The sequence below is a fragment of the Pieris napi genome, chromosome 2 (genome assembly GCF_905475465.1).
Source record: "Pieris napi chromosome 2, ilPieNapi1.2, whole genome shotgun sequence".
Classification (NCBI taxonomy): domain Eukaryota; kingdom Metazoa; phylum Arthropoda; class Insecta; order Lepidoptera; family Pieridae; genus Pieris; species Pieris napi.
In genome coordinates this window covers 6,812,139-7,082,544 of record NC_062235.1, presented here as the reverse complement: position 1 = coordinate 7,082,544, position 270,406 = coordinate 6,812,139, and the positions used below count along the sequence as shown (strand labels likewise).

General features: G+C 32.6%; 15 protein-coding genes and 3 long non-coding RNA genes across 26 annotated transcripts; 12 read left to right on the top strand and 6 right to left on the bottom strand.

Annotated features, from left to right (window-relative positions):
• Positions 1-18,675: 18,675 nt before the first annotated feature.
• Positions 18,676-41,372, bottom strand: LOC125061667 (glutamate receptor ionotropic, kainate 2). 7 transcript variants are annotated; one of them, XM_047667246.1, is made up of 20 exons: positions 41,092-41,372; positions 38,880-38,956; positions 36,732-36,887; positions 35,840-36,024; positions 35,335-35,492; positions 33,640-33,781; positions 31,623-31,790; positions 31,519-31,539; positions 30,221-30,373; positions 27,970-28,188; positions 27,416-27,666; positions 26,391-26,570; positions 25,054-25,191; positions 24,224-24,422; positions 23,917-24,148; positions 22,950-23,065; positions 21,423-21,578; positions 21,068-21,092; positions 20,831-20,839; positions 20,666-20,757 (listed from the first exon to the last, which is right to left on the bottom strand). In XM_047667246.1, the coding sequence occupies exons 2-18, from the start codon at positions 38,953-38,955 to the stop codon at positions 21,081-21,083; spliced, it is 2,562 nt and encodes an 853-aa protein (XP_047523202.1). In that variant the 5' UTR covers position 38,956; positions 41,092-41,372; the 3' UTR covers positions 20,666-20,757; positions 20,831-20,839; positions 21,068-21,080. The 7 variants fall into 7 exon arrangements, with proteins under 7 accessions (XP_047523159.1, XP_047523152.1, XP_047523166.1 ...); XM_047667203.1 differs by lacking the exons at positions 21,068-21,092; positions 25,054-25,191 and adding an exon at positions 25,475-25,606 and having other exon boundaries at positions 18,676-20,757; XM_047667196.1 differs by lacking the exon at positions 21,068-21,092 and having other exon boundaries at positions 18,676-20,757.
• An 18,996-nt stretch (positions 41,373-60,368) lies between these two features.
• LOC125056932 (glutamate receptor ionotropic, kainate 2-like) lies at positions 60,369-72,109 on the top strand. The gene is made up of 17 exons (XM_047660305.1): positions 60,369-60,580; positions 60,838-60,998; positions 62,149-62,316; positions 62,503-62,669; positions 63,298-63,494; positions 63,807-64,072; positions 64,227-64,331; positions 64,813-64,929; positions 65,643-65,849; positions 66,514-66,675; positions 66,876-67,075; positions 67,518-67,719; positions 68,147-68,238; positions 69,038-69,174; positions 70,066-70,181; positions 70,334-70,486; positions 71,649-72,109. The coding sequence occupies exons 1-17, from the start codon at positions 60,523-60,525 to the stop codon at positions 71,913-71,915; spliced, it is 2,775 nt and encodes a 924-aa protein (XP_047516261.1). The 5' UTR covers positions 60,369-60,522; the 3' UTR covers positions 71,916-72,109.
• Positions 72,110-72,599: 490 nt separating this feature from the next.
• On the bottom strand, positions 72,600-82,607 carry LOC125056941 (luciferin 4-monooxygenase-like). Its single transcript, XM_047660315.1, has 12 exons — positions 82,475-82,607; positions 79,833-80,006; positions 79,369-79,576; positions 78,781-78,976; positions 77,571-77,693; positions 77,212-77,386; positions 76,769-76,909; positions 75,536-75,661; positions 75,171-75,254; positions 74,085-74,231; positions 73,309-73,474; positions 72,600-72,895 (listed from the first exon to the last, which is right to left on the bottom strand). Exons 2-12 carry the CDS (start codon positions 79,986-79,988, stop codon positions 72,768-72,770), a joined length of 1,650 nt encoding a protein of 549 aa, XP_047516271.1. The 5' UTR covers positions 79,989-80,006; positions 82,475-82,607; the 3' UTR covers positions 72,600-72,767.
• Positions 82,608-83,545: 938 nt separating this feature from the next.
• LOC125056958 lies at positions 83,546-91,734 on the top strand. Of its 2 annotated transcripts, XR_007118141.1 has the most exons (3): positions 83,546-84,730; positions 90,198-90,363; positions 90,771-91,734. It is a non-coding gene; the product is annotated as an uncharacterized LOC125056958 (long non-coding RNA). The 2 variants fall into 2 exon arrangements; XR_007118140.1 differs by having other exon boundaries at positions 90,198-91,734.
• Positions 91,735-92,127: 393 nt separating this feature from the next.
• On the bottom strand, positions 92,128-106,225 carry LOC125056949 (luciferin 4-monooxygenase-like). Its single transcript, XM_047660328.1, has 12 exons — positions 106,092-106,225; positions 101,259-101,423; positions 100,970-101,177; positions 100,410-100,605; positions 99,266-99,388; positions 98,864-99,038; positions 98,574-98,714; positions 95,346-95,471; positions 94,988-95,071; positions 93,725-93,871; positions 92,934-93,099; positions 92,128-92,446 (listed from the first exon to the last, which is right to left on the bottom strand). The coding sequence occupies exons 2-12, from the start codon at positions 101,412-101,414 to the stop codon at positions 92,319-92,321; spliced, it is 1,650 nt and encodes a 549-aa protein (XP_047516284.1). The 5' UTR covers positions 101,415-101,423; positions 106,092-106,225; the 3' UTR covers positions 92,128-92,318.
• Positions 106,226-107,931: 1,706 nt separating this feature from the next.
• On the bottom strand, positions 107,932-123,936 carry LOC125062023 (luciferin 4-monooxygenase-like). The gene is made up of 12 exons (XM_047667642.1): positions 123,814-123,936; positions 118,331-118,483; positions 116,963-117,170; positions 115,381-115,579; positions 114,599-114,721; positions 113,777-113,951; positions 112,968-113,108; positions 111,611-111,736; positions 110,775-110,858; positions 109,302-109,448; positions 108,737-108,902; positions 107,932-108,122 (listed from the first exon to the last, which is right to left on the bottom strand). Exons 2-12 carry the CDS (start codon positions 118,475-118,477, stop codon positions 107,992-107,994), a joined length of 1,647 nt encoding a protein of 548 aa, XP_047523598.1. The 5' UTR covers positions 118,478-118,483; positions 123,814-123,936; the 3' UTR covers positions 107,932-107,991.
• A 7,205-nt stretch (positions 123,937-131,141) lies between these two features.
• On the top strand, positions 131,142-137,897 carry LOC125062722 (fatty acid-binding protein, muscle-like). Its single transcript, XM_047668813.1, has 4 exons — positions 131,142-131,295; positions 135,471-135,640; positions 136,898-137,008; positions 137,643-137,897. Exons 1-4 carry the CDS (start codon positions 131,223-131,225, stop codon positions 137,700-137,702), a joined length of 414 nt encoding a protein of 137 aa, XP_047524769.1. The 5' UTR covers positions 131,142-131,222; the 3' UTR covers positions 137,703-137,897.
• A 4,057-nt stretch (positions 137,898-141,954) lies between these two features.
• Positions 141,955-143,953, bottom strand: LOC125062915. Its single transcript, XR_007119365.1, has 2 exons — positions 143,475-143,953; positions 141,955-142,773 (listed from the first exon to the last, which is right to left on the bottom strand). It is a non-coding gene; the product is annotated as an uncharacterized LOC125062915 (long non-coding RNA).
• Positions 143,954-144,300: 347 nt separating this feature from the next.
• On the top strand, positions 144,301-147,713 carry LOC125063005. Of its 2 annotated transcripts, none has more exons than XM_047669194.1 (2): positions 144,301-144,784; positions 147,024-147,713. In XM_047669194.1, the coding sequence occupies exons 1-2, from the start codon at positions 144,440-144,442 to the stop codon at positions 147,342-147,344; spliced, it is 666 nt and encodes a 221-aa protein (XP_047525150.1). In that variant the 5' UTR covers positions 144,301-144,439; the 3' UTR covers positions 147,345-147,713. The 2 variants fall into 2 exon arrangements, with proteins under 2 accessions (XP_047525150.1, XP_047525149.1); XM_047669193.1 differs by having other exon boundaries at positions 144,303-144,790.
• A 2,685-nt stretch (positions 147,714-150,398) lies between these two features.
• On the top strand, positions 150,399-153,453 carry LOC125060144 (fatty acid-binding protein 2-like). Its single transcript, XM_047664903.1, has 4 exons — positions 150,399-150,555; positions 152,279-152,445; positions 152,933-153,040; positions 153,127-153,453. Exons 1-4 carry the CDS (start codon positions 150,486-150,488, stop codon positions 153,175-153,177), a joined length of 396 nt encoding a protein of 131 aa, XP_047520859.1. The 5' UTR covers positions 150,399-150,485; the 3' UTR covers positions 153,178-153,453.
• An 838-nt stretch (positions 153,454-154,291) lies between these two features.
• Positions 154,292-157,485, top strand: LOC125060137 (fatty acid-binding protein 2-like). Its single transcript, XM_047664891.1, has 4 exons — positions 154,292-154,656; positions 155,417-155,583; positions 156,660-156,770; positions 157,372-157,485. The coding sequence occupies exons 1-4, from the start codon at positions 154,587-154,589 to the stop codon at positions 157,423-157,425; spliced, it is 402 nt and encodes a 133-aa protein (XP_047520847.1). The 5' UTR covers positions 154,292-154,586; the 3' UTR covers positions 157,426-157,485.
• Positions 157,486-157,601: 116 nt separating this feature from the next.
• On the bottom strand, positions 157,602-159,950 carry LOC125060133. The gene has a single exon (XM_047664880.1). It carries the CDS (start codon positions 159,653-159,655, stop codon positions 157,688-157,690), a length of 1,968 nt encoding a protein of 655 aa, XP_047520836.1. The 5' UTR covers positions 159,656-159,950; the 3' UTR covers positions 157,602-157,687.
• A 1,331-nt stretch (positions 159,951-161,281) lies between these two features.
• Positions 161,282-179,265, top strand: LOC125057066 (probable ATP-dependent RNA helicase kurz). The gene is made up of 19 exons (XM_047660524.1): positions 161,282-161,480; positions 161,829-162,011; positions 162,537-162,726; positions 162,847-163,329; positions 164,072-164,287; positions 164,938-165,179; positions 166,171-166,317; positions 167,313-167,459; positions 168,026-168,191; positions 168,988-169,207; positions 169,804-170,032; positions 170,791-170,910; positions 171,304-171,444; positions 172,021-172,176; positions 172,908-173,103; positions 176,584-176,808; positions 177,396-177,534; positions 178,317-178,519; positions 179,142-179,265. Exons 1-19 carry the CDS (start codon positions 161,406-161,408, stop codon positions 179,216-179,218), a joined length of 3,555 nt encoding a protein of 1,184 aa, XP_047516480.1. The 5' UTR covers positions 161,282-161,405; the 3' UTR covers positions 179,219-179,265.
• Positions 179,266-179,687: 422 nt separating this feature from the next.
• LOC125057072 (apyrase-like) lies at positions 179,688-206,846 on the top strand. Its single transcript, XM_047660536.1, has 11 exons — positions 179,688-179,868; positions 180,507-180,729; positions 181,282-181,479; positions 194,763-194,893; positions 196,864-197,011; positions 197,689-197,815; positions 198,499-198,656; positions 200,159-200,240; positions 201,901-202,059; positions 205,925-206,073; positions 206,681-206,846. The coding sequence occupies exons 1-11, from the start codon at positions 179,750-179,752 to the stop codon at positions 206,816-206,818; spliced, it is 1,632 nt and encodes a 543-aa protein (XP_047516492.1). The 5' UTR covers positions 179,688-179,749; the 3' UTR covers positions 206,819-206,846.
• Positions 206,847-208,368: 1,522 nt separating this feature from the next.
• Positions 208,369-219,422, top strand: LOC125063057 (apyrase-like). Its single transcript, XM_047669290.1, has 11 exons — positions 208,369-208,609; positions 208,845-209,067; positions 209,885-210,082; positions 211,127-211,257; positions 214,397-214,520; positions 215,117-215,243; positions 215,640-215,797; positions 216,172-216,253; positions 216,840-216,998; positions 218,305-218,459; positions 218,922-219,422. Exons 1-11 carry the CDS (start codon positions 208,491-208,493, stop codon positions 219,042-219,044), a joined length of 1,599 nt encoding a protein of 532 aa, XP_047525246.1. The 5' UTR covers positions 208,369-208,490; the 3' UTR covers positions 219,045-219,422.
• A 4,621-nt stretch (positions 219,423-224,043) lies between these two features.
• LOC125062044 (apyrase-like) lies at positions 224,044-233,210 on the top strand. The gene is made up of 11 exons (XM_047667655.1): positions 224,044-224,262; positions 226,072-226,294; positions 226,731-226,928; positions 227,188-227,318; positions 229,807-229,957; positions 230,165-230,291; positions 230,640-230,797; positions 231,228-231,309; positions 231,482-231,640; positions 232,339-232,487; positions 233,070-233,210. The coding sequence occupies exons 1-11, from the start codon at positions 224,153-224,155 to the stop codon at positions 233,193-233,195; spliced, it is 1,614 nt and encodes a 537-aa protein (XP_047523611.1). The 5' UTR covers positions 224,044-224,152; the 3' UTR covers positions 233,196-233,210.
• A 2,146-nt stretch (positions 233,211-235,356) lies between these two features.
• Positions 235,357-246,780, top strand: LOC125062404 (potassium channel subfamily K member 18-like). The gene is made up of 3 exons (XM_047668308.1): positions 235,357-235,669; positions 244,247-244,893; positions 245,362-246,780. The coding sequence occupies exons 2-3, from the start codon at positions 244,299-244,301 to the stop codon at positions 246,156-246,158; spliced, it is 1,392 nt and encodes a 463-aa protein (XP_047524264.1). The 5' UTR covers positions 235,357-235,669; positions 244,247-244,298; the 3' UTR covers positions 246,159-246,780.
• Positions 246,781-256,018: 9,238 nt separating this feature from the next.
• On the top strand, positions 256,019-256,356 carry LOC125063014. Its single transcript, XR_007119449.1, has 2 exons — positions 256,019-256,202; positions 256,293-256,356. It is a non-coding gene; the product is annotated as an uncharacterized LOC125063014 (long non-coding RNA).
• The last annotated feature ends 14,050 nt before the right edge of the window (positions 256,357-270,406 follow it).

The window sequence follows — 270,406 nt, the reverse complement described above, 5'->3', positions numbered from 1 at the left end:
CAGCTTCTTTGCCTCTAGGCAGAAGCTGAAACGACCTGGAGTGAAGTCAAAAGAGCTGCCCAATACCGATCAGGTTGGTGTTGTACGGTGGATGTCCTCTGACCTACATGGGGAATGTAAGACTTTAAGTAAGTAAAGTCGTAGTCGTAAGGGTTAGACATGGATATGTTACTGTAAAAGCTCGAACTACGGTTAATCTTAAGATTTAAGTGTAAGTCTTAGGATTTACCGACATGAGTTGCTAAATGTAAGTATTTCTGAAAATACGACGATTTTTTCGAGCTTTTACCATTCAAATACAGTATATGCTAGGTTTTACCACTGTCAGCTGGTAGATGTTGGTTTTAGGAATAAAACAATGAGTAATTCTTAATTATTTACTTTAATGAACTATTAGACAAAACAGGTACATAGTATTATAAAGGTATCATATGATAGTAATAAGTACTGTAAAAGCAACAAATCTTTGGAGTTTCTGCTACAATACTTCTACTTCTACTCTTCTCCTTTATCATACAGATCACTGTATAGCCTTCAGGCTATAAGAAAATTAGCGCTCGAGAAATTTACATTGTGTCTAGCAAAGGCTGATTACGTGTCTATATAGAAAACTAATTCAGGAAAATGCAGATATCTTCTGCTGGGCTAGCGACAAAAAGTACCTGTTTTAAAAGGATTTTCTAATATCCCCATTATTAACCGCTAAAAGATAGATGAGACGTTAAAAAATTTGGTGCGGTTTGAAAAATGTATTCCATTTATTTTTCCAAGTTCAGTATGTGTAAATTTTTGTGGTCGGTTGGAGGAAAAATGCGAAAAGCCCGTTGTGAAATCCGAAGTGAAGTTTGATATGGATCTATGTGATTCAAGGTTTGTTGGATGTATGGAATGGGTATGAAGATTTAGTTTTTGGGAATTTCAGACAGCATTAGAGATCATAATTGATTTAGTAAAGGACTTTTAATATGCGTTCTTAAATCGTTCGTTCGTGACATATCCATCTATTATAGTAACAATGGCAATGTAAGTTTAACGTTTTAAAACAAAATACCGGTCCAAAAGCGTTAAATTAATTTAACAATTCTTTACTAAGCAAGGCTTTTGTAAAGCAACCGTAACAGGATATTTATTATATTAAAACATTTGTATAATTTTGATAAGTGACGTCTATTATACCTGTAAACAGTTTTTACTGTATACGTGTTATAATAATGAAAAGTAATATAAAGTATTCAAATCAGAATATAATATATTCACAAAAAAATTATCCTTAATTTACAGTTATCAAGTCAAGGATGAAGAATGGACAAGAAGAACTGCCAAGAAATATTCGATATTCATGAAATAAAATAGTAAAATGTATAAAATGTCTACAAGTAGTAACTTGTATAATAAATATTCTGACGTTATATTTAACCTTCATTTACGCGTAACTAACGCCATTTTTATTGAAACGAATGTCAGTATAATGTTTTAAAAGTAAAAGTAAAAAATCATTTAATCACATAGGTAACATAATGTACACTTATGACTTGTCAGTAAAGAAATACATATTAATGCTTCTAATTTTACATTTACTGCCAGTTCTCAAATCAAGGGCGTAGAACGGGAGAGAAAAACTGGCAATAAACTCTCCGCCACTCTTTTTAATCGCCATTTTTTTGTTTTACAAAATGTTTATAAGGAGCTGCAACCATTACACCATGTCCCATGTGACATTTTAAGTAATTAATAATAATAACATAAATTAAAAACAAAGATTTGTCCTCTATCAGCAGGAGGCATGGTGAAATAGGAGCACGCACTTACATTCTCGTGGGAACAACACGCAAACACATAGTCGAAATAACCAACATCACCGCATACACGAATTCAAGTACGACCAGTCACCACAAGCAGCACCCGTTCACGAGCATGACGCATGGCCAGCCATCGGCCCTCTCGCTATGTTTTAGGGAGAGAGAGAGTTTATTATTGACCATTAGGCCAAAAATAGTAAAATAAAATATGTATATTGTACGCTTTAAAACTATGTTTGAGTTTGTTTGTAAATTTAAAATTGTTGTCTGTTGTGTTATTTAGAAAATAAATACTTAATTAAGTTGGTAAGAACTAAGACTGAAATTTGTGTCAATAAGTGCCAAGAACACCGTGTTTGCTGCTATATTTTCATATTTAAGTATCTTCACTAATTATACAAAAATGTTTAAAATAGAAAATTTAATTTAAAATGATATCTCCATAAGATTTCGTTCGTTAACGTGGTGAGAATTCTTGGAAGAAAATAAGTTTATTCGCTGCATAATTCAATTATATATAAAATTCAGAGTAATACTTACGATCTTATCAAAACATTATTTAGCTTTATAGAAACCCGAATGTCTCTGAAGTGTGTTCGAATAATCACAACCTAATTTTGAGAAACAAAAAAGTTAATATGAGAGAAATACATAAATTGTTAGTGAAATCTCGCTTTTGGCCTGGAGGGCCTTGACACTTCAGCGCGGGCTATTTTAGAAAGCGTAGCTCGGCCGGAATGGGGTTTTCCGCAACTAGCACAAGGGTGTCTCCTGCGAGACTCAAGCCTCGGCTTCAGCTGTTGAGGGGTGTGGAAGACAACTTTATCCATCGGGCTATGGTAGGGAGCTCCAGGTCGTCGTTTTAGACGTTCCTCACGTAGAAGCGCGACCGCCATTAGCCTCTGTAGGGGGGCACAATGCACGACGTAGTCTTTGCGAATTGTATGATTGACCCTAGCGTAGGTTATTCATGTCGTAGGTAATTTCATGGTCGGAAATAGACCTTGTATCTAAGGGACCTCTAACTCCTTTTAGTCAGGAGGAAGTAGACGTGAGGGAAGACAAACAAAGCCTTCTTGCGAACAGCGGCTATGTGTTTGCAGAAGCACATGCCGCTATCGAGCGTGACGCCTGTTTATTTGACGGACTTTTGCCACGGGATGGCTTGCCCGTATGGGACTACCTCGTATTTGAGGTAGAATTTTTCCTAACTAAGCAAGAGTATGGAGGTTGCTTCTGGCATAGAGACCTGCGACGGTTTTCTCGGGATTTATTTGGAAGCCCTATTTCCGAAACCATTCGCATAGCGACGTGGTTGCGATTTGGAGCCTGTCCACGATGACCTCTGTATTTGTGGGTGGTATAAGAAGCGGTGGCATTGGCATAGAGGGCTAGCTCCACATTGGGAACTCTAGGGACGTTGTCACAGAACAGCGTAAACAGACATAAGAGGGAGCGGCTCGGGAGGGGAGGGCAGTGCGACTATGCACTCGACTTCTCACGTGTTCAAAGTGCACCGGTCGCTGTGGTCAAGATGGTCAAGTGGCCAAGAAAGTGCACTGCTCTGCTTCATAAAATAGAGCCAACCTTAACCTTGAAATTATCAGCGTCCAATCAAAGTCCTTTATTTATTAAATTATCCTATCTTCATAGTAATGAAAGAAAAAACAGTGTGTTTCAATTCAAATAGTAGTAAAAATATTATAACAAGGTATAGCAAATTGTGATTATTATTTTTAACACACATTTAATTAATTATTAAACCATACAAATTCTCGGTTCGAACGATATTTTCAAATATTTTCTGTTAATTTCATTAAGGATTTTACCTCCAGGCTGAGTAAAGTAAAGCTAATTTCAATAAATTAAATATTTTGATAGGACATTATTCCAGATGAAACATTTGCCCGTTTTTGCCCTTAAACTACATAAGTATAACGTTTTAAGAGCAGAGTTGGCCTTGTTTATTTATTTTGAGTTTTAAATGTAAGCTCTCCTTGCATCCTTTTTAAAATTACACTTATTTTTATTAGCCTATTCTTTAATTAAGTTTAATTTCACATAAGCGTTTTTGATTTAAAACTAAAATCTATTATTAAAATGACTACCACTACTTTTACCCACGTAGAATTGTTGCAATTCATTTGTCAACATTGTGTAACATTTAAATGCGTAAACAACTATTAGAACAATGTGTTACAAAGTTTTTGCGCAACCGAAGTATACACAGAAAATTGTCGAGTCAAACAAAAAATGTATTCAAGTACCGTACTTTGTTCACAATGTTTTATAAAAATCCCGAGCTAACACAATGAAATTTTAAATTATTATGAAAGTGTCCAGCGCTTTCATTTATTTGTATAATAAAATTGTAATAGGCGGATGGTTGAGTAGCGAGTTTTTAAGAAAACTTAGAATGGAAAAGAATTAAAATTTATTAAGGGAGTATACGACTGCATGTAATAAAATGTAAAAAGAACTCTATTTTATTGAATGCGTTGCACACTTTATGACTAATTTAATATCTTAATCTATACAAAGCCAAAAAAAAACAGTGGCAGTGCACCTGGCCTAAGACACAATAGCTGGCGCCTGGTTTTGCCATACGATTATGGTTCACACACTAATTACGTATATATAGTACCTAAAAGTAAAAGTAAAAAATAATTTAATCATATAGGTAACACAATGTACACTAATGACTCGTTAATAAAGAAATACATATTAATGCTTCTAATTTTATATTTACTGCCAGTTCTCAAATCAAGGGCGTAGAACGGAAGAGAAGAACTGGCAATAAACTCTCTGCCACTCTTTTTAATCGCCTTTTTTTTACACAACGTTTGTAAGAAGCTGCAACCATTACACCATGTTCCATATATCAAATCAAGTAATTAATAATAATAGCATAATTTAAAAAAAAAACAAAGACTTGCCCTCTATCAGCAGAAGGCATGGTGAAATAGGAGCACGCACTTACATACATATACATAATAAGACATGCACAAAATATAAGTCTCATCAGTCATCTATAATTGAAATGGAGAACTTTCATTCGATATCTTGTACTTGAATACTCAAACTATTTTTATTTCTATGAGTTGAGATCAAGTTGAATACAAACGTCACGACGCTCACTTGAAACCGGAAATGGTGTTTATTGTCAAACTTGGCGCTCAATACAATCCCGAGTCGGGCCGGCAACTTGATGAGGAGTTACCCTCATTAAAGAAGAAAAACTTGATCCCATTTTCTCGTTGAAATCTAGTTGGGAACTAGCCGGCTGCGACTGAGCTGTCTGTCAGTAATGAGTTTTAGTTGGCAATTTTTAATGTAATTTGCATTTGCTGTAAGCGTTTCACTTAAGCTTCAACGTTTTTCTACATCCATTCCAATTACCTGAAGTGAACGTTAAATAGAAAAAAGAAATTATTTATATTGATACAGTCTTTCATTAATAATTAGTTTGTGTTCCACTCTAGTTTTCTCAATTAGATATTTTGAAAGTGCTCCGTGCTTTGAAGCAAAATAACTTATAAAAAGTTAAAATTGTATAGAAATTAAAATTTACTGGTGTAAACTTTTATTGAATTTTTGTAATTAATAACGTATTTTTCAATAACAGAACAGGATTTAGAGGTTTGATACAGTTTGCTTCACTTGTAGACACGAGTATATTGGCAAAGAGCCAAATAGGCCCGATAAACAATTTCCCTAATAATTGTTTACCTGTTGAATAATTATGGACATTTTTTGTTACGTTTTTATTTGTTTACCATAATTCTACTATATTCAACAAGATTTATGTTTCAGATTTAATAAAAGCAATGTAATATGTTATTACTATATTATGGTTCCATAACTTTATTTGTATGCTAAATTACTATATTACGGTTTTTATGGAACTTTATTTGTATGTTTGACTATTTTTATAAAAACTACAAGTCCAGTCTTTCGTCTCTTTCTGTCAAATTGTGTTTACGCTGTGTTCAAAAGGGACTTACTTAAAACAGTACAATTACTGATTTATTTTTATGAATAATAGCTATAATGCGTAAATCGATCAGTTTTGGTTAGATTTTTCTATTGAAAACTTGTGTGGATTAAAAATATTCGGAAGTGCGAACATTGCTCGTTCGATTAATACGTGTAGTAATTTATTGTCAATCTATGCTTTGTAGCTTTATTATTATTACATGACAAATCTATCGTAAAGTTCGTGCTGAAGGTAAGTTCTTTTTCTAGAATATTAGCATACCTAAACTAAATGACGTTTATATAATAAGCAGCCAAAAACATGGAGTTATACAAATCAGACCTTTCACATTACAATTTCAAATTTAAATGAATTTCGCTTAAATATAATTCTACTTAATTTCCTAGTTCTCAACGCTTCTCATGCAGGTCTACTTATTTCCGGGCCATAAAGTATTTCCGCTTTCTACTTGGATATAGTTTACGTATGCAAGCAACTTAATTAAAATGATGTGTACTGCAGTGCTTTAAGCATGAACTATATAAATATTTTATGTATTTTAGAAGCTGAACCTGAACTCCAGCAGTAGAGCTAAAAACTTAGCAGATCTTTTAAAGTGAAATAAACAAAAGGTCATAGAATATACTAAATTATATAATATTTGGTTTCAATTGAAGGAGAAAGTCAAGTCTCAAACAATATTTGGCTCTTCCGTAGTATTGTTTAGTATTGAAGATCAGAAGGACGTGAAATGTGTTTCTTCTTCCTACAGTTGGTTAAAACCAAAATGATAACAATTATTGTTTTACCAAGGAATTGTACCAGTTACAAACTAAGCGTTAAGGGTGGATATTCGATTATTATATGTTATACATTAAATAACTGTGTTTTATTCCTAACAATATATAATTTTGATATTAGGAAATAATATTTAAATTAATGTTAGAGCCTATTTGATAGTTAAAATTTAGTCTGGTAATTGGTTTAAAAAAAACAAACCAAAGTCTAACACGTGAAAATATTTCCCATTCAGCAATATTTTCATGTCATTACGTCAATGCCGAAAAAAAGTTGAAATTGATCAAAGGTTCGACGAAAAGGAATGTTAACAAAGAAGACAAGATTTAATGACTTTGTAAATGCGAGAGCTTTGATCGCTCAACACTTAATTTAATTGACAGGAAAATCTGCTATACACTTTTTTAAGGCTTTATTTACCAAATTACGAGGAAACGTAACATTAATGGATATTGTAATAAAGTGATTTTGTATGCTGCAGGAATACTATAGAGAAATTTATTTGTAAATTACTTTTAATGAAGGTAAAATTAATTATTGCATAGGAGAAGAAATACAGGCATGACATAATAATAAAGTAACCTCAAAGCTCGCAAGTACGATGTTGGGCCTAAAACTAAAATCATTAAAAATTTTCCTTCAGTATTCCATTTGTAGGCAATTTTGTTAACACGCTAGTGGGTTACTATTATCAAGTTTACTCCGACTCGAGCCACAATAAACGCTGGTTCATCAATAGACTGCTTCAATATATATGTACTCATGTGTATGTAATAATCTTATTTTATTGACATAACCTTTAAACATTTAAAGAAAACACGTGACCACGCACGCTGTAAAGCACGCGAAACGTCCGCGTAAGTTAAATTTAAAATTATGTAAAATAATTGTAAATTTATAATAATACATAACTTCAATCCGGTAAAAAAGTGTTTTCTTTAATCTTATTTTGATAATGTAATGTATCTGTAATTCATATAAATTCTACTGTATGTGAATTGGAAATAATTTAATTTTAGTGTTTATGTTTGAAAAACCAGGATTTAATGATTTTTTTATTAATCTAAACTGTTACAGAACTGATACAATAAATGTAACAGTAAAAATATATGTATATGAAGTAATTTTAAACAATTTACATCCAGTTCACAACGGTATATTGATACTGACAACCTATCATAAAAAATAATTACTGCACACATAATAATATAAAATAAATTAAAACAAAAAAGCCTTTAATTTTCTACTAAGAAAACAAATACAAACTTTTTGTTACTTATTGTTTAATAAATAATTAAACAATAAGTAACCATATAAGTAAAAGATATATTAAATTATTGGTTACAATTTTAGTAGGAATCTCCTTCACAGGTATAGGTCATAATAAATAGCCTTTACTTAAAAAAGGGCCTTTTCAATATTAAATTGTCATTTCCCCCTTTGGTGTCCCTTTTTGAGGTCATAAATTATCCTCATAGATTTGTTGACATCGACCGCCGCATCACTTGGCTCCTCGCCAATAGTTTTGCTGACCACTTCTAGGTCATTAAAATATCATCTATTTAAAATATTATCTGTGTCACTATGAACTGTAAAACCTTGTGGTTTTAGAAGCTCAAAATTGTCTCCGTAATAGATAATAGAAGTTTGACATTTTCCTCTGTAATCGTTAACTTTTATTATTAGCTAGAATTACATTATATTGGACAACAGGGAAGCGTGATTGAAGTATCAAAGGGTTTGAAAGGCAAAAAGCGATCAGTTGTGTAGCTTATTACCTGAGATAATATATACAATTTTATTCACATATCTTTATAGTTATAAGGAACGACTTATCAATTAATGCTGATACTAGATATCAACGGCTGTTGAAACAGTTGAAACTCATGAATATTTCTCATCAATAACAATTAATTTCATGAAAAGAATCTTATTATTCATTATTACTAATGTGGGTACATATATAACTAATACATATCGAAACAACCAAGACCTTAGTCATAATTTATGTAAAATCACGAACCAGCGTTGGTTTAAACCGTCAACTAATTGAAGGTTAATTACCTTAACTCAAAATTATTAACACTACAATTTGTTATAGTATAATTTAGAAATTAGTTTTTTGCACGAGGGCAATAGTGTTGGCGTGGTAAGATAATGTAACTTTCACCAAAATACAAAGAACTATAACTGTCCCATGCGTCAAAAATATTTAAAGTGAACTTTGTACATAATAATAAATCTGTTGTAGTGAATTATCTACTGTTATTCACATTACATTGTACTGGTACTTCTGTAGAGGTAAAACTGAAATGAATTAAAAAAAATGCATAATTAATATTTTTCTGTAAATAAACAAAACACGCATGAAAAAAGGGCGAGTTTTGAAAGTCTTTCAAAGTTTGTTACGTGTACTCGAGCAAATGCAAACTACGTTCCCAAAGGTTCTAACTTTGGTTAATTGTTATAAATTTTACGTACCATCGTTTTATCGTTAATGGGCTGTTGGAAATTTATCAAGACATTAAAATTTGATTAATGTATTGCATGCAGTATTAGGGCACGTTCGAGAAAATTATGAAGTGGTGATTATTACACTTTGTCAAAAGTGTTGTTTGTGTGTTTGTATTAAACATTTAAGTGTTTTATTATGTTCTAGGCCTCTTATTTGCTGTGACGTCACTACAAATTCAGAGCGCGATTTCATTTCCATACCTACATATAATATTATTAAATAAAAATTTCCCACTGTAGACCAAAAAGAATCAACGAAAAAGAAAACATTAATATTACGTATGTTAAAATGGGTATACTCACAACGTTGTTCGGCTAAATGAATGACGCAACAAAAGTGGAAACAAATGAAGATATTGCTCGATTTCTGTTTGATTTTCATGTACTAACAGATTTTGTGGGTATAATCACACATCTACAAAAAAAACTTGATTTTAACGAATTATTTATCGATAGCTGTCGTAATTTCGATGGATTAGTCTCTAAAGTCCAACAGTTCATATGTACACATGAAACATGTTTTTCTAGGGTTTCTTATATAAATTTATTAAATAATACTTTAGATGAGGCGTACTTATGGTCTTATAATATTTTGGACTATAACTATTTGGAACTTTCACAAAATATTGGGAATATATTTATTCTATGAGAATCAAATAGAAATAATGTAACGTCGATTCCCTAAAGGTAAAGTGATATTGTAACACATACAATCCTCATGTCAAAGGAATACAATTGATAATATTGTTGGGCTTTGTGAGCAAACATTCGTCTTTTGTTTTTCATGAGGTGTCTATGAATAAATGAATATTTGGTATTAGAATAATCGAGTACTTCTTGTGTATTGTCACTGTTTATTTATAAGGCTTTTTTGAATATTATATGACTGACAGACATGACCTGAGCGACAGCATGCGGTGCTGTAGGATGAGAATAGCTAAAGGACAGTATATTTTATTTGCGGATATATTATATTAACTACACTTTTTATAGGTGTCTATTATTTAATTAGTTTTGATGCTTATTAATTTTCAAACTGCTCAGGCATGTTAAACTATAACTATGAGAAGCTATAAAATAGATAGCAATCTAAATGAAATCCAGTATTTTATAGTAAAGTAGAATTACCATAAGCGTATATTTAAATCTATAAAACAAAACTAATCCACCATTACCAGCCATTGTGATTTGATATCAAATCCGGTGTCGTGATGAAATCGAAAAAGTCACAAAACGTCTAATTTTTCTTTTCTATCTTGTTCTATTCTGGCTTTATATCGGATGAGTTTAAACTACTTAGTTACTTTATGCGAATATACCTAGGTAATCGTGTGTAATCTTCTATTACAGTATTAATACAATTTATAAGTTAGGGGGCAAATGGGACAGCTATAAAGGCTGTCAGCGCAGCCAATGGACACCCAAAATAGTTCTCAAAACAAAAAAAATATTAATACTGCAAATCTTTACAAGTCGGTTATCAAGGCCTCCCAGAAAGTAATTAATGGATACTTGTGTTGGGAGATCCCGTTTTTCCTACGTGAGCAATTTTTAGTTGGGGTGTGGCGGTGTGTGCGAGTGTCCGAGTGTGTGTGTGTGTGTGGGGGTTGTGTTTGTATGTACATGTATAAAATTGTTTTCTGAACCAATTTTTCCACACGAGATATAAATATCTATAGACTATAGACACGCGAATCATACGCGTGTGTGACGTGGGTGATACAGCAACTAGAACCGTAACGTAATGCGTTCATACCCTGTCGAAACGTTCTAATGCGTTTAGTCCGTATTGTGCGGGTTTTCCGACATGACCAGAATACGCTCATGGTATGAGATGGTGGAAAATATATGTACATTAAATAGATATTACAATTTTTGCACTATTTTTTCAAATTTAACAGTACTATTATGGCAGTGACATTGCATAGATGTAACAATTTTTGTGAAGGAGCGCGCTATGTTAAAATCATTAAATACATTTAAAAAAAACAATTCTCATTGCTTTTTAGTTTTTGAAACAAATTATAATTTCTTAAGTACTAGACTATAACAATATAATATATATATGTATTTTGAACAAGAGTATATGTTAGTAAAACCTCTTTTTTTTGTAAATAAACTGGTATTATAATCACAAAAACTATAGAGTTAGGACATCATGTAAAGCTTTATTGATATTAAATCATATTTCGAGCAACGAATCAAATTCCGCGAACCGTCGGCCTCTCGTTTAGAATATCCGTGAAATAGAAAACTGAAAGCTTCTGACACATAGAAGAAATATTTAGAGCGGAAACAATTGAATGCTAACCTTATCTATTTCGTATTTTCTGGAATAGGAATCAATTTTTACTTAGTCTTTATAATAATAGAATCATAATTATCTAATATGTTTTGTATATTGTTATGTAATCTTAACAAACAAGTGTTCAGGCTAAAATCTTAGTATATAAGTTTCATTAAAAAAATTGATAATGATTATGCCTTTAAAACATTGCTAATAATAAACAAATATCGTTTTATCGAAGATCCTATAGGACTTTAGTTAAAAAGCTGTATATATTTGTTTGAGTCGAACTCCTGACCTTCAGTTTACCATTTCATATTGTACGACCAAGATGCTAAGATATACATTTCAAAACAAATTAAAGCAAATAAGACGAAATAAGGGGATATATAAATCTGACACCTGACATTTTTCAAATTTGTGGGGAAAATATAGAATTAAAGCGTAATATCGGTAAACCTTTCGGGCGTAATGAATAAGCATGGAAGACGTATACGTCTTGAATACATTTACCGGGTGCTCATAAATTCGGGACGGTATAAGTAGAACGAATGAATATTGCATTATTTAATGGGCATATTGTTAGACATGGATTATATCAACCAGTAGAACGATTTACGTTGATGAAGCAGCTTATATTGTGCTTTATTGCATGACAATGCTTTGGGCCATTTTGTTGTGCCTATTTCTGCTGCTTGCCAGATAGCGCTCCATTAATTGGTGATCATAGAGCAATAGATGAACGCATCTCCCTTTTCAAGTGATAGCTATCTTTTCTTTATATCCACATAATGCTTTGTTTGTTAATACAACGCCACAACAAGTTTTGTTGAACGTCAGAATTACCATTATGTTATGTTCGCGTTATATTCACGCTATTTGATATTAAGGCATTCTTAATACATAATGGAATAACAACAAGTGCATAAACATTAGGCATTGACTTATATATATAGTAGTATCACGTTTTGCAAACGCTTGATCTTTTATGGAAGTGGGAACTTCAAAGAATCTCTCTACTAAAACATTTATTTATAAGATTGACCTCAAACATTTCCGTTCTGATTTGCAAACTGACAGTTATTAATATTAATAATAGATATAATATTGAATAGATTCTGGTAATGTATGAACAAGGGTTGGTAATAATTAATTTAATTAATTATATTTATATGTATATACGTCTGATAACAGTGGCCCAGTTTTATCTATTGCACTCCAACTTCTAAATTATTACACAAATTACTACTATTAAATTATTCTAAAAAACTCAGTTTTTTAATAATCGAACAAAACGTCTTACTTATAAATGAGATGTTAGGTAGCTTTTTAAGAAAAGTGGTTGGTTTGGTTTTTGAAATGCGAAAGTTTTAACGTTAAAATTGATATTGCACGTTACGTTAGTAGATAAAAAAATCTTTTAGTTCGCTATTACTAGCATTCGTTCCATATGAATTCAAGACTCCGTGTAAAAGTTCAGTAATGTATGGACTGGTAATCGTGCAGTCCTTATGGTCTCATAGTAAATCATTCGTGTATAAAATATTCTGAATGCTGCACTGTGGTGCAAGCTGAACTTTGTCGTGATTTGCATATAAAGTGCATCTACTGATAGCGGTTTGGTTAACGTAAATATCGGGACATGGAATATCGACTTTGTTTATTAAAAATAGTTCATTTTAATTGCTGATTGCTGTTTTTTAGGTATGTTTTATAAAGCTGCTTCATAAAAATATTTTTTATTAATATATTTTTTATTTTATTTATTTATACTATCACGCCTTTTCCCAAAGGGTAGGCACGGATTTCCACTTGCTACAGTCTTGTCATACCTCTCTCATTTCATCCACTTTCATGACATTCACCATGCATACTCGTCGGTTAAGGTTCCCTTTAACATGTACCTTCTCTATCCTTCTGGATTTGGCACAGGTATCTATGACAAGGCCTACCCAAACCTATCTTAACAGTATCATAATATGTATCCTAGGATCAAACTACAAAGACCGTATTAAAATAACTTTTGTGACAAGTAAAACTAATTTGGTCTACGTCTACAGTAATCCTCCATGAACATACACTGGTATTAGAGTTTATTATCTTTGCCACATAAAGTCTAAATAAACTAAAAAGGTTTACAACCTGTCTGATCTAGAAACTTAAGATGTAATCTTAATTAGAAACTTCTATTATAAGATATTCATTATAGACAAGAATAATTAGTTGTAGACTAGATTGTTTCTGTAGCTATCACATCGAAATTGTTCATTTTAAACCACAGGAAGTTGTTCTCTATTCAGTCTCTCGTACATAATTGTACGATTGTATTGGACGACTTAATTTTCATCCAGGAGTAAAATGAGGTCTTTACACATTAACGAACCTGTTATTAAAGCGTTCACTAATGTATTTAATTTTTTTTTACGTATATGACGTAACAACAAGAAGCACAGCGCTTAAAATGGCAGTATACATATTTTATGATGATAAAACCAAATAAGATAGGTTATTTTGGAAATTCCACCCCTATTTATAGAAGTGCGCCATATTCGCAACTGCGCTATTATATTTAATTAAGCTCAAACATTATCTAGAAATTATATATATAGTTTCTAATTCAATAGGTCGTAGAATCGAACCGAGGCAGTGCACTCTTTCTGACTTTCTGTCTATATGCGCATGTAACACTCGTTAGTACGGTGAAAGAAAACATCGCGATCGTAAGAAAACCAGATAGCCTAGTCTACGTCGTGTGTCAGGCAGAGAAGGCTATATATATATATATATATTAGAAAAAGAAACAAATGATCGGGAAACAGATACAGAAATCTGAGGCCCAGACCTAAAAAGGTTGGAACGCCACTATTTTTCTATATTCGAATTCATTGTATTCATTGTATGGTAAACAAAGATTCCCAATACCATAACTGCATTTTATATCGCTTTTGTTTTACTACGTTGAATATTTTTTAACCAAAGAGTTTGAATGCATTCTAGCAATTTTGAAAACGTTTGAATTGAGCGGGTAAAGTGATAGCACTAGCCCATTAATTTGAGTTAAATACTCGTCGCTGGAGCTCTTGTAACCTCTAATAAAATGTGGTGCGGACGAAATGTCTCGGGACTTTAATGAGGGAATTTTCATTAGAAGCCTAGATTTATTATCTATGTTGAAGCAAACAATATAACGATAGAGTGAGATATTTATGATTATTTTTCCGACCCAAATATCGGCCAATAGAATTGCACCATTCGACGTCACGTGGTACAACCTACATGGTATTATACTGAAATTTTTTTGTGAAATAAGTGAATATTGCAATCATTGCATTAAACAAAGAACACACTTTGAAGGATGTTATCTAATCTAGTTTTTTCAGTATGAAAATTGTCATTACGTATAACAATATATCCTACGCGCATCATCCATTACAACAAAAAGGTTTCATTACTTAAAACAGGTGCTCATTTTTCAGATTTTGTTCTCAAAAGCTAAATCAGTATACTGATGCATTATTTTAAATAAGGTACACTTTCGTCTCTTTTTGATAACACTGTGATAAAAAGAGACAGACTTACTTTAGATGAAATGATGTAATTGGACTGTTTTATTATTTATAAATAAAATTTCAATATGTGGTTTAACGGTTCGCCGTTAAACGCGGATGTTGTAAGTAAAATTCCTGTTACATATTTAGGAAATATAATATCTAAGTTAAAAACATTCCAATAACGGTTAAAACTACAGACAATTTAATCTCGTAGCAGTAATAAAATAACCGCTGGCGACATCAATAGACATCTATAAAGTTTTGCTTTTATATCCAATATCGACATACTCATATAAAACGATTTTCATTAGCATTTTCATTATACTGATTTTATACTTTATTTGTTTTAACTTTCCATAATAAACTATTCATTATTTTAACGAAAAGCTTGGCTTTGGGTTTACGAAATAATATGGTTTTTTGGAATATTATTTATTTTTATAATTAGTTATAAACTAATTTTATAAACACAAATTTTGACAAGAAAAAAAACTAAGACCTATTTTTAATAATAAATTCTAAGAATTCGGTATGAATAAAATACGTATACGAAGTGACCTTTAATGAAAAGCACAGACTTGTAGTCCTAAAGATATTTGAAGGAGAAAAATGGTATTTACTTACAGAAGATAACAACTATTTCACATCCGTTACGTTTCAATAATTTTTAACATTTCAAGCGGGAAAATAGATAAAGTCGCTCGTAGATTTGACCGTCGATTTTTAGTTTTACGGTCATGTTTGCGAATGGTGTACACGTCTGTCGCTCCCAATTGATAGAAATGCCTCGATATTCAGCACTGGAAATTGAATTGAGATGAAAAACGTATATATGTTCCATTTTCAAATTTTAAATGTCTTTAGACCAGCGGAATCGGTTATTTTTATTTACTTTTTTAAGTCGTTGATTCATAATTCAAATTTCGAATGTTGTTTGTGAAATAATGATAGAAGGAATATAAGTTTTGGCGGGAGGAACGACTTAAAAAAAATGAATTAACCAAACAATTGAGGTAACGAATGGTGATCACTGGCTAAGTTATGTAATATTAACATACATTATGATAAATTTAGGTAATATAATTATATACTATGCAATACTGGCACAAAGAGAGTTATCATCGTTGATTGTTTAGCTTTTAGAAGAATAAAAGAGAGGTATTGCCACCGAGGTGTGAGGTTATCGTAATGACCTATTATTTTCCGGCGCTCATTATGGTAGCTGTCCCTTGCGCCGGATTTGCCCTATATTTAAGCGACGCCGCTTTTGTTAGCTATTGTTTGCAAATATAGAGATATTTGATGGAAAATAATCACTATGGTATTCAATAAGAAACAAGATCGTGGAAAAATTTGTATTACAAGTTACATGACGATGTTGTTAAGTTACGATGATTGTACGCATCGTGCCTTAATGAAACTATTAAAAACAGACATTCTTATTATGATTGTGGTGACTGGTCGGACTTGAATTCGTGTATGTGGTGACGTTATTTCAACTATATTGTATTGTATTTGCGTGTTGTTCCCACGAAAATGTAAGTGCGTGCTCCTATTTCACCATGCCTCCTGCTGATAGAGGACAAACCTTTGTTTTTAATTTATTTTATTATGATTAATTAACTATTTATTACTTAAGATGTCATGTGGAACATGGTCTAATGGTTGCAGCTTACTTATATTGTGTAAACCAAAAAACTTGGCGATTAAAAAGAGTGGCGGAGAGTTTATTGCCCGATAATCTTCCGTTCTACGCCCTTGAGAACTGGCAGTAAATGTAAAATTAGAAGCATTTTATATTTATTTATTTTTTGAAGTTCATAAGTGAACATTGTGTTACCTATATGAATAAATGATTTTGATTAGATATTTATTATTTTGGACGTATATTAACGACAATTAATAAAAACTTTATTGGGTTCAAATGCATTATAAAACCGTACGTACAAACGACGCCCTTGAGAGTTTCGGTTTAATATTCGTTGTTATAGCCATGAGGGTTGGATATATATTTACTGGGGCCGTCCAGGGAGTTAATTTTGAATATTCAGCAAAAATAATAAAACGTGTCATAAAAAGTAAGATATTTGTTAAGTGTGAAGTGTATGCTCTCTAGCTGAAATTATTTTTAAAAAACAATTAGTCTTGACTAGACGACTCATTGGTCTAGTGGTTAGTACCCCTGACTGCGAATCCATGGGTCCCGGGTTCGATCCCCGGCTGAGGCGAACATCGATGTGATGAGCATTTGGTGTTGTTCTTAGGTCTTGGGTGTTTAAATATGTATTTATATGTATATCTATCTATAATATGTATGTATATCCGTTGCCTAGTACCCATAACACAAGCTTCTCCAGCTTAGCATGGGACTAGGTCAATTGGTGTGAATTGTCTTTAAAAAAAAAAATAGTCTTTATAAGAATACATCAAGAAATCTCCAAGTCACTTACTTAGAAATTACCCCACTTTAGTTTGACTTCTTGACCATATAAAATTGTTCATCGACAACAAAATTTGTTGTCTCCACCATTGTTAGTAATGTATAGAGAAAGAAAGCCATAAACAAAGTCAGTTGGAAAAAGCTGGAGGAGGCCTTTACCCGTGAAGGGTTTCCGATCGACGGTACTGAAGTAGCTAAGATATTAGCTAGGTTAACAAGAGAAATAAAATAAAGTATAAAATTTAAAAAATCTAAGTGGTATATTATCTTTTTTTTTTTGTCATGACTGGAGGAAAATAAAAGGGCGTTATTATTATTATTAGCGCTTTAAGTCAACTGGTCGCGTAATTGTAGCTCTCAATCCAATTGTATTAAAAGAGTCTCGACTTACTTTCAAGTATCTACAAAAAAATATAATTTATATTTTGTCTTTGATTAACATAACCTTTACACATTTAAAGAAAAAAAGCTTTTACCAGATTAAAGTTATGTATTATTATAAATTTTGTCAGTGACCACGCACGCTGTAAAGCACGCGAAACGTCGGATAAATTTAAAATTATGTCAAATAATTGTAAATTTATAATAATACATAACTTTAATCCGGTAAAAGCTTTTTTTCTTTAATTTATATTTGCCACAATCTTATTTTATATATTACATTTAAATTAGAGTGAAACAAAAACTTAATTGTTTGTGGTCAGCCTACTTATATCAAATTGTAAAATCGTTTTGACTTTCGTAAAACATACGTATAACGTCGAAAACTAAAACTACTGGTTTGCTTGTACGAAGAGTGAATTTGTTGTAAAATACGACGTGGCGAAGACGAACTTTTTACCTCCGTATAAAGAAAACCATCAATGAACTAGATGCGGTCGTCAATAAAAGAGTCTGCAACGCTTTGATACTTTTGGGCAAACATTGTTCGTTAACACGTGTGAATAAATTTTAGAGCATTAAACTCTTAAATTTGTTGTTTATCCCTTCGGGTCAGAGACTCTTTTGTAATTAAACTTTTGACTAAATATGTTTTTTTTTTATTTGAAATATCACTTATCATTGCGTTAGTTTCTGAATCGGGTAGGAAAACTATAAAAATGTTGCATGACGATCATGTATTTTTGGTCAGCCCTGCGAATCTGTAACTCACTTTTCGAACTCACACAGCGGTTTACCCATCGGCGGTCGCTCTGAAATCAGTCGTGAAGCAGTCATTTTATGATTTGGCATTCTGAAAAGGTGGGAGCTTGTAGTTTATTGTTTATTTCTTATAAATATTTTATTGTAAGGAACAATAATACACGTAATAATTCAAACGACTTACTTTATTTATTCTTTAGTCAATTTACGTATGAACTTACAAAATATATTAAGATTGTAGACAGAACATTTTGGCACACATTGAGCTGTTGTACAAATTAACTGTGTTTCATTATAATAAATTATATTACTTGAATTATCTAGTACATATTTCCATCTATAGTAAAATTATTTATTCATTGTGGTCAATTTAATACACCAATCTTACGACCTACTTATTTATTATACATTAACATTATATCGGCTCATAATTGCTTTAATTGTAAGAATTGAACAATATTGAAATTTGTTATTATGTATTAGAACAGACATGATTACTCTTTAATATCAAATATCAATCCTTTTTTGCCTCTTATATATCTTTGTTGTATAACAAAACATTTTCTAAAGCCAATAAAGTAAGATCCTTTTGTTTCAAATATCCAGTGTTATATATTATACAAAAAAATTGTACTTAGTTACAAAGTTTTTTTAAAAGTTTAATAAGGAAGCGTATTTTGAAATAAAGATTTACATTAATTACACAGTGACCAATCCCGTGGAACTCATGTAGCATTAACGAACATATATACATATATAATGTTACACAATGCCGATTACTACTTATGTGTTGACCAAAACCTCATGCTAATTGAAAACATACTAAAATTATCCATCCAGAAACCGATATAGTGTAAATGGATTTGCAAGATTTAATTAATTATTAATTTAATTATACTAGAAATGCTTAATACCAATTTGTCATGAAAACTATTTACAATAGTTATGAAGATTTAAATGATATTTACAAGTTTGGCACAATTTTAAGTTTTGGCAAGTACATCACGAATCTAATGCTAAAAATGTTAAAACATACGTCACAACGATATATCTTAAACGACGATATGAGTTGTAAGATTATATACATAGAGATTTTAAACATTGAATTGTGTTGTCAAAAGTCAAAAGGCCAAAATTTATAAGGCGTACTTAAACTTTTGTAAGATTTACTTACGCCAAATATTTGTGAATTCAGGTCTCTAATTTATTGTTCTTCTAGCTGAAGAGTTACTGAGTGCTTCTAAGCACTCTTGCTTAGACGCAAATTCTTACAACATTTTTATTCACACCAATTACTTTATTTGTAAGGTATAAGCTAAGCCTAAGTACGCCTTATAAACATTAGCCTTAACATTTAAAATCGTTGACATTTTATTGTTTTCAAATTACATTGAACGAAAAATATTTTGATAAAAATAGAATGCGCAATTTTAATAAATTTGAAATGAATTATGATTTGCTTAAATACGTCTATGAAGGAAAACAGGGTTGGCAAGTAATGATCATGCGTAATAAATTGTATTAGGCCCGTAAAACGAGTGCGCCCGCGCATTATTTCAGACCAAAGCGCCACCGTTACACCAAAAAGACATACACCATCAAGTATGTTATAAGTACTATCCTCTGGAATTAGTATGAAATTTCACAAATAATTTAATTCTTTTCTCAGAATAGTATACATTATACTGTATAGTATGGGTTTTAGGAGGAAATTCCTTTTTGTATTTTGTAAAATGACAAATAAGTACATCGTGGAGCAAAACCCTGATTGGAATTATCAAATCTGCCTTTCTATTTATCAATAGACAAGAGGCAGCTACTGAAGTCCTTGTCAAGTCACGGTAAGTTTTTGTATTAATTATAATTGCGCAATATATTTTGTTCCGGTAGATTCAGTATTGAATACCAGTCGATAAAGGCAATACAACCATTTGACAGTCGTTTTTTTATAAGCATCTACTAGCAGAAAATACGTTTGGTATTATAGATATTGAGCTGAAGCTTAGTGTAAGATTGACAGGGTTTTGGGCACGCAATGTACGATATCTTTATGTTATCCATGCCTACACATCGCTCGGTGGCGAGGCGGCACGGTCCGGCCGCTAGTGCAGTTGGCTCTTGGTACTGAATCCGTAGTGCAAGTAGGGGGAATCTGCCCCCTCGCGAGGTCCACTGCCCCCTCCACTTCCGCCACTAGGACACTTCAGAGCGGATCGCAACTCAGATGCCATCTCCGAACAAAGCGATGCCTGATCGAAAAAGTATACGGTAGAAGTTCGTCGATGTTTGAAGTAAAAATGTAGGAACTTAGAAATAGTTTACCTCCTCCTTCTGTTCGGTTAGCGTAAAAAAATAAAAAATAATTAATGTTGACAAATTTAAATGCATTTATCTATGTAAAGATACGAACACCTATTTAACCTACTGAATAGTCTGTCAGTGTTTTAAGAATATTATTTATCCACATTGGATTCCATAGACAATGTGAACGCAAAAAAATAGAAATTATAGCAGAGATAGTTTTACTAGCATATTACCCAAACCACACATTGTACGTACGATCTGACGCCTTTTAAAAGTAAATCTAGAAAAAAGAAAAATCGTTTACACAACAAAAACACTGGAACCCTTAATTAAAGTTTTAAGTACTTTAATAAAATATATGTATTCCATTTTAAATTAAAAAAAAGATAATTGCCTCAGATTTTTCATTAGTTTCCGTGATATTTCTTTTTATAGACAAGTAGGTAATCAAACTTAGGTACCTGAAATAGGCCGTTGATTTTTGCCTCTAAGATATGCAAGATATACAATGTTACTTAATGAACGAGTATTAAGTAATTTTTGAAAATTGTTTTTTTTACATTACATTTACTTCCTATATGATTAGTACTATTGTATAAGAAGTACTCACTCTTTCATCAACTGCCACTTTTCGGGACTTCCAAACGAACTCACAAACGGCTATAACACAGGCCACACCCATACCGCCCATGAGCACCACGAATACTCCTCCCACATTTGCCAAACCCAGCTCATTCGCCGTTGACGAAGATTTAGATGTCTCATCCTACAAAAAAGTTTAATATACTACTCTCCTCACTGAAGTTGCGGGTCACTATTCTAATTCAAAATAGTCACTATTAAAGGGCTTAGTTGTAGTCAGAGGGGTTCTTATATGCTGGGAAAAGCTCGCGAGAAATATAGTTTACGTTGTAATCTTTTTTTATAAAGATATATACAGTATCCTCCACGTGTTTTATATACACACTCTTAAAGTCCAAATTCGTATAGTATTTTAATAAATACTATATAGTATATATCGAAGCAATGGCATTACTGTCATCTGCCATTGTCATTATATGTCACAGAGCATATAAAATAACACGACACAGTCTGATCAGTTAAACAATTGTTATTGTATTGTAGAGATTAACAAAATTTATAGTCAATACTGCATAGTCATTATTATTATTAAAAATCATTTATCATCTGCGTCACTGTCAGCTGCTATTGCTACGACATAATCGACTTTGACTTTGTTAATAATTTTAATATTTATCTAGTTACTAGCTGGCCTGGCGAACATCGTACCGCCTAACAGTCGATTCTTTATTTTTTTTAAATACTTATTCCGCTATTCGGGACACCGGTCTAACTAAGATAAAAAAAGAAAGTTCATAAGACAACAAATACATTGTCGAAAAATAAAAATTTACTTTCCCGGAACCCCTCCACTAACACTTGAACTTTATGGTATGGTATTAAAGTTCAAATTGACTTTTAAGTATTATTACGCATATCTTGTATGGGAATATAGAAAAGAGTTGTTTTTAGACTTTTTCACTCAATTTTTTTAATTTTTCTATCCGTAAGAACCATCCTCGTACTTCAAAGAATATTATAAAAAAAGAATTGGCCAAATCGGTCAAGCCGTTTTCATGTTATGTCGTGACAACGGAAAACGGGTTTCATTTATATATATATAGATGTATCTCACTCCCTCATATATACATTAGTTGATTAATCGGTCAATCAACTTGGAGCCAAACAAAGTTAAATTATTAGGCAAAACCGCTTAAAAGGGTTAAACTACATATACTTTTAAAGATGGATTGAAATATCATATGAAAATTGAATTGCAGATTCATAAGCTAATAATCCAGGTCAGATATTCAAAAGTGACCGCTGCCAAGCTTTTGCATAGTTCATTTATCAATGTCTCACTTACAGCGAACTGTAATTCCATTCCAAAAAGGCAAACAAAAGTGACATAGCCCGCAAAATTGCATCATAATGCAACTGCGGCTTTAAAATTTTGCAATTTAGATCGTCATTCCTCAGTCGGTTCAGACTCATTAAAATTTAAACCGTATTTTAGGCGTTTAAAAACTAAAAGGTTTTTTGTAGGCTATGTAAACAAGCCGTAAAATGAACGTACTCGACATGAACCGCCTCCACGCTTCTCCTTCCACCACTTTGTCTTCAATATGTGCAGTTTCCCTTCTTCTTGCAGTTTTAAAACAGCGCCACTTATAGCGGTACGGTATGGTGAATCTACAAAGTGAATAGCTTATATTATGACTGAAATTAGCCCTGCATTTCGTACAACGTTCATTTTTATACGGAAATTAAATTTGGCTGCAATGTATCACAAAGAAGATTAGATTGTTCTTTTATTAATTAAAGACTTTAAATTTGATATTGTAAAAGTAAAGAAAATAAATCAGTGGCGCTACAACCTCTTTAGGTCTGGGCCTCAGATTTCTGTATCGGTTTCATGGTCATTTGTCAATCTAATAGGCGAGTAGGTGATTAGCCTTCTGTTCCTGACACACGCCGTCGACTTTTTTGGGTCTAAGGCAAGCCGGTTTCCTCACGATGTTTTCCTTTACCGTTCGAGCGAATGTTAAATGCGCAAATAAAAAGAAAGTCCATTGGTACCCAGCCGGGGATCGAACCTACGACCTCAGGGATGGGAATCGCACGCTGAAGCCACTAGGCCAACATTGCTCTAAAAGGGGCTCTCTCTAAAAGTAAATGCTTACTATAATTAATCATCTGTTTATCTTACGAAACCCATTTCGGCCTTATTTACACAAAGCTATATAATTTAATATTACGAAGGGAACAACCCCATGTAATTAAATCGAACTATGAATATTAAATCATTGAGGCACAGACGGCCTTATCACTGTCACCGATCCCTCATCCAATACTCATTAATATCGTGAATAGACAGTCTCAGTCAGCGTCTAATTTACTTTGAGTTTTGTGCTGATTTGTGTCCTATAATTAACGAAATAGATTTTTATTAAAATTTAAAAAATCTCTTAACACCGCGCTTATGTTACATACTTTTTTCAAACATATATAAAGCCGTCTTTATATTTCTGTTTTACACTTACTTGGCGGCATAGCTATTCCATAACCTTTAGAGTCCAGCATCCCACCAACTTGCGTCAAGTCGCAATTCCTCTCCACAACGTATTCAATTGTCGTCGATTCCATGAGGTATGCATACGCTCCCTTACCCCTCATAACTCTTTCCTCCCCTTCTCTATTACTGGTTGTGAATACTGACGGTCTAGCTGACTCCATGAAGGACCACATTCTTTGGTACGTTGAGAAGTTTGAGTCCTACGCCAATTAATTTAGTTAAAACTCAGTTATTTAAATACTCATAGATTATCCTCATTAAATGAATGTACGTACTCTGAAAAACGCTGCAGTGGAACCGCCTTTCAAAGCTCCATACTTGATCTTAGTTTGCTTTGCCAAGTCTTCTGCACTTTCGATTGGGGAGTCCATCCTCTCTACCGTAAGAAAAGCAGCCAGATTCGCGGTGTATGAAGAGATCATAATCAATGTAAAGAACCACCACATCCCTGCTACCATCCTGGTTGAGACAGCTCTGGTTTGATTTGAAAAATGTGTAAATTTAGTAGTATTTGCCAATTGTAGGGGTATTAATTATTTAATATTGGGATACGCTTCATACATTTCCTTTTTTTACGATACATTTGAAAATATATTTACAAGAAATTAGTTTTATTTAAATGGGTTTTTGTAATGTTTTGATAAGATTATATTCTTTCTAGCGTTTAAATGACAAATGTAAAATACCTAATTCTCTATCGCGTTCGATGTTACTAAAGTAATTGAGATACTTGATTAAACCAAATACACATTTTAAATGAATAGCGGGTACTAATATCACACACGGTTTTAAGTTACGAAACAAAAGTCATGTTGATGCAGCAAGCTATGGATACTACAGAAGCCCTGCTAGCTAACTCCAATTCACATCATATCAATTAGCAACTAAATTACAAACTTGAACTATCTAGTGAAAACCTGAGTAGTTGAAATCGCCACACACATTCAAATTGGTCACTTTGACCACCGAAGCTTGAAATTCACAAAGGGCCGCGGTCGCTTTGTTACTAATTAGATAACTTCTTCAACAATCGATTTTTATATCCTTTGTAAAATCAAGTTCGGCGTGTGCTGTGATCTGCAATGACTTTTCATTTGTAACTTACTTCGGTGCGATATCCGAACCTTGCTGCATCAATGATCCAATGGTGAACCATAGCGAGTTCAACAGTGTGAACTGATTCTCCAACACCGGCGGCTCGTCAACACAGTTCCTGGGATTGTCCCACTCGTACGGGCTGAACCTGCGCCCAAATACACCCAGTCATTTGCTGACTTCACTATCCATTTGACCCCAGAGCTAATTTGGCGGACGGACAGGATTTTATAATGGGTATGGTGGTATGATTTTGTTAAGTTAATTTCAAATTTCGAAAGCTGCAACCTGAATTGGAACACATATAATGATGTATAGATTTAAAAATCCTTCAATCTCCTGTGAACATCGCTGTGGTTACCATAACATCAAAAACAAACGTTAAGTTTGTCTTTGATATTAAATAAACTGCCATTTTGTTCTACTCTTACTTGGGCAAAAAGTCACAGCTCTGTTGCATGAGTGATCCGATGGCAAACCATAAACAATTTGCTAGTGAAAAAATGTTCTCCATTTTTTCGCCGTCTGCAGTGTGTGATTGGTGCCATTCGTACGGGGTAAACCTAATGGATGGTTTAAAACACAACAAAAGAGATATTTTACTGAAAAATTGACTATTTTATTATTATTGTATTTAAGTATAACAATTCTGAAAGATGGATATTATTAGTTGTTTATATAGGGTGTCTCAAGGGAAAGTTCATATTTAGTTGATTGACTAAAAAAGGTAGGTCGTGTATCAAAAAAGTGTTTTTACATTATATTACAGTACACATTTTGGGAATTTATTTCTCAAAAAAAATACCGTCCAAATGTAGACCGTCGCGTTCGCGGCACTCATTTAATCGAACAAAAAATTACTTATGACGGCTCGGCAGGTGGACTCAGTGATGGCTGCCATTTCGTGACGGATATTTTCTTTCAATTGCGCCAGAGAAGTTGGCTTATTAGCGTAGACTTTACATTTAACAAAAGAAAAAATCCATAGTGGTTAAAACAGCGTGGAGGCCAGCTTATGTCACCTCTCCTGGAGATCAATTTGCCTGAGAAAATTTCACGAACTCGTGGCAGAGACGTATTGGACGTGTGTGACGTTGCTTCGTCCTGCTGCAACCACGTTCTTTGGTTATAGCCAGGAAAGTTTTGAAGTTCAGTCACCAAGAAATCGTTTAACATTTTCACATAACGCTCTGAATTAAAATGTAAACTTTCTTTTGAGACACCTGTTATAAGGTACAAAAAGTGTTTACATTATTTATTAATAATGAAATTTTTGTACCTAATATACTATATCTACATAAATACAACGTCAAATTCTAAATCTTAAACCGAAGATCTCACTATTACCTTGCAAGTATAAATAGTAGAACAGACACTCCTAGATAGGCGGTAGCCATATATATCCAGACATCAAGTGATAATGGCGAGAGGAAGGAAAATAGATTTGGTGGTTGTTTTATGGGCTTGCGGTAGAGTACTGATATTCCGAGATTCATAAATGGCATCGTGAAGTCCACAACTTGTTCTCTACAAATATTATAATAATTTATAACATACGGTTAAATAATTGCTACTTGATTTATGTGGGTATCAAAATTTCTTAATCAATTTAATTTTTTCATTGTTACTTTATAGGTGATAGTATAAGTAATCAATGCGGCAATTCTGTGATATATCTTGGATAATAGGCATGAGTATCAAAACTTATATAAAATAGTAAAACATATCCTTCATTGAAAATAACAATTGAAACACAGTATCCATATGTTTTAATCTCTATTCGCTTTTTGTAGTCAGAAATAGAATCTAATTTTAAAGCCATATTTAAACTCATCTTTCCTTAAGCGTCAAATTTATTTTAAGAAACTGTAAATACTTTATGAAAATATTTACTAAGCATATTTTAAATAGAAATATCACATGAAAAGTTTCGAAGTCACATTTCCATAATACTACTACATCTTCAGTTAAATATTGCAAAACTCTTTGGTTTTGTCATCACGTTTCGTACGTACGATGTTCTTTAATTAAACATCTCGGGGCTGCGCGTTGTGTGTGTAGCTAGACGTGTGCTTTACACGTCTAGCTTCTCTTAATACATTCTCAGATCATAGAATTTATTATGATCTTTTACGTTTCCGCCCTCGTAGCTCAAATGACTTCTTTAGTTTATTAGTACGTTATGACATGTAATTTTAAGATTTTATATTTAATAATATTTACTATTACATTAATGAAAAGCTTTGAAGCTTTACGGAAGATTTAAGGTCTAAGGGCTTTCATTATAACTATTTACTTTTATATAAATTAAATACGACTGTTAAATTGATCTACCATTTTAACAAAAGAGTGCCGATAAAAGTTGTTAATACCTGTCGTATGTAATAGTGAGGTCGGCTATCGCTAAATCGGCCCTTTGTTCCAACAATTCCCGTATCATCCCGTCCCATTCCTTGCTCTCCCGGTTATATGACCCGTACCGACCGTCAGGGGCTAGCTTGAATGTGTAATTGAAGCCGAGAACTTTTGATATCTCGTGAATTAAATCGATAGCATATCCCTCAAATTGTGCGTTGCCAGTTAATTTTTCGCTCGCCTCCTTTCTCATGCAATATGGTGAACTCTAAGAAGTGAAATTGTACCAAAGATAACTTTAATTAGGCAGAATTAATTTTTTTAGAATTTCAGAATTTAATTAGAAGTAAATTGTAACCGTTAAGTAGTCTATTAACCTTAATTCTGTATTATTTTTGATGGATGTTCTCGATCTTCGGGTATACATACAATGAAGAATAAATACAACCACTGCATGCATTGAAAATAAAAAGAGCGTACCAGCCCATTGTAAAAACATAGTATTGAATATTACTACGGTTTTGTAAGTACTTATATTTTTCTTTTGTATTCAGCAACTGACTGTACTTACCAGAATTGTTGTAACAATAAGCGTTTTGTTCTGTAAAATTTCCACTATTTGCTTTTGGTTATCGCCGTAAGAGCGCGTATAGTTTACACCTTCGGATGAGTTCCATATTCCAGCCTTTTGTAGACCGTCCCGTGTCAGCTCTATTATGTCAAGGGTAAAGTCGCTACGAAAGCCTTGATGGTCGAACTTTATAACTCCCGTTAAACCTTTCATTTCCACCTGTTTGTTGAAGAATGAAAAGTTTACTATGAAAGATATTATGACGCCAACATCGCGATTAAAATTTTATTGAAAGTGATACGCTCGTTAGATTGAAGTTTTATGAAAACGCCGGTGATTATTTATAGGTTTTGTTGCCTTAGAATTTATTTTTAAGTTCATGAATATAAACGCTAAGTCCCACGCAAGGCACGCTATACATGGCACCATATCTATCTAATTTAGTCACAGAACAAAAATATTAATGAATATTAAAATACTCTGATACCCTTCAGAATCATATCGTATTGAATGATTAATAATGTATTTCTTTGGTTGCTAAAGGTGCGTACAGACTTTATAACATAACATGTTATACAACATTGCTATACAACATGTTTCAGATAATGTGGACACTGAATGTTATAAAACATCTTATAATAACATGTTATTGATATGTATGCTAGGACGAACCCAGCATCTACGTTGTTTTGTTTTTCTTTTGTTATTTAAAATGGTTATATAACATTGTTATATTGCATTGTTATTCTAATGTGTACAGTATTGTTTTATGTTATAATGTTAAATAACAAGGTTACATAATGTGGACGTGTTATAAAACACAAGTTATATAATATGTTACATAGTCTGTACGCACCCTAAGAGGTATAATTTTCTGAAATATTTTTTTGATATATGTACCTTCTTATATCTGTATATATTAAAGTAGGAATTTCGGAGCCACTCAGAATATCACAATATTATCAACACATAGTCATAACAGTGTTAGTATAATTACTCATAATAAAGCCCTCGTCTCGGCCCTAAAGGTGCTATATCTAAATAAAACACTGTTTTGACCGGATTGAAGTTATGTATTATTATAAATTTACAACTATTTAACATAATTTTAAATTTATCCGACGTTTCGCGTGCTTTACAGCGTGCGTGGTCACGGTGACTGAAGACAAAAGATGTTGAATGTCAAAAAGTATCACAGCTGCAGAGAAAGTTGAATTATCTGTATTTATTTCCCCGGAGTTGGTATCGACTAAAAGATGGAGGGTTTTGGCAAAAATGGCTCACGGTGTCCTCTATTTTCGCGGATTGTGTTTCTTTTTGAGATTTTAATTTGGATATATTGTGGTGCTATATCTATTGTCACTGTCAAGATACACATAAGCAGAGCTTCTAAGCTTCATATTGTACTCATAACATGAGTATTAAGAGGTCTACTTTCTCCGTAGACAGTATATTATCCAAAGCACCGACTTAGGAATGACGAGTCATAATAACTGCTATTACCTTTCTTCCGCAGTTGTTAACATAAATGAGGATATAAATATATTTTCTACTCTAACCTAATATAGTGTATGAGGTGTATTTTGATGGAGTATATATTGTATAATAGGAGTGACTCGCTATCGGAAGAGAACTGTACATATATATCATATAGCATTAAGGGGGTATCTACTTAGACTACTATTAGCTCAGGTGGTCAAGTAAGTATTTTCTCAAAAAATTAAATTGCATAGCTCACGCATGAGAGAGTTTTATGTAGGTTTCCAGCATTACAACATACTGGATTTTCTGTTGATTTCTGATTTATTATCTTTTAAAACTCTTCTACATAAACATTACTTAAACATATCCTATCCTACTCAATCGTGACTTTTGTAATTCTTGTATTTCTTATTCTTTTGTATTTAGAGATTAACTTTTTAGTTTGTTTTATTAAGGTTGGTTTTATAAGATTTGGTTATGCGCTTCTTGTACTTTATCCATCATATTTCTTTTTTAGTATTTTTTCTTACTAGGGTTACCTGGAAGAGATCACTTGTTACCGGTAAGCAGCCCGCTGCATCCCTTATAATTATTATGTATTATGTTATTTGTTTTACCATAAATCTAGCGTATGTGTAAATAAAACAATAATAAAAAAGTGCGTGCGTACAAAGTACACATGTCAGAAGTTTCAGTATATGATCACTCCATGTATTTGTATATCTATATTTTTACTAAAAGCAGGCGTAATATTAAAAAAAGTACTCACTATCTTCATATAGTTTATAAGACTGTATCCATGGGGCCAAGTATCTTCCGCCTCACACGACAGCGGGCGGACGTCGATTTGCTGGGACGTGTCAAGGTCGTGAAGGGCTTTCGCGAATAAATGGACAGCGTCATACATCAGTGCCGTCTCAGTCTATAATACGAATCATTTTTAAATTTTCATAGAGTAAGGATTGTTAGTTTGTAATCTCTGAAACTATTGAGTCTATTATTCAATTTCTTTCACATGTATATAGCTACATTATTACTGAGAAAATATTTGCTTGTCATATTTGCGTTCTACGGAAACGAAGTCGCCTAACAGCTTATAATTCGAGGAAGCAAGGAAATCGTTGCGAGTTTAAAAGGAATAAATAAATTAAATTTAAATGTTTGTAATCTTTTGTTGTTGACATCACATACCAGTTAGACTTAGATTGTTAAGATAATAGTAAACTAAGGTTCATCTTATTTCATATCTACACTTTTTTGCAAAAAAACAGGCACTTTACATTTTTTTTTCTCTATTTCAATGAATATTGCGAAAAAGAGATTTAAATAATTTGACGATGTTGGTTACTTGAAGAATCCTGACGTGATTCTTTACGTTCCAAATTTAAATTTTGAAATTAACAAAAGATAATTATTTTTGTAAAATTTCTGTACTAATTTCACGAATTGCTGAAATGATTTTTTACTGATAACACATTTAAAAAAGGGACGTATTAATGTGCTTGTTTTTATTGCCGGTTTTTAGAATTCTTCAAACATTTATAATAAAAATTGCCAGAATTCACTTTACGCGTACTCTCACTTATTAATTTTCACGATTATAAGTATACAGATTACGTTACATAATTAAATTTATTTAATTAACTGAAATAGACCTTCCTTAGGTGCCCGTTTTTTTTGCAAAAAAGATTATTAAACATTTTCAAACAAAACTTATATAATATTGTATTTATTCATTTGATATATACTTATACAATGTAAGTCAGATTCAAAGCTTAGGTAAGTTTATTGCTTTTTTAATAAAAATATTAAGTATTAAGTTTATTAACTTTGTTATTATGTATTGAGAAATTTTCAATACTAACAAAATCGCTTTGAACTGGTTCAAATTTAATATTGCTGGTAAAAATTAGTGATTGTAACTAAATTTTATATTCATATCAATATTATATTAAATAATGATTTTTTTATTAAAAATACAAACACCTAATTTAAAAATACTTCATCACAATGAAATATCTTGCCGAATCCAAATTCATACATCTTTTGGCGTGAAAAATCACTCACCTTAATAAAAGTCATGTTTTCCTGTAAACAAACGCAACAATTAAATTCAAAGCCCAAGGCGCGTATAAATCGAAATAAATACAGCAATTTTAAAGCAAAATTACCTTAGCTGAGGTGTGTCCCAGTTGTAATTTTCTTCCCTTTCTCGCTTCATCATAAACCCAGTCCCTGACTACTCTTTGTACTTCAGCTCTCTCTGGATCAAGCAATCTCAGTGCAGTAATATTAGTGCCGCCATATTTGAATTCCTCTAGATCTACACTATGAAGATCCTGTGATACATTCATAATTACTATTAACATTTACGAATTATAATACATATATAATTAAAAACGACTTTAGTAGTCTATACTTAGCAGATTCAGAGACCCGACTTAGCACTAAGCTGTGTCTCTCATATGTCAAAATACGTTTAAGTCATAGTTTGTGATAAGTTTCGTTCATGATATTTCCCTTAAATCACGACTCTGACTGCTATCAATAGACTCACTGCGAGATGAGGCTCCTCGGTAGCCAATGCATTGCAAAAAAGTAACCTACCCGATTGGTGGATAAATATTAATCTACCCACCTAGCTTACATATACTTATTATGGCTATCTTTCATGGCTCGAATAAATGGATATTAGAAAAGAGAAAAGAATATGGAATATAAAAGATTATAAAAAACTTTAATTAAAAATTAAAAAAATTGTATGATAAGAAGAAAAACAATACTTCTATAGGTTATGAAATTCAATTCAAATAGTTTTAATTAGGAGTTTCACGTCTTATGCGTGCCAGCAAACATCAGTACGGGGTGATAAGTGTTCTTTATATAGTGGGACAGGGTGCTTGTGAATTTGTTACGGACAAAATAATATGTACCATACCTAATCTTTAGTAGATTACTACGCCTTTAGAAACACTAACGAGTAATTAAAAACTTTAACTGAAATAAAATCGAGATAGTCAAGTTCCATTTCAAGAAATATCAAGTAATAAAATAATTCCAATCGTCGTAAGCGTTTGTAATTAATATTCCTCCGATTTTGGCTGATTGAATTATTCAAATTGGCATTTCCCAAGTTTCATTCATTTAATAAAGCCTGTATTTGAATTCGTAGTTACAGATGTCTGGAATAATTAGATTTTAATAGACAGATGTACTAATCAAATTCATCAGGCACATTGCTGCATCTGCTGCCTGGGTTAAATCTAAATATCAGTCAATCACGAGCGTTGTTTTTCTATAGAACATAGGCTTACATAATCGGGTAAAAGGTTCACCTGATGTTAAGTGATACAGCGGCTCATTGACACTAACACTGCCAGATGACTCGGGTTACGGGACTTAAGAATTGTGACTGCCTTGCGATTCTGTAACTGACTTTTCGAACTCACACAGCGGTTTTCGCTTCAGCAGTCGCTCTGATAAACAATAAACTACAAGCTCCCACCTTTTCAGAATGCCAAATCATAAAATGACTGCTTTACGACTGATTTGAGAGCGACCGCCGCTGCGAAAACCGCTGTGTGAGTTCGAAAAGTGAGTTACAGAATCGCAGGGCTGCTCTAGAATCTGAATGAAAATTGGTTTGGAAATACATCGACGGGCAGCTAGCTGGGTCTGTATATTTGTGGTTGGAACTATTATTATACGGTTTGCCTAAGCGTCTTATTTCTACAAAAACATCTTCAATGTAGCAATTACGAAGAATAAATTTAAGCTAGTTTTAAAAAGTTTAAGTGTAGTTAGATGTTATGAGTATACCTACATATATTTTTTTTTCTCTTTATTTGTTTCATGTTTTGTGTGTCGATTGTAATTTGTTTTTCTTTTAATCCTTTTGTTTTTCAGTAAAGGAATTTGTATTGTGGTGTGGCACTAAGTGGATTTTTGGAGTTTATATTATATACTTTTAATTATTTCGCAATAATGATATAAAATAATCGCAATTCAAAAAATAAAAATATTAAAGACAATAGAAATAATCGAGAGTAATATTCCTATAAAAATATAACATACTTTATCTCATCGGAAGCATGTTTTCCCGATGTGTTTCGTATAATAATTTTCCCGACGTTGAATCGGTCCAACAATGATTGCATAAACAAAAAAGATTTTCTTTATTGTACTCACTAAAGATGTTATGAGGTAACTGTGGTAGTCGGACATCATTCCAATCTGCTGTGCTTGTTGTAATACATCCCTTATCCTCTCCGTAGCGCAATCCAGCACTATGTGTGACTCAGCGGAATTCTTTATTTGCTTGAGTAGTGGCCTAAAATATATCATACTTACTTTACTTCTATTATGTTTTATTCTTGTAACTGGAACGTATGCCCAAATCCTACGTGCCTACGTTACGTAAAACCGTAATAAACAATTTAACGTTCATATATTTTATATTTCGTAGCCGTTTTAATAAATTGCTAGTAATTGTTTATTCGCTAGTGTTACGTTTAAGACTAACATTATATGAAATATGAGTGTTTTAATAATTGCAAAGATTATTATTATTGTAGACGGGCATTTCTTATACTTTTTTGCATATATGAAATATAAGCACGAAGGTTACTTAAGACTCGGTACATTGCTACAGACAATGAGAAATACATCATTTAATTTGGTGAAATGTTTTCTGTACATAATTATTGTTTTTCGACTTCTGTTTAATTGCATTAAAACTTAGCTATTAGAGCAGTTAAAATAATTATCCCATTATATTTATAGATTTATTATTTAGTTATAATGCCTTTGTATAGAGTTCCTAAATACACATAGGAGAGAGATTAGCATCACTTTGAAAGTAATTTACTACCTACACAACAACAAATAACACTTGTAACAGCTCCCAAGAGGCTGTATGTCAACTGTAAGTACGAATCCCTGTATGTTCTTGTCATACAAGCTTTTAATTTATACTCTCGAATATTATTATCGTTACTACTCCATTAACTATGTAACTGATACCAGTTTTGATAGTTATCCTTTTATTAATAAGGACTTTTATTTTTTTATAAGGCAATTCAATTGAAGCGAATTGGAAATTATAAAGTTGCTAAAGTTCTTATTATTAAATTCTTCAATCTAATTAAACGCTATCTATCTATCTTAATTCTCATGTCTCAACCTCAACTTCTGACTATGATATACAGGCTATACAAAGAGAAATACTATTTTTAATATAAAGTTAGTTGTTGTATACGCCATTACCGTACCGACCCTCTGTGTTTATTTTCTTGTTTGCCTAAAAAGTATTCAGTTGCGCTTGATAAATAACGGATGAAATGCAATATGCATTTCTACAAGATTCAGATAAAGTTTGACTTTGTGAATGGCAGGTTTTCTTAGAAACGTTATCTTGTTAAAAAAATAGATATGTGCTTTTTTACTTACTAATATAATTCAATGAATGTTATAAATACATATAACGAATTCAATTAATATGCTCATGTCAATAACATTTTATAAAATAAACTGTATTTTATTAAATTGGTACCTTAATATACAATGAGGTGACATTTAACTGCGTAAATATTCTGGAAAATCTAATTATAAATATAAGCTTGTATTTTCTGAATATATATTATAATTTACCAAAAATAAATGGAAAACATTTAAATACTATAATTTTAACACTTAAACGAATTATAATTACTATATAAGCACTATTAATTCACGAAAAAAGTGTAAAATATCGAACGTTAAGTTCGTTCGTAATTGTTCTTCGAAGCAAGTGTTTAAATCTATTTCTTCGACGTAAAATAGCCTAGTCGAGGTCGAGTGAGATTAAACTATTAACCACAACTGGAATTAGACAAGTTAAATTACCTGTAGTCGTGAGAATCGGGCAGTTGTCTGACCGCAACAGGCAATTCAGACGGCCCATGGGCTTTCAGTAACTCTTGAAGTCGGACCAGACCGTCGCTATTCTCGTAAACTATTGTGAAGGACTTCCAACCCCAAGCTCGAACTAGATCTACGTATGCCTACAAACAATTTATTTGCTTGAGTGGTGTTCGAAATTTGAATATGTACCTGTTTCGTTATTACAGTGAATTTCGGTGACATAAATCAACATTATTATATTTTCCAATAAGCACAACACGTTTTTAAAGTTAACATATTTTACACAATGGAAAATTCTATTGTTCTAATTATATAACAACATAAATTACACGTAATATCGTTATCGTTTCTCGGGTATCAACCGAGTTAGCTTCATTATACATTTTATACTAGGACACAAATAGGTAGAATATTTTGTTGATTAAATTACGTAATTACGTATTACAATTCTGTATCGTATACAAGCCTAGTATTATATAAAACTCACCCGGCTAAGTGCCGCTGGGTGAGGATATAAGTTAACTAGACAGGACTCCCGCCTCGTACGATAATCCCATCTGGTCTCCAAGTGGGGCAGTTCCATTGTGTCACATATGGACTGAACATGGGCGGCTGCAGGTGCCGATTGCGGCCCAAATATAGCTGCCACTCCACTCCGAAGTAGATGGCATACTGAATTATACAATTTATTTTATATTCTTATTAAGAAATTGGTTATGTTGTAACTATTTTTAAATTTATTTTTTAAAATAATACATTAGAAGAATACATATATACTGACAGTCTATACGTTGATACACTGTATTTTGTAAGTTAACATCACCTTATTATTTTTATTATCACACAAGAGTTTTTATTTAATAATAAAATTATTGTAACCACAAGTGTTAGAGGAACTTGGAATACATTTTTAAGACATATTCGACGGTTGCTTAGTAATTAGTTAAAAAAAACACTTCGATAATGTATCGGATATGGGATATAAAACCTTAACATATTTTCTGCCTTTTTATTAACCTACCCTTAGGATTATTAAATAATAATTTGTAGGGTAGTTTTAATAAAAGTCATGAAAAAGACATGCGAATCTCTTATAGAAATAATGAATTTCACATGGATATATATCCATGTTATTTATGGTTAAGGTTATTTAAGGTTAAATAACCTTACCGAATCTTTTGTATATGAAATACTTGTAATGAGTCCCAACTACAACATAACTACAAATTTTATAAGACATGTAATATGAATAGAGTAAGAATACAAAATAAATTCTCAACATTTACTTTCAAAAATATCGTCTGGAAAGACAAAGACAAGATAGAAGCCATTATAGTAACAAAAAGAAAATTGAGCTCAGACTTTCGTACTTTACATACCTCTTTTAGAAGCGTGGAAGCTATCCTGAGGCGATATAGTTTCTACTTGCGCGAGTAATTTCGCTCGTGGCAACACTGCACGATCCGCGTTAACCCTCTCCACTGCGTAACGGAACGCAACCTCTTGTTTGTCATCCTCGGGGTGGAAGAGGCCGCCTGTTACAAATACCCCATTATATTCCCTTGGTATAATGTGAGAATGCTGATAGTACTCAAATCCGAACCAGTTTTACAGAAATAACTCGTTTTATACTCTAAAAGAACGAAAAGGAAATCTCCATAGAAAAATGTTCGATGTAAATATGATCGATGACACGAAGATCGGCGAATATTTAACTTTAACACAATTATTTGTATGACAGTTAATCGTCAAAAAAAAATCAGTGGCGGCAAACTCTTTTAGGTCTTGGCCTCAGATTTCTGAATCTGTCTCATGATCATTTTTAAATCTAATCGAATTTTTGGGTCTACGACAATGCAGTTTCCTCACGATGTTTTCCTTCACCGTTCGAGCTAATTTCAAATGCGCACATAGAAAGAAAGTCCATTGGTGCACAGCCGGGGATCGAAAATACGACCTCAGGGATGAGAGTCGCACGCTGAAGCCACTTGGCCAACAATGCTCCTGTTAATCGTCAAAATCTATATAAATTAAGTCTTGTTAAAATTATATGTATATTCAATGCTTAAACATTTCTTGTCTCAACAACAATGGACAAAAATATAAATTTTCAATTCGGATAAAACCAATTTAATTAAATTCCCAACAAAATGGAACCATAAAATACGAATTTAATACAAAGTATTGTGTACAATAAGTAAGAACTAGTGTGGCGAAACCACATTACAGAGCGCTGAAACTTTTAAAAATTTTGTTTCATTAGGGAAAATGTTTGTGAAAAGGATCTGAGCAATGCTTTTTGAAATGAAGCTGGATAAAATGTTCACATTTAACTAGATTTTACAAACCGTATGTTCGTTTACAATACATATTTTAATTGTTGACACCCATTACTATCTAATACTTTTCCTATATATTACGGTAATCTCATAGGGGTGTATTATAAATATTTTACAATAGATTTAACGAAAAAACATAGAAGTTAAGAACATTGCCCGTTTAAATTTGTAATTTCTGTAAATTGAATTAAAATAATAAATAGTAAAATGGGATAAATGGCTTTTAAAATGGGATGTATATATTTAAGATAAGAAGAGTTCTTGAAGAGTCTTCTTGATTTTCGTGATTTGAATGAAAATTATAATATATTGAAAAAGATTTAATTTTTAAGATTTATCTATAAATGATCCAGTGGAAAATCTGAAAAACATACATCATTAACTTTAGTTTACGTGAATTCTCTAGAATGTAACAAATGCGGATTCATGAGATAAGTATAATATGGAATCCCTTAAGTATTTCTTTTTAAATTTTGTTTATGCCAGTCTATTGAAGATTTTTTTTTAAATCAACTTTATGTCAAACCACTGGCTTTCATGTGTGATGTGCTTTTAGTCGAAAACAATAATTGTTTGATTTCACGGCACAATGCGTTTATGTACAATGTCTAAGTGACTATAACAAATATTACTTTATTATTAAATGTCATTAGCTACCTTTTTAAACTGAAACCCGTTACTGAATCGCTAATTCAAGTCAATGTTATTATAATTATATGAATATTGTATGCAGTTCCAGTGTCATAGTAAGGAATTATAAATTGAGATAATTTTTTACACGCTTTATATTAGCTTCACCTGTATGTATGTATGTATGTTTGTATGTATGTAACCGACTCCTTCGGACTCGATTTTGACCCACTTTTAACGGACAGATTTAATTCAAACTTTGCGCACCTGTCAAAGATCGATGACAATGCAATAATCCGAAAAAAAAAATGAAAAAAATAAAAAAAAATTAACTAAAAAATAAATAGGGTTAAAAAAACTCGAGCTATCGAGGAACCCACGCTTTTTCACAATAATACCAGTATTTCTTGTTCATTACCATTTTCAGCCTAAATTAGGAATTATTTTTCACTTTTTAGTTTGATGTGCTTTAAAGGCGTGTTTTTTAGTTTTTTTAAACTATATTTATTTTTTATTTTTCTTAGTAATGCTGAGTAAATTGTTGTTTGTGTAACTTACCAATTCGAATTGTATCGGGTAAGGCGGAGAGATGGCCGAAAAACAAAATGAGAAAAACCCCCCTCGCCCCTCTCATTCTGAAACAAAGAAAACTTTTACAATATCTAAAGTTTTTATTCGTATATTGGAATACAATATAAGATGACCCTTAAACTTCAGACACCCTTTTTGAAAGAAAATGATATTTTTAGAATACTTTTCAGGCGTATAAAAATACAGTTTGTATGTATATTCTGATCTAAATTTAATTTAGATGTGGCTTGAAATACGGTACTATGAGATTCTCACTAGAAGTCCTTCTACGTACCCCAAGAGCTAAACCGTCATCTTTTCATTAGTGATACAAATAAAACTATATAAATACAGGCACTGGTTCGGTCAATTGAGGGGTCGAACCATGCAGAAGCCTTTACAAAGTAGACCTACCTAATGTCGAAATTATCCGCTGATGCCAATTAATTTATGTGTCTTTATATCATAATTCTTCTTCCTTGTCCTAATGCCACTCTTACCATCTGTTCCCGTCAATTGTCTTTTTCATTCTTTAATCTCTTATTCTACTCTGTCTGTCATATATATTAACTCTGATCCTAATAACAATCGTACTTATTCCTTTGTTACGTAACCGTTCTTATCGAAACTAAATATTTACGATAAAGATATTTCAATGAATAAGAGATGTATGGAAACATGAATTAAAAAGTTTATCGAGAACCTTGAATTCTTGAATGAATGGATGTAATATATTTTCTCTATTGTATGTTGAAGTACTAATATATGTGGGATATGAAAATATATCACTGAATTTCTAAAAGTTAGGCTTCCAAACGACCTGAAACAATGTATCGAATAGTTTTGTAATATATTGTATTATATAACGAGCCGTTACATCATATTTACGACAAAAGGTACGTTTCTTAAGTAGTCATTGTTTCTATAATTGTTATCTCGTTTTATACAAAAACACAGGTATTGGAAATAGCACAATTTATTGTATATCGTTTATATAAACGAGGTAACTACTATCTACGGGATTTAAAGGGAATCCATGCTATTATGGTCCTATTTTAAATAACAGTCTTGGATTTAAGATTGTGTATTAGTATACGCTTTATAAATTTTAATACTATAATACATAGAACTTGCGCGTAATTATACTATTTCTCTTTGAAAACTTCTTACTAGCTCTAGGTAGAGTGGTGGTGGAACACTTTACAGCCTGTATGTATATCCTGGCATAACCATCAAAGTTTCCATTTGGTAAGCACATAAGGCAGACTACCTACTCGGAAAAAAAGATCAATGAATATAATACGTGGTAAAGGGAACACATATATAGATCGAAGGAGTTCGGAGGCATATTTTGGTAAAATTACAAATTAATAAGAAAATAAAGGTACTTTTGCCTTCGCTTTTGTTTGGTGGCTGTTCAATACTTGAATTATAATATAAATATAGAAAAAGAGATAAGTTAATTATCAGTTCATGTAGTTGATAATAAGCATTGAGTTTATAAAATTTGATCCACATAGCAATGCGGATAAAGCCGTGGAAATCAGTGTAATAGAATTTCATTATAAATTATTTCAGTGGAAAAATTTCCACGAAATAGTAATATTTGTTTAATAGTTTGTTAGCTTTACTTTAAGAGCATTCAACTGACAAGTTCTTGAACTCGCAGTTTTATTTATATAAAATTTGAATTTCAAAATAGAACACAATCTATTATTTATTTACACATTTTTATGTTTATTTTTTTCTTCGGATCATTCAAAGATAATTTATTTCATTTAAACAGCAGGGGAAACACTAGAAATTTTTAGTAATAATGGACGTCATATTTTGCAGAGGAATACCGAAATTGTACCTACAGATCTTACACTTAATCGTACAACGACCTTCGATCAGCCTCAATGAGGAACAAATCAATCACGCCTTATTATGCTACGTCTTTAATCTTTTATTTTTGATAGGAATATCGACTTTACGCCACAGGACTATATGCCTCACTCGTGCAACCTTTCATTCGTAATGTACCTATCTATTTGGTGATTGACTATGTTACAATAAATCTATTTAATGCTGCACACATGTCTTTCTATACATCGTCATACTAATTTAATAAACTACACACCGTTGACCCTTTAAAGAAGGTCATGGGGTTCCACTGGACATATAAGACAAAGCCTAATATAACTATATTACAACATACCTGTTTAATTAATCAGTTTTTAATAACATCATAATTACTCCAATTACATATTGAAAACACTTCACAAACACCAATCGCACGGAGGAAACATTGCAAATAATAATGTCATTCGTTTAATGTCTACGTCGGTTTGATAATAAGCGCTTACCGATACAGGATTAACTCGATTTAATTAATAATGGAATGGATATCGATTAAAATTCGATTCGCGAATGGATTTAGGTGTAAATAGGCTGAGGGACAGCCGGCCGCGAGGTTGGCGTCGACAGGCTGGCGGGGTTCTGCCGTGGAAGCCTTACGGCGCATGCGCGCTGCCTCCCTTCCCGGTAACCATTCTGAAGCTACGAGACCGAATTCTGGGTTTATTAAATTACTTCACGGCGAAATATTTTAATGACTGCCATTATATAGTAAAGAGTACCCACAATACGGTGTTTATTTCAAATAATGCTTAGAAGAAATGTTAACGGGTTGCGGGTGAGATTTAAATATTCATGTTCACGTCTCGTCTTAATTTATTCAAATAACATGACTATATGATAGTTTTAAGCATGAATTTAGCGAACGCTATGTGTATATTCTCATACATAACAAGATAGCAAGACAACTCATACATAGCAAGTAGACAATGTTAAAATAATTTGTATCTAAAATGATGTTTACAATTCCTCTGGACCGATTATTAGAGTATATTTGGCAAACGCTGGAAATAGCAGTAATGAATGCAAAGTTTACGCTTACTGACACCAAATGATTACAAATCATACATTGGAAAGTTTCAAAGCCAAATTAACTCATAAAACTCGTTAGGTGTTCGTTCAGTGAATGAATTAACGTTTATGCGTTATTATAATTTATTTTAAAACTGATTAGTGAACAATTAAAAGATTAATTTATACCATTACTGATAATTGTGATTAAAAAGCTAATAGTTTTTTCAAAGTTAAATTATAGTATAATAGAAATGAAGTTTGTCTTAATTTATTGCGGCATGTCTATGACTTAATTTTTCTGTACTTTCTCATGTTGCTTTGGTTTTGTATTTTTTAAGTAATATTTTTAGTTGTATGTTGGGTACACCTATCCTACCACAGTTTATTTTTAAACCAGAACGGACGGAGGACACGTCACCTTAGTAGTATTTGTTATAATAGTTATTACGAGTATATTGTATTGTATTTGTAGGTTTAACGGATACGTAAAGTTTCCTCTGCCAATAAAGGTATTTACGAACCGATACGACTTAGCGCCTTCAAGAAAGGCGCGTAGCATTCTCTGAAAGGTCGGTAACACACCCGCTTGTCCTCGGCGAAGCAGGTGTCATCACTTTATTAAAAGCGCCTGTTCGTTTGCCTTCCAATTTGCAATTTATAATACGGTCGCGAAGTCAGAAGTGTTCAAGCGTCAATAAATTGAATAAATTCTAATGACTTAAAAACGACGAAATTGACGTGAAATAAGATTTTGTTTTTAACCACTCCATTAGAACTAAAACTTTTAGAACTAAAATATGAAGGAGTATGCGTAAGTAATGTTAGCTAATACGTCTACTTATTACCCAACAGCTCCCCGAGGCATCAACTCTCGCGAGAAGTTAGCAACTCAGTGTTATTGCAAATTGAATAGTTTACATTAGCACCTGAATATTAAAATTATTTTTTTATTTATACATTGTTGCTTGTATTTTTATATCTACTTACAGTAAATAAACAAAACCAACTAACCAACTAAACATTTAACCCTATAAATATCTTATATACTGACGTAATATATTTATGCGTCTAGAATAGTCTGCGTTATCACGTGTATATAAGAAAGTTAACCATTTAAAGGAATATGAATACAATAACTTAACGATTAATATGCGTAATGCATTTTGTCTTCTATAGTATACCGAATAGTGTAACGAATATTTTCTGAGAGCATTTCTATTAAAGAACTTACAGTTATCTTGCCTAGACATATCCAAAATGTACTTTAAAAGGATTTTGAACGGTTCCGTGAGAGCTCTAACTTGGGACATGTTGAGTAGCAATCTTTAGCTGGCTTTTCTCCAAAGGAATCCAGTTTTAGAATATAAGGAAATATTTAACCATATTATTTAATGTATCAGATATTTTAAATTTAATTGTTATAATGCAACAATTTAAATTTCTTACATCATTACCAATGTATACGAGTAATAATAAAAGTCTTATAAGACTCATGCGACGGTTCGGTTGTAACTAGTTTTTTACGACTATACTAATATATTTATAACTAGCTGACCAGGCAAACGCCGTTTTGCCATGTATATCATTTATAATAAAAAAATAGGGGTTGATCGTAGAGGGGTGAAAGTTAGGGGTTTTATGTATTTTTTTATGTTGTATCATAAAATAAAAACAGAAAAAAATATCTAAAAATAAAAAAAAATATTAAGGGGTGGACTACCCTTAACATTTAGGGGGATGAAAAATAAATGTTGTCCGATTCTCAGACATACCCAATATGCACACAAAATTTCATGAGAATCGGTCGAGCCGTTTCGGAGGAGTTTAACCACAAACACCGCGACACGATAATTTTATATATTAGATTTAGAAGATTACAAATGATAATTTTATGCGGTACTATTCTCTGTTTGGTTGGATTCAAAACCATAAAATTCTGACAGTGTGTGTAAAATGTATATTCCAAAATATTTGCAAATGTTGCTTTGATCACATTATATAAAAAAAATTGCGATGATTTTGGCAATACCATCTCTAAGGATAAAGTGATGTACCCATAATTTCGATGTTAAAAGCACTAAGTTACACGGGCTTGATGCCAGAGTGGCTTGTAGCGGTTTCGTTGGTTTGTCACATATTAAGTAACCAAACTAATCCTTCACTAACTTTGTTTAAAAGTACTATATACGTAATATATCGAGAAAGTCTTAGGCATAAGAAAACCTCCAATAAATCAAACAAGAAAACTTTGCAAGAGGAAAATAAAACTCTCAACGTGGCGTTATATTGGTTTCATACTGTTTTATGAGTTTAGGTTCTTATGAGATAACTTCATAATTAAGGAGAAAGTGTATTTGTTAGAAAGATCAAGAGAGCGTTTAAACAGGGTAAGGTAAGTATGTTGTGTTGCCTTTTTAAATGGTAAGCTTGGGATCTCAGGAGGATAATGAGGAGGAATGACCCGGGGTTGACAATGTTAAACAAAAGTCAAAACCTTAGCGCATTTAGTGTGATTGTAATAAGTTAACATTCAGTCTAGGCCAACATGCATCATAATATTACGTCCGCTTGACCGATCACACGACCAGTGTTAGCTTAGTGGCTACAGCGTGGGATGCTCATTCCTTAGGTCATAGGTTCGATCCCCGGCTGTGCACTAATGGAAAGTCCATCTATATATCTGTCTATGTGCGCTTTTGACACTCGCTCGCATGGTGAAGGCTCATGATCATGATCACCCACTTGCCTATTAGAAAAACAAATGATCTTAAAACAGATATCTGAGGCCCGACCTAAAAATTTATTTTCATAGACGCAATTAAAACTCGATCGGTGAAGGAAAACATGGTGAAAAAAACAGCATTACTTAGACCTCATCTCTGGGCTTTGACACTTCTGACGAACGTCCAAAGCGAGGATCGGTACCCGCTCTTTCCCTTGCCATTCCCGCAAGTGTGAACCTGAATTCGCCAAAGATCCACAGAACTCCAAAATCACCGTTGGTCGCAAAACGCGGACTGCAGACAGGCCAAAACGGCACAGCCAGCAGTAAACATCTAGTGACAAATCGCCTTTTAAGCCCCAACAGAATCAATCTTAAAATTATGATAGGAACAATTACGGGCCACTGTCTCCTTAATGAACATCTATTTGTCGTTGGCGTGACAGTCTCTCATACAGAGGCTGTTTCAGCTCAGAGGAATCGGGTAACTGTTAGTCCTGGAATACATGGATGTGGCTTTTCAAGAAGTAGAATTCTTTGGAGGAGTGAAGTCGCTCCGTGAAGCCTGCGAAGTGCCCGGGAATCTTCTGAGCTTCTGGAAGGACTACTTCTAGGCAGGCTTAATTAGCCAGGACTTAGTAGTAGCATAAGAGTCCACACTTATGCTACTACTGCTACTACTAAATATATTACCCTAAAAATTTACGACGCCACAGAAATGTCACCTACTTGCCTAGGTATAAAAATTATCAACGTGTCTGCCCTGTGTCTCGACAGAATTTAAGATAACAGCATCAAATTTTGTGGCAAGCTGAGAAGATTCTAACCATTTAATTTACAGAGAGCAGTGACACTTCACACTAACTAAAATAATATTTTCTAATAGTTTTTAAGCGCCACTGACAACACTATAACTTGTAAAAGTCCTTAGTCATCTCGTTTGTAGTTTATGAGAATAAACAATTTAAAAAGTAGGGTCAGTAAAGCCTGCAAGCCTGATTAATTGAAAGTTTAAAATCATTTTATCGGAGCTAAATTAGACTTCAAATACAATTCATTTGTCAAGAGTAACATTTGTCTGTAAACAATACGATGTCGAAAACAAGAGCTCATTTCTTAGCCCTAACGAGCTAAACTGAATTTCAAAGAGATACAAAGGAACATTGTTGAATTTAACGCAGAATTTCTTATTTCGTAACTTGTTTTCTTGACATGTAAATATGGATGTGAAGAGAGATAATCTGTACCATTGAAATGTTTTATATCTGATCCTTGAGTGCTTTTGCCAATATTACACAATAAAGTTTTTTTAAAGCCGTTATAATCTTGTATAGAACTCTAGCCATCGTTAAAATGTATGACGATTTTATAATTTAATTGGATGTAGATGATATTTGAGTACTGCCCTGCGATTCTGTAACTCACTTTTCGAACTCACACATTGGTTTTCACACCGGCCGCGGCGGTCGCGCTCAAATCAGTCGTGAAGCAGTCATTTTATGATTTGGCATTCTCATAAACAATAAACTACAAGCACCCTCCTTATCAGTGAGTTACGGAATCGCAAGGCTGTAATAAGCTTATTTCATGTGATTCCAATTAGGACAACTGAACAGTTCATGCATTAAATTAATCGGCCTTATTGTGGTGTACCGGAGTCTCTAGTTATCATTCCTTAGTAAGTATGAAGTAAAATCTTCGAACAGATCAGCTTGGGAAACATTTATTCGTGTCTTATTGCATTATGTTGTATAAATTAAGTAGTTACATGCCCAAGGGACCAAAACAGACACCTCGTTATACATCTTTATAAGTAAATAGATGAAGTTTGGGTTGAAATATTATTTCGTTGGGAAACTAACCGGGACCGCAGTTTTATATTACGTGCCAGTACTAAGTCAGATGACTATAACATCGTTTACATGTTTTGATTTAATTTAAGAAACTGTATAAATCGCAAATATTCTCTTGCGATTCAGACTATACACGACGTATCGCACGAAATATTAACGCCGTCTAGGTCATTGAACTCTGGGCAATCCTCGTGACTGCTCATTAGTAAACTGTACTTGATGGATTTTCTGTTTTTTTTACAAGAGTTTCCATCTCTTAATTATAATTACATTTGCATCACATATGTAAGTTGCTTTGTTAATCGAGCATGTAGGTTTTATTAAATCAAATAATTGATTGTCGTTAAATCGCTATAATTCTTTTATGACAGGTATACTACTTTAGGATAAAATAAGAACATAAAAGGCCTTCATTTTGGTAGTATAATTTAAGTTGCAGTTTGTTATTGTTATGTTTCATACTACACAACCTCCTAAGGACTGAAGGCGAAATTTGGCGACCTCTTCTTTTTCTGCCCACTGGGCTGTTCCAAGTAACGACCTTTTAGACCCTTCACAACAAAACACTAGTATGCGCCACTGACCGCCCAAAGCAATATAATATATCCAGTAATATCAATAGAAATATTATTATAAAATGAGATGCAGAAATGTCTTCATCTTATACTCACGAAAAATCCTTATGTAAAAAGTAAGAAGAGAAAAGATTTGTAAATGCGACATTCCTAAGTAAGACACGCTATTTTTATTAAAAAAATATTTATATACTAAATGAGAAGCTGAAATAGGACGCTGGTGTTGAAGTATTTATTTACACTTCGTTACCTTATACAACAATCTAATACATAAAATTCTCGTGTCGCGGTGTTTGTGGTAAAACTCCTCCGAAACGGCTCGACCGATTCTCATGAAATTTTGTGTGCATATTGGGTATGTCTCAGAATCGGACAACATCTATTTTTCATCCCCCTAAATGTTAAGGGGATATGCTAATATGTTTCTTTATTTTTAGATATTTTTTTCTGTTTTTTTTTATGATAAAGCATTAAAAAATACATACTAACCCTAACTTTCACCCCTCTACGATGAACCCCTATTTTTTTATTATAAATGATATACATGGCAAAACGACGTTTGCCCGGTCAGCTAGTATACATATAAAAAAAGCAGATTACATAAGTTATAAGGCAAGGGCCTTATCGCTAAGAAGCGACTTCTTCCAGTCAACCCTAATATCGAACAATAAAAAAGAAACACCTACAGAGGGTAAACTACAAGAAGTGCATAAATAATAAATAGTATGAATTAGATATACACATGAGTCTTCTTCAAAGTAATCCCATATTAATAAATGCAATAGTAACCATTATTTCGGAAGCCTTTTATTCACTGAAGGCACAAGGACTGGCTTGTAAAAGTGGAGTGCCTCGTCAGACGGTTTATCTCTCGAAAGTAGGTTACAGACCATTTCCTTAAGCACAAAAGTTTCAGAAGAAAATGTTATGATATTAAATACGAGCCATTCTAAGGTTTCCTTCGGCATTGCAGTCTTGGGGTTGGAATCAAATGATTCACAATTGGTAGAAAACCTATTCGCTAGTTCTAAAGTTTAATCTCAAAACTTCGTATACAATTGTATACGATTCTTTCTAACAATTGTTAGAAAGAATCTTAGTTTCAAATAATTTAAACGAAAGATATTTTTAACCATAGACTCGACTACTTTATTCGCGGTTATACATATTTAAAAAAATAATTTGATTATTACAATTTGCATAGTCTTGAAAAAATATCACCAATATGTTCGTCTAGTCGTTTGAATCAAGTATTATTTTTGTCTTCCTTATTCAAAGATGGTCAAAGGTAACACAAAAGCTGGTCTCAATTAGGTACTATATATTAGAAATATAAAAATTTCGATAAATCGGATTTGAAGGATTATGGTCTAAGATCCCGATATAAAACGACCTTCACCGAGATGCTTATTTAATGAAACGTATTTTATATTTAATTTAATATGTCAATAAATATAATTAATATAGGTTGCCTAGCAAATTTCAGTTCAGAGTATTTTAATTAATATTTTAAAAAAAATATTTTTTTATATTTTGCATGTAGTAAATTTTTTTAATTTTTTCATTCAATATTTTTAATCAGGGTATAACCCAAAAGCTAAAGTGTCACAGAAAGCAATTGCATATTAAAAATTAATTTAGGTTGCTTTTTGCACACCTTTAACTTAAATACAAGTTCAGTAAATAAAAGACACGCATGTCAATGAACTAAAAGCATAGATTTTTAACAAATTTATCGAAACCCAACAAGTTGCAACGCGCAAAATAAGTTTATTCAGGTATAATTGTAAGTACAAATAAAAATATCAGATCATCAAAGATTTCATTAATTAAATAAAAAGTGCCTGAAGATTCATGTTGTTGAAACATACAATTTTATTTATATTGCTATAAATTTTAATTTTATTTGGTTATTAATTTTATTATTTAAGTAAAACTTCCTTAATAGATATGAATGCGAATTTATAAAAAAAATTAACATAACTCTCTAGTCTCTCTCTGATCACGATTGCTAAAAAGCATTCATAATACAGGTGTTGTGAAAAAAAGAAAAAAAAAACTTTTTATCCCAGGAACGTCATTCCAAATACTTTACTAACAGCAAAGTTGATGCCCGAAATTTGACGTAACATATTATTAAAGTCTACACAAAGTCACTGACAAAGCTAGTCCACAGATATATAGAACGACGGTAAATCTTTCGTAGCCAGTAATTAATTTATGTTCTTTTCCATTCCGCGTCCGCAGACACGATTATACAGTAAACACTACTCTGTAACGTTTTATTTTTTAATCAACGACGCTTGAGTATCTTTACTTAGAATAAACTTGATATTATGAAGAGAATATTCTTAGTCTCTGAATAGAAGAATTTAAATTTAGAACAATAAGACCACGAAATATGTTTGTAATCTATTAAAAGGCCAGCAGTCAATGTCCACGACCACTATTAACGCTTTCAAACGTCGATTTAAGTAAATAATTCGCCTTTTTTTATTTTTATAATAGGTTTAGGGTAGTGGAAAACGATCAGTGATTGCCGTGTATTGGACACTTTTGAGTTATAAATTGTTCCTTGTGTTATATTTCTTTAATTATTAATTTAGGGTTTAGTTTTATATTTTTTTAATCAAATACATAGTTTTTTTTACATGGATCCACATATTTATTAAATGAGAGTTCAAACTTGCTTGTCGTGGTTATGTGCAGACAGGTTTTGCCTCTGCATTAAGATAAATTTTAAAAAAGATGATGTTTGTTGAACAATTACAAGAAGCGTCTTATTAAATAAAATTACCCTCTGGTTGCATAAAAATCCCTGATAAAGACCTAGATGTTTGTTCGGATCAGCTATTTCCTTTATTTATTTAAGTTAATTTTAGTTTAGATTTAGTTTAGTTATATTTCAGTTATTGTAATGTGGTAGATAACTTGATTATGGTTTCTTTTAGCCTGTGCTAATTATGTGTTTATTGTGTCTTTTATTTTCCAAGAATAACCCAAAACAAGGTGATATTAGTTTTTAGCATTGACGCAAACATTTTGATTTTGGATTAACCAATTTGGCTGGCCACCGAAGCTTTCAGAACCCTTCAATAATTCCCGTCGAGCATTAACCAACGGCTTAATATTTAATGAGAGAGCACTTCGCTGCGCCTTTGCCGTGATTGCTCTTTGCTAAGTCGAAATTAGTCGCCAATATTGGACCATGCTTTCTCAATAAGCTTTTACTATTATTTCGAATTGTATTGTGGGAAACGGAAAGTCATACCCTTGTGCTAGCGTACAGCTTGGAACTTGAACTTTGGGTCCTAATTCTTTTGAGGTTCTTCGGTTCTACGTAAAATTTGTTGTAGCTAGTTCCAAAGTGTTTATATCGCTCCCCTATAAGAAATACTGTAATACTGTGTAAAACTCAAAGGTCCTTAAATAGAATTCCGGCGAAATATTATAAGTTTTGAGTAGGAAGGAATACATAATTGCTACGAAGTCTTCTGAAGCTTTCTATTGATATAATACGACTCGTTATTAATATTACGAGTAAATTAAATATAGACCCCGGGTACTGCATTTTTACTCCACGATTGATCGCGTTGATGGACGACTGAATACATGGTTTAATTTTTCTTAAAAAACTTAAATTTCCGAACTAAGGTAAATTACTTTTAAATGGTATTCTTCTATTCTTTATATATTCTTGTGAGTATCTATGGTAGTTGGTAATTTAATCACGAAATAATATTTATGTTCTAAATTTACATCCTTACAATTCACAGAATAAATTGAGAATTATAAGAAGAAGTTTCACTAATAATTAACTTTTCTTATTTATTTATTAAATAAAAACATAAAAATAATAATAAAATTAAAATAATATTAATATATTCATAACAACTTTATCTACTGATTACGCGAATGAGCAAGGTTTTATTCTAGTCATGTTTCGGGATATTACTACAGGATATCGTTTGTCAAAACTTGCCGACCTCCCAAACAGACTTAAAAGTTATTGGTGGGTAAGATTAAGGTATCATAAGTGGAATTCCAGTAATTAATAGAGGATTGACCTTCAGAAAACTTTAGGATCCACAATTTAATGAATACAAAATTAGCTTAAACGTGTAGTCGCTTTTCTTATAATTAGACCGACATTTTCCTGAATCTACTTAATTTAAAAAAAAGAAATCACCAAAGAACCAATTAGAAAGAAATAGGTAATTTAATTAGCTGCTAAAGTGGAAGAAATATAATAATATATCGTACCTACACGTGTTGCCCATTATTAATATATGTTATAATATATGTATATAATATATGTTATAAGTATTACATGTTATATGCGATACGTTCGTACAGAGAAAGCGAGACAATTTTCGTTATATAAAATCGCTGGCTTAGAAGTTGATATTTTAATATAAAACTTCATATCTCTCCGGAAACAACGACGTCGGGCTATGAATATTAAGTATTTTACAAATACCGTTCGCTTACTTAGTTTTCAGAGGAAAAGTTTTTATGGTGTTGAATTTGTGTAATATGCGCCTCATGTGTCGTAAGTATGGAACTTCGATGTCACAAAATAACTACGATTTTTGGTAGTGTAACCCCCCTAGAGTTTAAAAGTTTTTGTTCTATCTGTAAACGAGTAATATAGATTCTAAGTCGATACTCAGCACTTAGTATTACCTCTATGTCAATAAGGTATTGGTTTTTAAGAAAAGGAAGGTTTCCAACACAAAAATATGTTTTAAAAACTTCCTGTACTTCCTGAGATTCAAACAAACACATCAGTTTTTAATACCTCTATACGTATATCGAAATAACATTTCATTTTTTTATCTGCCTCACAATGATAAATACAACATGTGTCTGGAAGCTATAAATATATGATGGCAAAATTTATAACAATAATAAAAGCGTATAAAACCAAAAGTTCATATTGATGCGTGTGACAGGTTTTAATTAAAACGAGGTGGCTTTCACTCGTTGTTTAGGCGCTACATTTTACATGAATTCAATTAATGCTGGATTAAGGATTGATCCCTGGCTTTTGCGTGAACTGAACGAAAATATTTTCATCCGTGGACAATGATAATTCGGCACCTCCTATTAGATTAAATATTAAGTCGATATATTTGTATATTTTGTTTTACATACAAAAACAAATAGAATTCTTTCAATCATCTCCAACGATAAATGAGCTCATTATAACAAATAACTCTTAAAGACGACTCTGATAAATATTTATTAAATTACAGCATAGTGCTAAGATATATATATATAATATATAAGGTAGTGTGAGTGAGAAACCAGTTTTCATTTTCGTATCCAGTAAAAGGTAATTCTATACAAGAAAATTACTTTGCTACAGAAAGCTGCGAAGTAGAATTCCCAGTAGGGATAATCATTCTCCAATCTGGTTTAATTAATGATCTGAGTTAAATATTGATGTACTAATTTTCTTCTAAAAGGTAACAGAGAAAGACGATGGAGTTATCAGTATTACTTAAATATCTATTTTTGATTAAGTGTTAACCCTCTGATAGAGTGTAAGACATTATAATCGGACAAAAAAATATTTTGATTTCTAATGATGTCGTACAATCATATAATAATAACAAGCCCTTATATGTAACACCGTTGATTGTCTTGTATTCCCATATAGGTCTGCTCTACTGCTTACCATTCTCCTAGTTTCCGCGTCTATAGAAGTTGCCTTCGTTTGCCTCTTTCTCCCTCTCTCAATACCGTAACCATTTGGTATATTTACTTAGTAAGTGTCATGCCCTGCCCTTATTAAGTATCCTGTCTATAAAAGGAGCACGAGCAGTGTTGGCCTAGTGGCTTCAGCGTGCGACTCTCATACCTGAGGTCGTAGGTTCGATCCCCGGCTGTGCACCAATGGACTTTCTTTCTATGTGCGCATTTAACATTTGTTCGAACGGTGAAGGAAAACATCGTGAGGAAACCGACATGTCTTAGACCGAAAAAGTTGATGGCGTGTGTCAGGCACTGGAGGCTGATCACCTACTTGCCTATTAGATTTAAAAAATGATCATGAAACAGATTCAGAGATCTGAGGTCAAGACCTAAAAGAGGTTATAGATTCTTCATACAGTGATTAAACATTTTAAAATTGTACTAATATAACTTTGCCAAAGCATAGAAGCGATATTATATATATTCTAAGATAGCATAGTTTTTCTGTAAATGTTTTTTTAAGCATTGTCAAATATTTTGTATTCATAATGGTTCTAAAAAAAGTGAATAAATTTGCCCTGGGAATCAAAAGGCTGAGACATCCGTCAAGGTATTGTGCAGCATTAAGGATGAATGGGGTCGAATAAAATATAAACCGGGGACCTCCGAGCAAGATTACAACGAATAAATTATTAGATGTTTAGTCAGATGTATCCGTCTTTCGTCGATTTAATAGAAACAGGTTTTTTTTAAAACAGCTCCGCTTAAATATATGGTATTATAAAATCTTGAAAAACCAGTAAATTACGGTATCTATTATTTATTCATTTACAGCCCATGCCAAACTTAGACTAAAAATAACATAACACTACAATAAAATACAATTAAGTTATATACAAAATCTTATCCCCTCCAAGTATACTCTCAAATCACAGTATACTACCCCCATACGCTTCCCAAATAGGTCGCTCTCCGGTGAAGAGTCCCATTAAGCAGCGAGAGTAACCGATGAATGGGCGCTTGTTGTCGCTGGACAGTGCGAGCCGAACGGACAGCAAAAAAGGTTATGTTTCCGGCAGTGGTAATAGTTGTCCGGAACGTAGAGCCTCATGATTTCTCCCAGCAAGTATGCGCTTTCCGTTTTACATTTCGCATTCGCTTTATACATGCTACAGGCTACTCTTAAATGATATATTTTATTATTTTCATAACCTAAAATGAGAGTTGAGCCCCGACTTTGTAAATTCCAATAACCATATAGACCCGGACGTCTTTGTGGGTTTTTGTATTTTCTATATAGTTCTTTTAATATCGTAGTAGCTACGAGTATGTCACAACATTGTGATCGCGAGTTACAAAAACCCATCATTTAAGTTATCGCAATCGCCATCGGGGTTATAACATCTGATTCAGAGTCGAAACGTAACGTCAAGACTACCGTATGTCAGAAACGTATATTTGACATACTGGAGTAGCGTAGCGGCGTCAAAAAGCAAATCGCGCGATTTTCAGGCAGGACAGAGATAATGTGTTCGAAGCTTCGCTTTATCCCATAGAATTTTCTTTTGATCTGTATTATTACCATTTGCATGTAAAGTGAAAGAAAGCGTCATGCTGAAACCGACACATCTTAGAAAATAAACACTGTCATAAAAGCATGTAAAACAGATAAAACGTGTGTGGCCCATACCCAAATTAGAAGATCTCAGGAATCTATTTATATGTATATATTTTTATTGTATTTATTTAAACAAATGCATGATGTGTCTATTAATACTGAAATTTGTGATTTTCATTTTGGGGTAAAGTTTGTACATGGGAAGCGAGGGCATGGGTGTATGTACGTGGTTTTAAGGTATAAAATGCCTCCTGAAAGTAGTATTATAGATATTTTGATGACGTAATAAAATATAGCTGTTTGTTACAAGTAGTAATATAAAAAGTACTATTCAAAAATTAAATTAGATTTACTGATTGAATTTTATAATTAAATTTAATAAAAATTTCTGCTGCTTTTAAATTATTTATATGCCATGACTGGCATGGCGAGGATATGACGGTTTCACGGCGAAAAAAGTCCAAGTCAGTCTCAGTCTCATTTAAACGTTTTCTCCATATTTCGTTTATTATATTTTGATATTACATAAAGCTCAACCGCCAAGAGTTACTAGTATACGTTGTGAAACATACTCACAATTTAATGAACTAGAACTGATATTTGAAGACGGTAGAATTAATTCTGGTACAGCGCACGAACATGTCTTGTTACGAATGTAGGTATAAATATTATAATTCATAATTAACACACTCAGTTAATAATACAAAAGCAGTAGTACAATCTTCAATTAATGTGATGACGTCCCTGAATTGAGCTATCAAAAATTTTCTACCATTGAGCATATAATATTGTTCGAAATACATAACTTTGATGAGGGTGATCTAAAATATTTTAGCTCGGCCGATCGTCACATTTTTGACAGACTTATTGCTTTGTTTCACTCGTATTGTGTTGGACTCGTTTTTTTATGACTTTTTGGCCAATTATATTTGTTAGTAGTTACGTCCTCAATTTTATAATTTTGTAGTGAGTGTTTGTGCGTTTTGTGACTATTGTAAGGCAAGGCATTAGTAGGTTAGTACTCTAAACTCTCTTATTGTTCCAAAGCTAATATAATTTCTCCATATCGAAATCGAAACGAGGTATGTACTTAGGACTTGTTTTTTTATAAAATCGACTCGACTCCCACCGAGCCGTTCTTTGTGGTACAAATAGAATAAATATTATTAAACACATTAGCAAGTAGCAGTGTTGGCCTAGTGGCTTTATTGTGCGACTCTCATCCCTGAGATCGTAGGTTCGATCCCCCAGCTTTGCACCAATGGACTTAACATTCGCTCGAACGATGAAGGAGAATATCGTGAGGAAACCTGCATGCCTTTAGGCACAAGAGGCTGATGACCTACTTGCCTATTAAATCACGAAACAGATACAGAAAACTGAGGTCTAAACCTAAATAGGTTGTAGCGCCACTGATTTATTTATATTATCTACTTTAGATATTGGGCAGTCAGTAGTCAAGTTCAACGGGTCAAGTATCATCCCTATATGTCTAAGAACAGTAGTTCTTCCACGGCAATCTTACAAAATATTTAAATATCTGCCAGAAAAGTAATTTTGCTAATTTTCATTTTTATTTATGGTCTTATTCGATACAGAAAGATTTTTGCGATCGAAAACCAATTGAGTTGAATCTAATCCTAGAACTATGTTGCAGCTCCTTACAACCGTTGTGTAAAAAAAAAAAAAAAAAAACATGGCGATTAAAAAGAGTGGCGGAGAGTTTATTGCCAGTTCTTCTCTTCCGTTCTACGCCCTTGATTTGAGAACTGGCAGTAAATGTAAAATTAGAAGCATTAATATTTATATCTTTAATGACGAATCACAAGTGTACATTGTGTTACCTACGTGAATAAATGATTTTTGAATTTGAATTTGAATTTGAATTTGAATGTCATGACAAACACACATTCCACCCACCTGCGATTAATAAAATTACCTGGAATATTATTTGTGTTAGAAAACATATTATGATCACTCAAGCAAAACTAAATGATTAGATAAATATATAAGAGAAATTTATCTGTGATTATTATATATTGGTATTTCCAAACATCAATTACAATTTAAGTACACGGTAGGATCTGATACGAAATGCCAATAAAATCAAAAGAAAGATGTATGGATGTACAAGGCGTAACACATGGGATTTCGTATATTTCGGAAATTTATGTAAAACATCTGATACATTCTACAAACGGTCGTCCCGAAGGAATTTGTATGTAAACTAAGGTAACATGTGGCCTACATCACGATATAACGCCAAGGCTTTGTACTGATTTATTGATTGTACATTATTATAAGTAAATTATTTTTTCTATTAGGTTGAACAATTGTATGAAAGTGAAACAAAGATGTAATATAATAATGACTCACGCGCTACATGCGCATATGCTAGAAAATTATTTATTTATTCACACTTCGTTGCAATAAAAATAAAAGAAACACAAATAACACAATACATAAAAATTATAAGGGATGCAACGGGCGGCCTTGTCGCTAATAAGCGATCTCTTCCAGACAACCCTAGTAAGAGAAAAACTAAAAAAGAAACATGATGAGTACAAGACGTGCAGAAGCAAATGTTATATAAAAAAATGTAGAACCCTAATCTAAAGTAATATAAAAATATTTAAGTTAATAACAAACTAAAACTTAAAAGCTTATCTTACAGATTCATGAACAGCGAATAGTGATGCAATACAAAATAAATGGAAACACAAAAATTACATACAAGTCACGATTGATCAGGATAGGATAAGGTTAAGAAATCTTTATACAGAAGAGTTTTAAAAGATGATAGAGAGGTAGCCAATCGTATGGAGTCGGGCATCCTATTCCACAGCTTAATAGCGGAGATCCTAAATGAATTGCCTATGAAGGATGAACTGTGGGATGGAATTTCCAATAAACATCTATTGGAAGAGCGTAACATATATTTAGAAGGACCTAAGAATTTCAAGTGATTTTTGAGATGAGAAGGGGTTTTGGGATTTAAAATAATTGAGTATAGAAGTTTAAAAAGATGAGCGTCACGTCTGAATCGAATAGGTAGCCACCCCAGCTGGCTGCGGAATTTAGACATGGTCATATTTTCTAAGACCTAATATGAAACGTATGCAGAAATTCTGCAAATTATCTAAACTTCTGCCTCATTAATATTCGCATTTTCCATTACACCTTCCAAACTTAGTTATTTGATTATACAGACAAGAAATCAGTCGGTGTAATCATCATCAAAGTGTGATAGATTTCAAGATTAGTAATAAAAATGTTGCGGTTAAATAAAATATTTATAGAAATTACGACGCGACGCTCAATAGCGAACTTGCAACCACTGCGATAGTATGTTGATGGCCATTACAGAGTAATTGGTGTCAAACCAAAATCGATAATTTTAACTAACAAAGGCCAAACGTTCACAATGTTTTTTTTTTGCCCAAACGGCAGTCTAAGGTATTTTGTTCATACCGCTTTGTCTCAAGACCATCGTTTAATTGTTCTAAATTTAAACTTTAATATTTTCTTTTATCTATTTTTACCTCCGTACAGGTTCATAAGCTATGGATATAAATATTTTAGAACAATAAATTAGCTTCATTTGTGTCTTCCGTTATCATCTAATGCTCTACATTATGTTCATTCGATATTATTGTTGTTTTTAATCTATGGTTCCTCTTTTGTCATTATTGTGCGTTCAGTCACGATGCTTGATAAGGCATAGTGGATCGTGTACGATACATTAATTGCGCTTTAATTAAATATTTGAATTATTGCCGCGCATGTGCACAATATTGTACGAAAGTATAACTAACTATAAGGCGCACAGACAATATTAAAACTGGGAATTTAATTAAGAGAGGTAATTACGGCGAAAGGAAATTAGCACGTTGAATTCTAATTTCTGAGGGTGACAGCTAAATCTGCTACGGTATTAGCTTTAAGTAGATTTAGTTTGGAATATTTATTTAGTGAAATTGTCTTAATATCTTAAATCAATATTTTGAATAAGATAATTGTACTAAAATAATTTATGTATTTTAATAAAAAGTAAACTGATTTGCCAAATTGTCTTTTTGGCTTTTTTGCAACTTATCTTTTATGATTTTTTTTAAAAATATTAATCGGTTACCGGTCATATATTATTCTGAGACATTTAATTTCTGTTTTGATTGAAGTATGGTAGATTTGTCTGCCTAATGGTGCGCTTACACGAGGGCAATAATTGCTCGGCGATACGAATGGACCGATCTGGAGCAATTAATGGAGCAATTTCAATAAATTTAATAAATATCAATAAATTATTTCGGCGATATTGCTTCTAATTGCTCCAGATATTTCATATCGCTCAATGTCGCAGATACGAATTGACGAATATCCAATGGACTTGGAAATTCCTAGCAATTTTTGTATATGTCTCATTCGCGCTTGTTTGTTTTGCGGCTTGCCGTCTTGCTTCCGCGGGGACAGCGAGAGGTCTAAATAATAATAATTTCTAATTACTTTATTCAAAAGTAATTCAAAGTATGTTCGTGACATTCTAGTAAAGTTTTTGAATAATATATTATCTAATTCTTGAAAAAAAAAACAATCAAATTAAAGACTTAAAGAAAAATTAAAAATTTAATTAATTAATTTTTTTATCTTTAATTGTTTAGTTTTATTTTCACAATGAAAATTGCGGCCTCTTTGCCAAAAACGATCGCACCCAGATTTGATGCACCAGACGCCTTTTCCTTTTCTTTCTTTTTTGTTTTTGATTAATAATAAAAAAAGCGCGACAAGCCGCCGCAGCAAGAAGAATGTCGTCCATAGCGAGCGAATACTGAAATGCTCGTGTATGACAGTATTGCCTAGTTGATGAAGTTGTGCCATATCGCTCAATATTGTATTGCGCAGTATTGATGCTTGTTGCCGTTGCCGTAAATTGCTTGATGTAGTCGTGACGTCATAATTGACGAGTATTGACTGGAATTGAGCAATTTTAATTGCCCGTGTAAGCGCACCTTAAGGATGTATGAAATTATATTCTATTTATAACTTGACAATATATTATAATTTATGACAAGGCAATAGGTAATTTTGAAATTCGAACTAAAGAGAACAAACACGTGAAGGATAATTCCGGTCCGGTATTTCGGTTTTGGTTTTCAACGAAATTATGTTATGAAGTCACCGATACCTCTACAATAATTATATTGTTTAAATGTCGATGATTAACTGTAATTTTAGACTTTGATACTATTATTTATTCTGTGGCGTAAAGCTCTTCCCGCCAAATTGTTTATCTACTATCGCATTTTCTTTTATTTAAAAAAAATATTAAAATATAAACAATTTGTAACGAAATAAATACTAAACATACATTTTACCCTTTTATTAATTTTCGTACAACAAATTCCTATGCGGTATAATAATATAATAGAGGAGACCAGAGAGTAATTTGATGTTTAGTGGAATAGCAGCGGGTTGTCAGTCATAATGTGAAGGTGTTCGTAAGAATTGCTACGCTCTTTTCTTAAAGGACAGTAAGTTGTATTGGTTTAAAACGCTCGACATCCGACATTATTACTCAGCTGCTTGTTTGAATGATGTATCCATACAAATCCACACAAATAGGACACTCATTACGCAAGCTACAAAGTATTTTTATTTACACACAGATAAATAATAACTACAACGTCATCTCTGCAGGCGAACGGTTTTATCAACAAAGACAGAATCGACTACATTCTAAAATACTGTGACTTGAACGTTCTCTATTTTCCTTATGATTCAACAAAACAAAACTAGATGGCGCTTTTCTAACTAAGAGTTTTTGATAATAATTTTTTTCAATCCGTAACAAATATAACATAATTTATATATACAGATAAAATGTTTTACATTATCTTTTAATCACAAGAGTAATTCGTGACTTTTTTTTAAGTTTTAAAAGGTCTCGCACTATTCATTAGGTACAATCAACAAATCAACCATTTAAGATAACGACGTTTAATAGACCTGTAAATCTTTTGAATCGTAATTATTTTCATCTAAAACTTTTCATATGCATAGTGTAGTGTGGGTAATTGCAACCGTCGCCAAACTGCGCTCGCCAGTCACAGATGCGACATTAAATGACTAACTGCACAATACCAAAGATCCAAAAATAATAGTCCTATGCATTTCTCGCTCTTGAATCAATAAAATTAGTTATGCGTTCCCGCGTTACGCAAACGAGCTTGTGATTTGAGAAACAATTTTCTTAATGTTTGCTTTTTGGCTGATTGTTGTCGTATGTAATGTTGATGCAGAGCGATTGTTAGGTATGTATTGTTTTGCTTTGATTTGCTACATTTAATTAAAATAATGCAGTCTCAGTTCGAAATTATTTTTAAGCTGACTTTTCCAATTTCATGCACCTGTAACTAAAATTGTAGTTTTTATATTAACTACGAGTTACTTAATTATGTTGAATTTTAATGCTTTTAATAAAAATAATGACAAATTTCTTAATTCGTAAATTAATTAAATGTGCATATGTATACATATAATAATAAATAAAAGTTTTATATTTATTTAGGTGCGATCATTGACGATGGCAATTTTATTCTGGAAGCAGCATTTAATTTGGCAGTTTCCGATGCATCCAAGGGTGAAGAAAATCCATTTGTAGCAAAGGTTATAAAGACCTCACCCGGTGATCTGCTAGAAGCAGAGGATGCAATATGTACTCTATTGGATGTACGTATTCGTAATTTTTTTCGATTCACCTTTCTCCAATTTGTTCTGATATTGATATTTTTTTATCTATTTTATTTTATTGATAAAAGCTTGCTGACGCTTGGCAAAATGATACGTTGGTAAAATAACCACAAAATACAATGTTTAATGTGACAGCACTTAAAGGCAAACATGCAAACAAGGAGATCACACAAATATTAATTAAAACAAAATTTAAATTACAAAAAACTAAACAAAAATGTATTTTAAAGTGTGAGGGTAGCAACTCTGGATATCCAGACCTAGCTCGTTTATCAGAATGCTTAATCTGGACCTCGGTGAGATTTGACCAAAACGCGTTCTTTGAAAAGGAGGGACAAAATATGGAATAATGGGATTCCTGTGTCTATCTAGTCTAACACATACACTGACCTGGTCATGTTTTATTTGCTAACATCTGGCCAAGGCCAAGATTGACCCAGACTCTAGACTTTACAATTTTCATAGATTACATTTACAATTTTCATTAGCATTAGCTAACTATGTATGTAGTGTGGATTTAGTTTCCGCACTTAGATGCCCATTTGGTCCGTTATCCGTAAAGTCCTGGCTAATTAAACCAGCCTAGCTCCTTCCAGAAGTTTAGTAGCTGGGCACTTCGCAGGCTTCACGGAGTAACCTCACTGCTCCGAGGATTTCTGTTCATTGGGAAGCCACATCCACGAATTCCAGGACTACGTGACTGATTCCTATTAGCTAACTACATAGAAGAAGAATCAATGGTGCTACAACCATTTTAGGTCATGGCCTCAGATTTTTGTATTTGTTTCATGATCATTTGGTAATCTAATAGGCAAGTAGGTGATCAGCCTTCTGTGCCTGACGCACGCCGTTGTTGGTTTGGGGTTAAGGCAAGCCAGTTTCCTCACGATGTTTTCCTTCACCGTTCGAGCGAATGTTAAATGCGCACATAGAAAGAAAGTCCACTGGTGCACAGCTGGGGATCGAACCTACGGCGTCAGGGATGAGAGTCGCACGCTGAAGCCACTAGGCCAACATTGCTCAGTCAGCTAACTACATAAGTTTTGTCAAAAACAAATCATTTATTCTTCTGATTTTTTTCGGATTCATCGCCAAGTCTTCGTTATAATTATAGTTAAAATGATTACAGGACAATGTACTAGGAATATTTGGACCTACAAGTCAAACAACGTTGCACCATGTACAGGTCATCGCCGATTACCTCGAAATACCACAGATTATAACTGAACCTGTGACAGCACAAAATCGAAACTGGTCTGCAATTAACTTATATCCCCATCATATAGCATATTCACAGGTATTTATAGAAATTGATCTAACGACTTACTTATTTGTCTCATATAAACAAATTATGTAGTTAAATCCATGCTAAGGTTGTTCACTCTACAAGCGTCTAGACACGGCTCTAAAATCGAGGCAATCTTGGGAGAGATCTAGGGTGCTCCCCACCACTTCTTAATAAAACGTATAACGTACGTTTCAGATTTTTGCAAGCATTATTCAAGTTAAAGATTGGAAAGATTTCACCATTATATACGACGGGGCCGAATTTTTACCCTTTGTTGACAATATTCTTAATATTGAAGACCTGGATGCGCAAGAGCATATTGTTATAAAGCTGGTACAACTTGCAGCTGGAGATGACTTCCGGTAGGTTTTATTTCATACTTGTATTATGTTGCGCTAATTGATACTTAAATAAATCAATCAATACGATGCGTGTCTTCAGAATGAATTACTCTCGGTTTCGATATCCAGACTACGTCTCGAAATATCTAGGTTTTTTATGAAGAAGAATGTATCCATCAATGTTAACAGTCCGACTGGTTAATCAGATAATCAAACACACTTCATATTTAAGTAAAAAACTTTCCAAGGCGGCTGTACTTCTGTAGTGGTTTTGGAAAGACGAAATTAAACTACGGCGGGTGTGAACGGAAAATATTATAACAATAATAACGCTAATTTATTAAGACCTGAGTATGTATAAGTATCAGTATAAGGCGTGCGAATTATATAGTATTGTAATGATAAACGCTTAAGCGTTTGATTTGATTGATTAATCAATAAAGCGGTTATATATAATATATTGGTAAAGATCAAAATAGGTGATGAAGAAATTGATTTTACAATTGTAAGCTGTCCTTGGTTGAATTATTAGAAAGTATTTGTGTAGAGCAACACACCTAGCGGATCACTATCCTTGAAGAAAATTATCAAAAAACACAATGCTCTATCTTTTACATAATTAGAGAGAGTTATCAAACACATTTTTCAGGTATCAACTTAAATCAATAAAGGCATCTGGTTCAACAAATTATGTCGTCTTATGTAGTACAGAGAATTTACCATTGTTCTTAGAGCAAGCCCAGCAAGTTGGTATAATGTCGGATGAACATAGTTACATCATCATGAATCCAGATTTTCAAACTCTTGACATTGACCCGTTTAAGCATGGAGGATCTAATATAACGGGTAAGGTGTAAGCAGAATTTAAAAATATGTTTAAAGCTTATTCTTATCATCAAGAGATTTTATGGCTATTTAATTTGTATATTTAGTATGTAATGAACCTTTCACATCATAGTATAAAAGACCTAATAAATACATAAATGGAAAGTAACCCAATAATGAAAACCAAAATATCCGATACATTACATATAACAATTCCACGCATTGCTAAATATATTATTGAAATCTGTGATTACATAGATAATTTAATGTGACACGTTTGAAAATAATTGAACACATACATTTCAGTAAAATAAAATATGTTTTTACTTAAAGGTATAAGATTCTTCGACCCTGAAATGGAAGACATCAAAAATTTCATAGATGAATTAAATTATAATGTGAAAGAGTTGACGCAGGGAAGTATAGAAACTGCAATCAAAGGAAACAGTTTAAATCTTAATTTGGCTTTATTATATGACGCAGTTATATTATACACGTCTGCTATTAAAGCAATGAGTCTAGAAGAGGGTGGGAACATTACCTGCGATGCCGGTGATGCCTGGAATTTTGGCTCGAGTATAATAAATTTTATAAGAACTGTAAGTATTTATTTTAAGGGTTATGCAAATTTTAACAGAAATAGCTTCCCTTTTCGACTACTTTTATCTACTTTGCTGACTATAATTAAGTACAGTATACATAGCAGTAATCTTCATCTAAGCTTAAATTAATTTTGATTGCGTAAAATTACAGGTTGAATTAGATGGTTTCAGTGGAGTGATAAAATTTGACGAAGATGGCCTTCGTTCTGACTTTGAAGTAGACGTCCTTGAAGTCACGAACCATGGTTTAGAAAAGGTAATTATAATATATTTAAAAGCTGTACTATAAACGAACAATACGTAAAATTGTGCGGTTGCTCCGCACAGATGTATGGAAAAATCCGTTCTATACGTAAAAACTTACATTATAGTTTACGAATACTTCATAAAGCTCTCGTAAGGTGTGCTAAGCACTTTATTACTGGTTATACTCGTATAGTGACTGTAAGTTTTAAAATTGTTGATAGTGATTATCGAAGCTTCATCAAACTATTCCGTTTTAACTACTACAATAATTATATCATTTAAAAATGTTACGTTTTACATCACATATTTTTCTAGCCAGTTTTGTGTTTTTTTTCTGAATATATATATACTATACTATATATAATTACATATTGCACACACCCTTTTGCGGTGAAAATTTACTTAAACTAGAAGAACTATAAGAAATAGTAATTTTGTTTGAAATTGAATTAGTGTGTATTTTAAATATTTTTTTAAATCGCTATTCCCAGATAGGAACGTGGTCATTAGAAGATGGTTATACTGAAATGAGAAAGTTTATCCCAGCTGTTGAGAAAAAGGGGTCGGATTCGATGAAAGGAAAACATTTCCTGGTACTCACTGCCCTGGTTTGTACCTATTCTATAACCAACGATATGCAACGTGTTAAAAGTGTAATTGAAATGCATTTTATCTGTGTATATAAGTACCAGCCTTGCGATTCTGTAACTCACTTTTCGAACTCACACAGTTGTTTTCACAGCGGCGGTCGCGCTCAAATCAGTCGTAAAGCAGTCATTTTATGATTTGGCATTCTGATAAACAATAAACTACAAGCTCTCTTCTTATCGGAATGTCAAATCATAAAATGACTGCTTCGCGACTGATTTGAGCGCTACCGCCGCTGTAAAATCCGCTGTGTGAGTTCGAAAAGTGAGTTACAGAATCGCAGGGCTGACCATAAATACATAGATTTGATTTTACCTTATAAAATTAAGAGCTTCATGATTCGTAACATTCATGTCAAAGCAATTAATTTCAAATGACTGCATGCAAAATTTAAGCCTACGAAAGAAATAGAATTTACTCTATGTGTACCAAATATAGCAATAACATCCTTTTATTTGCGCTTTCCTTAATAAGGTTTCACTCTCAATCTATGAGTCCGATGGTCATACACATATAACTATAATATTAATGTTCCATGGTACTGCCTTCGGTTTTGTTTTATCAACGTGATACTTTTGTTTACTCCACCCCGTCATACAAGTCCTTATTAACCCATTGGTTACCTTTTTAAATTTGATTGGAATTAACTTTAGCAATAAATTGAAACTTTCAGAGTGCACCATATGGCATGCTTAAGGAATCCTCAGTGAAACTAGAAGGAAATGACCGATATGAGGGCTTTGGCATAGAAATTATTGAAGAGCTAGCTAAAATGAACGAATTTAATTTCACGTTCGAAATTCAAGAAGACGGAGTTTATGGTTCGCTGAATAAAAAGACTGGGAAATGGAGTGGTATGATGGCGAGAATTATTGATGGTGTAAGTATTTCGTATAAATTAATTATAAAGGTTGAATAACATCTACTCGAAATGCCGATGAATCGTTTTGTTATTATTATATTAAGTATTTATTTCTGTAAAACCTATTTAATGTTATAGTTTTAATTAATTTCTTTACATATGACATAGTATATCTCTGTACCAAAATGTATAAAACTCGATTTACATTTTATTTATTTATACTTCATTGTCATAATACATATAAAAAAAAACATTTTATTAGTATTAACCTAGTGGCTAGACGCGCCGCTACCTTAAAGCCGACTTTTACATACGAATGTTTAAATCATGAATGGTTCATATTAGGTACTTTTAGCTACTACTGCTACTATAACCAACATGGTATGATATATCTAAATATTTAAAGAAAATGGCTAGTCATACGATGGAACCGGGATCTATTATGAAAACAATTCTGACGCGCACTAACTTGCTTCGAGATTCACCACTTACGCGTGCATTGCTCTCACTAAACAATGCGGTTTCACACTTTGTTGATGGACAATGCCACTCATATGACTTCATATGAGTCCAATATTTGTTATGGATGGTTTATGTTATTTTTGTCTTTCTTTTCTATCGAATTAGAGCTAAGCTGTAATGGTAGAAAATAAGTTTACAATAAATAAATAATAACTTCCAGACGGCTGATTTTGCAATCACTGATTTGACGATCACATCACAACGTCAGAAGGCTGTTGATTTTACAAGTCCTTTTATGAACTTGGGAATAACTATTTTATATAAAAAACCCACAAAAGAACCGCCCAATCTCTTCTCTTTCATTTCACCATTTTCATACGAGGTAAGATTTTTATCTAGATTTTCTTCTAATAGAAATTTAAAAATATGAAAACTGAGAAAATTACACAGAAGACTGTGAGAAATCTTTAAAATGACAAAATAGTCTCTATTTACTGAGGAACACTACGAGCACTACTAATAATTGTGGGTAAAATGGGCGTATGTATGGCACTATTATAGCAATATTATAATGTTTTTAAGGTGTGGGGTTACTTGGCCGGGGCATATGTGGGCGTATCGGTACTGCTTTTCATTTTGGGCAGATTTGCACCCGAAGAATGGCAAAATCCTTATCCGTGCATCGCTGAGCCTGAAACCTTGGACAATCAGTTCACACTGGCCAATTCCTTCTGGTTTACATTAGGTAGTGTTTTGACTCAAGGATCTGAAATTGCTCCAATGTGAGTATTTATTAATGTATTTGGTGTTGAAAACGGTGTGTGTAGCGGTGAAAACGAAACTGATTACCTAATTAGACATTGCTAGAAGTTATCTTGATTTGATAAGCACGTCTTTACTTTGAGACTCCCCTGTTTGATATCAAAGACCTATTGTATGTGCTAAATAGGAGAGGTTAAAATAAAAATGCAATAATTATTATTTTGTGCAATAATAATTATTTATTTATTAGTAATTTGGTTCGCGCAATTTACTTTACCTGACTATTTAGCTACTACCTGAGTTTCATAATCTTTGTTACTTGGTGGCTGAGCACATCAGCTCGACATAAGGGCAAAAAACAATTACTCACTATTTCTACTACACTGGTTTGCTTAAAAAAAACCCATTTGAAATAAAGTTATCTATTTCTTATTTTTATGATGTTAATAATTTGTCTTCCAGTGCTGTGTCAACTCGAATGGCCGGCAGTATGTGGTGGTTCTTCACTTTAATTATGGTGTCATCATATACGGCCAATTTGGCTGCCTTTCTGACTGTGGAATCTAAATTTTACGCCATAAAAACTATACAAGATTTAGCTAGTAATCCATATAATATTAAATATGGTGCCAAGGCAAATGGAGCTACTTTTACTTTCTTCAAGGTATTCAAAGATTCATAGAAGATGGACCACAAAACAAAAGTCAGACTTACATAATGTTCATCCCTTTCTATCATATTGTAGTTGCATTGTCATGAAAAGGGACAGATCAGGGTTTTAAAAACACTGTGCAAATTTACACGGTGTCTACTATATTTATTTTTAGTTTGTATTTATTCTTAGTCACAACTTTTAAATATAAGATTTACAAAAAAATCTATAATTAATTATAAAGATAGAAGTGTTATTATTAAAAAATGTTATCATTTTTTAATAATTACATTCTTTTAATTTAGCGACATCTGTGTATCTTATTAAACACTACGACGAAATGTGTTTTCCTAAAAGTTGAGGAGTTCCACCGTTTGAGTTGTAGAATTAATTCTTTTAGGTTTTAATATTATAAAAATAAATTTCAACCATTTTTCAGGAATCTGATAATTTACTGTACCAAAGAATGTATAAATACATGGAAGATCACCCAGAGCTGATGACTCAAACTAATGATATTGGATTGGAATGGTAATAGTATAATGAAACCATAATCTACATAAATAAAAATGAAACGTAAAATATTTTGCAAAACTCGTAGGAGGCTGGACCAATTTGAGTATTTTTTTTTAATTATTCCTAGAACTCTGAGGAAGGTTTTTATTAAAAATAAAAATTGGAAAATAGACAAGTACAAAAATCCTATTAAGGCAAAACTAAGTTCGCGCGGGTAAAGTAATATATAAAAATTACTTAATGTATACTCAATAAGAGTATAGGCCGATTTACATTATCTTAGTGTTTAGGAGAGTGCTTTAGTACAACTTGAAAGGCAAGTTCTTTAGCGTAGCGTTTACTAAAGCAAGTAGCGTTTACATGTTTCAACTAAAGTACTATCCTAAAGCACTCTCCTAAACACTAAGATAATGTAAATCGGCCTTATGACCGAGTACAGTCCTCGACTTACGTCGTTTCAACTTACGTCGAACAATGTTTTGACACTATTCCACAAGCATACGTCATTTGTTTCGATTTCCAGCATAGGAGAATTCACTTGTCTTGTGCAAATTTTGAGAATGCCATGAATTTTTTTAAAGAAAATGATGTTAATTTTGAGAGAAGTGTCAACGTTAATAACAAAATTTCAGTAGCTTATCAGTTTTACCAAGATCTGTATGTAGCAATCTAGAATTGATAGTTTCTTTAAGTTTAATATTAAAGTTTCATAATTATTATTAAAATAATTATTTTGTTATATTTATAATCATGGCCATATCTTTGACGTTTTGTTAATCTTTTACAATCATCATTTTATTCTTTATGGTTTCAGGGTGAAAAATGAGACAAAAAATTATGCGTTTCTCATGGAGTCGACGTCTATAGAGTACATGGTAGAGAGGAACTGTGATGTAGCGCAAGTCGGAGGGTTATTGGACAGCAAGGGATACGGAATTGCAATGAAGAAAAGTATACTTTGACTCTAAAACGTTTCACCTTATCATTTAAAATCCTATATGGCGATTGGCCTCGGTTCACATTTCTGTATTATTTTTCTTTTCTTTAGTTTTCTATCCTGATATAGGTCGCTGCTTTTTTAAGTTTAAAAATTTTAAGAGTAAATTTGAAGTATGATTCTTATATGTGCCATAAGAAAGTCTGACCGAATCTACGCGTAAGATTCTAAGGGTCTGTTTCACAATGTATGGATAAAGTACCAAATAGCTATGCAACACATACATTATTTGTAAGATAAATTGTGCTATTTGACATTCATCGGACTCATAGCATATGATGGACTTTATGTGACGAATAGCGCTATCTGACAGTCGTGAAACGCAACAATAGTGTTTATCCTACCAATAAGTAATAAATAGCTAATTTTGAACTTATGTAGAACTTATCCGTACATTGTGAAACAGACCCTAAGACTTAGGCTAAGTAAAACTCAAAAGGTATTGGATTTTGGATTTTATAGCTCGCGATATTTCTCGATTTTTACCCTTATAAATAATTTAGCCACCCCTTGGTCACATGGCCGTTTTTTTCAATTGGTGTTGGTGTGTCACGGTTGTAGCAAAGGATTTTTTTCAACGGCCCCAGATTGTTAATGAAATTTTTACGTGAAATTTTTGAGCTGAAAATATTCAATAAATTCAAAACTTTTTGTGATACCGCGAATTTTACAGTCATCGTTTAACTTTGCTAAAAACTTTTACTGTCATAAAAATAAATTGTTGGTATAAACATTAAACAGTTTTAACTACAGTAAGTATGTTGAGGAAATGTTTTCTTTCAAAGACTAATTTATTATTAATAAAATATAATGGGATAAAATATAGAAGTCATATATGTTTTCAGATTCACCATATAGACAGCCAATGAGCGAATCGATATTACAAATGCAAGAGCAAGGGACGATTACCAGAATGAAAGACAAGTGGTGGAAGGAAAAGCGTGGTGGTGGTGCTTGTTCAGTAAGTCTATAACGTATGACATAACCTGTTATGAGTCCGATAAAGTGTCAAATAGCCCAATTTATGTTCCAAATGATTTATGTGTTGCATAGCAATTTGTACTTTATCCATACATTGTGAAACAGACCCTAAACGTTGTTAAAATTTGACAGGATGATGATACCAGTAGTGGCGACGCTCAACCCTTAGTATTGGCGAATGTGGGTGGAGTATTTATCGTATTAGTGGCCGGCTCATCCCTTGCAGTCGTCTGTGCTTTCTTTGAGATGATGGTGGATGTTTGGATGATATCTCGAAGGGAAAAGGTATGTTTTTTCGTATACGATCTACAAACAAGACAGAGAGTAATGAACTGGACATTATATTATAACAAATTAAAGACATCGTATTTGAAATATTACTAAGCTTCAGATTGCACTTGAATTTTTTTTACAATAGAATTTTTAAAACATGTCACTAACTGCAATAAAAGCGTAGGTCTCAAGACACCGGCCCCAACCGCCTATGAATATTAGAAATATTATTGAAAGAGTAGCTATGGTGTAGCTACTCTTTCAATCGCGATTTTCCGTAACAAGAGAAAACTAAACAAGTATCCAAACCATGTGAATATAGTAAGCTCCCTCACGATAAGCGTCTAGGAAAGGAATAAATAATAATAGTATTACAACCCAATATCGGTCTCAGTATCAGATTGGTTATGTTTATAATTTTATCAAGTAGATCAGCCTTTTGTGCCCTTTGATCAGCCGATTTTTAGTTTAAGCATGAAGGTTTCCTCAGGGAACTTTACCATACAAATGAACGTTAGTTGTGCACATATATAGAAAACGGCTTGCACGCACTACCTCAGGAGATATACGTTTGCTTTAGTCACTACGTCAACTACGATAATAATTATTATGAGAGGAGTTCTCATTACTTTTATCTATTAATAATAGTTACGAAAACTAAACAATTATTTTAGAAAACCAATTCGCTAAACATAGCAGACAGTCTCTATGTCAAAGTCCTGAATCTTGCGATTTAACTTTAAGGCTGTTGCATAGCTTCTATCGCTGGCCTCAAGCGTGGAGACCGAATCCAGAAATTCCGTAACGAAATAAACCTTGCGCGTTAGAGCGGGACAGAACGCATACTGCGTATTCACATCTCTCTGACGAGATCGGTGCAGCCAGTGCGTGTTAGAGTGAGACAGACTATATAGGCGAGTTAGTCTGAGTCTGGTAGATTGAATTAATTTATCAAAGAAAAAACTTGAATTAATATCAAAAAAAAAAATACTGCATAAATAAATAATTATAATTGCATAGGTTGAAAAAAAAATGCTTTACCGCGGCAGTCCCCGAGTGCCATACCTTTTCTTTTTTATCGTCCTTAGTGAAACCTGATCGTTGCATGCATACCAAATATTTATCGTAATTATAATCGTAAAACATAATTTTAGATTTATTTGGCATTTTTTAGGTATCCTTCAAAGAAGAATTAATCGCGGAACTGAAATTTATATTTAGCTTCAGTGGCGACGTAAAACCAGTGAGGCACAGGGAATCAACTGGCAGTGGTTCTAAAGGCTCCAAAAAGGATGAAGAAGAGGAGTCCCAGAAGATTGACCTGGATCCAGCACCAACTCCTCGATCAGAAAGATCTAGTCATTCTAGACATACATCACATAGTAGACGACAGAGTAATGCTAAGCAATTGGCCGCTATGCGAAAATATAGTAAAGATTAGGCCATATTACATACAGAAATGATTATTTTATGTCTTTTGTCCTCGTTATCTCTTTTTAAGACCAATGTGTCCAATCGATTTCAATAATTTTTCCTTCGCCCTATATAACCCAATGTTTATATAGTATTTATCATTAGTATAAATAAAATAATGAATGAATAGTTTGAAGTATCAATAAAGTTATTGTTTTTTTAGTAATTTGTTATACCTACCAAAATTGTAAAACTCCAAATTCCTCTTTCTTCTAGATCTATAGGAAAGGTTTTAAAAACACAGCGTTAAGACGGTTTGTAAATATTTTATTAAACCAACAATCGTTTGATATATTAGATAACAGTGAGTGCTTCTCAGTCACTAAGTCGTGTGTTCGAACCTCGACCGTGTATCAAGGGAATTTTTTACATCTGCAAGTTAAGCATGCATCTAAGATGCCTCACGCTTCAGCGCCACATCATCAAAGATGTCACATCTTTTATGTAAGAGTAGATATAAATTAAAATATTGTGTTTTATTACTTCTGCATCAATAATATAATTTTTATTTTATAGACAGAACGTAGAAGATGACCTTTCATGCAACAAAGTAAATTTTTTAAAGTTACATCGTTAAATAATTGATAAGTTTGTATAGTAACATAACAACATGCTTTTTATCATACATACATTTATTAATAAGAAAACGAAATAAAAATATTATTGTTATATTATTGCAACGTCATGTAAAATAAGTATAGACATCTAAAACTAGATTCCAAGAGATGAAAAAACAATTAACTATTTACAACAGATTTTTTTCTTTAAACGTCTGATTTGTTTTTAAAAATCATAAGAAATTTGGCCTCATTTGGTAAATTTATTCTCTTTCCATTTCTTTCGCCAGAGCGGCGAGTTTTTTCCTGTCAACCTTGGAGGAAGCATTTAGAGGTAACTGTTTTATGAAGATAACGCCTCCTCGAAGTTGCTTTGAGTCCGTCAAATTATCTGAAAGTAAAGTAGGAAGAATATTTTCTCTAAATACTTTAAGTTCTTTGAACAGTGATGTCTTTAACTACATTGAATTTTATTCTACTTAAAAAGGAAAACTTTCAAAAAATCACATGTAGGATCGGAATGCTATTATTAAAAGTAACTTTTTTCAAGCAAATAAATAATCAAATTAAATTAAATCACCACAGACATATAAATATTGAACTATAATAGGAGAAAGCTGAATTAGAGTTGGCAACAATTTCAGTTAAAAACTTTTTAGCAGTATATATAGCATATATAGGAATTGGGTCTGTCATCTATTCCCTTTCGAATGTCGCTATTTCTAAAATCGCCCTTTTTCCCCTAAACGCGTAGAAATTATCAGCAAACATTGAGCACTACCATATTTTTAATAGTTTACTCACTTTTAACCAAATCCTTAATCTCTTGAGCGGTTACTTTACTTTCGTCGAATCTTATCACAAAAGCAACAGGCAGATCACCATGTTCTGGATCCGGGAACCCCGTCACGGCTACTTCGAACACGCCTGGATGATTCCTAATTAAAGTTTCTATTTCTATTGGAGAGATCTATAAAAAAACAAAATTTATTTTTATATAATAAATACTCTAGCTTCTTATATCCACCAGAGCCCTTTTACTACAAATTTACGACAAAATAAAATAAAATTGACGTGCATTTTATACAAAAATGACGTCGACGGTATAGGTAGAAAAGGGTAAATCTAAATAAGGCTACAAAAGAAATGCAGTGATGTACTTTATAATCATGGAGACTGTAATGTTTTGTCTCAAAAATTAAAAAAACAAAAACAAATGACGCTTAAAATTTCAATAAAGATTCTTGATAACAAAAACTGAATATTGATAGTTGGAAATTAAAAACATGTTTTATTTCTTTATTCTGCGTTTTGATAACCAACTTAAACAGGTTTGAACATTGTAGACAGTACAGTTCTATTACTATCAGATATCAGATGAACTTTAATAAACAATTGCAATGATAACAATTTTTTTATCATTAGATTAATTAAAACTTTTACTTCTTATTTAATACAAAGCGTGACGTTTCGAGTGCCTTTAGCAAGTGTGGCCAGCAAAAGATATAATTGTAATATGTATAAAACAATATTTTTTTTTTTATTTAAATACATCTTATGAACAGAAAAAATAAACTCACGTGATTATTTCTATACTTAAGTAGTGCTTTGAATCTGTCAACAAAGTAGAAAAGATAATTCTTATCTCGGTACATAATATCTCCAGTGCGCATCCATCCATCCTTTGTCAGGGTTGCCGCTGTAACCTCTTCATTGTTATAATAACCCTGAAAAATAAAACACTTTTTTGGTAACTACAGATGCGGATAGGTGAACATAGAAACTCAGGTTTGAGTTACTTATATAAAAAAATCGGTTGCCTGTAAAGTCATAAGAAAATACTGATAGATATTTTGTATGTCGAACGCTGCCGAACGCGGAGGCCGATTGTGCCTCTTTGTCGCTCGTTCCGCGCTCTCGCTTGCACTTCAAGCCTGAAATGGAACTCAGAGCGAAGTAACGCCGCATGAGTCATGTTTTTTCGTGCGTGCAGCCGGCTCCATCGAATTATACGAAGTTGTCACGTCAAAAACTTGCTTAGTTATTAGGTAGTTAGGTTTGTATATATTATTTACTAAAACAACCCACACCCCACCACTTTCTGCTGAACCATTGGCTTTCTGGCGTAAAGAAATATATATTTCCCCACGCTGAAATAACGTAACCAAAAAGTAGTTTTCTTTAAAGCCTTATGCTGTCGCCTCAGAAAGATGTTTTTCGACCGGTGAGAATGTACAAACAGAAAAAAGAAATATCAAAGAAGTTACAAATGTTATGCTTTTGAACAAAAATTTGTCAGTAGTTATAAATACTCAATATTAATTCGCTACCTCTATTGGGGTGACATAGAATCAACGAAATGTGATGCTTATTGCTTAAGCTGTGTAAAAAGGCTTACTATAAAGTTAACGATTATCTAGTTGATAAAAGGGCCTGGGACTAGTGCTAGACATGCTACTTCTAATTAATTTGCTATATTTGTTTTAATAAGCGTTGTTTGATGATTTGCTATTTTAAACAACTACCGAAAGTTTTTTAAGCCGGCACTTCTCTCGGCGTGTAGCCCTCTGTCTTCTTTGCCGATGAGTAGGGATGCCTACAGATTCAAATTTAATGACGTGAAATAAGTGATACCTGTAATTCCATAATAAACAATTCGTTTTTACCTTAAAAACAGCTGGACCCTTAAACCAAACTTCACCTTCGACGTTAGGTTCCTTAATTTCTTCCAAAGTCTCTAGATTTACAAGCTAAAAAAGTAATACTCATGTAGATTATATATAAATAGGTAAAGAAATGTAATAAGTAAAATTGTCAACACTGTTGAAATAATTTATATCTAAAAGTAATTTAATTTAACAATTAAGTTATCTTTTATTCCTTTAGGTACAATGGAACATAGAACGGACGGGAACTGGCAATGAATTCTCCGACACTTGTTTTATAGATCTAGTTAGATCTAGTTAGATCTATAAAACAAGTGACGCTCAAGCAAGCTTATATTATATTATATGTTTAAATTTTAACAAACCTTATATTTATAGTATGGTACTGGGCGGCCCATTGCCTCGGGCACTGTGGGGTCGAATAGAAAACCCAATCCAGACAATTCAGTCATACCATATACATTCAATACCAATGTATTTGGAGTTGCTTTCTGTGAATTAAATAAAATAGTGTTAAGCTATAGTAAATATATAATAAATAGTAGCTTATCATCGCAAGTGAATTGGAATGTTAATGCGACGGCTCTCGGGTTAATATCGACGCACTCCATAGAGTTCAAATGACTGTCAAATCATACATAGACTACGCAGACCATAATTAAAGAAATGTCTGATGGCGACGTCCATCTCGTTCGTATTATAATATTTAGTTTCTCATGTAAAAAAATATTATTTTGAGACATGCCAACTGCCACCTCTATTGTCGTGCGTTCCAATACCGACACTTTCTCGTAAGCCTGTTACGACAAAGAAGTTTCAGGCATAGAATGCTGATCACCACATAAGAAATAATGAAAAAACAAGCAAACTGAGACCGAAACCCATATATTAAGATCTCTGTTGAGCCGGGTACGAGGCGGTCGGAACAGCATCTTGAAGACTGTGGCAGATAACCTGTCTTCGCCTATCATGAAGCATTTTGTGCTTACACTTGTCCGTTCAGATCGACGAGTGTATGCATAGAATGTTTCATGGGTTTTTATGTTTAGCTTTTTAATAATAACTAGCTGGCCTGGCTAACATCGTACCGCCTAATAGTCGACTCTTTATTTTTTTTTAATACTTATTCTGCTATTCGGGACACCGGTCTAGCTAGTAAGATAAAAAAAGAAAGTTGATAATACAACAAATACATTATGTCAAAAAATATAAATTTACCTTCCCGGAACCCCTCTACTAACACTTGAACTTTATGATATGGTATTAAAGTTCAAATTGCCTTTAAATATTATTACGAATATTTTGTATGGGAATATAGAAGTGTTGTTTTTAGACTTTTTCACTCATTTTTTTTTTAATTTTTCTCTCCGTAAGAACCATCCTCGTATTTCAAGGAATATTATAAAAAAGAATCAGACAAATCGGTCAAGCCGTTTTCATGTTATGTCGTGACAACGGTAAACGGGTTTCATTTTTATATATATAGATATACTAACACCAGTCCGTAAGTTTATACTAACATAATGATGAATTATTTTATCTGAACAAATAAATAAATATATACGTATAATACTAGCGCCACCTAATATTGTACATACCTTAATCTCATCCCTTAGACTCTGTGGCATTGCACTACCCCCACTAAGAATTAATTGAAACGATGTAAAATCACATTGTTCTCGGTCTCCGGGCTTGAACAAGGTCATCCACATATTTGGACTTGACATTGCGTAGGAAGGCTGCAAAATATATTTATTTATGCATATAACGTTTGATGATAGCACACATGTAAGCAAATTTTTGAAGATTAAGGCTACTTGCCAATTCTTAAAAGGCCGGCAACACACTCGCGAGCCCCCTGGCATTGAGAGTGTCCATGGACGGCAGTATGACTTAACATCAGATGAGCCTCCTGTAGTAAACTAGGTCATTGCTGTATATAAATTTTTCAAGCTTTTTCATCTCTATTGTTATTTTAAATAAAGATAAATCACACATAAAACAAATTATCGCATCAAATAGTACTTTGTATACAACTTACCCTATACTTATTAATAAGGTAATATATATGTTCCTTTGTCATTGGTTCTGATGACTGGAGTCTGGTCTGCCTCATCAAAGGGCAGGAGATAAATAGAAATATTGCTGAGTACCATTGAAGAGGAGACATCACAATACTTAAAGGTACTGGTGAGGGGAACGTGTCAAACTGGGCCCTATAGAAGGAATTTGTTATAAACTTATTACTATAACTGGTGCCATATGTACAGGCGTAATCAAATAGATTAAGGGATATCCGGAGGGGCTTCAATGCAAATTCTTAATAAAGAATCTTGCGCACTCTATTTAATGACATATAATTTTTCAGTAAGCAAGTAAATATTATTATATGTTACTTACCACATGAATGGCATTCCAAAGACAAGATTCTTATGTGTAACTTCAGCAGATTTCGGCAAACCAGTTGTTCCACTGGTCGGTATAAGCATTGATGACGTCTCTGATGGATCGAAATCTTCAGCCCTGAAATTTGATAATTATTGGTCATAGGGCATCTCGGAAGTCAAAAGTCAAAACTCATTTATCCATATAGGTAACACAATGTTCACTTATGTACGTCGAAGAAGAAAGATACATTAAATGCTTATAATTTTACATTTACTGCCAGTTCTCAAATCAAGGGCGTAGAACTGAAGAGAAGAATTGGCAATAAACTCTCCGTCACTCTTTTAAATCGCCAAGTTTTTTGTTTTACACGACGTTTGTAAGAAGCTGCACCATGTTCCACATGACATCTTAAGTAATAAATAATAATAAAATAAATTATTTGACTCAAAATATTTAATTCCTTAAACTTCTTTCGGACTGACTCCCGTGGTGACAACCCACAGATCGTTCTTATAGCCCGCTTTTGCACTACAAATATCGATTTAATGTCAGCTGTATTACCCGCAACCCCTTTGAATCCCTTCAGTTTAGTTTTTTAATAATTTTTATATTATTATCACTTCAATACACATATACATACAATCTTAAGATATCTTAATGGGAAATAAAAATTGCGTAAAGCTACACGGGCGACCGTTTTGGCGATATTTGATGCAGGCAAAAAAAGTCGCTTAAAAAGTAACATACTGTAGCTTCATAGGGATATAGCAAAAATTTTAAAAATAAGGAGGTACTTTCAAGCTTAGATCGGTCTGGCATATATCTGAAAATTCTAATATTTAGTGTCCCTGCATACGAACTGACAGTGCGTCGTTAGAAAACAAAAAGACAGTCTGTTGGGCAGAGGCTGTTTCAGCGCAGAGGAATCAGTCACCCACGTAGTCCTGGAATGCGTACGTGCGCTTCCCAATGAACAAATCCTCCTGAATGATGAAATGAATGAGTTCCTGATCAATGATCCTGTGATGTGCCCAGGAAGTTTCTGAGCTACTGGATGGAAGGAAGGCAGGAAGAAAGGCTAGGTTGGCTTAATTAGCTAGAACCAAATAAGCGTCTAAGTGCGGAATCTGAACTCCACACTACATACATAGTGTTCATGCAATTTAAAATGAATGAAAACGCTTTTATAAATTATTCAACTTCAGTGGATTTGTTAACTTACTCAAATTCATCAATTGAAACGTCTCCTCCTTGCTCCAACAACTCTGAGAAAGTTTTATATTGGGATCCTGTGTTAAATGTTATGATTTCACAAGAGCAGTCCAGACCTTGTATTGCTCTTGCAACATCTTTGGCTCTTTCGCTTTGGCAGAATATTATCTTTGGCTTATTCAATTTAAATGTTTCGTGGAGTTCCCCTGAAATACAAGGATTACTGATTAATTAATAAAATCACACAAATGTTAATGTGTAGTTCTGTACAATTCCTTAAATAACGTAGTAACTAAAGTGAAAAAAATAAATATAGCAAACTTTTTAGGTTACATAAGGTTCGTAAATCTGTAAAAAAAATTCGCAAACATTTATTAATTACATTTCTACATTAGTGTTACGTCAGTGCGTAAAGAGACAGAAAGTTCATTGTTCCACAAGCGGGGCTATTCTCATTGTTAATTACAGACTTAAACCCAATAAATTACCAGTTACATAATAGTATTGAAGTTCTTAAGAAATGACGCGCTACTAATTTACCTTTCTTAGAACATTACTATCTAAGTCTTTTTCCGAACAAAAGTTATGCTGAACTCACTTTCTGCCAACGCAAAATCAACCGCTGCTACTGCCACGCCAAGGTAAAGCGCAGCATACATTGGTATGCAGAGATGAATATGGTTCGGCGCCATCAAAACTATTACGTCATCTTTTTTAAGACCTTTCGACCGAAACACGTTAGCGCACTGAATAGATCTCATCAGGGCTGAACCAAACGTTTCGGATTCCCCAGTTCCACCGTCGATCTGAAATTAAAACGATTGATTATATCCTAATGTTTGAAGACACTCAAGAGTATCTGAGATCAAAAAACAAGAGATAGGCCAATAACTGGCCTTTTTTTAAACGTTTTCTTAGGCCATCACTTGACATTTCTTAACTATTTGTTATTTTATCTATATTCCATTTAAATAATCAATAAGGTATCAAATATGTATGCTTGTTGATCGCGTGTACTCTTTTCATTATACGTAGTACAGGATCTTCATGTTAGGCTAGTACCTGAAGAACTTGTTCCGGAACATCTCTGAGGCCATCCAGCACCAGTTTGCCAAGATGGAATCGGTCACTAGGCTTTCCAGATTTAGCCACAACACGGGTTTGTATTTCGGTCATCCAATCATGGACGGCGAAGTGTGGAAATTTCTGAACACCCATAATTTGAAACTGAAAACCCTGAATTAAAAAAAATATATATTAGTTAATTTGTAAAACACGTCGTATTGTAACCCTCCGGGGTTATTTTACGGGTACATACTACATAAGTTCATTAGATCTCAGCAGAATTCTTAATTCTTATTTTTTTTTTCAAATATTTGCTTTAATATTTAATAAGATACATTTGCTTACAAGCGCTCGTCAATGATTGTTACCCTAGGCAATATCGTTATCAGCACTTTTAAATAAATTATATAAAACAGCATAATTAAGTCTCTATTTCCTAATAAAGATATAACATAATCACATGAAAAACATCTTGTTTGTTTTACTACTCAATGTCTTATCAATGTCGAGTACGCGTAACAGAACGTCAGAATTCAAAATAAAATTTGGCAAGTTTTTACTTCCTGTTTTGCTGATCGACGTTATAATGAGAAACATAATCATTGTTATTGTGCCCCTGCGAACGTTTCGCGTTTCTCGTTCCGCCGGTTTTTTTAGCCTACAAATAGAAACATTTAGCTTTGCTACCTCGAGACGGTTCACATTCCGTGAATAATAAAAAATGGTTTTTAGGTTTTTCCGTGCAATGTTGGTCCAGCCGACTTCGAATTTGCGCTTAGCAACGTATTTTGAGATTAATTCCTATTTATATAGATACGAGAAGACAGTAGTTATTTAAAATGTTAAATGTTATTGTATGTAGTTGTATAAATGTTATTGTATGATAACATCGTAATACGGGACGCCGAGAGGACATCCATTCATTAAGGGTTCAATTATTACTTATCAATGAATGACATCGAATTTCTTGGTTATATTGAATTCTTTGTTCGCTTTAGGTTTTATTTTACTAATAATGTACTGGATTTATCTCGATAGAAAAAAACAAGTAGGAACCATCTTATCTAAATTATCTGTACTCGAACTCTTAGTCGAAAATAATATGGTTCGTCGTTTTAATCGTTTAAAAACAACTTCACTATCATATCTGTGTTTAGTGACGGTGTATTACAAAACAAAACAAAATCATTACATATAGTAACTATAACAAAATTACATTGTGAACTTCGTGCACACGCAACTTTAGGCAGGATTGAAAAATAATGCTTTAGATTTTAAAATAACAGGATCTACAAAGGGCCCATGAGCAGTGATGACTTAGTGGCTTCAGCGTACCACTCTCGTCCTTGAAGTTGTTGGTTCAAACCCCGGCTTGGCACCAATGGACTTCCTGTCTATGTCCACCTTCCTTCACCGTACGAGTGATTGTAAAATACACTAACTCGTACGGTGAAGGAAAACGTGAGTAAACCGGCATACCTTAGACTTATTTCTCAAAAGAGGGGATTCGTCGTGTAATAACTGTTACTTATTAATATTTTTTTAAATTATTAGTAAGTCATAAACGGCGCAAAAAAACCTGTAACACACAACTCTGTGTAAACATATGAATTGTTGACAAATGAAATTTTTTTCAATATTTATCAGTTCATTAATATCTAATTTCATATCTGCAATTACAAATTTCGAGTTGAATGTGAACAAAAAATATTTGTATTTCAGTAATTATTAAATTAAATATTAAATTATTTATTATTTAAAGTTAAATAATATAATCTTATCTAATCTACATTATTCTGTGCTGATTGCACAGATTTGACTTTTTTTATTGATTTTTTTTTATGAATAGGATAAGTTTATCTATATATAAAATTAAATCCCTATTTCCCTTGGTATCGGCATCACGCGTGACCGGCTGGACAACGCTTCAGCTTTCGCTTATTCTTTTTTTGTTGTGTTTGTTATTGTCAGGAGAAGGTTTTTATAAGAGAAAAAAAAACAAGAAAATTGCGTTGAAAATTAGATACTTAACTACCATATTAGGTAATCGTGACTTTTGTTACGTTAGCAATTTTTTTTTCAGTGCATAGCGCGTTTACAATTCAAACTTTTCTTATGTAACCTTATGGCGTTTGAGATAACATTGAGTCGCTTATTGTTTGTGGCATTAATCTTGAAAATCCATGTTTTTCACATGGCCAGTTATATGTCGCCTGTTTCCGTGTCGGAATACCAACCAAACTATCTAAACTATATATATACGCGCCAATAAAACAAACCAAGAATGTTGTATATCATAAACACTTAATATCTAAAATATTTTTTTAGTTTATTATACCAATTCGAACTCAACATTAAATTTAAATAACAAAACGTAATTTTTTTAACATTATTTTTATCTACAAGCATTCCTTTAAAATAATGGTTACATTTGATACTGTCGACAACAATTTTATAATTTTAATCGATGTTATTATTATTAGAATACATGCACGGGATTCAACCGGAAGAAGAAATTAAAAACATATTATGAAAATATTTAGATTTTTAAGGTTTAAATAATATAAGTTAAAATATAATAAATTACAAAAACTGCAAAAGGCAATAATATTTTTGAGACATATTTTTTGTACACTTACAATGTAAGGAGGCACCAGTACCGAAGCACACAAGATATTTTTATTCTTTATTGCGTCGTTATGATGTAATAATATATAGATGCTATAAGTCCTCGATACTGGGATGCCGTCGCACAACTATGTTGAATTAATACTAACGTTTCTTAATATACTTTCAACGAGCGTTATCTTAAAATTTTCGACAGTCTGAGTAAGTAATAACTCAAATTATCAGGTACTGTCGCAAAGACAAACTTCCAAGATGTTTATAATACATTCATTTAATATTTAGAAAATCTATTATCACTTTATTATAGCAAAAAATGTTGTTTAGGTAGCTACTCGATGACAAAGAACAAAGAAAAGAAAAGTTAATTCGGAAATTCCGGTATGTAAATATGTAATACAATATTTAGTATTTTAATAATTATGGGTGATAGGCGAAATATAACAAGTGGTAATACAATTCAGTATATAAATCACATTGTACAGAGGCAGGTGTACCTGACCTTCAATCTTTATAACATTCGTCTAACTTTTTGAAATATTTTAACTTTGTTATTTATGCCTTAGAACGAACAAAAGATGGACAGACGTTGACGTAACTTTGTCTTATACGAGTATAACATTTAAAATTTTCTAATTACAAATTAAAAAGTTTATCAAATAAAAAAGGCTATCAAATTTAAAACAAACCTAAATGATTTATTTTGCAAAATCCTGTTTATCAAAAAATCAACTACTAATTTGACAAAGATTAAACTCTGTTAAATATTTGCTTGACAAGTCAAACAGCCTCGTACACGCTAATTTTCTAAACGACTTCAAAGAGCCGATGTTTATATTTAGTCATTTGTGTGTTTAAAGAAAAAAAAGGAGGGTTTTGGCAGAAATCCATCTTTTAGTCGATACCAACTCCGGGGAAATAAATACAGATACCTAATGCAACTTTTTCTACAGCTGTGATACTTTTTGACATTCAACACCTTTTGTCTTCAGTCACCGTGACCACGCACGCTGTAAAGCACGCGAAACGTCGGATAAATTTAAAATAATGTTAAATACATAATTGTAAATTTATAATAATACATAACTTTAACCCGGTTAAAAAGTTTTTTCTTTAAATGTGTAAAGGTTATGTCAATAAAAGACAATAATTTGTGTGTTACTGTTACTTTTTACAATATTAAGTAGCATTTTATATGTGAAGGGATTAACAAACGAAAGGTTCGTGTAGACCAAGAAAATGTAACCTATAGCCTACCTAGGGCGCTTATCAATACAAAAAAAACTGGAAGCTACTACATTTTAGGTCTGAGTCTTAGATTTCTGTATCTGTTTCGTGATCATTTGATTATTCTGTGCAAGCAGACCACCACCACCCTCTTGGCATCTAAGGAACATGACTTAGCCGGACTAATTCAGAGAGTGCAGGCAAAATTGAGAAGTTTGGACTACACATATAAATATCCAAAACTAAAGTAATGATAATCGATAGATCAAGGAAACTCACTGAGAGAACACACACGGTGAACTGAGAGATCTAGAAATAGTACGGGCGTTTATATACCCCGGTTCCGTGATAAGCAGTCAAGAAGGAAACAAAAACGAAATCCGAAGAACCCAGATGACCAACTACGCAATGAACCAACTGGTATTTTTATGGAAGGACCGGATATCCTTACAAACAAAGAAATTGGTTCAGAATCTGGTATTTCCGGTTTTCCTCTGTAGCGCTGAATCCTGGACAAAACGGACATCTGTAAGGAGAAAAATAGATGCTTTGGAAATGTGGTGTTGGAGGCGGATGCCAGGGATTCCCTGGACAGCTTAGGCAACAAACGTGTCCATACTAAGACGGACGAAAGAATCGTCTTCCGACACTTTGTTATCAAAGTATCCTTAACGAGTTTTTTTATAATACGCAGAGATCCAGAAAGTTTAGAAAAAGTTATCGTGACTGAGTGAAGAGTAGCAGCAGACCGTACTTACGGGCCCCATCATCAACCAGGCGTATTAGGCCCATATAGTATACGTTCGTCACTGGTTCAAAAAAAAATATATTTTTTTTTAAATATAATAGGGCAAACGAGCTTGCGGGACGACCAAAAAGGGCAGTCTACGCAGCCCATAGACACCCATTTTTTGTGGGTTCGTTGCCGGCCTTTGAGGGAGGAGTAGACTCGCTTTTTGAACATGCACTTTCATTTGATTCTAGAACAATTAAGACTATGATATCATTTTACGGCCATGAAAGAAGTCAAGTTCAAGTTCAAGGTCAGTTTATCTTTCAAAAAATTCGTCCAAATTAAGCTGTTACTAGGGAACGATAATAATGCTGATACAAAGGGTTAATTAAATTATACACTTGACAAATTAATTTTAGTTGCAATAATACTACTTCTACCTAAACACCTTATTCTAGGTGCCCAAAGCCGAAATTTTATTCATCAAGGAAAACGAACTAAAATTCTCTTATCAGCAAATATATAATAATAGTACTAGTGTGATACCATCTAAGATACGTAGCCTGTTTATATAATTCAGTTGTATATTCATAAAAAAAATTAATGTAATAATTCGTTCAAGTATTACGTAAGCACTATCTATCTATAGGTCTTGATTTTACTTATCTTATTTGGTGATTACGTCAACAGTAATTATTTAGTTTTTATACATATGTAATATTACCCACACAATGCTTGAAAACGAAAAGACATTGTTGTATAACTTATTTCATCATTACAAAAGATTTATTAATTGATTCAGTATTAATGAATATACATATTGTTGAAATATTCATTAATCAATAATTTTATATTACATATTTTCTAAGTAAGAATGTTTCTATTTTCTCAAGATCAGTGCAGTTGTGTACATTAAAGGTGAACTTTTCTTGGGAATTATCAAAGACAATTAAAGTAAGAAATTAGAAATTGGTGCGGTAATAAAAAATGTTGTAGAATGTTTAGAACACCGTCGCTAGTATGCTCTACATCATCCTAATTGCCTTTGGTATTATTTATATCAAAAGCATCGCAACAGCCAACATTATTACATGTAAAGAAACCTGAATTATGAAACATAATTTTATATTTAAAAGCCTGCATAACGACGTTCACCTTGGCCGTATAAAAACGATAGCGACAGATAGCGCCTAATAGCCAAGGTGATATTTAAAAAAACCCACCAAGATCACACATTATGTCTCAGCTTTGTCTAAAATGATGATAGGTAAATATTTTTATGTCGATCGGAATCGTAGTCTTTATAATTATGTTAATATAAAACTCTAATTCTTAAAAAAAAAAAATGGTGCGTGTACTCATGTACGCGCGTAAGAAGTTATACTTCTTTGGCTTTCTTTATTTTTTTTAAATATTAAATAATTAATAATAAATATTTAGCGTTAATAATTTAACAATATTTAATATTCAGTATATTATTCAATTATTAATTAATATTAATAATAATTATTATTTATTATTTTATTTTATTATTAATTCAATTTAATAACTAGGTATGTTTCATAACCTTTTAACTAAGTAACAATAGGTCTTTGTGAAAAAGCATTGCTAAATTTCTTTGAAAAAAATAATTAAGGCCCTATCCCAGCACGAATTGCTGTGTCAGTGTCTTGGGGTGGACTGCGGTGCGCAGAGGAGGCGCGTCGCGTCGGCCCGTAATAACAATTAGTTATGTAAAACATTAAATTAATGTAATTTTATCATTTTTTTCTGAAATGGATTACTTGGCTTGCGATTAAATATATCGTGTAAATTTCAAAATTATGTTCTATATACATTTTCGTCATAAAATGAATTCAAAGTGTTAAAAATTGGCTATGTTTGGATTTTTTTTCTATCGAGCGAAGTTATTTAAATCGTGTATCGATCTTTCAAAATGGATACATAAACTACTCAACTCCACCATATATTTTTTCCATTCGCCCTACTTCAAGAAACGATAACGAAAAATGGATGGAAACAATGTATGTTTTTGGAGTTTGGCGATAGGATAGGTCCTTAAAACTCCTTTATTTGTTTAAAAGGTACTACAAAGGTCATTATGGTCATTCAAAATTCTTGGCATAGCTGCTAACGTCACGCATATTCTATTTCTTTTTACTTGTATCTACAAGATACAAGATGTAGATGGGAATAAGACAATCTTGTCTTATTCCCATCTCGCTCGCGCACGCTCGGCGCCCATACTGATAATTTTGTGTCACGGTGCGCGCGCATCGTAAAATTTCAGTCTCATAAATTTTTCATAACGCGCCTAAAGAAGTATAACTTCAAAAATATTACCAAATGTTATTTGAGGATCTTAGGAAAAAAGGTGACATTAACGTATTCAGCTTATCTCGTTTTTTTAATTTACTATCTGACTCAAAATACTAAATTCAATTAACAACTTCAAAAGGTGACTAATTTCGTGGAAAAATCATTATCAATAGCTGCTTCCGGAAGAAAAGGTGACATTTTTATACAACCACAGCAGTGGTCAAGACTTTAATATCAAAATGGGACATTTTCTCAGTAAATACTTACACCCGACGCTGCTAAAGTCGTATTAAAAATCAGTACATTTGCTGACAAAATAAGTATTGATTAGCTGATTAGTATTGATTAGATGATTACTATTGATTTTGATTTCTTCTATTGTATTTTGATTAAATCGATACTCAAATCGATAGGACATTGTAGCAATACTAAATTCATATACTTGTTTTTTATCTGTTGAAACGTATATGCATTGAAAAGGAACTTGTGAGAAATATAATTAAATCAGTAGTCAACACTTTTAGAATCTATAAATTTCAAAGGGTTGAAGAAGAAAAGGGTGAAAACCTAGTATTGTCTTTTATTAAAATAACTTTTACACATTTAAAGAAAACACTTTTTTACCGGATAGAAGTTATGTATGGTTATAAACTTAAATTTTAAATTTTTTTTAATTATGTACAATAATAAGGATGAAAACCTATTAAAGCACAACACCAACTTGATCAATCTCAATTTAAAGGAGAAAGAATTAGAGCATTTCATCCAAGGTGCGAAGAAAAAGGACGTTAAAAGTCTACTGCTGAAACACAGAAATTGACATGACATGACATTTTATATGAAAGCAATATCACTGATTATTTTTCCGACCCAAATATCGGCCAATAGAATTGCACCATTCGACGTCACGTGGTACAACCTACATGGTATTATACTGATAATTTTTTGTGAAAATTTTCTCTGGTCGTTGCTTCAAGAAAAGTATTAAGTAGTTGTTTTATTCATTATGAAATTCTTATTTGTTAACTGTACATTTCGTCTCATGGTGCAATTCTATTGGCCGACATTTGGGTCGGAAAAATAATCCCCCGAATACCACTCGAGCTTCAAAATTATCTGGTATTTCCCTCAAGGTTCGTTGCAGACTATAGTCGTCATGACAACTATATTAATTGTTTGCAACGAACCTATCGGGAAATACCCGATAATTTTGAAGCTCTTGTGGTATTACATATGAAAATTATGTTGAAGATAATGAAAATTCTGTCTGTGACTGTCTGCATATTTAATGAACACATTTTGAATAAACCTATTTCTTTTTTTCTTACCTAGTTTGTTTCATAAGGTATTACACTTTTTATTCAGTGATTTTCAAAAAGTGACATTTTACAACTCCTTTGTATCAAATGGTAACATTTACTAACTGTAGGATCAAAGGTGTCATATTAAAAATAACTTTGTTAAATATTGGCTTTATTTAAACGTACATAATAGTACTTAAGTAAAATAATCATTTATAAATAAATTTGTCATATTCACACATTTGTATGAAATAAACGCTTCAAAATTTATTCATAAAAAAATATATTAATTTATACAAATTTAATCATAAAATTAATTTACAATATATCGTTATGGTCTAAGATCCCGCTGCAGGATTGGTGTGCTCATCGGCTTTTTGTTTAAAACCAAATTTTTATGTTTATTTATAATTAAGAGAATATATTATATTTACTAGGGTGCCTATCAAAATTTGGCCGCCATTATTTTTAATTAAATTATTTTTAATTGATTTTTGGTAAAACATTTCGTTTATTAATTTTTTAAGTAAAATAACGTCTACATCACAGTAATTAATATGAAGATTCTAAAAAATCACGGTTGCCGTTGCGCACCTGGCCGCACCTCTTTGCAGCCAGGTGTAAACAGGTATGATTTCGATAAATTTATACGTTTATAACCTATTTTTATTAATTATATGTCAAATTGAAGCTATTTTTTTTCTATTAATTAAAGCTTAAAAGCGTCGCACAGCCGGCAATTGCTGTCCTCGTCTGACAAATGATGTTACGCGCTAACTCTCTTTCACTCTACCTTAAATATTTATTATCTTTAACAGCCAGTAACCCTTATTTGCGGCCAGATTTAATTAAGCAACTTTATATGATAATTAATAGAAAAAAATTAGCTTCAATTTGACATATAATTAATAAAAATAGGTTATAAACGTATAAATTTATCGAAATAATACTTGTTTACACCTGGCTGCAAAGAGGTGCGGCCAGGTGCGCAACGGCAACCGTGATTTTTTAGAATCTTCATATGAATTACCGTGATGTAGACGTTATTTTATTTAAAAAATAAATAAACGAAATGTTTTACCTAAAATCTATTAAAAATAATGGCGGCCAAATTTTGATAGGCACCCTAGTAAATATATATTCTCTTAATTATAAATAAACATAAAAATTTGGTTTTAAACAAAAAGTCGATGAGCACACCAATCCTGCAGCGGGATCTCGTACTATTAGATTCTGCTACTATTTGTTTCAATAAACTCCGGTTTACTTTTCCTGTGGGTGTAATCGGAAAATCTTGAAGGAATAGCAATCTCGTAATTGTTATGTGTCAGTGAGATTGGCTGGAATAAAAATGACATATTTATTTATTTACACTTCTTATATATAACAAAACAGGTTATACTAGCGGACCTGACATTGTCCTGTACACACATTCTAAATACAAAATTTAAAACTTAAAAAACAAACAAAAAACATCTAACTGTAAATAATCTGAGCTATTCTCGAATCCACTTAAACACTTATCAAAATCAGTCCACCCATTTATTGCATGACGGCTTTGTCGGGAAAGATTCAATCGTCTTGGTCATGGCAGTGTTAATGATAATATCGGTACGATAAGCTAATAGAAACTTGAAATAAACACATCAACCGATCAAGTCAAAAACTTCTAATTGTAAAAATTTCAATCATACTTAACCATAGATAACACTACGTTTATCTGTAACTAGCGTTCTGTTATTGTGTCAGTTGCGTTTTTTTTTACCATTTTTAACAAATAAACGGCTAGACTGATGTTTTGACAGATTTTTTAGTTTTTTGTTTGTTGCGTTTTGTTATAATAACTATACTACGTTTTATGTCACGCCCCTCGGAAACAGGATAAAAATCCTATATCTATCTCCGGTTCTGCCGTTTTTGAGTTATAAACAGTGAAACTAACATGACTTTCTTTTATAAAGATTACATAATCATTGATATAGAATAATAGTTCTATTGGATTTTATTAGATTAGATATGAATGATGAGAATGCATATTATAGCATTCGGGCTATCACTGGCGCCGCTTGTCTCCTAATTACAATGATATCTTGACATTTCCCATGATCTTAATCTTAACATTACCCGTCTTACGAAATCTAAACGATGTTTCCACAGATATCACCAACGGAAATAGAAAATGTAATCTGTGGTTACCCAGGCGTCTTGGATGTTGCTGTGACCAGTATTCCTGATCTGGAGTGTGGGGACTTGCCCGTGGCTTGTGTGAAAACCTTAAAGGGCACTCAGGTCTCCGCTCAGGAGATTAAAGATCTAGTTAAGGGTAAGTAACGACTATGAATAATTTGGCATTAATATCATGTTGCTCTAAAACGTTAAACAAACAATTATGAATTAAAGTATACACAACTTAAAAAAAATTAAATCCAATAGAACTATTATTCTATATCAATGATTATCTAATCTTTATAAGAATAATATACTGACGGACTCATAAACTGCATCAAACTTCAGGATTACTTTGAAATGATTTTTTTAATAAGTATGCAAACTTTTTAGATTCAATTATATAAATATGGAGAGACTGGCCCTTAATCTTAAAATAAAAAGCAATATTTAAAAATAGAACTGCAGTAAAACAAATGAATATGCCGGGAAAAGAAAATTTACTCGTATCAGAATTGCGTGATTTGAAAATTGATTCTTATTGATTTTTTATTCTTTTGACAGTTGAATTATTGTTACCAGCAGAATTGTTGGGTTAGCTTTTTAACTCATCGAGAGTTTCTGAACCATAATATGCATACTTCGTCCGAACAAGCTGCTCAAATTGTAGCATTGGTGCGGGAGGGCTTGGATCAACGAACGATTGGTAGAAATTTAAATTTAAACCAGTCTACGGTTTCTAGAATATACAGAAGGTTTGTGACAGGTTCTTACAAAAGGAGACGTGGTACAGGCAGAACTCGAGCAACCACAACTTCCCTGCGACATCGTTTCCTCACCTCAGTTAACATCAAAACAGAGCTTAATGAAGTGCGTGGAGTAAACGTTAGTGCACGAACAATAAGAAGAAGGTTAAAGGAAGCGGATATCACAGACAGTTTCTATGTCAAATCCATCAATCTTGTGATGTAACTTTTTTATCGTCCTGAAGTGAAACCTGATGGTATGCATGTAACGATCCAACCATGCACATTTATTTATCGTAATTATAATCGAAAAACATAATCTTAGATTTATTAGGCATTTTCCAGGTAACCTTCAAAAAAGAATTAACCGCGGAGCTGAATATTATATTTAGCTTCAGTGGTGACGTAAAACCAGGGGGTCTACAGGTTCCAAAAAGGATGACGAAGAGGAGTTCCAGAAGAATGACCTGGATCCAGCACCAACTCCTCGACAGAAAGATCTAGTCATTCTAGACATACTTACATCACATAGTAGACGACAGAGTAATGCTAAGCAATTGGCCGCTATGCGAAAATATAGTAAAGATTAGGCCATATTACATACAGAAATGATTATTTTTATATGTCTTTTCTCCTCGTTATCTCTGATTACGACTAATAAGTCTATTCGATTTCAACAATTTTTCTTCGCCTTATAACCCAATATTTATATTGTATTTTTCATTAGTATAAATGAAACGATGAACGACTAGTTTGAAGTATCAATAAATGTATTGTTTATTTTTAGTCATTTATTATACCAAAATCGTAAAACTCCAAATTCCTCTTTTTTCTAGATCTAGAGGAAATGTTTTAAATACGCAGCGTTAAAACGGTTTACAAAGTTTTTATTAAAACAACAAATCGTTTGGTATATTGGATAACAGTTTGAATAGTAGCCACGAGGTCGTTTGTTCAAACCTCGGCTATCTTTTCTATATCCGCAATTAAGCATACGTCTAAGATGCTTGACGCTTGTCAGCGCCACAGTTGATTTACCTTTTATGTAAGAGTATCTATTAAAATGTGTTTAATTCCTTCTTAAATTGCATCAATACATATTTTTTTATTTTACAGACAGAAAGAAGATGTCTAACAATATGAAGAACTAAAGTATCGACATTTAAAAAAACATACTTTTTATCACACATACATTTATTAATAAAAACTATACAAAAATATTATTGCAACATCGTATATAACATCGCGTAAACTATACTTCTAAAACTAGATTCTAAGAAATGAGAAGACAATCAACTATTAACTATAGATTTTTCTTCTGTTAAACGTCAGTGATATTTAATTTTAAAAATCATAAGAAATTTGATTATTCTCTTTCCATTTCAATCGCTAGAGCGGCGAGTTTTTTCCTGTCAACCTTGGTGGAAGCAGTTACAGGTAACTGTTTTATGAAGATAACGCCTCCTCGAAGTTGTTTTGAGTCCGACAAATTATCTGAAAGGAAAATAGGAAGAATATTTTCTCTAAATACTTTAAGTTGTTTACAGTGATTTCTTTAATTACATCAAATTTTATTCAACTTCAAAAGGAAAACTTTCAAAAAAATCACTTGTAGGACCGAAATGCTATTAATAAAAGTTACTTTTCTCAAACAAACACAAATAAGCAATTGAAAATTCAATGTTAATAAAATCACCACAGAGTTCTCATATTACCTCTTAATATAAAACTATAATCGGAGAAAGTTTAATTGGAGTTGGTAACTGTGTCAAAAACTTTTATTTAAAGCATTTCTTTATTAATCTATGGAAAGCCCCATCTAGTGTTGCCATAGGTAGGAATTGGGTCTATCTACAATTCCCTTTCGAATGTTGTCGCCATTTCTGAGACGTAATAACGCCCTTTTTCGCCTGATCGCGCAGAAATCATCAGCAAACATTCAGCACTACTACGCCCATATTTTTTTAAATAGTTTACTTACTTTTAACCAAATCCTTAATCTCTTGAGCGGTTACTTTACTTTCGTCGAATCTTATCACAAAAGCAACAGGAAGATCACCATGTTCTGGATCCGGGACCCCTGTCACGGCTACTTCGAACACGCCTGGGTGATTTCTGATTAAACTTTCTATTTCTACTGGAGATATCTATAAAAAAACAAAATTTTATTTTGATATAAAATAGTAAATACTCTAGCTGCTTATGTCCACCAGAGCCCTTTTTACCACAAATTTAGGACATACTTATGTTTAAATAAAATTGAATTTTATACAAAAATGTCGTCGACGACGGTGGTGAAGGGAAAAATTTATTAAGGCTACAAGAGAAAAACAGTGTTGGACGACAATTATTGAGACTGAATATTATTTTGTCTCAAAAATTAAAAAGAAAACAAATGATATATCGAAATTAAAAACATGTTTTATTTCTTTATTCTGCAATTTGTTAACCAATAACTTAAACACGTTTGAACATTGCAGATGGGACAGTTTTAAGTAAAGTACCCTAGTTCTATTACTATCAGATATCAGATCAACGTTAGTTAAAAGGCTGCAATAATAACATTTTTTAAGATTTAGATTCGATCAGAAAACATCGGATCTAAATAAACATTAATTGAAATAAAACTTTAACTGCTAATTTATTACAAAGCGTGACGTTTCGATTGCTTTTAGCAAGTGTGGTCAGCAAAAGATATAACTGTAATAATTATTTAAAAAAAATGTTTTATTTTTATTTAAATATATCTCAAAGACAAAAAAATTAACTCACTTGATAATTTCTATACTTCAGTAGTGATTTGAGTCTGTCAACAAAGTAGAAAAGATAATTCTTATCTCGGTACATAATATCTCCAGTGCGCATCCATCCATCCTTCGTCAGGGTTGCCGCTGTGACTTCTTCATTGTTATAATAACCCTGGAAAATGAAACGACTATTTTGGCAACTATGGGTGCAGATAAGTGAACTTAGAACCTCAGGTTTGAGTTACTTATGAAAATTTGCTTAGTTATGCCTTGTATATTATTTAATATAAAAGATAAACTGTCTTAAGTTCTAAGAATATGTATATACTAATTGTATATATATATTTGCGTTTGACCAAGAGAAATAGTAGGGACATTAACGATATAGTTAAAAATCTGATAAGTGATGCAACGAATACGAATATTCGTATTCGCCGAATAGAAGATATTTACCGAAATTCCTAATCGCCGAATAGTAGATATTTACCAAATGTATACGCCGACCTCAAACGAGTTTTATATTTAATTAATATAATTTATAACTGAATTTAATTTATAAATGAACGCAACCCAAAATACGGGTGCACCTTCGCACTATATACTGTTGTTGAAAGGGTTGGTACGATGCTTTGTGCTTGATGAAGGAGTTATTGACAGATTGATAAGACAGCTGGAAGAACCTGTAGAGGAATGAGTAGAGGAATTTATCGTGCATGCCAAGAAATAATTGAAGACGCGGAAATGGTAGTACCAATTTCAATATGTTCCGGTTATTTTCTTAACACTAGTTTCATTTGTTTTGAACTCTTCTAAAAGCAACAACACCAAGATTTTTAATTTTATTTTCTACAGAAAATAGAAATGATGTAGTCACGTATCTAAAACAATCCACAGCTAACTGATCAATGGTTTTCTGGTGTATAGTGATATATATTTTCCAAAGTTTTCAACTGGCCCACAACTAGTTTTCATTAAAGCCTACTAGTTTTCTACTGTCGCATTAGAAAGATGTTTTTCGCCCGGTGAGAATGTACAAACAGAAAAAAGTAATCTCTTAATGCCAGAGAAGTTACAAATACTGTGCATTTTGAACTAAAATTTGTCAGTAGGTAATTTTAATTATTAAATATCTAAGGAAAAAAATACATTATTTATTGCTTTGTTGAATTATTCGTATTCGTATTCGCCGAAAAGTAGGCTTGATACATATTCGTTGCATCACAACCTTGATACAAATCCTCAATATTAAACAGCGGTACTATTGGGAATAACGAAATGTTTAGCTTACCTTAAAAACAGCTGGACCCTTTAACCAAAGTTCACCTGTGACGTTGGGTTCCTTAATTTCTTCCATATTTTCTAGATTTACAAGCTAAAAAAGTAACACTCGTGAAATATATAAACAGGTAAAGAAACGTAATAGTAACATTGTCAACACTGTTAAAAATCTAAAAGTAATTTAATTTAAATATAAAAAAATTCTAAATTTAAATTTACTGCAAGTTCTCAAATCAAGAGCGTAGAACGGACGAGAACTGGCAATGAATTGTCCGCTACTATATAGACCTAGTTAGATTTACAAAAACAAGTGACGCTCAAGCAAGCTTATATGTATTATAAGAAAACTATGTATTAATGTAAAAAACCTTATATTTATGGTAAGGTACTGGCCGGCCCACTGCTTCTGGCTCTGTGGCGTCATATAGAAAACCCAATCCAGACAATTCACTCATACCATATACATTTAATACTAATGTATTTGGAGTTGCTTTCTGTAAATAAAATAAAGCAGTGATTAATGTATTTAAGGCTTATCATCGCAAGTGACTTTGATAATGAATATTTGTATTCTTTTATGCAAAAAAATTTACCTCTAACTTATGGGTCTTTACACACTAGCGATTAGAAAGCGACGCGACTGTACGCGTACCGCACACGCCGCTACGACGCGACGAGAACGCGAGCGTACCTTCCGCGTTTTGTTAGCAAAATGGATTCTGACGAGGAAACACTACTGCTGGCTTTGGTATATTCTCTTTTTGTTTGCTCCTATATAACAAGATGATTTTGAATATCAATTATAAATAACTAGATATTAAAGTTATTTATTATCATGCGAATACGCCATTATTAGATGGTGCGTCCGCTCAAACTCGCGTCTTTGATACGACGCGACTTTGCCCACGCCGCACAATCGCATCGCTTTCAAATCGCTCGCAAATCGCCAATGTGTTATGGCCCTTATACATATATACAATGTGTGTTTCATGTTTAAAGCATTTGATAAATATAGGTGATTAGTATTGACCTAGTGGCTAAAAAAGTCAACGGTGTATGTGAAGTGCAAAAGACTGATCACTTACCTATTAAATCAATGATCACAAAACATACAGAAATCTGAGACTAAGCTTGTTGTGCTACTGGTATTTTTATTCAATTATCTTAAATATATTCTCTTGGTTATCATCATACGTTTTGATAATATTATAAACGTTAAAAATATGATCTAACCTATTAAAAATGGGATCTAACCTATTTAACCAACCCATGCAGGCTCCGTTTATTCTGATGCATCCCATACAGTCCCTACTAATTTCAGCGGCTGAATTAAATGCGTGCTTAAATCATACTTAGACTACGCAGACCATAATTGAAAAAATGTCTAATGGCGACGTTCATCTCGTAAACTTTATTTCTCAAAAAATATCATATGGAAAATAAAGCTCTTTAAACGTTATATTTAATTCCTTACCACACGTTTGTAAGCCTTTTCCAAAATTCTGCTTGCGCGTTCAATATTCTTATGACTTAACTCTTATGACACTTATGACTTAAAAAAGGCTCCAAAAACATAATTGACCATTATCGACCTATCTCAATCCTTAATTCTTTTAGCAAACTATTCGAAAAACAAGTACATAATGTTATAAGTCCATTAATCACTAAACAACTACCGGAGCAACAACATGGCTTTACTAAAAATCGCTCAACAATTTCTAACTTTACTATTTTCACTGACTATGATATACTGAAAGGTATGGATGAGGGTGACCAAGCTGACGCTATCTATACGGATATAGAAAAAGCTTTTCATCGCGTTGATCATACTATCCTGTTAAATAAGCTTTTCTCCCTTGGAATACGTGGTGATCTTTTCAGATGGATAAAGTCATACATAACTTGTTAGTTACGGACGGTTAGGGACGACAAGCAACAGTAATATGTGGGTACAAAAGCATGTTCACTAACATTACATCAGGAGTACCTCAAGGGTCAACACTTGGCCCATTATTATTTAATGATTATTTGTACGATATAAAATACTGTTTTCAGTTTTCTAAACATCTTATGTTCGCGGATGACCAAACAATTTTCTTAAGAATAAAATCAATAGATAACTGTAATCAAATTCAAGAAGATCTTAATAGGCTAACAAATATATTACAAACAAAATAAACTTTCAATAAATATAAACAAATGTAATAAGATAACTTTTTGGCGTAAAAACAAACAAAATACATTTACAAAATCGATAACACCCCAATAAAACAAGTAAAATTAGCAAAAGACCTGGGAATATTATTAGATAAAAAATGGGCCTATCAGAACATATCGATGACATAACAGGCAAAGCGTATAAGCAACTAGGATTTATCAAGCGGTCATGCAAGACATTTAAAAACATTCATTGCATCAAAAGCCTATATTTTGCTTATGTTAGAAGCGTGCTGGAGTATGCGGGTGTTGTCTGGTCTCCATATTTCTATGTGATAGTTTTATAAAATATCAACGTTTTCATAGTTATGCATGTTCTTGCAAATATTTTAATTAAGACTCATTAGAATGTCGGCGAAGTCAGCAAGACTTGCTTTTTTTACACGCTATTTTTAATGGGCGGATAGATATATTTGCTGTCGTTAATTTCTCTTAAAATTCCTCCTCTTTATGCGACAAGATACACAAAATTGTTCCATGTGCCTCGTACGAACTCGAATTACCTGCATAATTCGCCAATGTTTCGGGTTTTATCTAACTATGACACCAATTATGAGGATATTGATATTTTCCACCTCACCAAAGAAGATGTGAGAAAGTATTTGAAGCGGCGGGAAGACTCTGATTTTGTTTAAGCAGTAGTTTAAAATATTAAGTATTATTTGTTGTTTTAAATGTTAAATTTCAGTTTTCTTTATATAGTTTTGTCTATTAATGTACTTATTTGTTGTCTGTTTCGTATATATTGTTTATCTATGTAATCTGTTTTGGCTTTCTGTATTGTCTAAGTGTTTTGTTTTATAATATGTATGTTAGCTGTAAGATTACTTATAATTAAATAAATAAATGACTAAACAGTATTTATCGCGGAAAAATTCCACTGTAAACACACCTCCAGCCTCCAGCAATTTCCTTCCATTGTCATTCACTCTTGGGTCGCCAAGACTCTCTAAACTTGTTTCATAATCATCTCATTTTAAAACCTCCCATCCATTTGAGAACCCTAACAATAATCATTTCATTCCTCTTAGAAGGAGAAGGAAATTTTTCACTTTTTAACTTATAACTTTTTGAATTTTGGATTTATGATAAAAAGTTACATAAACATAATTGTAGGCACAGCAATTTGCTACACAATGTGTCTTCACAAATTTTATGTACGATGGATAGTTTAGGAGATATAGCCAAAAACGTGTTTTTTGCACCCCTTAATCCAAGATGGCGGCCGGGGGACAAGCACGCCAACCCCACAAACTTGAGGTTAAGTTTGTATTGACCCCCCCTACGTGTTCCATAAATAAAATTGCGTCCTCTAACAAATGTTCAGCAAATGTAACATTTCAATGGACATTATATTCACCACCTATTATTGTACATACCTTAATCTCATCCCTTAGACTCTGTGGCATTGCACTACCCCCACTAAGAATTAATTGAAACGATGTAAAATCACATTGTTCTCGGTCTCCGGGCTTGAACAAGGTCATCCACATATTTGGACTTGACATTGCGAAGGAAGGCTGCAAAATATATTGATAAATGTAGATAATCTTTTATTATTATTAGGTAAAAATTGTTCTAATCATATCTACTTTTAGCCAAAGATACACACACAAGAAAACGAATTATTGCATCAAATAGGTAGGTACTTTTTATATCTACAACTTACCCTATACTTATTAATAAGGTAATATGAATGTTCCTTTGTCATTGGTTCTGATGACTGGACTCTTGTCTGCCTCATCAGAGGGCAGGAGATAAGAAGAAATATTGCCGAGTACCATTGGAGAGGAGACATCACAATACATAAAGGCACTGGTGAGGGGAACGTGTCAAAGTGGGACCTATAGAGGGAATTCGTTCTATAAACTTAATAGCAAATATTTTTTATTATAATGTTACTACTATAATTGGAGTCAGGTGTACATGGGTATTAAAGAAATTAAAGGATTTCCTGAGGTGCTTCAATTAAAATTTTTAAAATAAGATTCTAGCGCCCTCTATTTACTGACTTCAATTTTTCAAGAACAGTAAACAGGTAAATAAGCCCATTTATAAATTATAGACTTACCACATGAATGGCATTCCAAAGACGAGATTTTTGTGTGTAACTTCAGCAGATTTCGGCAAACCAGTTGTTCCACTGGTTGCTATAAGCATTGATGGCGTCTCTGATGGATCGAAATCTTCAGCCCTAAAATTTGATCATTATTGGTCATAGGCATTTCAGAAGCAGACTATCATCAAGGCTTCGTTTTTTTAAATTTCATAGTTACGTAATGGAATTATAGTTTATTATTATCACTTCAATGCACATATACCTACATAAAATCATAAGAATGTTTTGGCTCACTTAGGCAAAAAAATCACTCATATTAAATTAAATTAAAAAGAGTCAATAACAAACCCTTTTGATAAATTAAAACACACTATAGTTTTCATAGGGATACTGGCATATATCTGAAAAATATAAAATTTTGTAATTTTATTCATATTAAATAGTGTTCTTGCAATCGATGACAGTGCTTCTGGATGATGTCGACAAAAAGACGAACAACAAACTAATACTGGAGTGTCACCATACGCTGGTGGTAATAACCCTGACAAACAGGGTTTGATTTAGGTTACAGTGGATAAAAAGACAGTACTCTACAATGATGCTGCCGCTTGCAGGGGGAGGTTCCGTAATGACGCCGACTGACCCATACCCGCTCCTTCACTTGCTCTTCTTGCAAGTGCGAACTTGTATTCGCCATCCCCAGAGCTCCAACATAACCGTTGGTCGCAAAAAGCGGACTGAATAGAATTAATCTCAAAATAATGGTAGGGACAATAACGGGCCACTGTCTCCTTAATGAACATCTCTTTGTCCTAGGCACGACAGACAGTCTCTTGAGCAGAGGCTGTTTCAGCGCAGAGGAATCAGTCACCCACGTAGTCCTGGAATGCAAAGCTGTGGCTACCCAACGAACAGACAACCTCGGAGCTGTAAAGTCGCTCCGTGAAGCGAAAGTCCCAGGAATTTTTTTGAGCTTCTAGAAGGAAGGAAGGAAGGCTAGGTTGGCTTAATTAGCCAGGACTTTACGCACAACGAACCAAATGAGCCTGTAAGTGCGGAAACTCAACTCCACATTACATAGAGAGCGTCCTTCCAACTTAAAATGAACTAATGCGGTTTTATACATTATTAAATTTCAGTGGATTTTTTAACTCACTCAAATTCATCAATTGAAACGTCTGCTTCTTGTTCCAACAACTCTGAGAATGTTTTATATTCGGATCCTGTGTTAAATGTAACGACTTCACAAGAGAAGTCCAGACCTTGTAAGGCTGCTCCGACATCTCTGGCCCTTTCGCTTTGGCAGAATATTATCTTTGGCTTATTAAATTTGAATGTCTCGTGGAGTTCCCCTGAAACACAAGGTTTATTAATTACTTAATTAAAACACACAAATGTGAATGCATAAATGTTAAATAACGTAGTCGTTATTTAACGAATTGTTCAGAACTAAAATGAAAGATTAAATAATAAATATAATAATGGAAAACTTTTAGGGTTTACAAAAGTTTACATAAGGCTCGTAGACAGCCGGGGTTCCACCACTAGACACTGATATATTTGCTATTCTAGCAGCTGTTAATTACAGATTTAAACCCATGAAAATTAACAGTTAATAAATCATAATAGTATTGAAGTTCTTAAGAAATGACGCGCTAATAATTTTCCTGTCTTACATCATTCAGATTTACCGAACAAAAGTTAGTATGAACTCACTTTCTGCCAACGTATAATCAACCCCGGCTACTCCCACGCCAAGATAAAATGCAGCATACATTGGTATGCAGAGATGAATATGGTTCGGCGCCATTAGAATTATTATGTCATCTTTTTTAAGACCTCTCACCCGAAACGCGTTAGCGCACTGAACGGATCTCTTCAGGGCTGAACCAAACGTTTCGGATTCCCCAGTTCCGCCGTCGATCTGAGATTAAAACGATTATATATATCATATTTAAAATGTTCGATGTACGGTGTACAGGACCTTCAATTAAGAGGCAAGTACCTGAAGAACTTGTTCCGGAACATCTCTGAGGGCATCCAGCACCAGCTTTCCAAGGTGGAATCGGTCACTAGGCTTTCCAGATTTAGCCACAACACGGGTTTGTATTTCGCTCATCCAATTATGGACAGCGAAGTGTGAAAATTTCTCGACACCCATAATGTGTAACTGAAAGCAAAGAAACACATTTAAAAACACTTCGTATTGTAACCCGTCGGGGTTATTTTAATGGTACAAAAGTTCATTAAATCTCAGAAGAATTCTTGATTCTAATTTTATTTAAGCAAAGATAAATTATATAATTATTATCTTATTTACCAATATGGTGGATTTGGGGATAATAAATAAGTTCCTTTGTTTAATGGCTTATCTATCGGGACCGTAGTACAGATGACTCACTTTACTGTAGACAGTATTAACTTCCTATGACAATTATCCACACTTTTTGCTTCAAATATATGCATGGAATGTTATTAAATTATATATATGCATATATATAATAAAGTATTTAAAAGTTATCGGCAGTATGATAATTATCTTTTTCCTAATAAATATATTCCATAATCACATGAAATAATCTTAGTTGTAGTATGCAAAACAGAACGCCTGAATTCAAATTCAATTTTGACAGGTTCCTTGACTTTCTATTCTGCTGATCGACGTAATCATTAGATGATATTCAATAAACATATTTTTACTTCCAGGCACCGCACCGCTATGATACATTGAAACTTAAACAACCGTTTTACATTTTATAATAACGTGATCATTATTATTGTATATTAGCTGCCCCTGCGAACGTTCCGTGTTTCTTGTTTCACCTTAATCGTTTTTTTTTTATAAACCTATCTTTTAAGTAGGAACTTTTTGCTATGCTACACCGAGACGGTTCGTTTTCCGGGAATAAAAAATGGTTTTTATGTTTTCCGTGCTATTTTTATAGATTTACTAGCGGACCCGACAGACGGTGTCCTGCATGATATTTCAAGCGATTAGGATATTAAACAAAGTACGAAAGTACCGACTGCAGCGCCATCTGGCGGGCTAATTTGGGAATCTAAACCATCCAGGGCTCCACCCAAACGCATACAAAAAAATAATTTTAATCGGTCCAGCCATTTAAGAGGAGTTCAGTGACATACACACGTACAGAAGAACAGAACAGATAAGGGTATGTATTTTTGTATGCTGTATCATAAAACAATAATAAAAATAGACACCCCTTATCACTTTAAGGGGTTTGAAAGATAGTAGTCGATTCTCAGAATGACTGAATATGAATATAAAATTTTATAAGAATCGGTCGAGCCGTTTTGGAGGAGTATGGGAACTAACATTGTGACACCAGAATTTTATATATATAGAGATTTTATTTATTAACACGTCGTTGCATACGGAAATATAATACAATTGACATAATTAAATTATAAGGAGGGCAACTGGCGGCAAAATTTTTGGTAACAGTGTTGAATACCACCGCACTTTTTTGACGATACTAATTATTTAGGAGTCTCGGGGGACCTTCATTGGAACACCTCCAAGTGAGTTTTGCTGCGGAAACGCGTCTAAAACATTCACGTTAAAATAAAATATAAACGGATTTCTAAAGGAAATTTTGCACTGTAAAACTGTTTACACACTATTCTAGCAAAATCCACATTCAAAATGGCCGTTTACGTTTATAAAATTAATAGTGAAAAATAATAATCGATTTCTTTCAAAGGAAGGAAATCGATTATTTTTCACATCCCTATTCACTTTTGAAAATCGATTTCTGTATTCGATTTTAATATTAAAAATAATTGAAAATCAATCATAGTTGATCAGTTTCAGTTGAACAGTTATTTTAAAAATAAATATTCATATACTAACCTAACCTAACCGATCTAAATAATAATTGGTTTTTTGGACAGCTCCGGCGCTACGGGAAATGCAGCCCCTCCACCGTTGCGTACCAAAGCACAGGCATTTTATTCAAGCCTCCGCAACCTCGGCTTTTTCGCCGAAGGCAACCAGCCTCAGCCGCTACAGCTTTCATAATGCCTGTGCTTTGTTACAGCGGGTGGGGGCTGCTCTTCCTCCGCGCCTCCGATTATTTATACACATACACTCTAGGGGTAAGGCAGACAAGACCACGTGGATAGTGGGGTGCTCTGATTCGGTTTTGGGTACTTTTTGGATATCAAAGTAAACACTTTAGTCTAGTAAAAATTAAATAATACAGAAAGTTGCAAACAGTGAAATACAAGTACTAATTATAATCTATCAACACGAAATTAGGTTAATTTCAATGTTGATTATTCTATTAACTTTAAATTTCAAAAATGAGGAAATAATCGATAAATAAATAAAAAAACGATTATTAACAATCGATAAATTAAAAGCACGATTTTTTTAAGTGAACGTCACATCACTTATAACCAATAGAAAAGTAGAAAATGGCGGATTGTTTACAAATTTCAATACATTACACAAAACTTTAATTTTTTTTGTAAAAATATTTAGACGCGTTTCCGCAGCAAAACTCACTTGGAGGTGTTCCAATGAAGGTCCCCGACACTCCTAAATAATTAGTATCGTCAAAATATGCGATGGTATTCAACACCCAACCCCAGTCATCTTCGAGTTTTGCGCTTAGCAACGTATTTTGCGATTATTTTATATTAATATAGATACAAGTAGTTATTAGTTTGTTACTGAACTGTTTATCTTCGGAACCTTGCCTAAAGGGACTCCTTTTAATAATACATTTTAGTTATTGTTTTTATTGTTCTTCTTTTTTGTGCAATTGTGTGTTGGAAATAAATAAAAAATATATATTTAAGTAGTTATTTCAAACATAAATGTTATTGTATGATAACATCGTAATATGGAGCGTCAACAGGACAAACTCCATTCATTAAGGGTTCAATTATTACTTATCAACAAATGGCAAATATCGAAGTCATGGTTGTATTGAATTCTTTGGCCGCTTGAGGTTAAATTTGACTTAAAAATATGTATAATCGATTTTTCTCGATAAAAAAAACATGTTGGATTCTTATCTAAATTATCTGTAAACATTAATTGTTCGCGAATTCTCATTCGAAAATTAAGTTTAATTTTACAAGGTCTCATAATAATATGTATGTTTTTAAAAATCACTTCACTATCATATCTTATGATTTAGTGACGGTGTATGACAAAGCAAAAAAATATAATTATTAGTAACTATTACAAAATTACATAGTGCTTCGTGCACACTCTACTTTAGTAATTGTATTTAACATTGAATGAACAAAAAATGCTTTAGAAAATAATAGAGTCTAAAAAGGGGCCATCATAAGTTTTAGTTTTAGTGTTGGCCTAGTGGCTTCAATGTACCACTCTCATCCTTGAAGTTGTAGGTTCAAACCCCGGCTTTGCACCAATAGACTTTCTGTCTATGTGAAGGAAGGAAATAATTAAATGAAGAGGAGGACAACTGGCGGAAAAAAAATTCGCTCCATAAAAGTAGAAATATTTAGAGCACAAAAAAAAAATAAATTGGTCCAGACGTCTTCGGGTTTTGCGTTTAGCAAAGTATTTTGAGATTAATCTCTATTTATATAGATACAAGTAGTTATTTTAAACATGACTGTTGTATAAATGTTATTGTATGATAACATAGTAATACGGGGCGTCGACAGGATAATTTCCATTCATTAAGGGTTCAATTATTACTTATCAACAAACGACAACAAATGTCTTGGTTGTATTGAATTCTTTGTCCGCTTTAGGTTTCATTTTACTTAAAATAAAAAAAATATATATTGTATTTTCTCGATAGAAAAAAACAAGTTGCAAAAATCTTATCTAAATTATTTGTAAATTTTTTCGTTAACTGTTCGCGAATTCTTATTAAAAAATTAAGTTAAATTTTACAAGGTCTCATAATAATAGGTATGTTTTTAAAATCACTTCACTATCATATCTTCAATTGTCCAATCATATTATTAAAATATCTAATGATATAGTGACGGCGAATGACAAAGCAAAAAATATATTTGTTAGTAACTATGTATTACAAAATTACATAGGAGCTTCTTGCACACTTTAGTCCTTGTTAAATCCCATGAATAAAAAATGCTTTAGAATAACGTTAGCCCCGTCTCACCTCCCTCAACACAAGCAAAAAAGCTGGGGCGCAGAGCAAGCGGAAGTCTTAAAATAATAATAAATAACTTCGATTTATGTGCATATGCGCTAATTAATTATTTAAGTTGGCGTTGGTTATTTTTTAAATTTCAAACAACTAATATACGACTCTTCTCTTATATGTGTATATTATTTATTTATATTAAGACAAAACACATCGGTTTCCTAGTGTCACATATCATGATTTCGATTACATTATTCTGTAAATAAATAAAAAAAGTTAAAACCGTGTAATCAGAGTGTTTTTTTAAATGAATGGGATTGGTTTTTAATTATTTATCTAATTTAAATTTAAATTAAAAAACGTAAAATATTTTAAAGTTAATCTCATTTAAACATTATTTTTAATGATTAGCATTCCATTAAAATAATTGTAACATTTCATATTGCGGCAACAAAAAAGTACTTAAAAATATGGAACTAAATCTATCGGGAATTTTAAATTTTAATCGATTTTATTATCAACCGGAAGAGGAAATTAAAAACATATCATGAAATAGTTTTTATATTTACTATCGATTTTAAACTATCAAAAAGCGGATAGTGAATTAAAAAATTAGATTTATATTGTTGAAACGCAAAAATCTTATTCCCGCAATTTTCTGGCAACTGCAAAAGTCGAGTAAAAATATTTTTGAGACTTATTTTTTGTACACTTACAATGAAAGGAAGCACCAGTACCGAAGCACACACGATATTTTAATTCTATATTTGGATCGTAATGATATAACAATATATAAAGACGCCACAGGTCGTAGATACTTGGATGCCGTCGCTTAAATGACCAATAAACAGTAATATTGATTAATGTACATCCAACGTACATACTACATAATATCAAAATTTACGATAATCTCGACTCCAATCATCAAGATGTTTGAAACTCTATTATCCATGTTCTGACAAAAAACAAAGAAAGAAAAGTTAATTCGGAAACAACAGGAGGTATGTTAACTTAAAATATTTAATTTAGCTATGCTCGAATAGCTAAACCAATTTTGATATTTCTGGGAGATAGGCAAAATATAACAAGTTGTAATAGTAATACAATTCAATATATTATAAAACACATAGTATATTCGTAGGGGCAGGTGTGCCAGACATTGCTACTGGATAACATTTCTTGCCAGAAGTTAAGTTTGGTAGCGGTTTTTGTATGGAAATGTTCAATAAAACACTATGTTTGAAGCTGGGTTATGGGTAATAACTGACTTTAATAGCATCCCCTTTATTTTTTATGACAAGGGGGTGTTAAGTGAACCTAAAAAAAGCTCTCATCTAATAATCTGACGATTTGGATGTGACGCCAACTCGCGGTCGTTATTAGAATGTGCAAAAAAATCGCCATTTTCACATACACAAGCGCGTCAGATTTAGATATATATGGTTCATGTTTATCTTCTAGATGTGCTGTCTCATAATCTGACGATTATCTGGAGGGATTCGCCTAGTCTGATAATTAAAAAAAATAAAAATAAAACTTTATTAATGACAGAAGGGTTTGTGACAGAAATCATAAATCGCTAGTCCCCACACTAGGGAGGCCCTGTGTTGTGGGTAACTAGAAAACAATTATTTCGTGGTACATGTTTAAATTAGTTTTAAAAAAAAAAGATGATGAAAAAAAAAATATTTTTAATTAATTGATTGATAAGCTCCGAAAATAGAAAAAATGTATGTTGTTCAAGTAGAACTTGTATTTATTATATAATAATTTAAAAAAAGGATTAAAAAGAATTTAAAAAACATAACCGGAAGAGCCAGTTTACTTCGACGATATTCTAAAATATTTATAATTTTTTTAATGTTTAGAATGTACATTTTATTGATTTTTGCAAAGTAGTTTCACCACAAAATACACACTTTATGTTAATATTACTCATAGTTAGTATTTTTAAAATAATATAGGCATCACGCAGCCGCACGTATGAAACTTTATCGACGAATTTTTCTGACATCGGCTTGTGGAAATCGTCAGATTCTATAAATTTTTCGTCATCCTTGAATTATTTCCTTCAAAATAAAAAAAAAATCAGCCACGCTCGAGAGTGTCGAGATGACGTTGTTTTTTTACAACTTTGCAGCCCTCCCCTTTCTTTACGATACTTGCAAATTCTCAAATTAGTGAAATATACACTTCTTAGCATGTAACTAACTTAGCCTACCTTAATCTGATGCGCTCGAGAGAGTCTGATCATTAACCTTTTTTTACTAATCTCATCCTTTATCCTTGACGGGCGGCCATATATATGGAGCTCATGTTTGGTAGAGATACTTAACCGGGTACAAGGTATCTCCTGATCATATTAATCTGCCACGCTGGAGTAAATCCCTAAATCCCCTCTTGGTCTCCCCAGCTATAAGTAGATTTTAACTTATCTTAACGAATGACTTTGCGCTTATATATCTGTTTTTGCATACTAAACCTATTAACATCAGTAATAATTTATAAATTAATTTATAATATTCACCCATATTATGAAATAAACACATAAAAAAGTATTCAAAAAAGGTATTTTATTATTATATTTATTTATACTGATTTAATCATACAATTAATTCATAATATATCGTTAGATTCTGCTACTATTTGTTTCAATAATTTCCGGTTTATTTTGCCTGTGGGTGTAATCGGAAAATCTTGAAGGAATAGCACTCCACCTCGTAACTGTTTTGTGTCAGTGAGATTGGCTGAAATAAAAATTTGTATTTAAATAACACTTCTTTAATATATAAGGTGTGTAATTGACATGAGTGACCTCAGGCTAATAAAATACGTAGATAAATAATAATACGTAAATAAATGACCTTAAACATACATATAAAAAAAACAGGTTATATAAGATACTAGCGGATCCGATGACATTGTCCTGTACACACATCCCAAATACAAAATTTCAAACTTAAAAAAACAAACAAAAAATATCCAATTCTAGAATATAATCTGAACTATTCTGTCCGTTGCGTTTACGTATACGGCTAGACTAATGTTTTAACTAATATTTTTTGTGTATTTCTGTTTGTTTCGTTTTGTTATACCGTGTTATATGTCACGCTCCCCCTCCCATCTCCTGATTCTAAGCATGCTCTCCACCAATTTTCTGCCAAATCGGTTCAGCCGGTTCTTGAGTTATAAATAGTGTAATAATAATAATAAAATAGTCTAATTATAGGTAAGTTCTAATAGGCTTGAAATTTTTAAAGTTGTGTATATTTCGTGGTATTTATTTAATAGTTGTTTTAATAGTTTATATGTTTTAGAGCAAAATTATATCAATGCCAAATTATTCATAGTCGTTACTTACCCTTAACTAGATCTTTAATCTCCTGAGCGGAGACCTGAGTACCCTTTAAGGTTTTCACACAAGCCACGGGCAAGTCCCCACACTGCAGATCAGGAATACTGGTCACAGCAACATCCAAGACGCCTGGGTAGCCACAGATTACGTTTTCTATTTCCGTTGGTGATATCTGTAGAAACACCATTCAGATTTCGTAAGACAATGTTATGATTAAAATCACGGGAAATGTTGAGATATTGTTCCCAACAAATACCTAATTGTAATTAGGAGACTAGCGGATGGCGCCAGTGATAACCAGAAATCATAACAGAAAATGTATTATAAGGAAGTACAATAAATCTGCGATCGTATCTAAAACGTTTTTAACAATTTTAAAACATAAACAATTTATAAACAAATAATATTTTATGAATTTCATATTTCGGGTACAACTTAAGACATCTTTGATAAGTACAAATATATTGCATAACCAGAATCGCTTGTAGAAAGTGCTATATTTAAATTTCTTATAAAAAAATTTGAATAGGAGGAAAGATCCTAAAAGGAAATTGTCTTTGATGATATATACCTGATTATTCTTGTACTTAAGTAATAACTTTAAGCGATCTACGAAGTAAAAGTTATAATTTTCATCTCTGTAAAATAAGTCTCCGGTTCTAAGCCAGCCATCACTCGTTAGGGCTTCTTTTGTTTCTTTCGGTTTGTTCCAATAACCCTGAAAATATAAATGACATATTATAGAGTTATTTACTTCACAATATAGCAAAAGAGAAATACTTTTTCTTATGGCTTTGTCATTTTTTATTTAATAAATAAATTAGGCTCACTTTGACGCAAAATTAAATTATTAAATAACGTTGCTCTTTCGAGTGCAATGTCTTGCTGACTAAAGCGCGAAACATTTTCATAGAAATTTGCGTTTTTATCCGTTAAATCCATCCCATTCATATGACAGCAAAGCAGTGTTAATTTAAGGTAAGGGGATTTTATTTTAAGGCTGATCACTTAGACACACTACGGTATATAAATAATAATTACAGAAATACGCAAAAATCTGGTATCGAAGTCCCTATATCAAATACATTTGACATAAGCTAAACCTTTATTTGGCTTGTTAATTATTCATTGTATGTCCGTTGGAGGATTAAAAGTATCTAGTAAAATAAAACAGTTGGCGATCAAAAAGTTCAGAATTCATTACCAGTTCTTCTCGTCCGTTCTGCGCCCTTAATTTAAGAACTAACAATAGGTAAATTTAATGATTAATTTTTTGACGTACAAGTCACCTAATACATAAATAAACTTAAGTTTAACTTCGGCTCCAATCGTTTGGCTTTAGATTACTCCCTGGTAACCACTACACATACACTTGTTCACTGATATAGGTCGGTTATCGAAAGCTGGCGAGTTCACAGTACTCACACTAATGCAATTTCACATACAGTATGTTTCAAAATATGATTTTTTTGCCATGCTATACATTTTAGTCCACTCATACACGACGGACAGTCCATTCATGATGTATTTATGATTGTATTTCAGTTTGACATCACGTCTCGCGGTTATTCACAGACACTACACAAGCACAAAGTGTAAATGTATTGAAGCCGCCAGCTTTAGTTAACATACCTATACTTGTAAATATCAAAATGAGACTACATACATACTAGCGCCACCTAGTGCCTCATGTTTTATTCTACTGTATTATCTATAATATAGATTTTAGATTCTATGTTATTGAGTAAAACGTTATTGGCGATACTAAGCGAACTCACGTTGTTTTATTTACTAATTATAAAGCTTTCACTCGAACAAGAACCTAAAGTAACTAAAGTAGATATTTGGATGGAAATCTTACTATCTAGAAAATGGAAGTACGTACATGCATTATTACGATGATAACCGTAGTAAACTATATGAATTGGAAAGTACGATACATTCGACCTACCCAAAACCAGAATTAATACATTGACGTATACGAATTCAGTAAATGGCCACTCTCAGCAGTGACTGTGACTAAATCAGTCCTCTAAATACATACCTTAAATACAGTGGATCCTTTTACCCATAGTTCTCCAGAAACATTGCATTCGTATATATCTTTTTGAGTATTTACGTCTATAATCTGTAAGTTGAAGTAAAAATTATTAAATTGTTTTGTATAATTTACGTAACTAGACGTTTAAAGAACTTTTAACTATTAGTGCTTAGTGAGGGATGTCCATCAAGTAGTGATGCGTTTCGCCGGTGAGTTTCATTATTTTACAATATTATAAAGTTATAGATTATAGGTTAGAAAGTACATAAGTGTGTCCGCCCTACTAATGTTTTGGCATGTTGTAACGCTTGTAGTGAGAATAGTGTATGTTTGAATTTTATTTATAGGCCATTTGTGGCTTATAATACCTTTTTAAACTTTTATCAATTTGCAAATCGACACAAGAGTGAAAAGACGAAACATATTCCCCCAATTCTAACCACAATTTACATAAATTCGTCTAATTTTGTTATTTTAACTATATAACTCATCTGTCTCTTTTCGTCACAGCGTAAACACAATTTGACAGAAAGAGACTAAAGAGTAGTAGTATTCGATTTTTGTTTTAATGAATAAGGGGGTAGGTATGAGAGCATATAAAAGCGATATAGCATAGTGTTGTAAATTTAAGTTTTTACTACTTTAGATAGTGGTGTCAAGTTGTACTTAAGGTGTACCGTGGTTAATATTCTTTATATACCTATATAAATAATATAACTTTTTTTATAATAAGGCTGATTATGTACTTAAAATTACGGCAAAATCTTTTATGACCACAGTGCAAGGATCAGTGTCAATTTGCTTAAACTTTTTGTTTATTTGAAAAATTTGAAACTTACTCGATACTGTAGGTGACCATAAGGCTTTCCACTTGATTTCTGGTAAACTCCATTCAAGTCTAAACATAAACCAGTCGATTCACTTAAGCCGTATCCTTTGTATATTCTTGCGGTATTGTTTACAGTCTGTAATTAAGTATGATTAATTAATTTTTGTAATAATTTCTTTATGTTTTGGAACGGATTTTGACTCGAAGCTATTATATCGAGCTTTTTGGCCAAAGCTCTCTTGAGCGTAAACGCTTAATCAGGGTGGAAGTCATATATATTCGTCAACAATAGTAATATATATATATATATATATATATATATACTAGTGGACCCGACAGACGTTGTCCTGCATGATATTTCAAGCAATTAGTAAAGCAAAGTATGAAAGTACCGACTGCAGCGCCATCTGGCGGGCTGATTTGTGAATCTAAACCATTCCCAGATCCCCTTGAACACACACAAAAAATTTCATCAAAATCGGTCCAGTCGTTTGAGAGAAGTTCAGTGACATACACACTCACAGAAGAATTATATATATAAAGATATAAGATATATTACTTGCCAGTTCTCAAAGTAATAGAATGGACAGAAATCGCTTCGCAACTCTAATCGCCACGGGTGATAATGTAACATGACATGCAAAATCTATTTTTTATAAATAATAAGAGTACGTTATAAAAGATTACTAGGATACAAAGAACTTTACATAATATACAATTATATTTCAAATGAAAACTATATTTCCTAAGCGACAATTGAAACATGGTTGGTATGTATTTAGTGTAAATAGTTATAAAATAACTAAATGTACATTACAGTAATTCATCTAATTTGACTTAAGAGTAAAAGCGTTAAACATTGTTTCAATGCTTAAACAAAACTACGGACGACACAGTAACCGCACATTACGACGAATATCTGGTACGTTATAATTTATTAACACTCTTTTCGCGGAAACGTAAACTTGTTGACAATATTTTAAACTCTCGCATTAACTTTACATCTTTATGGTTGTTGCGATCTATTTACATTGTGCACAAAACAATTTCCGTAGAATAAAGACATCGTCGTGTTTTTTCATAGTAAAATGTTTTGCAAAAATTCTGAAAAAAATTACAGTACGTCAAGGAAGTCAAAAAATGACAAAACATTAAAACAGCCTTAACAGCTTTATGACTTTGTTCCACGGGACAAGTGATATACGTGATCTCTACGTATATAGACAGAAGTGAGCCTAAGACTCGTTGGGGAATTTGGTCCGTAAAAATCAAAATTTAATAAAATTGAATCAAAGTTAAAACATATTAAGTTAAAAAGACAACGAAAAAATGCAATAATAAGATAAATAAGTTTCATTGTTACTCACTTTGATTAAATCAATAAGTTCCTCGAACACAGCACTTCCTCCAATAAAAATCCATTTAAATGAACTGAAGTCACACTTATCTCGTTTCCCAGGCGTTAGTAGATTTACCATAAATGTAGGACTGGATAATATGGACGTAGGCTGAAAAATATTTTGGAAATTGTTAATGTTACTTAAAGAAAAACGGAACAACTAGGAATTTTAGCATTGATTAACAAACACTGCATTGACATATCACAGCAAAGTACCACGTCCAGTTTTAAGAGCTAAGGTGAACATAATATTCAATATAAACGTTTAAGATTCCCGCGTTAACATCGCAGAAATTGAAAATCTAACTTTGTGATGCAAAAATTACAGAACTCAAGACATATTTGAATTTCGAATGTTCCAGTTTTTATCTAAATTATTTATTTTTTTATTCAAATTGGCCAGTACTTTAAACCGATACTGAGCACAACTGATTATGTTATCTATTCTCTGTGGATTGATTTTGTATCCCACTAATCCAAAAATATAATTGTTTTATTTAGACGCTACCCAGGGTTATGTTATTATCTATGGCTACTACTTCAGCTGCTACCTTCATAAGACATTTCACAATACCGTATAAATAAGAAGTTTATTCCAGATATAAGCGAATTTTTCAGTTAGTTCTGTACTTATTTAAATATTTTTAGTCCGGAGATAAACAAAATATCAGTGGAAAACGTCCGTTAGGGACATTTCTCTCGACTGAACTCAAAATGTCGAACGTAATTGTAATAAAATCACGTTCCTTATAAAATGCAAATTTCATCCCAACTTACTCGGTACTTGTTGATAAGGTCGTACACATGATCTGGAGTAACTGGCATGGAAGTCTGCAGTCTAGTGTATTTTAATATAGGCGAGTATATTAAATGTATATGCGCCGAGAGCCATTGCACTGGAGATATGATTATCGGAAATACGTCCGGGGCAGGAAACTCTTTTAACATGGACCTGAAACATGAATAATTTGTCAAACAGGTCTAGTACGGGTTCTATTTGTACACAATTTGACAGACAGGAATAGATCTCGCGTTAATTAAACATATAACGGACGATAACCCATAAATAATAGAGTATAGTAATAAGTAAATTTATTATTTTCTACATACTAAATTATAATCATTTAATGAATTTCCAAGTATGTTTTTTTATTTTAGTATAAAGAGAAAAGATTCGATAGTTTGTTTATATTTTATGGGCTCCAAAACTACTGTACCGATTTTATTTATCATAAGAATCCTACATCATACCTGATTAAGAAGGCTATAGAATATTTAAAAAAACTCTATACATTTATGCGGGTACCGCATAGCACAGATAATAGGTTATAAATTGATTTGAACTAAAACTTATTTCTACAATCTATTCAAAGTCAAAGTCAAAAATCATTTATTCATGTAGGTACACTTATAAACGTCAATAAAGAAATATAAGTACATTAAATTCTAATTTAATTTACTGCCAGTTCTCAAATTAAGGGCGTAGAACGGAAGAGAAGAACTGGCAATAAACTCTCCGCCACTCATTTTAATTGGCAAGTTTTTTATGATATGCTTATTTATATATTGCTTATGATAGTAACGAAATAATTATATTACCAAAAATATAGAAATCCGATTGTACAGTTCTTATGCGTCAATGTTGCCACTTTTGGCAGACCAGTTGTACCGCTGGTGGATATAAGTATGGCTTCAGTTTCGACAGGATCGAATTCTTCAACCCTGAAGTGGAAAAAAGGACATCTTAATCTATACTATTTTATATTATAAGTTGCTTCCTATGTTTGAACTTTCAAATCAGTAACTTGGTTGTAATTGAAAAATTGTTTGTACCCACAAAATCACTGCGGTAGCAACCCCAAAGTAGAGCTATTAAAAAAGTGCCTATTTATAGTGCCTAGTGGCTAATATCGAGCCATAATCAACGCTGTAGGCCCTACGTGAAGTAAAAATGGATTGTCTATATGCATAATAACAAATTGCTCGTTCGGAGAAGAAACAACGCTACATGGCGTTCCCGACAGAGATTCCGTAAATATTTTATAGTCACTATCGTATCTTCAAACCACTCTGCGAACTGACGACATGTGACTGTGAATCACTGCGATGACTGAAGTTATGAAGTCGATCATTGCCAGTTACAGAATATGGCAGGTTGAGAATGTGATCCTGGCCACATGCCTGTCATATGTAGATTTTTTGGGTTTTAATTAAAACATGTGGGTTTCCTAATATTGCCTTCACCATAGTGTACAGCCATGATGCAAAACCAGATTTGAGAATCGCGCGCTTAAACTCCTAGTGGCAAATATTATGTTTCGACATGAATTCCAGTACTCAAACTATTTGAATCTAGTACGGGAAAAATAAAAAAAACTTACTGGAACTCGTCAGTATTGGTATCAAGGCAGTATGTATCCAAAAACTCTGAGAACGTATTGAAATTTTTGTCTTTTCCAAATGTTACTATATGGCCATTAACGTTGAGTGAAGTCATTACGTCTTGCACATCAGGAGCTTTCGATGCGAGGCAGAACACGAACTTTGGTTTAGTGTCATTGAATATTTGCTTTATTTCCGCTAAAATCAAAAGTTCATTAATGTATCTCTCATAAAACTAAACCTGTAACTTAATTTTTATCAAGTCTAGATTATAGATATAGATAATAGAAAGGAGAGATTAGTTTGAGCTGTTTCTGATATATTGGATTTGGGTAATTTAGTATGATTATCTATTTAGCTTACTGAATTTCAGGTAGTCCACAAATTCTCGATTTTGAAAATAGCCCAAGTCCGATCGTAATCAGTTCAGTAGGTATTTCTGCATATTCGTTTTAAGTTGAAAAATTTAAAGTCGTTTTTTTTTAATTACTATTATTAAAGTAGATGTACAAGTTTAATTAAATTGTACGGTCATTGCGCACGTAAAACGTTGACTAAAATTGTAAAAAAGGTATTTGGCGGCTTTGAATTTCTTTTTACTTTTTAAAACATTTAATTTATTTATGTCTAACTACGACAAAATGCAATAGGGTTTTGATATGCGGGCTTTGTACTTAACGCTAAGTCTGGACTCTTAGCCTTAGTACACACTAGTAACATTTCCATTGCCACGAAAGATCACATAAATCGCTCAATTTTGTGTCTTCCACTTATTTGCAGTGGTTGTGTTAGTTAGAAATTTTATTAATAATATTAATTATTCTGTTCAAATCAGTTCCAACATTAAGCGCGTATTTAATGTTTAATGTTCAAGATGTTTGCCGGTATCTGTACACGAACTGGAAATGATAGGTAGTGTTCCGGCGTAATGACGCAAGGATGAGAAGTTGAAAATTAACCGCTGTACCGCATTTTCTTTTTAACAATATTAAAGGATCCAGTACTTGAAGTAGAACACATCACCGTTGATGGTAAGTGCTAGTTTTAGTCTCATCGATTCTTGGATTCCTTTTTTATTATAATATTGACAAGCGACAGCCGAACCAGCGCAAAGTCTTATACTGAGGGAAAGGATCATCCTAGACATATCTTCCGTAGCCCCACACAACTACTAATGATAATTCTTATCATAAAATACTTGATTAGTTTAATACCTTATTGATACTATAACGTTACATAACTTCTTTGTACAAATGTATAAATAGGTTGCACAGAATACTATCTATGAAGTCTATCTTTGAAGTTAACATAATCAGTTTAGTCGTTGCGATAAATGGAGTAATTTTTCTTATAGTACTACTTCACTATCTTAACAGTTAATTACCAATGCGATAGTTATTGATCTTGTTAAAAGATAATATGAATTAAGTAATAGTTTTGCAAAGGCTAAATATTTACTACCTACTTAATAATACATCATTAATGTTACATTAAAATATAAATTGTTTCAGAGACAGTATATATTTTAGGGGGTTGTTATTAAGGGGACCTGGGATGATTATAATAAGATATAGTATTTACCTTTAAGTAAATTCATATCTATGCAAGCCACGGCGATTCCAAGGTAAAATGCTGCGTACAAGGGTGCCGTCAAGTCCAAACTGTTTGGTGCCATGAGAACGATGACATCACCTCTCTTAATGCCTAGTCGGCGGAAAGATTCAGCACATCGTATAGACTTGAGCATCATGGAACCAAATGTGTCTCTCTCATCGTTGGCTCCATCGATCTGTGAATAATTATATTGTACCAAACTTGTTTCTATTATTCACTGGAAATTGTAGTGTACTAAATAAAATGTAAATCGCAACGAACGTTTCGTTTGATGGTGATTGCAGTGATGCCAACGTGGGGGTTTCCCCAAATTTAGGGGGAATCAAGTTGTCCAGGGGGATTTTTAGAGTATAGTACATATTATATTTCTGTACATGCAACGAATTGTAAATAAATGAATAAAAATAAATAAACTCCACACGTGGCTATAACTGAAAAATCAAAAGGCTCCAAGATCGAAATAACAGCTACTTTATACCACTTAAAAGTATTTTTAATGCATATTCTAAATTAACTCTTAAACCGAGTGTGGAATTAAACCTTGGGGTTTTTAAGCGATATTTAGGGGTATTTAAAGTGGATCCTAGGTGGAAAAGTCTGTAGAAAATGGCATCACTGGATGATTGGTCAACCACGTTTCTAGTCCAATCAAAGACACGCGACACCTATCTATGTCAGTTAACGCACCATGTTTGAAGTACCGTGACTTTAATGGGGCAAAGGACAGATTTAACATGTTTCATTGATATTTTTAACGCAACTTTTCATCAATATGCAGAATCAATAGCAATATGCAGAATTTTTTGGAAACAAACACCCACCGCACCGCATCAAACAAAACGCAAACCCATATATAAGCAACCCAAAAATCGCACTTTCTTCGCCCAACGCTTTTTCACCTTCCGAGGCCCTTTCATCTTTAACCACTTCAATAAAAACTAAATTATCACTAACATTTCAAAAATCACATTACATACACTTACACATCTCAAACAATATCTTGTTACCTATTCTGATACTGAAAATATTCTTATTGTACAAAAATAGTTTAAATATAAATGTGTAGAAATCATTAATATAATTTTAAAATACTGTTTTCATGTCAAAAGGAAGAGACTGGCTGCCCACAACACAGGGATCCTAGTGTGGGGAACCAGTTCACTTTACTTTATCTAAATATCTTGTATATTATGTATAATAAAATTTTTCTTTCTTTCTTTCTTTCAATTTGTCTACCCAAAATATATGTTTCTCCGAGAAGCCTTTATGTTTCGAAGACAGAGGCCGCGAGACGCTACTGGGCTGTTTAAACGTTTCAACCTTAATGTGACATACTTGTAATAAAAAATTCGGGTCCTCCTTAAATCGTCGCAATATGACCTTCCCAAGATGATATCTGTCACTTGGATTCCCCGATTCAGCCACCATTTGATACCATAAGTCTTCAAGGTACCATAGCACGGCGTCGCTTCGAATATCCATTATAATCTGATAAGAAAAATAGTTCAATTTATATTAATTTCACACTTGACTTTTCACTATGCAAGCAATTCAGTAAAATTATTTATCCAATTTATTATTTAACCAATGAAGTCCACCTTGTTAGTTACAAACAATCTTGTCGGAACTTTGACCAACTTTGAATTTTTTTGAAGGAGTATTTATTATTTATTTATTCAGAAGATTCGTCGCACTTATTTGATGATACTAATTATGCAGGAGTCTCGGGGGACCTTCATTGGAACACCTACAAGTGATTTTTGCTGCGGAAACGCGTCTAAGTATTAAAAAAAAATTTAAGTTGACAAAAAATCAATATAAAATCACAATAAATCTGAAAATGATCGAGAGAAATCAGTGTCTAGTATGTATGTAAAGCCAAGTTTTAAAAAAATGCAAATAAAATAACGCACATTCACGTGAAAATAAAAAAACGAAAAAAGTTACGGATTTCTAACGGAAATTTTACAGTGTGAGACTGTTCACACACTGTTCTAGCAAAATCCACATTCGAAATGGCCGTTGGCGTTTATAAAATTAAAAATCGATTCGAAAAATAATCGATTTCTTGAAAAGTGAAAATCGATTTTTGTATTCGATTTTAATATTAAAAATAATTGAAAATCAATCATAGTTGATCAGTTTCAGTTGAACAGTTATTTAAAAAAAAATTAATATACTAACCTAACATAACCGAACTATAATAATAATACATTTTTAGACAGCTCTTAAAAAAAATTAATATACTAACCTAACCTAACCGAACTATAATAATAATACATTTTTGGACAGCTCCAGCGCTACGGGAAATGCAGCCCCTCCACACTTGCGTACCAAAGCACAGGCAATTTATTTATTCAAGTGCTTTGTTACAGCGGGTGGGTGCTGCTCTTCCTCCGCGCCTCCGATTTTTTATGCAGACAAGACATGATTTTTTAAAGTGAACGTCACATCTCTTATAACCAATAGAAAAGTAGAAAATGGCGAATTGTTTACAAATTTCAATACATTACACAAAACTTTTTTTTTAATACTTAGACGCGTTTCCGCAGCAAAAATCACTTGAAGGTGTTCCAATGAAGGTCCCCCAGGACTCCTGCATAATTAGTATCATCAAATAAGTGCGACGACATATAAAACCCAACCCATAAAAATATACATTATGGGCCAATTTATTACAAATCTTCACATATAGTTTTTTTTTATAAAACAAGAAGGTAAACATGTATTTTTAGTGTAAAAGAAAAAAACAGAATTTAATTAGTTGACAATGAAAGGTTATCAATGCATTTCATTCATCATGAATGGTTGAAATAATTTTGTGTTAAAGCTTTCCTTGCTGTCACCCGTAGATAGAGAGAAGAAGATGAGCTTCTAAAATTACAATAATAACTAAAGAGAGAAGGCATTAACGTCAAATACTTAAGTGCGAGCGAAACAGAGTATCAGTTTTTCTGTCTCTATTTGCGTATCGGGTTTTATTTGTTTACCACCGAGCCCTTGGTGGTAAACAAGTTTTCACCGCTTACTGATAAATCTGTGAAACCCAAGTCAAACCAATATTTTAAGACTTTATCCTTATAAGAGGTGTATTTTAAGTGTCACTCATTGTAATTGTTGCATCATTGGTTGTAAAAGCTATAGTGAACGTAAAGAACTAAACATAACCTTTCATCGGTAAGTAGCTTATTTTGCCACCACTCAGTAACTTTGTTCAAGAATTATTTGTTCATTCATTCGAATGTGTATTTATCAATAATAAGCATCTTCAATGAATTAAAACTGTAAATACGACATATGTCGATCATTCGCTATCTCACACGCTGTACGCTGATGCCTGGTCTATACCATAGTCCGTCTACGCTGTCACCACACTTTCAGCGAACATATCAATGTCAATCTTTAAGTTATTAAATTTATTCGCCGCTCTAACCATAAAGTTGCTCCTTCTATAATTTGTGTTTACTATGGGTATATGCAATAGGTTCATGATTCTAAGTGTTTTATTATGTGTTCGAAGGTTTATTTTGCTTACTAGCTCGGTACAATCGACCGCACCAGTAGTAATTTTCATGAGGTACACGTAAACTACATGAACGTTTATATAGAATAGAAATAAACAAATTTTTCCTTCGGTAATAATTATCAAGCATTATCTACAATGTAGATAGGAAAAGAACATTACAGAGCTTGACAGCAATGCTATCGTAGAAGTTTCCTTTATTGTTTTGAATATCGGTCGATGTACTACTGATATTGCATGTATTATAATGTTTGGAATAAGTCAATGAGTATACTTTTATCTTAAAACCAGACCTATTTAGTAAGTAAACATTGGTATTTACGTCACTTAGATAAACTGTTTAAATTCTACTTAAACACAACTAACGACTCATATCTCTCGAAAACAACACTAATTTATACAAACAATGTTTATAAATCTACACTTACTAAGTGTACCTACCTAGTAAGTGTAGTGTACTTAGGTACTGACATTACAGCCGATCTCATTAGCGACATAAAACAAAATATTGACTCTAAGAAAATGGCGCTGGGTGTCTTTATTGATCTGAAAAAAGCGTTTGACACCGTAAGCCACAACTTATTGCTTAAAAAATTAGAATGCATAGGAACAAAAGATTGTGCACTAAAATTATTCAAATCTTATCTATCAAACAGAACCCAGATAGTAAAAATAGGTAATGCTCAAAGTTCAGAAATACCAGTAACATGCGGCGTCCCACAAGGATCTATATTAGGTCCATTGTTATTTTTAATATATATTAACAACATTCACGAACTCGGTTTACACGGCCGAATCACTCTTTACGCTGATGACACCTGCTTATTTTACTTTGGTTCAAATATCCAGACTATGGTTGCTCAAGCTCAATCAGACCTAAATGTTCTATCTTCTTGGTTTCAACAAAATCTTCTAACAATTAATATTTCAAAAACATCTTATGTAATATTCAAGGCAACAAATAAACTCATTCCTATCTTTCAACCGCTTAAAGTTCAAGACGTTGAAATCAATAACAAAAAATGGGAGAAATATCTGGGTCTTAGAATGGATACAAATTTAAAGTGGAACTTTCATATATCACACATAATTACCAAACTAAAATCACTTATAGGCAGATTTTGGTCAATATCTAAATGCATTCCGCAATCTGTACGTCATTTGATCTATAATTGTTTAGTCAAGCCACATTTCATATACCTAATTGAAATATGGGGTACAGCATGCAAAAACAAAATTTCTTAAATACAAACACTACAAAATAAATTAATAAAAGCACTATTTAGATACAATTTTTTAACACCTACTAATAAAATCTACCAAGAAACCAAAATTATGACGATTAAACAACTATATGTTTATAGCACCTGTATCCTTATTTAAAAAAAATTAAATAACTCTCTACATAGTAACTTATCATTTAATAAAATCAAATACACCACTACACGCAATACTCGTCGAGCGAGTTTGCTTATCTTGCCAAAGCCGCGCAGAAATTATTTAAAGAGATCTATTAGGTATGAGGGTGTGCAATTGTTTAATCAGTTGCCGTCTAAGGTTCGTAACATTAGCGTGATTAATCAGTTCAAAAGGGCATTAAAGATACACATCAGAATGAGCCCATTAGACTAAAATTGGGCTAGCTGATGGCGACGTAAATTTCTCATGTAAATAAAAAATAATTTTTGTAATGAGAAATAAAGTTCTTTAAACATTGAACATTATTACTATTATTACTCACATATAAATTGAGTTAGGTCTCATGAGGTGTAATAAACACGTTTAAACTTAATTCGTGAGAGGTTAAAAACGCCCATACGGCATACCTGTGCCAAGAGTGAGACTGAGAGGTCGAGGACGCCACGGGGCTGGGGTTGAGGTTAGCAGAAGTAACAAATTAACGGGCAAGATTTGCCATCTCGCGTTTCAATATTATTATCAATGGAAACTTATTTCTCTATTTCCTTTAAATAATAATTCTCTATCATACAAGATATTCATTAGGGTAAAGAGCGTACCAATTCTTAAAAGGCCGGCAACGCACTCGCGAGCCCTCTAGCATTGAGAGTGTGCGGTGCGAGCAATGGGCGACGGTATCACTTAACATCAGGTGAGTCTCCTGCCCGTTTGCCCCCTGTTCTATAAAAAAATATTATGTTTTTGCCTGATTGGGAAATCTGGTCTTTAATTCAAATTAATTGCTTGAGGATCATTCAACAAAAAGAAGAAAGTTCTGTGCTGTCACCACTTTAACATGGAACTGCGAGTTCAAATTCTCCTTTGTTGCATATGGCCCATTATTATGTATGGCTGTACACCTTGGACAATAAAAGAAGATACACGCCGGCGCTTAGAAGCATTTAAGATGAAGTATTATTGTCGCATGCTGGATAGCTGGATCCAGAAGGTCTCTAACGAGAAAGTGTTTAATCGAGTTGGAACGTCGAACGTCCTGCGGCTAAGGACAAGACACGCTTCACGGTCAACCTCCAATAATGGAGAGGCAGCAGTTAGAAGAGGAAGAGTAGAGGAAGAACAAGTAGTTGCGCCGTGGGAGGGTATGCGCAACGCTTTTCCCCAAGTAGAAAAAGGGGTTCTCGAATTAGGTTGTTTATGCGGCCGTATTCGGTTCTAAATTTAGATAAGTAGATGCATTTTATGAGTTGGCGGGCTCCCCGCAGGCTCCTTGAATGGAGACCTCGGCTGAATAAAAGACCGCGCGGCCGCCCACCGACCAGATGGACTGACGACATCGTCAAGGAGGTTGGATCCAGAGTGGATACAGAGAGGTCAAGGCAAGTACTGGACGATAATGCTCCTCCATTTTCCTCCAGTCTACGTTCAGAAAAAGACCAAATAAAGAAGCTGATGATGATGATATGATTATTGATTAGTATTATGTTTGCTATGTGTGAGATTGTTGAGTGATATTAAAGTTAAAAGGTTTGTGTGTGTTTGTTATTTTTTATTACTATTTAGTTTTTATAAATGTTAAGTCGCAATAAAGATTGTTTTTATTAAATTAGCAATACAAAGGCAATGTGATGTAGTATTGTAAATTCTTGTTATATTGTATTGGATTGGAGTAATTTAAAATATATTTTTCCATCTTGAAGAAACTACGGATATCTCTTAAAATAAAATCAAGCGTATTTGATTTAAACGTGTTCATTATAATTATTTAATATACAGTTCAGTATATTGTTATAAACCACGTAAAATTACGGACTAGTTGTGTAACTTCATTTTAATTGTTAATTAATCATACATTAAATACGATAAACATAACACTTACAAAGTCAGAGCGCACAAGACACGTTCACTAGCCAATTGACTTTCCACTCAACTAAATAAATCAATTAGGTAAGCTAGCTTGTTATAGACTTCTCAATAAAGAGATGTGACTAAGATATAAACTATCTTCACTAAGATACTAACTATATTGTTATAGTTATATCTTATAGTTGTCAATTTGTTTGTTACGTGAAAAGGTCTAAGCTGATTTCGACATACAAACTGCTTTAAAACAATGTATTTAATTATATTTTTAATTTTATTATTATTTATCTATATATTAATGACGCAAGTTTGAATGAGAAACCTATTAAACTAATGATTAAATTACCTGCATTATTTATATTATAATATTTTCAATGCAATTACAATACTGTGGAAGATTTAATCTGACGAACTACTATAAGCTTCTATTAAATTAAAATAAATAACGTACAAAGTGTGTGTCTATTAGGGCATGTAGATTCATATATACTGTACATTAGTTGATCAGAGTAACTGTATGTGTAAATCGTTGTTAAGTTGTTTTCGTATATAATATTCGCGGATTTATCCCGATAACGCAACAAGGCAATAAACATATACTATTGATTTATTTTAATTATTTATTTTATTTTATTGTCAAGATACAAGTCAAGTTTATATCTTATATCTTATAGTATATGTGTAATTATTTTATTTGTTGTTATTATACACGATAGTAACCGTGTGTTTTTATAGTTGGAAATGGTAATTGGAAATACTTTTTTTGTTCTTTATAACAAGGTACTTGTAAAAGAAAACAATTCATAAATTTTAAAACACTTTACTTTATATAAATCTTTATTTCGAATTTGCACACGCAAATGTCGAAGATAAGTAAAAAATTTTCCATAGTTTTATCAAGCGTTACTCGCGTCGATGTGATAATTCCTACTACTAAATTACGCGGTTTCTATCCGGGAGGTAGCGTTGCAAATACAAAAATCATAGTATGTGATCTTATAGGACTAATAAGCGAACCGACCGTCAGCTGCCCAAGGAGCGGTGGGGGTTGCAAAAGTTGTAAAAAAAAATATTGGTTGTTTGTAAAGTAGGTTTACGATCGAGATGTTTACGTGATAACGTCTTATTGGTGATATAAGTTTTTGGGAAGTAAGGAATTAATGAAGATAACAATTTTTTCAAATTTTAAATTACATCTATCGTTTTATTCACACTTTTGATGATAAATTTCGGGTGTAAAATGACAAGTTTACTTATTCGACTATGATATAAATTTTTCTTCATACATTCACGGAATGACTGGCAGCGCTCGAGATGAGACGGGAGATCGGTCCGTCTCTCTCTCGTTATACCTGCGATCGCGCTCGTGAGGTTTTGGTGTGACACAAGTTTCTGAACATGTCACCCGACTAAAACGATTTTAAAGACGTTATCACGTCAATAAGCAATTTCACCTTCAAAAACCTTCGAAATTATCTCCCACTGACTGGGAATGGGAGGAAAGAATGTTTCAAATGAGTCGAGGGAAATCAAAAATCAGTCACTAACATATAACGAAAACAGCGAAAATATTGGCGGTATGGAATTTTGTCGATGACACTTTATTAGAGCTGCTTTATTTTTGGAAGTCTAATTTTTATAATTAACGTGTTCATTCGCATCATGCTGAAGAGGATCGATGTGACGAAATCGAAAAGATGAAGAGAACGATTGAGCACACGACAGTTCTGATGACGATTCATCAGAAGACGGTTGCGCGAGTGATAGACCAGTGCCGATAATTTTTGAAACCAAAAAAAATTACAGTAGGATGAAACCCATTAGAAAAGCAGGGGAATATGATCGAAATGAAAGGAAAAATAAATTACGGTCGATCTGAGGTCGGGAAGGGGTAGGGGGGGGAGTTTTAAGGGTAAAAAACGGTTTACCTCGATTTCCGGCAAAACTAAAAGTCCTATCGAAGAAAACTAAATAAAACTAGAGAAGTAAGGAAGGGGATGACAGGTCTGGGCGTTACTGCATACGATTTTTTGCGTTTTCTGAGAAGATTTACTATGGTAATATATATATATTTTTTTACCATAGGAAAGTAGAGATTTCAACGAACTGAAAGCACACCAACTTTTTGAAAAAAGCTGAAATTTTGACGTCAGAATTTTCGATTGAAAATTAGGGTGTTTTTTCGATATTAATTCAAAATAAGGCGAACAAATAAATATTTTTAATCAAATAAATTACAGTGTATTTGAGATAAGTGAGGTAAGTTTTCACCAAATTTCGTTAAAAAAAAAATATTTTTGTTAAAGATAAAAATAAAAAACCAAAAACTTGGTTTTTTGAATTTTTCACATAAATTTTGAGGTTATGTGAAAAATGTGTAAATACAAAAGTTTTAGATCTTTTTATTACCTCCAACTTTGCCATTTAACTTTCTTCGATAGGACTTGTAGTTTTGCCGGAAATCGAGATAAACCGTTTTTTACCCTTAAAACTCCCCCCCCTACCCCTTCCCGACCTCAGATCGACCGTAATTTATTTTTCCTTTCATTTTGATCATATTCCCCTGCCTTTCTAATGGGTTTCATCCTACTGTAATTTTTTTCACTTTTTATTTATTTTGAAGGCTATCTGCACTGGTCTATGGCAATGCCATCGAATAGATCGGGAAAATTATATATCCTACATTTCTGTTTTTTTTTATTATGCACTCTATATTGTTTTGTATCATGTATGCATTTCGTTAATGAAATTAAATGATACACGATAAAAACATGCAATATTCGCACTGTTCGAATGATCTGTAAGTGTACAGCATCAGCCGAAAGGTTTTCCACCGATACACACGCAGCTGATCGCTGTTTTCGCACTATCAAAACACGTTTCGGTTCTTACGCATTAAATGGAAATGGAAAATATGTAAAATCGATAAACTTTTATATGGACGATATATTTGGAACTAATCAGAATCCCCCGTGTGAATATAATGCGTGTAATATCGTATTGAACTATATGTAATAAAACTATCGTAATTTTTATTGTTCGGCCTCTGTATTGCGATGTAATCAACGATTTTGATTAAATATTGCGCTAGTGATTTAAAATCCATGTTTACACAATATGCCGGCTAACTGACCTCATTCATACTAAATCTGTATTAAAGTACGTATTTGTCACTTTCTGTTAAATTATGTTTTCGTAAGAACGAGAGAAACTCGGACCGCCTAATCCGATAAACGTAGCAACCGCCGACATCTACAGTCCTTTGTTTTCATAAATACATATTTTGTTTAGATGTAAACAATGATGTAAATTACTTTAAAAAAAACTTGTGAGTACGTAATAAGTGATCATTTAAGTGTCGACTTCCGTATCACTTCTCTCTCACCGACCAGAGTGATCAGATACAAGAAAAAACCGGTGCAGACTGATTTATGTTAGTGAAACCTATGTATCTAGCTAAGTTTTGAAGAAACGAACATAAATTTCGTATTGATAATATTTCGAAATTATTGATTGTATTCAATATTTATAATCGCAATAGATAAAGAATATGGAATACTAATGTTACCGAAAAAAATAAATTTTGCTATTATTAATTCAAAGGCGCTATACGTATTATGGTCCGGTGAAAAGCTTATTAGACTTAATTACTCCAATTTAAATATGGAACTTTGTAAAATAATTTGACATCAATAAACGTACGATTACGAGTAGAAGTTAAAGAAGAATATTAATTTAAGTGTAGGAATAGAGTCTGTTGTATAAAAGAAACGTGTATTCATAATGAATACTTTATATATACATTTATGAATCTACGAACAGAGAAAATCACATCTCAGGAAGCAGAATAGTTTATTTTTTCTGGAATCTGGCTAAATCGGGCCTTGATAACTCGGGCTCTTTGGCCAGCATAACTATGTTTTTTTCAGGCATCTCTCGCTAGCGACCTCTGTTAATGGTTCGCAATAGTAACAGACAAATATTTTCGCGTAAAACTGGAAACATTCTAGTAAAGGCAATTGTTTAGTTTTTTTATATATTTGTATCAATTTCGTAAAAGAAAACATGTTACCATTAGCAAAACACCTTGAGAACTATAGCGCCTGATTCATCTATCGTTTGCTTGTACTTCTTCCCCTTAAAATGGGCGTGTGTGGCATAGCAACATCTCACCAAGTCTCACTAAGCAACAGACATAACATGTCTATTCATACATTAAATATGAGTATCTTAAAAATCTTAAAATTGTGTGTTAATTGTTACTGTGTTTAAAAAGAATTCCTAAATATCTGATAACCTTATTTGTACTTTAGATAAATATAATGATAATTAAGTACAATGTTCAAGGTACTCATTTTTTTCGTTGCGCAATACTATGTAATTTTTTTTAATGATTAAAATATAAATCTCCCTGTATTTGTTTATTTTATGTTATTATTTTTAAATCGCAATATCAAAATAATTTTTATTCAGTTGCATTGTCCAAAGCGGTCACTGATTTTAATGACGTATCTATCGCTTCATGTTTACCGCTGATACCATATCTCTATGATATTTATTTGACAGAATATTATAAATCCACAAGCGGACCGTTGTACACACGTTTAAAATCTGATTGTAAACCTAAGTTCGCCTAGCCGTTTAGGTTCAATTACAAACAAACGTACAGAAGATAAATATACTTCTCACAAAAGTAATTATCAACGAGTTGCACCTATAATTTCGGTATATAAATGTAAATATTTTAGAAAGAAATATAACTCAATGCGCTACAACCTTTTATCAGGCCTCAGATTTCTGTATCTGTTTCGTAATCATTTGTTTCTTTCAAATAGGCAAGAAGGTGATCAACCTTCGGTGAGACACACCGTCGACTTTTGGCGTCCAAATGCCGGTTTCCTCATGTCTACCTTCACCGTGCCAGGGAGTGTTAAATGCGCACAGAGAAAGTTCGTTGGTGCACCAAGTGCAATCTGAATGACGTGTTTGAACCTTAGAGACCTACATAAGCATATATATTTCAGGTTAGGAATTGTCAGAGACATCAAGAATAGACTCAACGAAATATTGATAAAAACAGCGAAAAACATAGCATGCTTTTCGCTGTTAGAGAGTCGCTTTTAGAGAGGGCAAGAAGAACTGGCAAGAAACTCTCTGCCGCTCTTTTTAATCCCTAAGTTTTTAGTCATACAAATTGTTGGAACTGGAGCAAATCAATCCCAAGGATTAGGATCATTTAAATATTTGTCAAATTTACAAAAATCTTTATTGATTAATTTACGTTTAACGATAGCTTTGATTATCTTCAGTGATAATTCTCTAATTTCGCTTTGGAGTTTGTTGTAAAAACTGTCAAAGGATGAAAAATCTGTTTTCTTTTTATATGGTATCAGATGGTAAGACCTGTAAGGGCTTTTACTTGATAGGTCCAGCGAGTCTGGCCTCAAGGTCTGTTGCCCTCCACTCTGCCACTATATCATTTTCTAAACTCCCTGGACCTCTGGTTGTTACATGTCCAAAATTCAGGATGCGTTGGTAACAAAGCAATATTTACTTTCAAGCAACCTATTTACAAATTTAAAATGATCCTCGAACGATTTTGGGCATAGACCTCGACTAATATGAGATTTTGAAATAAGGCAGAGTTTTGATTCGGCGATCTAATCAAATCAAAAATCATTTATTCATGTAGGTAACACAATGGACGTACACTTATGAACGTCAAAAAAAGAAATAAACATTAAATGCTTCTAATTATACATTTACTGCCAGTTCTCAAATCAACGGCGTAGAACGGAAGAGAAGAACTGGCAATAAACTCTCCGCCACTCTTTTTAATCGCCAAGTTTTTGTTTTATCATCCTTAAATCTCATTTTAGAATACAATTTTATCTAAAAATTTTCATATGACTTAAGTTACCACTATCGACAGTCTTTTGCTTCTTGCTTCTCGTCCATCTCTGAAAACCTTTTATTTCCCGATTTGTAAAAAAAAATCTCAATAATATCACGTCTAATAAGAATTCGCAATTTTGTGTCCACGGCGCAGCTCGATACTTAAATTTAACGCCTGATAAACATGAACGGCATTTTAAACTAACATTTTAACTTCATATTTAAGATAAAATATTATATTAATTTATCAATTACCATTTTTATCGGTTAATCAACCCGGTTACCATGCTCTAAACCAGAGGAAATGATGCGACAGTTTATAAGTTTAAGTAATTGTAAATCGTTTAAGTTGTTTGTGTATATATAAGTAAGTTGTGTTACACAACACGTAGGGTAAGAGTCAGAGTCCAGACATAGGTCCATATTTATGGTATTTATTCGTTTACCATTTATCCTGGATTAAAATGTTTTTATTTGTGTTAACCCACCTAATTATTAGTTCTTAATAGCCGCAGAGCAGGCAGAAAAAAATAAACAACTTAAATATAAGAGTCTTTCCACCAACTTCGATTTTGTTCCCTTTGGAGTAGAGACTCTTGAGCCGCCACAATACAGCGAGGAAATGCTGCCAGCGTTAAAGGTACACTGCCACAGGGGCCAAACTTTTTAACATTGTTTTAATTTTCTTTTTAATAATTTGTATTATACGTACATACGTTACGTATGTACTCGTAGCATGATTAAATGCTTTCAACAATAGAATTATTAAGAACTTATACGTTTATATGTGAAGATTTTTTATTGGGGTACAAAGTCATTTATAAGATTTAGTTATAAGAGTAAATTTTACTAACAAATAATAATGATACTATTAACTTCTTAAAAATGTAATTCGTATCTCAAGCCAAGTCAGATTACAATAGGTAATTTATTGACATACCCCCCCCTATGTATATACGTATACATACTTATACCACACGGATATATTATGGGGTGTATACTACAGTCTGCTGGTATGTAGCTCTCCAATGAATGGCGATTCACAACCCCGGTCAACTATTCTAAGACGGTGTCCTTACCTTCCTTTTTTCACTAGCGAGTTCTAATTACAAAACACAATGCATTGTTAGACACGCGAAGTTCGATGGCTATTACGCTAGTCGTCAATAAAAAATATTTTAAACGTCATTAAATGCTCGCTGTTTCAATTTCATTACCTAGCAAAAATCTTTCATTGAAGCTGCATTGTCAAGTACTGAATAAGGCTTGACAAAGATGTATTTTTTTCTCAATTACTTTACGTTTTTTCGACAAACTTGCGCTGACAGTCTCTCTTAAAAGTAAACATATTGCATGCCTGTAAGTCGTATAAGTTAAATATTCAATAAATATTTTCAATATATATGTGTTAATTTCGATGTTAATAGACAATTCTAAAATATATAGTTTAGTTGTGAATGCGTTAATACCTACTAATAAATTTATAATAAAATTGAACGCGTTCAGTCACGGACGTGTGTACTTGAAGAAATGGAACCGTTTATAGGCAAAAAATATAAATTAAAATCATCAGATAACTTCGAGGACTATTTGAAGTTTATTGGTAAGTGTTATTTATTATAACCTCTTCGGTGAAGGTGTGGAATCGTTCGATGCTTGGCACATACTAAACGAAGCGTTTAGATAGCGCAGTGGTAAGATTGTTATCATGTTCATATGACCCTATTTTGCTTTAACTTCATTTATTATCTACGTTTGTAATATTAGTGTTACAGTTTTATTGATTGCTCCTGGAACTTATCTAGTAAGAAAGTCTAAAGATTGCACGTTCATCGTGGATTTTATATACAACCAGGCTGATAGTTCTATTTTACAATATTTAAGGCAAATTGTAAATAAAAAACCCTATTAACAGACAAAACATATGGCTGATTTAAGGAAAATCTACGTATATAACATTGATATTTCTAGTTTTATAACTATGAGATTTTTTTAATTTGATATTAATATGATACATACTACATAGTCTTTGTGACTGGTATAATAGTAAAGTGGTCCGGAAGGGTTGCTGTGATAAATAAAACACGTAATTTAAAGTTAAAAAAAAAACAAAATAATTAACAGTTAAGTTTATGTACATTTTGATTTTATAACATACGTCTACCGTAGATATAAGCGACTTCAAAAAATCAGGTTCATATGATCTTTGGGAATTTTCAATATAAAAACCTCACTATAATAGGCCCATTTCAAATAAACATAATATTTTGTACTTTTAGTCCCTTTTGGTTGTATTTTTAAGGAGTTTATTAGCAGACATATAAAATCTGTTCACGTGCAGACAGTGTGCGAACAGATCCGATTTATGAGGCGTAAATTAATTTAATTTAATGAACACTAAAAAATGTCAAGATACTTAAAGTAAATAAAATATATTATATTAAATTCTTTTATTAACACTATATTAAATGCCACTATTGTTTAATAATTATTAGTGTCCATGAATTATTCTTTTACTAAACAAAATCCATTCATTATTTAATACCTATACAATTTGATTGAGTGAATTAGCTTAGTGGTAATTTAAAGTATTCTAGCACGAGTTAAAATTATTTTCATATTAAAAACTTCAATTTAGAATTACAAAGATATTTTGAAATTTCTACTCAAACTGTAAGCAATATATTTATCGGAACAAAAATGCAATTCATAATTGCTTAATAAAATCTCCGAAAAGTCGAACCGATATAGCCGAAGGAACTGAAAATGGCTACGCTTTCACGCTTAATTTACGTTTTATAATAGACAAATAAATCATATATGCCATTTAATGTGCTGTTGTCTTGTATAATTAATACGCAATTACGTAAAACAATAAACCGGTTACTATAGAGGTCATGCATAATGGACAATTATACCTATCGAGTAATATGTTCAATAAAATGGAAAATATTCACATTTTTTACAACAAGGCCGACAACATGCTATAAAGTGCTATGCTATGCTAACACATATTGATGCTTATTCCACTATGTTCAACTAAAACCACCTTATTTACAGACGTTTATACATTAATTCACAATAATCAGACAATAAATATCATGTTGAATCACGAGACGTGTAAAATTTATTGAGTTTAGATTATAAAATATAAGTTTAAATCAAATAATTAATAACAGAAACTTAAAATATAATAACTAAAATATATTATTAAAGGAGTCCATTTGGACAGGATTCCGAAGATACTGGTAGTTCCCCCTTTGAATAGCTGGACTAAATCTTTGTCCGAGGTAGCTGCCAGCTCTTCGGTCTCCTGTGACGTCGACTAACCTTTTTGCTATTTCTTTAAAAAGCCTTATAGAACTAGGACCAAGGGTCTCGACACCGAATGGGACACAATCATATTCGGAGCCTAGACCCCTGTATTTACATGCTTTAGCTTGTTCAGCCGCTTCACAAGCCGCACCAGCTCTGTTGTCGATTAAAAAATGTTTCTTCATTCCACAATTTGTCTGGTTTCGCAAGCACTCTTTTTTGAATTAAGTCTACGTTTCTTGTATAGTTTTTAAACATAAATCATACTTTTAGTATTCTCTCAACTCGACATAATATGGTTAAAGCGTAGTTTATAAGAACATCGATCAAAACAGGAGCTAGAAGTAGCCGTTTATCAATAAGGAAATAGCGTCGGTATTAAAAATAAAATGTCGAAAATTGGTCGAGCTCGCGGCACCTGTCAATCAATGTTTTAATAAAATTAGTCAGCCATTTTTAACATGATGGATAATTTTTTTTAGAAAAACAACCATGCTTTTTATACGTATTACTCATGTTTGTGTATATTAATTTTTTTACAGACAATATAAACAAAAATTTAAAACTGGTTTTAAAATGAAAACTCGATGCAAAGTAAAAAAACACGACTTGTGGTTTAGTAGTTAACTGAAATGGCTATTATCAGAGTCTGATATTACAATAGTATGATAATGGTGGTCACAATGTCACCGTAGTCGTTTTCAACAACTTTGTACCAATACAATTGTATCATTATGATATCACTATCACTGTCTTATCATTTGTCGTACCATTGATGGTAGATATATTATGTTGCGATTGTGCTTTTTAAGAAGAAAATTTTCCGGAAATAAAGTATATGTATGTATATAACTGGCTCACAATAAGTGTAATTGAATGGCGTCGGTTCGTTTTTCTAAAATGGCACCGAGATCTTCCTGAATGAGAACTTGAAACCCTGATATCTAAGGAGAAGTAAGTCTACTTCCAGCTCTAAAATGGCTAGAACACAGAAAATAGCTTGTAAAGAGCTACTTTGGTACATGCCAGCTGGAGTGAACCATTAATTACAATGTTATTTCTACGAATTCATACTTCAATAATACTCACAAAAATATTATGTCTCAACGTAAGTTAGTAGATAGGTACATCTAATATGTATTATGGATTATCTCAGATATAACTTAAGTACAGTCAACAATTCAATAGATTTATTTGATTGATTGTTGATTGATTAGTTTTAGAAGATTAATGATCTAGGATAAATAATATTTAACAGATTTTAATGAGCCGGTCGCTCATAGAATCATACAAACTAATATATTTGAACTTATAAAAACAAAATGTTATCATTATAGTCATGCGGTTAAAATGAAAGAGATCTATAACTAATATTTGTAAGGTAATTAAATTATGATTTCCTTATAACGTAATAAGTATAAGATGAAAAGCACATTTTTGTGGTGTCAACCAAGACATAACGTAAGGGCCGATTTACATTATCTTAGTGTTTAGGAGAGTGCTTTAGTACAACTTGAAAGGCAAGTTCTTTAGCGTAGCGTTTACTAAAGCAAGTAGCGTTTACATGTTTCAACTAAAGTACTATCCTAAAGCACTCTCCTAAACACTAAGATAATGTAAATCGGCCTTTAAGCGAGTGAGACCCGGCAGAGTACCATGAGGTTTTTATACCATCTGCGTTCAAATCTTTTTAGATTTAGGTTTACTATACTTAATTTAATAAAACTTTAAAAAGTTTAGTATTCACTATGTTTACCCCTATTAAAATATACACACATTTAAGTGAAAATGACGTAGGTAGTGTATTAACATATTAAATTTACACGTACATATTTAAATAAAAGTCGGTCAATAAGTCAAATCTTTTTTCAACGAATTACATTAATCTGTCGACACCAATTACAACTTTTGGAAATAATAAATGCATATTATTGCTTACTATGCGTTGCATAGTTTCTTACATTGTTTTAAAATTTAACCTATGCTAAACCGTATGGTAATTATAATATTTAACTGTAAATACCATCTAATAATTATAATATCGACCGTCTATGTATTCAGTAATCAAAAATCTGGTGTAAATCTTGTATCAGAAAAGTCGATGTTTATCACGAGAGGTTAATTCAACTAATAAAGTGAAGAATTAATAATAAAATCTTTATAAGCAAAAATAAATGCAATTATTTGAATTATTTTCCCGTTTCAAATTAAAACTAAATATTTTAATCATAAAAATATGGACTTTTTATGTATGATATAAATAATAAGATAAAATGAAAATTTGAGGCGCTAAATTTGACTCATTATGTGGAAACGACTTCTCTATAAAAATTAACTAATGATCAGAGGAGCCAGTGGATCATTAACTATTTAAATTATTATAAATATAAATTATTTAATAGAACCGTATAAGTACCTAAAAATCTCTTTTTCTCTATATTAATGGTAAACTTGCATTTCCAGGCATCGGCCTATTATCCAGGAAGCTGGTGATGTCTGTATCACCAGTTACTGAACTAACGAAGAATGAAGATGGTTCCTACACTCTGACACACACAACTTCGATAAGAAAAGTCACGACTACCTTCAGATTGAACGAAGAGTATGAAGGAGACAGACCTGATGGTGTTAAGGTAACTGAAGTAACTGAATAGGCGAAGAAGGCTAGTGATATTATGCCGGTATTTAAGAGTTTATTTTGTATGTAAAATGAACATGAAATAATCTTATTTTAATAGTGATAGGAAAGTAAATAAGTACTTTACTATTCCGTGTGGTACAGTTGCATGCCCTGGGTCTTCGGTTCTGGGAGATTAAAAAACACACTTAATTAAACGTTTTCTTAATTTCGTTCTATACAGCAGTGAAGTACATATTGTACAAAATTCAAAAATCATTTAATCATATATGTAACACAATGTGCACTTATGATCGTCAAAAAAAAGAAATGTATATAAAAAGCTTCTAACTTTACATTTAGTGCCAGTTCTCAAATCAAGGGCGTAGAACGGAAGAGAAGAACTGGCAATAAACTCTCCGCCACTCTTTCTAATCGCCATGTTTTTTTTTACACAACGTTTGTAAGGAGCTGCAACCATTACACCATGTTCCACATGACATCTTAAGTAATTAATAATAATAACATAAATTAAAAACAAAGACTTGTCCTCTATCAGCAGGAGGCATGGTGAAATAGGAGCACGCACTTACATTCTCGTGGGAACAACACGCAAACATATAGTCGAAATAACTAATATCACCGCATACACGAATTCAAGTACGACCAGTCACCACAAGTAGCACCCGTTCACGAGTATGACGCATAGCCAGCCATCGCCATGCGTCGTACTCAGGTGTCAATCCTAATAATAATATAACAATTTGTATTGACGATTCTGAGAATGTTTTGTATAAATATTGTATAAATTGCATTAACAATAATTGATAGTAAAAAATTTAAGATAGGAGATATTTTTTGTTGTACGCGTCACTATTTAGTAAAGTTTTGTCAAATTAAATGGACAATCAGGTACTAATATACGATTCGATTTAAAGTTTTATTTTTCAACTTAAATAGGTAAGTCACATCACGAACCTTCTAAACCACAAGAATTATTATTATATAGAACAGGGGGCAAACAGGCAGGTGGCTATTTGACCTGACGTTAAATGATATCACCCATGGACACTCAATGCCAGAGAGCTCGCGAGTGCGTTGCCAGCCTTTTAAGAATTGGTACCCCTTTTTCTTGAAGGACCCCAAGTCGAAATTATATTATCACTTGAACTAAATCTAAGGACTTGGAGATAAACATAACTGCGTATTAGCATTTAAAGTGATTCTTGATCGATAAAATCACAAGAGTAACAGTAAAAATTACACATTTCAGGTCAAATCAGAGATGTCAATAGAAGGGAACAAATTAATACAAATCCAGAAGGATCCAAGTGGAAAGAAATCGAAACATATAAGAGAATTCACTGACAGTACCCTAACTGTAGTAAGTTAAATTTAATTGATTAAACTAAACTAACTCAACTACTCTTATATTTATAATATATGAAATACACAAGTAACATTCGAGAGCTTGCTTTATTTATTTAGGGGTAACTACAAACTTACAAAACTGGAGGCGAGAATGTAAAACAAAGAATGGTACTGTGGTTAGATTGTGATTGGATATTTGGAGGTAATGTGACGTTTCATGTGGCATGTCCACGCGCTTGTGACTGGAGATCCTTCTGACCAATCACAATCAAACGAAACGTGCTGTCGTTTTGTATTTCAGTTTTCCTCCCGCGTGTCGTAAACATCTGTCCAATCTCTATATATGTATATAAATTTCTCGTGTCACTATGTTCGTTCCCATACTCCTCCGAAACGGCTCGACTCTTATGAAATGTTTAATGCATATTCAGTAAGTCTGAGAATCGGCTACTATCTATCTTTCAAACGTCTAAGTGATTAGGGGTCTCCACCCCAAAATTTTATTTTTTATTTTATAGATATTTAACTGTCTGCGCACACACCCTTGTAATATCTCCAGCCAGTTTCAAAACAGTTTTCAGTTTAGGAATGCTTCCAAAACAAATTTTAATTAATTCTATTTTTAAAATAATGTATTTATTTTTCAGATTACGACCGCCGACGGATGGGACGGAACTTGTATAAGAGTTTATGAAGCTGTAGACTAATAATTATGGATTAAGTTTTAAGATTCGTAGAACAAAAGTCACCTCTAGAATAAGTACGGTCAAAAATGTAGAAAATTTCCTACAAAAAGCTTATATTATGTCCCTTTATCTATGTACAAAATTTTATTACCTTAATTAAAACAAGTTCCATTGTAATGAAGTTAACAAAGGATACCTATAGGGAAACCAGTTAAATCTTTGTTTTATTTATTGGTATACGGGCCAGAATAGTTTACCAAAAATGACTTGACGAAATATATATAAAAAAACTGAGAGATGTCAAGGGACACCCGGATGGAACGAAGTTCCTTTCGATTGGTATCATAACAGTATGATAGATTTTCTCGACACCAATCTTATATTTCATCGTCTATTAAAGTTTTAAGAGACTAGGAATCTAAAAGAGGAAGAAATATGATGTCGTTATGCTACGCAGCGATTAAATAGAAAAGTAACCTAAATATAAATTAAGTGGCACAAATTATTAATAATCATATTTCGTATTTCGTGGTTCCGATGTTGTAATTCAGTCTAATCGGGTTCATCTCCTTGTATAAGCTGTTCTCGTTGTGATATTAGTTCACTAATTTTAGAGTTCGCAGAATTTCATGACATTTTCCTGAAACATTATTTATTATAATGAATATTTTTAAATAATATAATACAGGGATTCTGGTGTACGTTTACTACGACCAATTTATTTAAGTGATTCCAAAAATAATTTTCAATTCTTATCGCTACGAAAAAAAAGCCATCACCACGAGGTGTTCCCAGGCGGTCACCCATCCAAGTACTGACGTTACTGACTCGCCTGACGTTGCTTAACTTCGGTGATCGGACGAGAATTATAATGCTAAAGAGTGTTTTTATTGCACGCGCTCGTTTCAGGAACTGCTGGTTCGAAATGTACCATTATTTTTACCTTCGATTGTCCATTTATTGATCAAGGCAAGATTATATTACGTTACCCTGAATTAACGCGGGTTAAATCATGGGCAACGGTATATATGTCACCATAAAATTGTAAATACCGTTAGATATTTACAATTGTAGAGTACAATCTACCGAATAATAATACGTTAAATTGTAAGCAGTACGTTGAGGTTCACAATAGTTCGACAGTTCACAATCTCGCGAGATAGAGTACAATCTAACGGTATTTATAATTTTACGGTGACATATACATCACTTGCAATGTTCCTAACACAATGTAAGGTTTTTTTATAAACAGGGAGCCCTACATCATAGCCTATCAGGCCGTGTGACCGAGAAGCTAAGCAGCAGGGGAGTGTCGAAATCTCCCCTTTCCTAAAAAGGGACTTAATTAACTAAAGGGTTGGCGTCTCGCGTCGAGCCCCGGCGACAACTTCTCCGGAAATATCCTCATAATATTTATGGACGAGTCGGGGCCCGCTGCCCAGTACCACCCGCCTTACCTTGACGTTAGGTTAGGTATTTTTGATTTTCGGTAGTATTATTTAGTTTTCCGCTAACCACGATTTCTAATATGATGACGTTATTTGATATACGGATATATGGATGCTCTCTCCTCTGGCCTTAAGAATTGGTACGCTCTTTTCTTGAAGGAGCCTTTGATTACATAGCTCCAAAGAAATTAAAATCACAATAAAAAGAGGACTACAAGAAGCTATTTGATTTTTTTAAATTTATACCTCTACAAGAGAAAGCGCAGCTAGGATTATTGAATGAAAACTACTTTACAAACAATTTTTTTATTAATTTACTATTACCTAAATACAATAATAAATATTCCAAATTTAAAAACTCTCTATCAGCTGCACTAACTAACCTACTGATAAATTTAATAAAAATTAAAAGATTCTTTTTATTTCTTATTTCTTCTTTCTGATTATGTTTTAGATATATATTTAAGATATATAAAAACTTAATATACATTTAAAATACTTTTTTACTAATACATATATACACCGGCTGTAAGTACCTACTTTAAGCCAAATTAAAACAGAAATCGTGATGAGTTCTTAAAAATCGATGTTTGTCGATAGAAGGAAATTTATCAATGAAACTGATACAGAAGATAAAGACTAAAATGCTTAAGAGTATGTTTGTATTGTATCTATTCCTTTCAATCTCCTAAAACCAAGCCCGAAAATACTTGGCATACGGTAGCTAAATAATTTAATGAAAGATTAGGAACGTCGAATTAACTCATATTTATTTAGTAGCAAAATAAACAGAACAACAATTAGGCCAAACGATAACTTATTACAAGATTGGAATTTGGCACGCCACTCCTTTTATTTTTATCAAATTTAAGTGCTTCCTAAAGCCCAAAAAGAATATTCGCGAACAATTACAAGTAGATAGTCAAGTATATGTATAAGGGCCGATTTACATTATCTTAGTGTTTAGGAGAGTGCTTTAGTACAACTTGAAAGGCAAGTTCTTTAGCGTAGCGTTTACTAAAGCAAGTAGCGTTTACATGTTTCAACTAAAGTACTATCCTAAAGCACTCTCCTAAACACTAAGATAATGTAAATCGGCCATTATGTATACTGGTTGGTTGGTTATAAGTACTCTATATACGTTGGTTATAAGTTGGTTATAAGTACTCTATATACTCTACAGCTTTTGTTGCTTCGTTCGCACTTCGCAGCCATGTGTAGGTACTAGGTAGTAACATCAAACATGTTACATGTCTCACCCTCATGTTACTACACAGTACACTACCACAAAGTTGACAGCGTAGTACCGAGCTGCTGTTCATAGCATTATTCCGTCATATTGTCTCTGTATAAAATGTGAAATACATTATAGTCACACATATAAACCTAATAAAAGTTAAAACTTTACAATATTATTTTAAATTTGCAATAGCAAGCTGCAAAGAAGACATAAGAATGCGAGCAAGATCGGAATAATTTTAGTGGAATTTATGGAAAAGTACAAGTGGCATAATGTATGAATTTAAATTGATGTTAAAATTAACTATGGTTTGTTTCATGTTATCTCAGAAATTTAAGGTTATAAATAAATAAAATATTTTGAAGCTGCAAGATCGCGATATACAATAATGAATAGGTACCTACCTACTCATACTTTTTGAATTTGATCTCACAGCAACTAAGTAATCTGCAAAACTAAGAAGCAACATATTTTGTTACCGCTTTGAAGAAACAATAGAGATGGTAGTGCTGCAGATTGATATTTGATAAATAAAGAGTTAAGAGAAAATTGATTAGAAGTTGATAAAATCCAGTTAGTTATTTGCTACTAGTTTGAATTGTCTATGTTTATTCTCACTTAAAATTAAATGGAAAAAAGGGATTAATAAAGAATATAAAATAAAAACCTGGTCTGGTATGATTTGATATTGGTGCTCCAACATTCAAGATACCTATAAATAAAATATTCATACTGATTATAAGTTAATATTATCAATGAACTTTTGTTTTTGATAATATTAACTTATACCTAATAGTTTAATGTGAATTGAACTTGCTAATAGTTTATATGTGAATGCAAAACTTGTTTAAGTAAGGAATTAATAAAAATTGTATATTAGGTATTTGATAGTTTTATTTTTGGCAATTGCATTTACAGTCGACTCTCGATAATTTGAAACTCTAGGGACCAGATATAAATTTCAAATTATCAAGAGTTCAAAATAACAAGTGTTTGAATAACCACGAGGGGGAGGGGCGACTGAAGGAAATAAGAATTTGATCAAAATTTGTTACTTATTATTTCTATATTCTTATTATGTATTAACAATTATTATAACAATTATTCACAAATTTTTGACACAAACCTCATTTATGTAAACAATTGACAAGTCTGTGCATGATAAACGCTTCAAATTATAGAGAGTAGGGAAGACCGAATTTCAAATTATCGCATGTTGGCGAGCAAGATAATACTTTTTCAACTTCAAATTACCGAAGGGACCAATTATCATTGATTTTATTCAATTTATCGAGTATTTTTCAAGGGAACGGATTTTTTTTTCAAATTATCGAGAGATTCAAATTAACGAGTGTCAAATTATCGAGAGTAGACTGTATTTACTATTATCTTGTTTAGAGTACGAAAAGCCATTGAAGTAACATTACCCTTTTAACTGTATAGTTAGACAATATTGGTATCAATATTCAGGTGAAACAAACAAAATTAAATATTGTATTGTATCCAATGCATATAATATGATACTACTGATAGTTAGGAATTGATTTATGTTAAACATATAGGTAGTAAAATAAAAGATGTTTCATTAATAGTTATTTTTTATTAAAATAAGGTTTTTTCACATTTGTTCCTTAATTTATACAATATGTTAAGGAACAAACATGCCTCTAAAACAAAAAATTGTGTAAATAGGAAAATTAGCAAGTATAATTACTTATTACAAAATAGAATTATTACTTCTAAAATACACACACACAGGTGCATTATTAATACAGATGTATTCATTTTTATATATGAAGTTAAAAACCGAAAAATTATAATTAGGTAACTAATAAACGTAAGAGATAATGGGCAGCGACAAAACTTATTTCGTATGCATTTTGTTCTATTAAAAAAAGCCAATACATAAAATGTAACGACAGATGTTGTGATGATTTCATAAAATTGTTAAGGTACTTTGTTAGGTAATATACAGCGCATATGATAACATAGAAAAAGCTCTCCAGTTCATTGGATAAGATACATCCTGGGCCATTTAAAGAATAGTGATTGTAAATAATAATAGTTAGGTATTGTAAAGATATAATTCTTCCCAAAAAATTTTTGTAATAAATATCTCATTCTTAAAACTGCCAAACTTATGAAGTAAAATTTTAGGAAGAACATAGTTTCTGTTCTTGAGGTAATGTTACTTAACCAACCATTATTTCTTACTCCACTCCTCTTATTTTTTTAACATTATTCATAAAATACAATGTCCCTCATATATACCTACCTAATCAAATACATGATTCCTCATTATCAAATTCAATTTCAGGTTCATAACACTTTTATAAATACATAAATTTCATTCCATTGGTGGTTCATATTAATACTTTTAGTTATCTTATTATCTTCTCTTTTTCTGAAAAGAAAATATTTCTTTTGTTAGTACTTTGATCAAATAGAAAACAAATGCTTTTTCAGTAGGTAACTTTAATATTAAAAGTTTGTAAATGAAATTTGTAAAATTCATGCACACCTACTATAGTACCTAACTCTTTACTTTATTCTAAACATAAAAATAGACTTAACTTGTCGCTTTACAGCTTATTGTCAATTAAAGTTTTTAATACCAAAACAATGTGAGTAATTCTTAAGGGGCTAGAATTAAACTTCTCATTCATTAACAATATTACAATAAACTTCTAAAGTATTGTTGACTAGATTTTATATTTCCAAAGTTTATGAAGCATACACTTTATTTGTTAAATTTATATCAATATTATATCATTAGCTTCTAATATACCTATTTAGAACTTTTAATTAAGTTTATTAGTGATCTTTCAGACTTTCAAATCTGTGATCTGATATAGAAATGTACCACCATTTCACTTACGTATCTTTATAGGAAATACATTTAAATGGTATATGGTATTGGTATATTAAATTTACAACAAACTTATTTTTAACTTACAAGTTACATAATGTATTTTTTCAATTTTGTACATAGGTACAATACTTATATAAATATCAATAAACGATATTCAATACAACAAGGATTTAAGAATTTCATAAAACTATAGCTTAATGGAATAGAAAGAAAATATAAATATTTACTTGTACCTTGTAATTTGCTTGCTTGATATTTTCATATTTTTCTGTGTCTATTAAGTTATCATCGCATAGATTCCATTCTAAATTATTGTTTAAATATAAACAAAAACTAAAACAATTAACTTAAAAAATATTAATTAGTTTAGATCATTAAAATTTTACGAGAACGTTATTAACGAACAGATAAAATTAAAATGAAAATTATTTAATAACATAAAAAATACTTTTCGATAAAACGGTAGCCATCAAAGATGTTGATAGCTAGATAGATTTTCTACACTGCCGGAATATTTTAATATTGTCTTTTCGTAGCACTATCATGGTGTCGCTTATTGTATCCCAACTCATGCCTTTAGGGCCAAGGCTACCGACTGTGACACGAACTGTGATTTTCATACAAATTTAGTTTTCTACTTTCCACATAATGTATGCTAGTGTTTACTGTTAAGGCATCTTGACTAAGCCCCCTGAACTGCACGGCACACTGCACACTGCACACTGCACAGTGTTGCACAGCGTACAGCACAAATGTTTGTTTTGGTCGGCACTCGACACACTCAAGCGAACAATAACAAATTGTGCACTTGTGTGCGCAAGGGTGTGAAAAAATAATCGATTATTAAAAAAATCGATTTTTGTACGCGATTTTTGTATTTAAAATAATCGAATATTTTTATGATTGCAAATCAATCATAGTCGATTTTTCATCTGCCACCTCCCGACATTATGACCTCGAACTATTAGGGATATTCGATATACATCGATGTTTACAATGCGATACATTGAATCCGATTGGAAAAATCGATTTTTTATGCAGAATGTCACATCCCTAGTGTGCGCGCACACGGTACAAGTAATCTACTCGTGTCGTCTCGTTAGTCGTTGTACGCTACCAAAGCAAATACGTCATTATTTGTGCGCGCACTATGTCAAGTAATTTTTTAAATGATCAAGAATATAATATTACCTAAAATATGGATTGGACGAATGATAAAATCATCAAATTTATTCAAGCTGTTGAAACTTATCGTATTTTATGGGATTCCAGTCACCATGATTATAAAAATAGAAACAAAAAACACGACGCCACTCAAGATTTGGCTCAACGTTTTAATTGTGACTCGACTGAGGTAATGAGAAAATGGAAGATTATTTTGGCGCAATATCGAAGAGAAAAGAAGAAAATCTCGGATTCAAAATCTTCAGGTTCTGAGCTTTCCGAGATATATAAGCCAAAATGGTTTGGTTATGCATATCTGAAATTCTTTCATGGGAGGGACGAACCGAACGTCAGCATGTCATCACAAGACGAAATAAATGAACAAGTAGGTTAAGTGTTAACGTTAATACGAACGTTTTATATTGTTATTATCAAACCTTTTACTATATTATGCTTTTACGCTAGTGTTTGTTGCGGGTTGGGTTTTGAATTACGTCGCACGAATTTGATGATACTGATTATGCAGGAATCTTGGGGGACCTTCATTATAACACCTACAAGTGATTTTTGCTGCCGGAAACGCGTCTAAGTATTTTAAAAAAAATAAGTTTTGTGTAATGTATTGAAATTTGTAAACAATCCGCCATTTTTTACTTCCGGGTAGCGCATAATGGTAGGGGAGCCCAAGAGGGGATTTCGGGATTTACTAAAGCGCGGCAGATTAATATATAGGGGGATACCTTGTACCCGGTTAAGTACCTCCACAAAATATGAGGCCCATATATAAAGCCGCACGTGAAGGAGACAGGATCAGTTTAGTAAAAAAAAATTGACCATCAGAAATTCCCGAGCGCGTCAGATTAAGGTAGGGTGAGTTAATTACATCCTAAAAAGTGTATATTCCACTAATCTGACAATTTGAGAGTGACGGAAAAAAAGGGGAGGGCAACAAAGTTGTAAAAAAAAAACGTCATCTCGACATTCTCGAGCGTAGCTAATTTTTTTTTTATTTTGAAGGAAATAATTCAAGAATAATGAAAAATATATAATCTGACGATTTCCGCAAGCCGAAATAACAAAAATTCGTCGATAAAGTTATATGCGTGCAGCTGCGTGATGCCTACATTTCCTTTAACCGATCGGAATCTACTAGACGGCGTTCTAAATATTTCCCTCAAAATTACATTTCCTGTGAATTTGAACCGATTCGGACCGATAGATTTTGAGAAATTTTGAAAAATCTTAAAAAAATAAGAAATATTTTTTTTTAAAGTGGTTTCTTTATCGATCAACTTCAAAAACTAATCCGCCTTTGAGCTTGAAAAACCACGTCGATCGCCACCAAGCTGGTCAAAAGCGGTTGATTCGTTCGAGAGATATCGTACACGAAAGAAACCCGATAAAGTGTTTTTTCGGGATTACTCCGAAATTTGTGGTTCGATCAATTAAAATTGCAAAATTATTTATGAGGATAATAAAACTGCGTCGAATGCCGCCAACCGCGTGAAAATTGCTTGATCCATTCAAAAGTTATTGCGGTTTGAAAATTCCAAAAATAGTGTTCTATGAAACTTCTATCAGACTTTCGAGCTGGGAGAGCTCAAATGCATAGAAATGTTATTTCTTTGAACTCAGCGAGCTCAAAATATTAATTTTAAGCGCCCAGGAATGGAATTAGCGGGAAGTTGCAGGGATGGCCCTTTAGGTGAACCGTTTTTCTATTTTTTTTTTGGCAGATCATGCGAATCCCTCTAGATAATCGTCAGATTATGAGACAGTACGTTTAGAACATAAAGATGAACCACATATATCTTAATCTGACGCGCTTGAGTATTTCAAAATTGCGATTTTTTTTTGCAAATTAAGAAAATGGCTGTGGGTTTGCGTCCCATCGAAATCGTCAGATTAGTGAATGAGAGCTTTTTTTTGGTGCACTTAACACTCCCTTAGAAAATCTGACGCGCTCGATAAAAAAATTTTTTTTTTAATTTTCAACCCTTAAATACAACCACCCGCATCATGCAAACGATCAGATTAACATACGTACATTATTAAAAATACGTAGGGCATAGATGCTATCAATATCTGACGCGCTCGAGGATGTCCATGCAACAGTTTTTTTTTACATATTTAACTATCTATAGCCGCTTCCCCCACCGATGAAAAGGAATTTATCCTACAACATTTTTTTCTTCTTTTTATCTAAGCTTTGCATCCCAATAGGTCTCTACGACGCTCGAGTAAATCCCCATTTAGCATCGTGGGCTCCCCTACCATAATGTCAAATGTTATTTTCCTTGATGAAGATTACTATAGAAACTAGTATTTTTGAAAACACCATCTGATATTGTTCCTTTTCAACCGACATCTACATACAAAAAAAAAAAAATTTCAATCAACTAGTGCTAAAAGTACCTACAACGCTAAAATCACCTTTGTAATTTAAAAAAGTCCAGTATTAAAAAGAGATTGAAAAACAACAAGTTTACCATCCATATCCCCCCATGTAATGAGGTATATTCTAAAAAAATCAAATTGACGCTGTACCATCATTTCATCAACATCATCATCCATTCTTCAAGAGTATTTGGCATCTGAAAAACAATTTTTTTTTTCAGTTAATACAAGATACCAAGTATGAAGAAACAGACACAGAAAATGAAGATCAAGAATGTCATTATAAAAGGCCAGTCAAAAAGTTGAAGAATCCAAAGAACTCGCTGAAACGTCGTGCTGACGATGAAGACCCGAAAGTTACTCATACTTCGTCCGTAATGGATAACGTAAATAAGCAAGCAAATAAGCGTGATGACGACGAAATTTTTGCTGCAGCCGTAGCGACGAAATTAAAAAAAATTAAAGATGGGCGGACGAAGATTTTAGTGCAACGGGATATCGATAATTTATTGTATGACGCCATTATCCTCGAGTATGGTTGATGGGTTTGGTTATCTAGTAACACAACACACAAATAAGTACTTAATAAAAACTTAACTTAAAAGACATAATAAAAAGTATCTCCTATAAGACTTATAATAAGTTTAATACCTATAAAGACGCAAGTGAACATTTTAAAATTGATACTTTAGACTCTTGGCGAAAACATAACGATTTATTGTTACTACATGACAGCATCTTAAGTAAAGTTAATTGCAGCTCACTTTTAGATGAATTGCCCTGCCTACAAGAGTCGTAATCGTGATTTGTTTCATGTTCCTCACATTAACACCAACTATGCAAAAAAAAGGGTGCATGTACGCGCGTAAGAAGTTATACTTCTTTGGCATTATTAAAAATAGTTTTTGATTGCATGCAAATATTTAATTACAATTAAATAATCAAAGACTAAGAAAAATTAAATAAATAAATATTTATTAATATTATAATTACATTTATTATTATTTTCTAATATTAATTAGTATTGATTTAAAAATTCATTTAAATCACTTCTGATTATAATTCAGACGTACATATAAAATTCGCACTTGTATAATGAAAACAAAATGAAAAAACGTGTTTTAAATGTAGAAACTCAAAACATGTGGATAAATATTATAGAGGCGGCGTGCGTGCCAACATGCACCACTAACTTCATTCTGTTAATTTTTCATAACGCGCCTAAAGAAGTATAACTTCAAAAACTCAGTTTTGTATCGCACAGCCCGGACAATATTTAATATTGTTATATGACGACATGTTTAAGATATTGCGGAATATGCTTAATAGGAGAAAATGTACTGAGAATAATGTTTAGTGTTTATTTTTCCTTTTGTAAATGTATGAACCTTTTTGTTAATATTAACTATGTATTCCATCTTTGGCTATATCTTTAGTATTTAGTTGTAGAATTAAGAAAAATAAATAAAATTATCTCAAGTCGGAAAGAAGAATATTTTAAAACGCTTAAGACAAGGTTTTATTAGTTTTACCAATTAATTAGTATATGAGCAAATGGGATAATATACCAATCTGCTGACTTAACTTCACCAAAGCTAAGTACCTACATCAGCCTCTTGTGGGCTATGGAATTTCCCTTAGATTCAGTCTCACACATTTTATCGAAGTTTACTAAAGATTACGCCTAAAGCCTTGATCGCCTGACATGGTTCGTTAATTTTAAGAATGAATTAATAAATTAAAACAATGTCGTATCTTCATGGTAAGTTAACTATTAAAAATAATTTATCAAAATCCCGAATGACGACCACGTTACGCCATGTATAATATACGACTATATGTATATTAAGGTGGTATTTGTATAATGTAAAAATATTTACATTATATTGTGTTTCTGGTTGTACTAAAATAAAATAGTTTCTCAGTTTGAACTTTATTACTTTCGGTTTCAGTAATAAACTAGTGTTCCACTGCACATATATCGCTATTTTTCTTTATTAATATCCTTTATCTAACTATAATTAACTTAAAGCTTGATAATCTTCACTTGAACTATTAATTTTTCACTGCCACCTAAATAAGGAGGATCTTTAAAAGTCTAAGGGATGTATCCGACATATTATCTTCTATAATGGAATAGTTCTAGCAGTGCCTTATTGCAACACAGCCTTGCGACTCTGTAACTCGATCGAACTCTGACAGCGGTTTTCACAGCGGCGGTCGCGCTCAAATCAGTCGTAAAGCAGTCATTTTACGATTTGGCATTCTGATAAACAGTAAACTACAACTACATCTCAATAAGAACTAGTCGACGACGTCGCTGGCAACGTCGCCATGGCGTCTCAGTGAGGTATGGCACTTATGCAAATAAATAAATACAATTTTATTTTACACACGATATACGACTAGAAGCAGAAACCAGAAACGATGGTAAATTATAATTCTAAATAATAATAAAAATAGGTCTCCCCTCCAAAAAGGCCGAGCTTACAACTAAAACAAAGCCATCCCTTAAATTATAAAAAAAAATGGCGATATTAGACGCGCTAGACTGTGGTAGGTGCTAATAGTCACAATCAATCACGCCACCTGCCAGTAGGGACTACGTCAAAAGGAAGTGTCGCAGTAAGTAGCTTACCATTCCACATCAAAATCGGTCACTGGTCAGACAATGTATACACAAAAAATCTTTAAAGTTTGAGTTTTGAAATTGGTCAATTATTAATAAAATAATATTACGTCAGCATATTTATTAAGTAATTAAACATAATTGCCGCTCCCAGACTTGTGAGAGAAGGTTAACTTTTTCTAATATGTCGGCTATGGCAAGAAATAATATGCGTTCTAACAATTTCTTATACAGTTTACATTAAAATCCCTTTTGCTAGAGATTCATGTAAAAGAAACACTCATGGACACCGCAAGATATTTTGACATGTTATGAATAGAAAAGATAGGAGCTGTTTGCGATTTAATTTAATAATACATGTAATAAAATAAACAATTATTTAATCTAAATCCATTAATTTGTAATCAATCGTCTTTTTCTTTAATATATGAGTCAGCACACGTGTGGAATCGTTTCAATGATTAATTCAAATTATTATTTCGTAGATAAACACTTTTATGTCATCCGCATATTGATTTATTAAGCGTAACCAACTCCTGCAGACACTGAGGCAGTTTTCACTTTATTATTTATTTTTGGATAAATCAAGATTCTTTTAATGAATGATACTTGAAATCCTTTTCATTTTAGGAGCTAAAAAGAAATCGTCTAAGGCTAGCTCATGCCACAATAATTTATCTTTCTAATATCTCAGATTTTTCTTAACATATTTTATATTCATATATCGTTTTCTATTTAAATCCATCTTTGTAAACATTTTGTTTTCGTAACACTTTAAAAATACTGACGTAGGACATTAAAACAGGCGTATTTCTCTTTCACAATTAAACTTGCAATTTCGTTAACTTTAAAAAGAATGACCATGAGTTTTTGGTGTAACAACGAGTCATTTTATTGTTCAAGTTGTTTTAGTGTTAAGATTCAGAACTATTAACCGATAAAGATAACGCATGAACAAACATTTTTATCAGTTAATTGCCAATAATTACAAATATAAGACTGTGACTTGTCAGTTTTTCGTAATTTAGTCTAGAACTTTGTTTAAAACGTTACAATGGCGTACTTTGGAAAGGTTTTCACCTTGGAAAAAAATGAAAATTTTGAGGGATTTATTAACAGTTTAGGTAAGCTTTTTCACTGTATTTTCTCTAAGTTTAGCTTTTCTTTACATTACTTTGTCCTCTGTGATAAATTGGATAAGTTTGAATAGATTAGAAAACGTATGTGAATGCCATATAGTATTTTATTTTGTGCACATATTAGCATTTTTTCGACATAAGAAATTATTAAGTAGGTTGAAAGGTCGGGTATTTGAATCCCAACAATTCACCGTTGTTCTTGGTACGCACGTATAATGAAAGAAAATATCGTAAAAAAAATCAGTATATTTTTTAACATTCTTAACTCGAAACAAATGCAGAACTCTTAAGCTACAACATCCAGAAAGTTTTAAACGCTTGAATAAGTAAAAATTACCTACCTCAAATGTTTAGATCTCACAGTTACTTATTAGTTGCTTATCAGCCTATATCAGACTAAATATAAAAGTTATGAAACGAAAATGATAAATTTTGCTGCTAAGAAAGTAATCATTTTTATTAGCCATTAGTAACTGATGAATCATCTGTGCTTGGACTTTGTTTGAGGGCAAAGATATCATACATTTAAACTTTTAATCTTATGATTGTAGATAAGTACTTTTAAAATAAATTATCTATGTTAAATATTTATTATTCGCTTAAAACCAAAAAGGTACATTTTATAGTTTATTACCTACTAAAACTAGTGTCTATTAGTGTAAAGGTCATAGTGATCGTAATATATTTGTTTTAATTTATTTAATAATTTTTAGATGCGCAAATAAAACAACAATGTTTATATATAAAACGTTGTTTATTACGAACTCCAAAACAGTGTGGTTTTTATGTTAGAATAAAAATGCCGCATCTATTCAGTTTGAGAACACTAACATTCGACGCATGCGCAATGGCATAAAAGCGGCATTCGCTCTCCTCGTCTGACAAATGATGTTTTGCCTAAACTCTCTTTCACTCTTCCTTTAATATTTATCATATTTAAGAGCAGATAGCCCTTATTTGCGGCCAGATTTAACAAGGCATGAAAAAAATTTGCTTCAATTTGATATATAATTAATAAATGTACGTTATAAACGTATAAATGTATCGAAGTCACACCTGTTTACACCTGGCTGTGAAGAAGTGCGGCCAGGTGGGCAACAGACCCGTGATTTTTTTAAATCTTTATGTAAATTGCCGTGATGTAGACGATATTTTATTTAAATAACAAGTGAACGAAAAGTCTTCCCAAAAAACAATTCAAAATAATTTATTTAAAAATACTAGCGGCCAAATTTTGATAGGCACCTTGGTAGATATACATTCTCCTAATTATAAATATATATACATAAAAATTTGGTTTTTAGCAAATAACCGATGAGCGCACTAATCCTGCAGCCGCATCTCGTACCATGACTTAAAGTTGAAACAGATATATTTTAATGTTTCGTTCCAATTCGGTACTTCTGTGTATCTTTGCATATTATGAAGCTAATTCTAACATTCGTAATATGATAATCCGTGTCTGCGATTCAAGATTTATGTATAATATCGGCGTTTGTCGGTAACTAAAAACAAATGACATACTAGATAATGGCTAAGAACCCTCTTTTAAATGACAATTATCGTTCGACAAACGTAAAATTATCGTTATTTGTAGTTCTTTTTTTGTGAAAAAATTGTACTCAGAATGTAGATCTGATTGCTTTTATTCTGACAGAATGTAGATTGGCGCCATATAGAACATATTGTAAAGAAAGTTTTTTTGCAGGTTTGCCAAAAGAAAAAGTAGACAGCTACGTGATGTCCAAGTCTTCCCAAAAGATAGAGAAGGATGGGGATGGTTACATTATTACTTCTACGACTAGCCTGGGGGTTACAGAAATGAAATTTAAGCCGGGGGTGGAATTTGATCAACAATTAGTTCCTGAGATAGTAGTAAGGACCTTGACTAGAATAAGTTGGCTGGGTACTTTAGACGGTCAAAATCTGGCCAACTTATGTGTCTCAAACAAATTTTATTCTATTTATGTTTCTCACATAATTTACACTTGAAAATATTGCTTATTTTGATAATTCTTTGTAAAGTATGCGTATAGATACCGACAAACTTCTTGAGCATTAAACAAGAATCGGGGGAAAGTCAACTTTACCGGTCACGCGATCGACACGTCACTCTCTCGCCACCGCGCACCCCCACCCCCAGTAATACCTAAAAATCGCTTGGGCGTAGGCAAGGACATTTGTTCAAGATGTTTGCCGGTATCTATATATTTTTTTCTCTATCCATTAGCTATACAGACATTAGATTAATAATAAAAAACAATTATAAAAATAACCTTAGTTTCAAACTTAAGAAAACAACTTTTAAACAACATTACAATTATGACACATGCTTTGCTTTAACAATATTGACCATTTTCAGACAAAGAATGTAATTACTGTTGATGGCGATAAGTTTACCCAAGTGCAGAAGGCTGGTGGCAAAACTATCACATATGTTAGAGAGTTCTCTCCAGATAATTTGGTCGTGGTATGTTGAATAACTTATAATCACTTATGAGTAATAAGACACGAATTTACTATGGTATCTATACATGCTTTAATTACAATTTTCAGACAATTACTTCTGACTTTTGGGACGGCGTAGCCAAGAGAATCTACGTATAAGTTACTAATATTTACCAAAGGAATACTATTTGTTGTTACTTATAATGTATATTGTTATTATTAGTAATATAATTGTTAATTCATAGATACTCCAATTAACAATTCCAACTTGCCGTTTCATTAAAAAAATTTACAGTTAAATCAATTTTTTCCAAAATTTCTTGTTGCTATTCTATGTTCAGGTATTTTAGCTCTACTTGTTAATAATTTATTTTTAATTATTTGAACATATTATGGAAATTGTATTGAAATGCATTGAAGTTGAGTGAAACCTTATTTAATTTTTATTTCAGTACCTACCCAATATTTTATTTTATAAAACAGAATCGATGAGTTTTTGATAATTGAGTATTTTTAAAGAAAGTAAAAAAATTACATTATCACATCAAAATACTTTATCGGTCTTAAAAAAATATGATAAAAAATGCAAACTTTGGGTTCGATATACAATAAAAAAGCCTAGTAGGTATAATAATCTTTGAATTATTCTGGTTGCTGTGTCTGTTTTTTTGTTGTATTGTAACTATTTAGTACAAAAAAAAAATGCGACACAAATACTAAGTTGAGGTGAGCTATAAGAAAAATACAATTATTACGTACACATATATTATCTACCTATATTCGGTAGAATAAATAGGAGTAATATATGTCTACAAGTCGTCAGATTATAAACATGACATAACATTTTAAGAATCTTATGTGGTTTAATTTATAATTGAAATAATACTATGTGGAAAGTTAAGTATAAGTATTCGACCAAACTCCAAGATTATTTTTTGGATTTTGATAAGAAAAGATTAAGGAACACACCTAGCGATAGCAATGAAACGATAGATAGGGCTGTCGGATATGATATTATAATTAGACGTCAGTAATAATTGTCAACAAAAACATTGGTAGGTATAGAAACATTTTATGTTTATAATTTTATTTCTGATAATTCTAAGAATTAAAATTGTGGCGCCTAAAACAGATCACGAGTAAGAAATAGAGGAAACATTGACCTGACGACAAACACAATATTCACAAAGTTTATATCTTATAGTAAATACCTGTTCTTGTAATGTGGAAAATGCAATATGTCAGTAACAATATTGAATTATTTTTTTGAAGCATTTGAAGCAAATCATTGCAGGATAAAATTCAGACCATCCGACAAAACACGTTAGGTTTTTTCAAATCGAGCTAAGAAAATTCTCAAGTTAAACCAGCGTATAGATAATTCAAACTATCTGTCTATATACATTCTTATCTCATATATTAAGACTGGTTTAGTTCTCATAAATATAATATGAGTAGATATAAAAGGTACGAAGCGCAACCCTAACTGTTTGGTCATTTATATAAAAGCCAGTGAATTAACAAAGTATTAATAGTAGTGATCCATAATCAAAGCTAACAAATCCGAAATGGCTTTCTTTGGCAAGTTGTACACACACGAGAGCAACGAGAACTTCGACGAGTTTGTTAAAAGTTTGAGTAAGTGTTTTCATTACTTTATTCTTCTTGCTATGTATGGTCATTGGGTAAAAGCTATGCAATAGGCCCTACGCAGAATTAGGTTACTTCCAACATATAAAATGTTATTATAAACCGATATTGCTATTTGCTACTTCAAACTTGTGTTTGAAGTTTGAAACTTAAATTAATTCACAATAATAATTTATAATAACCATTCTGTTGCGACATATGTTTATAATCTTCTGATACCAGATTTTAAATCTTATCTTTATAATCCTTATCTAAATATTATCAATGCAATCAATCAATCTGCTAATAATAGCTACCAAGTGCCTACCAATACTACCGAAAACTGAGGTGTATTTGTTAGGTTTTTTTTATAGTACAGGGGAAAGGGCAGGAGGCTCATCTGATGTTAAATGATGCGCGTGCCCACTGGACACTCTGAACTACCAGAAAGTCTACAAGTGCGTTGCCGGCCTTTTACTGTTGACTTACACTTATTTATTAAAATTTAAGATACTTAATAGTTAATACCTAACAATTGTGTGAGTGGTACTTAAGAAATGTATGTGAAATAGTGTTTTTACTGTCACAAAATAAAAACACTTTTATATGAATCAACTCTTGATCAATCGTAATATATAAATCTGAAATGTGGCCGTGCACATTATTCGAATATAGGTATTATTTAACAATTATAAAATGTATCTAATAATAAAGTATGTAACACTAACATAATATATCTAATATGTATTACTATTTAAACCTATTCCAGATCTTCCACAAGACTTTGCTACTGCTTACCTCAATTCCAAGATTTCTCAGAAAATCGAGAAAGATGGAGACGAGTACGTTATAACCACCAACAAACCATCGGGACCAAGTGAAATGAGATTTAAAAGCGGCGTTGAGTTTGACGAGAAAATCACAGCTGAAGTTACTGTAAGTGCCTTTATCTTATTTTGATTATTATTTTTTAACCCAACATATAATAGGTACATTGTTCATAAGTTATTATAATAGCAGATACTATAGGTCTACCAGGATCTGATGGCAAAAAGGGAAAAAAGAAATTGACGCTAGCAATACTGGGGAAATTGGAGTAAAACGTTTTGATACTTTTTTTTCCTTATAGCGGCTGATTCTGTGTGATACATGCAAAATATATAAAAATTAATCCAATGATAATTTTTGAAAATGTGGCGAATGTGGGGTTTGAAATTTAGATGAAAACTCAAATTACTCGGTTCATGAAATTATTAATTAATTAAGAACTTGAAAATGGTTCCAAATACTGCACATCCATAAAAAAGACTTCAACGCAGTATTTATAATAAACCTTTCCTCCTGCATCTCAATTAACCGATCTTGTTCTATGAACTGATTTTCAATTTTTATTACATGTTCACAAGATTTTCGCTATTCATCCCTATTTGAGAGAAAGAAACAGTGTAAAACTCATTTATCTTGTTTCTCATCAATTCTAAATCAAAACTATCCTAGTTTATTTGTAGTATAAGAAACCCATGAAATAAACCAAAGTTTAGTATAAGTACATAATATAATACACACGAAAAATCCCAAAAACCAAAGTATCAAGACGTGTCATTCCTACTAACCAGTCAATGCTTGCACATGGCTCAATATCGATGATTGTGTATGTTCTGCATCTTGTTGATCAAGTATTCTTTGATAAACATTGAAAACAATATGTCTTGCTTGCAATCGAAGAGGTTTCTTAGACATTTTCATCACTTTTTAAAGGAAATTTGAAGCCAAACCAAAAACAATTCCTCGAAATTTCAGTTGACAGATGAAATTTTTCTTTTATTGCCATATGAAAATCGCTAATTTTTAATTTTTTTTTTGCCATCAGATTCTGGTAGACCTATAGCTTGGGTAACTCAGTCGATTTTGGATTTATTTAAGAGTTTTAAAATAAGACAACGTTATTCAAATTATTCAAAAGTATGAAATAATAATATAACAGCTATTTAAAAATATGCTTTCTTCTTAAGGGCAAGAACACAATAACTGTAGATGGTAACAAAGTGACTCAAATTCAGAAGTTACCTGATGGCAAAACCGTCACCTTCGCCAGGGAATATTCACCAGACAAACTTGTTGTGGTAAGTCAAGTCTGGGCTCTGGCCGACATTCATGTACCTACTTAGTGTACAACCCTTCTTCTTGTAGATGGTGCCTTCTCTACCTTATAGATTTCCATACACCCTTATAGCTCTCAGAAAATAATATTGCTAAAATTGCTGCGTGGTGCGCTTTTGTGGTGATGAAAAAATATTTGTTTTTTGCTTATCTTAAATGACGCATAACGCATGTATAACTCATTGAAGGGTGCGGTTCATAATTTTTTTAAATCTTTGAACATTTAATGATCAATTCAACAATCAAAATCAATATTAAATTAAAGTGTCCCATACATTTAATGTTATCTCACACTATTCAACATGGTCGGATATAGTTGAATAAGTATAATAATAGTTACATACCATGTACTAAACAATAAACATGGTAGGTAGGTACCTAGCTATTTTCTTTGAAAATCAGGCCTATGTAGCATACATTTTTTGGTTACTCACGGTGGTAACATGACAGAAAAGCATCACTACTTGATGTTGGCTAAACGTTGAATTATATATATGTATATTGTATATATAAATGTGTAAATTAAGAAGAATTTTATATTAATATACTTAACATTTTTTTCAGACTATCACATCGAGCTTCTGGAACGGCACAGCAAAAAGGATTTACGTTGCGTAAATTATTAATCAAAAAATTATTTGTAAGCATTAATTAATTAAAATAAAAGTAATTCCTTGATGTTTTTTGTTTTAATTACCATAGGTAATTATTGTATAAAATGTCTAAACCTATATCGCTTAATACTTTGTGCTAGAATGTCGAGTTTATATGTATCAAAAGACAGTAACCCCAACTTAGTAAAAACATTTATTACAGAAAAAATCTTTGTACAGTAACATCTTTCCAAGATATACTTAAACAATAAGGAATACTACAACTATTATAATGATACATTATAACACTCTAAATGACCATCACAGAGCACACATAAGGGTTTATATTGATATAGTTCCATTCTTGCAGTCACCTCACAGCAATTACATACAAGGTATTCTTCACTGTCTATTGGGGTAAAAGTCACAGAACAGAACATACTTTTATGCCCATTCGCACAAGAAAAATCCTCAATCAAATCATCACAAAAAAGACAATTATATTTTGGTAACTCAGATTTAGTAATCAAAGCAATAAGACTTTCCCAAACATTATTTGAAATTATGTTATTTTTCGGAATGTCATATTTTTTACTATAATATTCCAGGTATTTGCAACATCCTGATAACCATTCCATTTCAAAACCATTAAATGTAGGATTTTTGTGCTGTTCATATTTATTTATGATAGTTTCCTTTGCATGAGCAGCCAGTAGTTTATCTTGAACAACTTCTATTGATGTCTCAGGCAATAATCCTTTGGATTGATTCTTCAATATTTCTTCTAAATTATTGTAAAGCTTTACTAGGATCAAATAAACTTTTAATTTATATATATCTGTGTTAGTCTCATTATACAGATTTACATAATTAAGTGAAGGTAATTTCTTGCTTTTCATAGTCTTATACCTTAATAACTCAATGCAGTCCCACATATGTGTTAACTTCTTTGAAGGATTATTAAGCAAGACCTTTTCAATTTGATCTTTACAACTAAGAGATACAACTAACATGTGCAATGGTTCTTTTCTAACATTAACTCTCCTATTAGCAAGTACAAGATGACAAATTATTTCATTGGGTGAAAATGTGAGACCATATAGCTCATGATTTACGTAAGAGTCTTTTAAAATTATACTTTCAAACTCAATAGTGAGGGCATTTTTCGTCACTTTATAAATTAATTTATATATTTTAGTATTTATTGTTCCTATATATAGACCGGCCGACGTTTTAGTCAAAACTGAAATTTTCTCATCATTGACAACGTTAACAACTTTGTTGAGTAATTTAAAATCTTTATCAAACATCTGCACCACCAAGTGTCTATGTTTAGGATATATAATCAGTAAGCGATTGCCATCAATAATATACTGTATGTTTTTGGGTACCATTCTATCTTTCCATTTCCATAAAACTATTGTTGCTTGTTCTAATATTTTTTTCCCTTCTATTTTACAAACCTTTCCAACAACCTCTCCCAGTACATTGGCATAAATAAATAAAAACAAGTTATCTGAGTAAGGTATCCATGCTAAGGTTTTGATTTCTTCATCATCAGCATAAATTTTTCCCAAAACATCAACACTCAAGTCAGTATTGGTAAATTTAATTAACCAAAATATAATAGTACTATTCCTTTGAGCTGTGACAAAAATACTTGAGCTGTCTTCATTAATATTGGGTCCCCAACATATTGCACTAGTGCCAATACCATACACTATTTCCTTTAATTTCTCTATTGTCTTACATTTTTCACCCACATCTATCTGTAATTCAGATATAAAGTAGTGTTTTATAATATCTGAAAATTCTACAATACTACACCAAACTTTTTGTTGTGGACCAAAGAATTCCACATTACCAACAGAATTCAAAATGGCAAGTACACTTTGATTATTAAAAATAAGATCTGATGGCGACCACTCAAATGCAACAATATTAGCTATTTCTTGTTTCAAGTCATTACTATATGACCAGAAATAAGGGTTTGTTACAAATTCAACAAGTTCTATATTACTGATTCCTTTACTTGCATACTCTTTAGAAAACTCAGATGTTGAACTACTTCTTGGGCAAACAATTGATGATTCCACAAAATCCAACTTCTTGTCTAAACATAACACATTGTAAGAATATTCTATTATATGCAATTGTTTATCTCCACGCACTGCAAGTAAAGAATTGTGTTGGTTAAAGATGGTTTCATCATGTTTGCTCACATTAATGCATCTTCGGGCTATTTCGTGCAACATTTTGCGATATTAGGTACAATCTTTTCACTCTAAGGAATACAGAGCTGTTTCGTATTTATTATTAAATATTCAGTATTTTTTGCGTTTTTAAAGTTTATATTTAATAATTATGTGTGGTAATTATATATGAGCTATATGAGCACTTCAGTAGATGCAAAGTTCAAACTGTCTTCAGATACAAATATTTAGAATTTGTTCGTAAGGTTAATTATTTACAATAAATATAATTAGTTTGTTAATTTTTTATGTTTGTATTTCGTAATTCGTATACAGAATACAGATTACACATATGAGTTATGACTAATGACATATCTAATGTACATGGTATTACATTTATGTATGCAATTCTGACGTTTCAAAAGTGTTGCTACTAAAAAAGTTCTCCACCGAAACAGGGAGGAATTTGACCCATTTGAGGGCACTACAACATAATATAGAATTAACTTTAATTACTTTATTTTATTCTTAAGCTTCACTGCCTACTAATTCCAGGTTTAGCTGTCACGTTGCTTCAGTCTGTCACATTGATTGATTGATTGGGACGTCATTATCACTCGCCCTAAAACCACTACTTTTAGTGCGTCGCGGATACATTTACTAACAAATAAAATGTATGTATAGACTCTGATGTTCAGAGTCGTACTGAAATTGAAAAATGTGCTTGGCCCAAAAGGTTTGTAATCTCTGATATGTCAAAAAATTCTATGCTCTCAGAATTCTTCGGAATTAAAAATTAGAGTATAATAAAGAATATTCTGAGACAGGAGTGCCACTATTTAGTATTTACCACAAAATAGCGAGGTATTTTTCATCATGTAAAAAAGCATTTTATTTGAAAATCAAAAGTTACTACTACTACTGGTACCTAAACAGCATAATATATTGCAGTACCGGCACAAATTATTTTAATGTTTCTATTCTCCAATTGTATTAGAGGTTTGTTACTTATTATTACTTTCATAGTAATATATAGGTATATTTTAAAGTTCAAGTTTAGCAAATTTTTTTAGCCTGTTCTATATGAAATTAGACTAAGACTTTTAGGCTTTATCAAGTTTAAAATTGTTATATTTGGGTGAGTGTAGATAGTAAGAGAGGCACTTAAAGAGATATTCATTGTATTAAACTTAAAATAACAATTAAAGAAAATTTTATACTTATCTTATCGCTAACACGTATTCATATTTTTGTAGGTAGTGCCTCAATTAAAGATCAAGATTTGATGAGTATAATATTATTTCCTGTTTTCGTTAGTTTAGAAGGTAAGTGTTGATTACAAAATTATAAACTACATTTTAATTTGAGAACTGGCAGAAAAGGTAAAATTAGAATATTTTAATATATATTTCATTATGTCGTTCATAAGTTACCTATATGAATTATTGATTTTGATTTTTGAATTTTATAACTTCTGAAACTATTCTGCTCCCGTAATAATTGGTTCCTTTTCTTTTAACAAAAGGTTATTTTTTTGTCATAATTCTGGTTACTTTTCAAAAAATTGTCTTGCAACACTGGCCTTGACAGTGAAATAAAGTCAGAAGTCATAATATAATTAAGTTTTACTCTGTAGTCTGTATTGAAATGTCACCGACGTTTCAGAAATCAGAACTCAGTCTACTTATTTTGTGAAAATCCTGTCACTGAGGAATGTCACAACAAAGGCACATGTTTTAAAATATTATAAAAGTTCATTTCTGTCAATACATCAATGGAAGCCTTGTAATTAAATTATTTTTAAACTTGTATAATGGGCAAAAAAAGATACAATGCTAAGGCGCGCCAAGTTGTAAAAACGAATGTTGATAACTCTAAAACTAATGAGGTGAGTAATTACGTGCCTTGTATTTTAGTTATTCTTATTTATAAAAAAAACAACCAAATTGTTGTATTAAATATTATGTGAACTTTCAGTCTTACAGTATCATTAGTTTCTCTTTTAAAAAAATATATTTATAATCAATAGATAGATAAAGGCCCTAGAAAATTGTTTTCATTGCCTTAACTGTCTTTGAATGCTATGTTTGTTATTAAAGACATTATTTTTATGTCCTATATTTTGTGCATCGTTTCCAATACAATTCCAAACCAATATTTTTATTTTAAGAAACTGAATGAAAGTTAAAAATTATGTTATAGTTTTTTTTAAGTTTGTATGAATAAACATTTCTAGATAAAATTGGAATTTGCTAATGATGAATATGGATCTCAAGACCCTAGCAATCTCTTGGCTTTGCCATCTAAAAAAAGGCTAACTAAGATAGTAACGGAAAAGAAAGAGAAAACTAGGTTTCTGTCTAAGGCTCAGAGGAAAAGATTAGAAAAAGTCCTTGACAAAAAGAAGAAAAAAGAGAATGTAAGTTATTTGTAATATTAAAGTTAAAATGATTTTTACGACTACAATCACCATTGATATTGTTCATATAGAATTATAGTTTATTGTTTATCTTTAAAGACTTATATTGTCATTGGTTGATTGATAACATGATTACTACACATTTACTTCTTTAACAGATACAAACTTGACTAAGAACTAAGCACTTAAGTGTAAATATTGAAATACATTTACATTTAGATGAATAAAGTTAAGAACATATTATATTCTTATGATATTATCTATCTAAATAATATGATTTTTTAAATTTTACACTTAAATATCATAAAAATAGTCAAAATACTTTAAGTTATATGAGAATCTTTGTGTGCTAAACAAATTTTGAAAATAAATAATCTGAATCCATCACAATGGAGAAAGATTTGCGTTGCACTTATTTCCCATTGTAATGCAGTACAGATGATACACATTTGTATGATACTGAAGCAATAAAGATATTTACAAATTTTCGCTAAGACATTTTTAATATGTTATTTTACATTTCAGAGGGCAAATTTATTAGAGTCCTTATCTCAAGTACAAGCAAGTCAAGATGAAGTTAGTCAATTCACTACTATATCAGCTATTCAAACACTTGGACTAAGAAAACTAAGTGAACTTAACTATGAAACAGCTGAAATTAAGCAACAACAAAATTCGGAAATAAATGAAACTAAAAAGTTTAGCAGTATTGCAGGTACATTTTGACTTTTAATAATTTTAACTATAATATAGAATGAGTAATGAAAGTGTTTCCCACATGTATGAATAAAAACATTATTTGCAAACTTTACCTATCTTTTGTATTATATTGCAGGTGCAAAAAAACGATTACGTCTTTTAAGATTAGAAAATTCTGATAAAATAAAGAAAAAGAAGTATGACCCCAATACTGTTAGTTTAGAAGAATCATCAGAAGAGAGCTCTGATGAAGAAACAGATGAAGAATCTGATTTAGCTCCCCCAGAAAGTCAAGATATGGCATCAGAAATGAATAGTAAAGACACAGTCCAAAGCTCAATAGATTGTAATACAAATATTGGTAAACAAATAGCTAAGGAGCCTAAAAATTCTAATGAAGCCAGCAAGATAGATTTAACACAGGATGTTAAACCAAAAACTCAAATTACAAAAGAAGAAAAAGTAAAAAAGCCATTAACACATGAAACAATACACATAGAAGTGAAAAGGGATCCTAAAGTTCAAGTAGCAAGATTGAAATTGCCCATTTTGGGTGAAGAACAAAGAATAATGGAACTGATAAATGAAAATGAATTTCTTATTGTAGCAGGAGAAACTGGTATGTTGATACTTTTCTTCATAATTTAACATACAATACGGAAGTATCATCAGGATTGCTGCAGTAATTGTTTCATGGATGACTGATTTTATATTTATAGGGAACAATGCCAAATAATCATTTCTCCATTTTTGAAGTTAAACTTCTTTAGGCGCGTTATGTAAATTTGATGAGAGTGAAATTTTACGATGCGCGCGCACCGTGACACAAAATTAACAGAATGAAGTTGCCCACGGAAGATGATACGGCATTGGACATAATTTAAAAACAACATTCCAATAATAATAGAATTTATGTTACACTTAATCTAAGAGAATAATAATAAATATTTATTTATTTAATTTTTCAAATGTAAACTGAACTTTATTGACTATAATGACTCCTTTTCCAGTCTTCGATTATTTAATTGTAATTAATTATTTGTATGCAATCAAAAACTATTTTTAATAATGCCAAAGAAGTATAACTTCTTACGCGCGTACATAAGTACCTACACGCACCCTTTTTTTAAATATTGTTTTTTCAATTTAAGAGCAATAATTCTGTATAAGAATAACATACAAACACTTGAATAGTGTTAATGGATACAAATTGACAGGGGGAAAAAATAAATAAATTGATGAATTGTGATTCTGGACCGGTTGACAAAACAAATGCAAGCAACCGAGTTCATGTCATTTAATCTAATGATAGACTTTGTAGTATTTTCTTTTAGAAATCATTAATAGCAATTTCTTAATAGGTAGCGGTAAAACAACTCAGATACCCCAGTTCCTCTATGAGGCGGGATATGCGGAGAAGCAAATGATCGCTGTAACTGAGCCACGGCGAGTAGCTACTGTTGCTATGTCGGCCAGAGTCGGTCATGAATTGGCGCTTACGAGTAAAGAGGTCTCATATCTAATGCGGTTTGAGGGTAATGTCACTAAGGATACGAAGATTAAGTTTATGACTGATGGTAAGTGTATTATAGAATTCGAAATTTAAATAATAAATACCCAAATGATTGTTATTTATATTGTTTAAAATATTAAGGGTCTGTTTCACAATGTACGGATAAGTTCTACATAAGTTCCAAATTAGCTATTTATTACTTATTGGTAGGATAAACACTATTGTTGCGTTTCACGACTGTCAGATAGCGCTACTCGTCACATAAAGTCCATCATAAGTTATGAGTCCGATGAATGTCAAATAGCACTTTTTATCTTCCAAATAATTTATGTGTTGCATAGCTATTTGGTACTTTATCAATACATTGCGAAACAGACCCTTATTGATGAAAAATTTAATAATTAGAAAAAAAGCAAGAAATTCCGTCACACCCAAGTGAAATACTGATAAATAAAACATGTTTTGTTTATGTTCACAAGACTAAGTCACAATGACGTTTTGAGCGTTGTCAAATACAGAAAACATAGTTTGGCAGCTCTAATTTCAAGATTATAGATCTTTCTAGATTTAACTTTGACGACTAAGGCAAAAGAGCCATAAAATTTAAAAAAAAAATATCAAGGCAAAAATAGTGTTTTATTTAAAATAATTTCTCAAGCTATGCAAATTTATCCTAAGATTATTGACCGATTACAAAAAAGGTTTGATTGACAGGTGTTCTCCTTAAAGAAATTCAGTCAGATTTTCTTCTAAGCAAATATTCAGTGGTTATAATTGATGAAGCGCACGAAAGGAGTGTGTATACGGACATATTATTGGGGTTGTTGTCAAGAATTGTGCCCTTACGGAGGAAGCGAGGAAGTCCACTAAGACTTATTATTATGTCTGCCACACTTAGAGTTGAAGATTTTACGGAAAACACTAGATTGTTTAAGGAACCACCACCGATTATTAAAGTACGTATGGGAATGAAATGAAAAATATTAGAGATTTTACTCAATTATTTGATCAAAAGTAATTAATAAAATAATGTAAATATTTTTCTGCAATATATTAGTGATGTAGGTTTAAGGTCCATATTCTAATTGGTATCTCGAGTTCGTCTTGAGCGCTGTCAAACTTGATACGGAAATAGTTTGAGAGCTGTTGAAACTAGTTTGAAGTTTGGTGATGCTAAAAAACAAATGTACAATGAAATTCAGTTATATTTTAGTGTGTGGTTTTAGAATAACGAATTCGGAAATATACGTTCATATTTGATTTCTGGTAGGAGGACAAATGATATTTTTTGTTCTAATGAGATGAGTATGAGTTTGAGGACCCGATTGAGCTTTCAATTCCATCTAATGATTCATACTGTGATATTTCACCAGTAGGTTAAATATCAACGTATTCCTAAAAGTATCTCAATTCACAATCTCATCTCGGGCACTGTCAAATACGTTAAAGCTCAAATAGAACATATATTTGACAGCTCTTGAAACCAGATTAAAGTATGACTGACGTAGTAGAATGCGGGCCTACAATTGATCCACTACTTGTCGGTCGCCGTTAGATTAAAATGTTTTTAGTGTAGGGAGTGTTCAAGTATTACGTAACGCAATTTTTGGAGATTATTGACCCCCCCCCCCATGTAACTCGCCGTAACGTTATTCAGTACCCAAGTACAGTACTACGCTACCCCAGTAGTACCCCAGTATACCCCAGTATAGTAAAACGTTTCCTGACCACCTAGTGACTCTTTAGTTACTTTGATGTGGTGTAAGTCGAAAAAAATATTAACAATAACGCGTAATTTAATCCCCGCCCCGCATCGTAACGTTTTACAAAAGGACCCCCCCCTCCCAAAATAAGTTACGTAATACTTGAACGCTCCCGTACCCAATTAACAAAATATAATGTCTTTTACTTGTATATTTACTTTAAAATGGACTAATATAATTCCAGATTGATTCAAGGCAGTTTCCAGTAACAATACATTTTAATAAGAATACATATGACAATTATCTCAAAGAATCGTATAAGAAAGCTGTGAAAATACATACACGGCTGCCGGAAGGTGGGATACTTATTTTCGTCACTGGACAACAAGAGGTAGGTTATTTAAAACTTTTGTCAGTCGCCAAAAGAAACAAACACGCATTGATAAACTTTGTCAATCAATTGTGTTTTTGAAACCTAAAGCTATATCCGAATCTAAAATATTAATTAAAAATTCGACATTTTCTATCAGTTTAGCAAGCTTAAATATGTAACAAAATACGAAATCACTAATTATGCACAGAGTATATTGTATCGTAAAAGTTACGTACAAGCAAGGAATAATCACAGGCAAAGAAGAAAAAGTTAAAACAAAACCTAAATAAAAAAATTAAACTCATTAAGAGCACAAAAAACAAGATTACATTAAGTAGAAAAACTGTTACGTATCTATATTTTCATAAATGTTCGTAATCAAGTTGTAAGGGCAAGATAGCCCATTCACAGGAGTATTATTTAAATATAGAAATACTTTCACTTTCGCGGTCATTTGGAAGGGAAGGCTAAATTAGACTCTAAGAAGCTTGAAGCTTCGGGTAAAAATTCGGCCACACCTGGAGTACTGTTCTCATCTCTGGGCGGGAGCTGCCCAGTACCAGCTCCTTCCACTTGACCATATTCAAGAGCGTTTAGAATCGTCGACGACCAGTCACTTTGAGTTGCGTAGATACGTGGGGTACTCTGCATCTTCTATCGCAGTAACCATCAGAGAAGTTATTCGGAATATTACCTGCAGCTATAAATATTTCCACCACCAGGAACTGGATTCCCACTGAAGTATTTCCGAACCAATTCGATTTAGGGTCGTTCAAGAGAAAAAGAGCGGACCAATTCTTAAAAGACCGGCAATACACTTGCGAGTCTTCTGGCAGTCTGTGTGTCCATGGACGGCGGTATCACTTAACATCAGATGAGCCTCCTGCTGTTTTATACAAAAAAAATGTAGCGGATACACGAGCCGTAGTCTATGGTAGTCATACGCGATTTTTAATTTAACTGGATGTTATGCGTGTTTTCTAATCAAGGTCTTTTTGACGTTTCACCTTCAGGTCAACTATTTAGTGCGTAAGTTAAAAGCGTCGTTCCCGTACAAGAAAGATGTCGATTACTCCAAATTAATAACAAAGAAACCGGTCGCCGAAACAGATACGGCTCTGGATTCTGAACCAGAAGACATAGAGTCTGATGATGATGAGGTAATTGCTTGCTTTCAAAATGTGGTACTGTGTAATATTTTTTTTTTCTACCTATACAGGGTGGCCAAAAAGTCGTGGATCAAACGCAAATAGGGGATAGATGAGGTCATCAGCGGCAAAAAATTGTTCTACGAGAGGTCTCTAAGGTCAACCCCTGCAGAGTTATGATTTATTTTGGTTTTTATATGAAAATTGACTTTTTTTTACTAATTCTTCTTAAAATTCGAAAATATCTACATCCTGTATCTTTCTCATTATATACACTAGATTGGTACTGATGAGTTCTTGCGTTAGACATACTATTTATAGTTATTTATTGAATGTATTCAAGATAATATTAAGTGATACGATATAAATTTTTTTCAAATCATAAATTTTTCTTTACTTTGGACCCCACTGTGAAAAAAAATTACTCCACCGAAAAGTGACCCTGTACTACAAGTTTTGGCGCATTTAATAGGGATTCTGAAAAGGTATTACACGTGGTCAATAAAGTTTGAAGAAGACGGAAAGCTGTAAGCAATCGAACCGTTTCGATCACTCCAATATTCCTTATGTAATTTTAGGTAGAAAAAGAAATGAAGCGAGCAAGAAAAGCAAGAAAGAAGGCAAAAAAGAAATCAAAGGAGTTACCAAAAATAAATTTGGACGATTATGATATACCAGAAGATGATGGCCAGGCAGATTTGGTCGGTCACGATGATGACAGTGAGGGTCACTTGAGTGATTCAGGTAAGGAAAAATCTACATATTTATTATTATTGTACGCGGGGAGTATATTTTAGTCTATACAGTGTTTAGTTAATAGAGCAGTGTTGGCCTTAAGGCTTCAGCGTGCGACTCTCATCCCTGAGGTCGTGGGTTCAATCCCTAGCTGTGCACCAATAGACTTTCTTTGTATGTGCGCATTTAACATTCGCTCGAATGGTGAAGGAAAACATCGTGAGGAAACGGGTTCGCCTTAGACCCAAAAAGTCAACGGCGTGCGTCAGAAGGCTGATCACCTACTTGCCTATTAAATGATCATGAAACACATACAGAAATCTGAGGCCAAGACCTAAAAAGGTTGTAGCGCCATTGATTTATTTATTTATGTTTAGTTAACTCTTTAACTAGGCATTACCGTCAAAAAAAGAGGAAATATTTATTTAAAGTGCATTACACATAGAATCTTATATCCATATTTTATGTTATGTAAGGTGTACAATTTACATTTTTGATTATAATATATATAGTAAGAAATTTAGTACGAAAAATTTGAAACGATAACCTAAACATTTCACCTTTTCATTAATCCGCCCGTATGCTCCCTTATGTTATATGTCTTATTTTTTTTAACATTTTTGAGCTTGTAAGCTTGAGTCTCTTGAGGTTTTCTTATTGAAAATGTGTACCTAAACCAATGAACTAGGCAAATGAACATCATAGTGCTATTTTCATTATTGGACGTTAGGGTCGAATACGAAATATTACCACCACATGAAACCAGCTGCCCACTGAAGTTAACTTTCGAAATTATATTTTTCAGACATCGAAGACGACATCCTAGCACCTGAAATCAAATCGTGTAGACAACCTCTTTGGGTGTTGCCTCTATTTTCCATGTTAAGTTCGTCGAAACAAGCTCGTGTGTTCGAACAGCCGCCAGTAGGTGCGCGTCTTTGCGTTGTGAGCACTGACGTGGCAGAAACATCTCTTACCATACCGGCTATTAAGTATGTGGTTGACTCAGGGAAAAAGAAAATGAAGTAAGTATTCCTAAACTATTTTTAAAAATGGTATAAACAGCCGCATTTTTGAACCAATCAATTGGTTCTAATTCATTACCGGATCGAAGGACCATTCAGTTTACATGTACACAGGTACTTGATATGATTTTTAGAAGTTATCAGTTTATATATATATGAATCAGACATAAAAAAATAAAATGCCTTATATATACATTTTGTAGAACGGATGTCGTAACAAGGATATGTTTACTATTTTAAATAATTGTAAAGACAAGGATATAAAGAGTACTAAGTGCACCGACAAATTAAAATACTCCACTAAAGATCAAGAATTTTCTTGAAGGTTCTTTGTTAATTGGGCAACTTATAAATTACTAAGCTGATTAATTTATAATTTCCTGAGTACATAACTTTCTTATATACTTATTAAAATAGTATTAAATAAAACAACCTCGAACAATGTTAAAATAGTATTTTAACATTGTTCGAGGCGTTACTTTAAACCGGTAATAAGCCTAGTAAATAAATTAAGTACTTTATTAGAAATATTTTAGTGCGTATCTACGATTCGCTACACGCTATTGTATGCAAAAAACCAACACACTTATCCTTAGGGTATACGACCATACAACGGGTGCGAGCGCCTGGCGTATAGTGTGGACGTCGCAAGCGAGCGCGGAACAACGCGCCGGACGAGCGGGACGTACGGGCCCGGGACACGCCTACCGGTTATACAGTACTGCTGTGTTTCAACACGATTGTCCGTCTCATCATCCTCCAGATCTTTGCAGGCGACCAGTAGATGACCTGCTGCTTCAGATGAAGTGTATGGGCATTGATAAGGTATATTTTGCTTCAAATATTATTTCGATGTATCTCTTTTGGAAAGTCCCATCGTATAGAAAATCCGGCACAGTCCAATACGAAAACGCTGTTTTGAGACTACACCTTGAAAAAATATTATTTGGTAATATGCTGTCCATATATTTTCGAAGTCGTTTGTTCTTAAGTAGGGCATTGTAAAGTAAAGTAAAAAATCATATAATCATAAAGGTAATGTACACTTATGAACGTCAAAAAAAGAAATGTATATGAAACTTTACATTTACTGCCAGTTCTCAAATCAAGGGCGTAGAACGGAAGAGAAGAACTGGCAATAAACTCTCCGTCACTCTTTTTAATCGCCAAGTTTTGTGTTTTACACAACGTTTGTAAGGAGCTGCAACCATTACACCATGTTCCACATGACATTTTAAGTAATAAATAATAATAACATAAATTAAAAACAAAGACTTGTCCTCTATCAGCAGAAGGCATGGTGAAATAGGAGCACGCACTTACTTGGTGGTGGGTGCGGAGTGATAATAAATTAATTTAATCTAGACTTTTTAGATTTAACGTTGCTTTTAAATACTCTAAGTCGATGGCGTGACAGAAGGCACAGAAAACTGATCAGATACTTGCCTGTGAAAAAAAATAGATACAGGAATCTGACGAACTTAAAGGTTTTTTTAAACATTCTATATTCATTATATACTAATATTGCAATGGACTTATTGTTGATAGTATTTATATAGAAATTGATTTAGTAATATTTTCAGGTTGTGAACTTTCCGTTCCCAACTGCACCAGATAGACTTCAACTACGGTTAGCAGAGAAACGCCTAGAAATTTTGGGTATTTTAGAAAAGCATGTGTCGAAGAACAAGAATGATGACGAGGTATTGTAATTGTGTATTTTTTTAAATAAAATGCCATTAATAATGTATTCTGGACTAGGATAATTGAGTAATTCAGTTTCAGTTATAAGTCGTTTAAATTTTGTGCTGTTTGGCGATTTAGTATTCAATTTTTTACCAAAATCTCACAAAAAATTGTATGCCAACCTTTTTTTTAAACAGAAAAAAAATTCAGGAAACACTAAAGTTCGTATTTTATAACCTTACTACCTACCTAATCAAGTTTCAACAGCCGTTCAATCTTTTTTTTTATTTGAAGCTTGACGTACAACACAATGCTCAAGTGAAAATACCTGTTGGACAATCGCTATATCATTCAATTCAATGACGTCATAAAAGCACCAGTTTCAAATTAAATTGTATGCCCCTTTACAGGTATTAAAAGTGACTTCATTAGGTAAAGCGGTGTCAGCTTTCCCCCTTTTACCCCGCTATGGAAAAATGTTAGCGCTCAGTCATCAACAAAACTTACTACCTTATACTATTGCGCTGGTAGCTGCACTCACAGTACCAGAGGTAAGAATTTCCTTATTTTTCAGCCATCTCCGTAATTATGATAAACAATTAAGGTTAATTATTCTCCTTCAAACTGTCAAAATCCTTGTCTTCGTTACTTTTTTCAATTATTTTGAAGTATCTTTGTAAACTAATTAATTGTAAGCAAGGGTACAAAATATATAAGATGTTACTTTCCTTTTTTTGTTACTTCTTATATGTGGCTTTGTTGGTGCGGCTATAAATAAATAAATACATATTAAAGAAAACACTTTTTTACCGGATTAAGTTATGTATTATTATAAACTTATAATTATTTTACATAACAAAAAAAAATCCGACGTTTCGCGTGCTTTACAGCGTGCGTGGTCACGGTGGTGGTCACGTATGTTAATACGGAGACAAATATTAGTTACGAGTCTGTCAGCATTACCTTTTTTGTTATGTTGACATAACTGTTACGTCATTATAGTCCGACAGTAATAAGTATAATATTAGATCGCACAGTCTATTAAGACGTTTAAACGATCGTGTTGACAACATATATGGCAAGAGTCTTAAATTTTTACAATTTAAAAGTAGATTTTTTTTTAACAGGTCATGAGTGGTAAGCCCGACAGTTGGCCTGCTACTGGCAACACTTTGCTATTGGGAGATCCTGGAATTTTACTACGTGCTGTGGGCGCGGCTGAATTTGCCCATGTTAAAGGCGAAGAAGAATTGTTCTGTGCCAAATATGGGCTTAGAGAAAAGGTTTGTAGTTAAGAGAAATATATTAAGCAGACAAGCTATTTATGATAATAATGGTTTACAAGTAATTGATAATATTTTAAGAACACTCGTACGCGCGTCAGTTGCCATTTATAGGATCGTTCGTTCGTTTTTGTAAATAAAAAAATAAATGTTGTATTTTGCGTTTTAGAAAATTATTTTTAATTATTTTATTACTTACATGTTATTATTACGTTATCATTACTAAACTAGTAATTTTTCATTCGACTTATAGACATAACATAATAAGAATAATAACAATTAAGCCTCATTTATTCCTTGAAAATTCCATCCATATTTACAAAAGGCACACACTTAACTATATTTTAAGGACGCCTTATAGAGTATAGACTCCATGTACTATACTCTCTATCTTGTGCATTTTTGTCCCAATTTTCCTCACCAACTTCTACAGACATAATATAATAAAATATAATGAATAATGTAATAAAATATCATCTTGATAATATTTGTGGCTTAAACACACCAGAACAGCTTAAGCTCTGCATTATTTATGGCAGACCTAGATTAAACTATTATTATTAGGAAACAGCATAGATAATTTTTAGTGATGACTGATGTTACAAAGAAAATAATTATAAGAAAGACAATATAAAAGTATCTATTTTTTGTTATATTCTAATTATGTAGTATCTATTCTACCTTTATCTATATATCTACCTTTAAAAATCTTCAAGTTTATAAATTTTTAGGCCGTGAAAGAAATCCGCAAAATCAGGAAACAGTTGACAAGTGAAATTAATCTAAGTGTGTCTGGCGTGAACGTGTCTGTCGATCCAGAAATGAAACCGCCAGAAGATAGCCAGGCTAGGTTATTGCGGCAGCTGCTTTTGAGTGGGCTGGGAGACCAAGTGGGCAGAAAGATTGGCTTACATGAAGTTAAAGAAGGTAAAGCTTTTGAATTTGTAGGCATATCACGCCGGAAGATAACAAAAATCCGAAAGTTTATAAATTTACTAGGAAATTTTGTCATGATCGTAGAACAATGTCGGATTTGAAAAAAAAACAAAATCCACTTTTTATCATATTTGGATAAAAAGATGTAGAATATCCATTTTTACACATTTTTATCATTTCTACATATCTATATTGACTTTATTATACCGTTACATAAAAAAAATCCATGTGTTTTAAATTTCAAATTAATCAGTCGGGAAAGTGACGGATTTGATAGAAGCATGTGATTTTTCTAGAAAACTGTGTAATTTAATGTTCTAATTTCTATTTTGTTTCAAAACAAACCCTTTTGTTTGCTTGTATGCCAATTTTCATAATAACAGATTATGAATTAAAATAGTTATGACAAAAACTTACATGATTATATTATTTTGAAATGGCTGCCCTGTAAAGTTTACTATTTGTCAGATCCGTCACTATTCTACGACTATGACGATTTATAAACTTTCGTTGGATTCTAAGGGTCTGTTTCACAATGTATGAATAAAGTGTGAAATAGCTATGCAACACATAAATTATTTGGAAGATAAATTGTGCTATTTGACATTCATTGGATTCATAACTTATGATGGACTTTATGTGACGAATAGCGCTATCTGACAGTCGTGAAACGCAAAAATAGTGTTTATCCTACCAATAAGTAATAAATAGCTAATTTGGAACTTATGTAGAACTTATCCGTACATTGTGAAACAGACCCTAAATTAGAGATAAATTGAATTATTTTACGCCCATATTTTCGAATATTTATCAAATTGCGACGTCTCGTGGTAAATTTATAACTAACGGATATCCATGCGTAAGATTTTAAACGGTTAGGTTAGGTTAGTGACTTATTCAACCAATCAGAGCGCACATGTCGGGTTATCGCTTACTTATTATTTTTACGCGTGAGTTCGGTAAGTTTATCAATTTGTTTATAAATTTCCTTGCGGATTTTATTATATTTCGATGACACATATATTTCTTTATATATACGGGAGATGTAGATGCAATTAATACTTTTTAATATGTTCCATATTGTAGCAGGTTTTCTACCAAACAGGTTTCGAGTTCTCTAACCCTTCTTCGATCAGACAAACACTTTTACTCTTAATTTATTGTTTAGTACTTGAAAAGTACGTTCACTGTGGTTGTAATTATAACTCTTGTGAATATTCGTTAATTAAATATAAATCTATATATATATATACACTTGGCGTCAAAAAAATCGCACCTTTCCTAAAAATCGTGTCAAGCGCTTATAACTCCGAAGATCCTTCCTGTACCCTATCATTATTAGTATCATTTAAAAGCTAATGAAATCCCTTATTTGAAAACGGTGGGAAATTGGCCACAACCCCCATAAAAAAAGAAAATTCTGTGAAAATGTGAAACAATGTGTATTCTGATCAAAATTACAAATAAAAGAAACAATACAAAAATTAAAAATAAACAATGACAATCTTTAAAAATTAGTCTTAAAACCTAGTGTTGCTTCCTCTAGCCCTCCGACCAGCTTCCAAGCGGTCAGTCATGGACCTGATGAGCGTCACGACGTGTTCCTAGGGAATGTTGTCCCACTCCTCGATGACGGCATCTCGAAGCTCAACGAGAGTGGCAGGAGCTGGATTACGGGCCCGAACTCGCCGTTTCAGCTCGTCCCAGAGGTGCTCGATAGGATTGAGGTCGGGGCTTCTTGCTGGCCAGTCCATTACCTTCATGCCAACTCGACGCAGGTAGTCCTTGACATTCAAGGCTGTGTCGCACCGGGCGTTGTCGTGCATGAACTCGAAGTTGACGCCGACAAAACCTGCACATGGGACCACATCCTCTTCCAAAACCTCGGTGATATACCGGTGGGTAGTCAGAGACCCCTGGCCGCGACCATCTCCAGCTCTGGAGACGCACACGAGGTCTGTCTTGCCGTCGATAGAAATGCCGCCCTAGAACATGCAGGATCCTCTTCCATACCCGACGGTTTCCATGGTGCAGGCTGGTGTGAAACGCTTCCCTGGTCGCCTGTAGACTCTCTTACGCATGTTGTTGGTGTATAGGCACACTCGGGTTTCGTCGGAGAACAGGAAATTCCTCCACTGTCGAAGGTCCACGGCACGTGCGTTTCGTAAAATCGCTTCCTTTTCGTTAGGTGGACGGCAGTCAATTGCGGGCCTGTAGCAGCTCTCCGGGGCAGCAAATTCTTCTCTCACAGCCTTCTTCTGATAGTGGAGACGCTGTGAGCTGTCCTTCGAGTAGCTCAAAGCCGCTGCTGCAACTCCACAGCGTTGGAGAAGCGGTTCCGCAAAGACGTCGACACAATGAAGCGATCACCTCTGACGGTAGTGCAGTGACGTCTCCCGGATCCATGTCTCCTGATGTAACCTCCAGTCTCTTGGAACCGTTGGTATACCCGTTGCACTCGAAATCGGCTGATTTTCAGTTGCCGAGCAACATCAACCTGCCGTAGTCCGATTTGCAGTAGGGCCACCACTTGAGCTGCTGCTTTGCCATGGTATCCATTTTCACTGGGCTTTTTCTTATCGAAGCTCTTCAGGAGTGACCTCTGTGACGTCTGGATAGCGAATAACCCATAATTGACTGTTACCCCCTCGTTTTATACGCGTCCAGGGTGGTACAATTAGTGAGCCTCCAAACGCGTACATCGCCACTTTTTAATCAAAGTGCTGGCGATTTGTGGTTTTTGATTTTCCGTAAACAAATGATTATTTTTTTGAAAGCTTATTAATTGAGCTTTTAAATGATACTAATAATGATAGGGTACAGGAAGGATCTTAGAAGTTATAATCGCTTGACACGAATTTTAAGAAAGGTGCGATTTTTTTGACGCCGAGTGTATAACCACCATTTTTATATATATTATATATATATAAAAATGGTCTTCGTTTCAGGCTCCTTCACGCCTAAACCACTGATAGTATCGGCATGAAGCTACTGCCATTCGATGCGAAATTTTTCCTAGATGGTTTATGGCTATTTATTTTTCCATTTTATTATTCCAACGTTCCTTCATTTTTTGCTGTTTTACTTTTATGAAAATTTATACATACGGACTTCACCGCGGAAAGATTCGGGGAGGCTTCCTAGAACCTCGAAACGTCAACATCTGTTAAAACTCAATTTTAGAAAATTTTCAATTTTCTTAGCGGGGAGTTAAAAAGAAGAATAATAAAAATATGAAAAAAATAATAATAATGAAACGTAAAATTTTATTTATTTCGCCCAGCAAAGCGGGCGGGAAAGGGCTAGTAACATCTATAACGCAAGTGCAGCCATAGACTAATATAATGCTTTGTCTATGATGTATTATGTATATTGTTTTGTTGCTTATTGGATTTGGCAATACATTGTAAAACCTGGATGAATATCAAATCCAAAACCAAAACAAATACTATATGACACCTAAATATTTAGGTGAAGATAAAAGAAAATACAAATACGCCTACCATTGTGGTGAACTTGAAGAACCAGTGCATCTACATTCCGAGTCGATATTACGAAAGAGCATACCCGAGTGGGTAGTGTACCAGGAGTTGTATGAGACTGGAGGAGAAGAAAAGAGAAAGATGGTGATGAGGAATGTGGCTGCGATTGAACCGGAGTGGCTTCCTATATATGTACCGCAATTGTGTAATTTGGGTGAGTAACATTTTATAAAGTGCTCTTTACAACGTTTTTGTAATTTTTTGAATTTACGAAAGAGGTTTCCGATTATAAAGAACATAGATATGTCAGAGTAAAGTGAAATAAATACGATGGCGCGTTTCGTTTGATATGATTAGTCAAACAGAACGATGGATCATGCCGCGTGTATTAAAGCTTTTTCACAATATTTATGGTCATATTAGTTAATTACGTTATTGACAAAAAATTCTATTGTTGAAGATTTTGATAATATCTGGAATTTTATTAAAGCTGAGGGGTTCTTATATTATACAATGTCGATAAGGCCTTGCTGTACATACAAATGACGATGTTCAACGTGGCAAAATTATTCATGGCACGGGCTTAAAAAATCAAAAAATATCGAAAATATCTAAGTAAACCTGCAAAAGAACTCGACCTAAAAATGTACTTATGGCAGACTTGACTATAAACAAAAATTATTAATCAGGCAGAAATGTCCTTAGAGGGCCACAAAATTACGTGATCAGAATTTTGTAAAAACATTTTTTTCGGATAACTAAAGTAAATATTGCCTTTATTGAAATAATTCTAATTTTTAGAGCCCTTGTCGGAACCGGAGCCTAGGTTTGATGAGAAGAGTGGTCGAGTGAAGGGTCATTATAAAGGGACCTTTGGGAAAGCCTGTTGGGAGTTGCCATCCAGTGAAATTGATTATCCCGATAAAATTGACCGGTATAGGTAAGTTGTAACTAATCTAGATCTGTCTGATATGTGTTTTAGGAACTGGATGTTTTTATTGAATTATTGGTCCATTTAAGTTACTCGCGTAATGTAGTAATGGCCAAAGAAAAAAAAAAGAAAAAAAATTACATTAACTCTGAATTATTCATAATTCACACTAAGTAAAATTTATAACAAAATGAAAGTTTAAACTTTTACTCTTAAGGTATGAGACTACACATCTTTAAACTGTGTTAAAATCTTTAGGGTGATTTGTATCTATGGGATATGTGCGAAGGCCAAGGTTATTTGCGATACCAATGGCCAGACCAGTCTGTTCCACAGATCCCCGTTATCAAAGACGTTGCGTCTACTGAATGCTGTCTCCAACACTATCGACATATTTATATGTTCGCAGAGTTTTCACAGTAGCGATATTATGTATATTATGTGTTTAATATGTACTTTATTATATTTAAGAAAAACTTAAAAACAAAGAAAAGTTTTTTCATATAAAGGATGTTATACATATAACTTAAAAATCTCTTTTTTTGTTTATTACAACTGCAAACGCAATTAATATAATAACAAAGGTATTATTGTTTAACATGATTGTGTATTTAATGGTCACTTAAATGTTACGTAACGTTAAGGGAGGGAGGGGTACAGAAAAACGTTATGGGGCGTTACATGGGGGGGAGGGAGCTAAAATCTTTAAAAATTGCGTTACGTAATACATACTTTATATAATAGACTAAACATTTAAAAAAACGTGTTAAATAATCCTATATATTTTTCAGATGGTTCGCCAAATTCCTATTAGAAGGCTCCGTATTTCCTAAACTAAAGAAGTATGCGCCGTCCCTTCTATCTCCACCCTCTACCATGATCAAAAGTTGGTCGAAGTTGCAGCCACGAACTGAGATACTGCTTAAAGCCCTCGCTGCCAGGCATTGTGGGACGAGGGATGAGGCCAAGATAATGTGGCAGGAACAATCCAAATGTACGTGAATTTTATATTTTATAATAGTAACTGCAATTAAAGCAATTTGATATCAAACTTAAAACGGTAATACAAAACGTCTGCGTCAAATATTTGTATAAAAAATCTTAGTATTGAACATACTTCATACAATACTTGGCAAAGACGTAAAATGTTAATTTGTCAAACCTATGGTAGAGCTGAAGTTGGTCCGCTATTGCCAATATCGTGCCTAGTTAACAACCATTTTTACACGCTTTATATTAGCTTCACCTATATGTATGTATGTAACCGACTCCTTCGGACTCGATTTTGACCCACTTTAAACGGACAGATTTTATTCAAATTTTGCGCACCTGTCAAAGATCGATGACAATGCAATAATGCGAAAAAAAAAAAAAAAAAATTTTAACTAAAAAATAAATAATAAATAATAGTTAAAAAAAACTAAAAAACACGATTTTTAAGCACATCAAACTAAAAAGTGAAAAATAATTCCTAATTTAGGCTGAAAATGGTAATGAACAAAAAATACTGGTATTATTGTGAAAAAGCGTGGGGCGCTCTGTGCCATATTTTTCGTCTATAGAGCAAACCCATTTTTGTTTTTGCAAAATTATTTATTATGTTACCTTTTTTTCAGATCTTCTTGATGAATATTTAAAATGGCTGCCTGAGTCTGCCCATAATGAAGTCAGCTTGTTTTGGCCTCCACTATGAATGTCTAATTTTGTAAATATTGTTAAAAAATATATTTTGTAAAATAATGTTATTTTATTTTATGCCCACAAAACCTTTATTGCAAGATCTTCGTATTAAAAGTTGTATCATTGTAATAAAATACGTGTACGTTTACCTGTTGACTAAATAGTATGCTGTATTAATTTATTTTAATTAATTAAATTCTAACTATTTCCTTATTAATCTTATCCGAGTGCCCTTTTCGAATTTACTAAATACCAATATCCAATGATTTGTTTGCTTTGCACAGATTGCAGATGCACAGACAGACGTTCGGTAATAAAAGTACTGCGTAATATTTCTTAGACTTATGTCCAGTTTCCAAAAAAAAAAAACAAACCTAGTCACCACTGGCGTAAATATGCGATTTATGCTCTATTTCGTAAGAGCCACGGAAATGTATTGGTATGTTAAATGTCACAAGTCACTCGTCAAGACTGAATGCCAATGTCATATGTAACTTAGTGTCCAGCGAACTGTCGAATTGGATGTGCGATTTTGCGGTGTAAAATGTTCGCGCTAAAATGTTTTATGATTTTTATATCGGTTAGTTATTGTTATGGTTTCGCGCTACCTTTCGAAGGACTGTATGAGTTGCAAATAATTCATTACAACGATTTTCATGCGAGGTAAGTTTAGATTTTTATGACATTAGAAATTGACCAATTTGAAATCACTCTAATATTGATTTTAATAATGATTTCGTCGTTGTTGAAGATGGTAAATAATACAATATATTGCATTGATATTTTATTTGCTATGTCAGTTATTATCCATATAATTTCACATATTATTCGTACATAGTTTAATTATAAACAGATGTTGCATTGTTTTACACAAGCGATACAACAGAAGGTTAATTAATATGCTCTGAACTATAAAATAAATATTATGTTACTGAAATCACAGGGGCTATAATATATAACTATTTCGCTTTGATTAGTTTTTAATACGTTGATAATCATAAGTATGGGTAAGTGCACCTAGTCTAGACTATTTCAGTGTGATGTCAACACTCTAGATCTTACGTTTCGCTCCATTTATTTTGTAAAATTTCAATCACTGTTTATGAATCAAATTCACTCATTGATAAAATATTTTATTATATATTAAAAAAGTCGTGTAAATTTTCGAAGGCAAGTTCAATATTTATAACATTTTTTATGGTGCTTTGTATATTTGGGGTTTGCGTAATTTATAGCGAACCAATTATAGAAAGGATTTCTTCATAACCCAAGTATAATTTTGCATTATTACCTATGTATAGATTTGAAGAAACCTCAGTAGAAACGCCAACATGCCGGTTCAACAATGCCTCCTGCCTGGGCGGCTTTCCGAGGCTCTTCAAGCAAATTATGACTCTGAAAAAAGAAAAGCCAGATTCCATTCTATTAAATGCAGGTGACAGCTACCAAGGGACGTATTGGTATACGCTCCTTAAGTGGAAAGTAATCTTGGAGTTCATGAATTTACTTCCAAATGATGCTCATGTAAGGTTAAGTATATGTGTTACTTTAAATAATTAGTTTAGCCACGATATAATTACGCACGACTTCGGCTGTTTCCTATTTAGAACTAGCAATTGCTGTTCTCAATGTCTCTTTGTAACCTTTGACCACATAATAATCTTACGCCTCATTTATCCAATGCCGTTACGATATTAGTTATACATTTATCTAAACTAATATGATTCAGATAAGATTGTATTTTTCTTAATAGTGAATAAACTCACTGACTTTAATATGAAACGTACATTATTGGATTATGTATAATAATTCGAAGAGTAATTTTGCTTTCTAGTTTCTTAGTTATAGGGAAATTCCGTGTTTCAAAGCGTAATTCAAGTCATAGTTGTTTTGAGCATTGTCAAATATTTCACGAACGAAAAATAGTTTGACAGCTTCTGAAACTAGAAACTAGATTTAAGTTACCAATGACTAAACTTATATAACAACAACACACACACACACACAAGCGCACAACGTACAGACTATGATAGACGACTACGGATACTCAGGAGCTTTTATAACTAATGGTTTCAGGCTATAGGTAATCATGAATTTGATGATGGTCCCGCAGGCTTAGCGCCATATCTATCAGGTTTGAAAGCTCCAGTAGTGGCAGCCAATATGGATTCAAGCAAAGAACCAATTCTACAAGGGCTGTATAAACCTTATATAATCGTGGAGAGAAAAGGACGGAAGATTGGTATCATAGGACTAATTACTACGGATACGAAGGTATGAATTCACCTTTTACTTGGCAAATTTTTTTTCAGACAAAAAGGTAATTAGCTTCTGAACTGACACACTGATTTTTTCTATGCCAGCACTGTTTTACTGTTTGTTGATTGCGCATAAGAAAAATGAATTAGTGCACAGTCGTCACACAAATACACGACCTCAGGGTTGATAATAATCAGCTAGGTTAATACTGTGCTCATTAACTAAAATATTGGTATTGTTAAATGGCGTTTGCTCTAATTACCACCTAGTTTGCATAGAAATCTGTTTAAATAGCGATAATTGTACCGTTATCTATGCAGACGATTTAATATTGTTTTTGATGCAAGAAGAGAAAAAACGATAAAAGTCAAAAATCATTTATTCATGTAGGTAACAATGTACACTTATGAACATCAAAAAAAAACCAAAATGCTTCTAATTACTAAACTTGTTGAGTCAAAATCAAAATTGATTTATTCAGTTGAATCACATGATCACTTTGAATTGTCAACTCTACCGCCTGTTCGCAATCGCGACCAGCACACAAGGAGAAAGGCAAGAACCTCGGGCAATTTTTTTTTCGATCGTCTTAAGTTATTTACAATGCTTATATTAGTTACAATTAAATTAAATAGCTCATTTAGCCGACTCATTGGTATAGTGGTTAGTACCCCTGACTGCGAATCCATGGGTCCCGGGTTTGATCCCCGGCTGAGACGAACATCGATGTGATGAGCATTTGGTGTTGTGCTTAGGTCTTGGGTGTTTAAGTATGTATTTATATGTCTATTTGTCTATTTATCTATGTATGTATATCCGTTGCCTAGTACCCATAACACAAGCTTCACCAGCTTAGCATGGGACTCGGTCAATTGGTGTGAATTGTCTTAAAAAAAAAAAAAAAATAGCTGGAGCAAATTATTTTTAATTCCAAGCTTCCTTATCTTCTAGGTAATTAGATATTTTATAATAAGCTTTCCTAGAGAGCTTCTTATTGTACGGGGCTCGAGGCAAAGATGGCAGAAAGTGAAAACGACTATCCATAATAGTTAAAATTATATAAGTTTTAAATTATATTATCACTACGCTCGCAACCTGTGGATAACCCGTCGGGGTCACCATCAGTCGCTACACATTCAATTTCTTATGCGCATACACAATTATGCCCCTTTCAATTTTTAACACATTTTGTTTTTGGACATGACAAGCTAAATTCAATATTAAAATAGGTATACCTAATATATAAAAATATACGGTTACTGACCAAACCGACTGCCCTGTCGGACTTTTATCAAATTTGTGATTACATATAATAACAAATTGTTTAAAAATATTTTATTACAAGGAAAAATATTATTATTATTATTTTAAATATTATAAAATATTTTTTATTTTTTCGACCAAATCGATATAATTGTTTTAGCAATAATATCCCAGATTGTCGGGATTTAATATTTTCTTGTCATATTCACACGTCATATGTTTTGTACGTACAATATGAAAATGAAAAAAAATAATAATATGCCATGACATAAGAAGATATCGTTGTTACATATTTTTTATTTGACCTTCGGACTTTGTTTTACCGATGTTTTGTGTTCCAAATGTTATTAATAGATACGTTGCCATTGAACTACGTTGATAAGACTAATAACTGTTATATAAATCCTCTATAAAAGGATGAAGGTTTTACTGCTTATCTGTCTTTGACCTTTTATCGTTTATTTTATTTTAACTAAAATTATATACAATGGCCCCTTTTAAGTAAATACTATCTCGTACTTGTGCCAGGGGGATCTAGCTCTTTCGTTACTTATATGGTAATTACTACGTGTGTTGTGCGCATGGTAGAGTATGTGTTTGCATGCGTGTTTGTGTGTACCACACCCACGTGAATGTGTAATGTAGATACATAATAGCAGCCATAAAGATATCTACTCACTACTTTGCGTAAATTCTTGACTCATATGAGCAGAGATGATGATGCTCATATATGATGATGATTTAAATTCAACTATAGTTAAGCGAGTATAATTTAATCTGGGTTTATTTGACACACTTTACTTGACCAGTCTGTTGTGAAGTTATTTTTAATCTATGATAATATGTTCTATATAAATTTAAAAAAACCTGATGATTGTTATGAATAAGGAATGATTGAGAAAATTGGATAAAGATTAATATAATATGTCGAATGCAAGGCGAATAAATAAAATAATGTTTTCGTAAAAGTGTGCAGTGACGTGCGGCGTGTGGTGTGTTCTGTGACCTCAGGCGAATGACCGAAGCACACTTTTTATGAAAAAAAAAAACAAAATAATAATTCCGTTGTGCACATAAAAATACCTTGCATATTATATAAAACAATTTTTCACACGAACCAAGCCGTTAAGTAGAATAGGAATTTTGCGTGGCGACCGGTCGTAGACGGCTGTTGACAAAGAAGAACATGTATGCTGCTATTTCGTAGTAAATACAATATATATAGTAGGCCAAATTTCAAATTATATATTATTAGTTATATATTATAAGATTTTGGTATAGAAATATATATTTTGTAATATTATTGATGTAGGTTAATCGGTGTGGGTATAATTAATGTGTCGTTCTATCGAATTAGTAGTAACTGTAAAGATAGAACAATGATGTGGAATAAATAAATATTTTCTAATAAATTATTTGATTTCAAGTTATAGAGGGTAATTTCATATGTTACGAAATAGGATGAAATTCTTTAAACTACAAATTCCTTGCTAAGACTTACTACTATATCATCTTAATTTATAAATTTGTCAAAGGACATAAGACACAAGTAACAGTTTCGTTTAACAAATATAGAATACTCATACAGACAATTGTACATATAATTAATATAATTAGATGTACAATTGTCTTTGGAAATTTAAAATTAAATTAAGCGACTGATTGAACAAAGGTGACAAATTTACACAAGGACATTACAATAAAGAAAGCTTCTAAGATACTTGGTTTTGTCCTGAGAAACACTAAAAGATTCCAAAAAATCAAAACAAAAATTATATTATACAATAGTCTCGTGCGGATCATACTATAATATGGTACAGTTGTATGGAGACCCCTTATGCTACGCATACGAGTATGTTACGACTCGAACGCTTGCAAAAATTTTTGTGGCATCTACTTTTCTCCAGTGGCATCTCGAAAAAAAAGTTGCTAACTTACGAAACCAGGCTAGCGCACTTTAAGATGAGTAGTATGGATTCCCGGGCACTGCCTCACCCACTGCTTCGGTAAAAAAAGCTGTTTCGGAGGCAGCGCCCGCCTAAAAAAAAAAAAAAAAAAAAAAAAGTTTGTACTCTAACCCCACTAAACAGGACGTGTGGAGTCGAATGCACTCACTCCCGAAGTGATATTTCGCTCTGTTTCGAAGTTAGGTTTTTCTGTACGTTGCTGATCAATCTATTTACTAATCACCAGTCTAATGTCTCGCCCAATACGTTACCCTCATTTACTAATTACCGAGTCAGTTTCGTACCTATCATTAGCTAATTATCATCTGCATTTACCTGCATTGCACCAGGAATGGACGGGAAAAGGATTTGATTGAAAATTAAAAATATGATTACCATGTTTTATGTGTTTATTTGCATTACGTTACAGTACAATTTTACTAGTGCCATGTCATTTCTTGGTGAGTCATACGAAAAGTTTCTGAGGTAATCTTCCAAACTGAAACCCCAGAACTTGTAGTACAAATATACCACACAATACTCCCCACATATCGCGGAATAGATATCCTGAACGCTAGCTGTATTATAGCTCCACACCCGACAATTTCTTCTTAAAAAATCTGTTATTACTCTGATCGGTTTACGACCAAAGGAATCAAAATATTCTCCAACTTTTTCGTGGTTGATATGAATAGCTACCCAATGAGAGCCTGGTTGTGAGTCAGGGTCGAGATTGCATATAATAAATGCGGGTAAGTGTATGTGCATTGGTAGGCGATTCGAGGGGTAAACGCTATACTGGATGCTGGGATGTATTCTATGGAGACTCATTTGCAGGTTTAATGTATTCATTTTCACTCCAACGCGTTTGACCTTCTACTCTTATATATTGCACTAATTACAATTCCAATTCCTATCAATCATCCACCTCAACTAACATCACGTTGTATTGACATCCCAATATATGTAATATCTTATAGGTATGCATTTATTTAGAAAAGTAGGGAAAGTATAAATGAGAAACCATTTGTTATTTATTATATTTCATTCTGTTTATTTTTCTCAATTTAATTATAAGTACATAAAAGTCATTTCTTAACTACTATAATCCACACATACATTTCTGTTCTTATCTATTTCTATAATATTTGAAAACTCTGCATAAACTACACAGTTAATTGTTTCAGTCAATGCGCTCTCGAATCTTACTTCCATTCTCACACTACCATGACGAATGAGATTCCAATGAATATTAGAGTTAGCTGATAAGTCGGGGGTTAAATCAAAGGCTAGTAAACAATATCCATCTGAGTATTGTTCCCTCGATATCCCATTACCTTCGTTAAGAAAATGTATACCGGTGCCTGAGTACAGTGTGTGGTATGCGCTGGCAAATACATCGTTTGGGAATGATGGTTGTAATGATTTTGATGGTATTTGTTGACCGTCTATATATAAACTAAAAGAGCAAATACCGAAGTTTTCAAAGTTGAATGGGTTTTTATTGTAACTACCATTGAAGGCTGTATTATTAACAAAACCTATAATACATCTCTTAGGAACCTGTCCTAAAAATATATTGTCCAGTGTTTTACCCTGCACACCAGATGGTATGGTCAGGACTTTCACTTCACCTCTTGTTATAGGATATTTAGCTGTAGTAGTAGCAAGAACCTTTTGATGAGCTATTAGTATTGACGGATTAATTTTTGCTCTGCGTATTATTAAATTTGCCTCTGTTATACAGACTTTGTACTTATTATCTGCATTCTGTGACATGAGGTTAAATGTTTCTCTCGATCTAACTAATTTTATAGATAATTCGACCCCGTTCATGAGGAATTTATCTTGATTGAATATATCCCCATGTAAATGCCCAATCATTTCAACATCCTTTCCATCCTTTGAAAGTTGTTGTCTTTTGTAAAAGCCCTTGTTTGCCTCATTAGTTTCATTCATTTTACCAGCTGTATCCTCGTACCACAAACCACATGTCAAATGTGATTTTTTGGCGGATGATGAATAATTTAAAAGAGTTTCTATGAAAGCACGATATGCATAAGTATTATTTGGGGGTGACACAAGTTTTTGGTTTAGGTAAACATCCAATTGGTTAAATAGAGAATGTAACCAATTATTGACTGGTGCCACTACATTAGCTGCATTGACCACAGAACCGTCTTGATTTTTAATTTGGGCTTTGAGATGGAGTAAAGTATGTGAAAGGTCTATGTAGTCATCTCCTGTACCAGGGACTTGGAATTCGATAGGTCCATCATCACTTAATGAAGAAATTGGTTTGTAGTGTATCCAGTGTCCATATTCGATACTTGTTTGTGTGGAAGGAAGAGCAAACAGATCCAATTCAGATTTAACACACTCGCAAGAATGATTATGAATAAATGACATTATGATAAGTTTGAAAATATATCCTTGGAAATATTAATATTTTTGTTCCTTTTTTTTCTTTGAAGCGCCTTTCACCTTGAGTGGTGAAACTCGAATGAGCTCATTACTATATTTTCGTCTTTTATTAACACCCGATTCAGTCATAAGTTGATCAATTTTGGTATCAACTTTGTGTTTAAGGTTAGAACTAGCCTTTTTCAAACAAGTTTTGTGTTATATAAAAAACACTTAAATTTCTACGGTGACTTCCTTTTGTAAATATATCAACAACTCTACCGTCAGATTCTCTCATTAAATCATCTATGATTATCAAATGAGGATTTTTACCATCAAACATATGCTAATCAGGCAGCCCTTGATGATAATTTACTCCAGGTATATTATAAAGTGGCTGCATTTCATCATAACACCATGTAATTTCAGAAAAAAAAAATCATGACATGCACTACCCCTGTGTTTTATGAATTGTGCAACAAAGTTTGATTTTCCACATCCTGTTGGACCTGCTATGATGGCAGCAAATGGATGAATAAAATGAATCATTTTTTATACTTCTTTCTACTTTGGGTGTCTCAATAAAACTGAACATTTTTGTCTTATAAATTTTATTTATACATAAAAGTTACAGTAAAATATAAATAAGGTAATATCTAAATAAAGAATAATAATAAGAAAACATTATCTTACAATTACAAAACACATTATCAATAAATAATAATGAGTAGTTATTTACAACTAAATTTCATTCACATATTATTAATAATCTAGTCCACTTTTCTTTTTCTTTTTTTAGTTGGAATTGTTAACTAGTTTATAATGACCCAGTGGTAGCGTATCTATATTATTTGGTAGAATGTATCGCTTGGTATCATTAAAAGATAAACATGTTTTATTTATTTCTTGTGTGAAAATGGTATGTTTTAATGATTTAAATCGATACATTTTACAAAATTGAACATTTTCATTAAATAAGCATGACTTATAATTATCTAACGTTAATTTTTTAGTGACACATTTGTTAACACCCTTCGCCTTAGTAATAATTTTATCATCCACCTGTAATGCATACATTTTTGATCGCAAACCCACAAATTCTGTAAAGATTTTACCACAATTTTCATCTTTGAAATAACCCAATTTTTTCTTATTTACTTGAGGAAAATTAAAAACATTGTTTGCATCATAATCTGATGTATCGAAATGAGTACAAATGTCTGGTTTTATATCATTATAAAAGTTACTAGTAAATATTTGATAAATGAGACTGTCGGTATCTGTGTACAGTAGTTTCAGATTTGAAGTAAATTTCTCTTTCATGTAATTATAGTGGAAATCATACATTAGCGTTTTAGATATATCTAATATACAAAATCCGAGATAAATAGGTTTATTATAAATTAATTTCATTTTGTTTAATTGAATTGCAACAAGACTTTCAGAAAATATTGAAACACTGTGAAAATGTGGTTGAGCAATTAGATCCCCAGCTCCCAATATTTTGCCCCTATTTTCCCAGTGGGTTAACAGTTTAACGTTAACTCGTTTCTCAATATTTTCCATAGTCTTACCAAAAACAGCGTTGTTCATAAGTTTATAGAAATCCTTCTCAAAATCAGAATTAGCTCGAGTTCTTAATTGTGTATTAAGGTCTATATATTTCTTTAACCATGGACTCTGCTTAAATTTTAATATTCTATGAACTTTTAATAATTTTAAACCCATTTTCAAACATTGAATTAAATTTCGATAATGAATAATATATTTGGATTTATTTCTTAAGTTTGGAATCAATCTAATTTCCTTAGCGTCCCCGACTGGTATATTTTCTGGACAAAGAGGTAAATCTGAATGTTTATTATGTAAATCCACCGGATACTCCAGATCTACCTCTAAGATAAAACCTATATCTGATGAACAACTAACATTAAAATCTGTATCAGCACTAACCCACTCAAAACCACCTGTAGGTAGATATTGCGACATTGCCCAACCATAAAGATTATTGGCATCGAAATACATTAAGAATGACTCTTTATCTTTCACATTAAAGTCAGACATGTAAACATTATTTGCTTTTGCATAGCGAGTGCTACATTGCGAAACACCACCACGAATTCCTGATTTAATAAAAGCAATCATATCAATATCAGAAAGTAATTCAATTTCTGTTTTAGTCTGTTTTAACATAGCATCCCAACTTAATCCAGGTGCTGTATAGTAATGAGCCGGATCTAAATCGTACGTTTGAATGCAAACGCACCTAAAATTTTCAAAAATATCTGCTAACAGTAAAACATCCGTTTTTAAATAAAGATTTGAATAATCCAACATATTTTTACAATTGAAATGGTTCCAAACATCTTTGGCATGGTTGTAATCTTCATTAGAAATAATGGAATCTGTAAGAGTACTGTAAAAGTGTGGAAGATCTGGAAGTTGATTGTAGTTTAATGTATCAAAATCTTTAATAAATTCATATGGAAATACACCTTTTTTAGTAAGCCGTTTAAAGTCTTCTGAATTGGGAAAGCATTTTGATAATTCTTTAAAATTATCCTTGTTTAAATTTTTTGCTAAAGTATCTAAGCTACTGGGTAAAAATTTTAGGGAATCCACAAAACGTAAAGTAACATTACTGTTATTGATTTTAAGTACCTTTGAAAATGATATGTATTTTTCTTTATTTTGCGGGAGAACTTCTACCTGACCTTCATCAAAGTTTAAGGCATGTACGATAAAATGTGCATCATAATGACTTAAATTGTGCAAGAAGACTGGTATAGTGTAAGGTACTCTAAATTTTTCTGAACAAAGTTTATGTATGACCCCAACAAATTTCCCCGTAAACCAATCGTGGTAAATCATTGAATCCCCACACAAAATTTTATCACAAATATAACAATGATTAGATTTGCTAACTATATCTTGCTGTATTGGTGATAATTTATCAGTGACTTTTTGGAAACCAATTTTTTTAACAATTGTTGTCAAATTATCTTTCAGTGATTCCATAAATTTTAAAGCACAATTTTCTCCAGTATATGTTACATATTTAGACAATTTATCATCGTATGAGCATTTAATGTAGTATCCAAAACTATATACATTATGTTTTTGTACATTTATGGTATGTGATTTTGAAGGATCGTTTGAACATGATGCTAAAGGACTTAAAAAAGCCTCAAAATCCGCATATATAACAAAAGGTAACATCAATTTACGTTGAAATTTATCAAAACTTAATTTATTTTCAGATACAATATCGCCCCACCAATTTTTTTTATTTTTATCTACGCTTGGTATTTGTGTACAAATATGTCTGCAATCATTTTTTTGATGGTTATTTAAACGTTCAGGTGTTGAAAAATATTGTAAACAAAAGTCACATAGATATATGGCTTCCTTGGATTTTGAAATTTGACTACTTATTAATCGTGACATATTTTTTATATAACAATAATGACCGATCTTACCCTGTGTCAAATATAGTAAATTTATATGAGTCTGCATTTTATTCTTTGTGAAATACAAAGGCCCGACAATACAATGTTTTTTTCTTTGTTCATTATATTCTAATCCAAAAACATTAATGCTAATATTATTAAGACTTTCAATTTTGTGTATATCGTTTAATTTAACTGGAAATTTTATATTACCGAACTTTAATTTATGACTGTGTTTGGTGTATGATGATACTCTATCCGAATTTTTATGAATTGGAAACAGAGCAGATAACAGTGCCCACTTAAAACAGGCGTCATCAGTGTTTTTGACATTTATCACAGCTTTTTTTGTTTTTATATCATGTGGTAACTCTATAAAGGATTTTCCTCTTAAAGGGTTAAATTGATTCAAATTGATATCCAAATGTAAAATTTTTTTCAGACTCCACCCACTATCCTTTCTCTCAAATGAATTTATATAGTTAATTAAAGATTTTGTGAGAGTTGTATAAAATATATTTAAATCATCACCAATACAAATAATAAAATTCATTGATTGGAAATCAAAAGTGTTATTTATGTTTTTTGTTTCCTGAACAAAATCACCATATAAAATGAAATTTATTTTTAAAATTGTGTGATCTTCTATAGATTTGTTTATTATTGTAAATATTGTATCTTTAACTGACGCAAGAAATAAATCTGGGGTCTCAAACTGTAAATCATTTTGATTTTCTGAAGTTACTCTATAGGTTATTATTCTATTACCGAACGCAGTCTCAATTATCTTAACATTAGGTTTTATTGAATGCTGTATTTTATCTACCTTATTTTTGTGTGCATTGCTTCTTAGATGACAAGCGAAATATTTTTTGGAAACATTTGTATTACATGTACTGCAAAATTTCGTATTCGAATTATTACCTATATTTGATGTTGATGGCTCTTGAGACCGTGACAGTTCCATGTTTGATCCAGATTTTATTATTTTGATGTCAGCTGAGTTAATATCACCATCTGCTTTTCTTTTGGTTCCGCGACCCATTTGATGAACCCTATCGAATAAAATTTTATATTATTTAACTGTTAGAAATGCGAAAAGAGAACTCATAACAAAACAAAAAATAGATAAATAAATAATATGATTATTTAATATACTCACAGTTTCCCTTCGAATTCATCACATAGCACCATCATTCCTTGATCATAAAATGAGTGATTTAAATCATTTTTTTCTACTTCATCACAAATTTTGAAAAGTTCATTTGTATCAATGGGTAAGCTTTCAAATTCATTATCCATTTCATCAAAAAAAACACTAACACATTCTTGAGACATTGTATATATAATATATATGTATTCGTTTCACAACAATATTTTTATCACACACTTTTTACGTTAATGCGCAAAGGTCTTCAACAAAAAGCACAATGATTGTCTTTGTACAATGCAACATAGTATTTATACTAGTGGATAGCTGAAACATTACTTAATTATAATTAACATATGGTATTGGAATCCGGTAGTTAGTTAATTAATTACTAATAAAGTCATCTAAGATACTATATAAAGCTAATCATTAAGAAGCTAAAGATAAATCTAATTTTTAAAACTGTAATGTTTTACACTATCTTCCTCGGATATCTCTTTTGTTATGTTATATACAATATCCTTTATCTGAAGATCAATGTTGGAATCGTTTTTCATGTAATATTTAACACGAATATCTGTATTTTTCCAATGTTGTGAGGCCGGGATTTCTTTCAACTTTTTTAAACTATATAATTCAATTTTCACAAGTATATCAGCGTCCATTCCATCATCCCTATCTGTTGATATATATGAAATGCTTCCCTCCTTCCCTGCACGACCAACAGTTGAAGAAAGTTTAGTTTTTTTCTTCTTTCGGTCAGGCTCTTGAAGAAAAAAGTCATCTAAACGACTGGTCCCCTTATTTTTATTTACTGTATGTATGTTTGTAACCTCTTCTTCATCAGATAATACGTAATAATTATAGGGCCTAAAACATTTTTCCACATCTTTCAGGTTGTATGAAGACTGAAATATATTATAAACAAATCAAAATGTGTTTTAAAAATAAATAAGAATTATTAAAGAATTTACTGTAACCAAATTAAAAAAAATATATATATATAAATAACTCACCTCCATTTTTGATAATACAAATAAATTTCTTCACGTTGACCTGTGGATGGATTCGTACCACAAAACTATATTTTTCTTTAGAATATCTGTATTTATATAAGAAATTAATCGATAAAAAATCGATGGTTACCTCAAGAATTTACAAAACAATTATAAATTCATTATCATTCTAATGTTGTCATTGAAAACAAATAAAATCTCAATTAAACATCATTACAACCATCATTCCCAAACGATGTATTTGCCAGCGCATACCACACACTGTACTCAGGCACCGGTATACATTTTCTTAACGAAGGTAATGGGATATCGAGGGAACAATACTCAGATGGATATTGTTTACTAGCCTTTGATTTAACCCCCGACTTATCAGCTAACTCTAATATTCATTGGAATCTCATTCGTCATGGTAGTGTGAGAATGGAAGTAAGATTCGAGAGCGCATTGACTGAAACAATTAACTGTGTAGTTTATGCAGAGTTTTCAAATATTATAGAAATAGATAAGAACAGAAATGTATGTGTGGATTATAGTAGTTAAGAAATGACTTTTATGTACTTATAATTAAATTGAGAAAAATAAACAGAATGAAATATAATAAATAACAAATGGTTTCTCATTTATACTTTCCCTACTTTTCTAAATAAATGCATACCTATAAGATATTACATATATTGGGATGTCAATACAACGTGATGTTAGTTGAGGTGGATGATTGATAGGAATTGGAATTGTAATTAGTGCAATATATAAGAGTAGAAGGTCAAACGCGTTGGAGTGAAAATGAATACATTAAACCTGCAAATGAGTCTCCATAGAATACATCCCAGCATCCAGTATAGCGTTTACCCCTCGAATCGCCTACCAATGCACATACACTTACCCGCATTTATTATATGCAATCTCGACCCTGACTCACAACCAGGCTCTCATTGGGTAGCTATTCATATCAACCACGAAAAAGTTGGAGAATATTTTGATTCCTTTGGTCGTAAACCGATCAGAGTAATAACAGATTTTTTAAGAAGAAATTGTCGGGTGTGGAGCTATAATACAGCTAGCGTTCAGGATATCTATTCCGCGATATGTGGGGAGTATTGTGTGGTATATTTGTACTACAAGTTCTGGGGTTTCAGTTTGGAAGATTACCTCAGAAACTTTTCGTATGACTCACCAAGAAATGACATGGCACTAGTAAAATTGTACTGTAACGTAATGCAAATAAACACATAAAACATGGTAATCATATTTTTAATTTTCAATCAAATCCTTTTCCCGTCCATTCCTGGTGCAATGCAGGTAAATGCAGATGATAATTAGCTAATGATAGGTACGAAACTGACTCGGTAATTAGTAAATGAGGGTAACGTATTGGGCGAGACATTAGACAGGTGATTAGTAAATAGATTGATCAGCAACGTACAGAAAAACCTAACTTCGAAACAGAGCGAAATATCACTTCGGGAGTGAGTGCATTCGACTCCACACGTCCTGTTTAGTGGGGTTAGAGTACAAACTTTTTTTTTTTTTTTTTTTTTTTAGGCGGGCGCTGCCTCCGAAACAGCTTTTTTTACCGAAGCAGTGGGTGAGGCAGTGCCCGGGAATCCATACTACTAAGATGTTGTCATTGAAAAATTATAAAAAATGAATTAATATATCGTTTGCATTTAAGTTATTTTTATTCCTTTAACAAAATTTAGGTATATTTCGTGCACCATCTAGATACCCCAGGCATCCCATCATTCCATTATTACATTCTTTTCAAAGAACGCTTTTTTTCCAAAACTCACCGATATCCAGATTGAGCATTCTGATAAACGAGCTAGGTCTCCAACTATAGTTGCTCCCCTCTCTTAAAAACCGGTTTTTGTTTAATTTTTATAATTTAATTGATTTTTTTTAATTTTTCTATTCTCTTCGTGTATGTTATGTTTGCCTATAAGTGCTTGTTACATTAAAAATTTTATTTATTGTATTGTACCAGTGTAGCCTAGCGTCAGCTTTTTTAAATAAATAACTTTTTTAAAGTGACCTTTGAATTAATTGAAATTACTAGCAGTGTTTTTTTTAGATACTATCGTCGGCTGGTGAAGTGGTGTTCACAGATCCACGGGAAGTGACGTCACGATTATCTCGAGAGCTGAGTGAACGTGGTGTAGATATTATCATACTACTGTCACATTGTGGCCTTGATGTTGATAAGTAAGATATAATAATATACATATGAATGTGCCCGCATTTGAAAACGAAAACTATTTCCGTATATATTTGATTTTCCATTAAACGTAAAAACTTATGTACACGCGTTAGAAGTTATACTTCTTTGGCGTAACAAGATAAAAATCTTTTTAAAAAAAGCGACACTAACAATATACAAAAAGACTAAAATGTTGACTATAGCTAACTTCAGGGTATCGGTTTTTTGTGACGGTGTGCGCGCGCGCCAAAAGAAGTACAACTTAGATAATAATTTCGATTTTCACTTCTAATTATATGATGTATGAGTGATGAAATCTTATAGTAGTTTTCGTTTTCGAAATATTCGCACCCAACACATAGCGCCTACAGATACATATTCCAGAGTTGCCTAGACTACTGGTCTGCACAATCCACAAAAACATTTCCTCCCATAGTTAATAGCGTAGCCCGACTACCTGGAGTCCCTGCTCTTGTCTTTACTATTCGCCTTGCTATAGCGGATTTAATAATAAAGATTCTATTCATTGCCATCAACAGGATACAGTGGCCGTTAATAATACAATTTTTTTTATCTTAAAAACTTTTCCCGTGATTCGTGAAAAACTATATAAGTACCATAAAACCTCGAAACATTTTCATTTTCTTGATTGTACCGACATGTCTTTAAATGTATTAAATATTAAATAAAAGAATAAGGATATTTAAATATAACGAAAATTATTTTGTATAATTATAAAATAAAGTCAAATTAATTTCTTAATACCTACATCGTTATATCTGTCGTTAACCTCAGCGTCCATACAATATTACTTGCTCATTTCATTATTTTAAAGTTTAAATAATGTTGCATCAGACTTTGACGGTAACCCTCAGACCAAAAATGAGTTCAATATTAAGTACCTTCTCTTCCGACTGAATAATTACTTTATACACAATTTTTTTTATCATTTTAATCGAAAATCATTTTGTAATTTTCATTTGTTTGGAAATAATTCTAGTGTATTTGAATACCTTGAGCTTGAATCATCCTATTGTGGTCTTAGTATTATTTAAATTAATACCGGACGTAGTAGATCTTACAATTACTTAATGGTGCAATTATGGTCGTCCTTTAAAACTGTTTTTAGCCCTATTGTGACATAAATTGGCTCCGAAGTGCGATTTTACATGTAGATAGTGAACATATATGGTTTGTAAGGTGAATTCGAAGGTCCCTCATTGTCCGCGAGAAACACATTTGATTAAAAATAATTACTGCTTGAAAGAGATGAAACGCCGAGTTATTTTAATAAATAAAACTCGTGACATCTCGACGTCTTTCGTTCCACAACTGAGGCTGTTTTTGATAGGCACTACCCTTATGTGGAACCAGTTCCCCACTGAAGTATTTCCGAACCAATTCGACTTAAGGGGTTCAGGAAAAGAGCATACCAATTCTTAAAATTAAGAAGGTCCATTGCCGGCTTAGTGTTATATCACTTAACATCAGGTGAGCCATCCGTTCTATAAAAAAATAAATTTTTTAATGTTACACTATCTAGGCTTATTAGATTTTTTTATTTTCGTTTTGAATATCATACTCAAATATTATAGAGAATCTAAAATCACAAATAAATTAAAAATACAACAAAACAATCATATGTTATTATAAAATACAGAATAACAGACTATTTCTACTTTTAGCTTTTTCTGCTACGCTTTAAGTATTGGGTAGGTTCGATAGAGCATATCATACTTTACATTACTACTTCATATTATACAACAGAATAAGCTTCAAATAGAGGCTAAAGAAAATACAACAGATTTTCACCTTAAAGATTTTGCACTATGATGATTCTTAAATTACTCTTATAAATCGGTTCTACTAATCGGTAACGAGAATAATGTCCATTCAACTTTAAACTATGATCATTATACATTTTTACAAAACACAAAGGAATATTCAAACATAATCGTAACTCATTTGTTTTCAGGGACATTGCCCACAACTACGGACAACACATAGATATAATTGTGGGTGGACATACCCACTCATTGCTTTGGAACGGGCCGTCACCGAGCGGCGAAGCAGTTGCCGGCCCATACCCCGTCTTCATTGAATCTGCTGATCAAAAACATAAGGTGCGTAGGCATTATTGAGTAGCTCTTCATCGTGTGACTCATTTTTTGAATCAATTACTCATCAAACCTACATAAAATACAATCAAAACTCAATTTCCAAAAAAAAACGTGTGGCACTTGGGGACTGCCGCGGTAAAGCTATTGCATAGCATTTTTTATAAACTTATGCAGTTATAATTATTTATTGATTTTTTATTTATGCAGTATGTATTTGTTTTTCTTTGATATTAATTCAAGTTTTTTTCTTTGATATTATTCCAAACCGGCTGCACCGGCTGCACCGGCCGCGCTCACGCTACGTCACCGATCTCGTCAAAGAGATGGGCATGCGCAGTTTGCGTTCTGTCTGTCCCACTCTAACGCGTATTTGCCGCACCTATATAACGTCATCGTGTGTAAGGTTTTTTCGTTACAGAATTTCTTGATTCGGTCGCCGCGCTCAAAGCCCGCAATAAAATCTTTGCAATAGCTTAAAAATTGAAAAGAAATAGGCGTGCACACGCAAATCATGGGACATTAGGTATGCAACAGCTTTAATTTAAATCGTACTATGTCTGTTTGTTTACTTTTAACGTTCCTCTTAAATGCAAATACGTATTGCCTGGACAGGCACACAACAGTGTTTGTTTTAGATGAGATACGTGGTATTTTTTTAGAATACATTTTTTACTTTTCAGGTGCTAATAGTTCAAGCATCAGCGTTCTCAAAGTACATGGGAAGTCTGTCAGTGTTTTTCGATTACCGCGGTGAATACGTCAAATGGGAGGGTGGGCCTATATTCCTGAATAGATCGATGCCTGAAGGTATATATGACGTTTTTGACTCAAATAACCGAATTCAGCGTTGCGAGAGAAATTTAAATAACCTTAAACCCTTGTTTATATCTCTTGAGAGACAATGTGGCTGATTATTTATTAAATTAACATTTAGTTATTGTATTTTATAGTTACACCTGAAGTAAGTGTTACTAGCGCCATCTGTTTCCGAAAGTTGTAATTATTATCGCTATGTGAGTGAATTTTGCAATGGGTTACGGAAAAAATCCTTCCTTCAGGTGTTTTGAAGTCAGTTTAAACAAACAATGTACTGTGAATTAAAAACGTTTTGATATATACATCTAACATTACTTGCCACACCTACAATTTATGGCTACAATCACTGCAATGACGTCATATCCTGAAATACGCTAACAAATTCATACCTATCGCCACAGGGGCCAGCTAGACTTTATACTGGTGGAGGTCCCTTAAGGTTGGAGGAAACCGCACAACAGCCTTCCTCTACAACATTGATTATTATTTTAAATGTCTGTCTAATATCTACGGCAATTATTCTATTTATGATAAAATGGTTATTATAAAAAAAGCGTAGTTATTGAGAGCGCGTAAAGATGTTACAGTAAATAGATAGACAATTTTTTTAATTATTTTATACGCACTTTAAAGTATCATGTATGAGCGTCTCATTACTTGTGTAAATATTACAGATGAGGACATCAAGAAAAGACTAAAGCCATACGCCGAAATGGTCCACAGAGCTGAGCAAGTGGTGATCGGAGAAACTGTGAACACTCTGTATGCTGATGACTGTATCTATGGAGAATGTGCGCTTGGAGACTTACTTGTCGATTCTATGAATGAATATGTAAGAATATAAACGCCTATTTATAATTTTTTTTTTAAATTAATGTTGTCTTTGATATTATAAAGTAGTACAGTTTACTTGACATTTGTCAGTTTGGGATCTATTAATGTTAATAAATCGGTGCGAACTTCGAACATGTGAGTCGAATTCACTTATTATGAAAAACCAAATATAGGTACTGTGTTTTTTCATAATGTTTTTTTCTATTAAGTTGATTGTAATATATTTTATTATAATGACAATGTCATTTATAGTAAATGTCACCAGTAATGATTGCATTCGATTCTACGAAATTCGAGGCGGAATGCGAAATTACACCCGTATCGCCTCGACGTCCGTGCATTTTTGCCGCCAACCAATTGCCCACCGAAGTATTTCCGAACCAATTCGACTTAGGGTCCTTCAAGAATGGAGCGTATTAATTCTTAAAAAGCTGGCAACGCACTTGCGAGCCCTTTCGCAATGTGAGTGTCTATGGCAGTAACACTTAACAAAAAAATTAAGTAGAAGTCTTAACAAACACACAAAACGCGGATCTTCGGCGAGTTTTCCAAGAGCCCTATGAATAAAATTATGACGCTTTGAAAGATCAGCCAGCTTCAAGTCTTGGAGGAGCTGTATTTTATACGCTTTCAAACCACTTTCCATAAGATAGGCCAAGTTGAGATCGGCGCCGAATCGATTCTTCCGGATCTTTGGCAAAACTCTCATCTTCGCAATATTCTCTACAGTTCCGGCTGTACGTGGTCTAATCGGTCGAGCATCATCGTTAAATTATTCTCGAGTTTGCCGATGGTTGCCGAATAGTGGCCATAAATTGGCCTGAGCGCACGATTAACACACAGAGCGTCCATTTTCGTTATATAATTGTACGATTTGTAAACATTGTTGAAGCGTAAAGCGGACCATAGACGGACCGCATGTTGCAGTCAAGACCGACTGCAATATGCGGTTTGCTCAGGAACTGCTCGAGCGGTCCGTGTATGGTGAATATGAATTTAGTATGGAAACTGCAGATCGCCGTGCGGCGACCGCATATTGCAGTCGGTCTTGACTGCAACATGCGGTCCGTCTATGGCCCGCTTTAGTCTTTCCATGGTGAAATGTCATTGAAAACTGAATAATATTATGTATTTAGTTCGACAGTAGTCACGCGTGACATGTCAATAAAACCCTATTGGAAAAAGTACCTCCAATATGATCACCCCATATTTATTATTATACGTGTGTATTTCACTGAACTCCTCTGGGTGGAGCCCTGGATGGTTTAGATTCACAAATCAGCCCGACAGATGGCGCTGCAGACGGTACTTTCATATTTTGTTTAATATCCAAATCGCTTGAAATATCCTGCAGGACAACGTCTGTCGGATCCGGTAGTAGTCTATAAAAATTCCTTTACAATTTTTTAAAAGCACTATTCAATAGTGTCATTAAAATCCAATGATCCATCTGTCGCTTTTTCATAAATATTTCTAAAATAATCAATATATATATTGCAGGCAAAACTGAATTATAAGTCTTCAAACAGTTACATATCATTCATTCAGAGGGGGAATATTAAATCGACCATACCAAACGGCGGTGAGTATTCATTAATTATTTATTCTACTGGTTTCCTACGCGTTATCACAAAGAACACATCGCTTGCCCCGAGCTTACTTATTTGTATTTTACTTACACAATATACATATCAAATGAAAGATATTTTTTCCTATTCGAAGATTAAACATTGTTGTTATGTAATTAGTGTAAATAGTTACAAAATAACTAATTGTATAACGGTAATTTATCTAATTAGACTGAAGAACAAAATCGTTTTACTAATGCTTCACGGTTTATATATAATTACGGACGACATTGCACAACCGCACATTACAACGGTAATTTTGACGAATTTTTTGAACGTATTTACATTACCACTCTTTTCGCGGGAATATTATGACCTTGGTGAAACAGAAATATATTATTACCACTCTTTATTCGTTTTTAAACTGTCGCTTTAACTTTTATGATTTTTTGGTAGAATTACAAACTAAACTTAAACTCTATGGTCGTTGCGATCTATTCAGGAAATATAAATTAGGTAAACAAGTATTATTATAATTGTGCACAAAAAAAATCTTTTATGATAAAATGTATTGCAAAAAATCCTGATAAAAACAATATAACACCCAAGGAAATAAAAAATGTAAAAGTCATTAAAACAGTCTACTTGTACTAAGTTATGATTATATACCCCGGGCAAGCGACATATTAAATATTGCCTCTAATAATAATGTAACTCTGTAAACAAAAATTAAATTCGGTTCAGTAGTTTAAGAGCGCTTAACGATTTAAAAACTCTACCTTCCACTAAACATTATGCCATAAATTGCTAAGCAAAGGTGTTGGCTCCAATCGGCTAAAAATCTATTTAAGTTAATAGTTGTCTATTGATAAAAAAAGCAAAGAAAAATATAAGTATAAGAAGTACATTTGCACAGTCCAATTGTGAACAAGGCATTATATAAAGGCGTGTTCGTACCCACTTATAGCAGTTTACTTATTATAAAACGTGGTTCAACGAATTTGTTAGGCCCTTTCTCCACTGCTCCGGTCCGGCGTCGGATACCGGAATGAGTCATGAGAAAAGTATCGGAAGGCCGGATTGCGCTTCTCCACTATATCCGATCCGACCATAATCGATACTTGTATATTTATCGTGCAACACTCACATTAACTAAAACTCATATACTTTATTTTATTAATAAAACGTTCTAAATTCTGGCAACTTTATTACTTTTTTATATTGTCTATCTTAATATTATAATCTACTTAATAAATAGTTCACTAATACTATGGTATAAAAATATAAATAAATAGCAACATAATTTGGTTTGGTCCAGGTTATCCAGATTCTTTCAAATTAAACACACTGTAAATAAACCTGTGAATAATAATTTATAACCTCTTGAATACTTGGACCGATAAAACACCGCGTTCCGACCTAGCAAGTTATCGGATCGTTAAAAACCGGATGCCGGAGTAGTGGAGAAGTACGCAAGTACTGTTGTGAGTTTCTATATCGGATCGGTAATTAACGTTTGCCGGACCGGAGCAGTGGAGAAAGGGCCTTGCAATACTTGTACAAGTAACAACGTTATTTTCTATATAAAAATAAAGGCTACCACGACAACACGGTACTAACGCTTACCTATTCTATTCGTCTGGTTATTATCGTAAGTCTATTATCTTTTGTCAGAAATAACAAAGGGTGAGATCTTCGAGCTTCTTCCCTTCAATGACCGAATCCAGACCTTCGAACTGCAAGGAAAATACATAGCAAAAGCCCTTGAGAGAAGTGTGATACATGGATGGAAGATGGATCCTTTTAAGGGGCCTTATGTCTTACAAGTAGCAGGTAAAATTTCTGATTAGCATTTATTTCTAAATTGAATTCAGTACGTGCTGATGACGTCATCAAAGTATCGTCGTCAATTTTTATAATTCAATAAAAACCAACAAAAGAAAGGGATAAATTACTGATTTTTTTAAGTGTTTACAACATACTCCCAGATTCTTAATCGCAGGAGTCGTTGATAATAAATCACAAACTGTAAAACACATGATTCGTCTGTGTAATATCACAGTTAGCAAAAAATTGATTTATAATTGCCCTATTCTTTTATTGATAATAGTATTTTAATTAATATAATTATTGACAGTGAAAATAAAATGGCAGAGTGACAGCACACTTATTCTTTATTTTACGTCTTCCAAAAAGTAGGTTTTATTATGGCTGGCTTTGGCTTATATAGCCTCATCCCCTCCAAGTGGCTGGCATTTGCGGATGGCAGGCATGGCGGTTGGCTGGAGGGTTGGTCAACATGGCATGGCTTGGCTTTGGCATTGGCTATGGCTTTGGCTTTGGCTTTGGCTTTGGCTATGGCTTTGGCTTGGCTTTGGCTTTGGCTTGGCAGGATGTGACTGGCGACGTCACGTCCGTTACACTCGGCCATCCTGAAACAGTTGTTCCCGTGGGAACAACAACTACAATTAGCTCTCTAATAAATCAATCAGATCTTCGGTTTCAAGTTGCTCATCTGAACTGCTGGCACTATCAGATACAGTAATAATGCTTTTATAGGGTCTTAACGAATCGGCAGACACTAATCCAGTAAAACTCTTATATCCACGTAAACCATTTAGGTGTACTTCTCATTTGGTACCTATCATTGCCCACTACCTTAGTTACGACATAAGGACCGGAATACAAGTTGTCAAGTTTATTAACGTGACGTGAATGCGCTACAAGTCGGTGTTTGTCGCCATAGGACAAAATCACCCTGCTTATAGATGTGAGCAGATTTTCGTTTTTTTGTCAAGTAACGTTTCATTGTAGTACTCGCTTTTAGTATCCTATCAGATGCTTTCTTTCGACGCGACTCTACTGGTTCAGAAACACGCCCGGGAACCGCACCATCACATACTGATCTACCGGCCCGAGCAAACATCAAATCGTAAGGTTTGTAAGTAGTGGTGTTATCAATTGTGTTGTTAATTTCCCAAATTATGTCGGGCAAAGAGTTAGCCCAATTGCTAGAGGCTTCACTGGGGTCTGTGGCTCGTAATGCATCCAGTATTATCTTATTTGTACGTTCCACTTGACCGATAGAACGCGGACAAGCGAGAGTGTCTTAATTGTTTATCGTTCGAAAACTTCTTAAAGTTACTCGTGAACGCCTTTCCGTGATCGGTGACTATGTGATCAGAGAAGGAAAATAAACGAAATATTCTTCGTAGTACTCGAATAGTTTAACCTATTGTCGTTCTAGGTTTTACGCCGGTATTATCTTTAAATTGACTAACGATTACGCTCAACTATCGTCCTGACATTGCACCGTATAAAACTAATCCGCCACTTCTAGACGATTAATGTTCATAGCATCAACCGGATGTCTACTAAGCGCATCTACATGTTTCATGTGTTCTCCCGGCCTATACTCGACACTTATATCGTAATCTTGTGTAGAAAGCCACCACCTTCGCGATATGTGGTATAATGTCGCGTTTAGTAAGCGTAGCGCGGACTGCTGCACAATCTTAACGTTTTTCCCGACAATGTATACGCGAAGACGACGCAAAGATTCCACCGACTGCCAGAGTTTCAATCTCATAACTATGATACATGCTCTACTAAAATATATAACGGGGCGCAACGTACCGTCAGTCTGCTTTTATAGAAGTATACCGGCTATTCCCAATTTACACGCGTCATTCATAAATCAGTAGTTACGGGTTCACCTATATTATTGGCATTATAATTGGCAAAAGTATGGCAAGCAGCAAAGGAAATTACCTGACTATACGGCTGTAACGGAGATTCCTGGCAACTTTCAGCCCTTGTTAGGACCTCTTCCGGCGACCACACGATAACCTCGCACCCGGACTTTGATGTAACCATCTTCGCCTCGGAGCAGGGTAGAGAGATAAGAGTAGACTACCACCCACGTAGTGCCGAGGTGGCGTTACCACATCGTTGCCGACCTTATTCTCCAGAACTTGAATGATGAAAGAGCCAGATGGACTTTTGTTGTTTTGTTTTTCTTTGTTGACTTCGCTGTTGATAGGTTGACCGAACAAAAGATTAACGTCGGCCATCTTGATGCTAGAAATGCTTTTTTTCATTGCTCCCACGTATAATCGTAGTCCTACAGGCGATTATACCTCTTCTTCGCTTGACCTCGTAGTTTATCGTATATTCCTCAGTGTCAGGGTCGAATTACGGAGTCAAAAATGCAGCACGATGTACTTGTGACTTATTCGGAGCTTCATCAACACAGTCATGTTGAAGATCGCGTAGAGCCTTTATTACTTCTTTTTATTAGCAGATTCTTCAGCAGCTTCGGTGCCGGCGGTTAAGGAGTATCCTCATCTTCCTCCGACATTGATTCGTCAGAAGGTCGAAAAACTTGTGGCGAGGTCGTTTTATTCCACTTCTGAGTATAATTGCCCTATTCTTTTATTGATAATAGTATTTTAATTAATATAATTATTGACAGTGAAAATAAAATGGCAGAGTGACAGCACACTTATTCTTTATTTTACGTCTTCCAAAAAGTAGGTTTTATTATGGCTGGCTTTGGCTTATATAGCCTCATCCCCTCCAAGTGGCTGGCATTTGCGGATGGCAGGCATGGCGGTTGGCTGGAGGGTTGGTCAACATGGCATGGCTTGGCTTTGGCATTGGCTATGGCTTTGGCTTTGGCTTTGGCTTTGGCTTTGGCTTTGGCTTTGGCTATGGCTTTGGCTTGGCTTTGGCTTTGGCTTGGCAGGATGTGACTGGCGACGTCACGTCCGTTACAGATTATATAACAATAATCACATAGCCCGTCTCTAATCTAGAAGGGGGGTTAGAATAAGAAAGAAGAAACGATCGACTCTCTCGCTCTCGCTCTGTTCGACTGTGATTGATCAACATTCGTTAACACGCGACGTGATACGTTATATACGTCCTTTTGACCAACTACAGTCGGACGCAGCAGGCAATCTTTTCTTCTTTCTTCTCTACGCCTTGTGTCTCTCGTTGTACGTTATCAGTATTCAGATCTCGTCATTTTGAGAATCTACCCGCTTTATATGAATTTGAATTTACTTTAATTATAGAAATCTGGTATGTTCGGTATTTGAAATAAGTAAAGTCAACGACAGTACCTACTAAATTGTGAGTGAGAAAGATAAATGAGTTCTAAATATTTACGCGTCGTTTTTATAAGAATTTTAAATTTGACACCCAATATAGAGCTATGACTATGAGTCTGTTTTATTAAAGCGTTTATTAGTAATCCCCAGCAATTACATTATACAATATATATATTACTTGCTGATCCGGCAAACGTCGTTTTGCCATGTTTATCATTTATAATAAAAAATAGGGGTTGATCGTAGAGGGGTGAAAAATAGGGGTTGTATGTATTTTTTAATACTGTATCATAAAAAAATAAAAATATTTTTTTATCTATAAATAAAAAAAAAATAGGGGTGGACGGACTACCCTTAACGTTGATGAAAAATAGATGTTGTCCGATTCTCAGTTATACCCAATATGCACACAAAATTTCATGAGAATAGGGTAAGCCGTTTCGGAGGAGTTTAGCCACAAACACCGCGACACGAGAATTTTATATATTAGATATATACATATAAATACATTCTTACACATTAATCGTGCCCGTGAGTTGTGTGACGTTCTAAAAAAAATTCTATAAGTTTTACCTGTTGTTTAGGTCTGAAAGTGACATACGATTTGAAGCAACCTGAAGGAGGACGGGTGACGTCAGTCCTAGTTGGAGACTCGAAGACACCTTTGGATCCTGAACAAGTCTATCAAGTCACTGCTCCAGCGTATTTAGCTGATGGAGGAGATGGATTTACGGTAAAGATATATTATTAGTTTATTTTAGATGCAAATTTTTGAAAATAGCCCATTACTTCGGTCCTCTCAATTTGTTTGTTCATTTTGAAAATGATTTTATTTTCAAAGATCCCTCTGAAGTGTCCGTGTCTCTCACACCTCGTACTAAGATACGCGCGTAAATGCACAAGATACTACTGAGGCCTTACCGCGCACGTTACGATCGTCAATTACTTATACGCAAATACTTACGTATACTCGAATACGATATTTGATTTTGACAGCTCGAACGTATCGAATATCCATACAATTTGTATAGCATGAACTCTATTCTAACGTTGCATTTTCGTCTTTGTCTTTACTTCTCAAGTTTTCCATGCTATAATAATTATTATTTTTCTATCGAGATAACCAACGACGTTACGTATTATTCGTACGATGCGTACGATGGCTCGATCTGAACCATTTATTCGTCCAACTTTAGTGGAAGAGTACAAAAGTATAAGGCGAAGCAAGTAAATAACTAACTTTGGTCCGGCCGGTTATAAATGTTCTTACGTAGTTTCGAACAGAAAATAAAAATATTTGACTTCCGAAAACGTTGGTTAATTTCTCAAAATCATTTCAGATGTTCTCAGAAGGAAGAAAGAACGTGCAAGTCATAGGGCGTGACGAGAAAGTTCTGGAGGCATTTATAAGAACACATTCGCCTTTAAATGTGACTACTGACGGACGGATAGTCATTAATCAGTTCAGTTTTACATAGTTCCTGTTATTAAACTAATTTGTTACTATTTTAGTCTTTCATTGTATCACCCTGAAATGTTATTAGAAATATATGAGTCACTAAAAACCATCTAAGGAAAATTCTTAAATCTATAAAATCTTTAAGGATTTAACTAAAAATATAGATTGCCAATGTTACATGTCTGCCAATTATAATGTTTAAAAAGATCGAACACTCTTAAGTTTAAGGCCAATATTTAAATGATCTTGTTAAATTTCTTTATTATATGATGGCGCTTCCGACACTTTCAACTATGTGTTTGCGTGTTGTTCCCACGAAGAATGTAAGTGCGTGCTCCTATTTCACCATGCCTTCTGCTGATAGAGGACAAGTCTTTGTTTTTAATTTATGTTATTATTATTTATTACTTATGATGTCATGTGGAACAAACGTGTAAAAAAAACATGTGTGGTTAGTGGTGGAGAGTTTATTGCCAGTTCTTCTCTTCCGTTCTTCGCCCTTGATTTAAGAACTGGCACTAAATGTAAAGTTTGAAGCATTTCATATACATTTCTTTTTTTGACGTTCATAAGTGTACATTGTGTAACCTATTTGAACCGAGCTAGTTGAATAATGAGGCAGTCTTAACTTAAAAACGTATGCAAAAATTATAGAAATATAATATCAACATTAACATTTTATTTATTTTATCATATAAGCTATTGATTTCTCGAATCAATATATTTACTACTAGGTACTTATAATAAAATTTTATTACTCCCTCGTGGACACGATTGATAAACAATTTATTTGGATTTGTAACACTTTAAAATTATTAGAATACATTGTTTTATTTATGTTAATCCGGACGCAAGATGCGTTTGATTTTAATAATAATCATCCAAATGGGCAAAAAGGTGTTCCCCTCTTGTCTCATGTCGAGGGTATAACAAATACATTTCTATCTCTTTCTTTGTGATTGTCTCTACGGGATACCGTAGAGGGCCATTTTAGTTTGCCAGTCATTGATAAAATTTATTAATTATCATAAATCGACAATTTACTAATGTAGTTAATTAGTGTGGTTTCTATTATCCGGTTTGCTTATTATCTCTTATAAATAAAAAAGGCAATGTGCTAATCATTTCGTTTCATTCCTTTATTCAAGTCTTAGTCATTTTTAACGCATAGCTTTTGAAGCTGAACTTTGGTATTTAGGGTGCTGGTATTAATTAAATTCATACTGCGTAATATCCGTAACATTTTAGTTCCTAAAAAGAATTTTCTATAAATACTAGTGGACCCCACAGACGTTGTCCTGCATGATATTTCAAGCTATTAGGATATTAAAGTATGAAAGTACCGACTGCAGCGCCACCTGCCGGGCTGATTTGTGAATCTAAACCATTCCCAGATCCCCTTGAACACACACAAAAAATTTCATCAAAATCGGTCCAGTCGTTTGAGAGAAGTTCAGTGACATACACACTCACAGAAGAATTATTTATATAAAGATAAATAATCGACAGATTTATCAATATGCAACAATGCGTAAAATTATGACCTATTCATTAGGCCTCTTACACTAAATACTTATCAAACGAGTAATTACATTAAGGTAATGGTGACGTAACAAATAAATATAGGTAGTGAAAAAAAAAATTACCTTTTCATTTCTTAATGTTGCTATTAGGCGTGTCATCGTGTTTCAATGATGAGAAAAATTATTATTTTTCTTTGTTTCGCGTGGTTTGACAGTGGTTGTAATTATAAGTTAAATTGTAAAGTGTACCCCCTACATTTGATCCACTACAATGATTTTCATGCAAGGTATGTAAATAATTTTAGTGTTATTTTAACAATTTTCATTTCTTTCTATAGTAAATAATTAAAGTGAAGTTCTAACGTATGAATTTTGATACTTAACTTTTTTGATTAATAACGTTAACGTTACACTACGTTACATATATTTTATTAAATGACCATTAAAAAAATCCAAATTGAATTGAATATTTACATTGACATGAAAGTAGACTTTTGGTTTTTATCTACCGGCGCTTTTAAGGTTTGAAGAAACGTCCGATGACTCGTTGCTCTGTGACCATAATAAAGAAAAGTGTTATGGTGGTCTACCTCGCCTTCTCTATGAGATAGAGGCGATACGACGACAGCACCCCGATTCTGTTCTTCTGGATGCAGGAGACAGCTTCCAGGGCACTTATTGGTACACACTGCTTAAATGGAATGCAACACAGTATTTTCTAAATTTGTTGAATAATGATGCGCATGTAAGTACGATATTAGAATATTGCTTTATTATGACAACCTATGACGCATATACCACAATAACTAGTATTATTGTCTATGCTTCTTGTTATAACAATAAAAAAGAAAGTAATTAAATAAGTTTTTATATCGTTTTAGTTTTATTGCGTTTTATTTTTGCTGTTTTGCCTATATGTTTCACCTGGCTTGTATGTAATTTCTATGTCGTATTATAAATACACATCTTTTGTGTATAATTGGTCATGTAATATTTTCTTCTATTTTAAGAATGCATATTGTTTAAATAAAGGTATAGATAATAATTGTTACTTAGAGGTCATTCATGTTTTAATATTTAGTTTGGAGAGATCTGAGTTGATAAGTAATTAGCAGACAGTAGGGTCTTTTCTCTGTGCTAATAACTAATAGTGTAGCGTGACTGTTTATAAATTTCACTACTATATTTCAAAAATCCAGAAACGCTGCCTGTTAGGACAGACCCTCTGTATCTGTTTCGTATTCGTTTATTTTTCTTAATAGGCAATAAGGGATCAGTCTTCTATGCTTGATACACATGATGTATCTGTCTGGGGCATTCTGGTTTGATTCTATTGATGTTGTCATTCACCGTACGAGTGAGTAATAAATTCACTTAAAAAGAAACATTGGTGCACAGCCGTCTTCACTACTATATTACATTTATTGTTTATACATATTTAAATCGAGTTCGACGTGTATCTCCATAACTCCACAGAGACTTAAACTCTTTCGCAACAGTGTGATCAATTTTCTCCATGATTTAAATGACTCTAATTTATCCATACATTGGGTTCTTTACAGGCTATCGGAAACCACGAGTTCGACGATGACATTGATGGCCTAGCGCCATATTTAGCCAATTTGAAAGCCCCGGCGTTGGCTGCTAACCTAGACGCTTCAGAAGAACCCATACTCAAAGGGTTGTTCAAGTCATACACAATTATAGATAGAAAAGGAAAGAAGATTGGAATCGTTGGAGTGACTACCACAGCTACTAAGGTAGGTTCTATAGTAAAGGAAGTCGTTATCATTAAATATATATGAATGCTGAATATTTTTCTTTGTTTTTCGGCCCATCCGTTAATATCTAAATTGCTAAGAATAATAAAAAAATAATGGTCTAATGTCCTGACAAAAATTGGCCTATTAGTCTATTAGCCTGCTGATAGGGGACAAGTCTTAGTTTTTATTTATGTTATTATTATTAATTACTTAAAATGTCATGTGGAACATGGTGTAATGGTTGCAGCTCCTTACAAACGTTGTGTAAAAAAAAAAAAACATGGCGATTAAAAAGAGTGGCGGAGAGTTTATTGCCAGTTCTTCTCTTCCGTTCTACGCCCTTGATTTGAGAACTGGCAGTAAATGTAAAATTAGAAGCATTAATATTTATTTCTTTAATGACGAATCACAAGTGTACATTGTGTTACCTACGTGAATAAATGATTTTTGAATTTTGAGTTGACAAGTTAAAAATGGTACAAAATAGAGATACTACTCTTAAAATTATGTGCGATAGCTCATTGGATCCGGAATGACGTCTAGAAAAAAGTGCTAAAAGCGTGTTTTAGCATAACATAAAAATTGCAAAAGTTAAAAACAATTAAATATGAAAAAAAAAATGGCATTTAGTTTTTTGCCAATATTTAATAAACTATCATTATTTAAGAATTTTCAAAAAAAGAACAACATTACTTGGATTTTTTAGTTTTTGTTTAAGTAAAAAAATTGTTATAAACAAAGTATAAATATTTTTTTAATTTTTATGGCTAAACCAATGAGCTATCGCACATAATTTTAAGAGCAGTATCTCTATTTTCTACCATTTCCAACTTGTCGACTAGACTATATAATATAGCAGGTATAGCTCTTTTAAAGTTCATAAGCTTCAAAGTGACTTTGAGCTGTTCAACCGATCTATTTAACAATTTATAATGTCGACTTACGCTAAGTTTACAAAAGGTTTGTTCACCTTCGTTCTTAGATTATTTAGCTAAAAATACTAGAATTTTCTAGGAAATTTTGGGTTTTTCTATTCAACAGGGTCTAGCACCAACCGGCAATGTGAAGTTCACTGACCCCCGTGAGGCAGCGCTCCGGGAATCGAAGAACCTTCGTGACATGGGAGTGGATGTAATCATACTCCTATCACACTGTGGGTACACACTCGATGTGTAAGTCCTTTTTTAGTTTATAACTCTCCGAGGAACAGTTTTTTTTTTTACTATTTTTTATTGGAAAATTCACACCAATTGACCTAGTCCCATGCTAAGCTGGTGAAGCTTGTGTTATGGGTACTAGGCAACGGATATACATACATATTAAAAATAGATAGACATATAAATACATATTTAAACACCCAAAACCTAAGCACAACACCAAATGCTCATCATATCGATCGATGTCTGTCTCAGCCGGGGATCGAACCCGGGACCCATGGATTCGCAGTCGGGGATACTAACCACTAGACCAATGAGCCGTCAATATTGATGCTTATTGTTTCATAAAGCCAATAAAGTTAGATATCCTAATAAATGTTTACATAAATATCCTTAACATCTTTTGAAACCCATCTACATAAACATTTCTTATCCTATCCTGTTCAATCGTGACTTTTATAATTGCATACCTTATAATTTTTATGTATTTTGTTTTTCTATAAATGTAACGAAGTTTAAATTAATTATTTTTAAACATGATAAAATTTTGTATGTAAGTAGGTTTACGTAAGACCTACTTAAATACAAAATTTTATCTTCCTTTGTCCTCATTAACCGAAAAGGCCGTGAATATTTTGATTATTATCGCTGTCTTTAACCGCTTTCGCCATTGTGCTAAATAAAATGAAATATTTATATTTTATAAAAATAATAATAAAAACTAAAGTAAGAAAATAGGTATTTATTAATTTAAATAACATAAAATAAAACATTAGCAAGGCTATTTTCTTTTAAGTATGTCTTTTTACTGTCTGGATATAGATTTCTATGCTCTTGCACACAGCTTAGTAAAAACTGTTTTGTGTTCTTCCTTTGCAATGATTAAACAATGAAAATCTTGCATAAGTTTTACAGCTCTTTTAGCTGTATCATTCACTGCCTATAAAGAAATAACCTATCTTTTTGCCAGTAAATAGGCAACCTCTTCCAACATAGAAATAGGGTCTACACTATTATATCTAATAATTCAAGAAGTTTTCATCAATTTTTAAACTTGACAGACACAAAATCACTTAATGGTAAAAATAAAACAGTTTAACACATATGATAAATAAATATTTATTTCTATAAAGTAGCCTTGACGTCCGTCGTTCCACAACAGAGCGTTTTCTAAGGCAGTTTTTGCCGCGCATCACCACTATGTGGAACCAGCTGCCCACAGAAGTATTTCCGAACCAATTCGACTTAGGGTCCTTCAAGAAAAGAGCGTACCAATTCTTGAAAGGCCAACAACGCACTTGCGAGCCTTCTGGCATTGTGAGTGTCCATGGGCGGCGGTATCACTTAACATCAGGTGAGCCTCCTGCCCGTTTGCCTCCTATTACATAAAAAAAAGCTCCTTTTCCAAGTATTTTTTTATAAATTAATGATTAATAGCTAACTCTAACATAAAACTATGTATTCCCTCTTACCATACAAATAATCAATATCTTCTTTCGATGTAATGTATCTCTTCCCACAATCATAAAAACTCTCTCTTTGTAAGTTCTCAAAATGGTAATTTCTTCTGACAAGTACCAAAGATGTTGACTAAACTCTCTCAGGGCTGCTTTCGAGATGTCGTTGTTAATAGTTTTATATTTCTTAAGCCTTTTAAAAAAACACAACTCTTGATTTAATGCCTTTACCACCAGACTACAGCCGAGCCATGATTTCACATATATAACTACAATGAATAAACAAACGTCTTAAGATGCTAGTTTATCTTTAGCGGTATTATTTAATTGCGATTGCAACATATTTTCAAAGAGTAAATAGCTCTAGTCATCCACCCTGCTTAATGCATTGCTCCAGGAGGTCTTATGATGCCGCTGTGTGTTTCAATAGCAGCATAATTAATAGTATTCTAGTCTTTAAACTTGTTAACATCGGGATATCAGGGATATTTGTGAATTCCTGGTCATGGGTCGAATACAAACTTTAAAAAATTCAAAATTCAAATTCAAAAATCATTTAATCATATTGGTAACACTTTGTACACTTATGACTCGTCTGTAAAGAAATACATATAAATGCTTCTAATTTTACATTCAGTGGCAGTTCTCAAATCAAGGGCGTAGAACGGAAGAGAAGAACTGGCAATAAACTCTCCACCACTCTTTTTAATCGCCATGTGTTTTGTTTTTACACAACGTTTGTAAGGAGCTGCAACCATTAAACCATGTTCCACATGACATCTTAAGCAATGAATAATAACAAATGACCAAAGGATTGGCAGGCGTTCTTTAGAACTTCTTGCGTCCAGTCTAGGTAATAATTTCCCATACCAGTGAACGGTCACAGTTTCAGGCAAATTATTCAGAAAATCTGATTTTATAGATTTCCCTCTATCTTTTGTAATATGTGTGCCTATGCGTTTGTAACTCTCTCCAAACATGGTGAAGATCCAGTTTTTTTACATGATTAGGGATGGCTCTAGTAGGGATGCGCGTTCATTAACAGTCAATTTAACTTCGCGAATGTAAAAAAAGCGAATGGAAAGAACTTGACGGTTAGACGGTAGCTTTGCTCCAGTTATTTAATAGTTCACGTCATCAACTTAATTAATGAAATAAAATACTTTCTTTATTGCTTCTTTAAGATTATTAATTGAGTAATAAACTAACTGAGAACAAATTAAAAATACGGCGAGTACGCCCCGCTTTTCCGCGTAACTTCTATGAACATGATTCGATGCAAGTCGGCACGGGTTATCATTCTCCAAATAAGATAAAAACTTATTTCCGAGTGTTTTAGGTACAAATGAACAAAACTAAGACCTATGCGTTATAAAATAGAAACTTTGAAAAATAAGGGACACCCTAATATAATATATTATATGTAATTACTAGTGGACCCCACAGACGTTGTCCTGCATGATATTTCAAGCTATTAGGATATTAAAGTACTAAAGTACCGACTGCAGCGCCACCTGCCGGGCTGATTTGTGAATCTAAACCATTCCCAGATCCCCTTGAACACACACAAAAAATTTCATCAAAATCGGTCCAGTCGTTTGAGAGAAGTTCAGTGACATACACACTCACAGAAGAATTATATATATAAAGATATATATATCATACAATGTTTAAAGTTTTTTCTATAATTTTAACAGGGAAATAGCACGAGATTATGGCCAGTATATTGATTTGGTTGTGGGTGGACATTCACATAGAGACAAGACGATAATGTTTCCTTACCTCACTGTCGTCAAAAGCAAAAGTGATAATAATCATCAGGTATTGCTCATAAAGATGTTCCTACGATAATTGTCTTTTGTGTTCTTGAAATGGAAATAACATAAAAAATTAATATAATTGTATATAAATAATATCTTTTTAATTACATAAATTGAAAAGTTGATGGCTTGCATTGATTATATATAAAAAAAACATTAGCTTTACTTGTACTATTTAGGACTGCCTAGCGATTCTGTAACTCACTTTTCGAACTCGCACAGCAGTTTTCGCAGCGGCGGGCGCGCTCAAATCAGTCGTGAAGCAGTCATTTTACGATTTGGCATTCTGATAAGGAGGGAGCTTGTAGTTTATTGTTTACAGAATCGCAAGGCTGGATAGGTTCAAAATTAATTTGGGAAGTAATTTTTATGCATAATGCGTAGATGTAAATTTTACATGAAAAACTCGCTCATTTAAATATACCAGTATAAATTGAATTGTAATAAAAGTTATGTTAAAAAATCTTTTTCTCTACAACATTTTTAAACCAGCCAATTAAACAATATCTTTTGAAAACTATTCTCCATTTTTCCGAATGCCACGATGTTGTTTGTAATAAAAGCAATGTTTAATATCACTATAGTTTTTATTTACAGGTGTTAGTCCTCCAGACGGATGCGTTCACTAAATTCCTTGGAAACATTACAATTAATTTTAATTGTATCGGCGATATTCTTAATTGGTATGGAGAGCCCATTGCTTTGGACAACTCTATACCTGAAGGTAATAACTAGTGATAAGCTTATTCCGTTTCGCCGAAATGTTTGTTGATAGTTTAATCTTCTGATTCTTGAGAATATTATAATATCTTCCCACTTCTGTTATAAGTATCTCAAAAATATACTTGGTTATTAAGTCAGTTTTCTTCGGCAAAAAGTGAAAATACACATTTATTTTATTTTATTTTTAATCGTGAACTGACAACAAGATACGGATAGCCATTGAAAACAACCCTTTAACATCAAAAATAATAAAATATTCTTAATTAAATTTCAGTAAACAGAAATGCACACACAAATTTTTCAATTATCAAAAAAATATATTTGATTATGTATATTATAGATTGTCTCGCTTATATAATTTTAAATAAGTATTTTTTAATAAAGTATATTGTTTTAGACGAAAACCTTAAGAACAAACTGGCTTCCTACGCCGAACAAGTACATACAGCTGCAGCCAAGGTTATTGGACACATAGACAAAACCATGGATCATAGAGATTGCGTTCACGGTGAATGTTTGATGGGAAATTTCTTGACTGATATGATGAGGTATACGGTAAGTTTATTATAGTGGAATATTTTTTTATTATCTATAAATAGTATGATGTTTTGGATTATTTTGCTTTAAAGATCTGAAGGAATGTGTTTGACATGTCATCGATTTTTGGGTCTAAAACAATGCTTTTTTTATCGTACTAGCCAGTGTTAATTAATGATATAAAATTCTATTAGTGCACAGCAGAGTGTAATAAATTGTCTTCACATTCGCTAAAGAAATAAGATAATGTAGTCCAGTATACCAAACAGAACATTATGAACACGAAGTATTTAAATTGATACACGTACACAAAGGATATATATTTTTATCTGAAATCCTGTTTGGACAAAGTGTTCAAGTATTAAATATATAATATTGAATATTATTTACAGGCGCAAATAAAAATAAACACTCGCTATCCTATCATTGCACTAATACAAAGAAGCAATATGAGAGCTATTATACGTAAAGGTGGTAAGTAGATTTATATCGATCGTTTCTTAAACGAATGTATACGCACAAATAAACGAATACGAGAACGAATGTCACATTTTGGTTTGCTATTGGGTACAATATTATTTCTTTCAAACAATAGAGCATGTCAAGATGTTGTCATCGTAGATTCATTGGAATATCGATAACGTTTAAGATATTTGTGAATAAGGTTGATTGCCCCCAACTTTTAACTAAATTTAAATTTCGTGTAGATGCCCGTCACAACATTTAGAAGAACCTGTTTTGGTCAAAACTTGTCGATGTCCAGTTTGAGCATTCTGATGAACAAGCGAGGATTGCCATAGTTCCTTTCCCCACACTTTCATAATTTTAATGTGTTTTCATTTCAATATTCATAAGTATATACAAATGCTTGTCACTATAAACCTTGTATTATTTTTCTCTATGTGCCAATATATCAGTGTGTCAAGCTTTTGTTAAAATATAAAATATGGAAACTTAAACACTCACAAATAGATATTCATTAAACTAAGGCAAATAAATTACGCATATTTATGACTTCGCTAACACAGAGAAGTTCATTTAAATAAATATTATATTTCAGAATTAACTGAAGGTTCTATAGTTGAATTATTTCCATATTTGGATCTGCTGACTAGCTTTGAATTACAAGGAAAGTACCTTTACGAAGCCTTAGAACGGTCAGCAAGTGATTTGATGAAAGGCGAGCGTTTTACGGGACCCTGGCTTTTACAGGTTTCAGGTAATTAATTCATGTTTTGTATTATTATAATCTAATATATAAAATTCTCGTGTCACAATGTTCGTTCCCATACTCCTCCGAAACGGCACGACCGATTCTAATGCAATTTTTTATGCATATTCTGTAAGTCAGAATCTGACAACACCCATTTTCCCCCCTACATTTTTATTTTTGGACAAAACTTTTTGTTTTTATTTTTTTATGATACAACATTCAAAAATACAGACAACCCTTAATTGTCACCCCTCTATGATCAACCCCAACTTTTTTATTTTAGAAGATAGTTTTTTTATTGAACTAAAAAATGTTTCCTAGAAATAATATACATGGCAAAACGACGTTTGCCGGGTCAGATAGTAATAAAATAGCCTTTATACTGTGATCTGTGATCTTTAATATATTTTCTCTCCAGTATATTTCGGAGTTCGGTTTTCCTTTTGGCAAAGGCCTCCTCTAACTCTTTCCTCTATTCTCTATCCTTTGCGACTCTTCTCCAGTTGTAGCCTGCTGTTAGTTAGTAGTGCGTTGGCGGCTTCATCTTCGTTTTCCGTCTCTATTTTTGTAGCCCACACTAAATACTTTACCCATAAGAGAAAATTAGTCACAAGGCTACAATCTCAGAAAGGGAAAAAGTGTGATTATTGTAATATTTATTATAAGTATTATTATAATATTATATTTATTAAGTATTTAATTATTTGTATGGAAGAGTTGATTTTTGGTTTGTAATGGACCACTGTATCGGTTTTCTTTTTGAGAGCTTTACTCAATTTTTTTGACCGAATTAACTCAGGTCAAACCGAAGGACACACACACACACTTCACATCTAGTTAATATTATACTCTTTGTGAATGGTTTTAGATCGCTAGACAGAGATCACGTGATTTAGCTATTAGAATATTCAGTGAAGTGCATTATTTTTTATTCGGCTTTACAAATATAATTTTTGTACATTAGATTTAGGTACAATTATTGTCCATAAACAATTTATATTATCTAAATTACGTCATTAAACTCATATTCCTTTAGAATTGAAACCTATTAATTTGAGATTAATGATATAAATTTACAAACCCACTTCCTTCTCGTTTAGAAGAATCGTATACGAAAATACGAAAATAATTTCGTAGTTATTTTTGGTTGAAAACAAAAACAGGGGACCTAGAGCCACTAAATAAGAGAAAAAGGCCGGCATCGCACTTACGAGTCTCATTGTCACCCGTTCTATAAAAAATAGGAATGAACGGCTTCTTGTCACTTAAAATGTGTAAATATAATATATTTTAGTTTTATATAAATTTATAGGACTTCAAGTAACATACAACATATCTCGGCCAGTGGGTAATAGGGTGGCTTCGGCGTATGTTAAGAAAAAGTTCTCAACGGTACCTTTGGACAAGGATCAAATATACCAAATTGTAGCACCCATATATTTAACTGATGGAGGAGATGGATATACGGTAAATAGTGTGTTTAGAAATATAAATTAAAAAGTCTACTGACTGTGCACCAATGCATGCTTTGTTTTATGTGCGCAATTAGTTGTTGTTCGTGTGAAAAATTTTAACCCAAAAGGCAACGATGTCAGGTTCAGAAGGCTATAAAAAATATATAATATAAGGGTATGCTTCAATTATAAATCAAAATATAAAAATATATTTGTAAAATCATTACGTTAACACAGTCCATAAATATCTATATAGATATAATTATTAACGTAAAAGTTTTCCGTTCTAAAATACATTTAAAATTTAATTAGCTGGAAATAAATTCTAAATATGGAAAAAAACATGGTTCAAAATCAATCATTGCTGGACTGATTTTGATCTTGTTTATGTGTTTTTATCTCTATTTGATACAATTCCGTCATATCTTTAAAGATATGCTACTAATTTTTTTGTTTTTTCTTCAACTATTTTCAGATGATCTCGGATAACGTGAAAAATCCAGAAATTCTCGGTTACGATCAACATCGCTTGAGGGAATATATCAAAGCATACAAGTCTATAAATGTAAAAATAGAAGGAAGAATTTTGATTAGCTAGCTATGAGCATTGTCAGATGAAGAAATAGTAAAAGTGCCGTGGCTTTTCTACAGATAGATTCAAAGATCTTCAAGTATCGAAATATCAAGAATTTGCTAATTACCAACATAATTAAATTTATTATAAAGTACCTAGTTAATAGCTTTAACGCGGATTAACCGTTTTTGATGGATTTGGTTTAGTTTTGTAAGGCACAAAAAGTGCGATAACAAACATTCTTTCGAATTTATAGGTTTATGTAGTGTAGTTTATGAGGTAAATCATAAACTCAACCAATAATAATTCCTTTAATTTATTTATTCATTGTATTTCATAAGTAGTATCAAATTGGTAAAAAAATATTGTAAATTATGTAAATAATAAATGAATAACGTTCTAGATTTTGTTTTATTCTCCTGACGAAAGTCTCGTCTCCTAGATGTGCACGGAGCGGACAGAATTTTGCATTTAATTATACGAAGATATTATGCAAAAAGTATAATTAATAATAGATTTATTATATTAAAAGATGCTTTTAATTTTTTCTATAATCGAAGTATAATTTATTCATGTAAGTAGAAAAAAAATTAAATTAAATTAATTTTTAATTTTAATTAAATTTAGATTTACCTAGTCTAAGCAGAACTGGCAAAAACTCAACGTTACCCTTTTAAATCGTCAAGATTTTTTTTACAAAATAATTGTAAGCACCTGCGAATTATTAAGGATAAATATATTAATTATTTGAGGAGCGTGATGTAATAAAGCATTACATCACGCTTCTCATCACATGGTAATTATCGTAATTAAATAAAAAATAATAATTCAATAAATAAGAAAACCAAAAGTTTTACTCGTGCCTTGCTAATGGCACGAAACAGGAGCATGCACTTACAATATAAGAAAAAACGCCCTTCTGCTGACTTCATATCCGGAGAACTACCAAGTCTCTGATGACCCGCCATTAGTTTCATTGGGCCATTGTGAGGTCCGGAGCATTGTGCCGTTCACGCGCCCAATACGGCGACGCTTCGCGGGCTATCGACGCTCGCCTTAAAGCCTCAGCTAGCACTGGAATACTGGGCGTTGACATACGAATGACGTTCAGTTTCGCGGTCTTTTGGAAGGAAAGGCTAAGTTAGCCTCTAAGAAGCTTGGTATGCTCAGCTAGGCGAGACGGTACTTCACTCCGGGCCACCGCTTGGAACTCTATAAATATTTCCGAACCAAAATACCATCACTTAACATCCAATGAGCCTCCTGCCCGTTTACCTCCTGTTACATAAAGAAACACGCAAACACGTAGTATCAAAATATTTACATCCAAGTCCGAACAGTTACCACAAGTAGCAGCCGTGCTCGTGCGACGCATGGCCAGCCCTGCGATTCTGTAACTCACTTTTCGAACTTACACAGCAGTTTTCGCATCGGCGGTCGCTCTCAAATCAGTCGTGAAGCAGTCATTTTATGATTTGGCATTCTGAAAAGGTGGTAGCTTGTAGTTTATTGTTTATCGACCTCTCGCCATACGGAGCGAGACAAACCGACGCATGGACCCCACCACAAGCAATGAGATTTACACACAGGTATAATATGCGTAATAAGTCATTATAGAATTGTTATGTCTTATATACGATATAAGAGTCTAGGTAACATGCTTGAATTTCTTGGCTGCTTTTCCAGATTCGGGGGAGGTCATCAACACCTGGCGAGTATGTAATGTAAGTTGGAAACAAACCGTGATCCATGTGGTATACATTATTTTTTATTTATATGTAAAGAAAAAAATTATATAAAATTAGATTAGATTCGATAGAAAGGCTATCTATATTCATGGAATCAATCCGATTATTTTTTGCTAGAGCATGCGCAGCTTCTGTGGTTTATGGTTTTTAACAATTTCAATCTGTGGACGTATTCGCTAAGCAAGTTTGGCGCCATTCATTGAATGACGCTAATGTAATATGAATGGCATTCATTATATACCCTCCCCTAATAACGTTAAGGTATCTGTACGTTATATTTATTGATTTAATATTCCTTTTGCTGCTTATCATAGGTAATGTATACACACACATATTATTAATTAACTAACGGTTGAATGTGTATATGTATGATTGATCTTCTGTTTTTATAAACAACTAGCTGGCCTGGCGAACATCGCACCGCCTAACAGTCGATTCTTTATTTTTTTAAATACTTATTCTGATATTCGGGACACCGGTCTAGCTAGTAAGGTAAAAAAAAGAAAGTTGATAATACAACAAATACATTTTGTCAAAAAATAAAAATTTACCTTCCCGGAACCTCTCCACTAACACTTGAACTTTATGATATGGTATTAAAGTTCAAATTGCCTTTAAATATTATAACGAATATTTTGTATGGTAATATAGATAATTGTTTTTTAGACTTTTTCACTCATTTTTTTTTAATTTTTCTCCGTAAGAACCATCCTCGTACTTCAAGGAATATTATAAAAAAATAATTAGCCAAATTGGTCAAGCCGTTTTCATGTTATGTCGTGACAACGGAAAACGGGTTTCATTTTTATATATATAGATGTAACTATTTATATTAATATTCAACCAAGTGCTGATAGCTATGGAATGACGAACATTTAGCACAAATCGTGGTAAAACAATTAAAATCAGAAAAATATTGTGATAAAAGTTAAATGCCGATGTATCCTTTATAAAAGTATAACTGTCCCTAAATAAAAAAAATGTAGTCGCATTGAAATGTGTAAAAGCTTCGTTGAAAATAAAGAGTGAGAAGTAAATGGAACGGGCAAATGAAACGAAGCATAATGAGAGTGACTGCAAATCTCAGGGAGGATTGTGTTTTGCGTTACAAAAACATTACGAAAATCTTTGTTTTTTAACCTACATATCATAAGATAGGTTTGTATGCGATATTTAATTAATGTTGAAGAGACACATAACATTTTTATTAATATACAAAATTATCTTCCAATATTAACTTAATAGTTTTAAGACGTATTATTCAGGATCGGAATTCCATGAAAATCAATTCAGTCACTTTGACATTAACACCAATTTAACATTTTAAATTTTGCTGTCGTATTTTTTTACGGCATTTGTATTTTGTATCCTTTATAGAGTATATTTCTTTATATTTAAGACTCCTTGTCACTGTTTCTATTATTTTATAAGACATACAACCCCCTTTTATTATATGATTGAACATTACTTTAATTTTGGGATATTACTTCTGACCGTAGTCATACTGAATAAAAAAGGCGTACACAAAAAAAATTAGCAACGGAAAAAATATAGAAACTGTTTTGCTAAGAAATTTATGGCAGTTATAGTTCAAAGAATTGCTTAAATCGTAAAAGCTTATTTAGCTTGTGATATAACAAATAAAGTGGACACAGTAGAACGTTTAAATTTACACTTATTGTTATTATATGTAAACTAGTGGACCCGACAGACGTTGTCCTGCATGATATTTCAAGCGATTAGTAAAGCAAAGTATGAAAGTACCGACTGCAGCGCCATCTGGCGGGCTGATTTGTGAATCTAAACCATTCCCAGATCTCCTTGAACACACACAAAAAATTTCATCAAATCGGTCCAGTCGTTTGAGAGAAGTTCAGTGACATACACACTCACAGAATAATTATATATATAAAGATTTGGTTTGGATTTTTACTAAACCTGTGCTAGATGCTGTGTTACAAACAACTTATAATTCAATACCTGGCGGTATCCACTCACGCTGAGTGGATAGACTAAAAATATTTTTTTTTTTTTTTAGAGATCCTTATTTTAGGGAGTGTAGATAAAATATCCTAGTTGCAAGAAATATTTGAAAAACTAGGCTATATTTTATTTAAAATCAAAATAAAAATTTACAATGATTATTTTTCCGACCCAAATATCGGCCAATAGAATTGCACCATTCGACGTCACGTGGTACATTGACCTACATGGTATTATACTGAAAATTTTTTGTGTAAATTTTCTCTGGTCGTTGCTTCAAGAAAAGTATTAAGTAGTTGTTTTATTCATTATGAAATTGTTATTTGTTAACTGTACATTTCGTCTCATGGTGCAATTCTATTGGCCGACATTTGGGTCGGAAAAATAATCCCCCGAATACCACTCGAGCTTCAAAATTATCGGGTATTTCCCGATAGGTTCGTTGCAAACAAATATAGTTGTCATGACGACTATATTAATTGTTTGCAACGAACCTATCGGGAAATACCCGATAATTTTGAAGCTCTTGTGGTATTACATATGACAATTACTTTAAAACATGAATAATTTGGCATGTACCGGCTAGCTAATTTAAATAAATTAATGAATACCTACAAGTATTAATGTCTTTCCTAGTACTTATAATATAAAAGTAGTTATAGTCACGTACTATTGAAAAGTGTTTTAGAAACTTAAACACAGTACGGTGTCACGGTCATTAGCTAATTATATTATATATCATTAAGAATACAATTGAATATTCTAACGTACGTGACTGATATAGTTTTGGTAATCATACTTGTTAAGCAAAATTTTGTGTACTAATTTGAAAGTAAAAATATTAAGACACGATTTACGATTGTACGATAATGATACATTTCTTTGCGAACGTTTGCGTTTTTCGTTGGTCACTTATTAACAGGTTTGTAAACATATGAGTATAATAAAGAGGAGCTTCAATTTATCAAAATGGGTACAAGGCCAAAGCGTTAAGGTCCTACTTCTGAAATGAATATAGACAGTACCATAACTCATGGGTCAAATATATTTCTAGAGTCTTTTAAGCTTCATATCCAAAAAAAGGGTTGCCCTAGAAGTTTTCGCTTTTTGAACTCTGTATAAATTGGACCTTATTTTTATTAGATTTTAATTTATAAGTCAGATGATATCTGTAAAGAAAAGTTGTCTGCATTGTACCCTTGGACCTCTGTATTGATTGAATATCACTCTATCGCAAAGGAACTAAGTATATATCTGATTGACGGAGCTAACGGCCTGCACTCCTTATATGCAGATGAATAGGCAAAGACAAATTAGTGTGCCATAAACCTGCCTTTTGACCTGACGCGGGCGCAGTTTATCAACGAATATGTGACAGATGTAACGCGTTCCAAATTTAAAATGTTTCTTGACGTTATACTGTGTGCCTTATTTGGTAGTGTTAGTGCCAGTGTTATAAATAGTGGAGTATTTAGATTGGATATTGTGCATTACAATGACTTCCATGCCAGGTACAGTCAGTAATAACATAAAAATAATATAACGATAATGGTAAAATTAAATTATTGATACTACATATTTTTTTTTAATTTAAACCTATACTAATGGTAAATTCAAGAAAATCAGCTGATCTTACGGTTATTGATTATAAATTTGACAATAAGCATATTGGTGAGAAGAGGAAAGCAGAGTTTGAATTTTACGTTTAATAACGTATTTTTTATTATGCGAGATCAATTAACAATTTTGTTCGCGTGAATTTATAACATAAGTGTGAAAATCTCGTTATTTTAATTACATATGGCAATTTTTTATCAAACTGAAATTAAATTGACTATGGTTAGGTTTAGGTTTTATATTCAGTAATATTATATAGTGGTAAAGTTTGTGGGACTGTTGGTATGTAAAATCTTTGAACCTCTGAACCGGTTTTAAAAAGTATTTCATCGCTACAAAGCTGCATTATTCCCAAATGATATAGTACGATTACAACAAGATTCTATGGAAAGGCAGAAAAAAAGCGGCAAGATATTTATAAGTTTACGAATTTCAATTATGCATACATGTGTTTGTGTGTTGTGTGTACTTGTAGAAGTGTAAGCTTGGATTAGGTGTGCGACTTTCAACCCAGAGGTCGTGCGTTCAAATTCCGTGTTTTCACCGCGCATATAATACTTTCTCGTACAGTGAAAGTAAACATCGCGAGGATACTGGTATTTCTTCTATCCATAAAATTATCGACACGTTGATATTTGGCTCAAAAGTCTGATCACCTGCTTATCTATATAATCATCAAATTTGCAATTTGTGGGCAAGACACATTGGATTGCAGCGCCACTTGATATTATTATTTTCTTAAACATCTTTTGTTTGCATATTCAAATATTCATTGGAAACGAGACAATAGGCGTGAAAGACAATGATTGTTAGTAAATAGCTTGTGATACAAAATTCACAGACATAACCCGTCACAAATATACATTAAAAGTATTTACTTAAAATCATAGTTAATTGTTCTTACCTAGAGTTACACAAGTGTGTTTTTCGAAAACAAATGCTAGAACACTTTTAAAATATGTACCTCATTTTATTATTATGTATATAGGACCATAGAAAATATACTAACAAATAGTTTTCTTAAATTCAGTCTAAACCTTCCTAGCTTAATTATTACCAAGTAACAAGTCGCGAACATAATTACATGACGTAAGACAATAGGAGATTAAAAAATGAAATACACAATACGATTATCATCAGAGATACAAGATTCGACAAGACATTTCAAGGACATGTATGAGGTTATCGGTTCGATGGTATCGTTTTTCCTCATTTTGATTTCCTGTTGTCATTTGCAAGACATAAATGTGATTTTGAATCTGTGACGACAATGCCCTATTAGTCCGGGAGGTAGCGTTGAATTTTAGCTGTTTATGAATCGATTGCCATCATTTTCATTAGATTTCGGCTATCTAACATGTGAACCAAACTTAAGCGACGCACCCGCGGTTGATGTGGGTTTGATGGTTGCGAAAGTAGAAAGAAACAAAAAAAAGGTAAAAGTACGCCGGCTGAAACTTTTTTCGTTAATACTTAATAACATTCTGTGCTGAAAAAAAATTTCATCAGCTGTATAGTAGGGGATATACGTCAGCTGCTGAAAAGCTGTAAAGCAAAGAAAGAAATGAATTCACCTTTTTAAAGGTTAAGAATTAAACATTTTTAATTACTTTTCAACGCTCTTATCAATCAATATTATTATAGTAATAAGTTTTTGTACACGTTTGCTTTGGGTCCCGTTAAAAATTATAAATTTATTACAGATTCGAAGAAACTACAGTGCAGTACCCAATATGCTCGACGAACGATACACAATGTCTAGGTGGCTATGCCCGATTGTACCATGAAGTAAAAACTCTTTTGGCACAGAAACCTGGGGCTTTGCTACTTAATGCTGGAGACACCTTCCAAGGGACTTATTGGTACACTCTCCTGAAATGGAACATTACCCAGAAGTTCATTAATTTGCTGCCTAATGACGCTCACGTTAGTATTACAATAATGATGTACATTATTACATAACTAATTACTGCGTATACAATTACGTATGTAAATTATAGGTATTATAGTATTTTATTTAGTTCAGCAATTATTATATTATTATAAAATTTAAATTCTTTGAACAAAGGTAATTTTTACACAAGATTTTATGTAAAATCCAAACATATTTCAAAATCATCAATCAGATTTAATTCTTTAGATATTATTCACTCACATTTGAAACCATACGTATGATAGGTTAACAATTTGGCGGGAAGAGCGTAATATCAATTGTTATGGTTAAAGAATGACATGATTAACCGCCAACTGACAAATTTATGACATGTATTAATAATTAACAATAAATATACGTAGCTAAAGAAACTTGTTTTTACTTTAACTGTTTTAATTAAAAACTATTTTCTAATGAAATAAATTGTAGGCAATCGGAAACCACGAGTTTGATGACGGCATAGCGGGCCTCGCTCCATACCTTGCGGCACTCCAGGCCCCAGTAGTCGTAGCCAACATCGACACCAGTCAAGAACCAGCTCTCAATGACCTCTATAAGCCACATATTGTTGTTGAAAGGAAAGGTAGACGCATAGGAATCATAGGCCTTATAACGACAGAAACTCAAGTGAGTAATACAATCATAATACGCGAGTAAAAGTAAGCAATTACGCGTGTTTTCATTTAGTAGTACTAAACTACTACAAATCTATTTTAACAGATATAAACGCGATCAAGGTCTTAAGATACTTAAATTTTTAAGTTTTAAAGTTTTATTTAAAAATTATCTGTTATCTCTTGAGCAGCGGGTATATGTGTGATCATGTGTTCGAACATTGGATTTTGCACCGATAGATTATATATATCAACAATCATTTAAATTACAGATATCATCATCTCCGGGTAAAGTAAAATTCTTAGATCCAATAAAAGCTGCCAAGACAGAGGCTGAAGCACTCACTAGGAAAGGAGTTGATATAATAATACTTTTGTCACATTGTGGGTTGGACGTTGACAAGTACGTATACAACAGTCGTCACACAATTATTTTACTTAATCCTGATTAATCGGACAAATATAAACCCACTATCAAGTATTGATGTATATGGACACATATAGTAAAGTTCGTACTAGCCTGTACGAGCCAAGGCTGTACATTTTGCTCACTCAGGCTTCCTTAGTTTTATAATCGTGATGATTCCCTATGTACGTGCCAAGGCTCGTACATTCCAATCATCTACAAGCATAACTATTTCCTATGTATGTACGTGCCCTGGCTGTACAGTTTGATCACTAATAAGCATGACGATTTCCTAAATCGTCGGAGTCACGCCCCGAGAGTATAGCCAGACGCAGGCACTCTCTTCGACTGTTACAGCAGTCATTCGTATCATTACAATTAACTGTATCATGGGAGTTTCACCCCGGGAGCATAGCCAGACGTCGGCACTCTCTCTGTTTGTTAGATTGCACTCATTACATAGCAATTCACATAATTATTATTTCGCTCATATTCTATTGTATTACGCGAGTGATAAATATACAGTAAGTTAAAATTATTCTATTATTTCGAACCCCTGATGACCCAGGAACCGTACATAGCCCTCTCTTACTTCTTGGTCACAGCGTAATAACAATTAAGTCAATATAATAGGATCTATTTGTCAGTTGTCACTTATCTTTAGTCACAAGAGTATAGATTGATTCAGTTTTTAGGAATAAGAGGTCTATTGTAAAAAACGACCTTCAATCTAGTTTCAATGCTTTTACTTTTCTCAGCAAAGTTTAACATTGTTACTGTATATGACTAATTAAATGCAGACTAAATATTTCTGATATGTTTTTAATACAAATTCGTTTAGAATATATGAGATAAAATATGTAGAAAAATAAATTCTATTTAAGTTCATACGTTTGACTTATCGTCGATTTAAATGCAAGGACAGCGGCGTGCTTCGATATTTTCCAATAAACCTGTCAAATTACTAACTCGACACGCCAGCTGCTTTCTCGAGTTATAGAGGATATTTTAACAATTCACTATTGAGAGGATAATATTTATATAAAACCTTCTAATAGGCCACAAGGCATGACATCTCTTAATTTCGTTTATTCTTTTATTTGCACTGCATTTATTGCAATCACTTAAGTAATTTATTCATGGAACTAAACATAATAGGTACATGGTTTTATTAAATTAAACCTAGTATATACATTTTAATAATAGGAGTGTAATAGCATCTGGGGCAGTAATTATACCAAGACCTAATAAAACACAGATGCCACTCATTACCCACAATATAAGCGGCTGTTGTACCGTAACAGAAATCTGAGGCTGAGACCTAAATTGTTGCAGCCCCATTGGTTTTTATAGGCTAAAATAATATCTATACATATAATCTATACGCTAATTTAGGGAGACTATTTGTGGGCTATCCCCAGTCCTGAAACTAATATTCAGTGAAATTAAATAAAAACCCACACACGATTATGTGTTTGTACTATACTAATAACTAGGACCCACTGGGATCGTTTTATCCAGAATCTGTAAAAGTCTAGTAATAGCAACTGCTTTGTAACATCGTCAATAAAATGTATGATAGCGAGACCATGGGCAGACCCATGATGCGCCTTTGGATCAACCACATAGCAAAAAACGTAAACAAACTCAGCAACCAAATAAATACCAAAATCTACGCGCATTGATGATTTTTGCGAATCATAAATGCGCAGAATTTAAATCAACCCAGGTCCCAGGCTAGTTTCAAAAATACCACTATTTACACTTTTCAAATAATATTTTACGAAAGGTCACACTTTGTTCAAATGCGTTTTGAATCAATTTCGTTACGGAAAGATTTCAATGTAATGTGTTGAAATATGACGAATCATAATATTTTTATTAAATACTAGCTCCTTGTTGCTATACTCTAGTGAATTAATAACGATATAAAATTCTCTAGTGTTTTTATTTATTAACGTGACGCACCTTTTTTGCTAAAGAGATTATGGCAGCTCACAGGAACGCTATTGTTCTTCCGACATATATATCCCAATCATATATTTTTTTACAATATTTTTTATTCTCGGCCTGAAATACAAAGATTGAAAGGTTTTATTTAGCCTTGACTGAATTCTCACGTTTGAGTCATGGAGATGGTTAGTTTAATTGTTTACACGTTGTACTTTTTTTAGCTGCCCAAAATCGCACTGTTTTAGTCAACTTCCTGACTTTTTCATTTTATAGTTTAGCAAGTACCAGTCTGTGCGTAACAAGATAAAGATCGTTTTCTACCAAGAATACAACATACCACGATACGAGAATATATAATATATTTATCGATGTATGTATAAATATACATACACAGACAAAATTCACAAGAGAGCAAATTTAGTTATGATTTAGCTTTCTTTTATCTGTTTTGAATGTTGCATCTTTTAAGTTATTGAATATTTTGTTTTTTCTGCTATAAGTATAGTAAATAATGATATGGTATTTATTTTAGGAAAATAGCAAAGCAGGTAGGTGAGAATATAGACATAATTGTCGGTGGTCATTCTCACAGTCTCCTATGGAATGGAGAATCTCCGAGTCACGAAGAGATTGCAGGGCCTTATCCCGTTATTGTTGAGTCGGAGCTACGGCCTGGACATAAGGTTAATTATGTTTCTTATAAATATAGTTGTTTATCCCTTAGGCCGATGGAACAATCTTAGTTCAAATATCATATAGATTTTTTTTCATGGGTATAAATTTTCATGGTTTAATATGTTTTTTAATAATTCAAATTCACCCCTGTTAGTATGGCTGTATTATAAATTATCAAGCAATGTTTGTATAATCTTATTTTATGTTAATTATAGATTCCTATCGTGACAGCATCAGCATTCACAAAATATGTTGGAAATTTGACAGCGTATTTTAACAGAAACGGCGATTTACTTAAATTCGAAGGAACACCTGTCTTTCTTGATAAAAACATTCCTGAAGGTATGTCGCAAATATTTATTTCGAGATACAAAGACAATTATTCATATTTTTTATACTATACTAAGTTAGGTTAGTATATATATATAAATATATATATATATATATATATATAATATATAACTATATATTTATAGTAACTATAAATATATAGTTACGGGGGGTGCTTTTACATAGTACCACTTTACATAGTAACTTACTTGTAGTAAATACATTTATACTTTTACTTAAAAAATAAACTAATTTAAGAAAAATTAAAACCTCTAATCTCTAAATTCAAGTTAATTTATTTTCTTAAGATTACGCATCTTATGAAAATAAATATACTAAACTCTACTGTTTTTTTTGTAGATCTAGCTATCAAGGCCTTGTTAAAGCCTTATCAAGAACAACTCCACTCTGTGGTGAAAGAAATCATTGGAGTAGCAAATGATAATCTAATTATGACGGAGTGCGGTGCGCAAGAATGTTCCATCGGAGATATGTACGCCGATGCTGTGCTTAGTGCTGTAAGTATTATTTAAATTGTATGTAATCCTTGATCTCAATTTACTGGATACTAATTGATATATTAAGTCGCCCAGATTGCACTTTACTGATTTACATCTAAAAATAAATAATGTTTTTATTTATCTTATACTACTCAAACTTGCCTAGAACGGCCTACAGCGATATTTAAAATTGCTCGCTGTTGCTCGCATGCTAATGAAGTATATATTTATTCTACTCTTTCTCCGTCCATTACATACATTTAAGGAACGGCCAATAAGTGTGGTCTTCCAGATAATTAAAATGAAATATGATGAAACAAATAGAATAAAATTATGTAATACGACAACATTTCATGTGCATAAGCAACATTTTTTTTGTATCAATGCTCAACTACTATTCGCGCCTAGGAAACCTAATTATGAATATTTGCCGTAATTTTTTTTTCAGGGAAAAGAAATAGCAGATAGTAATTTGACACATGTAGCATTTTTGCTTAGAAACTCGATACGAGGATCTCTTTCCAAAGGAGGTATGTCAATGAATATTGATATATTAATTAGCTTAACGTTAAATCGTTTTTGTACAACCAATTAATAAATCTTGTTCAACCATAATAATCAATACATAATCTATGTCCAACGAAGTCACTAATTACACTAGTTACACTAGTTACTAAGCACAAGGCTTTGGCTTGCTTGCAGAAATATCGAGAGGAGACCTCATCAACACCTTACCATTTACCAACGATATGGTGACGTTCGTTGTACCTGGGAAATATATCTTGGAGGCATTAAAAACATGTACCACAAACGCGTGGGTGAGAAAGCCTTTCGCAGGACCATGGTTACCGCAGGTAGCAGGTATGTTCTTAATTTAAATTTTACCAAACTCAAACGAAGTTACTTTTTAATGTACAGTCTTTGTCTGTACAAAGTTAGGGTCATGACATCGAATTCCCTTTAAATAAATTTATGTTAAATAGAAATTTACAAATTCTGCATAAAACAGATTTAAAACAGTCATTACTTATCATATCATTATAGACAGTTTGTGTCTATGAGATGATTTAAAGGAACACAATCCACCACAATCTTAGGAATTAATTCAAATATATTTTTAATTTAGGTCATCGAGAATTGGAGTTTGTACAATAAACAATGGCATTATCTAAAATAGAATTTAAGACGACAGTTAGAGCTGACCATATTTAATTCTCATGTAAATGACAATGTATGTCTTAATTAAATTAATCATCCACTAATAGTTATTCAGTCATCTGTCAACTTCAAAAGACAAAACAGTAGAAACCAGTACAGATTAAATAAAAAATACAGACTCTGTATTACGTATTTTTTACTAAATTTTTAGTCTAATTTATTTTTCCTTTCCTTAAAAGAAAAAAAAATATACAAGAATAATGTAACTTTATATAAGTGGTTTATATTGTTAAAACATACTTCCTCACAATTCCTCGCAATCTAGTAGCCCGCAATATTACAGCACATAACTCCTGAGTTCTTGAATTGGTTTAGTCTGTATTCTTAATACAATATTGCAGGCCTGAAACTGACACTAAAATTAACTGATGAGATACCGGAAGCGGAGGTATTAGTAAAGGAAGATGGCGATTACCAGCTATTAGACCCGGAGAAGGAGTACCAGCTCAGTACGATAAATTTCGTGATTAAGGAGGGAGGAACTTTTGACGTAAGTATTTACAGGGTGCCATTTGATTCATAGATGCCAGTCCCATAGAAACTCGACCAAAATTAAAATTATTTATAATAGATGTTATTGACTTTTGACAGAGTCCTATCGTTGGGTTAAAGTTTAATAGCTGGCATTTGTTATATAAAGAAAATACTTAATTATTTAAAAACATTACACAACGTTAATTAATGCTATAGAAATATTTACTTACTAATTTGTTAATATAGCGATGTTATTCTCGTCATAACATCGCGATTTTAACAAATTGTCACGTAATTACTTAAAAATTCTCATAACGACCAATACTTTATTGATTCAACGAGATTTATGCCCGCCATTTTACTCGAATTGACGAAAGCAGTGCCCGTTATATTTTAATTTAAAATATTGCGAGTATAACTTATGCAAAAATGTGTATTTGACAGGTCTAGAACTAATTTAAATAACTTCAAGGTATTAATGGTAATGACAGACACGTAATTAATGTAATGATAAAGATAATCTAATCTATTTATTGAGTAAACAATTGAATAGTAAATAGATTTTAGAAAGTTTCAAACAAATGTAACATTATTTCAGATGTTACGTAAACATGGACGAGACTTCAAGGTCATCGGCAAGGACGTTGATGTCGTTGAAAAATACATAAAGAAGATATCACCAATCACACCCTATCTCGATAATAGGCTCACTGTTATAAATTAAATACATTTGCTTCTTTTTAGACACTTGTTATTTAACAACTGCTTTGTTTAGAGAAAGACTCAAGAATTATCTATGTAAATATATTAAACAGTAATTCTAATAAAAGTTGTTATTAATAGAATACATACGTAGCAAATTTTCTAAAACGGTTGTAGATTTCATTATTATACGCTTATCTATCGTGTTTTGTTTTTGTCGCTTACATGATCTGCTCAGCAATCATGTTATATTTGCTGAAATAGCTCAATATTATTATTGTTATATACATTTTGTTCACACGATTATAACATATTCAATCGGAATATATTCTAAAGATCGATATTTTGAGTCCCTTGTGAGCCAGTGAAAGCGGTCAGTGGTCTTCTTCTTATCAGGTTGGCTTTTCTAGAAGGATCCACAGTTGCTGTAATTGCGCTAATACCTCAATTGGTTTCCTAAACAATATCTAGTGAATTGTTGATGTCCTCGAACGTGGGTTTCTCCATGCAAACTTACTTGGGTGGCATGGGTCACTTATTATTCATGCAAAAACGATCCATTTTTCGAATCCTGATGATTTCATATTTTTAAACTTAATAAAAAGCATGAGTTATAATAGTCACCTGTCTTCTATAAAATCATGATCATTTCTTAATCTAATAGGCAAGTAGGTGATCAACGTTCTGTACGCACGCCTTTCGACTTTTTGGGTCTAAGGCAAGCCGGTTTCCTTCGCTTCGCTTCCTTCACCGTTCGAGTAAATGTTATAAACGCACATAGAAAGAAAGTCCATTGGTGCACAGCCGGGGATCGATCCTACGACCTCAGGGATGAGAGTAACACGCTGAAGCTACTAGTCCAACCTGTCTTCTATACCTTTAGACAAAGACGGGAAAACTAGCTTTTAAATAACTTTATCGTAGTTGATTGACCGCTTTATCGCAGTAAGAGGCAACGCGATCTAGATCGAGACAGTCGCCCGCCTTGAGAGCTCTACTTGAAGAGGTTCTCTAGAGAAACCTGCATAATGAACTTATGAAATAAAGCATAAAACTGTATGGTTATTTTAATGTTCTTTTAGAAAAATAAAAGTACTCGAAAAGTAAAGGTTTCAATATGGGGCATTATACCTACTGTTTTTCTCCTACATGCTATGAAGTAAAATGGTGTATGAAAAAGAGGTAGAATTCTGTATACTAATTATTTGATTAGTTAAATGAAAGGGTCTGTGGTCCCGCATGAACCGCGATGCTTTTGCAGAACTTGAACCACCATGAAAAGTTTTCACACAAATAGAACGTGTAAACTATAGTATAAAGTACTGATTGCTTAATATTTCGAAAGAATTCGAATGGATAGTCATTTTAACTAAAATAGTAGAAATACATTGTTAGATTTTTGTGATTTTAACCTTGGAAAATTCAAATTCAAAAATCATTTAATCATATAGGTAACACATTGTACAATTATGATTTCAAAAAAAGAAAGGTATATGAAATGCTTCTAACTTTACATTTTGCGCCAGTTCTCAAATGCGTAGAACGGAAGAGAAGAACTGGCAATAAACTCTCCGCCACTCTTTTTATTCGCCATGTTTTTTTTTACACAATGTTTGTAAGGAGCTGCAACCATTACACCATGTTCCACATGACATCTTAAGTAATTAATAATAATAACATAAATAAAAAACAAAGACTTGTTTTCTATCAGCAGGAGGCATGGTGAAATAGGAGCACGCACATACATTCTCGTGGGAACAACACGCAAACACATAGCCGACCTCACCGCATACACGAATTCAAGTACGACCAGTCACCACAAGTAGCACCCGTTCACGAGTATGACGCATGGCCAGCCATCGACCATCGGCATTCGAGTGCGAGTCGCGCGTAACACTTAAACCACTATGCTAACACTGCTGTAGTCCTTGCAATCGATATCTTAATTTAAATAACGAATGCTAAAATATTGTATGCTTTATTTTGCGGCCGTAGAGTATTTAATTATATTCAAATCATAAGTACTACAGATATTTCTATACAAAGCACATTTGATAACTATTTAAAAAACTGAATTGACACTCGGCCAATTAGACAATTTATTTTACTAATTTTAAAGTTTATAGTCTATGGTGTCTTATTGTGATAAATACTTGCAAAGCGCATGTGTCAATTAAATAAAAAGTACGCATGCGTCAAAAATGAAAGATGGCGGAAAACAAGACTAGTGTGTGGCGATGTATTTGAACTAAAATTCGTAATTATATAGAACTGGAGACTAGACAATAGTTATATTTAAATAATTAAACGCGTGTGTGAAGTCTATGGTAACGTTGTGAATTATAAATGTGATGACAGATGAGAGTGACAATTTGAAGATGTTACAGTTTCTTACATGATTGATATGAAATATAAAGGGAACAAGGAAGATACATTTAAATATGGAATGAGAAATTATAAATATGAATAAAAAAGTATGCATTTGTCAGTAACCAGGTAAGATTGTTTTGTATACCATAAACACAATAAATCATCAAATTTAAAAATAGAGCGTTCTCGATTTTCTTGTGGCTTGCATGCGTTTACCGAAAAAACATAAACTGTAATATACGTACATATTAACCTAACCTAACACTTTGAAAATATTCTAGGCTAATTTTTAAACAAAAATTATTAGTAAAATTACCTGAATAATTTGTATTATATTTTACAGCTACTACGTATTTAACTTTAATGCTTTAACAGTCCGTTAATATTTAAACAAGCACATTAAATAAACAAAAATGCCAGAAAACCTTAAATTACATTATAAAATATTTATGAGACAAAAAACTATAGTTCCCCTTCACGATATTATTCTTATTTATATTTAACTAGGAACTTCTATACTCTTTTAGTGGAACGTCATAATATATAAAATTTCAAGTGTCCAAGTCCTGTATAATCTATAGGCAACATTAATACTAATTATGGTTAGGAGGAATGTAGCCTAGAATATTCTCATTTAATTAAGGCACTGTGAAGAATGGCCTTACAATTTATTTAATCTAACGTGTCATTCGTAGTACCCAACGGTAGACGAAGTACTCGGAAACAAAAGACTCTTGAGCGAAGTATGGCCGCGTAGGCCGATAGCTACGTTATGACATAGCCGTCACCCAGGGGCAGCACAACTAATATTAACTACTAGCATTTTACACGCTTTATATTAGCTTCACCTGTATGTATGTATGTATGTAACCGACTCCTTCGGACTCGATTTTGACCCACTTTTAACGGACAGATTTAATTCAAAGTTTGCGCACCTGTCAAAGATCGATGACAATGCAATAATCCGAAAAAAATTTAACGAAAAAATAAATAATAGTTTAAAAAAACTAAAAAACACGCTTTTAAAGCACATCAAACTAAAAAGTGAAAAATAATTCCTAATTTAGGCTGAAAATGGTAATGAACAAAAAATACTGGTATTATTGTGAAAAAGCGTGGGGCGCTCTGTGCCATATTTTTCGTCTATCGACGATTTAAACTATTATTTATTTACATTGTTTCTCGTGATTTAAATTAGCATGCGTATGATACATTTTATATTTTACGCGTCTGTTTCATAATGTACGGATAAGTTCTACATAAGTTCCAAATTAGCTATTTACCTATTACTTATTGGTAGGATAAACACTATTGTTGCGTTTCACGACTGTCAGATAGCGCTATTCGTCACATAAAGTACATCATAAGTTATGAGTCCGATGAAGTGACAAGTACAATTTATCTTCCAAATAATTTGTGTTGCATAGCTATTTGGCACTTTATCCATACATTGTGAAACAGACCCTTAATATCATAAATTAAAGTCAAAATTTTGTTATAAGATAGGTATAACCTATCATTGTTTACTCAACGCACGGAACGGAATATTTTTTCCCGTGTTTGCAACATTTTTGTCTCAAGCTATTTAGCATCCCTAGATAAATCGACAACATAATATTTTTTTTTGTATTCTAGCCCGTCGTTTTTAAGATTAATGCGTTTTTATCAAACAAACCCTCCAGCTTGATATTATTAAAGTATCATTTTTTTATGATTATAGTACGAAGTAAGTTATTAGTCACTCGTAAGTTTTATGATTGCATAAATAATATCAAAGGTTTTATTAAACATGGTATTCATTAAATATATAACATATGGTTTATGTTTAAGTTATAGGATTACGAAGTAACCATACAATATAACAATATCTAAAATTTCTAGGATACGAAAAACTGGTAATTTTTAATCGAAATCAATGGAAAATCGATGAATTGAAGTAATACAAACAGTACTAACCTCATAATAAATTTATATAAAACCAGATTAAATTATATAAATGGGTGAAATATTTTCATTTAAATATATTATTATCTCATCAAGAGTAAGGAGTTAAGTAGTAACCGACAATAGCTATTGAACGTTTTAAATTGGTTGACGACGGAGTAGTAAAATTCAATAGAATATTAATAATAACTAAAGTAATATAACTGAACGAGTCGAGTCCTTTGCAGCGATCGTGGTCTGCAAACTTTGTTTATTCAGTCAGACTGTATGTAATTAGTTATGGATTCAGATGGTTCAGTGCTTTAGTTACTGTAGTTAAATAGTACTGATTTAGTTAGTTAGAGATAATCTTTTGCTTTGACAGATAATTTATACCAGTGCCGCTTTAGGTCTCGTGATCATTAGTTTTTCTAAAGGTAGGTAGATGATCAGATCTGTGCCTTTGAGTCTTGGGTCTCAGGCATGCCGGTTTCCTCATGATGGTTTCCTTCAATGTACGAGCGTTAATGGCGCACTTGTAAAGTAAATTCCATTGACGCATATCCGTGATTACAACGTACTATCAGGGTCGAGAGACGAACGTTCAAAACACTGGGACAAAACTACTCATGACAGCTGATATAGTTTATTTGATACATATATACAAATTACCTACTGTTTGATACTTTTATAGTACTTTAATTAAAAACAAGTGACAAGTGTTATACACGTATTTAATTGACTTGGTCGGGTGCAATATAACGAAGTCCTTTGCATATTCCAATCTATGTTTGTTTGAAGAGGAATTTAGTAACCTTTATATGATTCGATGCGTATGCGTTTTTGAAGTTATACTTCTTTAGGCGCGTTATGAATTGATGAGAGTGAAATTTTACGATGCGCGCGCACCGTGACACAAAATTAACAGAATTAAGTTGCCCACGGAAGATGCTACGGCATTGGACATAATTTAAAAACAACATTCGAATAGTAAATATTTATTTATTTAATTTTTCAAATGTAAACTGAACTTTATTGACTATAATGACTCCTTTTCCAGTCTTTGATTATTTAATTGTAATTAATTATTTGCATGCAATCAAAAACTATTTTTAATAATATAATGCCAAAGAAGTATAACTTCTTACGCGCTTACATAAGTACAAGCACCTTTTTTACTTTGTCTACGTTTTAGCATAGTTTCTCCGTGTGTAGACCGATATTAATAACGCTTTAACCGATTGGAAGTTAACATTGTCTATGAATGTATGTCTATTATTGACGCATTAATGATGATTCATAGCTTTATTTGAAATTATTTAAATTAATAAATGACCATGAAGGTATTCATGGTCAATTATTATTTTACAAAGTAAATAATTTTTGTAGTCTTGCGATTCATAATCGGTTTATTTTGTTCACTTAGGAAACAAGGGAATTGTTATTTATCTGAACATAACATTTGAATTATTGTAATTTACCATAGAACATAATATTACAAGAGTTTAATAGCTAAGAACAACATCCCATGTCGCAAGGCAATAATGGTTCGTTCTCGATTCATATGCGAGAATTGCAATCGCAAAAACTGCCTTCCGCTTCAATTGGCGCATCGCTACCCAGAAACTACTTGAAACTTTAATAACAGTTTTAATTTTCACTAAAGTCAATAAAAGTTGCTTTACCTTAGAAAATAACAGCTTTTGAGGAAGAAAAGGTTTTTAAACTTTAGCGATTATTTCGGACGCGGTTACGCGAATTAAAGCGAAAGAAAAAGCGCAGTGCTCTTAGTCGTATGTTATGGTTAATGTCTATTTAGATTATGATTGATTGTAGGTCTATAGTAATACACTTCTTTTAACTTTCAAGTGGATCTATAGATCTATCAATCTTCAAATCTTGAATGGCTTCATTAGTTGTTAATTTTTAATCAACGATAATAAGTAAGACGTAACGTACAAATCCGTAAACAACGACTTGAGCATCAAAACATTCAGTTATCAAACTTAATAAGTTTTAACGTTATAAAAAGCTAATTTTTTCAGGCGGTAATGGTACAAATACTTAGAATTTGAGACTATTTACAGAATCATTTAATTTAAATAGACAACGACTATAAGAGATATTATTTTAAATACCTTAAATTAAATCGGAAATTGTTACGGATAGAAATCTCTTAGAAGGTATAAAGATTAACAAAATCTCTGAAATAAATTACAAATCCCTCAATAAAAAGGAAAATTCACCGTTTACCTGGCGCGGACATCGCGACGATACCAAAATCCAATTCCAAGTGTCGCCGCCGATAAAGATTTTGCATAAATCAGTGATATAATCCAATATTACCGCGTTTTAGCCTCCTTCCACGCCTAATGTTCCCATTGAAATCTCTATTCCAATTTAAATGACTTATTTCATTACTCTGCGTACGCCCGAATGGATTTCAAGCGAGATTCGTGAGCATAAATTTTCGAATTGATAATAAAATTTTAGTAGGATATAATGGGGATTGTTATTTTCTATCAGCCATGTTATGGTGTGCTCTGTACAATATTTATGCTAGTGTAAATATCTCACTTATATGAATTACATTGTATTACGTAATTTTTGTGTAGTTCCTAATGCTCTATTTTCACCGGAACTTACTTTATTGTAACACAGTTAATACCAACATGTACTAACTTCAAGACAGAAAATAATATCCTTATTTTCTGCTTCCAGAATTGATGAAATAAGAATTTTTATTTAGACCGTAGAACCCCATTATGTGTTATTTTATATATAACTTGGGAGAAATGAGCCTGCTTATAACTTTGGTAACTGTGACCTCAGCGTTCATGGCAACATTACCTTTGCCATTGCCTTTAATTATTTATTTATTTATGTGCTCATCAGTATTCCTACAGTTAAAAATTTTGCTCCATTTATCTGCTCCTCTTATGGTATGTTCAGCCTATTTCCATTTTAGTTCTTTTGTTTTATATACAACGTCAGCAACGTTTTATAAACTAAGATCTAATATCTCTAAGAAAAATGGGGGAGGCCTTTGCCCGTAGGCACACAGAATCGCAGAAGTTATCGGAGATTAAGAAAAACAATATTTATAATGTATATATTTTGTATTTCCGATATAAGACTATAAATAAATAAATTCCAACGGTTACTCATTAAACAATTACGTTATACCTACACAAAAGCCAAAATACACATTCAAACATAAACATAAAGCACACTTTTTTACCTTTTTGAATACAAAATAAAAATAATATATATATAAGATCCATTGATCATTATAATATAGGTATATTTAATATAAAGTAAGAATAACACAGCCATTATTAATGAAAGATACCAGAGTTTTTTTATATTAATTTTACATTAAAAATAACTATTTGCTGGTAATTTGTGTTATAATCTGAAGGTATACGAAACATGGTTACGTACATAGTTTGTATTAGACCGAGGAATTTGAAATAGTTGGGTTTGCCTTGTATTATGAAGAAGGGGTGTGAAATAGTAAAAGCGACAATAAGTCATGACAGTCAGTTAAACCGTTGCAAATAATGTGTAAAAACATCAGGTCGTATAGTTCACATCTAGATTTCAGGGATTCGATACCAAAGTACTTGCAGGAACTTACATACTATGTATGTATATGTATGTATATAGCTACTATACTGTCGGTAATTCTTAAAACTAAATAAACTTATTTTTAATGTTCTCATGTGTGCATGCATATATTCTAGTGTGCCTCACAAAAGCAAAGTACTGCTTGTACTGTTTCATGAAATTTATATACATAAAAGTATAAAAAAGTATTTTTTTTTAAAGATAGGTCGTATCTCCTTGGATGTACTTAGCTGAAAGCCAATTCCGCCACTCGCTACGTGGAATGAAATTATCACTGAGAGAATTTCTGAGAATTTTTTTCTTTTTGTGCCGTGATGGATTCAAATGTTACAACATATGTAATGAAATACATGTTACACGCCTACTTAACAAACAATTCCTGTATATTTCCTAGTAAAACACTTTTTTTAAGACTAACCTGCGATCGACGTTCGTATCAATCACATCCACTTTGCTATGAACGTGAAGAGGGTTAAGTGCGTATTGTTTGAGTTGTTATGTTATTTCGTTTCCGGAGTCGTTGATTTATCATAATTGGCTATAGTAATTTATCATATCTTACTTTATTACACTATTTATTTTATTTTCCTCTCTTTTACGAGTACATTTATTTTTATAGCGATTATTTTAGATAGAGCTCTTTATGTTACCTTATGACTTGTAAATATCAAAATACGATAATAAAAGTATATGATAATGGACCGCGTTACAAAAGATCAAAGTGCGTGATACTAATGAGAAGGGGAATCAAAGATTGTTGCTTGCGCACAGGATCATTTTTATACAACAAGATATAGAAATTATATAATACATTCGATATTTTTTCACTTACTGCATAACTACGTATAATGTGGATTGTATTTTAACAAATATATCGTCGTTAACTAAAATCTAATTGTTTTAAGCTGATTCCTAGCACTAGTGTTTCAAATATAAATTATTTTTGTGTTGCTTTATAATAGTCTTTATAACATCACACTCAACGCTTCATAATAATATATAACCTAGAAACCAATCTAACATGATACTGAAACTCACTTCTTGCAATTGATTCGAACAGTATTAATAATGTAAATGCAATAATTCTTAGTCCGGAGGTACATTTAAACTATAGAATAATAATTCAGAAATGTGACTCGTACAGAAACAAATAATAAGATGCCCCCGAGTTTTCATAAAGACGTTTTCTCATGTAGGAAATACAATCCCTTTAAGTAGAATCACAGTGATAGTTAGCGACTGTAATCACGTCGACAAAGTTTCTTGTTCCCCAACTTGGGAGCACTTGTGTCGCAATCCAAAGGGTAAAAACAGAGTGTTAGGAAGTTCGTTTCGCGGCCTTTATTAGTTTTGGTCTTCCTCTATCTTAACCGCTACGGTTTCGCTAAAATTCGAAATGTTTAAAATCTGGCATATTGACATCATGGTCTGGAAGTTTCGCCATATTTGACAGACTACAAAAAAAGTAAGTCAGTCATGATAGTATGTGTGTTTACAATTTACTTTTGTTATTTATATAGCATTTATAATTCGACGCTTATGCCTTTTTTGGAGCTAACTAAGAAGGTAGTTGTAATCTCTCTCAAATTACCGTCATTGCACTGCATTTCAAGAATTAGATGTATTCAGGTGTAAACGACATCAAACTATAAAAAAATGTCATGAGACATTAATTCCAGATCGGTGCGTTTAATTTCTCTATTTCATTACTGAGAATTTTCCTTACTCTTTTTACTCATGTCCAAAAGAACGATATATATAATTATATAGTTCCTACAATTAATTATCACGATTTAAATTTAGTAGTTTTTTTATGTTTAATACCATGACTCTTATGACTCCCGTATATTACAAACGTATTTAATTTTGACCGAGAGAACTTGGCGCTTAGTTTTATTTCTAATCCTTAGAGATTTGGTTACAGTTCGACAAACGAATGTTACGTAGTATGTGCTAAATAAATTAATAGTTATTAATTTTTTTATTCTACATTAAGTTTCACAGCACCCCGTACAAACAATAATATCATATGGAATTAAATGATTTGTAAGATAATATATAAATAGTTATGCAGAACATGATGCTTTGTAGGAAGTAGAGAATCGATCATTATACAATTGTATTCTCTTAGTGGAAACTAACCAAAACTTCCACGTACTTGGGTCAAGTTGTAGCGAAGATAATACATTATGCTGTACTTAGTCGGTTTTGCAATTCTGAGAATGTGCTATGATTAAATTTTCAACGCCGAGTTACGATATTGTTTGTGGAATTTTATTAGAACGTTCATGCTGTTAAATATTGAAGAATTAAAGAAAATTATTTATTAAATTTTTTTAAAGTCTTAAATGAGTGACCTTTTTATGATTTTATTTTCATTATAGGGTCTTTCAACATAGGATTTGCTGCTTAACAAAATAGTAGTGTGATTGAAAATGCAATAATTTATCATAATGCTTTTTAATAGGTATTTTATGGGTAATTTTAACTTGATTTGAGTTTTTGCGTTTGTGAACATTGTGGCAGTTAATAAGTTACATTTAAAACTGCAAGTAGTTGATTTGACAACGGTAGATGTTTGAATTAAATTCACCATCATAATATTCCTGTTAATATAAAAAAGTTTCACCCTTTCTCTAAATAGAGTTAAATTTAAGAAGCTTCGCAAAATTTAGCATCGTATTTCATGTTTTCTGCAAAATACATTTTAATATTAATAATGTAAAAGGCGATTGAATGAGCAATATATGAGGTACATCAAAGATATTCGAGATTCACCAATATTCAAAATGCTTTGAATTATTTCTTCTCTATGGTAACATGAGACACGGTTTCATGTGGATTATTTTCTTTGAGGAAAATGTATTTTCATTTACGAATTATATTGGGCTAAATCTTTCTGTGTCACGTAAAATTATACTTACTTCTTTAGTTATGAGTTTAGGTTTTGTACATAAAATACCTAATTATGACCTTACAAAATGCGTTATGTCATAAAGTAGTTTAAATAAAAGGCCTGGGTTATGCAATCTAGTCTAAGGATTTATTTTTAGTACGTACCTCTGTCATATGTAATAGGTTATTATTGAGTGATACAGCTATATATTGTATGAAGTATTTTGTTATTTAAATTGTGTTTAATTGTTTCAGATTTCGCATGTAAAACACACCGTAAACAATGATCTGAGAATAATTTAAAGACATGGACAAGACCAAGAAAAAGAGTCATGTCAATGGTAAATACAAGAAAACTAAACCAGATAATTGTGACGATACTGTAACAACGTGCTGCTTTTGTATAAAAACTAAAAAAAGTAAAAAGAAAAGCCTTATAGCTGGATGTATAACAAATCTCGGAATATTTATAGTTCTTCTCATTTATACCTTATTAGGGGCATTCATTTTCTTAGCTATCGAAGGAGGTGCTGCTAAAGTACACCAGAAAACTTTAGCGACTACATCTTACCAAGCTACTGAAAGTAAGAAACCTATTGCCCTGTCTAAAGTAAATAATAGCATCGCCCAAGCATCAGCTGAATTAAGATCACAAACTGTAGAGAGTATATGGGAGATAACGGTTTCACTAAACATTTTATATAAAGAAAATTGGACAAGACTTGCAGCTCAAGAAATTGCGAGATTCCAAGATAAATTGGTCGCCAGAGTGACTGCTGATGTAACTGAACAGTATGGTGGTGCAAGAGCTTTGGAGTCATCACCAGCTCTTGTATCAGATGACTACGAATGGAATTTTTCTAAAGCATTTTTATATTCACTAACTGTTCTTACTACTATCGGTGAGTATTTTGCGATATGTTAAATTTTTGCAAAAATCTTAATATATATAAATTACGTGTCACGTTGTTTGTCCGCTATGGACTCCTAAACTACCGAACCGATATCAATCAAATTTGCACACCGTGTGCAGTTTGATCTAACTTAAAAGATAGGATAGCTTACATCTCAATTTATACCCGCAATATTATTTTATTGCAAAATATTTGTTTATTATTTGATAGTCACAATTCTAACAGATAGCGCTGTGTTGAAAGTACCAACGTTACACATAAGCTACAATTTAATGGCATAACCACCCATGGTGGTCCCCATGACTGGTGTTCTCCTACCATTTCCCTTGAATAGTTTACTACTATGTAATATAACAAAAATCTTAGCCACAGCAACGCTTGGCCGATCTGCTAATAAAATATATATATAATTATTATTTATTACCTTAGTTGTAATCCGTTTATTTTTTGTTGCAGGCTACGGTAGTGTGGCTCCTAAAACTGCATTAGGCAAAATAGTCACTATAGGATATGCCGTTGTAGGTATACCTTTAACGCTTCTATATTTATCAGTGGTTGGAGCTCTCCTATCTAGAGTAGCCAGAAGCATATTCAGTAGAACTCTGTGTTGCTGTCTTTGTGTCAAGTGTGGGTACTGCTGTCTCGACGAAAGCGCAATTACATCAAAAGAAAGGAAGGAAAAAGTAAGACGACCAGAAGATTATAGAACTCAAACCTTGCATCTACAAGAACCTTATTACGTTCGATCACCATCTGGTACAATTATATCAGCATCCCAAGCTAACAGCCTTAGCACAAATTCTATAAAAGATAAAAATGTGGGATTAAATTTTCTCAGAGATTGTGATTCTATGAGTTGTACAGATACCGATTCAAAGGTTTCACTAAGTGGTTTTTCAATTCTCGCTCCAATTTCATTATGCCTAGCTGCTATTTTCACTTACATTTCTTTCGGCGCCCTCATTCTCTATCAGCTGGAGGGTTGGAGCCCAGTAGATGGAATCTACTTTTGTTTTATGAGCTTGAGTACAATCGGTTTCGGTCACTTAGCTCCTGGTATGACTCAAAGAAACGGTGCATCATCAGGTACAGTTTGGTTCTGTTCCATTTACATTATAACTGGTCTCGCTCTGACTGCTATGTGTTTTAATATACTTCACGATGAAATCGTTCATCGACTGAGACATCATGAAAAAATTATGAAGAGTGCTACTCAAAAAGTTATGACACCGGAATTCCTACAAAGGTCCTGACGGGATGAGAGTGGGAACTTAACTGATGACTCAATGCTTTCTTCAGACGGAGAGGCGTTACCAGAAGTTTTGCACCACGTGTCTAGGTCTAGATTTAATGGCGGAGCGTTTCGCCGATCTGTATACACATTGAAAGAGGAGCCGGAATCCGATAGAACAAGTTCTATGTAAGCAGCATTCATTGATACAAGAAATAACAATATTGTTTTTTAAACATAGGTTTTAACAATTAAAGGAATTCAGAGGACTGAAGTGTTGATAACTATTATTATATAAGCAATTAGTGCCAAAATACTAAGTATGTATGTAAAACGGATGTTACTTGCAGAGAGAAGTTTTAAACAAGAACTTAACATTAATGTGTTGTCTTTTAGGGAATTGATTTTAATACACTCTACTGAACTTCAATGTAAAAATAGGAAATAAATCCTTGAACTATTTAAATATTTTGCAATATGTTAGGCTAAAATCACTTCACATTTTTTAATCTGTTACGGAATTGATTTTAAAGTGTTTTGATAGTTTAGGAGTTTAGTTGAGAGCGTGCGGTTTTTATTACATGACTAAAGTCATTTTTGTGCAATTGACACGTAAAAATATTAAACTTTTAAGAAATAATGTTTATTTGTTTTATTATTAATCCCTTAGTTTTACAATATAACAACCTTAAACATTAAAACATACGTGTCTTTGTCTTCTATTAGTCGTTCGATTGAAGTTTTTATTGCAACATAAATTATAATAACGTGTAAAACTGTTTATGTAACGATGCATTTCTTTTAAACCGATATTGTGATAGCAATACGTTTTTGGAGAATTCGATTTACAGACACCCGCGTTGAGCCAACTCGGCCCGGGTGGCGTAATGGAAACTTCCCCCTATATCCTACTACTTGAAGCAGGGTAGCAGTTTTCCCTAATTCATGTGGTATGAGAGTCTACTGCACATATGTACAGTCCATCTCATTAGTTGCCAATTTCGGTAGGAAGGTGACAGCAGAGTAGAGGCGTAAGCGCCCTGCTAACCAACCCTAACTCACCACCATAAAATAACTGCATATTAATTTATTCAACTGGTGATAATACCTTTCCTATAGTGTAGTTCGTTTTGTAAAATGTTATATCTATAAAACTTCAGAGTCTTAAATCTGTAGTGGTGTATGTCCAAATATATACTTTGAATTAATTACATCAATACCTACAGCTCATACATTTTATTTTCATTTCAGTTTGACTCATAAATTCAACATATGAACATCATTTATCATGACACTTTCCACATTTTTCATTGAATAAATTCAGTGAGGTTTTTTAAAAATGATAGCATATTAATTCTGAGGCAAATATGTGTGTACTTAGTCACGTTTTGCCGAGTAATCTTTTATGTAGGCGCTGGATTTAACATTTGATGTATTCGAGTAGCGGTTTTTCATAAAGTTGTATTGACCTGTCCACCGAAAGTGGACAAACACGACCTACTAAAAGGCCGTATTTTATTATTATAGTTCCATAATGGAACACATATTGTTAGTGTTGTAGAAATTCTTACGTCAAGTACTGTTAATATGTCAAATAGAAGACACTAGGACACAGGCAATCCTACTGTGGGGGTTAATGCACTTTCTCTTGAGTCTTCTTTCTTTTCTTTTTTTTATTTATATTTGCAACCGTCGTTAGTGCTAAATAAACTTAAAAAATAATAAACTAAAATTTTTCTAAGGAAAGGTATATCCAAGTTAGAAAATTACTTAAAAAAATAGTTTTTCCTATACGTGCATCGATTATTCAATAATGCATTTAATATATATTTATTTTTGATAAAATATAATTAAAAATCTCGACCAAATCGTTTAATTAATTTTTTATTCAAAATTGTTATTAAATCTACTTAATAACTGTACATCACACATTAGTTTGTAAGGCCACAAAATCGCCTATTAAATCGTTATAAACCTGAACATCATAGTATCTTGAAGTTTAATTTAAAAATGTTCACAGTACTTTAAAATATTCCTAACATAACATTTATGTGCCTGAAACTGCGCGACCCGCATTGCAATGGCTTTTAACTCGATGTCATATGTGGTTATTGCTTACGTGAAAACTATTATGGTGACATTTAGTAAAGTACACAACGTTTTTATCAATTATCTGTTGGTATTTTTTCCAGATTTGTGGAATATATTTTATAAGTGCTTATCCAAGTGAATTTTTGGTTTGCAATAATACATATATGTATATTTCTGAATGATCCAAATTATTAACTGTATTTGTTCCATGAACTTATTTTGTCGCATATTTGTGTCTACATTTCATCAAACAAAAATATTTGGAGGACTTAAGGAGCCGACAAAAATGGCGGAACATTTTTTCAAAAGCCGCTTTTCAACGGGCGCTTCAGGGCCACATAGCCACCATACATGATGTATGTACAGTACGGGTACATGGTTAATTACTTGAAGGTACACAAGTATATTCACATAAGTTTATGCATATATACATAAATATTACATGTAAAGATATTACGCCTAACTACAATTTTACATTTAAAGTCCTAGTTTACAAGGTTGCACTCATCTTTTTTCATACAAGATAAGTCTGAATTTGCCATAGTTCGCCGTTATTTTATATAGTTTACGTTATTAATACAAAATGCCTAGTAAATTATAAGGTTTAGGAGATAAGATAATGTTTGTAATTAAAAACAATCTTTACCGGCTCTGCTGCACATGAAATGCCCGTCCGTTTAAAACAAAAGAACTATAATAATTCAGAACACAATAGTGGAATATTTTTCACAATCAGAAATATGTAATATATCAAGATGAAGCGCGGTCTACCTTGTGGCAAGCTTTTGTTCAACTACGTTCTTCCTCCGGAACATCATGCAATATACTGACCCTGTGTACTATTGTTTCGTATATTTATTACATTTTATATAGTATGCTATTTCCGATCTAAAACCTAGTTGTTTATAAGTTATAAGAGAGTTATTGTGAGAAGTGAAATTTTATGGAATAACTTTGATTGTTCAAACAGTCCTAATACAAGACACCTGCCAACTTCAAATACTCTCACTCGCAAGGTTAAAAAATTTTAGTTTAGCAAAAGTGTACATCACAGGATGGTAAGCTTTTCTAGAGAAAGTAACACCTGAAGATAGAAAGGCTCAATACCTTATTGTTTGACCTGAAAACGAACTTAGCACCTCCGGGTTACATGTGCCTTAATGACATCGATACGACTGAGCAATCAGTCTGGTACAAACATCGTCTATTATAAGATTACGTATGTATTACTTGAAACAACGCAAAAGAAGACTTATAGATAGAGAAATATTCATAGAAAATACAAATATGTATAATATTTTAGATCGTACACAAAGTCTGTAGATTAACCTTCCCTCAGTACTTACGTATCTTTGTATTTATTTCAATGCGTTTTAAAGGTTAACCATCTCAGCACTAAATTCATTGTAGATCGCCGATCTCATTATGCAAAAGACTAAAGAGGAAAGAAAGGGGATTTTCCACTTTATGATCCTTTTAGGGGGGAATAATTTACCGATAAATATCTCGAGACATCTCTGTTTATCGTTTAGATTCAGCTGATTCCGTTATCGGTTTTAAACCGCCTTTATTGTGTACGTTGCCCGCGACTTTGCGTTGCGTTATTAAACAATAGATTATAACCGCCTAAGAACAATTTAAAGAGGTTTTATTGTTTTATTATTATGAAAGGATCTGCAAATAATTGTTGGTGAAATAACAATTGTTTCGCTTTGTTAGTTTTTTTTAGTTGTTATTTGTCTCAAACAGATGCAGAAATGTATTGTTCTATCGGGGGTTTCAAACTAAGAGATAGATTACCTTGTAATAGTGTCACTATATGGAGGATAAAGACGAAATATATATTTAATAAAACCATTTTAACAGATAACAAGTAAATTTTATTAATATCTAAATAAATTTTACGTAACATTTTCTTATATGTCAGCTAGGTACAATTTTATAATAATATGTATGTTGTCTACAATGTGAAATGAAAATTCTTAGTCTGCTTTCTTTCAGGAAAATAAAGGGAAAGTTTGAGTCGTGAATTCAAAGCTGTGTGTATAATTTTATATGTGTAGAATGGGATGCTTTAAGAGCTTTTTTATTGCAAGAATTGGTTATGGATGAATGGAGGAAGGTTTATATGAAATGAAATTGATTGAGAATAAGAATGAGAGTGAGAATGAGAACGAATGGGGAATTTGTTTTTATAATTACCAAAAAATAAAATTTTAAATGACACTACACATTACGCTCTTTCAGATAAACAAACTTGACAGGTGCACCATCTTAGGATAGGTCTATGGTGGTCTATTTTCTCCCTGATGAGCCCACTATCTGTCGTTTACTATCTGCGGTACTATCAGCGTCTTTCGATAGACCTAGCATATGTATTATATCTGTCGCAGCCAACAAGCTAAATTAGCCGTTCAATCAACAACCTAGCCTCTTAACTTAACAGCGCCGATTAACTGACCTGAATGATATTCAGCCATTTCTTTCTACTTGGATCGATGACGTTTAATTACTTGCCTAGTCTGTTGACTGTTCATTTCAATTTAGTTCCACTTTCTGCGACTAACAACTTTCTGAAACTCTTCAAACTGTCAATACGGCGTCGGAAATGGCGCTTGTTATAAAAACAAATGCCATGGAAGATTTGTGTTAGCAAAACATATTATTATTACGTACATGTGTACTTATTATGATTTTCGAAGAAGTAATTTATTACATTTAAAACATATTACATCAAGTATTTCTTATGTCACATGTTTCATATTTTTTATATCTGTCACACGATCACTCTATCGTACGAATGGCCTTAACATTAACCAGGCAGTTTATTAAATGTTCTAACAAACGCTACGGCTGAATATCATCCAGGCAACTAGTTAAACGGCGCTGTTAAGAAGCTAGGCTGTACATTGAACGGCTAATTAAGTTAGTTGGCTGCGACTTATCCATTCCATTGGATTAATAAGAACCTTATTTTGAAAAAAAGCGGTTATATATTATATCTAATTATTTTGTTTTTTATAAATTATTGGGTGCAAATGAGCTTACGGGACATCCATAAAAGTAAAAAAAAGCGAAAATCTAACGGACAACTATGTTAATGGGTGCGATTCCGGCCTTTGATGGGTAAGCTATTTTTTACCTCCGTTTTGCAAAAGGAAATGCCTAGTGAAGCAGATTGTTGAAGATTTCCAGTCCTCGATGTTGTGAACTTTTAGGTCTAAGCCTCAGATGTGTGTTTCTGTGTTTGTGTTTTATATTATTATTATTATTATTTACTAAACACACTGGCAGCATTTAATAAGCTGATGCGCGTGTATTATGAGATTTGGAGAAACTTATCCAATCTATTTTTAAAGGTGTTCACTTTAAGCAATTGTTTTTTTCTAATAGGCAAGTAGGTGATCAGCCGTCGGTGTCTGGCATGCTGGTTTAATGTGTAATGGTTACAGTTTGTGTTAGTATTAACTATTTTCTTTGTTCATCAAAACTTCTTGCCTGCTCTTGATTTAGGAACTGGTAGTAAATGTAAATTTAAACCTTTTTTCTGAATAAAGTAAGCGTATATACCTAGTTACACCAATATTATTAAATATATTTTGAATTTATTTGATGTTTTCCTTCACCATACAACCGAGTGTTCAATGTGTAAATAGACCATTGGTAGTCCATTGCTGCACAGCCGGGGTTCGTATCTACGATCTCAGGGATGAGAGTGGCACGCGGAACCCACTAATCCGAAATAGCTGAATTCTTGAGAACACTCCGGGAGATGGGAGATTTCATAGACTTTTTTTGAGCTGTAGCTGGTGTCCAGCCAGCTATGCCTACCTGTTGGTATATACCAATGCGTAACAATTATTCTGTCATCATCCACGTGTGTAAATACAACAACGATATAAAAAGAAATACAAAAATTCATACAAAACTTCGAATCGCAGGTCGCATCAACCATATCATCTAAATGTAAGTCAAACAAAGGCATCCGAAAGGAATAAATACGAAAGAAGCAATAAAGTTGGTCATAAAAAATCATAAGCACCACACCACCACACCTGGATCGGACCCCTCCAATTATATGGATTTACGGCCATTTTCACCAAGATATAATATTTCTAGATGTATCTAAAACTTTATTCCTTTTACTACGTTAAGTTTTAAGTATTATTTTAATAATTTTAATAAAATAAAATAAGAAACCATTTTTGTCGTAATAAAAATATAAAACTTACATTTTGACATGTCCATTATAATTATAATCATAAATTTTATATTGATATTAAGTAATAAAGTTTTAAAAGCACTTTATAAATTCCTTGGGTTGTGTTGCCTCTCCGTGGCTGTTCAACCTATTCATGGCCAATTGTCAGAAAGGTATAAAGAGTTGAGTTGTCTCCTAGACGCCGACGAACATGTGATACTTGCGTTCTCGGTGGAAGAAGGCAGCAGGGGCTGGTTACAATTACCTACAAAAAACGAGTGTGTGAACTTTGAGTGTTAAGGGGAAAAAAGTGAACATATGAAAAACCACATCTATGATATTTTAAAGAGGTGTCAATAGGACTGTATGTGATATTGTGATAGATGGAGGAAAAGTGTTACAGGTTCGTGTAAATAGGCTGTATTTTTACTTTGGATGATACAAAGAGCATCTTTGGATATCATCGAGGCTCGTGCGCATGTGCCACAGCTAGTTTTATATTCTATTCCTGACGCCGACTGGACCATTTCACTTCGGATGGATGTTAGACGTGCGCACATGCGCGCGTATGTCCGATTCTTAAGAATTTGTTTTTATTTCATTAATTTAATAAAAAAATAGTTTTTGGTTCTGGTTTAAATAAAACGCCTACACGTATTACGAACTACGAAGAATATTGCAGTATCGCTACGCTATGGGCCCCATAATACGAGCAAAAGTTTACTGCGTAAAAATTCATTTTTGCACAACCTGTATTTGAACGAACCACCTCAAGAAAAGTGTTACTACGAGTAACATTGCCGCTTGTTTTATAATTTAAGTTCAATAATATATTTTATATACAGTTAAACACAGTAGTGGAATTTAAATTCAGCCTTTTAGCAATTACTAAACAAATTCATTAATACGATTACGATACGTTAACGAGATGAGGTGGTTTATAGGTTGATAGGTACTTCTGAGGTTAACGATCAACCACCGCATTAATATAAGCTTCAATATTAACTGCGTTTTTAATGGTTACATCATGACAAATCCAGTATCTTTGTATCTAGGTAAATGTCAGCATAAGGTACAAATTAAGGGTAACATAATATACAGCTTTATTTATTCAGCTTAATTTAGAAGCGGCGACATTTATAATGATGTACTTAAGTTTTAGATGATGTTAGTTAAAATATATTAAACTGTAATATCGTTTAAAGTTTTAGAACATCATTATAGTGACCCTGTTAAAGCAATAAAGTATTTGTATTTTTTCAAAATAAGGTTCATATAAAAATATAACCACTTCTTACAATAAAAAAGCTCTTAAAACTTCCCATTCCAACACATTTAAAATTAGACAACAGCTTTGAATTCACGACAGAAACTTTCCCTTTATTTTCCCGAAAGAAAGCAGACTAAGAACGTCCATTTCGCTTTGAAGACAAAATATATAAATAAAATTGTACCTACCAATGTCTAAACGTATATAAAAATGTCAGGTAACATTTATATAAAAAACTAGCAGACCGGCCAAGCGTTGCTGTGGCTAAGGTTTTTGTTATATTACATAGTAGTAAACTATTCAAGGGAAACGGTAGGAGAACTTATGTGAAAGGTTGGTACTTTTAACACAGCGCCATCTGTTAGAATTGTATCAAATAATAAACATATATTTGCAATAAATTAATATTGCGGGTATAAATTGAGATGTAAGCCATTCTATCTTTTAAGTTTGATATAACTACACACGGTGTGAAAATTTGATTGATATCGGTTCGGTAGTTTAGGAGTCCATAGCGGACAAACAACGTGACACGTAATTTATACATATTAAGATATACTGGAAATAATTGAGATTATAAAATAATATACATTGAAATAAATAACTAAACTTAACATAAACTAAAATATACTAATAACACTAATGGTAAATATAATAATGGTTTTATTAACCTTCAACAGATAAGAAAATGGTGTATATTACACTTTAATAGGATATTTTATCTGTAATAAATTGTGATATGATTAGTATTGGATTTTTTAATTCGAGTGTACGACCTTAAGCTTCATTCATTCAGGTAGATGATGCGTAAGACTAAGCTACTATTAGGATTTCTTTAAAAAAGTACTTTTATTAAAACCTATACATAACAATCAAATATACAGTATTTACAATTTTCTTAACCTACATAGTAATAATATAAATAATTAAAGATTAATAAAAAGAAAATTAAAACAAATTTAAATAGTTTGGTCCCTGTGGCAGCATACCTTTAACACTAGCAGCATTATATTAAAAAAAAACGACAAAAGAAAACGACTGGTTGCACTTCGGCAGTGCCGTCAGAAGTGAAAACTTGAATATTAACGTTGTGCATTTATGATATTTTGGAATGGTTAGGGAAAAATTTTGCACGAATTGCTTTAATTATCAGTATAAAAGTACTATCATTTATGTGCTAGAATACAATATTTATTTATTGCGCAATTGTACATAAACATGACAATTTATATTACATTAAATACGCTGTCTACTCTCCAAGCGTCTTACGAATTTTCGATCAGGTCACGTGTCCTTACGCGAGTTTAACATTTTTTACCCATTCCAAAAAAAGTGTACAACGCCGCTAGAGAAGTTTTCACTTCAAAAAACTCATTATCATTCTCTTTCTTATTAAAAAAAATTGATTAACTTAATGTATCACCGGATACACTAGAATGGCTGTAAATAAGACGTTATTTAATAAACTGCTTGAACAGTGGCCATGGTGTACCGCTTTGTCTTTGCTAATCAGTTAATTTCCCCTCTTTAACTCAACCAAAATGAAAGTGATAAAAGATTTTTTATATCCCTCGTCGTTCTATAAATATATTAAGACATGAAGCAAAGCAGATTTGGAATTTTATGTGATTACTTTGGTGCAAGAAAGGTGCAATTAATTTTGTTTAAAGCCGAGGATTTTGTTCATAATACATAGTATTTATAAGATGTCTTTTTATACGTTCATAGTAAATAAGTCTTTAACTTCCAATAGCGATACCTATCCCGAAGTTTTTGTATGAAATTTCGATGTAGTATCGGTTCAGAGAAAATTAATATAAATCAAGCAATAATATACAAGAAACAACAAACATTTGTAATTATAGATTAAATGGCAAGGAACAAATGACTGTGTTCGGGTATACTACGTCTCATGAACGTACACGGGAGGTTTGGATACAAAAAAATTAACTTAATATTTAACCTATAGGGGTTTGTGTATTACACACATTTTGTACACAGTGTATAGCATAGAGTTGTTAGCGCCTATTGGTTTTGTTTTATAGAAAAGGGGCAAACGCGAAGGAGGCTCACCTGATGGTACAAGTGATACCGCCGGCTATGGACATTCTCAATGCCAGAGGGCTCGCGAGTGCGTTGCCGGCCTTTAAGTACGGAATTGGTACGCTCTTTTCTTGAAGGACCCTAAGTCGAATTGTTGTCTTAAATTTCCTACACACTCCTTAACTAGTTGACAGCCAATTACTTAAACCTATACCCAACCCAACTTGTGAGTTAGCAAGACGTAAATGTAGCTATATCTATGAAATGCTAAGCGGTCAATAGCTTAGAACATCAAAGCGATGCACTTTCCTCTATCTATCCGTTGCAAGCAGAGTATTAATAGCCTCCTGTCTCCAGCTGGTATTGTACAATATAGTGTTCAATATCTTACCTGAAGCTTCCAAGATCGGACGTTTACTTGCATTGAATGTACTTTGGTAGCTAAACTATTCATTGGATAGGTAACATTTATTCGTTATGTGTTTCATTATTCGTATCATATAAGAGTAAGCAATTTATTTCTATAAATTAACTTTGGGTTATGTATCTAGGATGGCTAGGCTTCCACAAGGTCCTTACTGAACTTGTAACCTGGTGGCAACCAACCAGATAACCCGGTGGGATGGAGTTGTCAAGGACTTCGATACAATAGGTTGTTGTGTAGGAAGTAAGCAAGTAAGTATATATATATATGTATTTGTATGTTATATATATATATTGAGGAGGCTAACGGCATTATCATACTAGCGGATTGAGAGATGGCGTAGACGCCATTTTATACAGTCCCGTACAAAAACCAGTCTGTCGGCGCTGCTATTTGCGGCGGTCTCGCTGCGCGTTCGCAACGAATTCGCTGCGCACCCGCTCCGCCCCGCAGCCGCTCGCAATCCGCTAGTATGATAAGGCCCTTAGACTCACAAGGAGCTATATAGCCATTGATAATGATGACCATTTAATTATCCAGGCCGTCGAACCTTTGTTTACTGGTACTTGCTATAAATTTTCAAACCATTAGTCATAATTTTATTACCATATCTCTTGAGATTTTTTTTTTCACTATTAATTCCCCACATTTTCCAGGTTAAACAAGGAGACAAACAACTCTTTAACGGTCGTGGTCAAACCCCGAAGACATACTCGCGGTACCTGATGTACCAAGATTCCCTTTAAATGATTTCTCTGACTAAGCTTGCAATTAAGACATGCTCGTACGCGTATTCGAAAATGTTTACACTAAACCTTAAGATAATTAAAATCAAGAATTAAAAATAAAATAACCGAATATAAGCCAAGTGCAAACATTTTGCTTCTCAATTAAAACAGAGTCTCGAACAGTGTAAAACCATGTCGAAAAGTTGACTTTTATTTACGGCTTAAAAGTTTCAGATTAAAAATGTTAAATTAACAAATTTTCCTTTTTTCAAAGGGAAATTTGTTTTGAGTAGTATGGGATATATGAAACATTTTGTTGTAATTGTGTTGTAATTAGATTTATTTTTGTACTCATTTTAATTAGTCTTTTCAGCCAATAACTCGTATTATATTTCGTAAATTGTAAGTAAATATGTGCTCAAAGCTATTATGTCCCCCCCTACTTAGATGTTGTATCATCACTACATAGTATAAAACAACGTCGCTTTCTCTGTCCCTATTTCCCTTTGTATGCTTAAATCTTTGAAACTACACAACGGATTTTGATGCGGTTTTTTTTAATAGATAGAGTGATTGAAGAGGAAGGTTTATATGTATAATAACATCCATTAAATAGTGGAGAAGTACTGTTATTTTGAGGTTTCTAATGTGATGTCGTAAATAATTACATTTTTTCCGCTTACATTGCAAACGCAGGCTGAACCCTACGAGTTTTATCAAAATAATGTACTAAGTATTGTACACATTGAAAAGGTCTACAAAAAAGTCCGTGATGGTATATGTCTATCTCTTATGGATAACCCACAATAACTTTTTTTTGTCATTTACTTTTTACGACAAATAATGGCTAATTTTCGAAGCGATTTTAACCAATACAGCATTAATCCTTAACCAATTAAATACCTTGAATACATTGTTCATTTAATATAGATCTATATGGCCCTTTACACCGTATGATTTAAGTGAATATTTTCGAAGATATTACAGATTTAAAAATTGCGGGACGTAGCGTTTGCGGCGGTACCGGCCGGCCGCACAGTTTTTCTGTAGTGTAGTATCAGCATTGCACCCGTGCGAAGCCGGGGCGGGTCGCTAGTACATAGTATATGTTTCTAGCTATAGCCATTATATAACTCTTCAAAATATATAATATAAAGTTCTGCAATTCTTGTTACCTTATTTAGTTTTGCCCTTAAAAGGTTGTCTGGTTGATATTACTAGAAAGCTATAAGGCCTCCCGCTGTTATTATTACATATTAAAATTTTATAGATTTTTGCAACAAACTGTTTAATAAATAAATATTTAAACGAAAGTTCCTTTGAGTGTTCCTGTACATAATAATAATTAATTGACTCCTGATATAGTGAGAACTGTATTTATGTTCCTATGACTTCCCAGTTACAGTGTATCAATATAAATAAATTATTATAATAACATGGCGTACTTATATATTATAGAAATGTAACCATATCTATATATACGTATATATATATATATATAAGTACGCCATGTTTTTGATTTTGGCGTTGAGGGCTTGATCCCTTGGCGTTGCGTAGATATGTGGGGTCACTCTGCATTTATCATGTAGAGTGTTCAGAAGAGTTGTTCGGATTAATACCTGCAGATGAGTTCATCATCAGACGTCGAGGCAGATATCGTAATTCTACCCGTATCGTCTCGACGTCCGTCGTTCCACAACTGAGCGTTGGTTAAGGTAGTTTTTGCCGTGCACCACCACTATGTGGAACCAGCTGATCACTGAAGCATTCCGAACCACTTCGACCCTAATCCTTCAAGAACGGCAACGCATTAAGGGGAAGCTTTGGTGTATTTTTTAAAGTACGAAAAAAAAATACACCAACGCCAAAAGTGACGTCAAAACCAAAAACTAGTATTTATAGTAATAAAAACAAAGATATATGCACCGTTCGTTTGTTATCGTGGATTTATGGAGTGTCATATTGCGGAGTGTACATCAACTCCGAGGCCGACAGTTTAGCTAAATTTGATTTATTTGCCGATTTCTCCAATGAACTGTGACGGCAAAGATTGAGAGAATTTATAGATGCTTATTTTTTTTAGTTTATTGTTCTCGTGATAAATTCTTTTATTTAAGTATCACTAACGATTCCTGCACAGAAGTAAGGGTTGGTGAGCATTCCCAATTAAAATATAGATTTTTTAAGTTCGCTATGTTGGTAGTATAATTTACCCACTGGCAACACTGTTCATCTATTGATTATCTGTTATTTCGATCAGTTCTCCAAGTCGTTCGACTTTTTTAGGTTAGACATCGGTTAATGTGAAATATAAGTAATCAGTCCATTTAAATTGATAGTTTTTTTATATACATTTTTGATGCTGCATTTTTGCCTCTATAACTAAAAAATGGTTTCACTTTTGAATAATGCATATAGAGGTTAAAATTATCACAAGTCACCAATAACTCTGTATGTCGCTTCTGTAGTCAATAAATTTTAATCTATGCCACGTCATAAATCAGATGTGCATTGAAGTTCGGCGATCGATGTTGTTGTCTGTTAATATCCATTAATACTTGAAAATTAGGTTTACAAAGTTAATGCATTGCATTTAAATAGTATTTATATGTGACTATTAAATTAATAAAATGGAATAACTTATACTATTTTTTGTTTACTTTTGGGACCTCTAAAGAGGAACCATTGTGTATCTATTCCGATCAACGGTATAACAAGCAAAAATACAAACTAACTATTAGTTACTTTTTATAGCATCCTTCATGGTTTTCGTTGCAATTTATTAAAATATTTTTACAAAACAAAACACGTTGAAGGCCAATAACTTGCCTATTCAAAAGCGATCAAATACTTAATGATGTTATATTTATTATTTCTGCTAAATAAATACTCAAGTATACTTAAGTAAACTCTAAGAATTTAAGCATCTCCGAGAAACCAGTTTACGCAAATAAATAACAAATTTTGTTACGCTTCAATGTCTAAATACTTATACAAACAATTAAGATTAATATAAATTGCTCCATTAAACGTCTAATAGACAAAACAATACTTTATCGTTCGTTGAACTAAGGTTCAAGTACTCGTACGTGGAATTTATTTTCATACATTTATTTACATATAATATAAAATATGAAAATAAAGTATTGTGGTCACGTATTTACGTGAGTATTATGGTGATATAAAAGATTCATTGTAACTTAGTATCGTCTAAAACGAACTAGGGATGTCTCTTATATTTATCTCCGTAATCTATTAATTAGACACCAATATTTCTAACATAATATAATGACTAAGAAACAAGAGTAAGCTGGTGTGTGATCTTAATGTGCATTTCTAAGAATTACGCATCTAATCTAATATATAATATCTCGTGTCAAGGTGTTTGTAATTAACTCCTCCTTACTGGCTAGACTGATTTTCGTGAAATTTTGTGTGCATATGGGTTAGGTCTGCGAATCGGACATCATATATTTTTCATCCCCCTAAATATAGTGATAAATAAATATATTTTTTATTTTGTAGACTAGTTATTAGTATAGTATTTGTAGTAGTTATTGTTTTTTTTTATGAAACATACAAAAATAAAACACATACAAAGCTTACAAAAATACATACAATCCTTAATTTTCACCCCTCTACGATCAACCTCTATTTGTTATTATAGTAGATACATAGTAATTTGTATCGAACTAAGAAAAAAATCCTAGAAATAATATACATGGCAAAACAACGTTTGCCGGGTTAGCTAGTTATATGTATATAAGTATATTAAAGCTAAAGTTATATAGGCTATTTGGTCAGTGACACAGGCAGATAAATGATGCTGACTGCACTTCAAAAGCAGAGTGAAATATATCGCACACAACAGCTTGGTCAGGACTGGTTCTAAGCGATTATTCAGAAAATGTCCAGACGCCAAACTGTGCTCGCCCTGATTCATTTGTATAACGCTCCTCTATATGTAGGCAAGTTGAAAAAGCAATAATTATTTTATGTCTGCATTCTGTATACTATAAAAAATATAGTGTAAGTTTCTATTTAAAAACACGGCAATGGCATTCCGTGTAAGCCTTAGCTTATAGATTTTCGACAAGGCATAACATGAATAATACAACAAGTTTAAGTCCTTTAGTTTTTGTTGATAAAATACGTCCTACATAATCGATTTTTTTAACTTTCTTATAAAAGAATTATACTCGCAATAATTTTTTTGACCATCTACTTAAAATTTTACTTTTATTGGTTGTATAGATACAACAAAACCACATTTGTTATAATTAAGACTAAATCATATATTAGTATTAAAAAAACGTATCTACTTATGTACACGCGTTAGAAGTTATGTCTTCGAGCAGTTTAGAGGGACGTTTCCCTCTTCGAATAGCATTTTTTCTTGTCCATTTTAATGGTCACTTCCAATCGAAACAATATAATCATGATATTTTACTTTTTTATCACATTGGAACGGGTTTTCTGGTATAGAAATCATTATTTCGGTTTAAATAATCACGAGTCTGAAAAACACTACGCCATGACAGACAATGCAACTTGTCAATAAAACAGAGCAAGCGCCAACTAGCGGCTCAGACTGTTTTACCGACGTTTGAACAGATATTCATGGTGTCGGTTTTTTATGACGGTGTGCGCGCGCATCGTAAAAATTTACTCTCATAATTTTTCCCTAACGCGCCAAAAGAAGTATAACTTCAATAATCAATGTTTTTTTGTACTCGCTACTGTATCAAAAGCTTAAGTCTGGGTTCAGGTTTTGTATCATAAAATCACCACGGCAAAAAATGGTTAGAAAATATCAAGGTAATATTACCGCAATAAATAAAATAGAGATATGTAAGGTGTGTCCTGTCGAACCTTTGATTTATACTGTGTACGGAAGTCGAGGGCGCCTCCTTCAATAAACCACTCTCAGCGACAGGGCTGATAGTTTGGGAGGCTCAAATATTTGGAATCAATTCTCGCTAGAAACGCTTGTTTGTTACCACTAAATTCTTACAACAGGTCTAAGTTCCTTTTAAATCAATAACATAATGTGAAGTACCTACCCAAAATATTTTGCTTGAAAAACAATGGAAGAGGTACCTAAAAGAACTTATAACAAGCCAAGCGTTAAACGTCAAGCGTCAAGCGGTACACTGCCACGGGGAACAAACTTTTAAAATTTGTTTTAATTTTCTATTTATTCATTTGTACAATCCAAGGCTGTACATTTTGCTCACTCAGGATTTATTAGTTTTATAAGAGTGGCGATTTCCTAAATCGTCGGAGACGCCCCGAGAGTGTAGCCAAACGTAGATACTCTCTTTGAATGTTATGTCACATTCATTCGTTACATAGCAATAACCATTTCATTATTTCGCTCATATTCTAGTGCAAGTGGTAAATAAAGAGTAAAATAAAAATCTTCTATTATTTATAGTACTCAGGAACCATAAATAATTTTTATTTTTATTATTATTACAATGTCGGTTAAGAACATTCTAAACACTGTATATTTGTGTGTTGGAAGTAAACTTACTTGTATTTTAATATAATGGTTTGCGGTCAAATATATTATATTGAAAGAACATGTAATAATTACTGTACCCATATTATACATAGAGGCAAGGATAAGGTATATAAATACATATGTAATTGTTTGAATGCGAATACTAGAGCGTAAGTTTCATATAACATGTGGTTTGTTCAATTATTTTATAAATTTACAGTTCTCTAGGGAGAACCCAGGTCAGAAGGAAAATTATACCTTCCCTATTTCATAAAACACGAAAGAATTGAATCTGAACGTATACGCTAAATTAATAAAATGGGTTATTGTTTTTTGTGTAATATTCATTATTTCATGTATATTTTATAAATAAGATCAGGGTTTTAAAAACAAACTTGTTCACTTAGTATTTAAAATTGTTTAAAATCATTCGCAATTTATAAAATACGGTAGTATTGTTTGGTTATAAAAACATTTTTTTTTATCATTGAAAATATATTTCATAACACAAATAAGTACAGAGTATATACAATAATTAATCTGCATTCTAATAATATTAATAATAATTAAAAATGGGTAAATGGAAAACTAAAATAAATTTATTTACGGTAAATTTACCGTAAAGGTTGGCAGAATATTCTGTCTGTTTTGCGATACCTATTCATTGAGCGAGGAAACCAACAGAATAATTAGAGAAGGTCAGGTAGTTTATGGAACTGTTGTTCTAAAAGTACTTACTGTAATTGGTTTTAATTACTACGAAACAACTATCGAATGCTTGAATCTTTTATAGTGATCGTTAGGTCATGAAATAAAAGTATGTTAGTTATAATAGACGTTTTGTTTCAGATTAAAGAATTTTTTTTTGTATATGTAGAAAATATCAACGAAGGCACATTTCCAGAAATTTCTTCACCATAAACGATTTCTGGTAATTTATCTATTTCTTTCTAAATCAGAAAAAGCTAATAAAAACCCAAAGATGGACGTAGCTTTGAGTAATGACGGCACATTCGTTAGGGCAAACGCATATTTCGATCAGAATAGAGAAAACTGTAGAGTCGGTTGATAGTTCTTCTGTTTAGCTAAGAGTTAAAGTATTCTCTAAAGTAGTAGTAGAAAATGAAAAATTACAGTATTCTCATTAAAATATTCATAATATATGTATGCATTTCATTAAATGTGTCCCCGCCGTGCACGCCCATGAGCATGTGATTCACATTTATATCGTATTGTTTTACTTGGACTGATTTTGAAGTAGTTAGTTAAAATATTTGAAAAATTATTAGTTTTTAACGAGATATCGAAATGTAGGTATCTGCCTCATGCTCCTATAGGAGATGAAGCGCTTTTTATAAGTTGTGATACTTTTTTTTTGTTGTAGATTTTGCATATAATTTCGTTACATTCTTGACAAATAACTACTTCAGGTTTTTCTATGTTCAAATAACGTGTGTCAGCAGATTTTCGGAGCAATGTTAGCTATTTTCATTCCGTTAAGTCACTCTGTTATCAATCAATTATGCTGTTTTATTTGTCTTAAGAAATTTGGATTTTATTACCTACTTGGTACCCTCAGCGCCTGTTTAGGATACAATCTCTGTTATAACGTAAAAGACATTGTCATGTAAATAAGGTAATGAATTCGCGTTTAAAAAAGTTTTATTTAAACGTCTATTCGCCTAAACCAATTTGTTTAGTGTATATATAGTTATCAGGTGGCGAAAATATCACTTATCACATTTTAAAGTTATAGCGACTATCTCGATGTTTCAGTCTGGAAATTGAGTTATCTCGAGTTACCTAAGCAATTTTCTTTTTCAATTTTAATGTAATTGTCATTGATATTATAACATTTATATAAGGGCAGACTGTATAATGCTTATTAACGCTTATGTACATATGTTTTTCTTTTGATTAGTCCCGTCCTGTCAAAATGATATCAGGTGTTGTAGTCTGCACGCCAATGTCCCGTAGAGGGACTTTGCTATTCCTAGAGGGCATTGTGACAGCACAAAAATTCAGCACTAAAAAATCAGTGGCGTTACAACCTCAGAATTCTGTATATACATATTTCGTGAACATTCATTGTCATTTTTACTACACAAAATACAGGTTTATAATAAATACATAACCGAAGAAAAGAAACGTAAAACTAACTTGAGTCTAACTAAAATCAATCACCAGTCACTGCAATTCAAGAGTCAAAAGCACATTCAGTAAGCTACAATACCACTCTTAGTAATGCAACAGTAATGTTCTCCGCATAGTGGATTTTTAGAGGAACTGTATTTTCAGGGAATTAAATTTTCACGCCAGATGCAATCCAATATCTCCGTTTGAAAGAATGTGCTCGTCTTAAAACCGTCAGTGAATTTATTTTAAAACAATGTGTTCCGGTGAACATAATAAATAAAGACATCACTCTTATAAAGAGATTCCAAGTTTTAAGTATACTTTATAAAGGATGAGCAGTGTTGGCCTAGTGGCTTTAGCGTGCGACTCTCAAACCTGAAGTCGTAGGTTCGAGTGCCGGCTGTGCACCAATAGACTTTATTTCTATGCGCATTTAACATATTTTGCTCGATCGTTGAAGGAAAACATCGTGAGGAAACCGACATGTCTTAGACCCAAAAAGTCGACGGCGTGTGTCAGGCACTGGAGGTTGAATTTCTTGCCTATTAGATTTTAAAATGATCATGAAACAGATCAAGAAATCTGAGTCCAAGACCTAAAGAGGTTGTAACGCCACTGATTCATATTTTTTTTATAAAGCTTGAGGTTGTCAGCGTAAGTTATCATTCGTAGATTTTCTCTATATAAATGTTTTACACGATTTCCTATTCGAATAGCTCCTTCATCTTGGGATCGTTTATCAGGTGGCCGATTCGACTATGAATTGGATATTATTATTATACTATAGGGGTTGACGATTGTAATCATATCTTAACTACACAGAAACATGTTTCATATGATTCATGCTAGAGAACTACAGCGATCGAACAATTAATTAACTCAAGAAATATTATAATATTAATTATATATATATATATATAGAGGCTAATTTTAATTTAAATAAAATTTATGAATTTTTTAAACTACACCAAATGTGTTCATGATTTGAATAAAGCAATTAAATATTTTTTTCAGAAATATCGGTTTAGTAAACGTGTTAACGATAGACACAATAGTTAACGTTTCCATTTATAATACGTATAGAGTGATATGCTATTAAATCTGTTTAAGTTTATTTTCTTGCACAATCACTATTGAAGCAGTATCGGTGGAGGTCTTCCCTGAGAGAGACGGAGAGAATTTTTAAAAATAGAACTCTTCCTTCTTCGAAGGCCGGCAGTGCCAGACCGAAATGGGTGACCAGAGGCTGCGGCGACACTCTTTTATGCTTATCCATTAGTATCGTTTGCCCCCTTTACCTTACAAAAAAATACAATAAAAATAAAAAAAATCTAAGGAAACTTAATAATAACATATAACATAATAATAAAAATTTTGTGAATGATAATTTTGAATTTAAATTAAAAATTGAATTCATCTTACGTCTATAATTTTTAACAAAAAATAATTTTTAAACCAGCTGTATACGCTCCAGTTAGAATTTCGTTATCTCCGTCCTGCAGTCGTGAAAATGGAGTTTTCATTTAGTTTTCATATTTTATGATTGTTCATTTGAGATTAATGTAATATTTTGTACAATAATTAAACAAATGTTCAATGTTTTATATGAATACGCCTGTCAGAGTAATTTTTTTGGTGTGGCATGTATGTAATGGAGCGGATAAAATCTATATTGAGACTAGCTGTCCTGGTAAACGTTGTTTTACAATATAAAATTTGTTACAGTGCTAATATCACTATTAAAAATTGAAAGTTGTAGTAGAAAATTAAGTTTTATTAATTTCGTTTATTGGTTGAATAACATATCGTAAAAAAAATTAAAAAACAATTGGAGTTGGTATAACAAACACAAAAAAATCCTAGTTAATAAAATAAAAATTCGTAGCTGTTAAAAAAGTAAAGTCGGATGAATCGATTCCACTAACTAACGAAACTGGTAATACGTGATTGTTACTCGGCAACTCAAATTTCTATCGACTGAGAATATGGTAGAAATGTCCACCAGCCTTGCGATTCTGTAACTCACTTTTCGAACTCTCACAGCGGTTTTCGCAGCGGCGGTCGCGCTTAAATCAGTCGTGAAGCAGTCATTTTACCATTTGGCATTCTGATAAGGAGGGAGCTTGTAGAAAAGTGAGTTACAGAATCGCAAGGCAGGACGAGTGACATTTTGAAAGTGGTTTATGAGAAAACAAAGTTTGGGAGCCTCTACACTAGACCAACAAATCTTCGTTTAATAACTAACATTTGAATAAAGGATCATTCATGCATTATGTAAGCCGATCCACGGTTTTGAAGCACGTATTGAGACACCCTTAAATATACCAAAAACCGACTCAGGTTTTCGAAGAATTAGAATACTTAAGCCATATTTTCTAAAAGGATTGCAACACTGCTAACCCTACTATGATTGTATGATTATCATAAGCCAAAGAAAAGGTGGTACCTACTTAATATTCTATTATAAAGTTTCGTAAATGTTTCAAAGAAACCTATAAACCCTAAAATTTACACTTCAATTGACAGAATGAAAATTTTGACCTTTGATGTTGAGAAGTTTATGAAGAACGTTTTGAAGAAAATAAAGTTACAAAACTGTACTATTTTGTATTATTCGAGCGTAGCTTTAACTTATGTTTTGCTTCAAAATTATACAGAAATTATAACTTAAGTCTGTTATAAATAATAAGATCTAATAAGTCTAAGATCTAACACAATACATTTCTATTGAGACTTGCCTACATGGCAGGAGATTTTATAGCGTGCATGCGTGGTTAGGGAAAAAAAGCACTCTATTCCATAACTCACGTTGCGTAATTGCTTAGAAAAATCCAAAATAATTAACAAAATTTTCCGCAATAACCAATATTAGAACCCATCAGAGGCAATATCCAACCTTGAAATATATTTAAAAAACCCCGAAAAGGCACTATATCCATTACGTCAAGTAAATCACGTATATTCAGTCCATTTGTCTGCCGTAAAGGAGTCACCACTGGAGCCCGACGAAAGGCAATGTATTACCCATTGTTAATGGCCAGTGAACAGTTTTGCACGCGGCCACAAATAGCTGCCTCACGGTCCGACAAATCGAATAGACTCCCCATTATATCAAGTCAATTGGATGGAAGACAAGATTCTTATTGAATTTCTTAGTATCCAACTTATAAATATAAATGTTTTTGTATTGTGCTGCGTTCATCTAAGTGCCTTTATAAAAGAAAAATATCACATGTTTTCGAATACTTTCGGCTGTATTAAAATGTGTCAATTCTACGTGTATTTTTTTTAAATTTAGTTTTCGTTGCACATATTTGTAGACATTCTTCAACTGTTAACGTTTGTGTTGATCCTTAAACCAACTCAGACTTAAGAACCACACCAGAAAGACATAACGTGTCACAATGTTCGTTCCCATACTCCTCCGAAACGGCTCGACCGATTCTTATGAATTTTTTTATGCATATTCAGTATGTCTGAGAATCGGACAATATCTATTCATCCCCCTAAATGTTAAGGGTGGTCCCACCCCTAAATTTTAATTTTTAGACAAAACTTTTTGTTATTATTTTTTTATGATACAGCATACAAAAATACAAACAACCCTTAATTGTCACCCCTCTACGATAAACCCCTAATTTTTATTATAGTAGATAGTTATTTTTATTGAACAAAAAATATGTTTCCTAGCAATAATATACATGGCAAAACGACGTTTGCCGGGTCAACTAGTATTTATAAAAAATGTAATGAATTATTGTAACTAGGTTAACCAGTTTATCTTTTAATACAATATCTAAGCAAAACATCCCCGCATTCGAGCGTTGAGACCAACCCTTTGAAAACATTTAAAATTTACGACATGCCTTAACTTTGTCGCAATTTTTATAGCAAGGTATTTGACTAAAAGGTTCTCCCAAAGTCGTGTCATAAAGTGCCTGTTATAAAACTGTAGCTCAAAAAATACAAAATTTTATGAGATTAAAACGCGCTATTAAAAATAAGCTTTTGTATTTAAATTATTGAATATTTTTGTAATTTGATGTCACTTAGTTTACTTTAAAAACTGGATTAATAATGGAAGAAAATAAAACGATACAGGTATCATAGTAAAAGGTCACTTAGAATAAGATCCCGATATACAACGACCTTCACCGAGATGCTTATTTAATGAAACGTATTTTATATTTAATTTAATATGTCAATAAATATAATCCATATGGGTGGCTTAGCAAATTTCAGTCCAGAGTATGTTTAATTAATATTTAAAAAAAATATTTTTTTTATAATTTGCATGTAGTAAATTTTTTTATTTTTTTCAATTTATATTTTTAATCAGGGTAGTATTATATATATATCACTATAACTTTCTTTTTTACTAAAGATGTATATATACTTTAGTGTCACATAAAAAATATACACATAAATAATTAATTGATTAAAAACAACCTAACGTTTGCATATTCTATGGGCTTCATACTTTCGATTGGTATAGAATTTATCTAATAATCATACGGGTGAAATGTTTAAAAAAATATTTTTTTTTAATATTAATTAAAATACTCTGGACTGAAATTTGCTAGGCAACCCATATGGATTATATTTATTGACATATTAAATTAAATATAAAATATGTTTCATTAAATAAGCATCTCGGTGAAGATCCTTGTAGTATATCGGGATCTTAGACCAACTGTCAACCCTTTTATAAACACAAACCGTATGTAGAATCTTCTATTTTATTTTATAAAATATATGTATCTCTAGTATACATCCGAATCCATTCACCAATATTATTAGATTTGACTTCATTTGAATATGATATAATTTTAGTATGAGCGTCCGTGTTGGTTCCACCACACGCCTATCAGTGACACGATACTTCTACGAATATTCTAGTCTGTCAAACGTTTAAGTGAAAACGACAATTGGTAGATTCAAACAGAAATACGCCAACCTGCACTTAGCCAATAATAACATAAAAAATATAAATCAATGGCGCTACAACCTCTTTAGGTCTTGGCCTCAGATTTCTGAATCTGTTTCATGATCATTTTTTTAAATCTAATAGGCAAGTAGGTGATCAGCCTCCAGTGCCTGACACACGCCGTCGACTTTTTGAGGTTCAGGTTTGAGAGTCGCACGCTGAAGCCACTAGGCCAACACTGCTCTAATAATAATATAACAATATTTATTTGCCATTCAATATATATTTCGAAAACAGGTGGAACGTTGAGAGTACGTCATAAGAAGGATAACCGGAGTAGAATGGTATGGAACAACAAAGGACAGAACCAAATGGCGACATCTGGTGGAGACTCGAGACACAACCTGATTGTTGTAATAGTGTTATAATAACGAATAAAATAAAGACTAGACTAGACTATGAACAATAGTAAAGCATTTATTTTTATGTACGATTAAATATACAATGCGGAGCCTATAGCCTTCATTAAAGCAATAAAGGCTGTTGACATTGATACTCTATCGATAGCTATACATAACGTAAATAATACGGTAATAAAAGGCTTACATATTACCGTATTCATTTAGTTTTTATTATACCATTTAGCTATTTCTTAGATAAGCTACAATCACAGTAAGATAAATCTAGTGTTAAGAGCCTACAAAACAGCGCAGTGGTTAATCATATTATTTTGGATTTCGACTCGAAGTCACTTCACCCATTACTACGATTGGGAAGACGCGTTATGAACTGAGTAAAGTAAATTCGAGATTTACTGGACGCAAAGTCGTCAACAAAAGCTTCTATATTATAATAGTGGAAATCCAATTAGCCCTCGCAGAGCCTGTTAGTCCATCCGCATGATTGATGCTGAACCACTCAACCAAATATACTAAAATCTAGTA

Bases quoted from the DNA above. Each gene is read 5' to 3' on its own strand.
- LOC125061667 (XM_047667196.1), bottom strand. From the start codon at position 38,955: ATGAGAGGGGCGAGGGGGGTTTTTCTCATTTTGTTTTTCGGCCATCTC. The intron at 36,025-36,731 runs GTATGTAAAGTA...TGTATAATTCAG, and splicing joins CTTCCACGCTTCTAAAAGAG to TATGCCATCTACTTCGGAGT. The intron at 25,192-26,390 runs GTAATAGTGAGA...ATTTGGGCGCAG, and splicing joins CTACTATTTATACTTGCAAG to GTTCAGCCCGTACGAGTGGG.
- LOC125056932 (XM_047660305.1), top strand. From the start codon at position 60,523: ATGTTTGCTTTTTGGCTGATTGTTGTCGTATGTAATGTTGATGCAGAG. The intron at 64,332-64,812 runs GTAATTATAATA...CGCTATTCCCAG, and splicing joins CGAACCATGGTTTAGAAAAG to ATAGGAACGTGGTCATTAGA. The intron at 70,487-71,648 runs GTATGTTTTTTC...GGCATTTTTTAG, and splicing joins TGATATCTCGAAGGGAAAAG to GTATCCTTCAAAGAAGAATT.
- LOC125056941 (XM_047660315.1), bottom strand. From the start codon at position 79,988: ATGGGTGTTCAGAAATTTCCACACTTCGCCGTCCATGATTGGATGACC. The intron at 79,577-79,832 runs GTACTAGCCTAA...TTTTAATTTCAG, and splicing joins TTCCGGAACAAGTTCTTCAG to ATCGACGGTGGAACTGGGGA. The intron at 77,387-77,570 runs GTAAGTAACATA...TTCCTTCTATAG, and splicing joins TTTGGAATGCCATTCATGTG to GGCCCAGTTTGACACGTTCC.
- LOC125056949 (XM_047660328.1), bottom strand. From the start codon at position 101,414: ATGGGTGTCGAGAAATTTTCACACTTCGCTGTCCATAATTGGATGAGC. The intron at 99,389-100,409 runs GTGAGTTAAAAA...ATCAAATTTTAG, and splicing joins GTTTCAATTGATGAATTTGA to GGCTGAAGATTTCGATCCAT. The intron at 93,872-94,987 runs GTAAGCTAAACA...TTCATTTTCCAG, and splicing joins AGGGTCCAGCTGTTTTTAAG to GGTTATTATAACAATGAAGA.
- LOC125062023 (XM_047667642.1), bottom strand. From the start codon at position 118,477: ATGGATATTCGAAGCGACGCCGTGCTATGGTACCTTGAAGACTTATGG. The intron at 114,722-115,380 runs GTAAGTTTTTTT...TTTCCACTTCAG, and splicing joins ACCAATACTGACGAGTTCCA to GGTTGAAGAATTCGATCCTG. The intron at 113,952-114,598 runs GTAATATAATTA...TTCATGTTTCAG, and splicing joins ATCGGATTTCTATATTTTTG to GTCCATGTTAAAAGAGTTTC.
- LOC125062722 (XM_047668813.1), top strand. From the start codon at position 131,223: ATGGAACCGTTTATAGGCAAAAAATATAAATTAAAATCATCAGATAAC. The intron at 131,296-135,470 runs GTAAGTGTTATT...TTGCATTTCCAG, and splicing joins GGACTATTTGAAGTTTATTG to GCATCGGCCTATTATCCAGG. The intron at 137,009-137,642 runs GTAAGTTAAATT...TTTATTTTTCAG, and splicing joins CTGACAGTACCCTAACTGTA to ATTACGACCGCCGACGGATG.
- LOC125063005 (XM_047669193.1), top strand. From the start codon at position 144,440: ATGGATTGGACGAATGATAAAATCATCAAATTTATTCAAGCTGTTGAA. The intron at 144,791-147,023 runs GTAGGTTAAGTG...TTTTTTTTTCAG, and splicing joins AAGACGAAATAAATGAACAA to TTAATACAAGATACCAAGTA.
- LOC125060144 (XM_047664903.1), top strand. From the start codon at position 150,486: ATGGCGTACTTTGGAAAGGTTTTCACCTTGGAAAAAAATGAAAATTTT. The intron at 150,556-152,278 runs GTAAGCTTTTTC...GTTTTTTTGCAG, and splicing joins GGGATTTATTAACAGTTTAG to GTTTGCCAAAAGAAAAAGTA. The intron at 152,446-152,932 runs GTAAGGACCTTG...GACCATTTTCAG, and splicing joins AATTAGTTCCTGAGATAGTA to ACAAAGAATGTAATTACTGT.
- LOC125060137 (XM_047664891.1), top strand. From the start codon at position 154,587: ATGGCTTTCTTTGGCAAGTTGTACACACACGAGAGCAACGAGAACTTC. The intron at 154,657-155,416 runs GTAAGTGTTTTC...AACCTATTCCAG, and splicing joins CGAGTTTGTTAAAAGTTTGA to ATCTTCCACAAGACTTTGCT. The intron at 155,584-156,659 runs GTAAGTGCCTTT...TTTCTTCTTAAG, and splicing joins AAATCACAGCTGAAGTTACT to GGCAAGAACACAATAACTGT.
- LOC125060133 (XM_047664880.1), bottom strand. From the start codon at position 159,655: ATGTTGCACGAAATAGCCCGAAGATGCATTAATGTGAGCAAACATGAT.
- LOC125057066 (XM_047660524.1), top strand. From the start codon at position 161,406: ATGGGCAAAAAAAGATACAATGCTAAGGCGCGCCAAGTTGTAAAAACG. The intron at 170,911-171,303 runs GTATTGTAATTG...GCCCCTTTACAG, and splicing joins AGAACAAGAATGATGACGAG to GTATTAAAAGTGACTTCATT. The intron at 171,445-172,020 runs GTAAGAATTTCC...TTTTTTTAACAG, and splicing joins CTGCACTCACAGTACCAGAG to GTCATGAGTGGTAAGCCCGA.
- LOC125057072 (XM_047660536.1), top strand. From the start codon at position 179,750: ATGTTCGCGCTAAAATGTTTTATGATTTTTATATCGGTTAGTTATTGT. The intron at 197,816-198,498 runs GTATATATGACG...TAAATATTACAG, and splicing joins GAATAGATCGATGCCTGAAG to ATGAGGACATCAAGAAAAGA. The intron at 202,060-205,924 runs GTAAAATTTCTG...CCTGTTGTTTAG, and splicing joins TTATGTCTTACAAGTAGCAG to GTCTGAAAGTGACATACGAT.
- LOC125063057 (XM_047669290.1), top strand. From the start codon at position 208,491: ATGATGAGAAAAATTATTATTTTTCTTTGTTTCGCGTGGTTTGACAGT. The intron at 210,083-211,126 runs GTAGGTTCTATA...TCTATTCAACAG, and splicing joins TGACTACCACAGCTACTAAG to GGTCTAGCACCAACCGGCAA. The intron at 211,258-214,396 runs GTAAGTCCTTTT...TAATTTTAACAG, and splicing joins TGTGGGTACACACTCGATGT to GGAAATAGCACGAGATTATG.
- LOC125062044 (XM_047667655.1), top strand. From the start codon at position 224,153: ATGTTTCTTGACGTTATACTGTGTGCCTTATTTGGTAGTGTTAGTGCC. The intron at 227,319-229,806 runs GTACGTATACAA...TATTTATTTTAG, and splicing joins TGTGGGTTGGACGTTGACAA to GAAAATAGCAAAGCAGGTAG. The intron at 230,292-230,639 runs GTATGTCGCAAA...TTTTTTTTGTAG, and splicing joins TGATAAAAACATTCCTGAAG to ATCTAGCTATCAAGGCCTTG.
- LOC125062404 (XM_047668308.1), top strand. From the start codon at position 244,299: ATGGACAAGACCAAGAAAAAGAGTCATGTCAATGGTAAATACAAGAAA. The intron at 244,894-245,361 runs GTGAGTATTTTG...TTTTTGTTGCAG, and splicing joins AACTGTTCTTACTACTATCG to GCTACGGTAGTGTGGCTCCT.